This window comes from Pithys albifrons, chromosome 3, assembly GCF_047495875.1.
Source record: "Pithys albifrons albifrons isolate INPA30051 chromosome 3, PitAlb_v1, whole genome shotgun sequence".
Classification (NCBI taxonomy): domain Eukaryota; kingdom Metazoa; phylum Chordata; class Aves; order Passeriformes; family Thamnophilidae; genus Pithys; species Pithys albifrons.
In genome coordinates this window covers 35,317,632-35,605,989 of record NC_092460.1, presented here as the reverse complement: position 1 = coordinate 35,605,989, position 288,358 = coordinate 35,317,632, and the positions used below count along the sequence as shown (strand labels likewise).

The 288,358-nt window shown below is 38.3% G+C and overlaps 2 protein-coding genes and 1 long non-coding RNA gene across 12 annotated transcripts; all 3 read left to right on the top strand.

The window, feature by feature from the left end:
* Positions 1 to 56,086: 56,086 nt before the first annotated feature.
* PLEKHA5 (pleckstrin homology domain containing A5) lies at positions 56,087 to 224,376 on the top strand. Of its 8 annotated transcripts, XM_071551363.1 has the most exons (30): positions 56,087 to 56,289; positions 56,424 to 56,500; positions 59,300 to 59,357; positions 155,365 to 155,448; positions 156,421 to 156,541; positions 162,834 to 162,938; positions 166,300 to 166,372; positions 170,123 to 170,223; positions 171,115 to 171,230; positions 176,975 to 177,439; positions 182,701 to 183,169; positions 185,030 to 185,113; positions 187,789 to 187,908; positions 188,571 to 188,624; positions 195,359 to 195,439; positions 201,178 to 201,240; positions 202,351 to 202,431; positions 202,566 to 202,715; positions 204,065 to 204,166; positions 205,233 to 205,344; positions 205,602 to 205,648; positions 206,418 to 206,606; positions 207,181 to 207,298; positions 210,864 to 210,979; positions 212,264 to 212,473; positions 214,988 to 215,146; positions 216,313 to 216,434; positions 217,215 to 217,360; positions 218,494 to 218,597; positions 221,487 to 224,376. In XM_071551363.1, exons 1-29 carry the CDS (start codon positions 56,201 to 56,203, stop codon positions 218,586 to 218,588), a joined length of 3,807 nt encoding a protein of 1,268 aa, XP_071407464.1. In that variant the 5' UTR covers positions 56,087 to 56,200; the 3' UTR covers positions 218,589 to 218,597; positions 221,487 to 224,376. The 8 variants fall into 8 exon arrangements, with proteins under 8 accessions (XP_071407464.1, XP_071407458.1, XP_071407463.1 ...); XM_071551357.1 differs by lacking the exon at positions 206,418 to 206,606 and having other exon boundaries at positions 218,494 to 218,578; XM_071551358.1 differs by lacking the exon at positions 206,418 to 206,606 and having other exon boundaries at positions 56,088 to 56,289.
* Positions 224,377 to 236,133: 11,757 nt separating this feature from the next.
* Positions 236,134 to 238,795, top strand: LOC139670113 (uncharacterized). 2 transcript variants are annotated; one of them, XR_011697395.1, is made up of 2 exons: positions 236,134 to 236,525; positions 237,330 to 238,795. It is a non-coding gene; the product is annotated as an uncharacterized lncRNA (long non-coding RNA). The 2 variants fall into 2 exon arrangements; XR_011697394.1 differs by having other exon boundaries at positions 237,077 to 238,795.
* Positions 238,796 to 240,026: 1,231 nt separating this feature from the next.
* Positions 240,027 to 285,717, top strand: AEBP2 (AE binding protein 2). Of its 2 annotated transcripts, XM_071551355.1 has the most exons (9): positions 240,027 to 240,754; positions 258,675 to 258,882; positions 261,983 to 262,090; positions 270,022 to 270,208; positions 275,114 to 275,238; positions 278,357 to 278,424; positions 281,931 to 282,044; positions 282,302 to 282,368; positions 283,640 to 285,717. In XM_071551355.1, exons 1-8 carry the CDS (start codon positions 240,087 to 240,089, stop codon positions 282,354 to 282,356), a joined length of 1,533 nt encoding a protein of 510 aa, XP_071407456.1. In that variant the 5' UTR covers positions 240,027 to 240,086; the 3' UTR covers positions 282,357 to 282,368; positions 283,640 to 285,717. The 2 variants fall into 2 exon arrangements, with proteins under 2 accessions (XP_071407456.1, XP_071407457.1); XM_071551356.1 differs by lacking the exon at positions 282,302 to 282,368.
* The last annotated feature ends 2,641 nt before the right edge of the window (positions 285,718 to 288,358 follow it).

The window sequence follows — 288,358 nt, the reverse complement described above, 5'->3', positions numbered from 1 at the left end:
AGAATATGAAAGGATCGAGGTAGCCATGAGGAACATCTTTTACCCCACAAGGAAGGCAGGTGGCAGAGTAGTCTGTCCAGGGAGGCTGTGCACTCTCCACCCTTAGGAGTAGTCAAAATGCAACTGGACTCCAAACACAACTCTGAGCATCCTGGTCTGATCCAAAAACTGTCTCTGCTTTAAGCAAGAGGTTAGAAATTTGATCTTCTGTGGTCTCTTCCACCACTGACCTTATAGTAAGTAGCCTTCCAGTACCTAAAGGAGGAACTTTTACAAGGGCATGTAGTGACAAGGAGGAATGGGTTTAAACTGAGAGTAGATTTAGATTGGATCTTAGGAAGAAATTCTTTCCTGTGGGGGTGGTGAGGCACTGAAGCAGGTTTTCAGAGAAGTTGTGGCTGTCCCATCCCAGGAACTGTACAAGGCCCAGCTAGATAGTGCTTTGAGCAACCCAGTGTAGTGAAAGGTGCCCCTGCCCATGGCAGGAACTAGATGATCTTTAAAGTCCCTTTCAGCCCAAACCATTCTATGAATTATCTTATGCTCCTTTGACTTATGTATCTCCCATTTGAATAATCTTGGAGAAATTCTTATTTTTAAGAATTTGTAAGCACAATTTGTCCTGCATCTGGAAAAAAAAATTATGGCAGAGACAATGCAACTCTTCTGACTGAACTAACACTTCCTATCTAATTTTTGTGTGGACTATGCTAATTGCCAGCACTGTCTCCTCATATTGAGCACATTTCAGGGGATGCCATACACCATAGATTGTTCAGAATAGGATTTTGGAGGTGGCAAAAGAAAGCTTGGGCATGTCAATGCAAATTGACCACATTCCCTGATGTTAAGCCAGACAGTGGACTCTGGCCTGTTATTAAATAGAACAGACTCAGCCTGCTAAGGTCTCACAATGGGATTCCTAAAAAATCTTCTTTAGAAAAATTCACTTCTTTAACTTATATAAAATTTCCATCTAAATTATACAAAGCTGCACAAGTTAAAGGACTTACAAATGACGTGCTTCAGCAGCCTTGTTCTCTAAACAAGAGGAGAAATTAGGGAGGGTGTGAGATGCCCTCTGAATCCAATGGAGTTTCTGCAGGAACTGATTTGCATTCCAGGCAGACTTTGTGTATCTCCTCTGAATCCAGTCCCCTTGCAGTTTACCCCCTGCTTATAGAACATGAGGAATCTAGCTCACTACTGTGCCATAATTCTGTCCAGGAAACAAATCTTTTCCGGTGCAGCACTAATACATGCAGGGGACCTTTCTGAAGGATGAAGTCAGACTTGCTGTTGTGGAACCCACAGTCACACAAACCAAGGAGAGGTAAGAGATAATTATCTGATACATGGTGAATTCTGACACTGATAAGGAAGCCAACATCTTGAAAGTCTCTGTAGGATATGCTGACAATTTCAACAAAACTAAGGAAATAACAGGAATTTCAAGGAAAGTAGGACATTCAGTTTCCTGACTTGCTTTTTCAATTCTTTTTAAAATCCGATCTGGAAAGTATATGAATCCAGTTATTAAAGAGATGAGCACTGGGAAAGGAGATATACATCCTGGATGGATCTCTTTTTTCTTTAAATAATGTTTCAAACCCCAAAATATTCAATGCTTAAAATACCTCCAGCAATATGCAGGAATTACACCATAAAATGACAACAATAAAATTTGACACCAATTGGTATCTCAGGGTTCTTGTATGACATTCAGAAAAGGAGGGTTATAATAAACTGCTACATACAATAGAGTATAATATTACAGATACATTGCACATTTGCTCCCTTAAACTTGTGGGGGTTTTATATTCTTTAACATTATTTCATCTATAATTAGCAAGTGGGAGACTTCAAGGAGATGAGTGTGTTACAGTGTATTTGTCTGTTCTTCCTTAGTTGTTAAAAGAAAGAAAATACAGGAAGTCATAAGCAGACCATTAAATGCAATAACAAAACAATGGAAAAGATAAAGGGAAGACATCTGTTTCATGCAAGATTTATATTTAGTGCTGAACAGTAGGGATTTTTCCCCTGTAGTTCTGCAGATCAGGTCACTGAAGAAAGAAAATATTATATGAACATTTGCAGCGGGTTACAGTATTATTTAGGTTTGAAACTCATGAATTGTGAAACCTTGATGAAAATGAAGAGTGCTACAAATCACTGCTGTTGAACCCTTTTAGATCATAGTGAGGAGCTGACAATTGAAGAGAAACTACCCACTTTCTAGAAATGCATTGCTACAGTTTGGCTTGAAAGCTCTTTTAGTGAGTCACTCCATCTCTTCAGTAAATAGTCATTATTAGAATGGCTTGAACAAAAACTATTGATTCTGACAACACTGAACTTTGTGAAAGGCCTTGTTTGAAGCAAAAACTTTTTTGCCACTTGGGATAATTTAAAAGAGTAAATAAATAAAGATTTCTTTATGTGTTAATGTTTTCCAAATTGAGCCTTAAATTAATTAAAAGCTAGCATGATATTAGGTAAGCTTGTGAAGTAAAACAGAATACTCAGTATTATGTATTTCAGAGTAGGTTGCTCTGGAGTAGTTTCAGCTTGGGTTAGGAACCAACAGGAAAAAATTTTTCGATGTTTAATCCCTAATCAGTCAATCCAGGTCACTCTCATGCAGGGATGGGCTTCTTGAAGGAGGAGTATCCACTGGGGTGAGTGTTTGCTCTAATTATCCTGTGCAGAGACAGGGCAGTGTTCTCTCTGGGCCATCAGCTGGTTCCTCTGCAGACAACATCCCTATTGCTGCAGGATCCTTGGCTCCAGTTCCCATGTGAGACTGTCAGCCAAGAGAACAGGTCACCCTTCCCCACGGCAGAGTGGTTGGTATGAACACAAACAGTGAGGTATCATTGGTTATCACTGCATGTGGTGAAAACTAGATGACAACCCGATTAGTAAAAGCAAGATGCAAGCAAGTAATACTTTTTTCCATATGAACAGCAAATTGAAGCTACTACATTTTAAGAGTAAGTTTCTAGAACACTATCTCTCTTCACTCATTACATACATTAAAAGTTGACTTGTATTTTGATTTTATTTTTATTAATGACTTAATGTGTATTTGGTAAAACTGTCTTTCATCTGCTCATTGACAACATAGATTTTAAAAGAAGCTTCTGGATCTACTGCATTTACTAACATCTCCTTGAGTAATAAAAATATCTAGCTTTTTGCAGCATATTGGTGAATTAAATGCTAATACGACTGATATTGGCAAAGATATCAAAAAGAAAATATATGCGGAGCTCAGAAGTGATCACATCTGTTTAAAATAACACATTTTTAATGGGATATTTGGACAAATTTGAAACTGTGATTAATTTATTTGCATTTAAGAAGTTTTCTAGTTTACATGAAATTCTGAAATACCTATAGTAGCCATGTTATATCACATACAACAAAAAAGAGTCAGTGTGACATTTCAAAGACTGATATTCTTTATGTAACTAAATTGCCTACAATAAATTTCTGTAAGCTTCTACAGAAAAATACTCAGATTTCTATCAGAATGAGCCTTCACTTGATCTGAGATGCTGCAGACTTTCAAGTTTGTAAAAACAACTGTTAAGCAAATTACTCCAACCTTCCAATTCTTTACAATAATTTTCCTTGTAACTTCAAGGTTTTTCATCAAGTAGCGGAGGCAATTTCTAAACTGGGGTACTATAGAGATACCCCCTGCACAGAAAATGCAACAACTGCTTATTGAGAGGAAACCCGTTGCTGGAAGCCAAGAGTCACAAACAATTCATTCTGGCCCATAAAAGCAAAGCGGGAAGTGACCTTAAGAAAGTAGTGACAGAAGGAAATATTCACGGGACAGTGGGGTTTGCCTCAGTGACTCAAAGGTCCACTGCTCATCATTTGAAAGGGGCAAGATATTAAGAATATTTTAAAAAACTGCTGAATGATTCAGCCTACATCCAGGCATGAATCTGGATTCTGGTAACTTTAATAAATAAGAAGCTCTTGAGTCACAGTGGTGGAGACTGAGAACATTCTAGTGCTATAAACTGTGTATTTACATTTTCCCTGAACATCTGCTAGCAGCTGGTCAGGGAGCACAAGCCCTGCTGAGAGCTTTTGTGGCTCTCCCAACCAGCCCAGGGACCTGTCGGATGGATTTTGCAGGTTGAGTTGATACAGAACTCAGATTTAGAGGGTGAGAGGTTAATAGATGCACATGAGAATTTTTTAACTGAGAAAAGTACAGTGGTGGTTTTCAAATATTGTGACTTTCTTGTAAAGTCATTACCGTCCCCCTGCTTTATACAAGGTTTCTGACAGATGAAACAGCAACAGCATTGTTGGTTCAGGGCTTGCTGTGCTATGTGAACTGCATCACAGAATCATTTTTTGTAGATATGAAGGAGCTGGTGCTATGTTAACTAGTATTATGGAGCAATCTAATACTAATTAAAAGTGTTTGTTGTTGATTTACAGTATTAATTTTTAATTAGAGTGCATAGAGATCTCTCTTGACTACTGAAAAATTAAATAATTATAGAATCATATTTTAATTCCAGAGAGCAGCTCCCGTCTCACTGTATTTTCAATATCTTCAGCAAGCTTTGAAACATGCTATAGAATAATAGAAAAAATAGCCCTATAATGAAATTAAGAGACAATAGTCTTTATGCTAAGTGAATTCTTCTCTTGTGTTCTTTGCATATTAACTTGCTTTTGTAATCTACCCTGTTTAATTATTTCTGAGTTCTTAATCAGGGCTACCTAACTCCTGTGATGTATTGAATCACCCAGGAAATTGTCCATTGTTTAACAATTAACCAAGCTCATTTCCACTTCTAGCAATAAACATTTAAGACCTTTGAACAGATATTTGCCTCTGAGCTTTTAAAAATGTACATCTGTATAACAAGTAAGTTAGCTACCAGAAAATTCACATTACTTACAGGTAGCTGGAAAAAAAAGTAAAGAAATCACTTTATTTCACAGGTGGTTAAAAAAAAAAGGCAAGGTATTGCTTAGCCTTGAGAACTTGACACGCTAAATCTACATTAAAAATGAATAGCGTTTTATTCAAAATGGAGGATTTCTCAACAAACACATGGGAATTTACTGAAAGCTTCCAACTGTGGCAACTTGGCAAAGGAACACATTTTGGCATTTTATTCTCTCTGTACATATGTTTCACTCACTTAAATGTCATTGAGAATGAGGAGGCACATTCATCAAGGGAATCTACCACTTTAGGACCAGATTTGTCATCCTTTATCTAACAAGTGGTCTCATTGAAGTTAGTGAGTGCAATCTTGATTCTGAACTAGCTAAGAGCAGTCAGTAAGCACACACTTTCAATAAGGACTGTGGCCTTGTATCACACTGTTTCCTGAGGACAGGAATTGTTGAAGTGTAGTAATCTGATATTGCAGCTCCATCTTTATTCCTTGAGCTTATTTACCTAAATTCCTTGGGAGTTTCACTTGGACAGTCCTGTATTTCTCTTTTCTGTTCCCTTAGCCATAATAGTCTATGCCATTACCTCTGAGAACCCATTGATTGTTTGGGCTTATTTTCAATTATGAGAGTGAAAAAAATGAGAGAGAAAAAATCAGAGCCACAGGCATCCCTTATTTTTTTCTTTCTTGGAAAGTTGCAATCTGCAACTGATGAGCATGTGTTCTGCTGTTAAAAAACAAAAATAGTTTGTCTTTAGCATAATAATGAAAATATTAATCAGAGAAGTTACACCCTTAAAAATAATTTTATTGAGTTTTCTTCATGAATAGGGACACTTCAGCACCCCATATTTGAATACGTGAGTTTGTTTTAAGCCAGGCACCATAAAACAGGCTCTCAATTGGATTCCTGCTCTTTTGGCCCTCACTACCCAGGAGAATACAGACTGCCAGCAGCCACTAAAGGCCAACCTACTGCTTTATTCTGCACCCACAGACCAGCCCTTTAAACCACATGAAATAGTGATACAGCGCGAAAGACTCACATTTAGGAACTGCTTCAATAAAAAATAGAGTCTTTTTTGGCTTCCACTCAAACACTGATGAGCAAAAATGTGTCTACATATGACTCATATAGACATTGGGCCTTATTCTCCCTTGCTGATAATGAATGTGAATGTAGCACACTGTTTTAAACTCTCCTAGGAAAACTTAACAATGCAGCCCAAATGCATCACTTTAGATTTGTCAGCCTCCTTTGCATCTTTATAATGAAATGTTCTTATAAATCTGTTCTAGTCCTTTTTAACATGGCAGATAACACAACAGTATCAAACTCAGTTAACAAGAGATTTTATAGACACCCTTTCTAATGCTATGAAATATTCCAATTTTTTCAGTGTGATCTATCCATTCATTTTAATACAGGAAGTTAATAAATGCTTTATTTTTTCCCTCTCTGTTGCAAACAGGTAAATGGAAATGATGTCACTATTTGCCATTTGGATTTTCAAGAAACCATAAATGAACAATTATTAATACCATGAAGCTGTGTTGGGGGTGTTTAGATTGGATATCAGGAAAATGGGCACTGGAACAGGTTCCCCAGGGAAATGGTCACAGCCCTAGCCTGACAGAGCTCTGTAAGGGTTTGGGCAACACTCTCAGGCACATGGTATGATTTTGGGGATGGTTCAGGAGTTGCAGGTCCAGGTGTTGGACTTTGATGACCCCTGTGGGTCCCTTCTAACTCAGATTATTCTATGGGTCTAGGATTCTAAGTGGACTTGTACAGACTGCTTCCAGTTTTACCTTTGGATACTTTATCCATGGCCTAGGAAACGTTTTTTCACTTATACAATGGTGTGATGATCTCTGGTGCGGTGATCTCTGTGCAAGGGAAACAACTCACATCTAAACTAGTTGCATCAGGTTATCCTTATACACACAGCATAAAATTTGCAGGCAGACAGTGAGTTTCATTGCTTCCATATTTTGGATTCCTCACCTTACAAAACAGCTGACCTAATAGCCCCTTTTTTAATTTTTGGTACTTCAAGCATAGGTGTCCATGTGAAATAAAGACATTAACAATCTTGTAGGTTTTGATACTGCAATATCAATGTTGTATGAAGGGTATCCTGAATAGTGTGGTCACAGTTCTCTTCCTTAATCCCAGAGTGAAGAGGTGCTGTAAGAATCAAGAGAAGGGACTCCACATGGTAACACAATACCCATAGGAGCACAGCATTTCACAAAAATGTGTGCAAAAATATTCCCACAGAGTGATAAATTGTACATGTTGACTTCTAGAATGATAATGTTGATAAAAGTTTTCCTGAATTGACAGAAACCACTCTGACTTTAAGCTCCTTCTCCTTCAGGTGATACTGTAAGGTAATATGTGACCTTTCAGGATATTTATGATGTGAACTGAACTACCTTTAAAATTATAGTACTTCAACTGTCAGCATATCCTTGCAAAGTTCAATAGATTCATAAATAATGGAAGTTAAAATTCCACTACAATACCTACATAAATTATAAAGGCAGATACATATGGGTTGGAAATAAAAACACAATACTTTTTTCCATTAGTATTACTTCAGGTTCAGATGCAAAAATATTGCAAGAGTCATATTCAGGATAAAATTTGTACTCTTGATGCTAGTAGCTTATCTTTTTCTTTCATGAGAGTTCATTCTTGCATTTTCCAGTGTGCTGATTTAGTCCTCTTGGCACTTACCCAAATTCAAAAGTAAAATAAAGCCTTGATGCATCAGTAACATTTCCAGCCTCCTCTTTATCTCCATTGTATTGCAAATATTTATCCTTTGCTCTCATGCAGCCTCCTACTCAGAACAGTCTGCCAATCTTTTTAAAAGCTTAGGTCAGGAGATTCTTCTCAGCACAGCAAAGCTTTCTTGGAAACATAAGGAAGGTCATACAACAATAGGAGTAGCATCAACATTTTGGCAACAGGCCTTCATACCTAAATGGTTATAACTTCTATGAGCATAATCATTGGTTCAGTAATGAATGTTTGTGGGGAGAGCTGTAATTTAACTTTCCAAAACCAGTGGTGATTTTTCTAGGGAGCTTTTTCTTGTGTAGGATGCAAAAGGTATGGTTTGCATGTGTCAGTGAGCATGTATTAACATGCTGGTTTTATCCTTTTTTTACAGAGTTGGGAACTGAGGTCTAGTAAGGTTAAGAATCCCTGTCAAATAAAGGACTTGGTTATGCAGAAGTAAAGGTCTGTAACTCCTAAGCACCTGCCCCTCCCTAAACTGTGTTAGGCATACTAGTTGCCAGGATGCTGCATAGAGAATATGAGGTGTTTTGTAATAACATTTAGAACTCCTACTACGTCAAAAATCAGCCGCATATTGAAAACCAACACATTTAACAAGTCAGAAGCTAGTTCCAAGTAGGAAAACACTACATGAGTTTTACACCTTGGAGGTTGCTGGGAAGTAGATTTTCTTTCCTTTCAAGGGCTACTTTTTTTTTTCTTTTTTATTTATTCTTTCTGAAGCACTGATTGAAGAGCAATGGCAGTTTCGGTTCACTTTTCTGATCCTACTGTGGATCTTCAAGGGAGGCTTCACCTCACAGCTGCTAATCTGCAGTCTTTCTGTAGTTCATGAAGAAAGAGAGAAGAGAGGGAGGCAGTTAACTGCGTCAGCAGCTTCCTCCTATTGTATGACAGAGGACCAAGACAGACAGAAAACGCTGTTATCAGAGATGTCTGCTACAGCTGGTGCAGCACAGAATATGAACCAAAGCTGTAGGAAGGTGTTTGCTGCACCTGAGGAAAGGCCACACATGAATGTTGACTAGTCAGAAGTGGACAAGCTGTGCTCACCCATACCTTGCCTTGCCTCATCACTCAGTCCTCCATCCCTTTACTCTTGAGGGAGCAGCATTCGGCTTTATCCACCTGTGACAGGGGTACTTGGAAGTCGGCAGAGCTTTGATTAGGAAACACCTGTAGGTCAAGACAGCTTCAGAATTCTCTTGTCACAACACAATCCTGCACTGCCGAAGGTCCTGCTCTACTGCCAAAGATTGTAAGCCACACTGGCAACATGACTTGTCTCTGAACTCAAATATATTGTGAGAACTGTTCAGCCGTTTACAATTGCCCCAGAGTCTTCTGTTGTTATGAAAAGAATTTGGAAACTCAAGCAAGAGTAAAAAATATCCAAAGGAAAATAAATTACTTAACTGGATGTTGGTTAGAATAAGTGGAGGAAATTGTTTAGGTTTCATGTCTTGTTGATCAGAGAGGAAGAGGTTTCACACTTTCACCGGTGGTTATAGATAGCCTTGGTTTGGGGATGGACTGGTAAACTTTTAGGGTGTTCAAAATCTTGAGGAACCCTCTTTCAAAGACTGTCTGTACAAGTGGAGTTTTTAGCTTTTCATCTTAAAACACTCACCATTGATAGCTTTATGCAAGGTCAGAGTAGTCTGAGCATCACCCAGCAAAAGCTTATAGCCAATGACTTTGTGGCTCAGTTACATTCTCAAGCACGGCCTATATCACACATTTGATAAAAACAGCTATTTCCTATGCTAGACTCAACCAAGTGCAATTTAAAAAGTCCTTTAGGCATTAAATACTCAACTTTATCCACAGTAAAACTCTCTTCTCCTTTTGACCATTCACACTACTAAGACGGGGTCAAGATTTCCAACTTGAAGGATTTCCAGGAATTGCCATACCTTCTTACCCCCAAAGTTCAACTAGTGCCTGTTTATGTTTACTGGGTGTTAAACAATTTTCTGCTCTCTGAATTTAATCACCAACCTGGAACCTACTCCATGAGGACAATTATTTAAAAATCATATTTTTGACTTTTATAAAGAACCCAAGCCTGGAGAAAAAAAAAAAAGACTGCATACACCTGGGTATTTACTTTCCCAAGTGAATAGTAAACCTGGTTAACCCTGAAATATTTTACAATACAACAACAAAACTATCAGGTTTGTGCTTTTCTGCAGGGGATATCAATCTCATAGCTCACATTTGAGAAGGGTTACTATTCAAAGAGGTATATAAAAAAACTCATAACATTAAATATATGTCCATAAAGAACAAAGAAAAAAAGGTGAGGAATATAAAATAACATGAGCCTTAATTCCAAGTAGAACATTATACTTACTATTCTTTTTATTAAAATTTTCACTTGTTCGTTTACATACTTGTCACTGCTGCAAGTTTGCTAAGGGCATCAAAACAGAAAACCCCTTTAATGTAACAAAAAAACCCAACCTATTGGCCTTCCATGAGTGCCCAATTATTAGGTGTATTTTTTATTACCACATTTTCTAAGAACTGTGCCAAAACAGACCTTTCTGTTTTCTGTCTTTGTTGTCTTTCAGCAGTTCAAGCAGGAGCACACATTTTCTCTCCAAATTTTTGGGTGTTTCTGGAACATTTCTTGCTCATTCACTCTGAAAACACAGCCTTACCGATACATCTGCATTGCTGAGGTTAATGTACCAGAAATGCTGTCAAAGCCAAAGTTGGTACCTGGCCACAGGAGACAAGATCTAAGCACTCCCAGGGCCAGCTCTGGAGAGGACTTCCTATAATTATTAGGGAAAACCTTGAAATGCAGCAGACTCTTCAGTAATATCCAAAACATAAAGCAGTTGTATGCAATGTGGAAGGGTTTGGGACCTCAAGCTGTCCCTTCCACCCTCTGAACTCTGGTTTTCTTTGTAAAGGAGCCCTAATGGCACCTGCCACAAAGATAGATAAGATTCCTGAGTCCTGGGAAAGGCAAATTTCAAGGCAAGCCTCATACAAACACTTTGACTGGACTAGTATAGACACAGGCAGTGTCACAAGTTCAAACCATTCCACAATTTATCCTGTAAGTGCACACCACAATTTTTCTACACACTTTGTGTAGTAGTGCCAACCTCCATTGAGTAGTGTGAAAGTCAATGATTGTAATGGCCTTTGGAGCTTTAGGAACTTAAAAAGCTTTTTTTTTTTTTGCGTGGGGGGAAGAGTGAACTTTCTTTTCTCTTTGCAGAAGAGAAAACTTAAAATCTTCACTCACGTTTCAAAGGGTGTCTGGTTGGATGCATCTCTTGAAGCAGATGTACTGGAACTAATATGGAATGACTGACTGACATTCAACCCATGACTCTTCAGTGTTAGTTAGCCTGGATTGCCTAAACCCTTGATTTCATCTAACTCTGGGCATAATTCCATTAATTCTGTAAACTCTTGTTTTCCTTTTAACAATTTTCAGTGATTTTTTTACTTGTTCTTCCAGTAAGTCCACTGAATGTTGTATTTGCAAGTTCATTGTACCACAAAAACTTAACATCACCTTGCACTTATTTCTTTTGTCTTTTGGATGCTTTTTTCTTTTCATCTTCATTGTTTTATTAGAATAATAGATGTTTTTATTTGATTCACCAACCTCTTTGCAACTAAAGCCTAAATTGAAGCAGAGACATGGTGAAAAGGTCTTCAGTCTGAACAACTTAAAATGTGTGACCTTCTATGGGTTAAATCGATATCTTACACTTATTGTACTCATCTTTCAAATCCAAAGAGCATAAGAACTTTTTTAGTTTCTTAGGATTTGGTGAAAGTATACTTGAAGGACAAAGAATAACCAGATATACAAAAATAAATAAAACTGTTAACTGTACATGGAAAGTTTTTTCAATTTCTTGAACAATTATTTTCCAGCACCTATTTTTGCTCGGCGCTAAAGCAAGGCAGAGTGATTCCTACCACTTCCTGATATGCTTTAGTACAAGAGGAGAGCCCATTTCTTCTGTTCTTCATTACATTCATTCTGCAACATTTTCAGATGCAGTTGAACTCTCATAAAACTTGGATGCAAACAGCAAGATTGCTTTCTTGAGTTGTACAGAGATCCTGCCCTGCATGGCTCTAATAACTCCACAGCAAATGGCTTGTGTTTTATATTCTTCTTTGAACTCAGTTGAGGGGAGAAGTTTAATATGGTCACTGTGCAAAATACTTCAGCTCCCAAATCCTCTTCTGTTCATAGATAGCAATTATAGGGGCTTAGGTGCACACCTTTTCATCTTTGCTCTTTGTAATCCTACATGGCATATCAAAACCCCCTTTGCAAAGTGAAAAATGAGGTTCAGAAGTTGCTTTGATGTGAAGACAAAAGGCCTGATTCTTCTTTTGGACTAGCTTAAAGTGAGTCTTGTTGAAGGTTGCATTGGAATTCAAAAAAATAAGCTCAGTCTTAATTTCCTACCTTTTTTAGCTTTACTCAGTGTTTCAATTTAAAATATATTCTCAAGCAAACAGTAAAAACAATCAAAGAAACAACTGCCACAGTACTTCCCTCAATAAATTACTGTCTAGAAATAACTTTATTACTTTGCATTAATTTGCTTCAATTATTTAGTCTTAAACCCACTTATTTAAATATAATTATCTCCTGAAAACCTCATAGTATAATCAACATTAGTCACCAAGAGCTGCCTTTTGTTTTCCCCAATGAACATGTTATAGAGATTGTTATTTTAAGTGAATGCAAAGATGACTAAATAAATTTTAATCATTTAATGTTAGGGAGAAATTCTTCATCCTGCACAAGCTTATGTGAAAAAAATAAACTGTTTCATTTCTCTGCAAATTGACAGATCATCTGATAGTATCTAGAAAAAACAGAGTTAGAGGTCTGTTCCTCCTGCACTGTGATCACACAGGCGAAGTGGGGTCACACCAGTGCTGTGGCTTTGATGTGCTTATTGCTCCCCAGTACTTTGCAACCCCTGAAGGAGCCGTGACTGCACTATGGCCACCCAGCCACCACTTCACAGCCACAGTTCCCTGCTCCGGAGTCTTCAATCACTTTCAAAGGAGCACAAGGGCTGACCTAATGTGTGTGTGGCTCACCTTCGCTGAACAAAAATTTGGGAAGGCCTGTCCCCACGTGGGTGTGGCCCTTCCAGCCTGCGCAGTGGATTTTAGGTGAGGCTCAGCGTGCGCAGAACTGGCCCCACCATTTAAGTCCTGAGGCTCATCTGCCACGGCCGAGCAAGCTTGGACAGTGACAGTGAAGTCCTCGGGACTAGAACCTACAGCACCCGGCATTTCCCAGGAGGTCGCCCATCCAGGTACTAATCCGGGGCTGACCCTGCCTAGCTTCCGAGATCTGATGGGATCGGATGTCAGGGAGGCATTTAACTGCCTGGCTGACCTAACACCTTTCCTTTAAAAAGCAAGACTTTTCTGTGCTCTACACTACCCTTACACTGTAGTTGCCCTGCTCAATACAACACTTGTCTAAAAGATCTGATCTGGCAAGTAACTCTTCTGTCTAGAAGAAAATGTGGTTTTGGAGTGAGAGGCAAATTAAATGATAGGAAGGAAAGAAAAGCAAGCAGAAACTCTAAAAAAAAAAAATTAAAAAAAAGGAAAAAGTTGTAAAAATCATATATGCAAAGTAAATTGTTGGGCACCACCTGTGGCACTGACTTGCTAATCATTTGTAAATGAAAGTAGAGAATTCTGCACAAAGAGGGGAGAATATAAGGCTGGGGGCAGAGAGGTGTGTGGGAGTTGTTGGTTGGTATATAACCAATCCTTTTGGATCTTCAGGAACACAATTCAGAAAGACAGAGACTATTCTCTGTCTTTCTCTGTCATACTCCCACAGAGTTTACATGGAAGTCCCATAAAACTGAGAACCTGCTCTGTAAAATTAGGGGACTTTCCAACTGTGCTCCTTTAGGCTAAAGCAATAGAACAACAAAATTTACTTACTAGAAAAACAAGCCACAAGCATAAGCAAAAGCAAACAAGCTACCACAAAGCTTGAACACTGCCTTTCTTCTGTGAAAGACCAAAAGAGAGAACTGACCAAGTAACTTCTCCTTTCCAATAACGGAAAGAACTTTTTTTTTTTTTGGTGTTTTGGTTTTCTGTTTTTGTTGTTGTTGTTTTGGTTTTTTGGGTTTTGAGTTTGGGGGTTTTTTGTGAAATCGACACCAAACCAGGACAGGCGGTGAGAAAAAAAAAATCCAGAGAGACTTTCCAGTTTCCATAATTCAGTGTCATCTAAACTGTGAGATGTTAAAGCTGCTGTGTAACACATCTTCAAACAAAGGGTGCTTTGGAGTAGCTGCAAATGATAATTGCTATTTAGTTTAATCAAAACAAAAAATAAAGAACAAGATTTCTACCTGAAGTCACAGAGAATACTTCCCAATCTGTTAAAAAACAAAAGCAAATCTGAACTTAAAATCACAGTTTTCTGCAAAGCCACACACACTTACAACCAAAGAAAATACGATATAAATGGGAAAAAAATCATGACCACTACAAGCAGCTCAACTTTAAACCTCAGTGTGCCACTGGCAGCACCTTGATTGTACTGTAGGCTTATCTTGTTCAGCAGTTCTAGTTTTGCAATTGGGATCTAGCATTTTAACACCCACTTCTATCAGAATGTTTGAGCCACATATTTAAAAGAGACACAGCAAACAATGTTTGAAAACTGGGAGACAGATCATTAGCAGACCACAGCCTAATCTAATGCATTTCCTTTCTCAGCATCAATATCAACACAGGCTTCCAAAATGTCTACACCTAGTAAAAATTCCTGTATGACTGCTATGTGGAAAGGACATTGTGACTGTGAAATGTGAGTAAACATTTTTTATGGATAACAGTGATGTTTCATCCTGAGTCTGGCACATGTTAGGCAGCAACCTATCTTAGGGAATAACCATTACAAAGGATCACTATGTAATTAACGCTAAATTGAGATCAAATGACTGGTACAATTTTTACATTTTGCTGAGCTATACAAGTGCTTATAAATATTCAGTCTTGATAAAATACCTGAATGAAAGAATCACTATGAGTGTGCTACCTCTTAGATAACAAAAAAGTCTTGTTATGACATGCCTGAACATTTTCTTCCGCAGACAATTTAGGAGATCTATTGCAAAATCCAGAAAGAAGAGCAAATTGTACGAATACTTAAAACTAAATTAATTGAATTTTCCATGTGTCTTAGGAAACCACTTATTGTTGCTGCCAAGCTGAGCAGGAGAGTGCATGGTTCCAGTGGCTAAGTAGCCAAATGTGATTTTCTTTCACACGAGAGAAGATTTGATTACTTTAAAGTTCTGCATTTCTCAGAAGATAAGTACCTGAATTACAGTTCAGTGGTGCTCTAGGACTATAACACTGCAGTGTTCACAAACAAGTTCAACCTTCATTGACTAGCAATAGAGCTACATCAATAAGCAGTTGAGATTGCCAAGACTCGTTAGGCTCGTTATGTCGACACAGCCTATTGCTTTCTGCTACATGAAACTCACCGTTTCAGGCAGCCTAAACCATGGCTTAGCTTCCAGGGCCATCAGCCTGAAATGGCACTTGTTTTCTGGTCACAAAACATGGCAGTATCTTGAACTTGAAAGGAAAAAGAGTTTTGAACTGTTTTGTAGTGTAGGGAGCTTTCCCCACATTTGGACAGGTGTTTAAAACGACATGAGTCCCCCAGTACCTCATGTCAGTACATCATTTAACATTATTACCTCCATCTTGCATTTGAGCCTTGTAGGGGAAAAGAAAGACTTGGTTGTGATTCACAAGCTGGAATATTTACGATTATTAAATGTGTTTTAAAAATGAAGCATCAGAATTCTGCCTACCCCTTATATTGATGTTACATTAGATGAAGTGCCATGGTACTCCCAAAATTTGACCACTGTGTATGACTTGATTAGTCAAGGTCCTGCACTGAAAGATCTACAATCTTGTGTTGTTATCAAATGACTTGCATCTGCAAAACTAGAGTACAGGTAGATTTCAGTATGACAAGTGAATCGATCAGATTTTTTGCTCCTGGATTCTAACTACAGCAGGTGGTTCCAAAACTTCCTCTAAACTCTACTAAACAAGTCACTTTTGATTTGCTCCCTGTAATGCCTAAGATATTTGTAATACAGCCAGCCCTCAAGTTTTTGATTTTGTAAACAGCAGATAGAAAAAAACAACAAGGAACATGAGGTGGCCAACTGCTTGATTCTAGAAAAAGTGAGTGGGAAGTAGAAGAGAAAAAATGTATTTAAACTTCTTTAAAAGTCATTTACACTTTTAAGTCAAGAATTTGAAAGTCAATCTGTCATTCACCTGCAAATATTGGGGACTTTTTTCTTCTGAACTAGCAGATAGAATTTACTTTCAGAACAGTACCAGCTGAAAAATAGAGACATTAAAGACTAACCTGACAGAAAGGAGTCAGTAGTTACACAATTACATTTAGCCACTGGTGGCAATGAGAAAAAAGTGAAAAAGAAAAGACTTGGAGAAGCATAACACAGCCTTTCAAAACATCTGAAAATGTTACAGGCTCTAAATTAGACAGAGCTTTGCACCCCTAAAGCTCATATTAGGCGTCTGTCTTTCACAAGGATTTTTCATGTCACATATTTTCTTTGTAAATATATTTTCAGCACAGCCACAGCCTCAGCCTTTGCAGTGATCCTGTGTCAGCAGTGCCTGGGCTTCTTACCCTGAACACACCAATAATCCAGATAAAAACCCCTACCCAGGTGCAGACAGGAGGCAGTCATGGGTTCAGCAAGCTCAAAAGGAGCTGAAGTTTTTCAGCTTTCACTCTCAGACTCATTAGCAATAACTGGCATCTGCCCAAATGATTATGTGAAAGGGGAAATCACCTTTCAGTACCCAGAGGGCTGGTAAGCCTTCTCCAGGGAAGTATCAGCAACAGCCACATTTACACCTGAAATTCAAACTCCTAAGATATTCCAGTACAGCAGGAAGGAGGTCTTTCAGATTGCACAGTCTGTGGGTTAACAGAGATCCTAAACCTCCAATTTTTAAAAACTGTAGAGCCTCTGAGGTGTTCTGGCTAAGAGACAGAGTGCAGTTAGAAAGGTACCCAATTATCAAGTGAACCTAGGACTGCACCTATGTTTGCTCTGCTTGTTTACCTGCTTTTAGTAGTCTGCCTGATATCCTGGCATCAGATCTTGCTCAATAAATGCAAATGTGTGTGTTTGCATGGCTGTGAGGGAGGAGTTATTGTAACCTACTGCCTTTGCCTGGTATTTTGAGTGCAAAGTGCAGTGAGGTGAAATAGGCAAATCCAGGTTACTCCACCTCCATGGAGGAAGAGAATCCAGAGAAAGCCAGATATGCAGAGAATTTTGAAGGCTCTCTGTTTGTAGAAATACCACAGACATAAGCTGGTAGTATCTCTGCCAAGATGCTTAGGGCCAACATGAGGGCTGGCTCACACGAATACTGGGTGTTAGGGATATGTCCTCTCTGGCAAACATAAGCTGGAGCAAGAAGCAGAGGAGTTATTTACTCCTCTTGCTTTGAGCAAGTCCAAACAAAACTCCCATTTTGTTGAATGGAGTGCAGAAAGTGAAACCAAAATGCAGTTTTGATGCTTATCCAATGAAATACTTATTATTTTTCACTGTACTTCCTTATACAAACATCACTCCTAGAAATCTAGCCAGTGTAAAACACAGAAACAGTTGTGTCTTGGCCTCCAGTTCTCTGGCCAACATAAAGCAGAAAGTTTTGGTAGTCTTCCAGAATATGAAACGCAATGCAGTGCTCAGCACTACATGTGCTGATAGGGAAAACTCTTTGTAGAAACTACTCATGAATAACTACATGGAGCAGAAAGAGCTTTCCATAGCTGTTCCCTGAAGGTTGGACTGACCAGTCTCAGTAGTGAACACAAGCAACTGGGTGAAACCTCTGGTCTTCCTGGAGGGCAGGAGCACTTAAAAGACTTGGAGGTGCCACATGCCAGTGACAAAGCTGGTGACAGACACGCATGGTTTTGTATAATCAGACCGATGTGCTCTATTTTGCACAAAATAACCCTCTGTACAGTGGGCTATGAGGGACAGGGGAATGGGAAGACGAGATGCAAAAAAACCCCAAGGAGGCCCTGTCAAGGGACATGGTTTTCTTTATGCTGTTACTTAGTGGTATTTTACCTTTCAGCATTAGGCATGGGTGGTTGAGTCACACAAGTAGCTGTCAGGGCAATACAACAAACCATCAGCTCACGTGCGGCCTCAATATCTGAGAATTTTGCACTCCTGGCAAATGCTAGCAATGGATAATGGAAAAAAACATTACCCATCAGAAACCAGGGGCTATAAAAGGTGTTCAATATACTCATGAGTAAAATGGGTGTTAAAATAGTTTGAAGTGAACAGTTAGGAGTTGAAGGGAAAGGCAAAAAACTCCAAAAGAGTACACTTGGACTTTCAGTTTCAAGAGGAATACTACATGGCTGCAAATTGCGGGAGCAAGAATTCCTTTGATTTATTTATCAGCAGAAAGTTTTCCAAATGTTTTGGTGTTTCTTTTCCTATTCAGTGAGGAATAAGAGTCTTAAATTATGACAGCAAATCTTTTAAATGTCCTTCAAAGCACAGGGATTCAACAGCCCACAAAGGGTAAAATGCATCTGCCATTCTATTTTTACCTCTTTTAAGCTATTTTAATACCACTTCACTTGGGAAAGGAGAGTCCCTTTTACTGTTAATAATATACTAGTCTGCTCATTTGATTCTTATGTTTTGCTTTCTAATTACCTAAATGTCATGCATGCCTAATAAATTGGATAAAGGGTATCGATTACTGCTCTGGATTTTGTAGTTAAACCATAGAGTCAATTAATCTGCATTGTTGTTTTGGGAAGATAATCAGTTATTAAAATGAAAGGAGGCAGGCAAAATTAAACTGAAGAGTATTTCAGCAGATGAGTCCCTATCTAGTATATATTCACGGGACTTTCACATGGTTGTGTTTCCAAGTAGTAAGCAGTGGAAATTACTGGAGACCTTGAGGAGATGATAGGTTCGTGTTTTAGCTGTTCTTGTAAGTCCAGCTTGGTTTATCAAACTTTGTAGGATTTTGCCAATTATTTAAAAACAAAACAAAACAAAGCAAAACAAAAAAAAACACACACACACACAAAAATGCCAAACTCAAAACCAATGAAAAAGCTCAACACTTGGAGCTGTTGATATGAATATATGTATACTTAATTTTCTCAAACAAAATTTGAGATAGCACAAGGGAAGGGGGAAATGCAGGAAGTCATGATGCTTTACCAGTGCCTTTGTTCTCTAAATACCACGTAATTGTGAAAGTGTGCAAAGAGAGGGGGTTAGCCCAGTTGAGCCATCAGCATGGCTGGTGTTTGGCTACCCCAGTCAGTGCACGGTGCCCACAGCCACAGCCCGAGCACCACAGCCAAGATCCCAGTCAGATCTCTCCTCCTTGACCCTTGGGGAAAGGTGCTGGTGGGGCTGAGAGATCTGGGGGGAAACACTTCAAGACACGGGGTCATGCAGAGACTTTCCTGCTGGCAGGTGGATTGGGAGCTCTGGACAGCCCCAGTGTGGCTGGGGCAGAGGGAAGAGGAAGGGCATGTGCCCTGGGTGCTCCTCCAAGGACAGAGTGCCCCCTCTGAGCTAAGTATGTGAACTCTGCGTTAAATGAGGCTAATGCTTTCCTGTCCCAGGGAGGGAGAGTGAAGATAAACATATTAAAGGTGTTCACTTACTGCAGTGCTGGCGGCTATATAAGCCAACGTTGGCTGCATAGATTAAATGCCAAAAAGCCCTTCAGCAATGATTAGTCTGTGGCTGCACCGACTGCTGCTTCAGCTGTGATCATAATCACCTCCCTCCGACCGCGTACCACCCCTCGTCTGCTCTTCAGTTGTTTCTCATATTCTGCTTAGCTATTGCTTTAGAAGAGTTTTACAATGAGCTCTTCAACGTGTTTGTACAGCGCATACACAATAGGGCCCCGTCCCTGGCTGAGACCTCCAGGCACTAGAAGAGTACAAATGCCAGTAGTAATTGCACTCTCGTTGAGGATTCAAGTCTCTTGCTAGGGAAAATGTGATGGCAGGCTGAGAATGACAAAGAATTGGGCTTGTTTTCTGCCTTTCATTTCAACTTTTCTTTAAAAGCAGCATATGCTTCTTTTCCAAGGAATATGGCTATTAGTGCACCACTGCATTTCTGTTTTGGTTTTCACTCTTGTGTTTCCTGATTCTCTAAAATAATCTGAAGGAACCTGTAAATCTTTCATCTAGATAAGAAAAATGTTATGGTTTTAAGTATATTTTCAGAGGCAAATAGAATTCTTAACTTTCAACCTGTTGGTAAGACATACAACAAAATATTTCCATTGTTCTCATCTTTAATATGTACAATGATTCTGAAAGAAATCATCCTTTTGTTCTTAATGATGTCTAAAATACTATGGAGTACTAGAAAAGGATTTTATTCTCCAGACTCGTTTAAAAACTGTAATATTTTTTTGTTCAGTTAAGGGACTATGTCTAGAATCCTCTTAAACATTAGCAAATTCTACAAGCCAGAAGGATTGCATTTTCTAATTGAAAGCAAATGAAAAACAGCAGTAAAGGTCATTTTTTTGCTTCAGGTTTTATTTAAGCAAACACATAAAAGAGAAAGGTGATTCTGAAACTGTGAAGTTTTGTTCAAACTTACTTTTCAGTTTCCTGACTCAAGCATAAACACACAAGCCAGTTCTGCTCCCATTATTGTGAAATGCTGTGTAAGCGATTCCACTTCCCTCAGGAGGAACTGAATCCAGATCCAGGGCAGACGCAGCAGCACCAGTTCCACAGATTAACACCACTGAACAGCACACGTTGGAGGGGAACTCTGGACATCCTCTGCTCCCACCTCCCACTCAATGCAGGCTCATCCATGTAAGTCAGGTAGCAGCCAGATCATAAAGGCCTGAAAGGATGGAGACTCCACAGCTTCACTGGACCCTGACTTCATAATTCTCCTGGAGCCCTCCCTGTGGATAAGGCAATCTAAAATATTCATTATTTGGTTGGGTGGCATATTTTTATCATCCAGCTAGTACATATGTGTACAAAATCAGTATAACCAACAAGGTAAGCAGACAAAAAAGGGTTTGTAGAAGGAAAATAGTATCTTTTTCTTATCAGTTGTGGATTTTTTTTCTTCTATAAAATTCTCTTCTACATTAAGACTATGTTAAAAATGATGAAAAAAGAAAAGAAAATTAAAAATAAGGGGAAATAAAGAAGGCAAGGCAAGGTATGGCAAGGCAGGGCAAAGAAAAGGCAAAGGCAAGGCAAAACAAGGCAAAAATCACAGCCACATTCATGCAAGAACTACTGTTTATAATTTATTTCTGGGGTTAGTCTTTTTCTAACTCTCCGAAAATAACTTAATTTTAATCACTGTTGCAATCACATTTCCATTGTAAATATGAATGGGAATGTTGAAGGGTAAGAGTCAGTAAGGCCTGAAGGGTTGTGCCTTGGGTTTAGGCATCAGAACAGCTGTATCCTGTTCCTGCCTCTCCTGCCTACTCTGTTTGTGAAGTACACCCAAGCTGTTTCATCTCCTCATACTTTTCATCATTTCTTTTTTTCTAGGGCCTGAGTTTGCAAAAAACATAGGAAGACATGCAAGATTGGCAACTTCATTGAAAACTCTCTTAAGGGGATATTGTCTCTCTCCACAGTTCTTCATGCCTCCAACTCTACCATGAATGTCACTGAACTTCTCAAGGCTATCCCCTAAAACTAACGATAAAACTGAAGGATTCAAAACTGATACTTCAGAAAATCAGTTTCATCTCATTAATGCTCCCTGCGCCCCTTCTGCTTCAATTAGGATTTTTGTCACATATGTTAAAGTTCATTAATTATCATGCTCCAGGATCTTGGCAGACAGTTTAAAAATAATCACGTAGCCTTTTGAGCTTTGGTTTCAGAGGATTAGTTTGTTATATTCTGAGGTTGGTGCATAACTATTGTGCTTGTGCTGTCTGACAACAACAACAAAAAAGAGAAATGTTTAAACTAGATTTCTGTCTTCATTCATTTTGTTTAAATGTATTTCTATTGTCACTTTGCTGCGAAGCCAGGAAGTCAAAGATTGCCAATTGCAAAATCAGATGTCATGGAAGGTTAAGTAGCCATATTAGTTGACTCATGACATATAGACATACATTAAAATCAAGGTACTGAAAAGTATTACTGTGTTGTTCAGCTAACTGATGTGTTACAGATATTTAAAGTGAAAAAGTCATGCTTTCTACACATATAGGCATAATGTAAAAAGTTGGAGGAAAGGAAAACAGCAAAACCAATAGAAGATGAATTTCCTTCTTTTGAGAATAAACAATTACAGAAAATTCCAAGCTGCTCCTAAAAATTACAGCCAAGATTCTTATAGCAGTGTTATGTAGTGGATTACAATTCCCATTACCAGTCTGGCTAGAATTTGACATTATTAATTTCTATCTATAGGTTGCAGATAATACATTATAAAAAGAAAATCTAACAAAGGAGGTCATGATATTTGGGATTATGAAGAGAAGGAAAGCACAGGTAAAGGTAGTGGGTGAAAGCAAACCCACACTGCAAAACTGGGGGTTTTGTTGCTGAGTTTTTGCGGGTTTTTTGTTTGGTTTGGAGGGGTTTTTTGTTTAAAAATGGAATACAGACATTTTGCCCGAGTTCAGTACACAGAGATCCCCGTGAGAACTGCTGTTTCTCTTCTGCCAGAATATCAGATACCTCTGTGCAGCTCTTCTTCCTCCTCTCCATCAGCCCCTGTGATTTATGATTCATCGTCCAGGGAGAAAAAGTGGAAAGGGTAGAGCAAGGCTTGGTAACAAGTATGGACTACACCAAAAAGAGATGCAATGTCAGCAATATATCCAGGAAAAACACCCTTAGCTAACACACAGCTCTAAAAGAAAGCCAGAAGCTGGGAAAATACTGTAGGTGTTCTGCCTTCCAGCACGTCTCCAGGATACCCAGCAGGCAGAGAAGGAGGCTCTGGCTGTCCAAAGCTGGGGATGCAGCTCTGGCCTTGGCCTCTCTCTGCAAGGACTTAAGGGCATTTCTGAGAATGTTCATTCCCATGTTTCTTATCAAAAAAGTCACAATCTGGACATTAAATCAAAGTTTAAATCACACATTTCCTCCCATCAGGACTTCTAAGCTGCCTTTATTCCTTTATAGCCAAACAATAGTGTGATGAATGGAGATATTGTGGCATGGGAATGGAGTCTGGTAGCTGACTGATGTTAGGCAGATAGAAGAATCTAATGTTCTTTTGGAAGTACCACCCTCATTTATCCCACAGGATTAGCAGAGTCATCTGTGGGGGAAGAGGTTGCCCCACTTAGTTGACTGAGGCTTTGGAATGCAAAACTTCACAAATAAAAAAAAATCCTATAAACAAGGTTGAATTCAATTATTATGAAAGTCTATTTTGATGAGCGTGTCGCAGGATGTCATAGGAATATATTTAACCCACCATATCCTCACCTGGAGCAGGTCTTTAGTTAATAAAAATACTCTGAGTGTCTGGGTCATGGTACTATATTATATTATATTTTTCATTCCAAAGAATTGCAAATTACTTTACAAATTGTATAGACAGTCTGTCTAACCACTTTAAAACAATTGCTGATAGGTACAAGATCAACCAATGTAAAGTGCTGGTAGAGGAAATGTAGCTTGTAGAAAACTGAATCTGTGTCTGCAGTGACCAGGGTTCAGTTTGATAACCTATGTAACACTAACAAGTTGCCACCTGCAAAGTGACTATCACTGCATGATGTGATCCAGTAAGCAATGTAGAGGTGACCAGAGAAAATGATGATTGCAATTTTTAACGTTCCTTCTGTATATAGCTAAAAAGGATACATCTTTACCCAAAAATTACCACAAGGTGCATTCCTTGGTTTCCAAGATATCCTGTGAAAAAAAACCATGAAAAGTAAATTGAATGAGATTCACTATCTCTATTGCAGAACAGTGAAAGGCTCAGTGAATCTCACAAGACTGAAAGCATTTGAGCATTTTAAATGTGATGCTTAAAAGACTAAACTATCCCCTCTGGGAATGAGTTAATGTTTCAATTCCAATTCATTTTAAAAATGTCTTACCGGCATGATAAGCCAGAGGCATGGTCCCAGAGCCTAAGGAAGGTATTCCAAGTTTGTCAGGGGTGGATAACATACTACACTGCTGGGTTTACATGTCTCAACATCACAAGGAAGCACTCTGTTCCAAACCTACTCCTACAGCCACTGGAGACCAGAGAAACAGTTCCCCAGCCCTTGGTGTGTGACCAGGCTGGACGCTGTGAAGTGACTGTGAGGTGACTCTACGGTGAGATACAGGATCTCTGAGGCTGAGAAAATGGCAGGCAAACCCGAGGAGCCCAGTAAACAGGACATCCATTACAGAGCTGTAAGAGACTATGAAGGAGCAGCTGCCTTGGATGAAATCAGCTACTAGTTTTCTGAAGTGGAGGGAATAACTGAGGGACTGTTGGACATTTCCTTGAAATCCATCTGTTGCTGCTCAGGGGGGAAATCAGAATGCTGCACTCTCCAAAGGAAAATCAAGTTATTTGCTGAGAGAGGGAGGAAAAGTGGGGCTGGATTTCAAAGTTTTTTTCCTACTGAACAAAATGTTCAATGGTTCCTGGGTCTCACCTACTCCTACTGGCCAAAGGGGCTAGTTTCTCCAGGTGACCAGTGCAAAACTGGAACCCAGTTACTGCTCTCCAAAGCCTGCAGCAACTACCACATTTTCTGAAAATACCAATTACAACTCCCTAGTTAAAATTAGAGATATGCTAATTCGTCCTTTAAAAATTAGCAACTTCATGCAAATTAAAAACAGATGTCTGTGTCTTCAGTCAATGCTAGTTAGTTTATGCACTTACTCTTCACACAACCTGTTTCACCATCTCCCCAGAGTCACAACCTCCTAAAACACAGCTCTAGCACTGATCACAGGGCATGCAGCAGTAGTGCCTTACATACACCTCCTCTGTGCTAGGCAGCTCTGTAGCTTGGCCATGATCACTTCTGTCATTTTATTATTGTTTTCTTTAGTGAGGTGCCAACCTCTGATGATTTGAAATTCTGGGCCTGAAGCCAATCCTCTGGGCTGTTTGAAATTTGCTTGTCACCAGTGTAAACCTTAGGCCACTGTTGTGGACAGGTGACAAATTCTGCCTTTTAAGGTTGTAACCAGCTCTCAGTGTATGTGTTGTTAGTACAGTGTATGCATGTAAATCAAACTGCGAGCAGTGGGGATAAACACTGACACTGCTCGGCAATGCTTGATGGTGTGGGGCCAGTGATGCAGACAGAACAAACTTTTTCTGAGTTACTTTATCACTGAAAATCCACAACCCATGCATTTTTGTTTTAAAGTGCTACATTGGTTTTAGGTAACAAATTTTAAATGGCTTTAAAAAGATCCTTGCTTAACAGTATCTGCAGTGCTGCTTCATTACTGTCCATAACACCCCAGTGAATCACAGTACCTGCAGAAAAAATGACAACAATTCCCCTTTGCAGAATATATACTGCAGGGGGAAAAAGGAAGCTTAGTGGAAATATAAATAATAGATTCTAATAGGCACAGCTGTTCATAAATAAGGAGATATATACAAACACAGTCTAGTGAAACAGGCACATTTCTCTGCAAGACTGGCTTGCTGGATGATTTTGAAGGAAACACTTTGTCACTCTTTGGCTCAGTTTCCAAATATGAAATATAAACTGATGATTCTTGCCACTCAGTGTAAATAAAATGCTTTGAGAACACAAACACAAGTCAGTATAATAATGCTAAGATATTATTTTCTAGCTTCATCCACATTCTGCACAGGCAACCAGAGAGTGAAGATGAATTTTTACTTTTTGCACATCTGTGCCATCAGTGGAAGTTTTGCAAGCCAGATTAGGTCCTTGGGGACATAAGTGCATTCCTACTGCTCATGGTGTGTTTGTACAGTTGGAAAGTGGCTTAAACTACAAAGAAATTCAGCTCATGGGTGTACAAAAAAATAACAGCCATCATCTTACCATGTTAGCTGCACAGATTCTTCAGTGTAAAGCAAGGGAAAAATTGCACCCAAAATCCAATAAATCAGCAGATAAATGATTCACAAAACACAGAAAGAGTTTACAGCCTTATCAGGATGAGAAGAGATCAGCTCTGCCTGGAGAAGCTATTGCCTTCTACCAGCAGAGTATTTCTGCTAATGCTGCTTGTTAAGAAATTCTTCTCAAAATAGCAAGAGGCTTCACTTAATTAAATGTTAGCAAGTCCCTGCATAATTTAAATTTCATTTTGGTCAAAAGTCGCCTAAGAAGCCTGGAATACTATGGCAGGGCTGCGTGCTAAATTCTGCCTTCATTTATATGGCTGCAGTTCCACAGAGGTCTACAGAATACTTTGTGATGATCGTGTCTTGTTAAATTCATTTAACATAGAAGATGAAATATTGGAAAGCTGAATAACTTGCCCAAGGTCAGTGACACAACAAGGAGTTGAATTACCAGAAAATGACGAGTTCTATTTGCTTGCTGAATTCACTGGACTCATTGGAAATTTAATTTCTGCTCTGCTGACTCATGTGTAGCCACATGGGTGTGGCTGCAGTGTAGGTCATAGAAGTCTTTCTAGGGACGCTGCTGAATCACATCTTCTTGTCTGGGCCTATTCTGTGTGTACATTCAAAAAGGATTGCCAGGACTGGTCACGGTGGGAGCAGCTGTTCAAACTGAAACACAATGCTGTTCCTGCTGCCATCAAGCACCACGGTTTTCCTATCAGTTAATAAACAGATATTCTCCTCTAAATTTAACCACAAAAATGTCTTTCACTTAAGGAACAATTCTTTTCAATAGAGATAGAAAAACAAAGTTAGAGGTGTGTATGTACACATCCTGCATTAAAACAAATAATTTGAAGATTTTAATGCACTCTTTAATTTTGTAGTGTATAGCTTTTAAAATATTTTTTGTGTGTGTGTGACTCAGGAGAATAGTAACAGTGTGTATGTACTTTGTTGGTTTTTTTTCCTAATATTCCCATTCATCTTGGGGTCATTCTCCTGCCAAGAGCTAGACAGTAAAGGACTTGGCATCAGCTCTCACTAAGACTTTTACAGACTTATGCCCAGTGACTAGTCCTATCAAAGCTAACAGGAATGTGCATATTGTAAAAACTTAAGCATATGCTAAACATCCAGCAGATCAGAGCACTGGTTACTGCTGACTAAATACGGGAAAAGCATGTTAGAAGTAATCTGGAAATATAAAAATAACTTTGCACCAACAATCAGACTATTATTTTTGTAGTGCTGTAACCCCTTGTAAATGACTGATCCATTTATGTATGTATATAAATGAGTGAAATAAGTTGTTGTCAAATAAATTACCTCTTCACACACGGTAATAAGAGATGTGTAACTGGCTACATGGTTTTCTATCCCCACAGTAACAATTCTTGAATTTTTTATCATGGCATTTACATAAAATGGTCAAATTAAGAACAGCCTTAAGACCTAATCTTTTTTTCATTAAAGAGAAGTTGGTGGCAAACATTTTAGAAGGCTTATGGCCATTTCTTCTTTGAAATTTCTGTTCAATCTTATCAGCATTTTGGATAGAGATTTTCCACAAAATTTTTAGAATATGTGGTAGACAATGGCTTGATGACACTGTACCTCTTTTATTTTTTACAGGATACTTTTGATCATGTTAGAATGAATCTGTGCCCTCTGGGGAACTTCTGCAAATTTTGCTTTTGGATTTATAGCCTTGAAGCATTGTGCAGGTAAATGGATTGAAGTCCCATCAGAAGGTCAAGTGTAAATTGATGAGGTCACTATTGCAAAATATGTAAGAATATGAGAGCATTTGATTTTATACAGCTACTCTAGAGTGCAATATGACTGTGGAAAGACCTGAGTGGGCCTCCAACAGGAGTCTGGACTAAGAGGGGGTTGCCACACTCCCTCCTAGGCCTGCAGAAAGCACCTGCTCATCCAGCCCAGAAAGAAACAAGTGTATGATTGTGTTCAGGATCTAAGAGCAGCAGCCTTTCCCACATGAATCTCACTTCACTTGAGAGCAAAATGGCATTTGCTACAAACTTGAAAATGGTGCTGGTAAAGGTCATTTTTTGCAAAGAATCTTTTCAAAGATGACCTATACATGAAAGAAAACAAAAACAAACAACCAATTAATGAAATGGTGAGCATCACAGCAAAACCAAAATATGAACATATACTTAAACTCAGGGCTTGTAGTTTTAATTTTTTAATTTCTCTGGTTCCTCAGCATTTTGGAGCAAAGGCTGTCATGAGAATAGAAGACCCCTTCCCTAAATGTCAGACTAAACACTGCTTGTAACTCCCAAAGAAAAACCTTTAGACTCTAATATGTGTTCAAAATTCAACACTACCAGATAAACAAAAAATTCTATAAGAACTTTCTATTTTTATATTTCATGAATCAGAAAGGTCACAAGCTCAATCTAAAAAAAAACCCATGCCTTGCAGGCACAGAGGATAAAATGCTGAACATGAGATGTAGTTTATTAGAAAATATTGCACATTACTTGTCACAGAAATGTATTCTTAACATAATAGAGCAAATCCAGGAGAGATTTGCCACCAGATTTTACCCTTTCTTACTTGACCATTAGATGCTCATTCTTCCAATTCTTACTAAGCAATTTTAAAAGCATCTCTCTGTCGCTTCCATGCTATTCTCCTGATCTTCCATGCTGAGCTGATCCATTTACTGAACTTGAAGAAGCAGAACTGCCTCCTCTAAGTTACCAAGTACATGTACCAGTGCCAGCAGGAGACAGACAGAGAAGAACAGTGGGATTTTAAAGAGGGGGAAAGGAGTTCTGAAAGTAGTAAAGGCCTGAAAGCAGAATATTTGACAAGATTTTGACATCTACTAAATTTAAAAGAAAGTTAATAAATAGCAACAAGAAAAAAAGCATTTGTGGGTAGAGAAGGTCATTGGGTAGACATTAAGTTTTGAACATGTTAGGGCCAAGTAGAAAAAAGAACTGGAGACAACAGGCATGAGTGGAGAACTGAGAAGTACAAAGAGTGGAGCTGAAGTATTAATAGCTGTGCATTAAAGGTCAAATCCTACCGAGTGTAGTGAGAGTTTGGTTCTTTCATTTATAATTGCTTAACATTGATGTAACTCTACTGATTCAACTATAGCAACCTTCATCATCTTACTCTGATTGTTGTTTGTTTTTTTTTTTCAATAAAGCAAATGATTCCTATTTCAAACCATCAGATTTACTGATGTCAGTTACTCTGACTTGGATTTTAGCCATAAGCTGGAAGTCAGGAAGTGCAAAAGATATTTGACATGTGTTAATCTTGATTGCTCTGACTAAAGACAGAGAGGGAGGGTTGAACTCTCCATATATTTCTATCCTATTAGTTTCATACAGTTTTCTCAACACTAGTGAGACAGGGATAGCTGAGCATATTCATTCTGATTCATGTGTGGACAGAGCATGTAAACACTAGCTCTCCCTTACATATAATGACTGACTTTCAGTGAAATTGGAGTGAAACTTCAATAGGTCTACTGGATCAAGAAGGTGATCTGACTCCAGTTATTACAAAGGCAAGAGATTGTAGCCCATTGAATATAAAGAAGTAGAAAATTACCAGCCTAATAAGTAACCAAGCAGCAGAGGCAAGATATTATTGCTATGAAACTTTAATATTCACTGGTTTCTACTCTAAGTTTACACACCTGAGGTGACATTATCCTCAGGCTTTTGACAAGAAAGGTCCTGCAACACTATTATCTTTTGTGATTTTCATGCCAGTCAGCAGCTTTCTCACCAGGACTCCACCAGACCCCTCAGTCTTCCCTTTCTTAGCTGCCTAAGAAGAGCTGAGCTCATTTAACATCTGTCACAGACACCATGCTTACACACCCAAGTCAGCTTCTTTACACAGCAAATTATTCTGTGCAGAGCACACCAGCAGATGCTGCTTCCGGCACCCCACCTGATCCGGGAGAAGCATCTCGAGCATCTCAGCTTGGCACTGCACAGTGTGATAGAGACATACTATCGCCTGCTTAACAGCCTATGCTCCCTCGTTATCTCAAAATGGGGTTATTTTGCCTACTTACAGGAGTGCTGTAAGGATAAGTCACACACACTACTGAATACTCAGCACGGTGAAAGAAGCCACACAAAACTCCTCCACATCCCTCTGTTGGTGGTGCAGGCTGAGCCAGCCCCTCTGTGCACATCCCTCTGGCCTCCCCATACCCTGCCTGACTTTGTCCCTCCTTTCCAAGCACAAGTCAAGCACTTTGAACATGGTGGAACCGAAAAAAGAAGGATTACTCTCAGTCCGATTAGTGGCTGTTCAAGCATGTAGTTTTAGAAGAATGTGCTATGTGAGGAAAGGGAGAAATTACAAAGTGGTGAGAGGGCAAGAATGGAGAGTAGCTTAATTAAATTAACTGAGGGAATATTTACAGTTCCCATTTCTGAGATTTGCAATTCTGTAGAGTAATCTCCCATAGGAAGTAATGAAAACCTCATCACTGAGCCATTTTAAATGAGTTGGAATAGCTCTCCACTGAGCAACACTGTGGGGGCTGTGGACTGGCTTATGGTTCCTCTCTCTCTTTATAACTAATCAAGCACACTCCCATTATATCTCCATGGCATGAACTGTGGGATAATCCATATCAACTCCTAAATGTATTTGACTTTTAAAACCTGTATAGATACTTATCCAAATAAATTAATACGATTACCAACAGGATTAATGTACTGTTGTTTGTTATTCTTCTGTTTCCTGCATTCATACAATATAAATGTTAATTTAAAACTTTTGGCTCACTCCTGAAAATATTTTGTGATGTGGATTCCCCATGCACACACATATCTGTAGAAAGCTTTCCCCATAATTTTGCATAGCACTAAATATTTATTCTCTTGTCTAATCCTAGCAGACTTTAGGTAAAACAAGACCTTTAGGGGCCAAGATCCTTTGCTTTCTCTCACTGTGCATCTTACCATAGATATTTTTATGTTAAAACCTGAATATTTCAGAGGATTTGAGTTGCCATTGCACAACCCTGTGGACCCAGCCCAACTCTGGATATACTCCAAAGGGATCCTCTGCAGAAGTGATGAGAACAGGTGCATCAGAGGTCACTATTTCATGTAATAATTACCCAAATTGCCTCTAATATCTAGTGCTGCAGTTGTGGAGTAGCTTTTTCAAGTGATTGTTCTCTCATCTATGTAGCAGTCAAGTAACAAGGTCTAAATATGTAGGCTTTGCATAGTACACAGGCTTACTCACCTCTGACTAGCTAATTCTGTTGCTACTGTGCTGAATTAATTCCTTTAGCTTACTATGATAATTTTACTTTATTCATAAATATCTTGATTCTTTAGCAGAAAAAGGATTAAAATTAAAATGAGAAAGAAGGGTATAAATAGTATTACTAGGAGGAAGGCAGTAGTTACTGAACCCACCAAAGTTTTTCCTACTATTTCTATTAGAGACAATATTATGCTTCACTTTCTATTGGAAAATTATGTTTAAAGTTTCCATGAAAAACATCTGCTGCATTCCACCCCAGCACTGGCAGTTGTTCAGTGATAGATTAAACTGCTCAGTCCATATATGCCAGTAAATTTAGTCTCCTTTCTGCTAAAGTTGTTATTGATCATGGCTTTTTAAAGGACTCATTTCATAAAAGTCAATTTCTAACTTTTTCCAATTTGGTTACTCTTTACAAGTAAATAGGATTTTTTCTTTCTCTTTCATTTGCACCTTGAATACAAAGGTTGCTTCTAGGCACACAGTGTTTTGGAAAATCAGGCCACCAGACTTTCCCAAACATAACAGAACATCTATTTTAATCTTGGCTTGTGACGATGATGCAGACAGTATTGTTCAGAACTTTTTGTTTTGTCACAAAGGTCTTATTATAACACGGGCAAAGGTAATCAGGATCCCAGCTGATTATGTTTAACATTTTCTATCTTGAACTACAAGAACAGCTCACTGAATCCCGGCTGCAGCACAACAGGCACCAGCCATTCCCTGAGCAATGGGACACATTTGTGCAGCTCACAAAGCAAAAGTGCTTTACATATTTGAATGCCTTGGATAAAAGTGATTTAGCTACCTTAAAATTAAATATTCATTTTTCACGTGGGATGCATTATTGCCTTTTTTCAATAAGATAAACTGAGCTTTAAAGATCCCTAGCAAAGATGACATTGCTGAATGTCACTAGAAGCAGAAATAAAACCCTTTGAGATCTGTGGTTTCCTTCTTCTAGACACCAGCAAAGGAATTTCAAGGGGAATTCAAGAAATTAAGTACCTAAATCTTAATGACGTGGTCCAGAAATGAGGCAGGTATGCTTCATGGCATTTTTATACTCCTCGTCTGCCAGGTATCTTAAGCTTTCCCAGAGCACTGCAGCAGTGCCCTATCCCATCAGTCCAGGTCTTACAGGTGCATACCCAGGTCTCATCCCAAGGAGAAATTTGGACACAACTGAATATTGTACTTGGACTTGAGGTCTGGAGGATGTTCATGGAGCCACAGAACTGAAATAGCCTGTTTAAATGGGAGCTAACACAGAATCACAGAATGAGTCAGGTTGGAAGGGACTAAGTGATGGGAGTCGTCTGGTACAACCTTCTACCTCAAGCAGGGTCATCCCAGACCACATGGCACAGGACTGTGTCCAGATGGTTCTGGAATATCTCCAGTGAGGGAGACCCCACATCCTCTCTGGCCAATCTGTTCCAGTGCTCAGTCATTGCACAGTAAAGAAGTTCTTTCTCATATTCAGGTGGAACTTCCTGTGCATCAGGTTCTCCCATTGAGTTATCCCACTGCTAGGCACCCCAAGCAGAGCCTGGTCCATCCTCTGAGCCCTCCCTGCACATACTGCTGGGCATTGATGAGGTCCCCTATCAGCTGTCTCTTCTCAAGGCTGAACAGGCCCAGCTCCCTCAGCCTTTCCTCGTAAGAGGATGCTCCAGTCCCTCAATCATCCTTGTCACTCTCTGCTGGACCCGCTCGAGGAGCTCCATGTCTTTCTTGTGCTGAGGAGACCAGAACTGGGCACAGCACTCCACCCAGGGCCTTAAAAGCTGGATTTTGTGATTTTTGAATTCTCCTTCCATATTTCTGTATTCTGAATTATGATGTAGCCAGAATCAGTTTCCAAAGTATTGACACCATTTTGATAATTTTCTTCTATTCACCTCAACACTCAGCTTTAATCTGAGCCCGAGTCCAATATTTAAAAGCACATTAAGCTCTTCAACCAAAACTTAGTTGTTCCATTTTGTGTTTGACTATGTCAGATTCTGAATTTGCTACAAAGTTATTTTCATGCTGACACATTTTGAACTTTCAGGATATAAAAAAGAATTTGAAAATACTTACATGCCAACGTGAACCTTGTACAATAACTGCCATTATTGCACAAATACTTCTCCTTACTTTAGAGTACAAAAAATCATCTGCAAAACACTACATGGATCTTAACTTATAAATTATTAGCATCTCTTGGCAAATTTTGCATCTGTCAATTTTTACACTGCAGAAATTGCCCCTTAGATGCAGTTTACAGTCCTCCTGCTGGTATTTGAAGATTATTATGTTTGAGAAACAGAATGATTACTTCCTTCTTATGATACTCCATTCTGTTTTATAGATTTTTATATAGAATATATACACTAATGTGCAGGGTTGTAATTCTTCCTTTGTATCCAGTTCAAGTAGAGGATTGTGAAATAAATGTCTATTTACAACATTTACCACAATAAAATCTTGTCTAAAATTCAAGAAAAGGGATGTCTATACTTATTATGATTAAAAAAACAAAGTGGGACCGACACGAGTGTCTCTCTAAAACTAGTAGGAAGAGTCATCAACAGATGTGTCTGATGAATAATGTCATGTATGAGGAGAAAGTAATGAGAGTTGACTATGGATGAAAAAGGAATCTGATTGAAAAGAACAATCCTTATGCCTTTCTTTTGCTTCTAATGCAAACAATAGCTGAAAGTTTAAAAAAAAAAAAGTCTGATTAGAATGAAACTTCTGCAGCACACAGACTAAGGCTTTCAGTCATCAAAAATGAAAGTAATGAAAATCAGGATGTAAACACTCACTGTGTCAGGCTTTGGGGAAATAATATCTGTCTTTCAAATTAGAAGGCTTCACAGAGCCTGAGAGAGTGTACAGCAGCAGCCCACAGAGCTCTGCCCTCATGGTAGAGAATCCAAAACACAATACCACCAGCAGTGCTGCATGGAGGCTTCACAAGTATTTGATTATATCTCCTCCAAGAGCCTAACAAAATCAAAATGAATATTTGGGAAGATGACTAATAGGTTGGCATGAATACTCCAAACAAGCTGTTCTAGGTATTTGTATAAAGCCACTCAAATGAACCTGTTCATTTACATGTGCCTGTACATCTAGATCAGTACATTTTCATCCCTTTTATTTGTTTCACAATATTCATAGAGACCTGTGTGCCCAACAAACACAAATTAAAGTTACTTACTATATGAGAATAAGCAATTAATTTACAGTATAGAGCATTAGGAGCCACTAAAAAATTATACTTTGAGAGTAATTTGTTCACCTTCAGATTTTTTTAATTAGCCGGTCCCTTTACCAAGCTTAACCCATCACCCAGATTACTCTACCATTTGCTTAACTTTAAGCACCCATTTCTCATTAAGCATATGGCAGACAGTTTCAGGCCTTAGAACATGCCAGTCTTGGGTATATCATTCTCTTCACCCCATGAGAGCAGAGATAGCTGAAAGATCACAAAAAGTAGCTCCAGTGGAAAAAGTTGTTAAATTTTATAAACCAAGGCCCTGAACCAGGAGTCATTACTATGGCAATGCAAAGTGGAGGTAAAACATCACCTCTTCAGTGTGACAGTATTTTACAACCTTTTCATACTTATGCAAAGGATTTCATACCTGACAGGCAATAATGAATTAATGGACCTGCCAAATAGCAGCATCAAGGGTAAAAATACAGATTTATTTAGGGTTCACTGGAGTTATAGAGCACAATTTTAAGCTACAGAGAGACTCTTTTTCCTGGAAAAGTTCTTCCTCACATTTATATCACTCTTACAGCTATCATCGAATTCTCATATGCTTTCAGAGGGATGTGAAAAATGTTATAACACACAAAATTTGTAGTTGCTACAGGATGTATTAGTTGCCAGTGAGATGGGAAGGCAAGACTCCAATGAGTTAAAAATCTTTCAAATAAAAGGTTAAATTTCCATTCATTAAACTGTAGGAAAGGTAGGGGTTTGATGAGAATCTTTCCTGGATGACTGCTAATCTTTTTGTTCTGCACACAGATATTCTGTTGCCTATTGTCATGGTAACAGGCAGCTCTACTCTGCTCTGCTTCTGCCTTTTCTTAGGCTATGGATACCCATGTACTTCTACCCAGGTATAATCCTGTCATTCTTCCAGTCTTATCCTGAAAGTTTTGCATTGGCCCTTGATAATCCACTCCTTCCCCAGGAAGGGACCTTTCTTTGTTCTCAGGAACGGGACACAGTGATGAGAGTTATTTTTTCTTGTCCTGCCATGGAAGGCACAGGCACCAGCTCATGGTCATGCTCCACCTCACTGTCTGTACAGGTGCAATTGCATCACACTGCTTGGCTCCCAGAACTCAAGCCAGCATTGGAGGATGCACAATGTGATGCTGCCATACATGTTTTGACCAACATTATTATAATGAATACTTTTTATTTAGTAGCTGGAATAATGCTCTAGAGAAAGAAAGATTCAAGATTAGCATACACATTTTAAGCATGTTTAAGGTCATCCAGTTTGTCCCTTGCCTGCAAACTCTTCCCACCTGGCTTGCCCAGAAAACACTGGGAGGGACCCAGACAGTTGTCTGATTGTACCTGGCTGCTGCAGCTCCCTCCCTTGTGTTCCTTTCATTACTGGCTCCATCTCAGCATCTCAGAGACCCTTCTATTATTCAGATAAAGGGACAACTTGCTACTGCCTAGATGTGTAATTCTGCTAACTAGACAGACCTCCCAGAGTGAAATATTTATCCTGCTCATAATGCAAACACGCCATGCGAGTGACAGCCTTTTCCAAACTATTATAAATCACCCAGGATCACCCCCACACTTGTCACACACACTGTTCTCAAAATGGAAGCACACACTGGCAGATTTTCAGTCGGTTCAGTGAAGGGAAAGTGGGCTGTATGAAGCCCAAGGGCTGTTCTAACCTACACCAACTGGCAGTGCTCCCAGAGGGAAACACCAGCTGGGGAGAGGCATGTGTACTTCAGGGGCCAGCCTCAGACCTCCTCCTTGGGGAGCCAACAGGGAAAACAGTGCAGGACACAGCAACAGGAGTGCTGTGACTGCTGAAATCAGTTAGCAGCAAAGAAAATCACCATCTTGCCAGAATCAGGTACTTTCCAGCTCCTTTGGATAACTTACACAGCACAAGGTCTGGAATAGTCAAGAATATCACAGAATAGTTAGGGTCAGAAGGGATCCTAAAAGGTTACCTAGTCCAAATGCCCTGCAGTAAGCAGGGACATCTTCTACTCAATCAGGTTGCTCATAGCCCTGTCCCATCTGACCTTGAATGTTTCCAGGAATGGGGTATCCAATCATCTCATGTGACAGAAACATTTCAATATAATATCAACTGAAAACCTGTGCATTCAGCTCTAGATCTTTTGTTAAGACCTTGTAATTTTTTTTCAATGGTCCAGCAGTGTAAAAAGAATGTGAATTTCTGTTGTAAAAAGCACAGCAGAAAGAGAAACAAACAAACAAACAAACAAAAGTTGTTTCAGACTCTCCTTATTTTTCATGAAGAAGTAAAACAGGGCGACAGTGGCACTATTCTTTTTCCTTTTCTGGACACCTTTGTAATGAACAGGCTAGCACAGCCAAGAGGTATCTCTTGAATCATTCATTTAGCATTATTAGAACATTTTGATTACCTTCTTTTTTACCCAGGGTTATTCTGAGTAAAACTTAGGTTAAAATCTGGATGGAGACCTCAGGCTTTGACCCAGTGTATTTACTGGATGCAAATGGAATGAATGAATCCATACTTAGTGCTACAGCCAGTATTTATCATAGTTAATAGTAATGTTGTGTCCTTACTTAACACTGTTCCTTTTGAGGCTCCCAAGGCATTCAGTATTTGCAATAGTCTTATAGTAATTTTATTAACGATTATTTTGTTTATAGATAGAAGATAAGATCCAACTAAACCTTTTCAAAGATATGCAACACAATCTAAATCTATGGATTTTCAAGAAAAGTACAAGCTCAGAAGTGACCCGGTTTTCACCTCTTCATGGTCTAGACAGTTGGCCTTTCACTTATTATGGCCCATGTAATTTTTCCATCATTATTAATAGCAGTAGGAATACCAAAAAACTAGGGAAGTTCAAAAGGCTTGTTGCTTGTGTGTAAAAATAGAGAAGGCCACTGGGGCAGTAGAACGTCAAAGACTTTCTCAACCATGATAATTGTACAAAGCAATTGTAAGTGACATTGGAATTGGGATACTAAAAAAATCCTATGAGTAGATTTTACTTTACTTATACTTTCTACTATAATCTTTCCTTTCTCTCTATTTTTGTAGTTTGTCTACCTGACTCCCTTACATGCTTATACACAGAGCCTTTCTCAACACACAAAGAATCTATTAAACCATCTTTGGAGAAGGTAAACATGCACAAGAAAAGATGCTGGCATTTTTCTGCACTATCTCACCCAGCTCTCTAAATGCAAGTACAAAATGTGAGCAGCAGTGAATGACAGCTAGGGGCAGGTTTTTCATATAAGAGCTCATATTTACCCCAAAGCACTTGTATCTCCAGCACAGCAGAGTTTTTATGTTAGTGCAGCAACTGACTCATATATGGAAAGTCTTTTAGGTGTACTATAGATGCAGTGACAACTAATGGCTTCAGAAGCAGGCAGACAGCACAGTTCCAAAATAAACTACTAATATGAAAATAATTTAGGATGTCAAGAGTGAGAACTCCAGACTACTGATGGTGTACAGAAAAGAGAGGTGCATAGAAACAGAAGAAAAAAAAAACAAGAAATACCAGGAAAAAATACCATTCAAGACAGAAGCAGAGCTTCCTGTGAAAACTGTTCAGCAAGAGAAATAGAAAAAGAGAAATTTCCCCCCTCTTAAATGCCACTGTAGAAGAGAGAGCTGTATGCCATACACTCCTCTTATTTTTACTAGGGGTTCACAGAGAGTCACAAACAGGCTGCCCTGTAATATATGAACTTTAATAATCTCACTCACATAAACATGTGCACTAAACCAGAGGATTGATTGTAACTTGTTCCCAGTAAAAAACATGAAGCTTTTGGGCCCACAGTCTGCAGTCAATTTCCAGACTCTTCAAAGGTGAAGTGAGACCTGAATATTTTTCTCATTCCTAAGTTATTACTGACTCAAATGTCCTGAATACAGATTAGAAGAATTACCTGATTATATTAACCTAGGGAAAGAGTTGAATAAAAACCCATGATCGTATTTCAGTAAAATAGTCACCATTAGAGAGTAAAATCTCTCTCCCTCTCCCTCTCTCTCAAGTATTTATATGCAACATGTAATGCTTTTTATAACCCATTTTGGGGGTACTTGAATACAATTGAATATTGTCTACTCTGTCTGAAAGATGATGAAGTCACCTAGGACTCATCTCCTAGGACAGCATTAAACTAACCCTCCTGCCAGTCATAAACACATACCATGCCTGCATTTAATGTTTGCTCTGTTCCGTTTGAAATGTTAATCATCTCTATGTAAATTCTAGCACACTGAAACTTAGTTCATATTAACTTCAAGTTACCTGATTTAGATACGGTAAAGGACGACCATTTATCGGCTGCTTTTTAAAGATCAAAAGAAGCTTGTCCCTAAAATATGCCCCTTAACACGCAAATTAATCTTAATGTCTCTAATTAGATTATAACTGGAGGGTACTTTCTGCTGTTGAAATAAAGTGTTACAGTATCATAGGCTTAATGCACTCCAAGGATCTGATCTTCTCAGCAAGTCACAGCCACACTTCCTACCCCAGTCTATGACGTGTGTCCCCTCTCTGGTTTTGTTACAGAAAAATTCAAATTTCCTTTTCCAACACCTCCTCTTCAGCTCTGACACTGATGGCATTGTGGAAATTCTCGGGGAGTCGAGACTCCCCCACGGTGGGTGTACGAGTTTCTGTGGCTCTGCTGTGCAACTTGCTCAGAACTGTGTGTGACAGGGTTTAGAGGCTCTCCATACCTGCTGATGAGTAAGAAATTAATTCACACTTCAAGCTTATTCTCCACTGCTGTATCTTTCACAGGAAGATAAGTATGTCACAGTGGTTATCTCCCCTTAAATTCCCAGCGGTGAGAAACCCCTATACTTCTCTGAGAGGTAGCCAAGTGAGGTCAACACTACATCATATGCCTGTAAGTGACTCCACCTGCTATGGTGGAGAATAAACAAGAATTTGCTGTTTCCATGATGCTTTAAAGTGGGAAACAAAAATACAGGGTTGGAAAACATTTTGTTTAACTGTGAAAGGAAAGCCTTAGTCACCTGGTGCAAATATATGTATTTAAAAATAAAAAGGTGTGGTTGGTGACTGGAATAGCAGCTCCAGTTCCACAGGGAATACTGCAAACTCCCAAACAGAAGCTACTTGGTAAGCAGGAGGTGAGAACAGCAAACGTGAAGAGATGGCTGAATGTTTGTTACAAATGCAGTCCTTCTTCATGCTCATGAATCATTTCTTAACATCCTGATTTCTTCAAGTACACTTGTTGATATGCTACAGGGTGTGTCTGTAAAGCAACATCGCCAAGGAGCAAATATCATTATGAATTATGTGCACAAGAAATGGGAAATCTAACCCATCTCTCCCTGCTGTCTTATTATATCAAAATATTACACTATAAGGTTGTTGGGGTTCTGCTCTGTATGTTTCTGTGTTTCTGATGGTGGTTTTTATTCAGTTGTGGTCTCTTAAATTATTTCTCAGTAAGAACTGGAGTTTTTATTTGGGCATCTCTAGGCTAATATTAAAATCAATATAAACGTTTTTCAGCTCATTTGTGAGAATTATTTTAAGCATTTGGATTTTCTGGAAACACAGAAGTTTATGAATAGGCAGCTTTTTTTTATTTTTCCTACACAAACACCGGATGGCACAAGAGCAGATAAAGGATTTGTATCTAAAAAGAAATCATAAAATCATAGAGTGGCCTGGGTTGGAAGGGACCTTAAAGGTCATCCAGTTCTGCTCTGCCATGGGCAGGGAGAAGACCAGGTTGCTCAGAAGTCCATCTAGCCTGCTAATGCATAATAATTGGGAAGAAAAAATAGAGAAACTTACCTTAAAATATGTGATTATTTTCAAGAGTATTTAACCTTGGCTCACAGCTATTGGGACAAGAAACCCTGGGCTGCACAAACAGCAAAATAAAAAAAATAGGGATGCCTATTTTTCAGCATGTTTAAAACTCGGTTGTTGACTAAAATAAAACAAGTGGTAATTCCTGGATCAGGATGGGTTGTTTCATTGTGTATTTTTCCAAGTATGTTAGAAGACTTGGTTTGCATGTTCAGCACAGATTTGTAAGAATAAAAAAATGTGCAGAATAGATTTGAGGACTTTCACTGGCAGCCTGCTATCACTGGCAGCAATTGCTATCATTCTTGAGTAATTAGGTAAGCACCTGAGCATTAGTGAAATACAGACCTTTGGTGTAGGATTTGACCACAGATTTTTGTAATGGTTGCACAAGAAAAGAATGGGTGTTGTTAGTCCACAATAGGCACAGAGCAAGGAAAAGGGTCTTCAGGTGGATCCACTCAGTCTGTGGGGACACGGACAAGGACTTGGGCACTGATGAGCTTTAAGAACATTGTCTTCTGAAGAAACCAATCAAAGGGGATGGCAATAGAGTCCCAAAACAAAATAAAAGTTGTGAGTCTAGGAATTAGAGAGAGAAGCGGAATGCCGTGGCCAAGGCTCCCTAGAGAAACTCTCAGGCTAGTTTCCTTCATGAGGAGGAGTTGGCAGAGAATTAGAGAGTTGAAGTCTCTCAGCAAATGTGACCTAATGTTTGGGCTGGAATGGTCAGAAGAGGCTGGCTCATACCAGACCTAACGAAGTGGAGCTTCCCAAAAGGAAACTTTTTTCCATATGAGTCATGCTTTTGCAAGAGCTGAGAACCTTATAGTGTCAACAGCATGCAAGGAATGGGAAAGCAGATGGATGAGACTATGCCTGAGCCTTACACAGAGATATGCAAATTTAAAGTGAACCACCCCAAAAAAGTCATAAGCTTATGGTAATAAAGACATGGATTTACATGTAAAAATTCTAGGTCAGTCTTCTACAAGAATAAATCTTTCACTAATGGAACCTTGCATGCCCCTCACAACTAAATTAAACCAAAAATATAGTCGAGTCATGCCAGATATAGTCAGTATTACAAGATCTACAGGTTTAATCCACTTCCCTGTAATATGAGGGGAATTGCACTTACCCTGTATGCTGTAAGTTAGTGTAGGTCCATTTGACACCAAGCATTTCAATTTCTTGTCTTCCTAAAATCAGTCATACTTGTGTCATGATGAAAACTTACAGTGGAAGAGGAGAGCTAAATTTAATACATTGTAAAAATGGAATATAATGAGACTTTTTTGCCTTTCTACTAAAACAGATTTACTATGTAATATTGTTATGAATAACCTTTCATGACTATTTAACTAGCATAGTCTTCTCTAAAAAGCTACCCATGTGCTTCTAACACTATAAAGAGATATTTGATCAGATGTAGCTGAAACTGACAAAAGTGTTTTTTCTAGTATTTCAGAATAAACATAGTACATCGGATTTATTATTCTCAGGTTAAATTGTCTTTTGGTTCTATTGTGGTAAATATTACTCAGATGATTTTTATTCTAGTGGCATGCATAGTCTTTAATGACACTGGGCACTTGCTGATCCAAATATGGTTAGAATTTGGGTCTGTTTATGTAGCTGGTGGTGTGTGAGAAAGATGAAACATTTGGGATTTGTTTTCTGCATGTTCACTAATTCATTTCCAACTTGATTTGTTTGAACCAAAGTGAAAAACTTACTTGGAACAAACAGACCTGAATTTATTAGCCCTCTTTTTATTCTCATTTATGTCTTGAAAAATGACTGTAGCCCACAGGAGCCTGAGGCTTTACTTGTGAATAAATTATTTGTAATATCCTGATTTATTGTGGTGTTTTGGAGCCATATGTTTCTGCCTGAATGACACCAGTTAGGGTCAATAGCATCTGGCCAAGGTAGTTTGATTTCAATTCTGGCCACTTGGCACTATAAAACATAACATGGATCTCTGACAACATCAGACACTTTCTAAAGAGAGACCTTTAATTTTGTGCTTGCATCAAGCAGGAAACATTGCAGATAATGCATGAATATCAAAATGTTATGCTCTTTTCCACAGAAAGCTGATCTAAATGAGTTTGAGGCCTCTTCAACTGGTCTGAGTTAGACACCTGGAGAGAGTGATTTAAAAATCATTACATTATCCTGGATTAGAAGGTATTTTGACATGTAAGTGATCTGGCATAGCTTGAGAAAATTGTCCTAGAATGACAAGTGAAAACCCCTGATTTGGTCTCCAGCTTGTCGAATTTTGTCACCAGCAGGCAATTCTGAAATTTCTGGCTTTCTCAGTGGATTATAGACTGGAGACCTAGAACTGAAAAGCAAAAAGAAATAAAATATGTTCCAACTGGCACTAAAGGCTGGGTTTCCCTTGTAATTTACGGGACTGTGCTTAGTCTGCTTTAGCTTTGATCTGCTATGCACTTGTCCATTCTCTATCACACATGTGCTACTGGGACCTTCTGGTTTCTGGAAAGCTTGAAAATCAGGTAATTAATTTTGGTAACTAGGTATGGACAAAGGAGTCCAGCTTCACATAGAAATTTTCCTTGCTGATAAATCACTGTTGAGTAGCATCCTGCCAGCAGCACAAATGCCATACTGGAAATTAAGCACTTTTAGCCAAATCAGGACTTCAGGAGTATCATGTGTTGCAACATTGATTTCTATTTCTCTGTGGATGAGATTCTTTCAACATTGTTGCCTGCTTTGTATATTTGGAGAAGGAAATAACTACATTTCCATTTCAGAAAAACAGCTTTGTGGCCTACTCACTGCTGAAATCCATTAAGTGACTCTGCAGGGTGGGAAAGAGGTTGTTGTTTCTCTTGAGCTTGTATTTTATAGCTGCGTGATAGAGTCTGAGTCTGTCTGTGTGGTCAAGGCCATCCACCTGGCTGCTGTATTTCTGTCTTACATTTGTTTATATCTGCATCCCTTGTGCAAATCACAAAGCACTTACTTTCAAAGCGCTGAAATTGTAAAAATACGCTGTTCTTTCAGAAACACTTTGTCAGTGACAGGGAGGTCATTGCCAAGATGAGAGCAAACCTGGCAGAGACTTGTTCCCCAGCTCCACCCAGCCTTGCGCAAGCTTCCAGCCGGCTCTTTAACTCTGCATCGCTAACTGGTTCCAGTCTGCTGGATGATGCTGAAGTTGTTGTTGCTGTAAGGTCAGCAAAGGTCACAACTTTTGTTTGTTGGGGTTTTTTTCCTTCATTCTAAGCTCTTTCCCGTTGTGTTATTGCGTAACTGGAGCTCTTGACAAAACACGTGTCCCTCAGACTACACTCTCTGGGAAGTGCTCGGCTCCAGAAGGAAGTTGCCAAGCTGCAGTAACAGCGTTTGTATTCTGGGCAAAAATTTGTTTAATTATTTTGGATTCCACCATGCCACTGAAAGCTTAAAGAGGCCTTTTTTTACAGCAGAAACAAACCATACCAAATATAAGCTGTTCAGAAGTTTGTGTCATTACTAAGACTTTCCTTTCTCCTGGGACATAATGCTGGGTTGGGTTTGTTTGTGTGTTTGTAGTGCTTGAAATACGTGACAGGCTTCTGGTTTTCCTCTTCATTTGTTCTTCTTAAACACAGTTGTTAAATGTTACAAAGACGCCCTGTTTTCTACAGTTGCTGAAGCACACAGTGACTAGAACTTTTTGCTGAACAAATGACCTTCATTTGAGATTCCCTACAGATTTTAGTATATACAAAATCTGTTACAAATCAAATCAATCAATCAATCAATCAACAAATAAATAAATAAATAGGAAGCAATTCTTATGAATCTGTTTATAAGTTATATATTTTAAGGCTTGAAACACTTCTCACTTCTGCTTCAGATTTTCTAGTTTTATTTTTCCTTCTAAGTAAAGGTAAAGTTGTCTTGTTAGACCTACATGTGGTATACATTTTTTGTTCAGCTTTTTGTTCTCTGTCAGCTTAACCAGTCACACATTATGCTAGTAATCTGGTCCCCATAAGGCTGATCCTTTATGAAGACTAACAGAGCCCTGAAGAAATGTTTAAAGGGATGCAACTGTAAACACAGGGGCTGTAGTCAGCACAGATGCTTTTGCAGGAAAGCATTTGCCAGAAGTTTCTTGTGTCACTTATTTCTCATAGGATTTTGGCTTTGGAAAACCTAACAAATATCTGACATGCTGAATGAAGCAAGTATCATTCCAAAACCATACTTGTGTTAAGTTCTGTGATGTCTATGGAAGTAACTGGGTTTTTACTTAAGAAGTACTTATCCAATACTTCCTCTCTTGGAAAGAACTACAGTGCCTTGATAGTGAAAAGCAATGAAGAACTGTGACACCAAAGGAAGTGGCAAATTACCTCAATCTTATTTTGTTCCTTTTCCTCTAATCCTGTGTAGACCTGTGAAATCCATTTATTTATAGATTCCTCTCTGTCCCCAGCATAACCAAGCTCTCTTTCTACATCTCTTTCATTTCTGGCAATAACAGTAAAAGTAGATGATAATTTCTCATATTTTTCTTGGAACAATTTCTCTCCTTTCTCTAGTTTCCTTAGGAACTGGCTATAAACAACTTACATATGCAGTATAGTAATACAGTACATGTCCAGAACAAATTCAGGTCTCTTTCCAGTCTGTAAATAAACAGGCTTGGGTTGGATTTCTTTTGTTTGTATGGGGATTTTGTTTGTTTTGCTTTGAGGGCTTTTCTTGCCCTTTTTGTTGTTGTTTGGTTGATTGGTTCCATTTTTTTTCCCCAGTGACAACTACTTCAAAACCAATTTTATATTTTTTCCACTTACATTCAGTATTGTGGTTTTAGTGCTTCCCTAGGAACTGCCAATCAACATCTAACATAGCTTTACTGGGTGAACACAGTCTTATTTTTACTGGGTGAATATAGTCTTTTCAAATATATGACTGAAACATTTGTACTCTTTTGGCACAACTGTCCCTTGCACAACCATTCCAGAATCAATTTGAATTTTCAACCATTTATCTTCTGTGCAGTATGGTCCTGTCTAACCTGTTCTGTTATCTCCTGTGGGGATGTGGGAGCATCTTCTCATCTAAGTCCCCTTTGGGTGGTTTCTAGTATTTTTAGCTATTTCCATGTCACTCCAATATGGGCACACACTGTTGCCTTTCTTTCTTCTTGTCATCTGTGCTGAATGCAGCCTATAACTCCAGCCTCTTCTGCAGTTTATTTTTACCTTCCCTTTCATAAAGGTGTTCTGGTGTGAGCATTTCTATTGCACTGATACCATTATACAGGAAATATGGCTTTCTCATTTCTTTCACTTTTTTTTGTTTGCTTTTTTTACTTCATGGCATTACTGGAAATGTTGTATATTCTCCTGGTGGCATAAACAGTGTTGGTGGTTTACATGGCCTTTTCACTAGTGGTCAACAAAATTGAAGAAATTCTTCCCTGGGATAGCTGGACTGGTAAAACATTTTCTTTCACAATAACATAAACAGCACTGAATGACTCTTGTTAAAAAAAAAAAATCCTTTCTTCTGCTTGTTTTTTGTTGCATCAGGCAATCTTTACAAGTGGTGCTAGAAACAAAATCTATCATCAAGCAGGAATCAAGCATGTCCTTTTCTCTGCAAACTTTCTCCTTTCCTTTTGCCATGAGTAAAGGGGCACACAGATGATAACAGTTGCATTGTCCCATCTCCTACCACACAGACATTTATCTGATACTCTTGTGGCTTCTTTGATGGCAATTTAATACACCCACGAGGGTTTACACAACTCCTCTAGCACGGTGGCCCTGTGGCAGAGAGCTCTGCTGCTGCAGCTTGCTGTGAAACACCAGCAGTCCTCAGGCCTCCGGCATGCTCTGCTTACTCCTGTTTTCTATTGAGCAGAGTTGCTTCATTTTTCAGTGCTTTTGCAATCCCCTCTGCAGCTGCCTTTATTTCAGGCTCTATTTAAATGCCTGTCCCCCTACTTTTACTGAGGAATTCTGGTTTTCTTTTACTGTCCTTTCCACAGATTCAGGATTACTTAATTCCTCTCAGTTTCAGAGTGCTCCTGTTTTTCTTTCAAGCTTTTCCCAGCAGCCTGATCTAACTGAGATTTTCTTATGTCCTTTCTAATTTGAGAATAGTATCTACTTTTTTTTCCTCATGATGTTTTAGGAATAATAATGCATAGTGGCAAAGCTTCGAGAAGTTAATCTCTTCAACCTGCAAGTTGTCCTCTCTAAACCTTGAAATATTAAAAAGTACATGTTTAATGTTCTCAGCAGTTTGGTTGATGGAACTAACATGAGCATGGTGAAATGTCACGAGGAAAGCAAAGCAAACAGAGCTTATCTGGAAAAATAAAGCAACTGATCTAGACTTACAGAGGAGCATAGATTTCAGTGTGGAAAATGAAAACTACAGGAAGCAAAATGGAAAGCCAGAAGTCAGTTGTAATGGAAGGCTTAGTACAAGAGAGAGAAGAATGGTGTCACATGGACATTAAACATAGAAAATGAGTGGGTAGATAGGAAAAAAAAAGAAGTGATAGTCAGAACAGACAGGAGGGAGGGAAGCCTCGTTATTCACAGCACGAATCTGGGTCCTCTGGGGACCAGCTGGAGGAGCAGAGTTTTGCAGAAATTATCACAAGAGAGGACAGGTGCACAACCAGAGCTGGAGAGAAGATGCAGCCTTCAGGGAAAATGAAGAGCGGAGGACAGGTCATCTGTCACAGCTCCTACCTGTTTCTGTCCTCTTGAGAAGGAGCAGAAGTGTAAATGGAGGGAGAGAGTAGTTGAGTTAAAGGGGAATGCTGGAAAGGCAAAGATGACGAGGACGACATAGGGTTCAAGGCAGAATGGAGAACAGCCATTTCAGAAGAAGAAAAAGGCAGTTGAAAAAGACAAGCAAAATGACAAAGTAAAAGCTAGTGGGAGCAGTGGAGCAGGAAGGCAGAAAGCAATTAGAATCAGAAAATCATGCAATTGTTTGGATTGGAAAAGACATGTTTTAAATATGCAAAAATCTATATTAAAAATTTGAGTTGAAAATTCCTCCGTGCAGAAAATATAATTTCAGAAATCTGAAAGTATAAGGATAAAAGGAAACTGCTACAAATCAGGCTGGGTTAACCTTTGCTACAAGCTGGGACAAATGGAAATAGCAGGGAAAAAGAGAGATGTACTAACAGCGTATTTAACTAGGGAGCTACAGACTGTGTGTGATCTGTGAACCACCAAGTGTTTAATGAAAGATAACCCTGTTTTCAGCTAATACAATCCTGTCACACAGGGCTTCTGCCTCCCCTGGAAAAGAGAGCTACACAAAGAATTAAAAAAAAAAAAAAAGGTTGGAAACCATTTGAATGAAAAGAGTATATAAAATACACAGAATATGACAGAATTATACAAGCATAAAACAATGCACAGATGAGCAACTGAGACAGTGGTTTTCTGGCTGTAACTAAGTCACCCATTGCCTTAGAGCCTGGAATGCTCCCCAGTTCAGCAACTGTTGTCAGTGATATTTGGTGCCAGAAACTGGATTAGTGGAGCTTTTTTAGTTTCTGCTTCACAAATTCCTTCCTCTCTTTTATCTTTATTACTTTTACACATACGCATGTTACCCTTCTTTTGTATTAAAGATGCCTTTCTATCACTAATGTAGCATTTTCTTCAATGCAACTTAAAAGCCTTACATGTAAGCACTACCACAGTGAAAACAACAGATGCAATAGATAAAAAAAAAAAGAGCAGAAGGACTGCTAGGTAGAGAACACCATGGAGTAGAAACCAAAAAAGTCCAGAGCAGATTAAATTCTCTAGAAATGGAGGATATGGTTAGTGTAGATTCAATAACACAATTTTTCTTTAAAAAGGAGACAGAACTGATGAGAAGGAGGATGAATTAAGGTAACTCTGAGTACTGCAAGACCAGAAGCACCAGATTGCAAATGAGAAATCCTGTACTATAGAGATTTGAGGAAATATTGTGCTCTTGGAAAGACTGAAACATTTGAGACATGGCCATTGTAGAACTGAAACCAAAAAGGAAATCTGTCGAGATACCTACAATCTTTGAAAGTACTGTTGGTTATGTAATTTTCAAAATCAGATCTGAGATCAGAATACGATAGGGATCGAGAGACTCTCAGAAAAAGTCTGCTCTAAGTACACAGTTTTAGCTTACTAAAGATGTGAGAATTAACTTGGCTGCAGAAAAGAGCTAGATCTGATTACAAGTTTTGAAAGGCAAGCCAGCTGATGCCTCATCACAACATAAAGAAGCAGAACAGATCTGAATAATCAGAGGTAAAGTCTAAAAAACATGATCAATCAGGGTGAATTTTCAAGAAGTAATGGGAGACGTTGAAAGAAAATCCACAGTTAAATTCATATGAAGCAAAAACATTTTGCAAAATCTTCCCATCATTGACTACAGCTGTCTTTAAAAGAAATACTCTATATGGGAGGTTCTTTGTGGGAGCTGTTCAAATGGCAGTTGTGTTTCAGGTGGGATTTGTCTCCTCTGACTGCACCAGTTTACAATAAATGTCTCTCCTTCTGCCTGGGAAAGAATCCCATCATAGTTAACAGAGTGCTAGTCCATGTAGTCAGGACAGCACAAGGTGTGATTCAACTGAGCTGAGAGTGGTCCCCACAGCAGAGTAAGAACTGCACCATAGACTATATTGACTATATTGACGAGCCCACTGCTGCTGTAAAAATAGGCCTTGGAAGACACCTTCATTTTGTCAGAAAAATCCAATGCCAATACTTGAAATAGAATGAGTTTGGAAACAGTTTTACAAGTCAACTTCCAATAATATTTTTTTCAGTTATATCACTATTCAGCACATGTAGGTAAAACTCATGTCATGCAGTGAACAAAATATTTTTAGTGTGAGTAAAATGTAAATCAGATGCAAAGGAAACAAATGTGAAGGAACAAAACGCTGTTTTACCTCCCATTGCAAGAGCTGAAACTAAAGAAAAACAGAAGTTCATGATGATAACATGAAAGACATGCAGAGGAAAGCTGAAATACACAAAATACAGTAAAATAAGAGTAGAAATGCTAGTAAACAGTCCTGACCAGAAAGAACATGCTACCATAATAAAAGGTGAGTGCTTTTAACAACAATACAAGTGCTGAAACTGATATCAGCTCATGTCTAAATATACTTGAGGAAATTTTAGATTTAGAAGATGTGGTTTGGATTTGCCTATGATACTGGGCAAATTACAGGCTAAAAATAGATCACTTTTCTTTTTATTCTGCTATAACACTATTACAGAATATCACTGCAATGCTGGTAATCTTATGTCTGGTCCATAGAGACTGACACACATATTACACCAACTGTGGTAATTACAGAAAATAGACCATGATTCAGTTATGATGCTAAACATCTTGCAAAAATATGATCACTTACCACACTTCACAGCGAAGGTATCCACAACATAATGGTTTTATGGAAAATGTCATCAAGATTGCAACAAGGGTGTCTACAAAAATCTCAAGGACGAAACACGCTACTATTTTACATTACTCCAAAAAAAGACTGTCAGTTGCTGGAAGTTTAATGGGAATAGCTTAAAATTCATTATATAATTGGTATTAAATACAAATATACTGGGGGGAAAAAAAAGGGGGAGGGGGGAAATGCACTTGAGAAAAAGTATGAGAAAAGCTACCTAAATGAATGCCCTTGCAGCCATGGGGCCCTGTGTATCTCACATAATGCAAGTCACAGGTGAAGCTCTTCCAGATATTCCACATGAAGTTCCTCCTTATTTGTTCAAGCAATTACTGAACAAAGACAATTCCTCAAAAAAATTCAGGTCATCTTCTGCTTCCGTCAGAAGAGAGAAAGCTTCACATCTTCTATGACTTGAACCAGAGCAGGTTTTTTGAGCAACTGGCCAGCACCAATGAAGAGAACTGCGTGAAGAAAAGCAGATTCTGAAGTCTAGGAGATACTGAAGAGATCCATGAAACACAGAAGCCAGCAGAGACAGAGAAATTATTTGTGTACTACTGTATATGATTGTCTTCCGGAAGAGTCAAATGAGAGGGTTATTTGAAAAATTAAATTCCCTGCCCTCCGTCAGCTGTAGCTAACAACACTAGTAAGAGGAAAAGTGGGATATTGAGATCACTGTATTTCCCTCACAAATTCCTTCCTTCTTATTATTATTTTAAAATAGTCCTGGTAATACACATGATTTTAAAATGTCTTTTTACTGTTGTGTGAAAGACATAGACAATCACTGCTGTGGTAGGCTTGAGGGCTTCCTAAGCAAGAAGACAGTGAAACAGTGCGAAAAGGAAGGAAAGAAGCTTCCAGCAAAGTAGCTCTTGATCTTGAGGCCTCTGTAAAAGAAACCTAAAGATCCCAACCATGGCATCCATCATTTCAGACTGGAAGACTGGGCAAGAAGGTCATCATGGTATGCATGACATGGACCATACAGTAAACAAGTCTCTGAAAAGAGATTTGTAACAAAGAGAGTGTTCTCTGTTAAAAAACGCACTGAATAGTCAATATGATTCTGACAAGAAGATGTTGGTTCAGGGAGCAATTGCCCCTTTTGCTTTTCTGGTGTTGCTGGGCAGAGAAAGGCAAATCTTACACTCTGGAGTCTGTTTTGTACTAGTCTGAGAGGATCTTTAAAAGAAACTGGCCTTACATAAGGACTCACTGTCCTCAAAGTAACAAAATTTCTACAACTATACCTGGAAATCATTAATGGCAGCTAAAAAAATCAGTTTTAAAATGAGAACAACTGCTTTTTCTGTCAAGCACAGATTACGAAACTTACTAAACTGTGAAACACCACTTTGTTTCTGCTGCTTGTGTGTGCACAGGCTTTGGTTGTGATTCTCACAGTCTGTGAGGGTATCTCATGCTGAAGGCAGGGAGGCTAATGACCCAGTGTTTGTTCAGTCAGATTGATGCTTTACATCGACCCAGAAGAGGACTCCTGTTCCACTTGTACCAATGACCCCTAGAAAAACTTCAGCCTTCAGAGCTACCAGACAGGAGCTCTGAACTGTTATCAGGCTCTTTATTTAGAGGAAAGGAGAGGCTCCATTCTACCAACAGAGCTGTCTGCAGAGGCTGCGTTCAACAACTCTTTTCCTCTTTCTTATTTCCTCTGACCTAGGCTAATTGCTTCTTTCATCTACACAGAAATATCCTGACTCTAGAGAACGTCAATTAGTAGATTTGTTGGTTTTTTCCTCCCTTTCCCATCACTGAGGAATGCAGGCTAAAGGAGTGGTTCCTCTCGTCTCACTTCATATGTTGGATCTAGTTATCAAGTGATCTCAGGATGGATTGGATAAGCTTACGGATCTGATTGGAAACTAATTATTTGAGAGGATTTATGATTTCTTTTCTACCAGATCAGCAAACTGATATAATTCACCATGGACTGCAGCATTGGTGCAAAGAAAAAATAATGTTTATGGAAGGTGCAAAAAGGAGGCCACCCTTCAGAAGTGGCTCTCTCATGAGAATGTGTAAATAAAACTGCCCCTACAGCAATGGTCTTTTTCTTGCAATATTAAATGTTATATTGTCTTGCTAGTTAAATAACATAAAATATGTAAAGTCACAGACTCCATGAAATAAACTCATCTGATTTGATTTATATTGACAGAACACACAGAATCAATCAATTCTGTGAAGAGCTTTTAGGTGGAGTGTCTGCACCTGGGATGGGGCAACCCTGGCTGTTCATACAGACTGGGGAATGAGATGCTGGAAAGCAGAGCTGCAGAAAGGGACCTGGGGATCCTGCTTCATAGCCAGGTGAATGAGTCAGCAGTGCCCTGGCAGCCAGGAAGGCCAACCATGTCCTGGGGGGCATCAGGCAAAGCATCACCAGAGGTGATTGTCCTGCTCTGCTCTGCACTGGGACGGCCTCACCTTGGATACTGTGTGCAGTTTTGGTCACTGCAATATAAGAAAGATATCAGGTTTTCAGAGAGTGTCCAAAGGAGGGCAACAAAGATGGCAAAGAGCCTTAGGGGGAAGTCATATGAGGAGCAGCTGAGCTCACTTGGTCTGTTCAGCCTGGAGAAGAGGAGACTGAAACTTCATTGCAGTAACTTCCTTGTGAGGGCAAACAGAGAGGCAGACACTGATCTCTTCTCTGGAGTGACCAGTGACAGGACCCAAAGGAAGAGTCTGAAGTTGTGTCAGGGGAGGTTTAGGTTGGATATTAGAAAAAAGTTCCTCACCCAGAGGGTGGTTGGGCACTGGCACAGCATCCCCAGGGAAGTGGTCACAGCAACAAGCCTGAGTTCAGGAAGGGTTTGGACAACGTTCTCAGCCACATGGTGTGATTTTGGGGCTGTCCTGTTCAGGGCCAGGAGTTGAACTTTGGTGATTCTCGTGGGTCCCTTCCTACTCAGGATATTCTATGATTCTATGACTACAGTCCACTCCCTGCTTCAGAGGCTTTGTTAGATGCTATGCTTATGTGAGTCCATTCTCATGATGATGTTTGTTGTCACCTCATCCCTGTTGGGAGAGGTGTGGATGGAATTCTCTGAGTCTTATTCAATGAATGTTCTCCCAATGCTGTTTTTCATTAATCCTATTTAAAGGGATTCATTGTTCTGTGGGCAGGGTTCCTTTGCCCCAGGAATTTTAAATATTTTGATTATGAATACATAATGGAGCCAAAATTATTTTCTTAAAACATCAATAATCATGCTGTTCCCTTAGTACTCCCTGGCCCTGAGGGAGTTGCTAGGAAAGCTACTGTCATGGGGAGTTGAAAGAGGAAGGAAAGAAGGTTGGGCCAGAATGGACAAACATGGGAGCTGGATCTTTATTTCATCCCCAACCTCCCAGTGCTGGGCGGCCAATATACTGATGGGAGGCTTCTGTCTTACACACAGATTAGGAATTTGCTCCACATCCTCTATCCACTTCCCACTGGTGACAGTAGCAGCAAGTAGACCAGGCCATACATGCAGAAAGCAGAGAACAGCTGTGTCAGTGGTCACCAATTCAACAGTTTGTCTTGAACTCTTCTGTGAAATAAAAAGGTTGACCAGATGGGAGCATCCTGATGGATTTTTCTGAGTCTTATATATCAGATTGACCAATTTCACATTTGGAATCACTGGCTCATTTTTATAGTAAAAAAGAATGAAGTGAAAGGTACACGTGTAGTATCTTAAATTATGCATGCAGCTTTTACAGGGATATAAACTGCTTTCAAAGGAGAGTTTTATTCCCGTTAGTGATGTAGCTTTTTTTTAAAATGCTGTTCTTGAGTCTGTGTCTTAAGAGCATTCAAGCACTTACCTGACTGTAGAAAATATGTACCATTATTGAACTTTGCAAAAAGCTCCATGTGTGATTTGTTTTGATCAAACTTGTAGACTAAGTTTGACACAAAAGTTTTAACTGGAACCAACAGCAGCCTTCTGAAGGACAAACCAGCCTGCACAAATGATGCAGGTGTGGTGTCCCTCATACCCTTTGGAGTTCATGAGGTCTGTTTCACAAAATGGTGAAACTCAGGGCTCCCAGAAATCACTGTGAGTTCAGGGTGCATGTCACCTGGCAGGATTAACATCTGCAAATATATTTTACTTGATGACTATTTAACATAAAATATTTAAGAGTCCCTGAACAATGAAGTAGAAACAAGATCTTCCATCACTCCCATGAGCTTCCTCTTCATGAGACCAGCTAGTCATGCCACCACCCTATAGCCTAATAATTATATTTGCAAAATAAGGTGACTTCAAAGGGGGAGGAGGAACACCCTTAAAAACCTCCTAGAATAGTCTCAGCTTCAGAATGGCTTATAGCTTGGAGCAAAAGCATTTTCCTGGGAATAGAGTGACATGGTTTTAAATGTCCTTTATCCTTAAAGCTGAAGAGTTTTCCTGTGTGTGTGCAGTGATGACTCTGCCACCAACCTGTTTGCTATGTGTTATACAGAAACGAAACTTGTCTTTCTTAGGTGTGGCCTGGATATGGCCAATTGATCCAGCCTCTGCAGCACTTGGGGGAATAATGCCTTTCCTGAGAATTCAGCCAGGCTTGCACATCGTTTAGATACCACACTGTAGGTTTTACTAAGATGGCAGCAATTCCGAGCATACACAAAGCAGAAAGAAGGCTGCAAGGCAAGGGACTGGCAGAACTTAGTTGCCTAAGAAAGCCGTTTGGCAAAGCACGTGCTGGGATTAGGCAGGATTTATCCTACCTAAATACCTAATTTATGGATCTAGGCCAATATAAATCTAGCTGTGCTGCATGCACTTTTCTGCTGGAGAAAAAAAAATTGATTCTGCATGGTGGAAGGTATCCACTGTTGTGGAAATCAAGAGCACTTGTTCTATATTTTCCTTAGGCTGCATGGGGAAGGATCAGGACACAATCAGGAGCATATAATGTATGTGATTTCCCCCTTGCCGTTGCCAGGCAGCTTTTCCACAGCCCTTCACAGGAAGAGTCATAACTCACTTTACTCATCATCTAAAGGCTCTTGCTCTTAGGAGAGAAGGAAACTGTTTATAGAATAACTTCTGTTTTCCCCAGCGTATCTTTCCTCTGGTAGTCTATAAATCTCAGGTGCTGTCAGTGGTGAGTGGAAATGAAGGGTATTGTTGGACAGGGAGGAATTCTTATCTTGTATCCAGTTACTTAAAGATAGCTCCAGATCTTCTCACATGCTCACTGCTCTTCATGTCTGGAACATCTTGTGTGAGACAACCGGGATTTGAGGCTTTGACCACATGGTGTGGTGGGGACCAAACCACACAGCAACTTGTCTGTCAAATTTTATTTTTCCCAAGGTACTCAGAATGGGAGAGGGACAAAACTGCTACACAGAACACTGTCAGCTGTGCATTTCAAATATCTTGTGGACACAGGAATGCTGTAAGACTTCCCAGCTTTACTGCTTATTCAGAAAGTGAGTTTGCAAAGCAAGATTCTCGTAGAAATACCATGGCCACGACACATTTTTAGTAATTTACATTTGTCATGTATAACTTAAACCAAAGGGAGGTATGGCAATGCATAAATGCACATGCAATTGGATTATTCGCGTGACTAAAGCATACAAGGAGGCTCAGAGATTCATTTTTGCGGACACGGGTTTTACCTGCATTGCTACCAGGTCCCCAAAGCACTGACACCACGGTACCCACGCCGCACCCAGATCCCTTTGGGGGGACAGGCTCGCAGCGCAGACGGCACGGCTTACACGAAGGAAAAATATGGCATCTCTTTGCACTCGCTTGTGAGGACTGAGCCTTTATGCAGAAAAAAGGGTCTGAGATGAGAGACGAAATTCGACAAAACTTTTAACTTGCTGTGCCGCTACGGAGCCCCGCGCTGGGAGCCGGGGTGCGAGGGAGCGCGGACTCCCCGACCTAAGAGCCCCGAGCGCTGCGAGCTGGGACGGGGCGGGGGCCGTGGCCAGACGGGACCTCCCCTCCTCTCCTCGGCTCCCTGATCCCGCCTTCCCACATCGCGGGACGGCCCCGGCCCCTCCCGGCTCTCCCTCCGTGCCCGCGGCTCCCGCCCCGCCTGGGCGCGCCCCTGCGCCCAGCGCGCCCCCGCGGCGGGAGGGGAGGGGAGGGGCGTGGCGGGCGCTGCGCCCTCCCCTTGCTCTGTCCCTCCTTCTCTCCCTCTTCCCCTCCCTCCTCCCCCTGCCTTCCCCTCCCCTCTCCTCCCTTCTCTCCCCTCCCCAAGGTGTTGGCGGCGGCGGGGACGCGCTCGCTCGCTCGTGCCCGCGCCACCCCCCCGCCCGCTCCCGTCGGCCGTGCCCGGCTGCGGCTCCCCGGCCATGGCGGAGCTCAGCGCCGAGCGGCTGCGGGCGCTGCCCGGCAGCTGGAGTTACGGGATCAGCCGGGGCGGCCGCGTCTTCTTTATCAAGTGAGCGCGGGGCCGGCGCGGAGGGGAGCGGGGCCGGGCCGGGCCGGGAGGGGCGTGCGGGGAGCGGAGCTGGGGGGGCGAAGGGGCGACGGGGCTGCGCCTGCCTGACTCGGTCCGTGTGTCCGTCCCCGCAGCGAGGAGGCGAAGAGCACGACCTGGCTGCACCCGCTCACCGGAGAGGCCGTGATCACCGGGCACCGCCGCAGCGCAGGTACGAGCCCTGCCCGAGCCCCTGCCCGCTCCGCGTTGGGGTCGCTGCGAGCCCGGGCGGGCTCAGCCCCTCATCCCGCGGCTCCCGGAGCCGCCGCATCCCCCCGGGACCGCCCCGCATCCCGCTCCGCATCCCGCTCTCCGCGCAGTTGTTCGCCCCCGCGCCGAGTGGGGCTCTTGTGGCCGTGCAGCCCCGCATGTCCAGCTCTGTTCGCCAGTTCTTAAAGCGCCTTCGCCTGCCCACGAGTTGTCCATCCGTGCCTGTGCAATGTATCTGTCTTTGCTTTCTCTCGGTTGCCTTATATCACCTCTATAACGCTGTACAGTTACCATTAGAGACCGCCTTGTTCCTCTCGTGCTTCTTGCTGCCTATCCCGGCTATTCACCTGCGTAGCATCGTTTCTCAATTTGGCTTGAAACCACTCATCTTAATCCTATTTCCAGCACTACCTAGATTTAACCACGATAGTTGTACTCGAAAAGGTAGAGCCTGATTTCACTAGTCACTTAGAAACCCTTTTTCTCCCTTTACTTCCATCTTGGCTGAGTCTGTGTGGTTTCTAAGTGACTGAGAGAGGTGGAATAGGTAGGAGGAAAAGGGACTTGAAACAGTAGAAATAACTTGGAGGGAGGAGGATGGAATCAGTCTTTGCTTCTGCTGTTTTGTTCCACTCTGGAGAAGTAGCAGCAGGAGGTGCTGGAGGAGGAGGATTTACAGCAGACACTCTGGAGACCCGGAGCCAAACTCTGACTGCTGGAATTGCACACAGGCTACATATGCCACTGGGAGGTGGTGGAGTGTAGTAATAAGCGCAGTTGTTTTTATATATGTAATCACTTGGCTAATCGCAGGGAAATCTGCAAGCGAATTGGTCTATATCAGATTATTTGCTTTTTATGTTTGGTTAATACTTATGCATTAAGAAATCAGAAACAGCCTTTTAGAAAACTGCAGGCAGCTTTTCTTTTGTTTTTCTTTTTTCTTTTTTTTTTTCTTTTTGGAGTTTAGAATAGTTTAAAAACCACAGGTTTCCTGCTATTAGAACTCTGCAGTTTGATTTACTGTGAAGGTCTCTTGTTTGTAAGAAGCTGGGAAATGGAACTACTGATTGTTATCAGGCTCCTCTTGCTCCTGCTTTCAGTGCTCAGATTAAGAAACCGGCAATATCTACAGCAATATGCAGGAGGGCAGATGTGCTTTGCTTGTTCAACACGAGCATTAGCTGAGTATTAATTCTTTTTTTAAACTATTCCTACTGTCTCTTTTGACTGATGGAGATTTCCCAGTAATTCTGCACAAGCCTCTCACTAGTTTCTGCCATTAAGTGCCTACTAAAGGAAATGCAGTTTGCTTTTGAGTATCTGGAGTATTGTATCTAACAAAGTTATTATCAGGTAAATTAAACTTGTTTCTGAGCACAAGAGTGAGGCATGACCTTGGATATGTTGACCATGATTTATTAATCAGATACTGAGGTGTCTGCAAACCAAATCTGTTTGTGTAGTTTCCCTCATTCATGTGTATGTTAATGAATCTTTCCATACATAGATATAATCAAACAGATTAATTCTGGGTTTTATGTCTTGTTTCGCTCTGGCCGTTGTTTTGGAACCTAGTCAAAACGCGTTCAAACAATGACTTCTCTTATAAAAATTTTGAGTGAATAGCACTTCTTTTGAAGATGTATATTATTGTAAAACTATCTATTAAATAATACTGGAAGGCATGTACTAGAACATGAGCAAAGGGTTGTCCTCCATTATGAATTGAAGTGCTTTTTATTCCTTGAGATATTCAATGATGAAAAGGTATTTTTTTGCAAAGTTCTATGGCAGCCATAAATACTTCTACCAGAGAGACTTCCTGTTTGCTGTACTTTGCCCTGTGTCGTTATCGAAAGACACCTTGATTTTTGTTCAGAGAAGACAGGAGTGAAATAAAATGCCAAACAGAGCAATGAGAGGAAATAAACCCACCACATAAGGCAGACTGATTTTTTTTCTTGCTTTTATAATTCAGTGAGAGAGTGCAAATATCAATAATGCTTTTTATTAACTGGGGCAAACTTTTAAGTGTAGTGATGTAGTGATAGAGGTAAATAAAGGTGTCCAACATCTTCTGAGCTTCTATTACATCCGGAAGCTGTTACTTGAGAAATATTGGCTCTTAATGGTGTGGAGGTTTTTTGTATGTGGACTCCTAGGAGTGATAATAGAAAGGAAGAGATGTACCCACTTCTTCCATTAGATTGGCATTGAAAATTATTTTCATGTAAAATGGAATAGAGTTGTAAGCACTGCGGGAACACTTGTTAGTCACAACAGTGGTGGAATTATGCTAATATAATGCTAATACTCTGTGGTGTCATTGGTATCATTCCTGTTAAGATTCTTGTGATTTGTAATTCAGTAGATGGATTTTTGTTTAGATCTCTGCCTTCCAGGTAATTTGGTGCTGCTGAAGTTCCAGGCAGAAAGATCTGGCTGTGACCATGAGTTCTAGTTACTGGTCAGAGGAAGGAACATTGTTATAAAAGGGCACTCTTAAACTCTCTTTGTTATCATTGGAGAATGAGAAATCCAAATCAGATTTTCACGTGTGTAGCCTCTCTTGCATTGTAGAATTTAAACTGAGACAGTATTTTGGATCAATTCTAAAATACTTGTTCATGGGACTAAAGGTTCCAGCATGTGGAATCAGACACACAGTATCTTAACTACCTTGGTGTTAGGGAAACAGACCAGTATGGCCAGCATCATTTCAAAAGGTAATTGGGATGTTTTGCTACTTGTTTTTCAGACTTACCCACAGGTTGGGAAGAAGCATATACTTTTGAAGGTGCAAGATATTATGTAAAGTAAGTTGAATGTTTGTCACAATACTGTAATTTTCAATTAGTTTGTCTAAATGTTGCTGTAATTTTGAATGCATTCCAAACTGAACTTAAATGTTATACTGTAAATTTAAAAGGAGTATTCAAGCTTGTAATAATGTATGTAGCCCTGGATTTAATGAATTCTGCACAGCTAAAACAATTTCTTGAGGTTTTGTGTTAATATTTTTAATTGAAGCTGTTCAAGGATACAGATTGAAATGGAATTTCTTCTGGGAGTGTAACCATTAAGCAGGAAATGTCCTTGTGAGTTGAGAATACCTTGAATTGGTTTGTTTAACATTTGTGTGTATGTATTGCTGTGCTGTAAATGCTTTCACAAAGGCAAGTCTTACTTCATCACTGGTAGAAGAGTCTTGGTTTCAGCCCTGTTCTCTAATTACATTGTTTAAAGCCATGCTGAAGGTTTAATTTGGCTGTTTTCTTTGCAGACCTCCTGCTTCTAGCATTGATTTTCATTATTTCTTTTGTTGAGGTTTTACCATGTTTTGAGGAGCAAGTTCACTGTGATGGACTTGCTATATGTATTGTCTTTTGAATGAAGACACAGAAATACGTCTTATTTAGAAGTCCAGAGGGCATATTGATTGGATCTGTACAAACTTCCTGCAAGCTTCTTGTCTCCAGATAGTTAGACCATCCTTATATGGACAATTTTAAAGAGGCACCTATGCATATTTGTCAGATTAATATGCTTCTTTTTCTATTATTTAACAATTCACAGGCTTTTCTCAATGTATTCAGGAGGTGTTACTCACTGCTGTATTTGCTTTGCTGTCTTTAAATGAAGTGTCATCATCAGGATAACTTTGATGAGTGAAGGTACCTGGTAATCGTAGAGGTTACTGGCTGTAGGTAGGTTTTTTCCTGTTCCTTAGTGTTTAGCAAAAGGTCACTGCTCTGTGTAAGAGGCATAGTAGACATTGTGAGATGGACGTTATGTGTGTTGCGTGGTTTATTTCATATACAAACATGGTTGATTTTAAAAATATATACTGAAGGATAATGCTCCAAAAATCTGATGAAAGTAGGTGCTGTGCTCTCCAGAAGAGGACTGCTGTTAATAGGTGACAGATTGGTTTTGGTGTTCTGTTCTACTTTTTTGCAACTGGCAAGGAATACACCAGACTGAGGACAGGGTTTCACTAGGAATTTCACCTCGAGTTCTGTGCAGATTACTAAATGAGACAAGTGAAAATTAAAGCTGTATTTGTGTGTGTGTGCAACATTAAAAAAAATAAGTTCTTCTAGACTTTGAGGTGGAACTTGTTCTTGTGAAATAACCCTATGGACAGTGTGTTGTCTAGCTGTAGTAACTGGAAAATACTGACTTGATTTTTCTTGGAATAAAAAAAAGTGTGTGAATATCTATTGTAGAGCAACTAATGCACTTCTGGACAAACTTACCGAGTGGTAGGTTATTTGTGTACTCTTGTCCTTCTAAGATCTGGTGTTGAAGGTGTTACCATAACTGTTAGGAGGTACACTGAGCTGATTGTTTTGCTGATAGCCAACATTTAATAGCTCAGTTTGTATTTGAAAGTTGTGCTGCATCTTTGAAAACGTGTTGCACAAACACTTCTCTGTGATTTGATAGATGTAGGAGGATGGCAGGGAGAGTGCTGTCAGGCCTGCTGAAAGGTTCATGTGGTCTGACCAGTTTGGCATCCTTAGTTAAACATGTGTTTGTTGTGTAGCCTCTCAGGCTGAATTTGAATTTCTGCCCAATGATAGTTTCTCCCTTTAAAGCTGTCTAGCATTCAGCCCTGCTGGTGCTAGAGAAGATATGAGAGCTAACGTAGCCAGGGTGACAACATTATAATCACTGTCTTACAAGCCTAGGCAATGTAACTCTGGGTGATGTGTTGATTATAATAATTCTGGTTGTCTGAATTTAAAATACTGTGGGGCTCCCTCATGAGGGGGAAACAGTGACCTTCTGCTACACAAGTACCCTCACATGTGGATTTCTAACTGTAGCCTGCTCATTTGAGTGTACTGATTTGCTAAATATTAATGTTTATTATGTTGATTGCAGCATAATAAAACTATGTTAAAAGTAAATATATTGAAAGCTTGTTTGTAAATTACAAGGAAATGAATGTTAATAGCATGCTATTGATGCATTCAGCCACAGCAAGCTTGGCTGTTGGATTTCTGTGATGTGTCCAGTAAGAGAGTTAGACAAGAAGGGGATAGTCAAGTTTCCTGATCACATAAATAATTTGACCTAACTTCTGAGGCACAGCTTCAAATATGTGGGTTGAATGGAAATGTTTAACAACCTTGCTTTATGGTAAGATCCTATGCTAGACTGTGTTTGAAAATAAAAACCTTTTGAAAATTATTCTTCTGGTTCTTTAATAACAGGTCTTCAGTGTTCCAAGTGGGTGTGTTGCTGAATCTATTAGTGTGCTTTTTTTGGCTTTGATGTAGTAAACACTGTATAATCAAATTGAGATAATGTCGAGGAGATAATCGTCAGCTAAATCTTAACATTCCTTGGACTGGCATTTCAAACAAATGACTCAGTATACAGACTGCATTGAAATGGGATTATTTTAAAGGACACTGTATTTTTCTTAGGATGTGTATGCTCGTTTTCAGAATAAGTAAATACCAAATGGTAACTATTTCACACTTCTTTTTTTGCTCCCATGACATTGAATTTGTTCTAGCTTTGAAATGGAAAGATACACTGAAACAGGAATAGATAAGGAGTTGTTTCCATTGCATAACTTGGTTTTCTTTTGGCATAGGGTTGCATTAGTATGTTGATGCTGGCTGAATCTTTGACCTTTTTTGCAGGTTGTTTTTTTATGAGTAGAATTCTATACTTGTTAGTGTCAGAATCCTTTCCCCACATCCTTCTCATCCCTTCTAAATGCAAATGACAAAAGGTATTGTCTTTTATTTGGAGTTTTTAAAAAGTGTAGTGTCATGATACATTGTCCATGTTCTCATGAGATGTGGTTATACTTTTTAGGTGTTTTGTGTCTTTGGGAGTGAGAAAGTCTGATCTTGTTTCCTTAACATTAGACCTGTGCACAGAAAGCGCTTCATACACACTTGATGGGAACTCTGTCAGCAAACTTTGCTGAAGTAATGCTTGGTTTGATATTTATATACAAGCTCACATTGAAATTTACGTGGAGTATGGGGCTGTATGACTGTAGAATTGATACATTCAAATATAACCTTTAATACTTAGTTTGTTATCAGTTAACTACTGAGTCTTCTGTATCTAACAAGATATGGTAAAACTCCTGAGTTTGAAAACTATGGCACAGTGAATTTGAGATTTTTCTTTTGTCCTATTTAGAATCCTTCCTTGGACTAGTTACTTATGCTGAGTGTACTGAACACTCACTGAGTTCTGAAAAGCTTAGGGCTTTATACCCAAACACATCTAGGCTGGATAGTAGTATGGGAAGCTTAAGTTGCTTATGTGATTTATAAGTGCACAGGGAAATGGACCCATGGGACAACCCCATTATGATACTTGTCAACAGAGAAGACATACCTGGTCATGGGCTTCAGACTCCTCACCTATTGAGATCAATGAGAATTTTCATCTTGATGTTTTTAGTACCTTGTGATGACTTCAGAGTCATTGGGCACCAAAGTACTGGTTTTGAGCATCATAAAATTACATCAATATGTCTTTGTGTGTGTAATTATTCATATGCACATGTTTAAGAAACCTTTATCGCTGGTTAGAACCACACGGCCATCTAAACTCAGGCATTTGCTTGCTTTTCTTGACTTTTTTTCTTTTTCATTGTAGTGGTTTCTGAAGGTTAGGATTTTTGCATGAGTTTTTGTTGTTGTTCTTTTCAAATTGTGAGTATATTATTTAGGTTACTAATTTACCAGATAATGTTGCTCTAAAAATCAGTCCAAAGATAATATAAATGAAATTTTGCATCAGTCTGCCTAGTTTGGCTTCTACAGAAGTACTCTTAAAAAAGCTTTTTTGGGTGCTGGAACTTGGCATTTCTTAACTTTGCCATAGGACTAATACTTTTTGAGCAGTACAGAAGCTGCCTGAAGAAGTTCTTAAAAACTTAAATAAGAAGGTTAGAGTTTAATTTTTAGGATTTTGTGTTGAAGTTTACCTTTTTCTGTATTTATCAGAACAACTTTTGCCTGTTGCTTGCTGAAGCAAGGCATTGCAAACCCTGGCCAAAGCCGAGGTGAGTTCACTGTTGCATCAAATAGAGGTTTTGTGTGCTTTTATAGAGACTTTTTATCAGTGCCGGTTTGTTTATTGCAGACATGTAATGAAAATTGGGAAGGCAAAAAAAATTTATTAAGTGATTAAAAGGGATAAGATCTCTTTCAGCTTTGAGCTTTTATTGTTTACTAAAATAAACCTGTGCTCATTGAGAATTCGGCTTTCGTTTGAACCTTTGTCTTTTATGTGCATTCTAAAGATCCTTTCCCATTCAGCTGAGACTTTCTTAAAAAAAAAATCAAAGAACTGTGTTTGCAGAGAAGCCCTTTCTTGCAAGGAAAAATGTAATTTGTAAAATATAGGAACAGCTCAAACTGTTTTCAGACAACACTAAAAATCATAGTGTTCCTCCCAGAAATTCTTTTTTGCATTGCCTCTAACCTTTATTTTACTAAAATAAAGACTTACATTTATTCCTTTTCTTACATGGGGAGACCTCCAGGTCAAATAATGGCATATGGATAGATGAGTGAGGTGGGATATTACATAGCAATGAGCTATTCTGTACCTTTTATAGTGAGCAAAGCTGATCAGATATGGAGAACTTTTGGGGAATCCCTGCAAATTTATTATGTATTTAAACATATCTTTCCTTATTTCCCTGAAATATTTCAGGAACCAAAAAGGAGTGGAGTGCTGAAGCTGAGTGTGGAGGTGGAAGGATTCTAGACACAGGAAGAAATGGGTGTGGATGAGGGGAGAGGTGGGACTGCATCCAAAAAGCAGGTTATGGTTTGGATGTGGAAGGACGAGGTTGTAGGTAGTGTTATACTGAAGGAAAAGGTTAAAAGGGTGGGAGCAGTTGCAGAAGGGGAAGGAGTGAAGACAACTAGGCAGAAAGGAGCGGTGGCAGTGGAAAGTCAGTAAAAGGAATAGGAGTGGGAGCTGATTTCCTCGGAGCAAACTTAATGGAATTTCTCCCAGGGGGAAGGGTGGCAAAAGTTCACCCTGCAAAAACAAGTCGTCTGACTCGTGTGCAGGTCTGACAGGGCCCATTATCCCTGGGTTAGGAACCTGTTTCAAAGTTAGTCTGGGAGGTAGAATATCAAATGGGAAACATAGAAATTACTGTGGTTGTAAAGTCTCTTTCTGATTGTGATGTCTGTGGTTGATATTTTGAGCTGTCTCTTTCCTGAAGTGTGTTTCTAAATTGGGTGATACCTTAAATGCTTCTGTTTCTCTAAGATAGACTTGAAAGCATGAGGAAACTTCCACTAACACAGACATAAAAGCATGAGGAAACTTTCACTAAGGTAGACTTGAAAGTAGGAGGGAACTTACTGATTTTTTTTTAATCCATTACCAAGTTTTTAAACACTTGTAAGAATTAATGGATGCTTATTTAAAAACACAAAAATACCTCTATGACAGTTGTTACATGAAATGCTGAAGTCCATGAGAAAGACACAGAAGATACTCACACCCTTTGATATGTGTTAACAAATTAGTAAATTAGTCTCTAGCCTTAGATCCCTGTGGTGGTATTTCTTCTCTGACTTTGGGAACTTTATTGGCGATAGAGTAATAATAGCAGACAAAGTGAATATACCATACTTTTACTACAGTGAAGTCAATTCTTACATGGCCTTTCATTTTTGCTGTCTATTACATGTAAAGGATGGTAATAAGCAAAGGAAATGCTGATCAATCAGAACTTTTATATAGGGGGTTGTTGCAATATTTCATACATGTAGTGCATATAGAATATAGTATAATTCATTTTCCCCCCAAACCCTCTGTTCCCTTGCAAAAACAGATAACTGATGTGCTGCCTTCCAAATGATACATACCAGTGTTTCATCTTCCTATTGTGTTGGGGTGTTGCATGGGTTCTTTTACTTTTTCTCACCTTGGTTCCCTTGTCCTGCAGCACTTGGAACTGAAGGACACTTCTAAACACCTGAACTTGCAGGCAGGTGAACCTTGTGAACTTTTCCAGCAGAGAAGTCCACATGCTGTTGCTCCTATTTGGTAGAACTTCTGCAGGTCCAACTTTTACCTGGTCCCTGTTATGTTCTGCTTTTACTTCAAAGGAATTGCGCCCTCGTATTTCCCCCCCTCACTGTGCTCTGAAAGTATTTTGTTGTGCTGGATCAAAACTGGTGTCTGTTGTGGTGTTGTGCCAAGCCTGTTTTTCCTGCATGTGTTTACGTTACACTGGCTCTTATTATAATGAATTACACTTTCATTAGACCTGAGATACACTTGGGCTGGCAGTTCAGAGGCTCCTCATTTCACTTCTGTGTGAGAGGGGAGAGAGCTCCTGTGAAGCTGGAGGCAAATGCTGGCTGGAAGCAAAGCTCCATAGCCCTGACTGCTGGGATTTCTGCCAACATGATGCCTATATGTGTTTTTTTCTGTATTTTACTAAGTAAGTAACTAAATTTAAACTCTTCCCCCTTCTCTTTCCCCTTTCCCTTGCCTTCTTTCTTTGGAATGTGGAAGATAACCCCTCTGCCCACTTCACTTGCTCTTGCATTTGGTTGAAGGGAAAGTGTCCTCAGACAGTGATGTTGAGCAGGGGGAAGAAGTTGCATCAGTCGCCACTGTCAGAAGTAGAAGTTTGGGGATGGGAATTGGATAGCATAGGCACTGCAGTAAAACTCTCTGGGAAAGATTTCTCCTTCCCAGTACTGGGTAGGACAGGAAGGTCTGTTTAAATAGTTGGTTGTGAAGTTCCGTCTTTCTGCTCCAGACCTATGAAATGATTTGAGTACTTGTTTGAAATCTGTGAAGTGGGAAAAGGCTTTTTGACAGCATTTTGAATGCCTGCGTGGGCCGTGATGGTCTTGGAGTTTTATATAAACAATTGAGAAGATACTTGTGTATTCCGAAGGCTCCAGAAATGTAGTTCTTCATGGCTTTCTCTATTGTGATTTAGTAAGAACAATTATTTGTAAGGAAAGGTGTATTGCCAAGCAGCCTAACCTTCAAAATTAGCTCCATGTTTTTCTTTCTCCAAGAATCTATTATAAATCATGTTTAATGGAAAGAAATGCTTTAAACTAATTTTGTGCTTTATTAACTGGAAACATTTCAGTGTGTCAAACCAGGTAAGAGAGGTCCTAATAGGCAAAGGTGTTTGAAAGCAAAGTACTTGGTAAAGGTTTTGATGTCAAACACCATCTTTGGATTCCATTATTTCCTGGAAACTTTTGTCATCTTTACTACTCACTGAATAAGGAAGAGTACTGAAGTAGCATAAATCCTGCCAAAGTACTGCTTGTGATTCTTTTTTCTGGTTTTTCCAGAGCAGTGCTACTTGCAAAATTCTGTCCCTTTGTATTTTTTTATTCTCTAATTTTGTGTTAAATCTTTCAGATCATGCAGTTGCTGACCAATATCTCTAACATTTATTATTGTTGAGAATATATTGTGTTATGAGTAAAAATAGGTGACATGATCTTTAAAAGTTTTAAAAGAACTTAGTTATAAGGAGGACAGAAATCACACTTTGAAATAAAATTTTGTAAGCAAGAAGAATAAACACATGGTGCTCTCAAATGCCTATGATGTAGAAGAAAATATTTTAATGTGATTGAATGTTTAAAAGGATAACTTGGTTTCTTGGTGGCTAAGACTGTTTGGTAGCTTTTTTCTTTGGTTGATATTACATCTTGGCCACACCATTTTGTAAGGTTATTTTATTTTGTATTTTTCCATGTACAAGGAAAATCCTCTGGATGAATGTAAAACTCTTGGGTTGAAATCTTTGATAAGATTTGATCTATAGGATAGAAAAAGAAAATTGCAAGCAAAAGTATGTTTGAGCAATCAGTGTCATAACATCAAGTGTTTATTTTAATGATGAATTTTAATCAGAAGAATGATGCAAATTAAACCTCATTAGAAATTCATATAATCTATTCTGATCTTAAATCTCTCTTATGGTACAAACTCTTATCTGCTCTGCTTGATGTGGCTATCAGTTGCTTACCTGGTCTGAAACACTGAAGTAACACAAATGTTACTAAGTTTTTTCTGTAATGAATAACATTTTTACTGATTAATTCATCTTCTTTGTTGTATCTGCAGAGTTGAAAGAATTTTACCTTTGAACGTTTTTATTTGGTCGAATTGAAACCTAAAAATATCTCTTAATACAGTGAATTTTACTGGAGTAGGTCACTAAAGTCAGCCAGGACGGAGTTACTAAAATGGTCCTGCAATGGATTTGAAGAATTTGGGAGCCTAAACACTTACACTTATCACTAAAGGGAGTGTTGGGCCATCTGTCTGTAGTTTGTGGTCAGTAAAAAATAGTGACTTAGGATTTCTCATCTCTTGACTCAAGCATACCTAGGGGCTACACCAGGCTGCTGGACCTTGAGACAGTAGTGGTGTGTTCTGATCTCTGTCCCCTGCTTATGTCCCTCCTTTTGCTCAACTTCAGACACAAATGAGCTGACAATACTCCAACCAGCAAGGCCTCTTTATAACCTTGCCTTGAAGTAGTGTGGAGATGAGACTAGAAGGAAGCTGAGTGCAAATGTGCTAACACTACTGGAAAAGGTGTTTTGGCTTTTATTTCCTTTTGTACTGAGCCTTGTATTTCTTTATCTGCAACTGCTGTTTGTCTGACAATTCAATTACTGAATGAAAGGGTTTATTTTCTGGAAATTGAATTTAAAACTTTCCCAGGTTAAAACTTCCTTGATTGCCACAAACACTTTAGAAAAGTTTTTTGTTCTTAAGAGCTGATAAACTGACAACAAAACCATTAAATTTCCCTAATTTTCTAGCTGAATATGTTGCACAGTACACTGTAAACAGCTTTGAAGGTGATGTTTTAGAATTGTTTAGATGAGTCATTACTAATAGTATGGTAAAGTGACTTCTGCTTAAGCATCATTTAATGAATGTAAGGGTGTCCTTTTGGCCCTCATGTTGCCAGTAGTGTTTATGTATTTGACATATATATATATATATATATATTTATACACACACACACACACATATATATATATATATATATATATATATATATACAGGACACATTGTTTTTATGCCTCTTCGAAGGACCACCACTCCAAGTTTCTTACCTGGAACATTTGCACTTTAATTCACTTTCAAAATATAATCTGGGAAAATCTGAGCCTTTTCCTGAAGTGCCCTTTATTTTTATATTCTAAGCTAAAACCCTTTGCAATGTGCTTCAGAGTAAAGCTCACTCTGTGGTTTTTGTTCAGCCTCAGGTGAGAGTGCCAAACCTGTCTAGCAAGAAATTCGGGATTTCTGTTGCCTCTGATTGCTCACTTTGTGGTTTAAAACAACAAAAAGTGCTATCAAATTCGGCAGTCAATTCAAATGCCAGTGCTTTATGCTCTTCATTATAATCCTTTGTTTGGGTGCCTGCTGCTTCAAAACACTTTTGAGCTCAGAAATGTAAGTTATTTGAAAATCTTGCCATTTTGTAGCTGAAAAAGAACTAGAAGTGAGACATAAGTAGAAAACAATCTGTTGATTAAAGCAGCGATGTCCTATTAGCGTCTGAGTGGGGTTTGTTGTGTTTCACAGCTCTCCATGATTTAAGCAAAGACTGAATCAGGCTGAGAATTGGAATTACCAGAATCTTGGTTTTAAATAAGAGAGGGAGGGAGCAAGTCTTTTGCAGTCGTTTTTCAGTAATTGAGTTGTTTTTTCTTTTTGACTTCTCGTGGTGCTGTTTTTAAGTCATTAGTGCAGTAGAGGCTTCTCAAACTTTTAATGGGGATTGAAGGTACCATCATTTTTGACAGGTATTGTGATCATTAACTTGTATAAGAGCCCTTGCATTTAACCTGTTTTACTGCTTTGTTTAAAAAACTGCCTTGTGCAAGTGGAAATGGGGTTTTCAAAGACATTCTGGTAACTTAAGGTTTTTGATTTATTTTTTCAAGGAGGTGAAGAAAATAATCTGGCATTGGTTCAGAACCTGTGTCTTTAACAGTTTCACCAGACCTGGCATATAGGAGATTAAGTTGCTGGCAGAGTGAATCTGTAAAGAGCGAACAGAATTTTTTGCTTGTTTGAAGATGAGTTAAGCACTTCTAGGAAAAATTGGAGTAGGATTTGCTGCTGGCTCTTGTATTTCTGTGTAATTTCTTTGCAGTAATAGGGACCTAAATTGTAACGAATGGAGGTGAACAGGTTTTGGATTTGTTTTATCTGCTGAGTTCACCAGCTGCCTCTATTAGTGGGCATGGTCAAAAGCAAAGCTTATGGGGGATTTTATGGTTTTGGGGTTTTTCTGTCTAAATTTGACATAATTATGTTTACCACAACAAAAAATCACACGCAATGCAGACAGAGCTGTAGTTGGCAGCTGTTAATTTGTTGTGATCAGAGGCAAATATTTCAAGTCTTCTGATCAGTTTATTTTCCTTGAGCTGAAGTAATTTTGTTTCTTAATAGTGAAAAAGCCTGTCTGCAGCACTGGTTTGAAAAAAAGAAATAGGGATTTATTTAGAAGAGAAATCAACTGTCTCCAACTCTGTCTCTTCAATTCTTTTCTTGCTGCTGTTTGACCTTCTCTTTCTCTTCCTTTTTATTTTATTTCTGTATATGTGCCCTTATTGTTCACCCTACTATTTTCACTGTTACTCTGCTTGCTTCTAGCACTGGTAGCTCAAGTAGTGTTAGACATGATCTTCCCCAGCTGGACTGCATGCCAGATTTTCCTAAGGGGAATGTATATACTGTGAGGTCAGTTCAGTATCAAATGCCTGCAGCCTGAAATGAACCCAGCAGGATTTTCTGCTATTCAGTCAAAATTAAGATCTGCTCAGGATACACTGCTAAATATTGAAAAGTCAACAAATAAAATTATAAAGCTTTACAGGCTTTCAATTTATTTTTTTTTAGTTTAATTAAGCTTACTTTTTTCCTCTAAGGTAAAAGGTAGTGTGCCTAGGGACAAGTCATGATAATTGTGGCAATTAACAGATATGTTTAAAAACCTGTCTATATATAGTGATGGATTAGATTACCTGGTTTGTTTCTAAAAATGAGGAAGGGGTATATGTCTGTGCATGCTCACTTGCAACTTACTTAATACAGTAACACTTAAGCATTGAACTAATATGCTTTTGATATCAAATAAAATTTTCAGCCCATCTGTTCTCCATGTTTGCCCTTCACTCCTCCCTTTCTCCCTGAAAAAGAATAATGAGGAGAAAGGACTGCAGTAAACTCACATGGCAGAGCAAAAACAAATTGCTGTTTATGACTTTCTCCTGTACTTCATTCAGACCTGCTGGCCATTCTTTTGAGGGTGGATTGCTCACTGTGTTTTCTTTCGATCAGTGATGCTCTTTAATTGGCCATATGATCTTTTGAATTACTTGCATCTGTGTCCTGCTAGGAACTAGTACTTCTCGTTTTACAGGGAGTGGAAGTACAGATTAACAACTGAATTGAGGGTTTTTTGCTTTGTAGTGCTGCTGCCAGTAGATTGACATACTTTAGGCCTATTTGTCTTCCAGACTGTTGTCTGTGAAAGACTGGCTGCTATTAATTTTGGCAAAGGAATCCATCTAATTGATGAAATTAGAAGAAAATAACCTCTGAATGTTAATGGTCAAGTCAGGGGTTGAGTTGGTTTTTGGTGTTTTCTGCTGGCGACTCCATGACAGGACTGATTCACTGGCCATTTATCTCCAGGTCTCTAACATGTCATGATAATGTTATTGTGAAATGACAACAGCAAAATAGGACTTGTGGTTGGGAATTTTTTTCTTTCTGTTTATCAAAGCTGTTTTATTTTCATGAGGAGTTAAATAGTGTTGTGGTTAGATAAGTCCAAACTGCTTCACAGTGTTTTTGTTATGTTCCTGGTTAAGTTTCACCAACAGATACGTGGTTTTGTTTGGGAGAATTTGTGATACTCAGATGATGAAATATTTGATTATTGAATGCTATGCTTTGATTTTTTTAGTGGATTAAAGTGCTATTGAAAACAGCTTTAGAGGTGTTGATGAGAAACTACAATGCTGAGAATAAAACAGATTTTAAAATGGAAAGCATTTGTAGCAGTCATGTCAGGAAAGTAATGTTAAGTTCAAATGAATACATTATGAAATGGCTCATTCTGAGGCAAAGATAAATGTGTTATGGAGTGTAAAGCCATCCTCCAAGAATGGTACTAAAATACTGTTCTTGAACGGTTTTAATAATACTTAGTTTTGTGCCATTGTGCAGCATTTTTTACTATACTTGAAATTATTTACTTGAGAGATCAACATTACGTACCACTTCTCTCTAAAAATGAAAAGCATAAACACCTGTGTGCTGGTAAGCCATTGCTTAAAATATTCAAGTTAAAATTCAGGTTACTGGCTGTGTAGTAAGAACAGCTCATCTCTCAGTTCTGTGCTTTCTTTTAAAAGAAAATGAAAAGCTGTTTTTGTTACTTAATCAAAATAATGTGTGTGTGGGTTTTTTTGTAGTTGAAATGAAATGGTGTCATAGTAATTTCTGAAGTCCACTTGAAAATTATGGGAATTTCACCAGCAGGATTATGGGAATGTAGTCTAATGTGACTAGCTGTGATTTGTGAGCCTTGTTTGGGTTTTTGGATTTTACAACACTTTGCAGCAAAGCTGTTGAATTTTTAAAGTCAGAGAATAAGGATGTTATAAATACTAATCTGTGCATAACTTCACCTTATGGACTGACTGGTTTGGGTTCTGCAGTTGCCGGAGTGTATGACGTGATGTCCGTTCAGCTCGTCATGGCATCAGTGCTTTCCTTGGTCTGATTCTGTAACCCCAGGATTTATTTTGGGACAGATTCAGTAGTGTTGGCTGAGGTGCCGACAAGGCAATGTAGGTTTGGGTTTTTTTCTGTCAAGTAGAACATTGGTCTTTTTTAGAAGCTTCTTTGAAGTATTTAATGAATCCTCTTCATGAGGTGTGATGATTAAACATTATTTCCCTGTGCATCATTAAAACTTGAAAAAAGAAGTGCTGATACCTGTTTTCCATTACAGTAGGAAAGTCTGTGGGTCCATCCTCTCAAATTTGGTTGCATTTCCTGTCTTTTGTACAGCTACATTTCCATTAAAATACTTTTTCTTCCCATTACTGCACCAAAAATCACTGGTCAAGAACTCCAAGAACAACCATAGTTTCCTCCAGGTGTCTATTGAGAACTTTGGGACTGACATGGTGTTGGAATATTGCCTCTGTAAATCACTGGGAGCTCTTATATCTGTATTTAATCAATTTGGCTGTGCGTCTTTTTCTGTAGATTAAGCCTTGCTCTTCCTAGTCAGTGGAGATGGAGTTTTGGAGCTCTGAGGGGTTCCATTGGAATAACGAGAAGAATGTGGCTGCAATGCTTGTGCTCCAGGTGCACTTGCAAGTTGCATCTGTTAGATTTTGTCATTTTAAATAATTGACACCAAAATTGGAGGCATTTGTTAGCATCCCTAAAATTATGTGGAGCTTATTGGCAAATTCTCTTTCTTTATATACAGTTTTTTAATAACTGCAGGCCTAACTTTTTTTTCTTCATGGGGGAGATTAAACTGAACACAGCTAATTGTTTCAAATCCTGATCACACCCCAGACAGTAAAATCTCATATCTGAGCAACTACTGGAGTATCATCGTGTAGAAATTAAAGTTAGAGGAAATTATATTGCTGTGGAAAAACTCGTTTGCTTTATTCCCACAGGCACTAATTATCAGTGTTCTAAACTGAAATATGTACTTGTCTGCGAAGGATCCTTGTATGGAAAACATAATCAAGACCCACTAAAATCTCTGGTCTTTATTTTAGAGATAAATTGTGCTATTTCACTGGTTGCTTTCCAAGTTACGTAATGAAGTGATAAAACCAAAAAAAGTTGCTTGACTGAATGCCACATAATGGTACATTCTTAGCACTCAACACTCAAATAAAAGAAATGGGAAGGGAGAAAAATGTAATTTTGTAATACAGTTCCATAACTCGGCAACTTGGGTATCAATTATGGGTTTAAATACTTGACTTTTTAATTATTTTTTTTTTAGTTTTCACCCAGTCATTGCTTGTGTTTCTTCATTTTTCAAAGCATCTCAGCTTTTCATACTTTTAGCTCATGTGTTGTACTGCACAGAATATCATGGAGATGTTTGTTCCCGAGTTCTCTGGTGATACTGCTTTGAGCTATTTCTGATTGATGTTATGATAGTTCTTTGGACCACCAGAAATTATACAAGACCATCACTAGTTTGTAAGCTATACTTATTTTTGTAATAGAGTAATACGTAGTTACTTGCTCAAGGTGTAATAAAGGAGAGTATATAAATATTGTGCGTGGAACAATGTTTGAAGCTGTGATTTTATTTTCAGTAATTAGTTGTGCTCATCCTCCAGTGTTCCTACTTTATGCTATTATGATTCACCTGGTAGTGCACTAATGAACAGGGTAATAATTTGGGAAAAACTGACTCACAGAAAGCTGAGGAGGTACAAAAAAGAAGATAATGGTAGCAGGCTAATAGCTGATGTGCATCAGTAACTGTAGTGATGGTAATATTTTGTGAGTTACAGCAGTAAATAATGAGCCGTGTGGGGAGAGGCAGCATCCTTCTGAATGGATACACTGCTTCAGAATAAAACTTTTCATAGAGAAAAGAAAAAATATCTACAAGGAAGACTGTTTTGTGGTTCTCCGGATGCTTGGGAAGAGAACTGATCTACAGTCCTGGCAGCTGAGGATGGGAATGATTAATACCCTACATGAAGTGAGGACAGCAGTGTTTTCAAGATATGACCTGTCTTGGCAGTAGATGAACTGAATAGTGTGAATTCATCAAAAGTTTATGTATCTTTGCAACCTGTTTTGAGGAAGCTGAAGTGGTTCATGTTAAATATTTTAGATGGCTCAGCTCTCCCTTTTCGAAGAATTTTTTTACCTAACCAAAGTTAACCATCTGCTTGTAGGAGATCCTTTTGCTACAAGAACAGATTAAAGGTTTTCTTTGTGGTACAAAAGTAATAGATGAAAGAATAAGAAGTTAGAGACCAATTAAAATATTTTCTTGTTTACCCTCTATAAGTAGTCAGTATAAAAAAAATAAGTTCTGTAATAGCATTCTACAGAGAATTTATTTTGGTAAATATTTTTTCCTCTTTATATATATATACTTGGTAATTATGACTAGTAATTGATTTTTTCTCCTTTTTTTTTTTTCCTGGGAAGAGAGACTTTCTCAAACTAAAATAACTAAAAGAAGCACGTCTCTAGTATTAATACTAGTTCAAGGTTTTTGGTTTTGTTTTGTTTTTGTTTTTTTTTTTAGCAGACATGTAGTGTCCATTCTTTAGGTAGTGATTTGAAAATTGAAATCCCTTTCTTTGCAGATTCTACCACTTTAAAAAATGAATAAATTTTTTAAAAGGATAATAATCTGTTTCTTATTTAAAAGCACCAGGAAGAAAATTGCCCTCTCACTTGAAATACGTCATGATGAATACTGAATTCAGCAGTAACACACAGTACAGAGGAGAGTATAAGCTCAATGTTCTTTCAGAGTGTATTGCAAATGTTTTCAAATATATCCCAATTGTTGTGAATAGTAGTACTAATTCTGTGAAGTTTATTGTTGTTTGGGTTTTTTGTTTTGTTTTATTCCCTAATACAATTTCAGCATCTACACAGGCAATCTGCAGATGATAGGTGCTATTTTATCACTTCAACTCATGGAGACACCAGGACCTAAATTTTAGTGATGTCTTTCCAAAGCTGGATAAGTTGGTTGGTTTATTTTTTTTCCTCTTTATATCTCCTTTTGAGCCAGTATCTTAATTGAATCTTTTATTTCCTCTTTGTTAAAATAAACTTAGAGCAAATGTCTCTTCATAGGATGAATATTCTTGCAGTTTTAGTGAGAAAACTCTGCATGCATTTAAAAACATCTTTTCATGCAACTATATCAATTTGTTGCCTTTCTGGTATTTCCAGAAAGTGATGGGAACTTACTAATGGATGGTCAGCATTCCCTCTGCAGGAGCAGGTTTGTTTTTGTTTGTTTTGGTTTGGAGTTTTTTTAATAATTTTATTTGGAAAGTAAAAAGGAGATAATACTTTTGATTCCTAGGTGGATTTTTGTTGTTTGTTTAGTTGGTTTTTTTTTTCACACATTGCCACTGCTTTTCACTGACCTTTTCATGCAAGGATTTCTGGCTCTTTTTAACAAGATTTCCCAGTTGAAAGGCAGCACTACTTGCTCAAATTCAATTGACATCTTCACGATGTTAAGCATATGAATTGACAGAATTGCATGCCCTTGGGATAGAAAAAGATATGATCTATTGATATTTGGATTATATTTTATCACTTTCATTTAGGAAAAAATGTGGAAGCTGTAGCCTTCATCCACAGTGCAGAGAAAGGAGGTTTTTTAAAATCAGACTCCATTTGAAAAAGTCACCTGACTGTAAAGGCTTGACATCTGAAATAATATTGTTTCAGTTAAGCATGTCTGGAAATACGAGCATAGTTTTATGTTGAGGTAGTGCTGGTTCAACAGGAAAAATGACATGATGGAAATAGAGAAGATACAGAGAAGTTTGACAAGGGTTGTCAAAGATGGAAGATGTTCATTTGAAGAATGCCTATAAAACCTCACTGAGGGTTGATGTGGAGAGTGTAAGTCTTAAAAATTATAAATGCTAGAAAGGAGAGTGGAGAGCACATTTGCTTTATATTCCAGTGAAAGACGTAGCAGGAAGAATTATGGATTGAGAAGAGATAACCCTTGTAGCTGATGTTCAAAAGGTCTGAAAGAAGCGCCTGTCATTTAGGAAAGTGACTGAAAACATGTAGAAAGTATATCTCAGGATGGCTTTAAGTTGCAGTCATTAAGAAGAATATATGGTCAGCTCTTTCATTTAGTATCCCACTTCTGAGGCTTGTAATTGCCAAAGCAAAGTGTCCCTGTGCATCCCTCTGGTTCTGCTGGGCCGTCCAAGGTGTTTGCTGCTAATCACAGATGGGAACAGGGCCCTCTGTTATGTGGACCTACCCTAGTTCAACAACTCTTAATCGCCAAGTTATAAATATTAATTTACTAATAGTAATTGAGAGGAATGTTGTTTTAATTATGGCGATGAAGATTATTAGGATTGGTCTTGCAGAGTATCTCTGAGTGGTATCTTACCACTAAAGCTTTGATGGATGCTGTGTGTGCACAAAACTTTGCTGTATGGGCAGGCTTAATAGTTTGCTTATAGTAATATTTTGGTTTAAACTTGTTTTGAAAATAAACTATGTAAACATGAAAATGCTACTGATCTTCCTACTTAAGCTTTACTACACACAGAGATTTAATGAGAGGAACACAAAAGTTATGAAATCAGTAGAGACTGTCTGCTTGCTGAGTATTGATTTAGACTGCTCTGATTGACTTTTTGCACAGAGAGGTTTGTGTGAGTGAAGTGATCTCTGGCAAAGAGATTTTAAAGCTCGATTGTTTTTCAGATTATAAATGGATTTGAAGTATTAAACTTGAACCTGCTTTCTGAAAGCCTATGAGATAATTTTAGGGATAGCTGGAGATTAATTTAGATGATACCAGCTTGGGGAGGGAGGGTGAGATGCTTTCAACAGTCTAAATGACGAAATGTTTACTTGGGGAAAAAATAATTCTTTTTTTTTTCTCCCTATCTTCCCAAAAGACAACAGCTGTCTTATCTAAGCACGTGCACATTTGAAGAATGATTTTTGTTCAACTCTAAATCAGTACTTGGATTATTAGGAAATAACTGCCTCTTCTATATTATTCTCTCAAGAAATAAATTCTTTGGAAAATATAACAAGTGCAATGGAAGTGTAGTAGAGCTTCAATCATAATTTATACCATTTTTTTCTCTAAAGTTATAGATCTCATTTTTTCTTTTTAATTAAACTGTGTGAATTTATTTGAGCAATGAATCTGGAAGCTTTCTTAAGTGCAGATCTCAACTCTGAAACTCAGTTGGTCAATTCTGAAAATTAATTTTCATTTGCCCAATGTACAGCCTATAATTGTCAGGATTTAGGGTTGCAAAATAACAGACACATCTGTAAAATCTAAAAGACAATTGCCTTACTATTGTTAATACTAAATCACTGTAGGCTGTACACACAACTCCAAAAGGGTTTGGTCTACAAGAATTCTCTGCTAGAAGACTCTGTGAAAGGTTTTAGTTTTTTAGACTCAGTAGTATCTCTTTTTTTTGAAGAAAAGTGAAACCTTATGTTGTTGTTCCTTTTCAGATTTTGGAAAAGTGGAAATACAGACTTTGTCTGACACAAGTGCTGTTTTTTGCTGTTAAACTGCATTTGTGGGAATAGACTTGTAAACTATCTCAAAGGATAGGAATTGATTCCTAAATTTGCTGGATGTGTCTCTAGAATACCTTTGAAATATGGAGAAAATGCTATAAAGAGAATTTAGCTTGTAAAAGCTACTTACAGTGACACCAGCTGGATTCCTAGTCTAGTATTTTGTGCGTTTAATTTCTCATTTGGGTTGGGAGGAACAAGATTAGGAATAAGTAAGTAATAGTGCCAGTAACCTGGCTCCTCATGTTATCTAGTAAAGAAATAAGAGAGAAATGAGTAACAAGAATATTGGAAACTGATAATTTTTAAATCAAATTTGTTCATTTAAGCTGCTCATCACCAGGAATTAGACTGTGAAGGGTTCTACCACTACTGTCTGAATTTAATCCTACCAGGTATTCAGCGAAGCCTTTAAAGGTGTTTGATGACTTTTTTGCATGGGTTACCCATTTCTGAAGAAAGAGTAAGAAAATAACAAAACTTAAGAATGAGTGAGTTTCCAATTGTTGAGAAACATCTTGCCATGCTTTCCTGGTTTCCAGGCTCTTTAATTTGGACCATTTTGTGACTACTACTTTGTCCAAAAAGAAGTCAGTTTAAATCCTGAAAAACAATAGAAGAATTATTTGGCAGAGAAGTCAGCAGCTAATATCTTGGCACTGTCTTCAGCTGCCTAAGCCAGGTTGCTGCCAGCAAAAGCACAAACAGAACTTTGGAAAAAAAACCAAAACTCCAATCTTCCAGAAATAAATTGTAAATGGAAAATGGAGTTGACTCTATAGAGACTATGTCTTTCTATGCACTTGCTTTAAAATTCTCCTGTATAAAATAATAACACTTGAAAACTATTTTTACCTAAAAATAGGTTCTGTTTTCTTTACAAGCTTGTTAGCTCTTATAATTACTTGCACCTAATCTTTAATCCACGTCAGTGCACATTCACATCAAAAATGATAAATTATTGGGGTGCAGCTTTGTAATTTTCATTCCCTAATGAAATATCTCAAAACTTAATTCTTGCAGAGCATTTTGTAATAGCTGAAGATGTTGGAATACTGGGAACAACATGAGGAATTATCTTAGAAGTTATGTCAAAGGCTGCATTTGTTCAAGTGGCACTTGTTCTCTGCCACTGTTTAATGTATAATTTTTCAATGGGCTTGAAGCAGTGGTGGTTTGAGGCTGCATTAAGGGCTGACAACATAAGGTATATAATCAAAATAGGGGAAACATGACAAAGAATCTTCTTCAGGCACTGCTGTGCAATCATGTCTAGAATTGTCATAGAATGGTTTGGATTGAAAGGTATCGTAAAGATCATCCAGTTCCAACTCCTTGCCATGAGCTTTCACTAGACCAGGTTGCTCAAAGCCCCATCCAGCCTGTGCTTGAACACGTCAGGGATAGGGCATACACAATTTCTCTGTGCAGCCTGTTCCAGGGCATCACCTCCCTCACAAGAAATAATTTCTTCCCAATATTCAATGTAAACCTACTCTCTGTCAGTGAGAATCCATTCCCCCTTGTCCTGTCACTCCATGCCCTTGTAAACAGGCTCTCTCCATCTTCCTTCAGGTACAGGAAGGCTGCAGTTAGGTCACCCCAAAGCCTTCTCTTTTCCAAGCTAAACAATCCCAACTCCTGTCAAAGAATTATATAGTATGGATGTGGATTTGCCAAGTTCAAAGTTAATGTTTCAGTCCAAGGAGAAAGGTGTTCAGGGTTTCTTTATTTACTTCTTTTTAATTATGCCTTTGGAACACTTTGTATTGGTTATTCTTGGCTTAAATTGGCTTGTAACTGTCTATAAAAGTTACCAGTCCCACAGATTCTCCCTAGTCTTGCAGTCCTTCCTCTCTTTCCGTGGCTTTTGCAATCATGCAGTCATAGGGCACGTCTAATCAAACTGATGAAAATGTCTCTGTTTAGGAACAGTTTTCAGTCAGATATGTGAGTTGACTTGAACCTGTATCACTTCTAAGAACAGCTTCTGCAAATACCAGCTCATCAGACAGTATCAGCTATTCAGAGAAAAGACTTTTATGTTGGCATAGGCTCCATCTGTCTCTGTTAATGCTGAAATGTTTCTCACCAAATTTCATGCTGCCTGGTACTGCTATGTGGGGAAAAAATCTGCCAGGTAGATTTCCTTATAGTTTTTATACAGTGTTTTTATGTGCATATTTAAGTAATGCCAGCTCAGTACTTCCCTGCAACTCACTTGTGTTTCTATTTATACTTAGAGTTTTCTTTGATTAGCTAAAACAGTAAGTAGGCGCTATTTCTAGCATAGAAGGCATCTTGAAATAGAGATGAAAAATATTCTTTGAAGTCGACTTTTATGGTTGCCTCCAAAATCAGCAGGAACTTTAGTATCCAGCAACATTGTTAATACTATTTATGAATGGGAGGACTTGCCTGTCTGCTCAAAGAAGTTGGAGGAAGAATGCTGTTGTGTTGCTGAAATGGAAGATGGGTCGAGTTTGAAAGTAACAGTGAAAGCAGGAAATGCTCAGAACAGTAGAATTAACTCTGCTGGTTTAGCAGTGTGTGCTAAGATCTTTCACAGCTGGAACTGTGAGATGACTTTAAAACTTGTGGATGACAGTGGTAGCTACAACTCTAAACTTTATGAACTTTTAAAAGTGATTTTGGGAATGGGGGAAGGCTACTTCCTCTCCTTGTTTTCTCCTGACTGCTGTGTGTGTGCACAAGATGTGTGTAAATATGAGACAGAGTTTGATATTTGTATAGTTTTCTGCCAGTTTCTATGTTAAAAATTCAGGTCCCCTCTTGGACTTCTAGATCACAGCTAGAGAACTGTTGAAGTTGATACAAGGAAATAAATTCCAAGCTGATGGAGAAGGTAAGGAGTTTTTCTCAAACTCCAGGATAATATTTTTAATCACCAATCTCTAGTTAATAACTGTGAGAAAAGGTAGATGTGTATTTAGATAAAATGATTCAGGTTTGAAATCTCTAAAATTCCAGCAAAACCAGAGAAGAATTGACTTAACCTTGCTCACGTTTCTGTGGCAAAGCAGGCAATGGAGGTAGAATAGAAGACATGGGGGAAGCACCAAATATAAAATAATGCCAAAAGGAATGTTTACCTTGGAGGAAATTAAATCTTCAGGTTGTCTTTGTCTCATTACTATAATTAAACTAAAACAAAACAAACAAAAAGACAAACAACAAAAGAAGTTGACTTCAGCAGTGATTCAGCAAGTCATTCATTACATTGGTAAAATAAGGGAAAAGCCCATTTATTTATCTTACTAGTTTATAAGCAGTGTTTTTTCTCCTTGGATTATTTGATGTGTTGGTTTGGAAGTCAGAGAGCACGTGGTATATTTGATCCAGCTGTTATCACAGTATAGCAGTAAATACATGGACCTCTATGCCTGGAAATGTAGGAAGTATTTCTGACTGAATACCAGGAGTTTTGTCAGTTTTGGCAAGATGACTTAAGGAAATGGTTCTGCTTTGAAAAATACTGTCAGAAACAGTTTTCAGTGCAGAAACTCTGTTATTGGGAATTGACAGATGTTGCTGCTGCTGCTAACTCTGACAGTGCTATTTGACATAGCAATATAAGTTTGTCAGCAATGGCAGGGGTTTTTACCAGCTCTTGATGATAAGGAAATGTAATTACCCTTGAGAAGTGTATAATCTGCGACCTACTTCATTGCAGTCCTTCACCAGAAAGGCCATGGGGTCTCTGTTGAAACTTGACAGCAGAAGGTTCTAATTAAGCTGAACTAGGTTTGAAGCTGGTCCTGCTTGGAGTGTGGGGTTGAGCTAAATGAGCTCCAGAGGTATTTCCCAGCCTGAACCATTGAGTGATGTTTTGTGAGTGAAATAGTGGATCTTCATAGGATGATAATATATTGCTAACTTTTTTTCCCATGGACATCACCTTTTGGCTGAGATGTGGAAGGATGAATACCAAGCAAAAATGTAATTACTAACACTGATTTACTGATCTCTTTTCTGAGAAGCGCTTGATATCAGACTGACTGGAGATGGGTTTTTCACTACTTTTGAGTTCACCAATACAGGTGTAACTTACAGAGTCATAAATGTCTCTGAAATGGCAGTTTGTTCAGTAGTGATGCCAGCTGGGCACTTCCATGAATCCCAATGCCATTGAGAGGTGATTTTCAGTTTAGTTCTCCTGAGCTGAAAGAATCAAGACAGACCTTGAATGTAGGCTTTAAAAATCCTGCCTGGGAGGAAAGTGAAGCTTAAACTGAGGTAGTTGACTCAAACTTATTCTAGAGTAGCCTGATGTGATGCTGTCTGGGTTGGGATGAATACTGGGACCAAGCACCATCCCCAGGCTTCTTGCCAAAGCTGTAGTTGTTTTTGGCAGTTTTAGAGTTTTGAATGATCTTAAGAGAATGCCTAAAGTGTGTTTTGGGGGAGAAGACCCCTTCATATCTGAGTGGGTATGATGCAAGATCAGTAGTTGAATAATAGAATAAAAGTTAATGGAAGTGGGTTAAAACACCAACTCCTGAACATGGTGAGCTCAAGAGAAGAAACTTCTGGTGCTTTTTCTTTGTGTATTACTTTTAGTGATTTTTATTTTATTTATAGAGGGTTTTTTGTAGCAAGGATTATTTCTACTTCCTATGATTTTGTATTTCTTATTATTTTGTATATATTATATTGACTTGTTAAGTGCTACAATAAATATTCATAAAAATCCTCTGCATACTACACTGGATTTGGAACTTAGACCTTTTCAATTTATGTTAAATATTAAAAATGGTTATTTTATGCAACTTCTTTTACTTTTAATCTGTTTTCATACTTTTATATGTGCACGTCCATGACGCATTTGATGCTAAATCATTTAAAACAGAATTGAAGGATGACTGAGTGTGCCAGTTCTTCTGGATGCTGTCACACAAAATAAGGTCTGTTTTGTGGTGGTTTGTTTGATTTTGTTATTGTTTTGAGTTCAGTAATAGGTGAGTATTTGCTTGCAATTTTTGTAAGCAAAGTTCTTGCATAGATGTTTCTGGTTTGCTATGTGTGTGAAAAAATGAATTGCATTAAACAATGCTAATAAGAGTATTGCTCCAAGTGTGTGTTAACACTGCAGATAGAAACTACCATTTCATATTTATTGTTGGAGTTGGCTATTTGTTGATACAGTGCATTCAAACACACTGTATGAAGTCTCAGGTGTGTTCAGCTTTCTTCGGTATTAAACATCACTGTCCATAATCCACAATACAAATACACTTTTTGATGTGACATAGAGGTACTTACACTTTTTTTTGCTCTTTCAGAAGAACTTGAAGGTAGGCTGGAAACCAGCACAATCTTATTTTTTGCGTTTCCCTTAGTTTTAATTTATTTAGTGTAGCTGTGAATGTTACCTTTAAATATGGTAGAGTCATAACTTCTATAAATTTGGGGATCCTGTTGTTACTATTTGAATATTACTACTATTGTTACTACTATAGGAATATTTTTGGTGGTTTGAGTCTGTTGCAGTGTGTGTTGGAAGTAAAGCTGGTTTAATTTATGTTTCAAATATAACTTAAAAATTAAGTAAGTTGCCTCTGTGATGTCGGAGGAGATGAACATAGACTTTTGTAGAAAATGTGTGTGCTGATGGGACTCATCTTTATTTTTCTGTTTGCTCTACAGGATCTTTTATAAAAGTTGGAGAACTTGCACTTCTTTTGGGCAGTTTAATTTTTTCATTTTGACTGGTCTTGTAACTAGTGCCTGTTTGTGCCAATACATTTATTTCCTAATCTTATTTCATAGGTGTGTTTTTCTTGAAGAAATAAATCAGGGAGAGAAATTTTAGCATCATAACTGACGTCTCACTGGTGTACACGCAGACCTGTAACTCAGTTGAGGTCACTTTTTTGAGCTGACTGGGTTTCATGCTCCCTCTGCAGATTTCAGTGAGCGTAACTTTACTGTGTCAAATGCAGATCACTTCTGGGAAAAATGGCTTTGGCTCTTTATGTGGGAGAAGAGCAACAAGTGAAGGTACAGCTGCACTCCGACATCTTTGTTGTCTCATTCTTCTCTCTGAGTCTTGGTTCATGCGTGTTCCCCCTTGCCAGTGTTTATAGAACCTTACTTTGTCTTAGAGCTCTTGTCACCTGGACAAGGCCATCTCTGCGGGCTTGAGAGCGCTGTGAGACTTACTAAAGGACTGTTGACTTACATGTTGTTGCCCTCTGTCTTGATTGTCAGCCAAGGAGCCCAAGCTAAGAGCTTATTGGGGTCAAATGTGACCATGAAGAGATGAATTGATACACATGTATAATGGCACTTCACTATAGTGAGTAATTTCAAGCATGGCTGATGCGGGTTAGAGCTCAAGATGATTAATCCCTGCAGTTTCATGCAAAAAGTTTTCTGTATGGGAAAAATATTATGGAAAGCTCAAAAACTGAATTTCTGTGTGAAGCGCTAGAGAATCCACTACTTAATAAAGAAGTCTTTCCTCAGTGAATTTTCTGGAGCCTTAAAGAAGTTTTCACATTGTTTATTTTTATTCTCTGATACACTTCTGTGGTAGTTCCAGACCAAAGCTGCATTGCTGCCTAGCTCTGTGCTGTGTGCTGGTATTTCCAGTTTGGTTGCTGTTAGAGATTTCCATGGAGCTTTCACATCTTTAACATGCCCTAAATTTCTTGATATTCCCTAGTAAAGCAGAGTGAAGGTTGCCTAACCAGATGTCTACCAAAGTGTGGTGTTTTACAGCATTCAGAAAATAGAGCAAACATGAACTTCTGGGCAACTCCTAGAGAGGGTCTGTGTTGGTGAGATCATCACTGCAGTTAATTTTAGTTCATGCATCTGGAAAAAATTTGGAAGCATAGATGAAGGAGGGGTACAATGAGGAATAGACAGGAGGAAATTCTAACTAACTTTTAGGGTACATGGAATGAAGTTCAACGTTTTTGTGCAAGCAACACCAGCTCCTGTGCCATGGCAGCAGTAGCTGCTCTGAATAGAGTGGGGGGCAATAAGTGAAAAAAAAGACATTGGGATGATTCCTTTTGAATTGCATGGTTTCATGTGGACAAGACAAACTACTTGTAAGAATAACAAAGATACTGAAAGCAGCTCATTTATGGAGCAGGTTATTGAGAGCACCTTACCTGTTGAGTCTGCAACTTTCACTTTGTCAAACCTGTTTCTTTCAGAAACTGAATGAATGTGAGTCATGACTACAGTTGTCACATTATATGTAAAGCTTTGATCTTTTATCTAACTCACACTAATTTCCTTGGCAGTGGTTTTTGAAGTAAAATCAGTGTACATTTGTTGTGGGCTTCGGGGTGTGCGTTTTTTGTGGTGGGTTATTTTTGAGTATTCAAATAGTGCTGTTCTGTTAGAAATGTGGTTATTTAGGAAGAAAACTGCAGGAGTTCAGCAGAAAGTTAGGAACCACAAATACTGTACTTAAAGGCTACAAATGATTCAGGGCTATTGAGGCTTGGTAGGCTCGGAACCTTCCTTCTAAAAACAAAGGTTGTAAAATGAGATTGCACACACCTGTACCTGTCAGGAGGGCTGTCCCCTCTAGTTGTTGATCCACTTCTGATTGTATTGGTTTGGTTTTGCGTACCAAGAAACTTTACAACTTGATTGCTCTAGGAGGGTAATAATTGCCAGGAGAGTAGTTCAGAAATCTTAGCAAGATTATTTCGAGAATTTAAAACATAGTTTTTGACAAGTGGAAGCAGAAGAGAAACAGAACTTGAGACTCCCGTGGAAGTGACCCAAATATTAAACTCTGGTCCTCGTCTTTTCTCTCATAAGGCACAACATAAGTTAGGATGAGGTGGAATAAGCACTTGTATTTTAGACTAATAATATGTTTCAAAGCATAAAGCAAGACTTGTTTGTTTTCATCTGTGGGAGAAGGAGTCCTGTTATTATGTGTGTTGTGGCAAAGTATGAAAATGCTTATTTTTTGAGCTTCAGAGAGTTATCTTCTAATATTTTCCTCTCTTTACTTTTTTTTTAAATTGCATCTGTGTGTTTAATCACTTTTCCAGTTAAAAAATTCCACAGAACATTTTTCTTAGACACCACTCAAAGATTAGCAACCCTGTGTCCAAAACTTCTGTATCTTTCTCATCTGACATCATGAAATAGCAAATACTTGTGAAACTTCCTCCATAGATGCTTAGCATCCCTTTGGATGAGTATTTGCTCAAACACAAACCCCTCATCTTTGGAAGCAAGAGAAATAGTCACTTGATTTTGTACGATTCCTTTTACTGAAACCGTGTCAAACAATGGAGGACATTGATCAGCCAAGTCAGATTTATTGCTGTAAGGCAAGATTGTAGCTATTAGAAATTACCCAGTGAACGTGGGGTTTAGTGGGACGAGTATTAGGATTTTTAATATACTGCACAGTGTACATGTGATTGTAGCTTTCCTGGGTGGTGATGCAGGTGATGAACTTACAGTTTACAGCCATTTACAACCAGTTTAGGACCTCGTCTTTCAAGTGTAGTTAAACAGGTAATGGCAATAAAACACTGGCTTTGCTCTTTGTGTTGCTTTGATTTAAACACAGTGTCTCTTAAGCTTTTCACTGTTTTGTTCCACTTCTCACTTAAAACATATGAGTAATGCTGAGGTGGAGGAGTCTTGGCACTGAATTATCTTACCTCTCGATCTATAAATGAACAAGGACTAGCACAGAAGGAAAAGGTAAACATCCTTTTTGTATACCATTGCTTAATTGGAGTGTATTCTTCCATGCTAAACTATGAACTTTATGGTTGGTGTGGTCAACAGGAAAAACTTGTTTTGTGCCTCAGGGGAGAGTACCTGATGACTGCTGTGAAGCTCTTACAAGTTTTCTTTTTCTTTTTTCTTTTTTTTTTTTTTAATTTCCCTTTTAAAATCATTCGGATGATGCAAACTTCAGTGCCAGTGTTGACTTTTTCTGCTATGCTGAGAAATAATGCATTATGCCAGTGTGAAAGAAGAAATGAGTGAATACTGTACAAATTCATAAATACAGCTTTCTGTAACTGGAATTTATAACTGTTCAGACCAAAATACTCAAATAAATTTGGTTTAGGTATATTAAAGTTTTGATTGTTTTGAAAGAAGATTCAACACTAAGATTCAGCAAAAATCCCTCAAGGCAGGAAGTAGTTTCATGAATGTCAGTGTGTATTGATTTTTAACATGGAAAATGGTGTATCATGTTGGTACCTACCAAAAATAAGGATAATTTGAATTTATGAAGTGACAACTCATAAGTTAAAATAAATAAAAACAGCAACAACATTAAAAAAAAAAGCAGGTACAGAAGGAATGTTTGACTCAATATAGTGCTTAAGGACTTAGAGATTTTTGGATTCTTTGGGCAAGGTGGCAGGTCAAGCTTTTTCAAGCAAGAGTATGACCCTTGGAAGATGCACATTTTTGCATTGGCTTGCACTTTGTAGGTGGATACTTATGTTAGTAACACTGTTGGTGATGCAATACTTTATTTTCCAGCACATACCACCCAGGGTAGTTTGTGTGTATCAATCTGCTTTAGCTCTCTTAAATGTCAAGATGTATACATATTAACTAGACCATGCTTAAAAAAAAAAACCAAAACAAGCCTCTCAAAAACCTAAAAGAAAAACCCCCAAACCCCTACCCAACAAAACTCTACCAACCTGTGACATTTGAGTCTTTGTTTTATTTAGGAAGTTATTTGTTGGGTGAGAGAGAGATGAGATAAAGATAAAATTTTGAAATTAAGAATTCAAAAACTATGTGCAGCAAGGTATGCTAAATATGAAATCAACTGGTACAGTTTTTCTGCATTTTTAATGTTTTGGCTGGTGTCACCAGTCCTTTTGTGTACTGCCCACTGTCCCCATTGAAATTGTTCTTAAGGTATTCTACCTGAAGTTGTTAGAATTCACCCGTAGGAGTGAAATTAACATTTGAACTTCTCAAATAATGGTGTTGAATAGCTACTAAAAGTGGTAGGTAGTTCAGAACTACTTCGAGTCAGTCTTCAGGATGAGAAGGTGCTGAAAGTGGCAGCTCGCTGGTTTTCTGTGTGAAGCCTCTACTCAATATGGCAGAATTAAGTGTGAAGAACCGATATAGGGGAATAATGATGGGAAACTTGCAAGGGAAAGGAATTTGTGTCGCTCCCTTAATAAGTCTACTTTCTGATACACTTCAGCATTTCTTGGTGGTTTAATTCAAGAGGTTTCCTCACATAAGTGTTAAATCTAAGAGATTATTTCCCCACTCTTCTACCAAAGATATTTTTGTGTCGTCCTCTTAGGAAAAACAACACAGCAAGAGATGTGCCTGTTGTTTATAGCACATCATAACGAAACTGTGGCTTGCAATTCACAAATTAGCTTGTGTATTGATGTCAGAGTTGCTGGTAAACATAATCTTCTTGGAAGTACATGGAGATATGCTTGAAGCCCACAGACACAAGTTGTAGCAAGTGAGAATTAACCATTAAGAAAAAAACCCCTACTATAAGAGTAATGACACATTAGGACAGGTTGCCCAGAGAGATTGTTTAATCTCCTTCCAAGACTCAATAGGAGCAAAACTTGATCCATATTGTCCCTGTGCTGACTGAGGAGCTGGTCCAATGATTTCTAGAGGTCGATTCCTGTCAAAGTTATTCTCTGATTTAGGATTCTGCCTCCCCGGCAGCAGGCATGGAGACTCCTAGGATGGAGGTGGCTGGAACTCTGTCTCTTAACACATCAGAGGCCGTGACTTGCCAGAGTGCATCCTGTCAGGTTATCAGTTTCTAGGTATTCTTGCTGGGCGAGAATGTGTAGAAGTGTATTTGGAAGTCTTCTCATCACCTCAAGTAACCTGATAGAACTAATATTTCCATTTTTTTCCAAAAGTAGACAAACATCAATTTGGTATATGAAATGTAAGAGGATTTTGCTCATTTGTATTTTATCTTTATTAGATATCATCTGGTATCTTAATTAATTAGTTACAGATCCTTGTCAGCTCTTAATGCTAGCAGCTCTTTCATGTGAAAATACTTGAAGTGTACTTCTCGTTCAGTGAAGTGTTAGGGGTACAGTTTTGCTTCTGCAAGAATTTCGAGTGCTAAAAGTATAGTTAAAATCCTGGTGATTTTAAGACTGTCTGGTAGCTGCAATATGCACGCATATTATGGATGTGATTAACAGCCACCTTGTTATCTTCCCATCTACATTAAAGAGAATCTCTTGGAAGTCCTCTGTCAGTCAAAAAGCAATTTATAAACGAAGCCAAAATACTGAAGTCGGCATCTGAGTTTTACTGCGCCTTGGGGGCAAGAGGAAGAGCCCTTTTAATTTACATCCACATCAAAGGGTTCTTTCAAAATTGTCCGGAGATGGGCACACAGGATGGGCACAGCTTGACATTCACACTTAGGACAATGAATAATTTGTTATCAAGGTTTCTTAAGGCGTTACACGAAAAGATAAGATGTAGCAGTCCTGTGGATTTTTAGTGGCTCTTACTACCAAAAAAAACCAAAACCCAAACAACTTCTGAAGGTAATTTTTTGTTTGTCTTGCAGTCATGGTTACACCTTAGGAATCCCTTTCAGTAAAGAGCAGTTTTCAGATCGCTTGGATCGTTGTCAGATGATTTGCAGTGTTGCATTCTCTGCCCGATGGGCCTTAGAGCTGCCCCGTCTGATGGTCCATTCATGGTCTGTAAGCAGAGCTACTAATTGGAAAAGATTACAAAATTAGAATTGTAAACTCTATAGAACTTCCATACCATTTGTGTGCTAGAGCAGAACACAACCCTCTGCAAAGATTTTGAGACGCTCATGCGAGTGGTTTGTAGGCAAAAACAGAAAAAGAAAGGAGGAAGACAAAAATTAAAGCTTTTCTTTTTTTAAAGCCACCATATTCAATTAAAATATCTCAGATAAAACTACGTATCTCGCCCCTTGCTTGCCTTAACATATTTTTTTTTTGGTATGTGAAATAGTGCAACATTTCCCCATTTTTAAATAACGTGACTGCTGGCATGTTTAAATTCTCCTTTCCTACCGAAGTGTGAACAAGTTGTTCTGTGTGGTTGGTTTACCTCTTGGTTTTGAGACCAGCAAAACTGGCATGCAAGTCTGGCCAGCTCCCTCTGTTGGAAACGGGTAGGATTTCTGTTCTGCGTTGGGCCGAGCATCTCTGTGCGCTGGAGCACCGTTACCCTGGCGAGTTTTCTGCACAGGTTGTTCCTCCAGGAAATGTAAGCCTTCAGCTCTACGCTGCCAGCCAAGAGAGGCCACTGAAAAACCACTTAGTAGCTTATATTTTCCTTGTCTTGTACTCTGTTTCAGGTGTTGAAGCTATGGAACTAATTTGTAGCTACTCAGAAATACTTAAAAACAAAACCGGACCAAACTGAAACTCTCAGTGTCCTTGGCACCAAAGGTTTTGCTTTGAAGTTCTGCTCTGGTTTCCTGTACTTGCTACAGTAGCCGGTTACTGTTAAACATGCATGTTACTATCTGTAAATTTCACACAAGGTTTTAAAGTATCTCTGTTCCTTATTTATCGTCAGGAAACATGTAATAGTCAATATAATCAGTTTCCGATGTATTTCCCTGCTTATTTTCCTGTCCAAAAGTTTTCATGGATTGTGGCTGCTGGGGATTTTCAACATTTTGTGAAGTTATGTGCCTATTTAGAGAATCTCTCTAATTTAGCATACCTTTCAGCTAATTTACATTACTTTCCTTTTACCAAGTCTGATAGTCCTTGGTCTTGTAGGAATGCCTTCCATTATGTGATTATTTTCTGCTGCTTTCAGAAATCTCCTAGTTTTGAAATGCCAGTGCCAATTAAGGCAGCAAAGTAATAATTCTTAATTTGTTAAACATTTTAACTTGCTGAATTTCCATTCAGGCCTACTTTTTTGTCTTCCCTGGTTTCACTTAGTGGATGAGAGTGGCTTTTTCAGCAAAGATGCATTACAGTTACACAAGTATTATTTTAAGCACTTACGGAATCTATAAATTTTGCTCAGCCTGTAACTGGATTTATGTGCTTCATTTGAATACTTGATGCAGAAATGGAAAAGTAATCCATTATCTGTTTTTTCTTTAAGTGCATGAATATTGCCAGCATTAGTTTTAACTGTAACTTTTATAGCAAAAAGTAACTATTGTAGCACACTCAGCTGTAAAAATACAGAACAAAAAGATGAAATACGTCATATTTTTCCTTGTGTAATTATAGAACAAATAGCTGAAATATGTAGTGTTTTATATATGGACTGTTTTCACAGAGCAAACTGACTTTTTTTAAAACTTCCAACAAAGGTATTGAATTTAAACAGAGATGCAAACACAAACTCTGACAACTCAGTTCCTTAGAAGATTGTGATCTGAGCCCCAGAGTTCTCTGTACTGGCAAGAAAGGGTTTAACTGACTTGCTGTGCAGAAAAAGGGGTCCCTCCAGGTACGAAATGTGCCCCTGGTGTAAGTTGAGGCTATCACAGGGTTAGGTGTTGGGGTGAACTTGCAATGTCTTCTCTGTGCCAAAGTAGAATCACTGAACTGAAACATGTTTGGACCCTGGACAGACTCCCTGCCCAGTTATACATTACTGGGACATTGTTCCAAGCAACAGGAATACACAGTTGTATTTTGCAACTAGAACACGGGATGTGTTTCACATTAGAACATATTTATTTGAACCTTTCCATTTTATAAATGAGAAAATGGTTCTGGTTTCAACTCTCAACGCAGAAACTGGACTGAAATAAATCCAGGTAAGCCTCTACATTATAACCCAAATATTGCCTTTCCAGCAAAATTTTTTTTGTACTGCATGCTTTCCAGTTTTTATGTGTTTAAATTTTCCCTTTGGATTCAGTAACTGTTCTGATATGAGCAATATTTCAACCTCATCAGAAGTCCAGAACACAAAAAAGCTGAAAAATAAGTGTATTTAAAACAAAATATCTTCTAAAGATTTAGCTGAGGTATGTAATCATAAGAACTGAATCGAAAACTGCATTATTAGCTGGGGATATTTGTCATTTTTTTTTCTGGACAGGAATCAGAGCAGGTCTTAAACTGCTTAATTGAGAAGAGTTTGTTAGGATAGTTAATCACTCATGGAGATTTCTTCTTGCCTAAAACATGCAAAGTATTTTTAAAATTCCTCACTATGAATTCTATAATTTTTTAGAAATTTGCAGTTTTCCTGAAAAATTAGTCTTTAAAAAAAAAACAAACAACCAAACAAAAAAACCGCCACAAACTCCCAAAACTAAAAACAAATACCCAAACCTTTAGTTTGCACTTGTGATCTTTGTCTTGAGATGTGTTGGACATGCAGATTGTAAAATTTATATATGAAAGACAGTTGTAATGAAGATGTAAAGGCATTCTGGAAGGACATGTAAAATACTTTTAATTTAGTTAAGTTTGGGTATTCCTGTCAGGTGTTCATCTCTACCTTATATCCTCTGTTATCCTACAATGGTGTCCCAGCATTTCTCACATTTCCTTTCCAGCTCTGAGCACATTCTGTCCTCTGTGGCCCCCCACATTTCCATAAGAAAACACTGGCAAGAATGGTAATAGTTGTTATGCCAATAAGCAATTTATGAGGGTCACCCCCAACCCTCCTTCCCTCCCCCCCCCCGGTATTTCAACATTTATTCTTGCCAGTAAAACACTTTTTGTTAACTTTTTTCTTGCTTTGTTTGTTGAGTGTTGGAGAATTGCACTTGAAATGTCATTGTTTGAAGGGACGGACTGTCAGTGTGTTTGGGTGTTAAACAACTCTGGTTTGTTATAAATGGAAATTCAGAAGAAGTGATAAACTTAAAGTGCATAGCAACTTCTGGTTGCCATGGTGCTTCAACTTGAAGTAATTTTCTTCAATATTAAAATGCTTTTGGGGTATCGTTATTGCTTTTAAATAGTCACTATTTAAGAAGGAAATGGCCCTGGGGAGAAGGAATGAGAAACTATTTTGGAATATCTAATGTGACAACTAATGAAGAAATGTCAAGCAAATTCCTTAGTATTCTAGAAGCTGTTTGGGGCCTGGCTATTTTGGCAATGGAAGCTTTTATGACAACAGCTTCAAAACACTGAGGAATGGTGAGTTACTGCAGGTCACCCCCAGCCCTGTGTAATGAGTCAGTTACTCAAAAAACAAATACGAAGTTGAGTTTGTCGAAATCCTGAGTCAGTGGGCTGGGTCAGTCTCTGTTATCCTGCCCAGTGTGTCAGTCAGCTCATGTGTTTGACCTTCTCGCAATTCTGAACTGACAGTCCCCTTATCTGTGATGTTCATGTACCTGTAATTCTTACTTCTGTGATAGTTGAAAGGTACTTTGACTGGATGTGCCACTGTGGAAAGTCTTTAAACTTCTTCCAGAGCTTTGCTATTTCGCCTCAGAGACTTTCAGTGTCAGAGCTGTTGCATTAGACTCGGGTCCCCCATGTGGAGCTGAGCTGCACTACGGCTCCCTGCCTTCCCAGCCCCACTGCTGTTATTTACTCTTTCTTTTTCTAGTTTTATTGGCTCTTTTTATTTCAAATGAGAACCTTCCATATGTTCTTCTTGGATGAGAACTTTGATTTTTAAAGAAATAAAAATAATAAAGAATTTTATCAGTTACTAACTGTTTTATTGTGTTCCTGGAAATAGCAAAGGCTTGCAAAAGCCTCTGAAGTGATGCATGACTTGGATACATAAGTGGTAATAACCCCCAAATGGTAGTCTTGAATCTGGCTGTAAATGAATTTGTATTGAGTTTTAATACTGAGCATTTCTCTCTGACACTTCAGCTTTGTCAGGTATAAAAATCAACAGAAAGTGTCTCAATAAATAACTTCAGGAAGCTGGGTTTTTTCCCATAAAATACTTTCTATTTTAAAGCCACAACATTTAATTTTTAAAATCTGGAGTTAAAATCTCCTTTACTGTAGTCACACAAAGGTTGCAGCTGGTGGAGTCATTCTGTGCAGTGAACAGGCCAATTAATGCAAGTTGCATAATAGAAACTTCACATTTCAGCACTGGCTTCTTTAAAGAGCTTGCATCATGTTTATTCAAATGATCAATGCCGTGTGAACCGAACAGGGCAGTTGACTCAAAGGGCCCAAGCTCAGAGTTCATTTGTACCTCCATATTTTCGCTGCTGCTATGTAGCTCTGAAACTCAAGGTATCTTTGCAGGGAAAAAAAAAATACACCACACCCCACTGTTGCTTGTAGGTTAAAAGTCTTACCCCTGTGTTCAGTTAGGGTTCATTCTGATTTTCAGGGAACCATCAGTAGAGAAGTGAAATTACTTATAATTCTAGGAGTGAAAAAATGTTGCCTCAGGCGGTTTTTTTCTTGGCTTGGAAGCAACAATCATCTTTCTTTTCTACTTAGTCACTGAAAACATAACAATCTGCTACTAAATATAGCATATAGATGTTTTGAATGCCATTACTTCAGGCTTCAGGCTAAGGCATAACAGGACATTGATCTTCATAACAGTAAAAGATGACCTCTTCAAAGCAGCATCGTGCAACTATTCAAAGCTACCTAATGGACAAAGCTGAAATTAAGTTGCAGCTTTATCCCTGCTTCCCTGTACAATGGAGCAATGAGTGATTATTTACTCTTGCTAGAAAGCTCTGTGTGTTCCAGCGAGATTTTACACAATTTCCGCTCAAACTCTCCAGGAGACCACTCAGATGGCTGGAATGCAGTAGGTTGTATGCCACTGTCTGGTTGAATGTCTTTCCTTAGGTGAAAACATGGCAATAAATGTTTGCATGTTTGGCACTTCCATGTTGGGTTATTTAGCTGGGAGATGATTTGGGAAACCATCAGGAAAGCAGCAGTGAAAACTGCCATCTAAAGAATGCCTTTCTGACCCTGTCACATTGCTGCAATCGGATGTGATGAGAACCAGAATGTTTATGTTCTGCTTCTCAGTCTAACGTTCTACCAGCTCAGGAGCTCTGTCCTCATTTCAGAGGCAAGAATAAATCACATCACTTCAGACAGCAGGTCAGTTTTTGAAATGTGCCTTCAGATTAGTATTTCTGTCTGTCAGCAGTCAGCACAACTTAAGTTGCTTTTTACTCAATTAAGGTGACGTAACGGAGCAGTCCAGAGGATGTAGCTGAGTGGTTAAACCTGAGGTGGTTTGTCTGCCAGTAAATTCTGCTGGAACCTCCACATCAACAACACTCAAGCAGTTATTGTAAATGGGATAGTGTTTTGAGTTAGAATTCTCAGGGAATTTAATCTTGTAGCTTCAGGCACCTCAAAAATTATTTCAAAAGGGATGCCTGTGCTGACACTTGCACTCTAGTGTAGCGATTCCTGGGCTGACTTTTTAAAGAGTTACACACCAAAAGCAGTTAAACCGTAGTGAAAGATAGAACTTGACATGTTTTTAAAGCTTTCTTCTCAATGTCTCAGCTGTTCTTTCACCTCAAAACTCCCTCTACCACACCTCACTTGTTTTTATAGTTTCAGGTGTTTCAAGCTCCTTCTCTTGTGCCAGCTTCCAGAACCGGCTCATACTGTGCTGCTGCTGTTATGGTGAAGCTCCTCATTTTAAGCACATTTAGCAGCTCTTCATTCCCAATTCTGTAATTGTGTATTACTTCCTGCTCAATTTTAAATGCTTCTATAGTTTTTAACAAGACTGCTTTGTGTTTTGCAAAGCAGAACTGTAAATTAAATCATCTCATTCATGTAGCTTCTCTAGTTGAGTACCAGATGCTTCCAAAACGTGCTGTTACTCAAGGAGCTTCTTGCGATGAGATTTTTCAGTTTTTCTCTTGTTTATGCTCACTCTCAGGTCTATCAGTGAATGAGAAACATAAGCTGAAACTGCGAGACTGAGTGGCGACCAGAGTGACACCACCTTAGGCAGTAGACTTACTTAAAGAAATGCCAGCTAGGATGTTAAGTCCCTTGAGTTCACCATAGCTGCTGTCTGCAACCTGTGGGTCTTGTTTTAACAGCTGAGTGTGTAGTACCATCATTAATTGAATATTCTCTATGAAACTGATCTGCATTGTTAAGTGCAGTGTGTGGTTGTGTTGCTGCTTTAAAAATGCACAGAACTTCAGGTTCAGGAGGTGAGGAATCTCTTCGCATCAGAATCACCATCAGCTTCAGGCTTCTGTTTGCATCTGCTCCTTGGATCCCTCTGGTCCTCCTGTGTAACTCTGTATAAATAAAAGCCTGTTTCCACATTTCATACATGTGTTCAAACTGGCTTTTGAAATAAAAATGTTGCCTTGATGGTTGCTACCAGTGCCTTTAGGCTGTCATCTTGGATTCGTTCCATGAGAAGAAAGACCTTGTGTCCTAGTTCAGCAGCTGGGACCAGCTATCACTGTGTGGGGGTGATCAAAGCTGTGTATTCTACCCCCTCTATTCATTTCCCAAGGACCATGAACCATTGGCAGCAGCTGCCCAGGGAGTCATTAGCACCTTCACACCCAGCCTGAGGGTGGTATGGCCACTAAGGGCCATCAACGATTCAACAATACCCCCTGGCTCCCAGAGTTAATCACCCTTTGTGTGAGTCCCTGCCCTGGGGGAGGGACTGGGTGCTTCCTGAGGGTACATAAGTGGTGCGTAAGACCTCGGGAACCATTTGTTGGATCCAGAGGAGCAGCAGGACCTCGACAGGAGGAGACCACTGCTCTTGACTAGACTACGACTGCCACTCTCAACCAGACTACAGCCATCACCTACACCAACAGGTTTCTCACTTCTTTTTATGCTTTGGACTTGGGGGGAGCCACACGGGTCTCAGCACAAGGGCTAACAAACCCCTTTGGGTTTGTGCCCCAGGACACTGGGTTATACTGCTGGGGTTTGTGAGTTGAAAGCAATTTCTCTTTGTGTCAGTGTATTTATGGTAATATCTTTCATTAAATTGTAACTCTGACTTATAATCTCTCTTGTGATGGGTCCATTTCTCCTGCCGGTTTACCTTTAAACTAGCACACCTTGTAACTCTCTTAAGGTTGATTTCATTTGAGTGTTTTTGAGGTCCCACAAAAAAAAAAAAAGATGCCAAAGCTTCCTTGATTTCAGGAAAGTGGTAGGGGGTGGTATTTATGGAGGTAATTAAAATTTATTTCTAAAGTCAGCAGTGATCATGATGTTTCAAGTAGTGTATGAGGAGTAAGAGTCTTAATCTGTAAAATGAGAGGCTGTTTTGTATTTACTCCCAGAAAGAAGCTGCCTTCTAAATGCATTATTTATTTCTAGTCTTCATCTCCCTTGCAAGAAGCCTGTAGAGATGTCTGGATTCTTCATTTTTTTATACTAAGTTGGAATCAAGTGGACTGAATCTACCCTAAAAAGGAAGTAATATAAGAAGAGACAAACTGATGCAAAAGTTAAGTCTGACAGAAAAGGGATGTCCTAACTTAGAGAAGTTAAGGCAATTGTACATGTGTGAAATGGGATGTAAAGTGAGAAGTCAGCGTATGAGGAGAGTGGAGAAATCTAGAAGGGAATAGTAATACATGTTGTTTTGTTGAAGTGGCTCTTGCAGTATATGTATTAAGAACTCAGTATCTAATATTGATAGAGGAAACCTGGAAAAGAAAGTCTTTAAGTCTGGGAAAGGTCTTTGAAGAACAAAATAATTGGTTAGTTTGGCTAGAGTAGCCCCAAAGTGTTTCAAAAGTGTACTGTAAGCTGAACTAATTGGTAGTTTATGAACTTGATTTTTGTTCTAGTTAGTTTTATAACCCTGAGCTAAAGAATCCACTATGGGGATTTGAGATGGAATTGTGTTTGCTGCCTCTGTGGCTTGTTGGAGTCCCCAGGTTACTTTCAGCTTATTTCCTTAGAAATTCTGGTTCGTTTCTCACACACCTTCATACTTGATGATTTCCTCCTTTGATCTCTGTGCATTCTTGTTATGAGATTTGGTTCTTCAGCTTGCGATTAATGGCAAAGTTTGCCTCTGGTATAGTCTTGCATATAACCTGTTCTTTTTTTGTATTCTTGCTCCCTCACATCTCAGGCAGGAGAAAGGCAGTAAAGATTGCAGATGAAATGGATTGCTTAAATTTCAGTGGGGCCACACTGTTGTCCTTTTGGAAGACTTGAGTCTGCTTCCTTGCTGAAGCCTCTCCTCTCTCATTCTTAGGAGCGTCCTGGAGATTGACTTCTCTAGTCAACCTTGGTTACTGTAAAAGTTGATACCTAGTCAACTGATGTTCAAGTCCTATTAAAACCAATCCTATCTGAATGGTTTTGGCAGCAAAGGCTCCCTGAGTGCTTCAGGGGTCGGTACTGCCAGTAAGATTTCCATGTCTAGTTTTGTCCTGTATTCTGGAATGATAAAGCACTCATGTATACATGCAAGTGCAATAGGTAGCTAGTAATATATTGAAATAAAGAGGAAATAACTCATCATTTAAGGAAATAGCAATGTTTTGTTAGGAATAATTTATTTATTAATGTATAAATTGATTTTGTATTATCACTCTTTCCATGGGCAAAGTGCTCTCTTCCTTTTTGTTCCAATATATATATATATATATTTGCAATACTGATGTATTGGTAAAATGGACAAGCTGAATCAGTACTGCTGTTGCTTCTTTGCAAAAATTCCATTCCTAGAAATCAATATTGAAAAAGCTTGGTTCATTTAGTACTCATTACAGTCGCTTGGTCTCACAGTGGGGAGGGGGAAATATTTGGTATTAAAATATTTAATCAACTTAAGTTTTTTATTAAGAAAATATACGGGAGTAAAAAAATAGATATTGTTGCATATTAGATCCAATTATGGGATTTGGTGCCATAGTTATGAAGCAATACTTCTATCTCGAAGTTGAAAGCACATTTATGTATGGCCGTTCCCAGGCCATAGTGTTCTCTGCATCAAGGTGGCTTGTTTGCAGTTCTCCCAGTGCTGCAGGTTTCTTCATGCTCAGAAGACAGCAAGGAAGGAACCTCAAAAAACGCTCTATTTGCCTCATTCAAGAAAAAAATTAAAGTTGTGACATAAGTGGTGCAGATTTAGAAAACATTTTGAATGTTCATTCAATGATTGTTGCTTGGGAAGGAAACTCTGAAGCTGATTTTTGAGGCTTGTAGGGTAGAGTAAGCATATCTCCACACAAAGGAATTCCCAAGTTGTGTACTTCAGTGACATGTTTGCTCTGTTTAAAAGAAAGTGTTGGTATTATTCTAAGATCAACAGGAGAATTTTCCACAGTATATTGTCTAGTAAGCTTTCTTTTTTGCAAGATCACTTTCAAGCCTATCTGTAATTGATTGACTTTCAAAAGCATCTTGATTTCCCTGTCAGCAGTGCAATGGTTTTATAATAAGAGTTTTCTAATTCTTATGTCTTTGCTGGAGGACAATCTTTTTTTATTCTTTCTTGCCAGGATTTGATCATCCTGGATAGATCTTGGAGGTTACTGTACAGTTGATTTGCCTTATTGTGAGAATGCTGCATAGGTGCATCCTCAGCTGTAGAGATGAACTAAAAATAAAGAAGAATTCCTTTGTGGTTAGTAACGTGAGGTGGAAGTTTCCTCTGTTGGATTGGTGGTTTAAGTGTGTTGCAGGTCTTGTGGTTCGTAGCTAATCCTGAGTGCTAGTCAGCTTCTCTTTCCAGAATTTATTAGATTGCCATGTTTATATATGTATCTGTGATTGCATGTTGTGTATTATCTGAGGATTGTAACTTTAAATTTTACTTGGCTGAAACAATTCTCTAGTTTTCTTTTTCTTAAGTACATTTATAGATGGTAAGAAAGGAGATGGGGAAAAAAACCCAACTTAATACTAAAAATAGGAAGTGTGCCTGTTTAGGATGAGTAGTGCCAGTGACTTCATCCATGCTGGGAATCTTGCATTGTGAAAGCCAGTCTTCCCCAATTCTGTTTATTGAAGTGGGAACCTGCATAACATGATTAGGGTGATTAAACCTCAGTAGTGGACTTCAGAATATGCCAATTTCTCCTTTCTTCACCAATCACATCAAATGTACTGTGGAAAATAGTGGAAGGGTTGTAAGCTCATGGGTGAGCTGTATTTAAGCAGGAATAATCAGGTACCTGTGTGAAAACACATCCAATGAGTGCAGGCTTTCTGAGATGCCAAAACCAACGCCAGGCAATTGGAGAGACAGGGAAAAACAACCTCTAAGGAGAGATTACATAGCATACTTAAGAGAAAGCTGAAAGGGAATGTCGCTCCAGAAATACATTAACAGCTAGAGCAACATGAGAGTGGTTGGTTTTCTGTGTCTCTGGTAGTTAAGAGAAGGAATAATGGTCTTAAGCTGGAGATGGGGCAAAACAGTCTAAAAGGAAGAATGTCCCTGATAGCTTCATAAGCCATAATGGGAATGACTGCAATGACAGTCTGTGTTTGTATACATTCATGATGCTAATACATCTGCAAATTGTTGTTTTGTGTATCAAACGTGATAAAAGCATTAAAGTACCTTCCTATAGCCTAGATGGATGGCTATGCATGAGCTTTTTTGTTCCTACTCTCAATTTAATATGTCACTTTAGGCAAATGTTAAACTTTTGTGTTGATTGTAAGCTGTTTCTTGTTTAGTTTGGGGGTTTTTGTTTGGTCTTTTTGATGTTGCACTCTGCATTTTGAAAGACTTTATAAATGCATGTTACTTTCAACATGGATTTGTTTGTTTATTTGTTTTCCATAAGTAATTCATCAGTTGCATTCTGTTGCATATTGTCTGCGGTTTTGGTCTATCTTTCCTCTTTCTACATCTGGATGTAAACCTCTTTGAAGAATAGCTTTTCTTCTATGCTTATATGTAAGGTAAGGTACTAATACTTGACTTAAGTTTTCCTGTATCATGTGTAGTGTACAACTCAAAATACCACTTGGTTTCTGGGACAAATAAGAGGTCTAATTCAAAGCTGTCAGGCAGCTGGTAGCCTGTATACACTTCTAATGCTATCAGGGTATCAAAGCAGCTGTGTTATGTGGTAGCTGTGTTAAGTGGTATCTACTCAGTGGTTAGTAAAGACCGGAACTAGTATAATGGAACTTACTGTCTGGCGTATTCAGGAATCCGCTTTGCTTTGCCTGCTGCAGCATTCTCTGGGGAGCTGAATTTTTTATTTTCCTTTGTTCATCTGGTTACACAGTTTTTATATGTAAATGCTCTTTGTGCAGGGAAATTAGTTTTTGCCTTTTGGGAGTTAATGCTATTTTTCCTATAAATACATACATGTATAGCAATGGCTGAATACACTGCCTGTGAAAGAAGTAGTCTTTTAGTGCTTTAGTACCCAAGTGTTGCTTTCTGTGTTTGCTGGCAAAATTCTTGATGGAAAGCACAGCCAGTTCACCTGAGTTACAATATTAAGCTTGCTGTGATGTAGTGTAGGAGTATTGAAGTTGTTTCTGGAATTTGCTTTGGCATCTGAAGTGGCCTTCTCAATTAAACTTTGTGATAGACTGTGAAAATATTCTTGTTGGGAATAATGGACTTTTTTATTTGTTAGTAAACTAGTTAACTGGGAGTGCAGGTTCTATGCTCTGACATTAATATTAACACACTGCTTTTTAGTTCGTGGAAGGGAGAAAAGCTCCACAAGCATCAGGTTGTTCTCATAAAGGTTTATATACTCATTTCAAAATTCTAGTGCTCTCCTTAAATGCATATTTAGGGGTAGGATTTCATTGTAATCTTAGATGTTCTATTTTATTATTACACTAATACCCATGTTCTTATGGAAAAATACCAAAAAAAAACAAAAAACCCCAACAACAACAACAACAACAACAACAACAAAACAACAAACAAACAAAACCAGAACATAAAGGCTGCCCTAGGGATATTTTGTCCAAGTGGTGTTATTTTATAGCTCAGTTTTAATTGGTAGATGGAGGGTTGTTTTTTGTTTTAATCAATGGTCATCTATAGACTCAAAATGGTTGTAATAGGCAGACCAAAGAGATCTCTGTGTGATGAACCCTAAGACCTTTAGGAAAGAATGCAACAAAAATAGGGTAACTATGAAGAGTGTGGGTGCAGCTAAAAACTGCACCAAAGTGTGTTGTGGTATTTTTAGTACTTTATTCTGTGTATGCATGTGGGTTTTTTTGCTCTCCAGAATACTTTGTGATCAGGAGATCCAGAATTTGTTCCATTTGTTTCTTTTGCTAAACAAAACTTGCTTTTCAGCAAAGTTACTGTTAGCATTGCCACTTCTTATATCTTGAGCAATGATGGATGCTTCCTGCGTAGAAGTAATTTTCAGTATCCCTTTTCTGTACTGTTTGCCTGTTTGGCTTTCTGCTTCATGTGCTCCACTTCTCATGTGTGCATCCTCCTTGCTCTCTAAGCTTGAGTCCGTCTCAGTTGGACCTCGGCTCTTTTAGAGCCTTAAGGAGCCCTGCAGTGCAGGCCTGGAGTCAGGACAAGGCTGGATCCGCACACCCCACAGAGTTCAGTGGTGACCTGGTTGCTGTTTCAGTTTCTCTCTCATGTTTGCCTTTTTGACTGCCACTGAGCTGATGCTCTTTGAAACCACTGGGTAGATCTCCGGACCTTTTCTGAGAGGCTGCATCTAATCCAAGCCTGATCTTTCTCTCTGTGCTTCTCCTTCCTGTAAGAATCCCTTTTCAATTAATGCACTCCATTTCAATTGCTGTGTTGTATCTCAGGCACAGGCTTTTCTCCCCAACTCTCTTCAGTATATTTTTGTCTGTCCTGAATAATTTTGTATCAATTGCAAATTATTCCTATGCTCTTCACTTGCTTTTTCAGATGGCTTATGACTATCTTGAGTGTAATGGGTCTTGTGTTCTGCATCTTCCTACCTGTACATACAGAGGATTCAGGCTTTGTTTCATTACAATTAGGCTTCCTTGAAAGGTATGAATGGAGGACTTTCCAGAAAAAATCCCATTTCTACAGAAAGCTGCATATATCTGATTAGTATGATTGCATTGCAGTACATGTGCAGGGTGAGGCTTTCGTCTCCAGGGGTGATGTTGATTTTTTTGCAGTATATACTATACATTAAAATACCTGTTTATGTTGTTCATACCTGATAACCACCTACTACAGAAGCTAACCTCGAAGAAAGTGGAGTACTTAACAGCAGATAGGGTCACCATTTGGCACATTCATTCTTCTAATAAGCAAGGTATTCTTCTTTATATGCAAGGTATGCCACTGTGTCATATTAGTAATTTTTTTCCTTAATTCCTTACAATAATTAAATAAGTACTAATTTAACCAGGTGGTTTTGTTGCAGTTCACTTACCAGCCCTGTAAAATAAAGCTCCTGTACTTGACATTGCTTTGAGACACTTTAGAAAACTCTCCTGCCTGTAGAGAAACACTTCGGCACTTCTAAGAGGGACTTGGTTTCTCCAGTGAAAAAAATGTGGTTGGCTATTTTGCTGTGGTTTTGTCTGGTTTGAGTGCATCTCCCGATAAAACTTCTTTGGATTCTGAGAGAATTTGATCTGTTTGGAGAAAGCCTCTGTTCGATTTTTGTGCCATATGCCAGAGGCAATTTTTCTTGGCCTGCTGAAGTGCGGCTTTACGTTTTCGCTTTCCATACTTGGACTGAGTTCCACTTTTTGCAAGGTCTTTTTTTTTCTTGTGGGTTTTATTTGGTGGCTTTTATGTTTTAAAGATTATGACTGGATAAGAGTTGTCTGTTGTGTTTACCCAGCAGCTCCTGTGCCTCCCCCCAGCTCTCTGCTTGCTTACTGCCAGCTGAAATAGAAAATTCTTGACTTTCTGGTAGATGGCAGCATTTACTGCCTGTTCTCCTGCCCCTCCAGTGCTTGCTGGAGATGCTGGATGGCTGGATTCAATGACTACGTGCCTCTGTAGGACTAACATGTTCCAGCCAAGGCGGGAAAGGGGGGGAATTTTTTGCCCGCTTTCTGTCTGACTTGGAGTGAGCAGTGGTGGGGCTGCAGTGCTGGCTGTGATGATGTGGTTTGTCTTTTTGAAAGCATTAATGTGGCACGTTGGCCGAGGAGGGATTTTTCTTTTTCAGGTTTGTATGGGGAAGCTCTCAGAGGAGACTGAGCAGCTGAGAGGTGATGCTGCTCTGTTGCACAATCCTAAATACTGGATGCAGTATGGACATAACTGCATATGCAGTATATAGAAATAGTGTATGTGAAAGATTAATTAAACTGAAGCAAGACTTGAATTTGAACACAGAGACTAGATTATTCTAGAAAGAATTCTGTCATTAATATTGCCTTGTTTTAATAGCAGGGATTATTCCTGCTGTCGAATCCTTATTTCAAGCTCTTTGTATTTCTTCTTCTTTGCAAACTTGTTACAAGAACAAAGTCGATGTCCAGCCTTACATTTTACTATGGCATAAGCCTAGAAGTGGACTACATGGACGGAAAAGTAATATTGTAGTAGGATGTGGAGTAAAATTTAGTGGGACGCAGATGAGGATGGATGGGAAAAGGTAGATATGTCAAGGGTGAAGAGATACCCTTGAAGCGATACTGGGTTTTTTCATTCTTCCTGTGAAGACAAGCATACCTGGCTTCAGTGGGTGGCTGTGCTTTAAACAAGTATATGTGAGGGAGAGGAAATGGCAAAGTGTTTTTGACTGTTGTTTTTTATGCCCTTGAAAGCAGTTCATTGCCTTGTGGAAGTCCTGACTTTTGTGTCCAAAATCAAAGAGTATAAAAAAAATACAGTTAAAATGTGTTTATAATGTCCTGCCTATTGAAAAAAGCATTTGGATATTTTTTGCCAGTCTTATCAGAGACACTTTAAAATCATCAGGACATAGATGGATAATCTCCTAAAGATTTTGTAATTCACTGACTGGTAAAAGCATTAGCTGTTATGGAAGGACTGTATAATACCTGTGCTGTAGATGTTCAGTAATATGTCCCTTCCCTAATGAACATCTCTAATTCACTTCTTTGGGCTATAAATCTACTGGAACTGACCAAATCCTTATGTGTCCTGAAGGCAGAGGTCACTGATGGTTTAAGAGTATCTCAGTATGACTAAATCAAGTCATTGAGTCAGAAGAGGAAAAAGAGTCACTTTTGTAATGATAAGATTTCATATGTAGCATAATTCTTTTATTGGTAGGAATGGAAATTTGTGACTCTTTAATCCATTCTTGCCCTCTGTTTCCTTTTCCCTCCTCTCTGTCCCAATCCTGAGTGGATAGTCAGAGGAAAGAAAGAAGTATTTTTCTCCAGGAAACTTAATATGTTTATTTTCCACACTCTGAAGGCAGATTCTGTTCTTTGTATAAAAAATTATGTAAGATTTTTTTTTATAAACCACAGCAGTCCTTTTTTCAGTATCTTTGAAACTTTAGACGAAGTCATGGAGAAACAAATGTGAAACTGTTTTTTCTGAATACATTTACCTTATATCCATTCTACTTAAAAAGCATGTGGTTGGGGTAAGACCTATCCCTGTGGCAGCCTTCCTGCTCTGGCTGTTCAAGCCAGGAAGAACATATGAGGCTCATTTCAATAAATGCAGACTGTCTTTCATTACAAGCTTTGTCTTTTCATGATGAGTTAAATGTTTGGATGGGATTTAGTTTTTTGTTGGGGGGGGTATTTTTTTGAAGCTGCTGTTTTATATTAACTTACACTGCAGATCAGGTTACTTCTTTGACATGCTTCTGTGAATAAGTTATGTATGTTCCACATTAAAATATTAATGGAGGATATATTTGACTCCTTGGCACAGGAATAAGATTTTCCAGGTGATGTGACTTGAGGTTGCAGAAGCCCTGCCAAGTACTGCAGTGCCAAAGAGGACGAGCTTATGTGTAATTATTCTCAGATGTGCTTCATACAATTAATAATTACATTGTACTTGCCATCATGAATAAACCTGCAAAGAGTCAGCTTTTCCAACTCTTTAGGTTATGCTTATATGAATTATTTAACTATGAATTGTTCTGGGATACTGGTAAGTATTCTGGGGAGGGAAGTTGACATCTGAATAGAATTTATTGATGTTTTCAAGGGTGAAGAGGAATTGGGAGATGAGTTTCAGAACAGACCTGTTGCCACACTAACCTGCCTTCATACATGAAGAGATGCAAATGATCTATACATAGTTTGGGAGCAGAAAGTTTCTTTGAGATGAACCAATGTAGTAATCAGTTCATGTTTCTAAAGTTGCTTCTAAACTTTAAGACTTGGGTGAAATATCTGAGGGTTAATGTTTGCTGTTGTGTTGATAAAATCAAAAGCTTTGGAGAGAAAATGCACATTACAGGCAAACATAAATGCTGAATTTTTTTTTTTTAGTGTCTCTTGCCAAGGCTTAAAAGAGCAGAAATGCTAGATCTTGTATTTAAAATAAAAATGAAGGGTTTAAAATTCATATCCAGAAGGAATAAATTTGATAATCATCAAAGGTAACTTGTGTCTTCACACTCAACAGGAAATTCAAATGCCTGTCAGTCAACTTACACAAGTCATTTCTCAAGCACACAAAACTCTGAACCAGTTTGTCTAAAGAGATTAAAAAGAAAAGGAAAAAAGTAATATGCCACAATGTAACATTAAAGAATCAAATGCCCCTGCATCTAAGAAAACCAAGCCAGCTTGATGTTCTTTTGTACACTGTTTGAAATGTGATGTTGTAATTTCAATTGATCATACAATAAGGGCCCGAAATATCTGTATGCATGTAATTCAGATACTTGTATTTCTGTAAGTTTTTGATAGCTTTTTTTCTTTTTCCTGTATGAGCTTTATGGGTTAATCTCATTTACCTTGCTTCGCAGTGTAGTACTAAAAGTATTGCTTATGGAGATTGTTTGTTTTGGGGTTTTTTAACCTTTTCTTATCAAGCCTAAAGGAAATAGCAATTCTGAATTCTAGGGGTAGGTGGGTGAAGGATTTCTTGGAATATTAGCCTATAACAACTTACTTTCAGGAAGTGGTAGTATGTATTCTTGTGTTAAATAATATTTATTTAAGAACAAATTTTTTTAAAACCTACGGCAGAATTTACTTTTTAAATATTGCTCATGGAATATTTGATGTTTCAGTTTGAAACCCTGGGAGTGTCTTATCGAGGCCATTTGAGTCTGAGAGAAACAAGGGAAGTCTGAACACACCTGGCATCAGAGAGAGAGACCAGGATTTTAGTGCATGAGCACATTAATTGGAAGGTACTTTTTGAAAAGCACTTTTGTGTCTATCAGACTTCCAGTTTTAAACAAGTGACTGAATTTCAGACTCTGCTTTTTGGGTGTGGAAGTTTTGGGTTGTGTTTTGTTTGTTTGCTTTAACATGTGCGTGGATTTTTCAGAACAGGAGAAAGATGGCAATGAATCTTCAGGCACTGCTGTGCAACCAAGTATAGCCCAGAATTTCCTGCTAGGCGGTGTTGTGACTTCCAGTGAGACAGAAGCTGCAAGGATATGCTTTGGTAGCTCCCCTCCTGTAGGTGGACAAATTAAAAATCCATTAATACTCGATTAATAATCCTCAATTAATAGTTGAGGGTTATTTTACGCTGCTGTCTCACTAGTCCTTGCAAACACAAGATTTGCCAGATATGAACACCTGTAAGACACCCTTTGCTAAGAAAGTAAGTGAAGTCCTGTTTTGCTGCAGTGACAGAATGCTGCCAACCTGTTGCACCGTGCCTGGCACAGCTCTGCAGCTGAGAGCACAGTAATGCATTTTGGTCATGCTGTAATATCTCAGCATTACAGTCTTGGCTTTACCAGTAAAGAATATTAATCCGTAATTAATGTTGCTTCATAATTGCTCTACAATGCTACATGTTTATATACAGAGGAAATTATTATTTCAAGGGTTTTCAAATACATTTTAATTTGTCTGAAGTACAGAATAGGGTATTACCTGGAAATTTGTGGCTCTACATAAATTGCTTAAAAACACTTAAGACCACTCAGGTTTTTTTAGATGGAGGAATTCATGTGATAAAAACATTAAACTTCTATTTGTCTGCAGATGGTTTCCTGAGTATTTTATAGCTGGACATGATATAGGGATAGTCCAGGAGGGTTTACTCTGTGTGTGGTTGAGTTCTGTGTGTCAAACAAATGTTGTGAGTTGTCTACAAAATCACCTACTATAAAAGTGCACGTTGCAGTTACTCCTTTGTGTCTAGTGCATTGTAGTAGACAGAGCTGCTGTTGGGCTGAGAAACTTGTAGACAAGGTGGAATAAACACATTTTCAGGATTTGTCCACTTATGCTGTTTGCACACTCTGGACTTGCACTCTGCTATGCCAAGACTCTGTTTTCTCAAGCATTACTGCAAGTAATTCAGTCTTTTTTTTATATTTTTCTTAATTTCAAGATAAGACTGACAACAGTTTGTCATCTTATTTTATTTGAAGTTATGCAATTGTTTTAGCAGTTTACTTTGAAATCTTGAGTCACACATGGCTTAAAAGGTGCAAAATCAGCCTCAGTGTTGAAACACAGGCAAATTTTTATTTATTGTTCTCATCTCCTCAGTGGAGGATTAAAGTAATCATGTTCTCATGTAATAATCAGCGAAGAATAAAGCATTGATTCTTTTATTTTCTGGTTTTCAAGTAGGATGTCTAAACAATTTTTTTTGTAATTTTCTCTTTCAATACTGCTTTGTGATTGTTTGTATTTTGGTGTGTGTGTTTCTAAGTAATGCCTTAGCCTTAAAGGAAAGCCCTTCAGAGGCTTCTTAAAAGAGAAATAAAGCTGTGAATGAATTGCCTCTGCCTTGCATTGAAGCCACACATATTGGCTACCTTGCTCATTAATTTTTCCCTCTTCTTTTTTGGACTAATTGGGTTTCTGTAGTTTGGTTTGAGTGTGTAATATACCGTACACTTTACCTCTCAAAGTGCTTTGGAAGATAATGAGTCTTTTACTTATAGGAAGTGAAAGCTGCAGTGTATACCTTCCTGTTCTTAAAGATACTATGAACAGGTACCATTCCATGGCAGTGTGAATACATCTTTAAAATTAAGGTGGATGTTTAAAGAAAATGATAGCTTGCAAAGTATTCTTGGTGTAACTAAAATTTGACTGTAAGATTCAAAACTAAAGACATTTTTATTAGTCATGTAAATCCATTTTAATTGTTGATTTTCTTGTGGTTTTGTTTCTAGTTTATTTCTTGGGAACCATGTTTGAATGGTATCCTGAGTATAAATTTTACGCTTTTTGAAGGGCTTGAAATATTGGAGTAATAATGAAACTTTATCCCTGGGCTATTGTCCTGAAAACAAAAGTCAATTAAAAAAGCATTTTGAGTGTTGCTCCCTCTAGTTTTTATTGATGTACATAGGCCTGTTCATACTGAGGAATATAAAGCTCTTTAGATCAGTTAAATCTACTTTAATAGAAGGGAAAGCCAAAATATGACGATTTTCATCTGTGCTGGTTTTATTTTAGCTGTCACTCTGATTAGATTTGCTTCCAGTGCTTGGTGTCTGACAGTGGAGTTCTGGGTGAAGAGGACTCTGCTGAACTGGTGGCAGCTTGTACAGAAGGAAAGCCTGTGAAATTAGTGGCTAATCCAGCAGTGTGCTGGATCTGGTGATTCAATTGAGAAAAAAATTAAACAGCTATGCTCTAGCTTGTGAATTTTACTCTCCATGTATAATAAATAGTATCCCTGTTTCAGGCATCTGTGAAAAACCCCCAACAAGGACTCTTTATCCAGTATCTGACTGAAAATTATAATTACAGACCTGTGTTGTATAGGAAAGTTCAACTGCAAATTAGCTGTGGATCATTCAGAATTTAATTATCCTGTTCACTGGTTTAATAATCTTTCAATGTCTGTGGCTTGAGAATTACTGTACTCTCTTCCACAATCCATGCTACATCAATTTCCAGGGAAATAGGGAACAGTCAGTAATCTCTGGCCTGCTGGAGGGAGATGTTCATATTTGCCAAGCTAGTGTAATTAGAAGTGAAAGTCAACTCTGTGCCACAAGTTGGTGGATCGTTCCCCATCTTGTTGAAAAGGTGAAGGAGCCAGGGGAATAGAAAAAAACTGAAGACATTTGTAAGTTTGAAAAAAAATGCTCTAGATTTTAAATTACATGGGCACTATAATATCATACTTGCTGAACTTTACTTTAGCTGAGAAAACAGCCAAATGTGGGAGAAATTGTCTATAGTAGTTTGGGAAGTCCTGTCTTCAAGGTTTCTTGAGGAATGTGTTTGCTGGTTTTTGCACTGTTTGCCAGAAACTGAGGTAGCCAGAGGTGAGTGTTTGTGTTTTGTTTTACTTTTGAGAACCTACACAAGAATTCTGGCCAACAGCACTCTGTGGTTCAGTGACTTCCAGAGGCAGAGCTCATCTCTTTCTATTTAACATCACCTGCTGGGTTTCAGTGTTCATCCCTGAACCCATGGAAACTCTCCAGGAGGTGATTTAAAAGCTGAACAGAGCTCTGTGCTGTTCTGTATGTGTGTAAAGATTGTTCTGCACACAAAACTCTCAATTCCCTGTGAGATGACCACTCTATGGAAAAGAGTCAATAGAATACTAAGCTTTCATTCCATAGTAAAAATGGTCATCTCAAAGCCTGTTATTGAATATCCAGAAACATGGAATCCTTTGGATTGGAAGGGGCCTTAAAAATCATATCATTGCAATCCCCCTGTCATGGACAGAGACACCTTTCACTTGACCACATTGCTCAAAGCCCCATCCAACCTGGCCTTGAAAAATTCCAGGGATGGGGCATCCACAGCTTCTCTGGGCAAACTGTGCCAGTGCCTCACTCCCCTCACCAGGAGAATTTCTTCCTACTATTCAATCTAAACTTACTCTCTGTCAGTTTGAAGCCATTCTCCCTTGTCCTGTCACTGCATGCTCTTGTGTAAAATACAGGGTTTTTTTTCATTTGTATCATGTTATATTATCACTATTAAGTATCACTTGTTATTTTATTGCTTGTGTTCCCCATCTGGTACAGTTCCTCTGTGATTCTTCAATTGGGCCCTTTTATTGTGATCCTCAGCAGCATCATTGGTCCTGAGAATACTGTTAAAGTTTAGCTTCTGTATTCATTCCCTAATCACAATCAGGTTGAGGAATTTATGTGAGCTCAAGCCCTTGCTGCTCTTAGAAATTTATGTCCTTTCATTCCTGTGCTCCCATTACCATCTGTGTGACAGCCTTCCCCTCTTGCCCTGGCAGCTTTGGTGAGTGACCTTATTGGATGCTTTTATTAAAACCAGGTTCTCTGTGAGCTGAGGCCTGTTTGTGTTGTGGGGTTTTTTTGGTGGGTTTTTTTGTTTGTTTGCTTGTTTGGCTTTTGGAGGTTTTGTCGTTGTTAGTTTGTTTTACTACTAGAAGTCTAATAGCTCTCTGAGCTCTGGTTTTTGTTTTCAAAAGCTTTAGTGATTCTTCCCTGTTGCGACAGATTTCATACCTGTTAATTCAGTTATTTAGAGTAATTCTTAGTGCTTTGCCTGGCACAAACCATGGGGCTCCCCTGTCTGTAGTCTTCTAACTGACCCTAGAAGATCTGTAAAACTTGACATAGTCAGGGACCTTCCAGTTCTGTGGAACTAAGGCAATTTGGATACCTTGGACAATAGATGAACTCTGGTTGCAAAACACTGTCTGGCTGCACCACTATGTTCCATCAGTTCATTGGACAATCTGCCTGAGTCAATCAGGGGAACAAGTGTGTCATAAAGACTTCCCCAATAGGTACAAAAAAGTAATGTAGCTGAGCTTTCTGGAGTGACCTTACCCTCTTTACTGTGAGGCTGGGTGGGTCACTGGCACAGCTTGCCCAAAGAAGTTGTGAATACCCCATCCCTGGAAGTGTTCAAGGCCGAGTTGGATGGAAGTCTGAACAACATGGTCTAGTGAAAGGTGTCCCTTTCCATGCCAGGGGGTTGGAACGGGATGATCTTTAAGGTCCCTTCCAGCCCAAGTCATTCTATGATTCTGATTCTTTTTTTCATTTCTTTAAATTTGAATTTATTTTTTGATTGAAAAGCTTCCTGATTCTGAAGTTTGAAAGAAGAGCTGTAGTAAACTTGTCTCTCCCCTTTTCACCCACATTTGCAAGTGGTTCCTCAGAGCCTGCAATGTATTTATTTTTTGACTTGCCTGTTTGAATTTTCATTAAACATGTATATTCCTTTTCCCATTTGAACATTTTCAGAATTTTTATTTGTTTTACAAAACTTCTCTTACCTTAGTATTTAGTGATTCTACTCTGTATTTTGCTTTAAATAATTGTGAAATGTTATACATGTTTCCCTTGAAATACATTGCATTTTCTGTAATGCAGAAGAGTTTGTTCTCCACCCTTTCACTGTGGATATTTCATCAATTTAATTTTTACATATGGAGAGACTTGGGAGGTGGGCAGGGATCTCAGTGCTCGTTCAGATTGGTTCAGCCAGTGCTCGTGCCTGTAGCTCTGCATTGAGTACACAGTCAGCAAGTTGTCAGGCTAGCATGTTTTTCTAAGTAGTTAATTTTAAATTCATTATATTTGTTTTATAAAGTGATAACTCTACAAGAAGTATTTTTACTACAATTTCTCCCATTAATATAAAGAAGCAGCTTAATGAGCACATTTGTAACTGTGATTCAGAATGAGTTTAAGAGTGTTGCAAAGAGCTTTGGCTGACTGGAAAGTTAGTTTGAGAGGAGAATTGAGATATTTTCCAGATGGGATCTCAGCAGTTTTAACTCTGGCTTTACCAGTTAATAAAAGGGATTTGTGCTTTGTGACAGTTATTGAATAAGGATTTGAAAACGTCTATAGATCTTGCGGCACAAAAGAGCTGCTGAGCTTCAGTGTTTCTTGCACAGAAACTTGTATTTGATGGGTTGTTTCACATGTCTTTTTTGTTGAATCAAAGACTGAAAAATATTTTATGCTGCTTTTGTTGGTGCTAAATAGAGTTGAAGAGTGTCTTATCAGCTGGCCAGGTCTGCAGTGATGTCGACTTGTACAAATTTTGCAGAATAAAAAAGTTGTAGAAAAATCAATTGCAGTGTTCATTAAGAGTAAGTATTCAGATTGGATTCCTGAGATGGCCCGTTTTGTAGCAGAAGTAAACATTTTCATATATGTAATTATTTGATTTCTTTTAATGGCAATTCTGGGAATAAATATAAAATAAAAAGGAATGGCACTAATCAGTTGAATTTTAGAAACAGTCAAAAAATTTGCCTTACCAGGTACAGTTCCTTTGTCAGGCTGTTGTTCTCTTGCCATATTGAATGAATTTCTAGAGCTAATGACTATATTTTTAGAAGACAAGCAAATTTATTAAGAGAGTAATGAGTGAAGGAGAGTTGTCTGATCTGAGGAGAGGTAGGTAGAGCTTGTCACCAGGCACATCTGTAGCTTGTATTCATTGAAAGGTGGTTGGTTCAGACCTGCTCTTAGTCTCAGACACCCTGTAATATAAATATATATATGAATTTGGAAAACAACACTAATGTTCTGGGCAACAGTGGCAGTTTTATATGTTCTGGCACATTGTCTGATACAATTTTCCGAGTGAATCATTATGGTCATATATAACCCCCAACACACAATCTGCTTTTATAAGCTGTGAACAGCAGATATAAACCTTATTTTCCCATTTTACTTGTTCAGGAGCATGAGCACAAAGTATTGTATCTTGAACATTTAGTGTCCCTATATTTAGTAAGGAAATGACAATATAAATGGGAACACAGAAACTCAGAGATGACTATTCAATCTAATTGTGGGCATTTGAAGAGAGAAAGTCTACAAAAAGACTTATCAGGGCATTGCAATAGCTCAATGAGGAGTCTCTTATCAGCTGATGTAGTAAATACACTTTGTGGATGCTTTGGTTCTGTCTGCTCTTTCATGCTGTGTCATGCCATTTAATTGCCAAGTCTTCCATGATGAACTGTTCGAATGAAGAGATGGGGTGAGAACACATCCATTGGAGAAGGTTGTGCAATGGTAATGCCCTTTGGGTGGGATGTGCCCCTTTCTTAAGTTCACTTTAGGTTTGCTGCAGGTGTGCCAAGAGCAGCAAACTCGTGTGAAGTAAGAGACTTGTACATTGCAGACGTTCAGAGACACAACTACTCAGATAAACTGTGCAAACAGAGATAGTGACAGAGGGGAAAAAAACAGTGCAGATAATAAACACTGTCTTTCTGTAGAGTTTTTATGTCCTAGTCCTGATTTTGGTATTCAATCAGTTCCTGATGCCTTTAGCTGTATTATGTGTACTAAGTTCAGAAGATTCGTGTGTTCCTTTTCTCTTTTTGTTCCTGATTGTTCAAGGTTGCTGTTCATGAGAAATATTCAACATCTGTTTAATTTGATCTCAGTACTGAAGACTGTGGGTCATAGGTCAACAAGGAAAATACTAAAGAAGAAAATTAAAGAAGGCAAAAATAACATGTGTGATGGAAAGAAAACCTGTAAACCAAGACAATAGTTTCAAATGAGATACAAGAATAATTACAAAAGGACAAAACCCAGAGAAATGTGCTTCTTGGTATAGGAAGAGTAAAACATTACACAATAGACACACTGAAAATATGTAGCAGAGACAAAACTATGTATAGAAACAGGGATGTGAATGATATTATGTAAGTAAGAGAAAAATTACTCATCTTTTGAACTTTGCATATATAGTTTTTCTCTTGTGGTTGTCTAGACCCAGATATTTGCTTTTTCTTCATTTTGTTTGAGAAATGTTCTTTCCACTTGAATAGGTCAGCTGATAGATAAGATGTAAAAATATAATGGCAAACAGATTTCAAATTGCTACACATTTCTGGAGAATGTAGTTTTATATTGAAATGGAAGAATTCTTATGTATGTGTGATGTAGTGTCTGAGAATGACATCTTGAGATATTACTTCTAGCAGACCAAATCCAGGTAAGCTGCTGGTGTCATCATATCAAAGCTGAGAAGAGACCTGAAAGAGCTCATGTATGAGAGATGTGATAGTGGAATTCTCTTTGGGATGCCAGAAGGTCTTGTGAAAGTCAGCTGTATATAATTTACTGAAGAATTTATCATGTTTAGTTAAAAACATCAGTTACATAAGTCAATGTTTTTAATAAAAACCATACAGAGCCTAGTTATAAGCTTAAAAGTGCATCATACTTCCTTCTGATATAGTGGTGAGTTTGATATTGAGACTTATGAGGAACCTAAATATGATCCTGAACATCCATCTTACTAAATTTGAGCTGCTCTGCTGTCAGAACAGGTAATCAGAGACATTTATGTGTGAACTGTTGCTAAGAAGCTGTTAATAAGAAAGATGTCTAAAGTATTTACCACCTGATTTCTTGGTAGATATATTAAAAGTAAAAACCAAAGAAAGCACCATCACCGCCTCAGTCTTTAGACATTTTCTGTCTCATCTTCTGTCTGTGCTGAGTTCACTGAAATGAATCGTGCTCCTGTAACACTCCCTGAGGACTCACTGAACTCAGCCTGTATAACACAGTAGTCTGGCACAGCTTTAGTGTGTTGTGTGACAACAAGACTGGTTTGGCTATCAGTGCAGAAACTCTAGAAAAATGTTTCAGCTTCCGTGTCTGGCATTTGATTTTAATACCAGCCTTGTCACATTCAGAAAAAAGTTGCTTTCCAGAAGTCCTGTGTATAAGGTACATCTCCCTACTTGTGTATTAATTCAATTATTTTTTCTTCCAAGAGATGTTTATGAGATTGCAAATTAGCAAATTTATGCTTGTTTACTGTAAAACTTTCTTATCAAGTATACAGATCTTGAAACTCAGATTCGTATCATTGTAAAGGAACCCTTTCAAGTTCAGCAAGAGACTTGTTTGCAAGTAACATTTTGCATTAGTTGTGGAGTCAGAGTATTTTGGTTTCTTGTGCTATTCATAGGCCCTTTGCACTTCATTATTGCAGTTACAATTTGTATGTCATTAAGAGAATAAAATGCAGATTCATCAAAAGAAAGAACAAAATTGTCCTGAAATTTCTCTAAGCTGTTCTGAAGTTGAGCAATTGTCCAAGAAATGCAGAGGGTTTGTTTTCTCTGAAAATTTGTCTTCTAGGGGAGAATATACCCACAAAAATTTAACTTCAGAGCAGACCTTTTGAACTTGTTGTCTAGCTCAAAGAAAATTCTCGTAATTTGTGCTTAGTTTAATGAGGTTTTGGGAAGCAAAGGGGAATGAACTTGAAATAAGAGAACAATGTTTACTCCAATTTTAGTGGATTTTATTAGCAGCTTCTTTTTGCCCTTCATCTTCTGTATGTGGAAACTGCAAACTACTGATTAGGTAGCTATAGATTAATACAATTAATCTTTCTTCCAAGACATGTATTTATTTTGGTTTTAGAATGAAGCTAGAGCTAGAGCAAACTTGTCTGGATGAAAACATTTCTCAGGAGGCAACTCAAATTATCGACATCTTGCCTTTTAAAAATATGTTGTAATTCACCAGTCTGGATCTATTCAGAAGTTCAGAGGGCAGTAACAAAGCAAATGATGAAAAGTCAGGTGGTGAGAGAAGATGAGATAAAAATGTGAAATATGATTTAATACTCATTTCCTTTTACTTTCAAGTGCTCATTAGCTGGCAAGGAAATAGTGAAATTCTTATGAAGAAAGAAAAGACTTTTAATCTCCTAGTGGTAGACTAAGAAATTCATTTGAACTTTTCAACCTCAACAGATCTTGTATTAAGTGTTGCTCTTGGTATGTATTGGTGTAAGATAACTTAACTACCAAAGTATTATGGCATTAAAAATCAAATGAATGCAGTTAGTGTTACATGATTATCAATAAATTTATTTTATAGTGACGTAATATTATCTCTGAAATATCAAATGCAGTGTTTTGGTTTGTTCATGAAATCGGGTACAACTGTGCCATAGCTTTGTTGTGCATCTTGACTTCGGGGTTTATGCCTGGAAGGAATTTCTGAAGTGAAAGTACATCCTATCATTTTCTGTGAGCTCAAAGGCCAAGCCAAGGTTTAATGTTAAAATAATTACCTTAGTAAATACTTTGTTTTCTTGCCAAGAGGATTTTTAAAACATAGGAGTGCAGTGTGTAAGTCTTAGACTTCAGATCTCTGTCTGAAGTTGCAGAGTCTCATAGTAAATATGAGCATTCTTGCATAGATAGGAAATCCTCATTTTTAAGTTTCTTGTTGATATTAATGAAGCTTGTGAATAATGTCTTGCTTTTCTACCAAACATTGTGTTACCCAAAATCCACCATACTACAAGGAGAGGATTTGATAGTAGTTAATAGAGGATAGTAAAGTTTATTTGAAGTAGTTTTCCTATGCCCAGCTGTGGTACAGACTGTGCTGGGTTTCATATATCATCTTTTAAAATAGAGCATTTTTAAAGTAACCTGCCTGACTGTGCATTCAGCTTGAATGATGAGCAGGAAAGCATTTAAGGAAACCCAGAAGTGCCTGAGGTGCAGCTTTTATCTTCTTACAAGAGGGGAAAGACTCTGTGTATTCATTTGTAAAAATGAATATACAATAAATATGGAAAGAAGCCTGTGAGATAGAGAAAACCAAAACATAGAAGACTTCTGTACCACTTGTGTCTCTCTGGGGGTGTGAAGAGATACTAATCTCTGAAGAGAAAAGGGTTGAATATCTGCTTCTTTGACATAGGATTTTTGCATGTGAATAACCTGACTTCTGCTATCAAAGTAACTTGTTTCATTATGGTTTCTTTATGTATAAAGAGATTTTAAGTGGAGGTAAACTGCTCTGGAACATAAATTACTTGTTAGACAGTACTCATGCCATCACTTGTTAGTTCTCAAGCCTTCCTTCTTGCCTCTCCCACCCTAAAATAAGTAAAATAAAAGTAATAGTAATTTGTAAAAAGCTGACCAGAAAACACCAAGTAGAATAATTCTTGTATCAGTTTGGAGAATGTTCAGTAGATTTGTTGTCTTTGACTTACGAACTGTGCTGCTGAACTTTCAAATCATATGCTGTCCTGGAAAGGTTTTCAATCTATTGCAGTGGCATCGTGTAATTACAGCGAAGCACATGATGATAGTGTTTAAGCCTTAGGATGCCCTGCAGGGAAGTAGTGCAAATAATTATCTGTGCATCAGCACAGAATTAAAAAAAAAAAAAAGACAAAAAAAAAAGTCAGTACTGCTTGGTGGATGAACTTTACGTACTCCAATTAATGGTTTTAGATTTGACTTAAAGTTCTGAAATTGTTTGGAAGTAGGCCATCTCATGCTGGGAAGAAGCATCAGGCCATTTTAAATGAGATACTGAGCATGCTCACATCAGGTCCCCCTCTTTCAGATTTTGCAGTGTGTCTCCATTCCCTGTTAGTAGGGCTGTCACTCAACTGAAGTAGAGGAGAGCACAGCATGCCCTTTGTCATCCTTCTATCAGTGCACATGTGATTTCTCTTGGAACTGGGAACTTGAGATGTGAGACAAGCCTCGCTGTTAGATCGCCAGTGTTTTTGGTGAGTTGATATTCATCTCTTCCCTTTCTAATGCCTTCAGATATCTCAGATAAAACTCAGCTTCATGCTTGTCTCTGTTCTCTGATAATGGTGTCTGTTTGAAATGTCTTTGCCATTGCTCACTTCAGTAAAATAATTCTGGTACGTATGTGTTAATTTCTTTACTGGAGAAGAATTGCTTTTTTAACAGGAGTGCTGGGCTGCGCAAAAACGGGCATACATCTTTTTTTGTTCTGACTTCAGATTAGCTAACTATTCTAAATATAGCAACAGTTCTTCAACCATCACTTCAGTCATTTTTCATTATGTTCTTTTAAGCCAATTTTGCTTTAAAACCTAGATTATTTCGTGTATCTCATATTTTAGCGGGAGTTAGAGTAGTCTTGCTAAAGAGAATTTTATCTATGTAAGACAATGCTGAGGGGTATTTACAGTACTTGGTTTCAACACAAATTGCTCAACAGGGTAACTTAGCTGTTGTCATCATTAATTTTGCTGATGGGAATATATTTCCTTCTTTAGCCAACAAAGAAGTACAAAAAGATGTCTCCTAGTTCTTTGTTATGACTGAGATTCTGCACTTTTATAATGGGAATTTTTGAACAAGTTTATAATCTTTGTAGTAGCTGAAGTGATTGTTTGATACAGCTTATTATCTAATTAACTGGGGAAAGGCAGGATTTATGATTTGAAGTATTATCAAAGTTTAGTTCTTGCGACTTGATTTAAAATTTTGTTTTCCTCCAACAGCATCTGCAAAATGTGACTTTTAAATTCTTTAATGCAAGACATTTAACTTGTAGGGAAGTCATTTGACAATATTTTTAAAACATCTAAACTAGAGTTGTAAAAAGCAGTGAGTGAATTGATAAACTCTGATACCACCCACTCCCACCACCCACCCCCAAAGAAAGTTGTTTCCTGCTTGCACTTATCTGTGAGTGAATAAAGAGGATTTAATATCATGATTGAGCTTCATGTGTCTGTTAAGGTTTCAGTGGTGACATATTAGAGTTTAACACTGGCTTGAGATTGGAGGTTTTAATTAAAATGGTTTCACATGTATTTTTGGGTTGGGAAGGTAGTTTTTCCAAGCTGCTACTCTTTATCCTGTTGTGATTGTGCATATATACTTTAGCCTTCTGGATAAAAGGCTTAAATTACAATGGGAAAAACTGCTTGTGAGTGAATTTACTGAGCCTGACAAAAGAGATTCTTGCCAAGCTTGAGCCCTGTTATGATTCCAGTTGACCTGGTACATAGCAGTAAAATCAATAAACCCGTAAGGTCCATCAGCGCTGTGACAGTCCCGGCTGGAAGGGAGGCAGCATGGAGAGTGGTGCCTGTGATTCTTGAGTACTTGAACATGAGTTTGCTTCACGCCCTGGTGCAGAGTTCTTGGGGAAAATGATCTAAATGGGTGTAGTGGTTAAGATTTTTGTTAAAGCCTAAGGGTAATGTGTTTAATTGAGGCCTGGCAGTGGCAAAGGGCTGTCATAACCCATCAGAAAACTCTGGCTGCCAGAACAGGATTGTGCCGCTCTGACACATGATGAAAGAGAGACAGTGAGGGGTAACTGCAGACCTGTGCTGTGCAAAACATTGTTTTCTTCTGTATTGGACTGTTATCTTCAAAGCATGTTATTTCCAATACTAAGTTTTCACTCTCATAACTGAAGTGTGTCGTTTCATGATGGTTGTGCCTTCAGGTGCCATGAGCTGTGTCTCTCAGGGACCTCAAAATGCTATGCAGCTCTACGGATTTGCCGTAAGACAATTTCTGGATAAGCATCAGACCTAGAAAACTTAAGACCTTTTAGAAAGGAAAAGACTTCTATTAGTGGCTGCTGAGCAGACAATGGGTTTGGCAGTATGAAAGAAACACTTCTAAAAGGTAAACACATGCAAAAAAAAGTAGTATTTAGCTGTTTTAGTTTTGTTCCTTTATCACTCAAAGCATGCAAACATGTGAGTCTTCTGTTTTGGGTTGCTGAATGAGTTTGGTCTTAGTATGATTCTACCAAGGTATCTCTTTCAAATAACTAAAATTAAAAGTGTAAAAAGTATTTCACAGGTTCTGTAAGGGAACAGTTTTTAGTCTCAAGGAAAGCAGAAATTTGCAAGCATTAAACTTCACAAGTTATTTTTATAACCTTGATATTGTCCATTTTACTCTTCAGAATAGTATTTGTTCTTGCCTTTGAAGTAAGTGCTGACTCTGGTTGGTTTTCCAAAAAGAGGCATTCTTACATTATAGATATATAAAGGTTAGCTGAACTGTTTATAGGCAAGGTACCGTCTGCTCTGCAGTGCTACTCTTGTCTGTACCCAGTTTACTGAACATAAAAGTCCACTTTTGGTCATGGGTAGCATATAGAAAAAAAATGTGTTTGTGATCTTAATAGTGATTGTGCATAAATAGGTTATTTTGAGATCTCAGAGAACCTGACAACCATTGCCTTTAGTTTTGCTGCAACTTTGTATTAGTTTGGTTAAATTCTTTATATTTCTAGGTGTACTGTGCATATACTTATATATATATATACATATATATACATATATATATATACATATATATATATATATATATATATACCCATAACACACACACACACACACACAGAATTTGCAGAAGGGGTGGTGAATGTGTGTAACAGCTGCTGGTTGTGCAGCCTTATTCAGAATGCATTTAAACTGCAATGAATTGAGGTCTTTTCATTTTAAGGAATGATATGATTCAGTCATTTTAGACATGCCAACCATCAGTAGGATTTGATTGTATTTTATTTTGGATCAATATCTTGTAACTCACAATAAAGGTTTAAGTTCTTACAAGCCCGCTATGTAGACTCACCTTTCAGATTTTCAGAAACTGGAAGGATCTTTGTGGACCTCTTTGTGACTGGCAATATAAGGCATATATTCCAACTTGTTCAGTTATATTTTTGAGGTGGATGAAAAACTTTATTCTGTTTTTCACATAAATGAAAGGTTACTGAGTTGTGTGGCACTTCTTCCCTAAGAGCGCAGTAAGAATGTGGTAGTGGCCTTAGTCATTTTGAGGAAGCACCACTGCTGAAATAATGTTTAAATAAACTTGTACTTGAAATTTTTTTTAAAAGATAAATATTTGTACAGGGAAAAGAAAATCAGAAAAGGATGTGAGGTGGAGGAGAACCTCTTTTATATGTATCACTTAGGCTGCCTGCCAACTGTTTTTTGAATGATTAAAATCTTTTGGACAGTGAAGGCTCAGTCTTTTCCCATTCATGTTGTGTTCTAAATGAAAGATTTTACTACTGCTGACAATTGCACATACTCAGTTCATGGGCCAGATGGAGGGCCTGTGACAATTTTAGGCTGAAGGTTGTGTCTAAAAGCCTTGTCAGCGTTCTGCATCGGATCTTGACCCATTTTAGACAGTATGTACAATCTGATGCTTTCAAGAGAATGCCATTTTGTAGTTTCCTTTTTTTGTAGAGTGGAGGAAGGAGTGAAGCTGTGTTTCACAAGCATGAGCTAAATTTACTTTTCCGAATTAAAAAGAAGCTGCACACCAGTAGTCATTTAAAATAATTGGCTGTAATGTCAGCATTTAGTCTGATATTTTAGGGGGAAAATAAAGAAGGCATTATTAGTTCTTTCTATATGTATCTAGTATAAGATAAGAAACAAGTTTATTTAAGTGAAAACCTAAAATGTTTGGAATTGGTTTATTTTTAAAAAGCTTTCAGCTTTTTTTTACATCAAGAGAGTGGAAATGGTAAGAGGTGGCTAAGTCCTTGCTGAATGAGCTAATTGTGTCTACTTTTTCAGTACATTGAGATTTAAAATGGTTATTAGATTATGCTGTGATTTTGGGTGGATTTTAGCCACAAAAATGCTAGATCATTGCAAATCAATAATGAAAAGATATTTAGTGGGAATGTCTGTCAATAAAAAATCAGCAAATTATTTTGTATAAAGTGAGCATTTGGAACTTTAAATTTCCAAATAGATGACCAAGAGTAAAATGTTCTTTCTTGTAGGTCAGACTTTCCAGCCTCCTCCCCCTCTAAAAAAAAACCCAGTATGGAAATGTTTCTCAAAATGGTACATAAGTTTTTACTTTCTCAGGGTGTTTTCAGTTCAAAAGAGCCTCACTACCACTGTGTTTATACATGCATCCAGATTTTGTAAGGGAATGTGAAATACTTTTTTACACTTTAAAAAGCATGAATACTGTAAATATTTTAGGGTATTCAGTCCTATGCACATTTCAGTATTGTGGTGGGGAGACAATAGCTTTGTATTTTAAACATCTCAGTGGCTTCAGGAAAACTACAATTGCATTGTGTGTTCTTAAAACTAATCTGAATTTAATGGGAGCATGTGCTATATAGTGACTTTTTTGTATTTCATCCAAACAAAAAATTATGCACTTCCAAAGCACAACCATTGAGAGGGGGAAAGAAAAAAAAATAAAAAAAGAAAAGTTAGTTAGCAGATACTTCAGGCCATTTGAAGGGAGTTGTATGCAATTCATATCTTGTCCAAAAACACCAAATGCAAAAAAAAATAATTATGTTCTGTACTTTCCTGTTTATATAGAAATGATTAGTTTCATCAGCATTTCAGTATTTTCAGTCTTTAATGTTCATTCCTAAATTTGTCTATCTGTCTTTACATTTCATATGGTCTCTTTGTGTATTTTGCCATAGTATGTACAATAACGTGTTCAGGGTTTTTCCCCGAGGGAATTATATAGGTATCATAACATAACCATGTTGGTAGATAATCTGTCATTTACATGAAAATTAACATATGGGCAATTAGATAAAGACTTTGTAATATGTAAAAGCATGGTGTTTGCTGACAAAACCAGGTAACGTTTAGTGGAATGCCCTTCAGGGCTTTCATGGAAGAGTATTTGCTGTGGAGTCCTTTACAGAGGTGTCTTTAGGTATGATCCATGATGAAGTTAAAAACAAAAAAGCGAAATGGCTGCATTGCATTATTTTAAGCTGTTACAATTCTTTTTGGCAAGATCTGTTCAGCATATGATGGAGGTTTTTGAGGGGGAAAAATGTACTGAGAAACAAGAAACATAGGAAGGTTTTCAGAACTGTAAAAAGCAGGAGATCAATACAATTTTTAACAATTTTACTAAGTAGAAATTTTGTCTGATTCATTGTATCTTACTTGGGAAATCTAAGTTAGATTTTTTTCTTCCTTTTTCACTGTTCTGAGAAGTAGAGTGAATTTTTTTTTTCCTGGAGAACATATCGTGAGACATCAAGGTTGTCATGTCAAAGCAGAGAAGGAAAAGGCATGACTTGAACAACACAATTTTCAGTAATACCATCTGTTTCATCCCACACTGCCCACTGCATTTGTTTTCTCTAAGAGCAAAGAAAAGACAGATATCTTTAGTAGCCCTCACATTGAGACTGTCAAAGTAAGTACTTTGGTGCTGCCTCTGAAAGTACCTCCAGGAACAGTGTGGTTCTGGCTGTTCTCTGCTTCCTTCAGTCACTGCCTGGTAAAGTCTGGCTGCTGCTCCGTGGATCGTGGCAGTGCCAGGGGGAGGCAGGATTTGCACAGCGGATGAGGGCCTGAGGCAGTGATGTGACTCAAATGAAATAACTGAGTGATGGAATTTCACCAGATCCTCAAAATTATATCCAAAAATGTATCTTACAGAATCATCTGTAAGATGTAGCTTGTTACAGATGGGCTCTGGTCAAGAGGAAAAGGAAAGTCAGTTACTGAAGGGCTTACTTGAGCAGTTGAGATCTTTCTTAACTGTTTCCTAGACCTAGTGAGTTTGATTTTTAGAACTGATACTTGACAGGCTTAGGCTGAATTTAATTTCTAAGTGCTTCCAGATGAGTTGACAACATTCCCCACAACCTTCCATTACAGCATTAGTATCTCACTGATGTATTTAGTTGCTTTAATGATAGGGAGTATTTTACATTATGGTAGAACAAATTGGAAATGGAAACAGAGGTTTACTTAGCCAAGATCATAGAGGAACTCTAGTGAAGCAGAAAGTGAAGCCAAAGGGCATATACCTGATGCAATTAGCTTGGTGGTGTGATCCCTGAATGATTGTCAGTCAAATACCTCAGGCACTGAAACGCTTGTCAGTGCAAAGCTGCACCTGGCCCCATAGGGAGAAAAGCCAAATAGCCCCAGAGGAACTTGTTGCTCATGAGGCTCAACTGTTTTTGAGATATTTGCTATCTGCTCCTTGTTATCCCCTTTGGAAATTCCGATTGACTCACAGTCCAGTGTGTTCTGGTATCTTAACATGACACTGCCCTGGGGTATGGTAAGTTTAAGGTCCTTAATTCATCATCTTGGGGCCCTGAGAACTGGGGTATTCTCATCCTCATTGTGTCCTGGAATGACTCTCATTCACAGGTTAGATTCACATTAATAATTTGATCAATTGGATGCAGTTTATTTCATTAGATTGTCTGTATTGAAATCAACTAAGAACAGTTTAGATTTTGTTTAAACGGGACTGTTGAATGTAGTAATCAGCGTGGGACTTCAGCAAAATTAGATTTATTTAATTTCTTAATTTTATGTTACAGTGACACGTCAATTAGAGTAGCAGGCTGTCATTTCATTTTCTGACAACTGTGTTGAAGTTGTGTTCACTGCAGTCCTCTCCTTCATTTTCATGTAAAAATTTCTGAAAACTGCACCCATGTAAAACTGGAACAAAGTCAAAGGGTTGCGTGAAAGAGCACTAAGACAGGAGTCAAGGGAGTAGAAGCTAAGAAAAGTCAGAGGCACTGCAGTGTGAGCACAGGGAGGTGTGTACATACCTGTGTGTCTAAGTCTGGCCTGTGCTTTACACTCACCACAACCAGGTTGTAGTTTCTCTAGCACTTCTAGACTCTCTGGTCCAGAAAGCACTTCAGCTTCGCAGACTGAGTTTTTTCTTTCTCCTTTTCTCCATAGTTTATTTAAAAGATTAAATGAAAATAGTAGAGCCATTTCCTTGAACGGCAATATTCAGAAAATATTCAGAAAGACAAAATTCATAAAAATATTCTTCATAGTTCTAAAACGTTTCCAGCTGGTTCTCTGCAAAGCTTCGATACCTCTGTGGCATTGAGAAAAAGCTTACATTTAGAACAAGGGACCTTTTTTCAGTGAAAAGCACTTCAGTGTCTGCTAATAGTGTACACTTTTTCTGCTTTTAACTTGTGGGACCTTTTACACTCACCAACAGCATTCTTAGTGCTAAAAATGTAGGCACTGTGACTGTATTTCTGCAGCTTTCTCATATGGACTGAACATAGAAGTTTAATTGAAGAATTACAGTAACAAATAATAATAATCAGTAAGACCATGCTGCTCTTTATCTAGAAAATAAATTAGTTGAAGACCGTAGATTCCTCTGCTGATTCTTTTGACATTGCAGTCCTTAATCTAGAGGCAGAAATTACAATTTATGGATGTTTTACGATGGTTTAAAGGTATTGCCAATTCCTCTAGTGTGTTAGAAACAAATGCTCAAATATGTTGAATAAAAAAGCTTATAAGTTCTAACTAGATGGTTTTTCAGACTGTGTCAAATCCTTTGTGACACTTTGTGACACTGGAGATTGTTGCCAGTGATTCTGTTTATGGTTTCTGACAGGCAGTGTTCAATAGATGCAGATCATCGTAATTCATTCACAAGGAACTGAACTGTTTTTGATAGGAATCTTCCTAGAATTATTGGGGAAAATATTTGAAATTCAGATTATTTTTGAGATATCTGAAGGACTGCCCTAAGAGTATTTCATCTGATGTGCCTCAGTGGAATGCACTCAGGGAAACCATGCCAGTGAAGGTACATAACTGCTGTGCACTGGTATGGCCACTTGCAAAATCATTAAAAGAGAGTGGGAGAAAAAGTCTTAGAAAGGTGCTTCTCACACTGTCTTCTTAATCGTCCTCAAGGAAAGTCTGCAAAATAAATTTGAAAGACACACAGGGAAATGAAATTCAGGAATCTCTTAGATCTTAAAACTCATGACCTCAGTGGTTTTAAACCACATAATTCTCTTGACTGCTTCAGCCAGTCCCCCAGTTTTAACACCTTCCTCTTCAGGGAAAGAAAAAATGGAAAAATAACATAAAATTAACAAATCTTGCTCCCCCTCTACTGCACTCCTTTTCTTCTTCACTGGGCTGATGAACACACCTAATTTCAACTCAGCATGATGGTTTTCAGCTTTCCTGAACTGATCAGCACTGCTGCCTTTACCTTCAAGTTTGAGCAATGGCTGTTGCTTCATGAGCTTGTAACTCATTTTTGGGATTGTCAGTAGATGTAATGAAAGATCCTTGTGTAAACCTTGCCTTGCTGGTTTCAGTGCTGCTTGTAGTAATAGTAATATCAACATTTGACACGATTACCCCATGTGGATAGCATTTATTTTCCTGACAGTAAGAAGAGTCCATTGCTTTGCTCCTCAAAATAAATGAGAGATGTAAAGGTTGGCTTAGAACCACTTCATGACAGTTCAAGGGCTTTGGCTTAATAGCACTCAAGAAGCTCAAAGTATGCAAAAATAATGAAGGTTGTTATTTCTCTGTTTTAGAAGTAAAGGAGTGTTGCAGGAATTCTTGAAAATAATATGGAAAACTCCAGTGTAGACGTTCTACAGGTGTAGTTTAAACCATATTTATTGCAACGTTGTTTGGGGCTACTCTAACCTATTAGATAGCTTTGAGTTTGTGTAAACATTGCACACTTAAATATATTTAAAGGCAGCACAGCATGTAGGTGATTTTCAATACCTATGTTGGAAAGTTTTTGGATTGCTTAAAAGCTGGGATAAGTTTAAGGATTAAATTTTAAATATTAATAAAGTACTGGGTTCATTTTGGACCGGTGAGATTTGGTAATTGATTTTCTTAAATACGGCATTTAAAGTCTTGTATTAATGTTTTAGGCCTTCAAATATGGGTTCAGTGTTTCACCTCATTGAGTGAGATTAGCTCAGTTGGTTAAAACTTGGTTATAATAATGTCAAGGTCATGGGTCCAATCCCCTATGTGGGCCCTTGACTTAAGATTTGGACTTGATGATACTTCTGGGTCCCTTCCAACTCAGAATAGTCTGTGATTCTGAGTGCATGAAATACAAAAAACCCTGGGGTTCTTTTCTTATCATTCCTTACTGAAGGTAGCTGGTGAGGAATCACGGGGTTAGTCAGTCTGAAGGTGATGAGGGATGTCACTTGTCCCACTCCTGCCCAAAGCAGGTTCCGCTCTGGGCTCAGACCAGGTTGCTGAGGGTTTTGTCCTGTATGGTCCTGGAGAACCCAAGGATGGAGATTCCGCAGCCTCTCTGGGCAACCTGTCCTACCACCTGACTGTCCTGCACAAAGTCACTTTTCCTCATGTCCAGTCTGAACCTCTCTGGCTTTCATTCCTGTCTGTTGTCTCTCAGCCTCTGGCCAAGCTCTGTTGTGAAGGGCTTGGCTTCATTTTCTTTGCCTCCTCCTTGCAGGTGCAAGCAGGCAGCAGTCGGGGCCCCTGCAGCCACCACTCCTCCAGGCTGAACCAGCCCAGCTCCCTCAGTGTCTCTTTGCAGGGCGGTGCTCCAGCTCCTGGCCTCTTGTGGTGTCCCTCTGCTGCTGGCTGTGATGTCATTCCCAGTGTTTTAGCTGGGTTCGTGCCAGCTGCCTGCTTGCTGCTGAATCTTCTCTGGAATGTGTAGTGTGGACAATACCCTGTCTTGACCAAGAGGGCAGCCCTTCCATGTTTTTGTTATTAAATTGAAAACAAGCTTGTCAAAGGGCTGCCACATCAGAATATCTACAGTGTCGCTTATTAACAGTACTGCTGAAACTCAAGCATTCTCTTAGTTAGAAATGACACTTTTCTTCAGGTGTTTCAGTAATAAGTCAATATCCCTGTCACAAATGCCGCAATCTTACAATTTTGACGTTGGTTGCATTCCCTGCTACGTAGTTGCTGAAGTTTTTAGTTCTGTTAAACGCTTTCTAGATGTCATGTCACACACTCCATGCTTTTCCATGGCTGTTGGCTTTCTCCCATTGAAGCTGGATTTCTAAGACTCTTGGATTAAAAGTCACTTTTCATAAGTGGTGTGTAATTTTTAAATAGAGGTCAGGTAGTTGTTAGTTAAGGCTAAACTACATATTAGATGCCACTAATACAAGAGAAAATATTTGAAATAACAATTTTATAGTCAGACTTTGAATATAGAAGACTGCTACTTACGTAAGTGTTTACTGTGTCTAAGATATACCCTCAAAGTTACACTAAATGTCAGGATTATTTTTTTAAAAACTCACTTGGTTCATCTTTTGGAAAATACTATTCTTACTACGCTCACTTTTTTAAAAAACTTTTTGAAGCTTAGGAGAAGAAAAGCATCAGAAGGGTGGTAAGAGCAGATGAGTGATATTTGTGCAGCAGCAGCTTTCTGTGACTTTTTTTTAAACAGAAGATTGCTACTAATACTTCTATCAAAAATATTTTTATTTCTAAAAGTGGCCTTTTTTCCTTTGTCATAACCTGAGAAAATGCCTGTCAAGTTTAGTATTACAGATTAATTTTAAAATCTGTTTTCATTATCACTATTAATCAGTTCCTAAAATTTTTTTCCACAAATACGGATTTAAGATGAATGTTGATTTAGACCATTTGTTTATATTTTTTAGAACAAACATCCTTTACATACTTGAAATGTTTGGATTGAAGAGCCTCCGAGAACAGTGCTGTAGGAACAAGTGATGCTGCTTTAGTGGCCTCCTTGTGGATTTTATTTGGTGTTTTGCCACTGGGGGGAGCAGAAGACTGTCACAGGCTTCAGGGAATGGACTAAGAGTGTCTGTCTTCCATCTCAGAAGATTCAGGCATTAGTGCTGAGCTGTGGGAGACGGTGGGTCCTTCATGTCTGGCACATGCCTGAAAATCTGTTTTACAGTGAATAAAATTTGTAGATAATCAGGTTTCATGATTGCTCTTTTCTGAAGAGTCGCATTCTGAATTTAGACTGGATTAAACATGAAGTGTATTATTAGAAAAGCAAGGGAAGAAATTATGGGGGCTTATAAAAAGGGGGGAAAGGGTCTTTTTATATGGGCAGTGACAGGACAAGGGGCAATGATTTTAAACCAAAAGAGGTTTAGATTAGACACTAGGAAGAAATCCTTTACTTGGAGGGTGGTTATGCACTGGAACAGGTTGCCCAGAGAAGTTATGGATGCCCCATCCTTGGAAGTGTTCAGGGCCAGGTTGAATGAGGATCTGAGTGATCTGGAGTAGTGGAAGGTGTCCCTGCCCATGACAGGGAGGTTGTAACTGCATAATTTTGAAGATCCCTTCTAACACAGACCATTCTGTGGTTCTATGATTATTATTAGTGTGAAGAGTAGATTGTGACTGATGTTGGCTTAAGTAATGTGCTAAAATTCTCTGAAACTTTTTCTTGCAGCTGTGTTTGATGGCAAGCTCCCTCTAGGCATGAGAGCATGATGTGACTGCATCACCTGGACTGAGGTGCAGTTTGCTTTAAGAGAAGATGCTGTAGCTGAGAAATGTATTTATTTATTTTATTTAATATATGCTTTAACCAGACATTTGCTTGAATCCTGGTTATCTAGCAATAGAGCTATAAATACTGTTTCCTTCCTCTGAAACCACTGGAAAGGAGGAAGCATTCGCTGTAATTGTTCCTTTTAATTTTAAAAGCATAGAATCAAAGGCTGTATATAAGGAGGTATAAACATGTTATTCTAGAAAGACTAGCAGCTCTAAATGCTGACTGTTTATTCCCAAGCTTATTTAAGGTTCTCTGTCAGTGCCTTTGAATGTCACTGTAATTAGGAAAAAGTGTCCCACAGGCTGTTGAGGCCTTGCCTTCCCTGCTAAGGTTGCTGGACTGGTAATGTTCATGCTGCATGCAGTTTCTATTACGTGTCTTCAACTTGTTTGATGTTTGGGACAGAACAAGACATTCCAGTTGCAAGCCAAGGTTGGGCTTTCCCTCTGGGAAAATTTGTTCTTGGCTGTTTCGTCAACAGCAACCAGTCAAAATTCCCACTTCAAAATTCATTAACATTTTTATTCATGGTGCATAGAACTTAAACTAAGAGCAAGCTTAAAGAAATGCTAGTCTAATACTTCAGTGCTTTCAGTCACAGATTGACAGCAAATTTGTGGGTTTAGCAGAAATATCAGAAGATGCCTCCCAGTAGGTCCTGGAGCATTCCAGCAACCTGAGTTAGGTCACAGCCAGGACCAGTGATGTGTTTCCTATGGGGTCATTTGTTGTTCCACCTCTTCTTTTTTGGTTTGACAGATATAAGCTGTGTCAAGGCCATTACCCCTCCTATGTTGTTGGGTTTCAGTAGGATATTCAGTTATAAGTTATTTTCTGACTGGTGTTTGAAACAGCCATGGATTCTTATTCTAGGAAATAAACAGCTTGAGGGTGCTGAGTGAGTTGACAGATGTCACCGTGAGACTGTTTTTTATCAACATGGATAACCCTGGTGAATGGAAAAAGGCAAACATTACTGCATTGAAAAGAAAAGCAAGAAGGGGAATCTGGGGAACTAAACACTGGTCAGCTTCAGCCCTTTCCCTGAGAATATTACAGAGCAAATTCTCATAGAAACTCTTTCTAGGCTTGTGAAGGACTAGAACGTAATTGGAAACAGCCAGCAGGACTGTATCAGGGAAAAATCTTGCCTGACAAACTTGACTACCTCCTACAATAATTCCCTTTTCAACTGAGGAGAAAACCAATGCCACTTACCTTTAGCAAGGCTTTTGATGCATTTTCATGTGATATCTTTGTATCTAAATGGAGGGATATGGATTGTATGAATAGACTACATGATAGGTGAAAAATTGATTACACCATCTGGCTAAGGAGTAGTGATCAATAGTTTGAAGTTTTAAATCAGTAGCTGTTTACAAGGAGTCTTTTTTGTAGTAGTAAATACTGGGGTGAAACTATTTTTACTCTGATTGGCAAGTCAGGCAGTGAGGCAGAATGCCCCGTCAGCAAGTTCCTGGGTAACACCACCCCAGGGAGATGGGATCCGTGTGCCAGAGGGCAGCGCAGTCATTCCCAGGCACCTCAGCAAACTGGAGCCCTGGGCCGAGTGCCATGTGCTGGAGTTCAGCAAAGACAAATGTGCAGGTGGAGGAGCAGCACCCTGAAAAATGGCCTGTGGGTCCTGATGGACAGCAAGCTGAATTTTGTGCTGTAGTGATGATGAAGACTAACCATGTATGGAGCTGCTCTAGCAAGAAGGGTGATTACTCCCATCAATTCATCACTTTGGAGATTATCTCTGGAATAATGTGTCCAGTTTTGGTCACATCACTATGAGAGAGACACAAACATGAGTGAGTCCAGCCTACTTACAGGGCCAGGGCATATGATAAGAAGAGACTTTAAGGGGTTTGATGTGTTTAGCCTGAAGAGAGGGCAAGAGCAGGAACATAACTGCAATCTTTCATTATAGCAGACAGAGTCTCTTCAGAACTGCACAAAGCACAAGGGACAATGGTCATACACTGCAATAAATACATTCTAGCAGGTTAAAGTAGTAATAGTAAAACCCCCAAATTTGTTGAGCACAGCAAGGTTATGGAATCATTCTTGCAGATTTTTGAAAAACCCAACTGGACAAGAGCCTTTGCAATCTGATCTGGTATTGAATTTATCTCTGAGCGTAGAGTGGAACTTGATGACCACCAAGAGTCTTGTTCACCTTACTTTTTTGTATGAGTCTCATTTCTATGTAGTATCTTTTTGACTTAAGGTTTTAATAGCCATTTATACTGGCTGTCCATAGGACAGCCTATTGCACAGAAGAACATTCCCTAAACCAGATGTCTAAAAGACCTTAGTAATAATGTGAACATAAACCCCTAAATTCTGCGGAAAATAGAGGTAAGATTGCCATGTGGTCATCTGTACATATGTGCCCAGAACAATTTTATTTTCCCCTGCTCCTTCAGCCCAATTACATTGTTTTGGTTTTGTATTGGTTTTGCTGAAAAACCAAAATTTTTGTTCTTACTTGAAAATGGCAAAATCTATTTAGTGTAACAATCCATAACTCTCTAGGATAGCATTTTCAACAGTAACAAGGACCTCTTGTCTTACTCTGATTTACGCTTTCAGGATTAGTCTCAGCTATCTTTTACTTTTAGGGTATTAAACTATTTTAAATGGTGATGCTTCAGCATTCTCAGTTTGCAGGTTGTTAAAAAATGGTTGGGGTTTTTGCTATGAAATAACTAATTCATATTACCAAAATTGAAAACTGGAAAATAAGAAGTTGATGTATTTAAATACTAAGCTTTTATCTCATTCACACATCTCAAAAGTGGTAGTTCTTCTCTCTTCTTTCAGCTGGTTTGGTCTTTAAGTATCATGTGCTAATGCTTTATCACATCTTAATGCTGAAATCAGGGCTGGAGGCTATTAATGAAATTTGGATTCTTCTAGAAATAGCACTGCTCTTACATAGAGAGGTTTTAATGCCAGGGAACTATCAAGAGATTAATTGCATCTATAAAGCTTATCTGCACCATCAAAAAAGAAAAGGAGGAAAAGATTGTTAACTTAATTTCAAGCAGTAAATCAGTTTTGTAAATTAAATGGACAAACAAGTGAGAAAAGGAGGCATAATCTCTAATATTGTCCACTTAACACGTCGGATGATAAAACTCCTCAATTGATTTTGAGATCATTTATCTTTGGCTTCAAGTTTTATATTCCATACCTTTCTGGAAACATTTCTCAGGTTTTGCACTCCAGGCTTCTGCTATTCTAAGTGTGACAGGTGAAATTGTTTCAAAATAGGTCACTTGCCTGAAGGGTTCGCACTTGTGGTTTGTGAAGCCAACCTCTTTCTGACACAGAAAAGTTTTATGATCTCACCCATTAGCAAGAGCAACCTCTGAACAGTCTTGAGTTCTGGCAATTGTCTTCTGTGCATCAGCTGATTCTTGGTTTTGCGCTAGTCTGCTTCTCTTTAACTAGTTTACTCCCTGCTCCAATGGAGCCTGTTCCCACACATTTATTTGTAGTTCATTTTGTGTCAGCTCTCGTGGCTGATGCTGTTCTCACCCAATAGTAGAAACTGAGGAAGAATCACTCAAGTTTTGGTCTCCACCTTGGCCAGCTCCCATTTTAACCCTTTTTATGACTATATACCAGTTTCAGGATGTTTTCCCAGTCATTTATTCTTTCTAGCAGAAGAATGTTTTTAATGTCTTCAGTTGCCATTACTTCACTTTGAAGGCTTACGTGTTCTTCTAGCTTGTTGCTTTATGCATTCGCTAGAATTTCTCATCTTACACCATGTGGGATCATTTTTTAAAAAGTAGTGATTTATCTTGTGAATTTGGATGTTTTTGCTCCAAGATTCTCCTCTTTATATGTCACAGATAATTTCACTAAAAAGTGTACAAAAATTCAGTCCTCCTCTCTGCTGGAAGGCTGGCACTGCCCTCAGTGTAGTTGTCTGAAGGCAGTCCTTGCCCACACAGTGCCCACACTGATTCCTAACCAGCTCTAAATTAGCATTCCAGGTTCAGGACTGCTGGAAATCTGTGGGCTGTCATATTTAGAGATGTGTGACATTAATTTGGAAATGCTCATAGAGGTAATCTTTGATGTTTATGATTTTAATATGAAAGATCTCTGTGCTCTAGTCACAATTTGGGAATTTGTAGAAGACTCCAGCTGTGCCTACAAGTCTAATTGTTACTTTTGCAAAAGTAAACTTATTCGTGCTTTTCATCTTCTTTTTTCTTCATATTTTTCAAGTGAAATGCTAGTCCCTGTTTTTTTCTTTCTTTCCTGTATAGAAATTTCCTGCAGTACCTGTTGTGATCATTCCTTTCTCTGGTGTTTGAAGTGTGTATATTTTCACATCCTGCATTAGAGGTTTGGTTGCATCCATTTTGGTATTAAAGTTCCTGATTGTAGCATGCAAGGATTACATTTGTTCTGAGTGGTATTCTTTTTCTAGCCTTTGTTTCCCAATGGAATTAGGCAAATAATTTCTGAGGATTGGGCTTCCAAGTGCTTCCCACAACTGGGAATGAGGCATGCAGGATAAGAGAGAGGGTTGTGGGGCAAATGTTGGGGCAGAAAGATGTCAAGAAAGAGAGAAAAGTGGCCTGGCTGAGTGTCACCATGCTGAGTCGAGATCTTCTTGGCTGTATTAGCTGAGCCTGGTAGAGAGGTGCCTGGTGCTGTGGTGCCAGTCTTTGCTCTTCCCTTCTATCTCAGGAAGTGTTTCACAAATATTGCTGCCACAATAAAAACTTTGTGGGTTGAAGGTAATTAGAAAGTGTGTTTAGGTAACCTAAGCAGCATCTGCTCTTTCTCACTTCCTCTGACTGTAGCATTTTGTCTAATGTGCTGTTAAAAATATTTACTATTTGCTCCTGTTGTAACTTAATCCTGTTATTAAATGTTTTGCCTTCCATCATCTAGAGGCAGAAATTTTATTGGTAGGAGAGAGTCAATAATTGGGAGCTGCAGTAACATTTCAGAAGAATGTGACATCACTCTGGTATCAGCTTTCTCAGAGACTGGCAATCCTGACAGTGAAGTCGCTCTCTCTCTGGGTCAGGGTTGTGCAGTTCTCACTGGGGAGCAGCGTCCAAGAGAAAAGGGTTGTACCTCACATCTTTATGTGTTTTTTTGCTGTATGTGTGTCAAGCTTGTGGTAAAGAATTAATTTCTCCGGAGGCTGGTGAGTAATTCTTACACATTTTAACAACTGTTTTTCTTTAGACATAAATCATTTCCTCCCTCTTTGGAAAAATGTCTCTTTTTTTAATTCAGTATTCAATAATTCACAATATATGCAAAGTAGAACACAACATTGTGTAGCATTCAAGATTTTAAATAGAAACCTTAAATAGGTAGAACTTATATGTTTACTGATTTATTACTTACTGTAACTGTGTATAACTTCCAGGATTTTTATTCAGATATACTTGTCTGCTAAATCACATGTGTAAGAGACAGAGTGTAGCAAGAATTCAAGCCTTTTTAATTAGCTTGCAGAGCTGAATAGAAAGTACTTCCCAAATAGACACTTGGGAGTTACCTGCTTTTAACACACAGCTCATATGGCAGTGGTAGTAGCTGACAGTGTTTCAGATGTTATTTTGGGGGTTGTAAATGCCTGTGGAGGACACCAAATGGAAAACCAGATGTATACCCAGTCAGTGTGTATCTGTATGGATATCAACTGCCAAGCTGGATGGTTATTTTTGTATGAATGTCATATATTGAGCTGCAAAATCTGTCAGCATAAAAATTATTTAGTAAAAAAAACCCCAACCAACCCACAAAATTGTATCTGGTTGTGTATTAGGTTTTCAATAACTGAAACCCACTTCAGTTTCCACTTTGTGAGAACTGTTTTCTCATCACAGAAAAATTATAAAATACAAACCTTTTTTTCTCCTCGCTTGCACTTAAAGGTCTAATTGTGAAAGTGCTGCAGCACTGTGGCATTTGGAAATCTTGGCAGATTCCAATTTTAAAAAGGTTTTTATATTAATATGCTGATAATCCTCCATATTATAGTTAGAAAATTGCAGCACACTTATCTGCACAGAGGTATTTAGCAAGGGAAGCCCAGAGTTTTGCAGTGTCACTTTGGGCTTTGTTTCTTTTGGTGTTTTTCTTTTAAGGATGACAAGCCTTGATGGATGAATACATGCAAAAATATCTTACTCAACTGTTTGAAGATTCTGGGGAATAGTGCAACTCATCTCAGTAAAAGTTAGATATTGATTTTCATCAGGACATAATTCCCAGACTGAATGTGGATGTTCTGAATCAGAGCTGGAGGTGGCTACGTGGCTGTAATACATTAGCTTTCAGAAACGTCTGCTTAGGATAATTTCATTAATGCATCAACTGGCAATTTCTGTGATAAATTAGTGTGATGACAATGTATTGCAGATGCAGAATTGATACAATATTTATGATTTACGTGATTTGGAAGATTACTGTTAGCATAGAATTTCCTTTTTAGCTCTGACTCTTCATGTAGGTGGTTTGGCTCCCAACCCAGAACTAAAAGCAATGAGCTGTGGGAAATGCTTTTTAAAGTCTGTTGTGATGAATAGAAGAACTATTTTCTGTGTCATTATAGTTTCAAAATAAATTCTAATGTTGAATTTAGATAAATTTTAATGTTTCATTTTACTGAGACATTTATTATACCTACTTGGCTTTTTTTTCCCCTTAAAGTTTGATGAGATAAATTTTATTACCAGTTTTATCAGTTTTGTTAAATGTATTTTGGTCTTGGCCAAAATAGGTTTTTGTAGGCAGTTGTATCAGACTGTCTTCAAAGTTGTTTAAAGTGCATTGTGCTTTTTTGATACGTGTAAACACTATTGCATGTACTATTAAATGGAAAAGAACAGAAAAGCTATGCACAGAATTGACATGCTGGTAGATTTTAGGTTTGGATTCATATAAAGTGAGTGACACAAATAGCTATTTTGCTGTTCTGCTGACTGGAATTTGTGATTGTGCATGAACTTCTAATTTGCTGCTTTTCTTCGGCAGAAAGATCCATCCAACTATACTTTTAAGTTAATCAGGATAATGTGCTTAAATACTTTGCAGAGGAAAAAAACAAAACAACCCCCTCAAAAAAATTACCGAGGGAGTGGAATGAGAGGCCTTTCTTAAATATAGTCTAAAGGTGCTTATTACATATGTTGGCTTTATCATGCTTGCTGATATGAAACTTTTGGTTTTGTTGGTGAACTGCATAGAGCCAGAGTGGGTTTGAGTTCATGTGGTGATGGCTGGAATTTTCCAGTTAGTTTTTCCAACCCATAGAGTAACATTCTTGCTCCTACGTTTCCCATTCTCTTGCAGGATTAGGTTGGGGATTTTTTCAGAGGAGAAAAGTATGCAGTTTAAGCCTTAAAGTATATCTTGATTTAAATATGTGGGTACCTGATACAAGCTGAAAAGGAATATATTGATGTATTTAAATATGTCACCAAGCCACATGATTTGAAAGAAACTCCTGTCCTTGTAAAACTAAGCCAGTTGGATCAGCCTGCCTGTTTTCTAGGGGGAAAGGGGTTACATGTGTTCCTTCTAGTATTGAGACTCTAAATAATATCATTTTCTTCATTAAAAGAGTGAAATCTGCCATTCTACCAGAAATTTTCTTAGGCTTTAAAGTGTGGTGTATATTTCAAAGGGTGGAGTGAGGAAAGGGGCAAATTTCTGATTTCAGCTGAGCATTGAGTTAGTTTAGAGCAACAATCATTCAACAAATTCTTTACTTCAAAATACCTTCTGCCTAATGAGGATATGTATGAACAACATTTATGGCAAGGCATTACTGCTTGTTCACACTTGCTTTTGGGAAAGCTGATGAATTTACGGCTTGTCCTTAACATTTCATTTTATTTGCCTCATACATTGATCTGTTTTCATCTTCTAGAATGCTCTTTTTTGCAAAGCTCTGAAAACAGTTATTTTGTGAAGACCTTGCTTGCTCCTATGAAATACATACTGTGGGATCAAGCTTCTAGCTTGGCAATAAACCATTAAAAACTTAGTTATGTAGCAATGCCACTCATTTTCAGGGTTGAAATTCTCCAAGTAAAAAAGAAAAGAAATTTTATCTGAAGTTGTTCTACCAATATATATTGGCTTGTGCATTTTCTGGTCCTTTGAAATGCATAAAGTGGGTGAATTGTTTGGTTTGGAAGGATTTGCCTTAATTATCACCAGGAAAAGGGCATGAGGAGGGAGGAGACCATGGCAAGCTTGTTTTGCTGACTTGTCATTGGCTGAGCATCCTCAGAGTCCCTGCCTGAGGCAGCCAGGGCTCAGGAGCACGTTGTGTGAGCACACCACATAGTCAACAGACACTGGGACACTTCCCAGCCCAAGGCAACAGTACAGTCACACTCTCTACATTCATGCTCCATGAGAGAGTTATTCAAGTGCACTTGGTTTTCAACTTGCAAAATGTACTTTAGTCCCCATTTCTCATGTGGAATGAGAAACTGCTGATGAATTGTCTTTTTTTTTCCCCTTCCACTGCTAAATTCTTTGCTATGTGAGATTCAAAATGAGATAGGAGGAGAATTAATAATATTCATTAATAGCTTCAAAGGCTCTGTCTTCAAATGACTTTTTTTAATGTCAACCATTATGTTGTAATGTGGTCCACCAAATGTTATAAATACACCTCTAGCCAATAGCCTGTTTTAAAGATTTTGTTGCCATGTTGATCAGAGTAGGCATGATAAGGAGTTGGAGCTGGTCAGCAGTGCCTGTTCTGGGAGCTGCATGGTGCCTGGAGCTTTGATGGGCACCGGGAATCTGGGTTTAAATTGAGCAAACAGATATATATTGGTATTTACAGACAGAAAAAAGCAGGGGTCTTTTTAGTGCCACATCTATGATGTTAGGTTTTCCCCTCTTTCATAAAAATGATTCCACTATAAACCTGTTGGCCATAAAAACATTTCAAAACTTGCCACATTTGGTGGCTAGGAAAGGGAGTACACCTATACAGAAGTTGGATACCCATAAACAATGCTGGAAAACTGAGGATACCAGAAGGAAGCTGTTCTGAAACCATTTAATGTCAGAAAGTACATAATATGTAGAGTTGTATTGAGCAGCTGGAAAATGTAAAAATTCTGCATAGCATACGTACTTTACAGATCTGGAATATCCCTAGAATTGCTGACTCAAACAGTCTTATAAGGTAAGAGATACTGTAAAAACATATTTCTTTACAAATCCTCCATTTTATACTCTTGAAATGTAGCCTAAAATCTGATTTTTTTGATACAAAGTGTAATCCAGAAAGAAAAAAAAAATTAAGAAAGGAGTTTTCACTTCTGGGTTTCATATGAATATTCCCTGCCCTGCAAATCTCTTCCTTATGTTCATGTTTTCTACTGGTAAGAGGAGAAATGAGTAATTCTCCATATGGTAAACTGCAGTTCATTTCACTTGTTTGGATATGATTTTACTAGCCTTTATAATTCCTTTAGAGCCAGATTCAACACAGGAAAAACTTCGACAACTAAGTTTCTAAAGAAGTCAGTAAAAGATAACATTCCCACCCAATACAGAAGGTGGTATTGGATTTTCTTTGCCATTTAAAAATTATATGAAATGACTGACATTGAGTTTGATGTCTACCATCCAAGTGTCTGTCTGTCCCTGATCTCATGCTCTGACACAAATGAAACAAACTGATTAGTCACTTTTACATAAAGTGTTTCTTAATGAAATTAGTCTTGATCAGGTTGTTTTTTCATTACCCTTAGAAATGTCTAGTACAGATAAACTGCTCTGACTTTAAAAACATCGCTTTCACCGGCTTGAGGCTGAAGATGTAATTACACCTATGCCATGGCCAGTTTTTGTCAGAAAAGCTGTTTCCTTCTCCCCTAGCTTCACACTGTGCTGTGACCCTGCAGGAAGGTCAGTGCCATGAGCAACAATTCATTTGCCGTTGTGTGAACAGGATGCCTGTGACTGGCCAAGCACTGGTGCCAGCACAGGGGCAAAGGGTGGAGCAGGCTGGGCATTCCAGTGCAGCAGTTGTGAGAGTGCAGCTCCAAGTCCTGGCTTTAAGCAGAAGACATGGACCTGCAAACAGAGCCTGCCTGCTCAGGTGGTGACATCAGGCTCAGTTGTTTGAGAGGGACCACGTAGATGGACTTCCAGTGCAATAAGTATGTGGCACTGAAACTGGAGCCTGTGCTGCTTCTCTCCCAGTTGCAGGTTGTGGGCCATTTTTTGTATGTAGCATCAAAATACTTCAGTGTTTTAGCTGTCCCTGCTTTATGTTCATTTCAGTGGTCTCTGGGAGGTGGTGTGTGTGTCCTTCACATCAGAAAAGTCCAGCTGTTGGGATTAAAGTTTAAGAAGCTATCACCGATGCTGTTGCCATTTTATTACTCAGGAGATGAGAGCAGTTTAGCAGAGCTGGCCAAAGGTGGTTTGTGTGTAGACTTTGAATGGCATGCCATGATTCTAGCAGTTTGGAGCCTCCCAACAGCTTGGAAAAACCACCTGTGAAAGAAAACAGCTCCCAGATAGTGGCTCTCAATGAGGTATGAATTAATGCAAGAAAATGCTGGCAAGGTCATTGGAGGCATCACATCTGTTCAACAAGAGGTGTTGTCCTGTAGTTTTTTTCTACTGCTGCATTTAACCTGTGGTTTCACCTTGGAAGAGACTGCCTGGTGTGCCATTTTCTGAAGCAGTATTTGTTGCTGGGTCAGCAACAGTCTTTAATAAAAATTAAGTGTCATTTCCATTGTATTGTGGGATAAGGATACAGTTGTGAGAGTCAGGATGTAAAAGTTAGGGAACTACTGAATTATTCTTTTTGCTGGATATGTTTCCTGCATAGCTGTCAAATGGACTGACAGTTCATTTTGTAAATAAATTGTATTGTTCCTTTGCATTTATGAAGTAAAAGGATAATGCAGAACTATCTGTGTAGGTGTTGACACCAAAGATGTGAAAATACAAGGGGAAGCAGCCAAGAAATACTTTTGTCAAATAAAAATTTCTAAACTTCTAGAGTCAATGGTTTGATTATATGAGACCAACAGGCATCAAAGTGATTGACAGTCTGCATATAAGCAGTGGGTGGTAGATGTAAACTCTTGATGAGATGGGGGACTAACATTTCAACAAGTAAATTGAATAATAATATATCCAGTTCCCTAAATGTTCTTGTTCTTGTAGTACTTATTTTGACCAATTCACCTTTTGAAATACCTGTGAGCATTAAGCATGTTCTAAAAAGCAAACTTTTTTGCGGTGTAGTGCAGTCATTTTCTAAAAGATAACACTTTAAATAATTAATTTGTGTTTAGCCATTATGAAAATTTTTATTTATATAAAAATGCCAAATTGCTTTAATTAGAGAGAAAGTGTTACTCTTCATCTGTTCCACTTACCTAATAATGAGTAACGGTGTTGCTGAAGTTGTCGTGAATTGTTGCTACCTCTTCAGCAGTCTGTCTAAATTGTGGTTTTCATCTATTCATCTATTTTATAAAAATGAAATAGTATTTAGTCTTGTGTTCAGGTTGACTTGCTTTTTTTGCTATTTGTTAGATAGGCTTGTTCTGAAAATCAGTGGATTTTCTCATAATAACTTTTACTGCGAATAATCTTTATATGAAATTATCCTTTTAAGTGCTTTTCTTTTTTAGTATACTTTTTTAAACTAGGTTGGCATTTTTGAGATAATTTTGTGGGAGATGTTGGAATGATGTAAAAAAATCTCTTCATAGCTCAGAATCTATTAGACAACACCATATGGTTAATAGCTTTTTCTTTGTGTATTCTGAACTAACAGAATGGTATTCCAGTATCTGGGGTCCTGCCAGTTGTTTTGATGTGAAAAATAAGAGATCAAGAGAAAGCAAACTAAGACCATGTTTGAAAGACGGTTTGTTACTTAGGGTTTGAAGAGCGGACAGGGGTGGGTTGCCTGTTTTTATATGAATCTAAGCACCTCTTGCCTAACCTTGGACATTTTCTTTTTAGACCAGTCATCTAAATCTAAGAACCAGAGAATAACAGAGTGGCTGAAAGGGACCTTAAAGATCATCCAGTTCCAACCATCTTGCCATGGGCAGGGACACCTTCCACTAGACCTCGTTGCTCAGAGCCCCATCCAGCCTGGCCTTCTCTGGGCAACCTGTCACCACCCTCACAGTAAAGAATTTCTTCCTAATATCCAGTCCAAGCCTACCCTCTCTCAGTTGAAGCCATTCGCCCTTGTCCTGTCACTACATGGCCTTGCAAATAGTCTCTCTCCATCTTTCTTTTAGGCTCCCTTCTGGTACCGGAATGCTGCAATTAGGTCGCTTCAAAGCCTTCTCTTCTCCAGGCTGAACAGTCCCAATTTTCTCAACCTTTCGTCACAGGAGAGAGCTGCTCCCTCCCACTAATCTGCTTGTTGGCCTCCTCAGGTTCATGTCCTTCCTGTGTTGGGAACCCCCAGGCTTGATGTAGTGCTCCAGGTGGGCTCTCACCAGAGTGGAGGAGAGTGCCAGAATCCCCTCCCTTGCCCTGCTGCCCATGCTGCTTTGGATGCAAGCCAGGACACAGTTGGATAAATGCTCCCACTGTAGCATTTTGAGCCTGGTAACAAAGGGAGGGCACCAGTCTCCAGTCTCCAGTTCCCAGCTGTAATTTGGCTCTGCCTGTTTCCATGGCACATTTCTCAGCCCTTTCCTTGTTGCATAAAGCTGTGGGTTTCCATTGCTTTTTGATCATACATATCAAAGCAAGGAATTAACGCTGCAGTCCAATGGCATTAAGCAGCATGGAAGGATAGAACTGGTGCTGCAAAGGACTGGGTTTGCTAATTGCTGACAGGTATTCTTAGCACCAACAATTATGTGTAGACAGCCACTTAAGTGTGACAGTCAGAGTTAAAGTCAGTGTAAGCAGTCGTGAGCCATCTCTGTAGATCAGACGGTGGGTCCATCTGGCCTGGCCTCCTCTCCCTGATAAGGACTTGTGTTGATGTTTAAGATGAAGTTGTGAGAGGAATTAGCACCACATCAAAGTGTGGTGCTCTGGTATTTTTTTGTGCTTAATTTAATTGTGGATTTTTTTCTGAAAAGCATTATTTGCTGCAATCCTGAGGTCTGCCTAGTTTTTTGTAAATACTTGAAGCTAACAAGATGAATAGTAGGGAGTAATGAATTTAAAACCAAGTAAGAGAGGGGAAATAACTCTTTGCAGTTAGATCAGTTTTCAAGGTTTCCCCACAAGCCTGATTGGCTTCTACACCTACAGATTAAAATACTTCATATCTCCACCAGGATCTGAAGATGTGAGCAGATGATCACTAGGTGTGGATGTTTCAAGACAACAATGTAGGTACTTTTTTAAAGGATGTGAGTGTTCAGAGAAAGTCCTGAGATAATTCCTCATCTACTTTGATGTCAGACAAATCCCAAAACAATTTTAGTTGTTGCTAGCATTTCAGTCTTTTGGAGCCTTCTAAAACAACTTGCTGCTATTGTTCTAAGGCAATAATATTGTTTTTCTGAAATGATCAGCTCCTGTAGCTGTACCCAAATGTCTGAAGGAAACAAGAGAGCTGAGTGAGGCTCAGCTGTGCCCTCAGACCTTGGAAATGACAGCTGACATGTTCAATGTTCCAGTTCAGTGCCACTCTCTATACCCTGTGTGTCCCTGTACTTGAACTTGACGTCACAAGCAATGAATATTTTTAATGGAGTTTGTCCTCTTTTGTCTGAGATGAATGCAGGCCCACACATGGCGTAAGCTTCAATTAATTATCCTCTGGGGTCTGGTGCACATATTTGCATATGCTCTATCAGTGGACCACCAAGATTATTCAATTAAATCCTGACAATGGTATTAAAAAGGTCAATGATTAAAGCCTTAGTGATGACTGTTCATTTCTAAAATAATTATTTTTATAAATTTCAGTTGCTACCCTTATTTTCTTGCAAAATAGGATCCATTGTGAGATGGCTTGAAATACAGGATGTGTCTGAATCAGTATCACGATTAATAACTGGTACAAAAGTGGATGCACCAATATTTCAGCTGCTTGCTTGTGTCAAATTGCTAAAAGGAAGGTTTCTAGTTATTTCCCAGATGACAGTGGATTGTTATTTACTTTACAGAAGTTTGCCAGACCACTTTCCTCTCTCAGCAGACTTAGGGAGTTATGACTTACTATATTCTGATATAAGTGCTCGATAAGCATGGCTTTCTTTTAAAAGTTTGAGTGGGTTATTATTAGGACTGTGGTTTTATTTAATAAAAATGGCTGTTTACTGGAAATGTGATTGTGCAACTATGGCAATTCCCAGGTATTGGAAAAGCAATCAGGAAATCATGGGAGTCATGTCAATATCTGAAGCCAATGTAATGTTACACTTCTGCATAACCTTGGCTGGGGGGAAGAAGGGATTTGCTTCATAGACAGATAATGTTGTGATTGACATAATCTTAAAAAAAAACAACAACAAAACAAAACAAAAACCCACAAGAAACCCAAAGCAACCCCAATATACACAAACAAAACAGATTCATGATAAGGGAAAGTTATCTGTAGAAATTTCACCAAAGGTAGAAAACTTTTAAGGTAAATAAGATATTTAACTACTTCTGGTGATGAATATCAGATTTTGATCCTGATGTGCTTATCTAGATTTGCAAAGCAACACAATGTGGTTTTAGCAGATGCTTCTTGAAATTCTACTGTTAAATTTAAGGTAGTAATTCACGAAAATTATGGGGGAATTTATATTTATATATATATTGCATTTGTAATTCAATAAATTAAGGAGCTTTACTTTTTTGCAGTTCTATAGCAGCAGTTTATTGAACAATTGTGCTGTAACTTCTGCAATCATTCTTTAAAGGCTGCCACTGCTGTGAGTAGTTTCAGACTAAACTAAACAAGGTTCTATGTTATACAAGATTAAAAAAGTACTAAACAAGTCATCTTTTAAGAAATAAGCAAGCAGTCTTGATTGAAGGAACTGACAGCTGAGATTGAAGGACACCAGTAATGAAAGCAAAGTGGAATCTGAGTTTTGCTAGCATGCACAAACTTGGGGTTATTTCTCTTAGAAGGTAATTGTACACTGTTACAGAAGAGTGGAAAGAAGGGAGAGGAAGAAGGCATGATGCTGAAAGAATTGGATCATTACACAAAAAGAGTGGAGTTGAGGAAGGAACTACACGCACAGTTAATCATTTTGTGGTCCTCTGGTTTGTTAACTAGGAGAGAGGGAGAGGCACAGACAAAGCTTTAGAGTGCTAAATACTGAAAATGGAAGAGCCATGCAGTAGATGATGAACATACATTATTTTGTCTACACCTTAAGCAAAAAGCCCAAGGCCAACCCTCAAACCCCACACAATGTAGGGAAACTGGGATTAAAAAAATTGATACATAATGTACGTGGGACAAAACAGATCATTATAAGAGAGGTGTAAATAGTGGACAGTTATAGCAAATTACTAAATAACTAGATTTTGTGAAGGGAATTGATGACTTTTATGAAACACTCTGTGTCAAAGAATGCTTCAAACTGGTTGAAAAAAACTGAGGTGAGCAAGTGCTTGTAGGATTTATTGTTCCTGTTATCGAATGCGTGACTGATGCCGACTGAACCCAAAGTTTTCTTGTTTTAGTATGTCCTGTGATTACCAAATCCATTGAGATCCCTTTTGAACTTGAACTGGAGAAGGGGCTGGATTGAGTGACAGGAAGTCAAAGCTGTCAGTGCTTGAGAGGTAAAAAGGAGTGACAGTGATGCAGGTTGTTCAAGCCACATGGAAATTAAGACATGGCAGAGAAGCTTTTCTCAGGGTATTCTCCCTGGAGACATCTTCAGTTCTTTAAACCACCTAAGCTTGCAGAGAATCTGACCCAAATCAGACACCAGCTGGGAATACTTTTTGACAGTAAGACTGGCTTTTTTCATAGGCCTTATATTAATGTATGTTAAAATATATATACACATATATAGGTATTAAAGTGCTTAAATGGTCTCCATTCACAGATATTTTAGCGGGGTTTTTTCCAAACATAATTATTGAAAAACATGTTAAAATTGGTAAGAGCAACTGCTATTAAAGTAGCGTTCACTTGTATAATGTTTCTAAATTTCATGCAGTGAAATGGAACCATACATCATATTTGCCTTTTGAGTTCCTACTTCTGTTTTCTAACACTTGCTTCACTGTACATTTCACTTATGCTTCTAATAAATCATGAAGGCCAAGCCTTGTATAGTTGAGCTTATAGATCTGTGCTGGAGAAAAATTTCTGTTTAGTGAGCTTTGGAAACATTAAAAGTTGGGATGTAGCTATAAAAGCATTTGCTAAAAGTTTTTATTGAATTTGAACCTTATCATTGTGGAGGGTGACTAAGACAACTAAGTTCTCTGTAATTTACTTGGTGTGATGAATTGCTCTGGGTAGTGTGGTACAATTGTCAGTTTGCAGCCAGAGTTCATTTGTCTCTTGTAAATCCCAGTCAGGTTTAGTTTTCATTCTGAAACCTGTAATATAGTATGTGTAAGAAAATATCAGTTAGTGGTTTCTAATTAAGTCATCTTAGTGAAATGTACCAATTTATTAGTATGCTAATCTGAGTGGACTAACTCCACCAGCAAAAAGAACTTAGAGATTTTTCTTTGTGTTGGAACAGTTTTGTTTTGTTTTGTTTTAATATATATTGAGAATGGAGTTTTTCCCTCTCTACAAGTTTTACTACTCCTATCCTATCTACATCTTCAGGAGAGGTTGCAGTGTCCCTCCTGCATCAGGGAATCAACATTCTGGGCAGCAGTAGCTGATCAGACATCTGCTGTCAGTCTTCACAGAATCACAGAATGAGTCAGGTTGGAAGGGACCACAGTGGATCATTGCTCCCTGCTCAATCACTTGTTGTACGCCAGGACAACCAGGTTCTTCTTCACAGAGCTGCTTTCCAGCAGGTCAGACCCCAGTCTGTCCTGGTGCATGGGACAAGACACTGCATTTGATTTTGGTGACTTTAAGACAGTTCTCTGCCCATCTCTCCACCTTGTCCGGGTCCTTCTGAAGGACTGCGCAGCACACTGAGGTATCAGCCCCTCCTCACAGTTCGGTGTCATTAGGGAGCATCCTGAGGAGGCACCTGCCCCTTCATCCAAGTCATGGATGAACAAGTTAAACAACACTGGGCTCAGTATTGAACCCTGGGGGACACCACTAGTGGCAGGCCTCCACAGCTAGATCCTGTGCCAGTCCTCTGGAATCTGCCACTCAGCCAGTTCTCAATCCACCTCACTGTCCACTCATGTCGTCCACGCTTGCTAAGTTTGCTTGCAAGGATGCTGTGAGAGACAGTGTTGACAGCCTCACTGAAGTCCAGATGGGCAGTATCCACTGCTCTTCTCTCATCCACCTGGATAGTTGCCTCATCATAGAAGGTAAACAGGTTAGTCAAGCTTTATTGAATCCATGCTGACTATTCCTGATCACCTTCTTGCCCCCATGGATAGAGATGGCCTCCATCAGCTTTCCAGGGGTTGAGGTGAGGCTGACTGACCTGTACTTCCCTCAGTCCTCCTTCTTGCCATTTTTGAAGACCGAGGTGACATTTGCTTCCTTCCAGTCCTCAGGCATCTCTCCATGACCTTTCAAAGATGATGGTGAGCAGTCTGTCTTCAACAGGAAGAGGCAGTAGCAGTCAGACTGGAGAATCCAGCAGTTCTGGTCCACAAGCCACCTCCTGAGTCATGGTACTCCAAATCCCATTCTTCTTTAGAAAAGTATTGTGGGTTTTCACTTGAGAATTATGTTACCCTAGTTCTTGGAAGCTTTCCAGGTAGTTAACTATTAAGGGGTACATGGATTTCAGCTATCAGGTCTGAGGCTTGCAGATAGTTCTGCCTTCTAACACTCATCCCACTATTCTCTTAAACTTACATCAACCAGCAAACAATATGTTGGTCATTTTTGCTACAGAGTAATACTTACAGAATTTAGAATCTTCTACATCTGCAGTGCCATTACCAAGATACTGTATTAGACCTTCTGCCCAGGGCCTAAAATGCATGTAATGAAATGTTACACAAACTGATGACATGTGACAGATACATCTCACAAATTACCACACTTCTAGTTCAAGGTGTGTGGCTTTTGTGGCCTTTACTGAGTCTCAGTATTTTACAAATTCCCAAATATGTTACCCACAGAGTGAAAGACACCCCTTACAAAGTTTTGGGAAAATTGAAAACGGTAACTTTTTCTGATGATAGAGTATTTATTTGGTTATAAAAAACAGTCAGTTATTAAAAGCTTCTCAATCTGTACTACAGAATATGCTATTTTAGCAAGTATTTCATCCTAGCATTTTGAAAGAGTTTTTAAATACTGTCCCTTGCTTACATAAACTTAGTTTTACATTGAAAATATGTCATGAGAGCATGTTAGTCATATCTGTGAGAAAAGGCTTTGTGTTTTGTATGAATATTTTCATTGGAATATAAATGTGGGTTTACAATGGTCCCATTGAAAGTAAGGTTTATAGTTTTCGGGCAGTACTGCTTAAGCTTTTGGAAAATAAAAATCAATAAGAAATTAAAAGCTGGAGTACACTGAGTTGTATAGAAATGTCCAGGTACTTTTTCATTGCAGCAGCAGCAAGGATACCAAACCTACTGTAACTGTAACTCAGGAGGGCTCAAAAGGAAAGACTACAGAATTTGCATGTTGCCTGAAAAAATAAGCTCATAGTAGACCAGAAAAATGGTGGCAGCAGCCACTGCAGTTTAGGTGTTACATTGTCTGCCAAGAACATTTGTAGGATTTTGTCTGCGCCTTCCCGAGTGTGTGCACACATAAAGGGTTAGAAACACTTTGTTCTCAGCAGCATGTGTCATGTGTTACAGGTCTGTCAGCACTTTGCAACTGGCTATCTCTTTATATCCTCTTTTTCTCAGACTCCCTGATGTTAAGTTACCATACTCAGATGTTTTCTGGTGGAGCCATGCAGCCTGGTTTCCAAACTTGTTGTTTAAAAAGCTTAATTGAAAAAAGGCTTGTAATTTTAGGGTATGATAGCACTGGCAAGAAAGTGCTTGCATTTGCTGTTTACTGTACAATGTGGCATTACAGATTTAGTAAAATAGGAGAGTTAGTACAGCCACAGACCACATCCTTGCCAACAGTTGTGTAGGGACTGCATTTACTTAAATTTTTTCCAAATTCAGACAACTCTTTGTTAGATAACTCTAAGTTACTGCATGTATTGCAGTTAGAAATGAGACATGCTTATGCTAGAAAACAAACAGACATGGCAAAAATCGCTGACTTCATTCAGCCTCCACCCCCCTTGCCCAGCTGAGGAATGAAGGGCTTCACAGAAGCAGAATAAAGCTGGTCTAGACTTGTCTTATGTTGGTTTCCAGTTGAGCCTTACCTTTAAATATCAGTGCAAAGATTTAGCATTAATATAAGGAGGATGACTTTAATGCTCGCTAATTTTAGTCTTTATTCCTAAGGTAATTTTATTCCTCAGGTAATTTTAGTCTGTTTACCTTATATGTAATCTTTTTTTAAAGTATTTTGTTGTGAGGCAAATACGACAAATGCATAAAACTGCTTCTCATAAGAAATATCTCTGAGTATATTTGTGATATATTTCCATTATAGACATTAGAGTTTCAGTCTGTAAATCTTATCTAAGACATTGAATAATTGGTAAGAAACAGATATTTGATGCAGCATTCTTCTGAAACGAGTATTTCAGTGCTCATTTGTCAAAAGGAACAGTGTTTCTAAATTAAAGGTATAAGGCCTGTTGAAAGTTGTGTCCTGGTTTATGATTTTGTTTGCTTTGATGGCCATATTGAGAATGAACAAATGAGAAGGTCTTTTTATTTATGTGTTTCTAAATGTTGGCTATAAAGAAAGGACATGAGGGAAACTTTGAAGTGGCATCTAGTTTTAATTCTAGTGGGAGAAAACCAGATGTGTCTTTGGGAGTTCTGGCCTAGCTCTTTTTTTTTTGTTGTTATTTGTTTTTAGAGGACAGGGAGCTCAACCAAATCATACAGCAGAGACACCCCAAATCAACTGTCCCCACCCTGGTACTTTGATCTTTCTTGCTGCTTCTGAGTGAACTGCTTTATTAAAGAGGAAACGTGGTCTGACCCTTCAATTTTAATTGAGTGCATCAGCCTGTACAACTGGATTATGTATCTCTCTTTTTTCAATTTCAACTGCAGTTATATAAGTTTATTCCTGTGCAATACACTGATAAAGATGATAGCAATTTCAAAATGGCAACACTGGTCAGAATTTCGATTTTGCTGACTTATTGCGGTGATGTGTGTTGGAACAAAATATTGATACACTGTATTTGGGGTCAGCAGTGCTGTAAACACAAGATAGAATGGAAACAAAGAAACCTGCTTATGTGGGGCTTCTGTTGGCAAGTGCTGCTCCTGGAATGATCTGCTCACTTGCTACTTACAAATAGAATAATATCTCTGAATGAAATATTTGAGGGTTGTTTTGTTTTTTTTTGTTAGCAGCCTTTGGATGATATTAAGCCAACAAAAAGATTGCTGTTGACTGTACATTTAGTGAGTAGATTAAAACTACACAACAAGGTTTTTTTGAACATGTCTAGAAAATAAGTAAAATAATCCTGTCTTCTAAAGAGAGATTAAGGGTCTCAAGGAATGGAAAGGAGAAAGAGTAGATAAGAAGGCAAATAACATGAGTCAAATTCAAGGTTACTGTCAAATTCTAACCTGAACAAGATAAATCCTTTCCTCTCAGGGCTTGTCCATGTGCCAAAACTAAGCTATGTGCTAAATTGATGCCAGAGCTTACAGTTTTCAGAGGAGGGGATTGGGAAGGAGAAGTTTGAAAATTCTAGAGAAAAGAGGTCAAGTTAAGTAGGTGCTGTTAAGTTGGTGTCTTTCACTGAGATAGCTAAAAATGGGGCTTGTCCCTGTGTGAAGCTATTTTGGTGTGGTTAGGGGTTTGTGTTGTGGGTTTGCTTATTTATTTATTGTTGATTTGGTTTAGTTTGGTTTTGATTCTTTTATTGCAGGTACCAAGCCCTGCTGGAATCAAGAGCAGATATTGTCTTGATACATGCAGAAACATATCTTGATATATGCTTTATTTTGCATTGAAGTGCTTATCTCAATTGATGTCAGTCAGTCTCAGTGTTGATTTCTGATGCCTAACACATCCTGGTAGAAATATTAATGAGGAATAGTTTGTGCCACATACCAAGTCTGGAGAACACTCTCATGAATAGTAACGAAATACACAGGGAGCTTTTCCTGCTTTTGTCCCACCTGCAAATTAATACAGATCCTAAAATAGGAAGGATCAGTTATATCCTTCAGTGTAAGTGCAGCAGAGTGTATGTATAGTTATCCTGTGTTCTCAAAACATGTTGGTAGGAAAAACTGGAGAGAGAAGGAAGAGCTGTGTTGTTTCTATGTACCTCTTGGAGTCTGTGTCTCTGAATAAGTAAAAAGTAACATGCTGGCTTCTAGCTGCCTGTGTCAAAGTGAATCACTCTTTCCACACAATAAAAGTGCAGACACATAAATATGCAGAGTTGAAACTCTTGAGTTACACATCACCATTAGTATAAAATTGAAATTAGAGTTCTCAGTAAAAATTTTTTTTTGCTTTACTTGCCCTGAGATTTGTTGATGAGATTTATGCTATTATATAGTGCAATGTGAAATTCTGTGTCTATGGACCCAGAAATTCACTGATAACACCTGTCTAAGTTGGATGTTGAAGGTTGTGAATATCAAATTGTAGCTTGGTTCTCACAAAACACTCTGTACTCTGCAAGATGGAGTTTCAAACAAATGCCTTAACCTACTCTTATGTGGGAGGGTTATGACAATAATTATCAAGCTTCTTTACACCTTACGCAAGTATTTTGAGGAGTCTTGTCAAAATATCAGCTACATTACTGCCAAAAATGCAGTAATTAGATGAGTAATGGAAAAGTTTTCAAATGGATGTGTTTAAAATTATTCATCCAGACATATTTACAGTCGTCGTATTGAGTTGCACAGGCTGAGTTTCCGGTGTTCACTCAGGAGATTTCACCTGTGTCTAAGCTGAAGAGAAAGGATAGATTGGTTGTCCTTTGCCTTGCCTTTTTTGAAGGAAGGGACTGTGCAGGTGTAGAAGGAAGGTGCTGTATATCCCACAGGAGCATGTTTCATGTCTGCAGTACATTTTTTGCCTTTTTTAATGAAATGTTAACTACCTTTACATTTCAGTATCCATGTGAGGAGTAAGGAAAACAGTATTTTGTCCAAGAACTTTGATGTTTTTGGAATACCCACTTGATATGTGACTCAAACCTGAAATAAAATATTCTTGAATAGGTTTCTGTCAGTGCTTCCTCTCCTCTCCCTTCTTTTCCACCCCCTCCTGCTTTCCCTCCTGGTTTTATATGTCTTCTCCTTTACAGTTTTTGAATGTGGGCTCTTCAGTGTGATCCAGGTGCACTCACACAAAACATGGAATGTGTCTCCTCTATAGTGGTCCCCAATGTTGATGGTCCCTGAGCAGAAGTCCTGATCCACTTATTTCTACATTTCTGCATGTTAGGTCATAGCCACCTGTCCAGGTTTAATGTGAACAACACAGCAACATTTTGGCAAAGCTTCCAGAGCACCTGCTCATCTCCACAGGGTTGTTTTTCAATGGGGTTTTTTCAGTTTGCTGTGAGAGTTTCTGAAATGTCAGAGGGAACAAAAAGAAAGTTTTTTGGAAGTGAAGAAAAAAGGAATCACACCAAAATAAAATAACCTCAGATGCTTCCTCAGGAGGGTTTTGAAATTGAATTGTCTTCAATCTGGGTCATTTTTGCTCTAAAGGCATTGTATGACCACAGCAATTAGGAGTGGCACAGGCTGTCTTTGGATCATCTCTTTCCTGTCCCCTCATTATAGCTGATACATTTCTGCAACAGCAGCTTCTTTAGAAGCTAAACTTAGACTTCTGCTGAATTTAGTAGAAAGATAAAGTAGCAGCATTTGCTAGCTCATTAGTTAAGCTCTGTAACACAGTCTGTCCACTTAGGTATGAGTAGATTTTTAAAATCCTAGTAAAGAGAGTGAAAAGAATTGGGCTATCTTTCTAACCTTGCACTCTAGGCTTATGTAGATTTATTCATTCAGTTACTGTAAAAGTAGTGTGGATTTCTTATTAGGCTTTAGTTTGGGGTCAACTTGTAATTAATAATGCTCCATAATTGCAAAATGTTATGATCCAAAGGAGGTTTTTTTAAAAGTGGGGAATTCAAAGGTAGTTGTGTTAAGTCAAGGCTGTTTTAAGAAGCAGGAAGGGTAAAGAGCATATCATTTGTGAGCTGGCTGTGCCTCATAACTTTGAAAGCTAAGATGGTTAAATGAATAGTCAGTAAAAGAAATTGGTGTTAAAGTGCCATTCAGAGCTTTTGTTGTTCTGCACCCCTTCTGCTATCTTGCAACTAAAGCACTTTTTTTGGTCAAGGTTCATTCTCTGTCCAAGAATATTTTTCAGGACTGAACTTGTGATAAGACATAATATTATATAAAATATCTTGCATGAGAAACATTATCATCACATATTCTTTGCAAAAGTAAACACTGCCAAATGGAATTAATTTTTTCATGATTTACAGTGCTGAGTTCAGATACTGATCATTTTGCATTGTATCCTTTCTTGTTTATAAATGCTATTTGAAGTATTAAGAGGCAAATTTGTTACGACACATGTGGATTATATCCAAATAACACACCTGCATTATATACTCATTGCCTTTTCTTAGTCTGATTTCTGCTCAAACACTTTTTAAACACTGAGCCAGGTTTAAATTTTGTCAATGTACCTTTCCTACTCTCTTTCCTACCTTTTGGGGCCCGAAAGTTCAGTGGCGGTCGTTGCAATCCAGCCCTCCTTGCCTCTCCTGGGTTTGTTGCTGTGCCAGCTGACAGTTCCATGCCAGGTGGGCTCATCGTGTACCTGGGCTGGGATCCTGCTGCTTGCATGGAGGGATTGGAAAAGCCCGCATCTGCAGCAGGCACAAGTTAGAATATAACAGGCAGCTGACTGACATATCTGGTAGGCAGTGAATTACAGAATGACAGATTGCCTGGGCTTGGAAGAGTCCCCTGGAGATCAGTCCTGAGCCTCCTGCTAAAGCAGGGTCACATAGAGCAGGTTGCACAGGAGTGTGCCCCGGCAGTTTTTAAATCTTTCCAGGGGAGACTCCACCACCTCTCTGGGCACCTGTTCCAGTGCTTTGTCACCATCACAGTCACAAATGTTTTCCCACATATTCAGGTGGAACTCCCTGTGTTTGTGTGTGCCAGTCACACGTGTGATGTTGCTGGGCACCACTGAAGAGAGTCTGGCCCCATCCTCTTGACACCCACCCTTCCGATATGTGTGTGCATGGATGACTTCCCCTCTCTGTTATCTCTTCTCCAGGCTGAATAGGCCCAGCTTCCTCAGCCTTTCCTCCTAGGAGAGACATTCCAGTCCCCTGTAGCCTGTGCTGAACCCTCTTCACTAGTTCCTTGTCTTTCTTGAACTGAGGAGCCCAGGAACCGAAGAATTCCTCCCCTTCTCTTGCTTTCTCTCAGAGGCTGGAGGACTTAAGTCCAAACATTTCTTTCTTGAGTGGCAGCAGCTGATAGTTGTTAAATTTTGGCAATTTCTTCCAAACTGTGGGAAACGAGATGCTGCAAAGTGAGTTTTTCTGTGCTGCTGAGGGCCAAGTGTTTGGCTGTCAGGCTCCCTGATCGCTGCAGCAGCAGCAGTCACAATGCAAAGGTCACCTGCAAAAGTAGAGCTGTGATTGTGTTGCATCACTCTTATTCCAATCACTGAATATTTATCTGTAGTAACAGAAATTTTAAACAAATATCTTCATATTCTAAGGCAGAAGACAGTTGCTTTACAGTAGTGGTGTTTTATGCTTACGGAGCAGTTATCTATGTCTGATGTTTAATTTGTCCCTGTCTGGCTTTATGAACACATAAAGACATAACTGAAGTGAATTTACTATATTCATATATGAATTAATCACACTTTTACTGGCTTTATTTTTAAAATTCAAAACCATTACCAACCCAGTGCCAATGTTTTCCATCTCTTTCTAGGGTATTATTGAAGATTCTCTAACAGTTGTCCTCATCTTTTTTAGTAATTTATAGATATATATATATATGCATTGCGTATGTGTGTACACAGGTGTTATATGCTATAATGAAATATTCATAATTGTTTTCACTGTACTGATATATTTAATGTACTGGATTTACATACTTGAATTGGAAAATCAAAGCATTATTGCCTAATACTGTTCTTTGTCTCTTTTATAGTCATAATGAACGAAAAGTAACCTGCAAACATCCAGTAACAGGACAGCCATCGCAGGACAACTGTATTTTTGTTGTGAATGAACAGTAAGTGCCATTTGTTTCACTCTATAAAATACATGTTTTAAAACCTGTTCATATTGATGCAAGATTCAGTGATTACTAATTGCAGTATTTATTTTTTCCAAGTTACATCAGCATATATATAGTTTTACTTGATTAAATTACTTGAAAGTAATTTAAATTAAATATTTAATACTGATTTTTAAGGTCAAAACCATAGCCCAAACTAGTTGCATGATAGAAATCCACCACGTTTAAGCAATGTGTTAATTTCTACTTGTCACTTCACTTATTTTGTAGTTTTAGCCTATGACCTCTATATTATACAAAAATCGAATAAACTTCCAAAACTAATAAATTTTGTAATCCCGTGGGGACAATCACATGCTGTTAATCTGTAAGGTTTGCCTTATAGAGTCTCCTCAACTGGTTCTTTTCTTGGCCAGGTAAGACACTTTCTGATTGGATAACTACTTGGATTTGCTGTCTTTGCATTAGTTTTGCAGAATATACAGCAATACAAGAAGTTACACATGTAATTAATACCTGACCTCAAGGTATTATGTGTGGTTGGTTTTTGGGTGTCCTACTCACCACAAGTGCTGAGTCACACTATGTGGTGGTGAGAGTGAAAACCATCAGAACTGCAATATGCCCAATTTCAAAACCTGCACATCCTCACCAAGTGGGACAAAGCCAGATGGGGTCTTTGGAGGGCATTTCTTCCCATTTCCATCTCATGCTCATACCTGTCTTTTTCCCTCCAACCAACACCTTATGCTAATAGAGAAATCCTATTTTAAAACAACCTCTTCAAATTCATCTATAATAGATTTGAGTTTAAAACACAGTGCAGGTAACTTTGCAATAAAGTGTGAATTGCTTTCAAATTGGAAAAGTAGGACACAAGCTGTACTAGGCTACATCTAGGGGTGCTTTTTATTAGCAGTCTGCACACACAGCATGTTCTGGTGCTATTACATATTCTATTTTCAGGACTGCTGCAGCAATGACATCTGAAGAAAAGAAGGAGCGACCAATAAGCATGATATGTGAAGCAACTAACTATAATCTGACATCAGATTATGCTGCTCATCCAATGAGCCCTGTGGGCAGAGTAAGTCTTTATGTCCAAATAAAATTAAAATGAAAATTATTCAGATATTCCACAAGGTAGTAGACAGTGCTATATATTAGTATTTCACTGAAAAAGAGAAACAAAGCATACATCTTTTTCAGGGCACTTGACCTCTTTCATGTTTAATTTGGAAACTGAAGTATCTGAAGCAAATTATCACTGTAGCTGTAATTTTTACAGATATCTCAAATCTTACGATTTGCACGTACTTAAATTGTTTACAGAATCTGACCTTCCTAATCTGTGTGAACAGCTAAATCTTGAGTGACTGATGAGGCATGTGGGCAGCCATTGTTACAGAAATTGCTCAATCACAAATTATTGAGTGGATTTCTCCAGGTAAAACAGAGCTACAATTATGTGTAAGACATAATTACGAGAGGGATGGAAGGAGACCCTGTGGTAAACAGCAGGTGACACGATTTGCTGTCATTGGACCAGAAGTCCAAGTCCTGTTTTCCCAGGAAAATTCCTGGGGAAAGTTCTGGAGATGTCTAGGGTTACGTGAATTGGTGTCTTCTCCACCTTCCCAGCTTCTCAGGGGGTTAAGGTAAATGCCCAGACGTTTTACCAGCTTTTAAGTGTACTGGATAAAGCTGATGAGCCTATTTGTGTGCTTTTTTTTGTTTTTAAATTTTCCAGAAAGCCTTTCTGAAAGGAAAGTGCACCTGCTTCAAAATTAAGTAGTCCCTTGAGTTTGCAGGGACACCAAGATAACAGCTTTGGTCAGTGATGACAGACAAGAGCCCTGTCATCTCCTCTACTAGTAGTTAGCATTTAAGCAAGGGGGAAACAACCCTATACTTTTGCTAGTCATTGAAAATTTTATCCCTGAGAAGTACCTTTTTGGCAGGTTGATCCAACCTGCAGGAGACAAATAAACTTTGGAATGTGTTTTAACTGAGCCAGTTCCTTGATTTCAAAAACTTGGAGTGAAATAATTTATTTTCCATATGGTAGAAAACATTGTGAGGTTTCTTTAAGTGCATTTTGGAAATATTTGTTGTTTTAAATGTCTAATGAGACTGACAGAATTCTTGACATACATTAGAAAATTTACTTAATGAAAAAAGTCTCTTAATCTGTTAATGTTGCTGGGGGGAAAAATAAAGAGTCACGAACGTATTATAAACAGTAACAAAATCCATCTCAGCTTTCATATGATCATGTTTAAGTCCATGCAGGAAAACAGGTTTAAAAAAAAACAAACTTGAAAACCCCTAAACAATAACAGCAGCAGCAAGAAAACCCTCAAAACCAGCTAAGCCCTAAAACACCTGAGGAAGCAAAAAATCCAAGATAATTTATTAAAGTCATCATAGTGATGTAGAATGCAATGGTTACCTAGCTAGTTCTGTTCAAATTCATATTCTGGGAAGCAATCTCAGGTTAAATGTAGGAAATTAATTACAATTTTGGGAGCATGTGTTTTACAAACATATTTTTCACAGTCCTCTTTCAGATGAGTTGAAAATGCCCTTTAGCCTAATGTTTGTTTCATAGTGTTCTAGAAGGAAATTGAGATTTCTATGGCCCACTTTATTGTGATTTCTTTACTTTCATTGATTAATGACACTTCAACGTTCTGTGAAAGTCATATTTTGAAAAAACAGATTCTGGTTCTGCTTTTCATTTTCCCTGTTCTAGTTATTTAAATGCATTTAAAATATTAACATGGCTGTAGGTATAATTACTGTATATCACTTTCCAGATGTGAATTTGTGTGAACTGTTGCCACACCATTTTAAAAGTGGCTTTGGGAGATGAATGATTGCAAAGTAGAACCACAGCTTATACCAGTCACCATTTTCTAGCAGTTATTTAAGGATAGTGAATTAAATCACTTTTAAAGATAACTATAGAAATGGCCCATGAGATGTATATGGATACAACACTGATTTTCTTGTATGTTTTTATTCATGCCTTCCAACATTAGGATCTGAAATTCTTGTCTGTCTTACCAACTTTTGAATACAATATGTAAAGGATCTGGGTATTGTAGCACAATAAATGAGGAATAAAATGTTTTTGAGGAAAATAAAGTACAGAGGAGAAGGAAGCTTCGTGTGGTTGCTACACATATTTTTTAGATATTTCTGTTTTCCAAGATAATTCATGAACACACCTAATATTGGAGGGTAATGAGGAGTTAAACAAAAGTTGGTAGTACAACTAAAATTTTAGACAGCTGAGGGGTATAGAAGGAAGTTCTTCCTTTCATTGATGTTAATTGATCCCAAGTAGATATGGAGTTTGGAGAAGTTTCTATTTTGTGGCAGAAAGACTCTGCTGCTGCCCAAAGGCTAATATGAGGTGAGGCAAAAATCAGTCTTTCCCCAGCATAAAAGTTTAATTCTAATCCTCCTTTCCTACTATATACATGATGATGGCTGAATAACACACTACAGCTCTGTTAAGTGCTGCTTCTTGCCTGTTAGCTTGAAGTGGATTTCTAAACTCGAAGCCACTAGGACAGACCTCTGACTGTGAAAAAGATCTATATAGGATTGAGATTGCTACAGAAGTACCTATTTTCACCCCTCTTTATAGAATTAAGAAATTGGGTTTGTAGTTTTCTTTTATTTTATTTTCGCCCTGCTGTTAAAATCACTACCTAGACAAATATGATTATGAAATACATTCAGGGAATCAGCTTTTTAATGTGTTAAGTCATAAAGTCATGTTTGCAGTCACTCTCCACAGTTCCTCTCTGTTGTTCTTTGTTGCTGTCCTGATTATCAACAGAATAAGGGGAACAATTTTCTCACAGTAGGTGGAGTGTTAGCCCAGGACAGCTGCTGCAGAGCTCCTGGTGACTCTATTAAGTCACTGTGATGTATCACAATGTTTATAGAAATTCATCAGTTTGTTTAAATATATTTCATACGGTGCTCAAGCCAGTCCTGCTTTAAATGGTTACTTTAGGTGTAGCCTTACCTGTCTTCTCAGTATTTGGGTTACCTAGAAATTTTGGATGAGTAGTCATGAGGTTCATTAGTAAACAGGAGCAGTGTGAGGGGCAGTATTGGTGCTCAGGCCTAAATAACTACACTGTGTTTCTACAGTTTCTGATCAGACCAGTCCAGCAGTGCTCCTTGTGCATCTTACACTTTAGTCTTATCCTAAATTAAAATCCAGTTTGCTTTATTATACAAACCAAAAGCACAGTAAGAGTGAATGATTGGAAGATCTGCTTCAAGAGCAACCTCCTGGTCCAAGCTAAAATGCTGAGACAGAAACCCACTCAGCTCATGGAAAACTGCAACAGTGGAAGGCACTGAAATTGCTTACAAAATCCAGAAGGCAGCATGATGTTGCTTTGTGGTTTGGAGGATAATGTAAGCCTTGAAAACTGGAAACATATTTTTAAACAGTATTGGAAAGTAACAAAGTTACAGATTTCTATTCTCTGAGTTTACATACAGAAAAATTCCATACTAACAAGGTTTTCAAGCTATGTTTTTAAAATACACATGCAATAAGTTTAGTGTTAATTAATTACTTTTGTGCTCATTCTGAAACTAGGGAAGAAGCCTCACATAAATCCTGTGTCCTGTACCAATTAAGCAGAGAGAAAAACATCTTGCAGAGTGATGAATTGTGCGGTCCCAGCTGCTGGTTGGTCTGTTGCCCAGAGTTCAAAACCCTGCTGGTGTGTGTTCTTTTCAGTTTTGTGAAAGAGTGAATATCACTGGCTGAACTTCTGGCTTTTTTCTCAATACTGGAACTGTAGAGGGTCCCTCACTTAGGTCCTAGTTTTGGAGACATCACAGTTGCTGGGACCATGCCTTAGAAGGGACAGATGGTACCAGTTGTGCCTTTAAGTTTGCTTGCTCTGTTAACTTTTGCACTTCAAGCAAGTGGTTAATAGTTGAGTCATTCATTCGCTATCCTCCTTTCTCTTTGCTGTCTCCAGAAGCTGGAGCTGTGCAATATGTCCTGTATTTTTAGTTCTGTGAGGGGAAAAAGTACTTGAACCCTTCAATTGTTTTTCTTCCCCTCTGCCTTCCTGTGTCCACAGTTTGAGATAATTAGATATTTGTGAGAGAACATGAAATGGCCAGGGATCCCAGGAAGAACAAAAGGAGGGGGTGATTTAAAAGTCTGAGAACTCATAATTAGTTTATATATGCACCTACGATATTTCAATAGCCTAAAATACTTATTGTCTCAAGGCTCAGAACAGCTATTCTCTTTATGCAGTGTGAGGTAAAATAGTCACGAGTCATCTTAAGTGTTCTCTGTATTAACTAAAATTAGAATGCACTTGTGATGATGCATTTAATTAAAGGAAGTTTGTATTCACAGTTGGTAGGATGTAACCCATTAAATCTTTGCTGTTAATTCAGTGAAATTGGAGTCAATATATTTTTTTATCAGACCTGCCTTAGAGAGAGCTATCTAAATTATCTGAATTTTTTAGTAGACTTGACATTAGTAGTACTTGTGGTTGTTTGTGTTTTTTTCAGAAGCATCCTTAATACATTAGCTATTTTTTACAAGTGTAGGAATTCTGGAAAACTCTTGAGAGGTTTTGAACCTCTAGTACCTAATATTAGAGCAGCTATGAGTGTTATAAATTATTTCTGATCAAAATGTTGTCACAGCTCTTGTGCAATATGCCAATATAGTAGTTATGCAGGTTAACTGAGAGAGACATAGTTCTCTTTATAATGGGAATGTTACAAGTTCTCTCTATATTCTTTTTTCACAGGTGGATGTCATAATTCTCTTGGCTTCTTACAAACCTTTGTTCAATTGCACTGCTAGAATTTCTAGGATGACAATATGGAAAATTTTTACTTTTATTCTTAATTAGTTTTTCCAGTTGCTTGCTCTGTCTTGCTTTTCAGAGCTGACTCAGATTTCTGTATCTCCAAGGGAAGTTAAAAGCACTCTGATTGTTTTTATATTCCCTCACAATTCTTGTAAAAAAAAAAAGAAAGACAAAACATCCTTGTTTCATTATGTTGTAGACTTTATGCAGACACACATAGTTTTTGTAATGTTATTCTTTTTTGGCCAAGCAATGTTGTATCCTTCAGTTAATTTCATCGTTGACAAAAGCTACAGATAATTCTGAATTAAGTTTTCAGCTTACGATTTTTAACCTACTGTGATATTCTCTCTGAAACATGCATAAAACCCAACTCAGTTCTGTGATGCGTGTTGAGGGAATTTCCACAGAGAAAGCCCATACCCTAATTTGCAACAAAACCTGAGTGTTTCTTTAGCATTCCTCCTGTAGGAATTTTGTGTAGCCTCATGATTAGTCTCGGTAGCAGAGATAGGGAAGCTGAGACACAGGATTATATTGTTGCAATTCAAATAGTGGATTTGAAGCAAAGCCATGAATACAGCTTTAAAAACTTCCTTGAATTTTACTGCTGTTGCAGAGGGATGTATTTTGGTCTCTGAAGCACCATTCTTACAGAATTTAAAACACAAGTAAATGTTCGGCTCATTTTGCTGCAGAACAAACTTTCTAAATGTAGGCAGAGAAGAATGAAGTGTGAATTGGCAAAGCCCTGCACATTTCTTTATGCCTTTTCCAATTTCTTTTGGTTATTCAAGTAGAAGGATAAAATCTAAAATGGGTTATTTTTCCTGCTTCTCTAAATCATAGGTGATCATTGCAAGGTTGAAAAAGGTATAAACAACAGCAGATATAAGCACTGGAGTTTCACAGCAAAAGTTTCAAAGTAGACCTTAGTGCAAGCGGGTTAAATAGCGAATTTTCAAACCAGCCAAGAGATCACAGAGCAAAGGGTTCTTGAGAGGAAAGAAAGAATAAAAAAATACTATATATTAGGAAAGGCGGAGTTATATATTGTTGAAATCTGGTCAAGTTTTCATATATTAGGTTAGTGTTGGAAGCAAAAAAGAGTAGATTTTCTTGCACAGGTGATGTAATTTTTCATAATTAACTGTAGTTCTGAGAGTTTACTTCTCTTTCTACAACTCACTAGACCTTCTGCCTGCCTTAGAAGATCATATATATATATTTGTTTGAATTTTTTCTTTAAAAAAACATCTTTAAGTACTTATCTTGGGATTTGTCTTTATATTTTCTGCAGAAGAAACAAAAGAAATGCTGAAACCAGCAGAACCATCACAATAATTATTTATCTAAAAAAGGAATACAGTTTGTGTTCTGCAGTCCCCCAGAGGAACGTGTATAAGAAAAAGTTTTTAAAGAAAAGAAAATGTGTTGTGATTTTTTAACAGATATTGATGTCCTGGTGTCTTTAACCTGTTCAATTCAATTTAGACATCACGATCTTCAAAGAAGGTTCATAATTTCGGAAAGAGATCCAACTCCATAAAGAGAAATCCTAATGCACCAGTTGTCAGACGTGGCTGGCTCTACAAACAGGTACTCTCACCTTCTTCACCTCCTTCTTTTTTTTTCTGTAAGGTGTGTAATGCACAAAATACAATCATTTATATAAAATACAGTGATAATAATACCAGAGTAAAGCTGTAAGCTGTGAGGAACTGACATGTGGTTCTCAATTAATTATCTACTTATTGGATATCATTCTGATACAAATAAGGGCATCAGACAAGCAAAGAACATTGATGGATTATATATACATAGTTCTCTAAAATACATGGAGGACTTGAAAAATCTAAGTAGATGTTGCTAATAAATAGCTGATTTAATTTCAGGCATGTCAAGATGATGGGCCAAGGATGTATGGCCCAGAATATTGCTTTTTAAAAAAAAAAATTTTGTTTGGCTATAGAATTTTTTTTCCTAGAGGTAAGTAAATATTTTCAATTAAAAAATCAGAAGTAAAGCCCTTTTTTCACATGTTTCACTTGCACTTTTATTTGTTTGTAGGAATTCAGAGTAGAGTAGTTTGATCAAAAAAAATGAACAACAAAACTGATTAGGCCATATTAGGACTGTATTTTTAAAATCCATCAACAACTTTGTAAGAACTTGTAGTTTTAACTCAGCTGAGACATGTGTGTGTGTAATTTTGATCTACATTGTCATTTACTGTGCCTACTCAGATGGACTGGAATGACCTGCAGAGCTTTCTGGATGCTGTTGATGAGTCAGTTTTTTTTAATTACTCCCAGATAATACGATCTAGAAGTATCTGTTCAGTGGAAGATTTTTCCATGTTTAGACAATCCTGTGTCCTCTTCTCTGATTCAGTGTTGAGTGTGAAAAACTCTCACCAAGGTGAGAGCTTCTGTTGCTTTTTTATGGGGCTATTAAACTTACTAGCTTGAAAAATGTCACTCTATTCCTGAAGTAATGTTTTCTGGATATATTTTAAGATCACAGAATCACACAATTGTCATGATTGGGAGTCACCTCATGATCATGAAGCACAACCTCACCTGCTCAAGCAGGCTCAGCTAGAGCAAGTTGTCCAGGACTATGTCCACCTGGACTTCGAATATTCTTAGAGATGGAGACTGCACCATAGCCTTTCTGGGCAATTTGTGACAGTTTTTGACCACTTTCATAGTAAAAAATTTTCCTTTGCTCAAGTGGAATTTCATGTTTCTTAATTTGTGCTCTTTGTTGTGTTTTGGTGGTTTTTTTGTCACTGGCAAGAATTTGGCTCCACCTTCTTTCCCCTCTCGTATCACGTATTTTTACACATTCTCTCCAGACAGAACAGTCCCAACTCCCTCAGCCACTTTTCATATGAAAGATGATCCAATCTCTTAATCAATTTTCTGTCCCTTTGCTGGATTTGTTCCAGTGTGTTCACATTTCCTTCATACTACTGAGCCCAGCACTCCAGCAAGACCTTCCTAGTGCTGAGTAGAGAGGAGGGATGTTCTCCGTCCAGCTACAGCCAGCACTGCTAATGCTGCTGGTCCTCTTTGCCATGAGGGTGCTTTGCTGGTTTGTGATGGTGCATGGGGTTATTCTTCTCCAGCTGAAGGATTGAGCATTTCCCGCATTTCCCTTTGTTGAACTTAGGAGAATTTCTTCTCTGCTCAGTTTCCCAGCTTACTGTGGTCCCTCTGAAGGACAGCACAACCATCTGGTATATGAGCCACTCCTCATGATCCGTATTAGCTGCTGACTTGCTGAGAGTGAGCTCTGTCCCTGTGCAGCTCATTAATGGAGTTGTTAAATAGTCTTGGCCACGGTATCAACCCCTGGGGTGGATCACAAGGAACTGGCTGCCCACTCCCTGGGCCTGACAGTTCAGCCAGTTTTTAATCCCCTTACTGTCACCCTGCAGACTGTTGGACAGGGCTCATGTGTGAAATGATTTAAACACTGTGAGGTTTGATCAGTGCTTGTAAGGAAAGAGGCTGCTGTATGTTTCCATGTTGTAGTAGTAATTGAAAGCCAATTTAGTCAAGAGTTTTATCAACAGATATGATCTCCAGAAATTTATAGCGAAAGCTTATGCAGGTTTCTTTTTGGTATTACAACAACATGTTTATATCATCAGAGTATGGCAACTTTTGTTTAATTCAAGGTGTTCTGTCTCCGTGCATTTAATGATACTCTTTTTTCCATTTTTCTACTTATTTTCAAATCCAGACCCACCTCCTTTTTTGGAAGATGTTTACAGTGAATATAAAGTGAACATACTTTTTCTGAGTAATATTTCCTAGCTAATGCTTAGCTTACCCTTTCTTTTTCATTTAGCTCATTTCCCCTATTCCAAAAAGAGCTGAGCTTGAAATATGAGACTAAAAATTAATCTGACTTTTTGCTGGGGGAGTGTCTATGATGGGGAAGACCAACCTCAAAACCACCCCACCCCACAGTTTTTCATTATAGAATCCTTCTTCTTGACTGTCACAAAACCTATTTACTACAAGAATATTGGTAATTGACACATACTTTTCTTCTTGGAACAGATTAGCGTATTTATTAAATATGATTCAACCAGGATGTGCATGCTACAATGCTCTGGCTTATTTACACTGCAGTGGTGATGGTAGTATTTCATTCTGAGTTGTGCAGTGTAAATTGGTCATAAGCATAAAAGAAAATGAAATTGCTTTAGAAATAAACTTTATTTGGGAAAGAAACTTGCTCTAGATATATGAGTGGTAGTAGAAGATGAAATTCAGCAGGGAGTTTCTTCAGAAAACAAAGGAGGATGTACCCCAAGTATTACCTTGCTATTTTACTTTAAAAAATATATATATATACTTTTTTTTGTTCATTATAGATTTTAACCTCTGGCATGCCTGGAGAAAGGGAGGCTCAGGGAGGGCCTTTCTGCTTTCTACAGATATCTGAGAGGAGACTCTAGTGAGGTGGGGGCTGATTTCTTCTCCCAGGTAACAAGTGACAGGACAAGAGGAAATAGCCTCAAGTTATGTCAAGGGAGTTTTTGATTAGATATTTGGAAGAAATTCTTCACCGAAAGGGTTGTGAAGTGTTGGAACAGGCTGCCAAGGGAAGTGGTTAGGTCACCAACCCTGAAGGTGTAATTAGATGCATTGATGTGGCACTTGGGGCCATGGTTTAGTGGTGGAGTTGGCAGTGCCGGGTAACACTTGGACTCAATGGTCTTTTCCAACCTAAACAAGTCCATGATTCTCTGTTAACTTCAGATGTCCTGGGTTATGATCTTTCTTTGCAGTGACAAGTCATGATAAGTCAAAGATACTTAAAATAGCCAAGAAAATGAGCTACTAGCACACCACCAGATTTATGTAGTACCTGGTTTACTTTATGAGCAATTGCTATTAACAGCCTGAAAGTTCTTACCTGATCACTTTGATTAATGCAGGATAGTACTGGAATGAAGCTGTGGAAGAAGCGGTGGTTTGTGCTCTCTGATCTGTGTCTCTTCTATTACAGAGGTAAGTTCCACTCCTGAGACCTTCATTTGCTAATTTCACTGGAAGCAGATAAATTTTGACACACCTCTCAAATGTAAGAAATAAGAAGCTGCTACTTAACTTAATGGATTAAAATAGTTGTATAGCTGTCAATATCCAGGCCTGGTACTTTTATCTTTTTTTTCTTTCTTTCTTCCTTAATTACCAATTTCACATAATTGCTTCCTGCCTGTCGGGGTATGCTCAGAGGGCAAACCCATTCATAGCCACCTCTGTTATTAAATTCTAGATTGTAGTTTTCTCGCTGCTTCTGTTCATAGAAACTAAGTATGTCAGGTTAAATCTGATTTCTCCTGCAATTTAAGTAACTGAACTGGGGATAGGGAAGGGATAGTGCAGGGGAGCTGAAACTCTGCCTTTGGAATGATGAGGACATATACACCTTTGGGAACTCTAATCAGTGTTCATGAATACTTATAAAGTGAAATGTTTTCCAGTTCCATGAGAGTAGATCTCTCTGCTGTATTTGGAACAAAAGAATCTGTTAGTAACCTTATGTAGCTACATCAGAGTTACTTTACGTGGGAAAAATTAGCTGCTTGTAATTCTAGTCTGGAGTTGTGTGTTAGAAAACTGATTCCTTCACCATTACAGATCATTGGCTGTAGTGCTCCTGAGGAGATAAACAAATAGGATTTGTGCATATGGAAACATATTCAATCCTAACATCATGTGTACAACTATCTTAGTTTAAAGGAGCCCAAGAGCAGAGACGGTGGTAAAGCATGGTAGAGTAGAGGAATGTGAACACTTAGGGCCATCTGCAGCCTTCACTACAGGGGAAGGGTAAGAAAGGGTTCATAGGTTGAGACTTTAAAAGTTGTAGAAGTGGTGCTGATGCTGTTGATGCTGAGAGCAATGACCAATAAATTTAAAATGGTGTTCTCTTGAAGTGCAACATGGATCTAATCAAAGACAAATTAGGTCACGAAACATAAAAGCTCTGTAACTGTTTGCAACTGGTTTAGCTAACAAATTCTGAGTTACTGAAACATAATCATTAGGCTTTGTTTCTATACCCTAAGAAATATATATAGTTGGATAAACCACTGCTGAGTCAAATTTAGGGTGTCATTTCGGTCATGGAGGCATCAACTGATGTAGTTACACTGTGTTTACTTAAGTGGTCATCATGCACTCTGTGCTTTCTTACAGTTTTCTTCTTTTAAACAAGTCTTTAGGTTTTCTCTTCCAAAGGTTCTAAAGAAAGTGCTACTTTATGGCTGCCATAAGAACAGGTTAAATTGCCTTAAAGCACTGCACAGGAAATATCTCAAAATTAAAAAAAAAAAGCAATAAGCAAAAGAAACAGCAAATAAATCCAAGCAACTCTATAATATTACTTTTTAATTTCTACTTGTTAATCTGCCCAGTAAGTTGAAATACAAACAGAGCAGCCTAAATCATTTACATGATAATTTTAGCTTTTAGCTATCACTCTGTAGAAAGTAGTTAAAGCCATTAACCTGTAATTAAACATGTGTAGTGATAGTCCAAAAAACATTCATTCCAGACCCTGTGCTATTATGTTTCTGTTAATACTGTCTCAGATATTGGGAAATAGAAGGGGGGGAGCCATGCACACACTTGCCCCCAGATTACAAATTGTGTTTCTGGTTGTGCGATTGTGGTTGTTGGAGGGGGTTTTTTTGTTGTTTTATTAGTATATCTTGCTGAGCTTCTACAGTTGTGTTACAATGCTGGCACCTTTAATATAATTTATAGATGAAAAGAAAAATCGTATCACTGTATTTTTTCAGAGCTAAGAGAATACTTTTTTCCTGTTTCACGGAGAGATGAAAGACTGCCCACTTTCATATTGGAAGATTATTGTTGCCACAAATAAAAGTTCATAGAACTGGATAGAAATCTATTTTTCTCTTGTACTATTCATACAGAGCACACAAGTATGGATGGGTATGGAGCGGTGTAATGTGTAGATAAAAGCAAGTCTGATTGGAAACAGATTTTTAAAATCTGGAAATGGAATGTAGCAGAATGTCTTTAACACAGACCAAAGTCCTTCAGACGTGCAGCTGTTCAGCAGAACAAAAAGTGCTTAATGCTTTTATATGGCACTAGTGAGTGTGACTTAGGAAAAAGTCAAAATGTAATCTAGCAGAAGAGGAGAATTTTTCCCTCAAACAGCAGTCCAAATAAAGTAAACCCCAGCATTTGTTCTGGGACAGGGGGGAAAAAAAGGCAGTTTTTTGTGTGGCTAGCAGGGAGTAAATATTTGAGAGGGGAAGGTGAGGTGGTTTCAGGCATACTTATGAGTAACAGTTGAGTACCTGAAAGTAGATCAACTGCATTTCTTTTGTGTCTTTTAATCAGAATAATTTTATGCTGAGCTCCCCAATTAAATAACTATCCTAGAAAGCAAAATTTTAACATCTATCCTGTCATGTAATACTGTAATGTCTGGGCAAAACTTTCCCCATATAAATAACTTAAATGAAGGTTGTGGCTTTTCAAAATGTAATGACTAAAGGAGAAGCGAGGACATGTTTTTAAATCCATGCATAAGCAAGTGACTTTTGTGCTGCTTAAATGTGTCTTAATTGTAACAGTGTTAATTTTTCATGCTTGAAATTTTGGAATACCCGTGTTTTCACCTTGATTTCGTAGATACACCATCACTTATTGTGGACACTGTGTTCAACTATGAGAAGTGTTACAGGGGACAGTCTCTAAGATATAGTTGTGAATAGAAGTTCCCTACATGAAATACAATTAACACTGACTTTGTGAATTGCATTCAATTATTTCTGTATTAAAGTATAATTGGACTTAAAAGCTGATTGTGACTTCCAATTAAAATGTCAATTTATTATCATAACTCATTGTTCTAAAATTATATGTAAAAGATTCTGGGAAAAAGTTGTTTTGGGAGAGTATTTGTTTTTTACAAATGATCTGAAACATGCATTCTTACAAATAGAATGTAAGCAAGTGTAAACTCTTTGTGGGAATTATAAAGGGAATTATAATTAAATATTACAATGGGAATTATGCAGCATAATATGCTTCAGATCCGAAGAAGAATGTGCAAACACTCTCAAAGGCCAACAATAAGCAGTGTTTCAGAGTAGTTGTGCTGTCACAGGTATTTGCAGTTTTAACGGGGCAGGCAGTAGAGAGCAGATGTTATTGTTCTTGTCCCTGAGTTAGAGGCTTGACTTCCCTCTGCTCTTCAGTTTTGCAGTCATAGGCAGGTAAGCACTGATCCCCAGGAAAACTGTACAGTGGCTATTGGGAGTGTTTTTCATAAGGCAGGTTCCATAAGGCAGCTCATGTGCTTAAACTTGTACAGAACTGCAACACTCGGGAGGGGCTTTTACACTTGTCCGTCTTGGGGGGAAGTCAGAGGTGGCTGTTTTCAGGTGGCCAAGATTTCACGGTGCTTGGCAGCTTGGTGGCCAAGATTTCACGGTGCTTGGCAGCTTTTTAGGGCCACCCAGTTGTGTGATAAATATCCCGTGGCACATGTTGGGGCTCCCCATTGCTCCTGGGCACTGCCCCCTTCTGGGCTGCACACAGACACCTACTGCACAATGAATTTGGCTCTGCTTCTCTAATGCCTTTTCCTCCGAGTTAAACTTCTGGTTAGTGGTCGTGTGTGGTGAAACACAAGAGTTTGGCTGAAGTGTCTGAATACAAATGCCACGTGTCAAAACACTGTTTCTCTAATCAAAGACTGTGCATTCACAGATGAGAAAGAAGAAGGAATACTAGGTAGCATTCTTCTGCCTAGTTTCCAGATCTCTATGCTGTCTGCTGAGGACCATATTAACCGCAAATATGCCTTTAAGGTAAGGGAATCAATTTTTCCATTTGATTTTATATCTGAAACCACAATAGCCTGGTGATAAGAACTCATTTTACAGAGTTATTATGCAAAACAGGATTGACAAACAGCTTCTGAGACTGATTTTTGCATGATACTGTTGCAGAAGTTTCAAGTATTTATCCTGGTGTAAATGTAGAATTACTAGAATGGGAAAATTAATGGATATCACTCAGTAGGAGTATCTTAGATCTTAATTACTGTGTGGTGCTTTAGTAGAGTTATAGACCAGTATCTGCAGCTAGTCTTACCCCACTAATGAAACTTCTTTACATGTAAATAAAAATAAGGATTTATTATCACTTAAATCACAATGTTACGTGAATCATTGTTAGGAGTGTTTCACAACTGATCTTTTTAATCATGATATAAATTACTTCACTAAACATTTTCTCCTGACTTTTTCTGTTACTGTTTTATGAGCTCCTTTTGGCACTTCGCTTGGTCTTCTAACCAACGCATCATTTATTTCCAGTGGTAAGTACAAATGAAAACTTACTGTATCATTCAATATCATGCCAAAATCTATTTCAAAATCTTATTTATCATAATTATATGAATTTACATTAATAAGTGGTCAATATAGTTTTTAGTAGATTGAAGAAATTTAAGGGCTTTTTTTCAAGTGTATTAATGAAGAAACAGCTATGATTGAAAATCACAGGCAATTGTGAAAATAGGAGTGCAGTGACCGAGAAACATTGTAGTATTCCTTTTAATATTTTTATCTGATAATATTATTTGCAGAAATCTTATTATATAAAGCATTAGAGTGAGCATGCAGTAACAATATTTGCCTCTTTTTTTTTACAGAATCTTATATTTTTATTGCAATGACCATGTCATTTCCAATCAGGCAGCTCATCCAAACATGAGGACCTATTATTTCTGCACAGATACAGGGAAGGAAATGGAACTGTGGATGAAAGCCATGATAGATGCAGCACTTGTGCAGACAGAGCCTGTGAAAAGGTAACGTGGATTGATAAAACAGTGGAACAGTGTATTGCTTTCTCTTATTTAGTTTGATTTATGTAATGAAAGTGTGTTTCTGAAAACAAAATGTAAATTGGCTGAAGTAATTTCTCCTTATATTGCAGACCCCTTACTAACTTAACAATGTTGTATAAAATTCTGAGGTAGTAAAAATGATCTTAAGTTCTTTTCTGAATATTGATTGTAAGCAGCTAGAAAAAAAACCTGACTATTCCTTTAGCCAGTGGCATCAAAAGAAGTGCAGTGACAAATATTGCTGTGTGCAGGCATGTTTGACTTCCCCTGCCCTCCCAACTGAATAGCAATAGCAGCTCAACTGGTGGTAGCCCTTGGCTTAAACCTGTCATAAGTCTCAAATTCAAAACTGGAGTTTCTGACTAAATTAAATGCTTGTACCTATGGGCAACCTGTGGGGAGCCATTCTTGTTCATCATTAAGCTGTCATCAAATTTATACTTACCTATCTGGAGCCTTATCTTTATGTATCCATGTGTTGACAATGAAAAGCAAGTTATCACCGGGAGCCTTGTGTTCTCAGGAACAGAATCTTGTCTGCTGCTGTCTATCCGGTGAGAATCGTTTTCTCTCAGAGTGTGGTCCCTTGGGTCAGCTCCATGACATCTGTAATGGAAAACTCATCAATTCAAAGTTTAAAAACTCCTCATTATTGATGGCACAGAAGTTATTGCTGATGGCTGCTGTCACTTGATCTATTCTCCACTCTGTTAGTTCGTGTTACCCTGGAGCTAAATGAATGTCAGCGATGCTGAGAAATTTTAAGTATAAAAAATAGTTAAAAAATTGCATAGACACAGTACCAGAGAAGCTCAGTGAATAATAACCTTAATCTGAAAAATCAGTTTTGTATTGCAGATACAGTGGTAACTTACCTATGGAGAAATTATTAAACCAAATCAAATCCACTGAACTTCAAACAAAAATCATATATCAATTGTATAAGCACTTTGTAGAAAGAACAACAGTGAAGGGGGTCATTCTGAATCTTTTTTTGAATAGCTGAAATAACCTTCATTTTGTATTTTTAATACTCTGGATATCTGCCAAACAAGTGTAAGAAAAGCAACTTATGTAACACAATCTTGCTGTTTTAATTCAGACAAGAAACCTTAGAATGAAACAGAAGTAGATGTGACCTCTTTGAAAACTTTGTTAGTAACCTTGAAATAGTTACTCCAGGGAAAATACATTTCAAGACGAAGTCTCAAAGACTTTCAAGTCTGTTAGCTGTAATAAGGAAGAAAATCCTGCAGACATCTGTTTTCTGAGGAATCCATCTTTTGGCTATCAAACCAGTTCTTAAAATGAAACAGCAGGATATGATCTTATGCAGAAGAAATACTGTTTCTTTTCTGTAAAAAATCTGTTAATTATTAAGTGTTTTATTACCTCATCTCTAAGTAACCTAAAGTTTGGCATGCATGCAGCTCTAAGAATAAATGGTTTTGGTTCACTCAAATTTAGCCAGTTCTTTTATTTCTCAATTCTGTTTTTTGTAGAGGTTCTATCATCGTACTGAATACATTTTTCTAACAGGCTACATGCTTGCCACACAATAGACAAGTTATTAAGAATTGCTTCCTTAAATACTCATGCAAGCTCTGGTTCAGCCACTCTTAAGTGCTTGCTAATATAAACTGCCCAGTGATAAATCAAGAGGTTTTGCAGTTTCTTAGAGTTAGCCATATAAAACAGAAATGAGATACTGAGATGAGAAAATGTGACCGTTTTTCTCAAAATCAATCTGCATTAACATCAGAAAATCTCCCTTCTGATGCATAGCTGCAGGGAAGGACAAATGCTATGTGGTCCTATTGACTTAATTGTAATTACTCCTTTCTAAACATTTTTAATTTACCTAGATAGTAAATTCAAGTTTAATAGTGTACTGAGAGACCTCTCAAAATAATTAAACACAAATAATGTGGTCAGTGAGGAGTTTATGACTCAAAACATGATCTCAAACAACCTCTCTGGACTAGCAAAACATCTTACTTAAACCATGTTGTGTCACTGTGGGCTACAGTTGAGTTGTATCTGAGTACTTGCTTGTATTTGTAGATGGCAATGTCCACCAACATCCTGATTTAACATTTTTACCCTAAATGGTGATTTCTCTGCTCTCCCATGTTTGTGTCATTTTCGTATCCTATCACTGTCAGCTTGTATATAGAGCTTTAGTTTCTTCTCAGGGATGCAGCATATACTAAGAAAAGACTTCTTTTTTCCTTCTAGTGTAGTTCCTTTCCCTGAACAGCATAAGTTAGGCTGCCAAAAAAGCACTTGTTAGCATTGTGACATCCACAGTGGGGGCTTACTGACGTCACTGTGCTTGGAAATGATGGCTTTTTCTTTTCAAATGCCTCTGCCTGGCTTTGTTAAATCACAGTCCTCACATCCATCTGATAATTAATCACATGCTTCCCCCCCCCTGCCTCCAGTCCTTTCAGAATTACTTATTTATATAAACCAGCATAAAACAGTACTTTTCCTGTATTATAGTTCTGTACTTATTATTCCTTTTTGGTTCTAGAAATCTATAAATGGCATCCAGCATATGCTGAGAGACATGTGTTCAATCCTCATTCTCTTCCCCTTCTTCCTATACCATCCTCAAATAGCCTGCAAATCTTGTCTTTGAGAGCTAGCTATAAATATGGAGCCAAATATACATATGGAACTATGTTTCTTACATTTGCCAGTTAGTTTCTGAACATTTTTTTCCCATTGGGATCCTTCACTGTGGAAAGAGATCCCTTGCTCACACAGACATGCCTGATTTGGTGCACCGACTCCAAGGAGAGCCCAAAAGTCTGTTGGAACATCAGTCCTTCAGTCTCGACACTATCACAAAGAATGTCAAATATAAATGTTTGGCTCTGCTGTGTATAACCATAGTAACAAGTGATGCAGCACTGAGATTGCATGGAAAAGCAATTTTGTGGTTTTGGAGTTTCTTGGGGTTTTTTTTAATTAAGACAGACAGGGAAAAGTAATGTGAGAGTGTGAATTGAACACTGTTCCGAGCCTTGACTTGGCCACATACAGGATGAATGTCCTCAGAGATGCCACTCTCCCTCTGCACTTTGGATTTGCCATCTGTAAAATGGCAGCTGTTTCTCTGCTGTAAAGGTTGAGAAATATTTATAGGAACTGTTATATAAATGGGTAGATGGTGCTATTAAGGCATGCTGCATATATTAATGTCCGTGTTTAGGATTGTTTGCAAGGGAGTCCTTACATTTATTTGTAAACTTCTGAGTGCTGGCTGAAAGCTGAAAGCACCCTTTTTTTGTTTGATAATTGTGGGAAATGGAGTTTTTCATTCAGATTCCTGTTTGGGAGATTCCTTTAGTTTGTGGTAGAAGACTAGATAGTACAGTTTTGAGGTAGGAGTGAGAAGGTGATCCATTTTTTTCCTTTTAACCTTGAGAAGAAACGTAGGCAGAAGTGTTTGGTTTTGGGAACAATTGAAAGTCTGGGGGGGAGGAAATAAAAAATAAATTTAAACCCCCCTCACTTCAGTATTTCAGTAGGAGATTTCTTTGCTAATACTTGGAAATTATAGAAAAGGTGATGTAGGTGTAGCAGTTCCACCTCTCTCACAGAAGTCACATAAAAACTGTTTCTGCATGAGGTTTTTTTTCTCTAGAAATTATGGTCAGCAGAAATATTACACACTCCTTTTTTTAACAGAAAACATCAGCTATATCTAACATCTGCATTTAATAGTGATGTATAAGAAAAAAACACAGTGTTTAAAAATAATGCCAACACATGTTGCCAAAGAAATGTTCATGTTAGGTTATGGGTATGAATGTTTTCATTTGCAGTACATTTGACACACATGTACACTTTCATGTTGGCAGCTCAGGAGTAATCACTGAATAAAGAGGACTATTTTGGTCTCCTTATATTCACTTATAAAGTGAGTTTTGGGGGAATTTTATAACACCATGAAGTATCAAGCAGAGATTGGGACCATCACAACTGTGTCAGGAAGAGGCATCAGGGCTGGGAGAATCACACCCCTTATTAACCTCCAGAGTGCATGAACATTTTCATTGTAACTCACGTACAGGATCCAGAGGACATTGATGTCTTGCTGTTTCTGACTGATATGTTCAAAATGATGTATTTCTCAAGGCAAGAGTCTCTTGATTCTTTTCACATCACGGAGCCTTCATAGAAAAGTAGGGTGGTAATGAGAGATGCATTTAAAATTGTGCCCAATATTATAGCAATGGGTAGTATTTTATAAGGACCTTACATTTTTCAGTCCTTTCTGTATTTGAAGGGGGTCTGTCCCAACTTAGTTGGCCTTTTGGGAATTTGAAACTTAAATAATGTGTTGGGGAAGTCTAGGCTTGTTGAACATTTAAGCCTCTTGCTCAAGATGGGGTAAGCAATAATGCTTACAGCCATGTCTGTAGCTGGTCTGCTTTTCAGAGGAGTGGTTGTATTTGAGCTCTTGGTCAGCTGTGTATGTGGTGGCCTTTTTACAGACATTTGAACTGGGCACAGTAATAGAGATGAATAATGCATTTGCAAAAAAGATGCAAAACTATAAAGGGTTAATCTGGCGTCATCCTAAAATAAAGTGTTGTTCTTAGGTTGGTTTTATACAGAGATGTAATCTTAAAGAATTATATCTCTTCCTCTGCTTTCCTCCCATACCAAAAAATGTTGATCAAAACACTTTAGGCTGGTGAGCTTTTTTTCCTAGTGAACTGAAAAAAAGTCACAATTTCAGCTGGACTTGAACTTCAGGTTCCCAGTATGGAAAAAACATACAGCTTCTTGTTCTTTTGAAATTTTAAAAAGAAGATCACTAATAGAACTGCATAGATTGAGTACTTGTGTAAATACTGTAAAGCAGTAGCAGCTCTAAAAATATCATTATTTTTGTGGTACTCTTCCCTAAGTCAGCAGCTATTTTCCCCCTTAAAATTAGAAAAGCCACAGTAATTTTCCACAAAAATTATGCCAGCCAGAGTGATAACATACCAGACAAACCTAATTGATACCAGTGACCATGACAAGTCATTTGCTTTCTCTAAAGGAGCTCATTATATGTTAAATTCAGCAGCACTGTGAATCACAAGCTGACTTTAAAAATCCTCTGAATTTCAGTCTGTTGACATTTGGAAGCTGTAACTCTTGGAGAGCCACAGAATATTTTTACTCTTCGAATGTCCAGCCCTCCAGGAACTGAATGTCCACTTTTCCAAACTCTGGCTTTATTTCCTGTTATGCACATTTTTTCTAAGGGGTTAATTGAAAGTTGACTGGAAAAAAAAATTACCTCATGTTATAACTGCTTTTAAATAGCAAAGAAAAGAGAAGCGTAGAAGAAAAATACTCACATTCTGCAACCAGAAAACCCCCAAATCAAGTAATGAAAAAGCAAACCAAGCAAACACTACCCCCAACACTGAAACAAAACTAAAAATAACAGAAAAAAACAACCAACCAAAAAAACAACAAATAAAAAAGAAACAAACCAACAGCAACAAAACCCCACAACCTGTCCTTGATTATTGTGAGAATATGTCCTGATTTTTTCTTTCCAAGTTGCAAAATTGTTGTAAAATGTCTGGACAGGGATTCACTGAAATAACTCTGATAAGACAAATACATTCACTTTTAATTTTTTATTACTATATTTAATGAATCTTTTGTTGTCATATATTCCCTTCCAGAATAGAGAAGCTAACCATTGAAAATACATCACCTCGAGAGGTAAATAATATTTCAAACCACCGGGTGCTAATTAAGCCAGAGACACATAATAACCAGAAGAACAAAGAAGTGAACAAAAATGAGGAGAAGAAAGCTTTGGAAGCGGAAAAGTATGGATTCCAGAAAGTTGGGCAAGACAAACCACTAACAAAAATTAACAGTGTGAAGCTTAATCCTTTGGGATCAGAGTACAGGACTTTACCCATAAGCACCATTCCGGGTGGCCACTTCAGGGCAGTCCATCTGAATGGCTCTGAGGGCAAAGCTGGAGGTGTCCTGGCAGACACTGGGGATGGAGCCCATCACAACGCAGTTCCGGCACACATTGACTCTGAGCGGGTCATGCAGAGAACCAACTCCATGCTGCAGCTGGAGCAGTGGATTAAAATACAGAGAGGGAAGGGACAAGAGGAAGAAACAAGAGGGTAAGTATTGTGAATTTTTTTTTTCTGCTAAGTTTTCTAGCGAATAATTCTTACACCTGTATCCTGGTTAGGTTCTTTAGTTTTTTGTCTATATGACATAAATACATTATTCATTGTTCTCTGTAAGAATTGTCTGCTCAGAACAGATTTATTAAAGTTGCTCTTTTATTGCCATTTGAGCAAATATTAGCAAAATATATTAGTAACTCCTGAAGTAAAAATGGCCAGAAACCCTTTTTTGGGTGGTAGAAATTTTTCTGTCCTAGCTGAGAGATGTCATCAGTCGAAACAATTCTTTTTCCTTTTAAAATCTGTTCTTGAAATTGTCCTGTCTTCTGCATTTTTTATTCACAATTTCTTGTTTAAAATTCTTAGAAAATATTCCAGGGAGCTTTTAAACTTTAAGCAAGTTTAATTGAAGAGAGACAGAAGCTTTACCTAAGAGTAAGACATAGATATCTAAGTAACTTGATGCTTGAAGCTTCTCTTCTCATGAAATTGAATATCTCCCAGTTATAATATTGAGTTCTAAGCTTATTCATGAAGCTTTAAAATTATGTGTGTATGACTGGCAATATTGAATGTCATGCTGATAGCAATTTCTCTGTCTGACAGAAGTGTAGGGACATTGCTTCCAGGCTGGCTTACAGACAAGCAGCTCTAGCAAGAAAATATAAAAGGTTTTAATATTACATTTGATATGAAGTATGGAGATGCTATCAGAGGAGAAATTTTGAAGAGCTGAAAATTAGGGAGTCAGTGTATAAGAGAGATGGTAGAGCAGAGCTTAAGGTAGAACGAAGTTCAGAAAATATGTTTTCTGCAAATTGCAAAATATGGGGTTGGGGTCTTTTCAGTTTTTGCGAAATCTTGAAAAATTGCCATTAGCTTGACTTCTCTTTGCTAGAATTGGTTGAAAATTTCCTTATTGCCTTTAGTCCTTCATTAGATATAATTAGGAATTGTTGATGTGTTATTTCATGATCTAACTACTTATGTTGAGTATTTCAAGTTTGAACTGGTAGCACAGACAGCGCCTTGCACACCCTGACATTTATTTTATTAGGCATGTTTGCATAATGAGAACCAAGAAGGCTCTCTGATGCAGTTATTTTTTTTATTGGACTGTAAAACTTGCAACCAAACAGTAGAAATTAGAATAGCTGTGCTATTTTTCAATTGTGAACAAGTATAAAACCCCTAAAACTGATTTCATCGTGGGAATCAAATATAAGGAAGTGCCATTAACAATATGTTACTAATTAACAATATTTTATTCTTGACTACAGGGAACACTTGTTGCCTAAGTAAGGGTGGCATTGATAGCATAAATGGTGTGCATTCAAATACAGTTCTACATAAAATTAGCAAACTGAAGAATTGGCCGTGAGCTATCTTTTTTGCTTCGTGTGGAAATGGCCTTGAGTAATGATCCAAATTTCTGATGCACATGGAAATGTCTTTTAAATGTGTCTTCATTTAAATTTTATTTTTGTTCAGATCGCCAGTTTCTGGCTGGAGACAGAAATTTAAGTAGAATTGAAGTTGATGAATGAGAGTAGAAAGAAGCTCCAGTTTGTGTGAAAGCCTAAGGTTGGAGTGAGAGGCTAATAAGGATGTTTGTAGTAAGACCTGTTAAAATAATAACTTGAATTTTTGAAAAATGCAGTCTTTGCTTAGAGGAGTGTGCTGGTTTAAAGGTAAACCGCCAGGAGAAATGGACCCACCACAAGAGAGATTATAAATCAGAGTTACAATTTAATGAAAGATATTACCATAAATACACTGACACAAAGAGAAAATTGCTTTCAACTCACAAAACCCAGCAGTATAACCCAGTGTCCTAGGGCACAAACCCAAAGGGGTTTGTTAGCCCTTGTGCTGAGAGCCGTGGGGTTCCTCCAAGTCCAAAACAAAAGGAAGTGAAAAACCTGTTGGTGCAGATGATGGCTGTAGTCTGGTCAAGAGCGATGGTCTCCTCCTGTTGAGGTCCTGCTGCTCCTCTGGATCTGACAAGTGGTTCCTGAGGTCTTCTTACCCACCACTTATGTACCCTCAGGGAGCACCCAGTCCCTCCCCCAGGGCGGGGACTCACACAATGGGTGATTAACTCTGGGAGTCATGGGGTATCACTGAACTGTTGATGGCTCATTAGCAGCTCCACCTGCTCAGGCTGGGTGTGAAGGTGCCAATGACTCCCTGGGCAGCTGCTGCTAATGGTCCATTGTCCTTGGGAAATGAATAGAGGGGGTAGAATACACAGCTTTGATCACCCCCACACTGTGATAACTGGTCCCACCTGCTGAACTAGGACAAGGAGGAAAGTTGCTGACTTCTAACAAAGCTGATTTCCATGACATCTTGTCTCTCTTGTGTGTTAAAGAAATCATGGAGGACCAAACTGAGTATCTTTGGCATGTCAGACTGAAAATAATGATCATCACCTAAGGATGCTTAAATGTCAACAAATAGATTCAATTTAATAACTGTATATAAAACAGGAGCTCTTAGCTGCCCTCAATATGGAATTAAGAAGGTTCACTGTATGACTACTAATTCTTTAGAGGAATAGGCTGACCCATTAGCAGCTTGGCCAGGAAAGTAACGAGAATGAGGAAAAGGTAATTCTTGGTTCTTGAAGGTGTTATCTGCCATTTCCTTGGATCTAGACATGTAGTTTTACAAGGGCCATATGAATAAAGGGAATTGCTGCCTTGGGAAAGACAAGCCTTTTTTAAAACAAAAAGTAAACACATTCCACTTCAGTATCATTTTATAGAATTAATTTTACACAACTCACATATGAATAAATGTTTTCACCAAAAGTGGTTCAGTTAAGTGATCTTTTAAATGTGAATAAATACGGAAGGGTTGTGTGGTACTAAGAGAAGTATTTTGTTGCTGCTACCCCAGGGTGTGAAACGATCTCTCATCTTGCCCATATGAGACTCATCCTAAATAACGCTCCAGGTTTTCCATCTTTACTCTCTGCCATCCTTTGCTTAATTCACATGTGGAATTTCTGTATTCTGGGCTGGGAGGTAGTTCTGTTCTTTAGGATGAAGGACTGTTATGAGGTTTCGACGTGAGGGTATTCAGAGCATCACAGAACTGAGCCCCTGAAGGTTTAGCAGCAAAGTCGCTTTCCCAAATAGTCCAACTTGGACACCAGAACCACTATTATTAATCCTAAAGACAGCCTCAAAAGATGTCTACAAGGAGTCTATAAACAAATGTGAAAGCCTTTTTTCCATAAGGGGACATTTATTAGGAGCTATTTATGATGACATTTGCAGAAATATTTTGTTATTTCACACCCAGCCGCAGCAGTCTCCATTTGAGTCCAAGGCAGTACTCTCTGGAACTGGTTTTTAGCTTTGACTAGAATGGTATTTTTCCAACTATCAACAGTACATGGGGGTATCTCTTTTGATTTTATTGATTTTATGTAAAGTAAGGCTTAACATTGAGGCGACTGGGCTTTTTACAGTTTTTGTGGTTTAACAGTTGAAGATGAATTATGTTATCTTCTTAAATGTCCTAGAATATAAGTAATTGCATGCAGACTGCTATCTTTACATAGTAAGAATTTCAGACAACTTTTCTTCACGTTGTTCAGGATGTTTAAAGGAGCCAATAGGGTTACAGTGCTCATTTAATTAATAAAACAGGAGAGGAGCTTTAGTGAGCAAGGTGGGTGTAGCTGCCACAAGCTTCACTCTACCTGTTATGGGGTATAGCTACAATTATATTTTGGAAGTTAGAAATGCAGCCCAAAAGCATCATTTGTTTGTTTCTAAATAAGGAGATGGAAAAATGCCTCCTCATTAATGGTATGTTACTGAAGAAATTTAGAAGTATTTAAGCAGATTAAGCAGCTCTTTTACAGCAAAAGACTAGGACTTAGAATCCCTTTCCCTTTTTATTATTTTATTTTTTTCTGAGAATGGAAAGCTGCCCAATCTACAAATGGGGATAATACTTTGTTAATTCTTGAAAAGCTTCAGAAACTGTAGCAGATTTTGAACGTAGAGCTCTTTATAGCAGTTTCATCTCCAAAATGTTACAGGTGACCATAAATACTCAGCTTAACTGTTTTCAGTGAAAAGTGGGTTTTGCCATCATCAGTTTCCTTGATAGTTATTCCATAAGGATCTAACATGCTTAATGCTGGTTTACCTTGCCACTTGCTCTACATCATTTATTAAATGGTTTTTTGTGGCACTGAAATAATTCAAAGCCATCTTCAGCTTCTGGTGCCTGGTAGTGGCAGGGATTTTAGTTCGAGTTACATGTGGGGTGTAGGTGGAAGCTGCTGCCCTCTGATGGCCAAGTCGTGCCCAATTTGAAGCCAGCTTTGCTGTCTCCAAGCAAGTATCATATGCATGATCAGTAGCAAAAGGTTTTAAGAGGTGGTCATTTGCATTTTAGATAAGGAGTGAATGAATGGACATTTATAACCTAGATTTTGACCTGAAAAAACACCAAGTGCTTTGTCACATTTAGGCACACATCGATACTCAGTATGGAACATTCTGCATTTCAACTAATGCTGAAAGTTGGTAAATGACTGTGGCACTCCAGAATTTGAATGCAGCAACAAATTAAAGAATAAGGCTTTGAATTCCTATCTGAGTTGAAAAGCAATACAATATTATTATTAAACCAAGAAATATTTGCTGTTTGTTTTCACTTGAATAGCTGATATGGAATGGCTTATCCATGACAATTACAAAATATAATTTCTTTAGACAATTACTGCAGTTTTATCTTGGTCTGCTGTTAAAAAAATCCTTTTTGGTTTTTTTTAATGTCCATAGCAATTGCTCAAGATTTTCTTAGGGAAACAATAGGATATCTTTTCACTTTTGAAAACGAGAACATTTCAAATGGCCTTATATGGAAACAGTGTAGAACATTAAAGCCTTAAAACTTTGACCTATGCAGCATAGAGATGAATTGGAAGATTTGATCTAAACTTGACACTACTAGACTAGTGAACTGGTAAAAAGATGAAATGTGGATTATATCATTAAGAGCTACTCGGAGAGAGAGGGATCCAGTTTCGGCTGCTGCAGTGCATTCAGTCAGTATCATTGATTCTTTAATTGCTCTTTTGATTTTCTTGTATGTTTTTTTAATGACATTTGGAGTATTAAAAATGGTGAGAGATAGCTAGATAAACCTAACCCATACTGAAAAATTAAGTATGGCCACAATATTAATGCTGCCTGCTAATAAAAAGAAAATTTGTGTTGCAGCATAATCTCCTATCAGACATTACCAAGGAACATGCCAAGCCATCGAGCTCAGGTTTTGCCCCGGTACCCAGAGGGCTACAGAACACTGCCAAGGAACAGCAAGGCACGTCCAGAGAGCCTCTGCAGCATGACACCCTCAGCCTACGACAGAGCCATGGGGGCCGTCAGTGCCGAGGAAAAGCGACGCTCGATGCGCGATGACACGATGTGGCAGCTCTACGAGTGGCAGCAGCGGCAGTTTTACAACAAGCAGACAACTCTTACCAGACACAGCACTCTAAGCAGCCCAAAAACTATGATTAACATTTCTGATCAAACAATGCATTCGATTCCCACCTCGCCTTCTCACGGGTCCATTGCTGGTTTCCAGGGATATTCCCCCCAGAGGACCTACCGGTCAGAAGTGTCATCCCCCGTGCAAAGGGGAGATGTAACTATTGATCGCAGGCACAGGGCACATCATACTAAGGTAAGCATGTGTCATTTAATAGGGGAAGAATCTTATTGACAAGGGGGTTTGGTAGAAAGTATGGGTGTTGCCAGACTTCGCTAACGAAGATTTGGGAAGGGCTCTCCCCACCTGGGTGAGCCCTTCCAGCCTGTGCAGTGGACTTTTTAGGTGAGGCACAGCGTGCGCAGAACTGGCCCCACCGTTTAAGTCCTAAGGGTTCATTTGCCACGGCCAAGCGAGCTTGGACAGTGCCAGTGAAGTCCTCGGGACTGTCACAGCACCCGGTACTGACCAGGGCTGACCCTGCTGAGCATCCGAGATCTGATGGGATGGGATGGCAGGGAGGCATTTACTGCCAGGGGACAGTCCCCACTGAGACTCCAACTCAGGTCCTTGGGATTCCAGTGTGCTCTCCATTACCACAGGACTGCCCCCATGTTGAAAGTATATGATTGCTGTAAAACTCATGTTGCTCTGTAGTATATTTTATAATAACAAAGATTAAGTTACATCATTATTTTCATGGAGAGAGGTTTGATTTTCAAAGGTACTTAAAGGTAGTAAAAAGGCATTTTACTAATACCCTAGATGAAAACATGCTGTCCTAATATTACTGTCTGTGGTATTAACATTTCTCTAAAAAAAATTAAAATGAATCAGTAGACAGAACAGTTTGTGTATGTACAGGAATCTTTCCCCTTTCTAGCTCCAAGACTCAAAATCCCAGCTTTCTTTCCACATGCTGTTTTCTGTTCTTCAGCCACAAGTTGGGCTGCCTTGTGTTTCAGCAGAAGGTGAAATGTGTTGTTATTTTTGTGCCTTTGAGTTCTTAGGGTGACCACTAAAGATCAGAGTCTAAATACACACAACCTTAGTGCTTGACCAGTGTTAACTCTGCTGGTCTTCGCCAGCAAGAGGGAGACATGGAGAACTGTAAACCTGAGTGCTGTATATGGTTCTGCTAGATTTGTCATGCTTTTGTTGTCATGGTTTTTAATAGATTGGGCATCATTATATAAAAATTACTCCTTCAGTTGGACGTAAAATGCTCCTGAGCATTTTTCCAAAAACTTTAACTCAGGTGTCTTTGTTTCTTGATGCAGGAAAAAAAACCCTGTAACTGTATCTTAAAGCAATTTAAACAACTTAGAGTTGATTATTACATCTTAGTTTTTTAAAGTTTTCAGATCCCTGTCAACAAAGGAGTAATCTTGTTTTTACATCCTTAATGTCTCAACTGCTTTGGAATTTTAATAATCAGTGCTTTTCACACATCTGAGAAATATCACCATGTCAGTGCAGCAGAGCATGTGCTTACTTGTCCTTTCAGCCATGCTTTGCTTCCTGATATTTTTTTCCTTGTTAAACACTTCATTCTTGTATTTCATTTCAAATTTAGTATCTTTTACACAAGTCTCATGTTTCCCTTTGGGTTATTCATGCTATTTGGTTTGTATTTCATTAGTTACAAACCAGCTTTTGCTGTTAACTTAAAAACATAGGCCACTTTTAAAAGTGGGTAATTGGGAGACTGTTAATTTGAAATCAGTAGGGTTAAATTAAAGATTTAAGCTCCATCTACACAGAGATTTAGGTTTTTCAATGGGATGTGAAAAACTAAAATTATTATTTGCACAAGCTATCAGTAGGGAAACAACTATGTGGGAGAACTTTTAATTAAATAAATGATGAAAGTTGGGGTGTTTCTAAAATTTAGGCATAGGCTACTTGGGTGTCCTACATAGTAGATCAGTAAGGGAGCATAACTGGCACCAATCATAACAAATTTTCATGAGCTTGACTTTTTTTTATCATTGAAAAGTTTTTGAGTCTTTAGAAATAACTTTGGATTGTACTGTGCTATTTTTTTTTGTACAGCATGTCTTTGTACCTGACAGAAGGTCAATGCCAGCAGGTCTGAGTTTACAGCCTGTTACTCCTCAGAGCCTCCAAGGCAAAACAGTGAGTTGGTTTTTTTTTTCATTTGATGCGTCAGGGGTTTTTAAGAATAATCCTTTAAATAGAAAGAGGCAACACTGAAATTTTATTGTATTCAAAGCTTCCATAAAAGGTAGCCTTTATTTTAATTCTTAGATCTTTTTAGAGCAGGTAAAGCAGTACTCTGGTTCCACTGAATTCTGAAAATATCCTATAGGTGCTGAGTCAAGATTGTCTTTGAGAAATACAGATTTATTATTTTTTAATCATCATTGGTACATTGCTGAAATTCCTGGGAGAGGGTAGAATACATCACAGAACACTTATTTCTCCATTAATTATTTTGAAAATACTAATAGTAAAGTTTGGTTTTTTTGAAGTTCTAAAAGATATTAAAACTGCACTTTGTGTAATTGGCCTTTTTGACATCTCCCATTTTACTGTGGTAGAGCTAAAATTCTCAGTGAAGATATTTCAGTAAAGAAATATTGATGAATACCATCCACCTTCCTGATTGAAATGTGACTCTCAGCCAAAATCTAAGATATTGCCCTCAATTTATGTATTTTCTTTACCAGTTTGTGCCTCCATTCCATAATCTTTCTCTGTCCCCCTGAAATAACTGATTGCAAGAGCTATGAATTAAGAATATAGATATCTTTGGATCAGCAGCTCAGTCAATCCTTTCACTGCTTCAACCCCTGTTTCTTGCACTTCCCAGCAGGAATCTCTGGTACCTTCAGGAATCTGGGGCTTGGTACCTTGGGCAGCTGGTGCCTTGCAGATGTTTCTTTGGGGTCGGTGCCCCCTCAACTCTCCTGGGTGCTGCTGCCTGGGCTGGGCTGATGATGGGGTAAGGGGCAAAGAGGTCCAAGCTTCTGTCTGTGGAAAGCAGAAATCCTGCCCTCACAGCACTAGCGATGCAGGGGCTGGAGGAGGTAACCTGTAGGTAGCTCTGGAGAAAATTTTGCGCTGCGGTTGTTGGAAGAGTCCCAAGAGCTGTATGAGATGCACAGCACTTGCAGCAGCATCAAACATGTTTGCAACATTAGGAATGTTTAGAGATGGGTAGGAATTACTGTTCGATGGGCTCCTCTATGGACAAAAGTTTGCTTGCAAATATTGGATTTAAGTGCCATTAGTTTATTCCTAATGCACTAAAATTGGGCTTTTGCAGAACATACCGAGATGAGTTTTGATCATAAAAAAGTGGATCACTGTTCCTTTTGCCTGAAGATGCTACTTTCAGTTCTCACATTCCTAAAAATAAGATTTCTTGTGCTTTGAATTGGTGTTACTTTTCAGACTGAAAGCACTGTCATCTATTTTTGAAGAGAACTTGAAAATGTCTTGTATAGCCATCCAGATTCTTACATTTACTCTCTGAAATTAAGTATTTTAAATCCAGGTATTGAAAGAAAGAGTACTGTAAGAAGAAAAACTGCCATTAGACACTTCGGGTTTGGTGTGTTGGTTATCCCTCAAAGCAAATGGTTTTGCCAACTGAAGCTGTGTGGAAATCCCTTGCTCCCTCTTGTGGGCTCACAGCAGTGTCAGTGCTATGCTTATTCTCAGGGGTTTTTCCTCTTTATTCTAAGAAACCGGTGTTCGTTTTTCAGGGTTTTAATATGTGGTTCTCTGAAGCTTTTTTCTTTACTTCTTTGCTTTGGGGAAATTCTGTGACTTTGGGAGACAGCAAGCTGGTTTTAAGAGGTTTTGGTGTTTGGGTTTTATTTAATTTGCAGAGCTTGTGAGGAAATCAAACTGCTGGGTGAATATTTAACCTCTTGTAAGACTGACTTCTGGAGAAGTGTAAGAAACAGAAGCAAACATGAGCATAACAAAAAATACTTATGATATTAAGTGGCTCATTTTCTTTGAAGTATTGCTCATAGAAAATGGTTCCCAGGAATGGTTCAGGTAGAATTTCCCAAGCTGACCTAAACTGATCTGTGTGGAATTACCTGACAAATACCCATTTAAGCGTGACTCTATTTCCATAATATATATAACCTTGGGGTTTAAATACTATTCCTCATCCCTTCCTAAGGCTTTATTGTATAGCTTAGTCATAAAGCAATAAAATAACTGGTAGCCTCAGATCTGGGAAAGGTGGGGTGGAAAATTATTTTTGTCTTGCTTGTTCGGTTTTATTTTGTGAAAGGTAATGGTTTCTGAGGTAGTTCAGTTAAGAAGGGTTTTTCATTATTTTTTACTGTCAATTTTGATGCATACATTTGAAGAATTATTTTCAAACTAAACTTTCTTGAGGGCATGTTTTGATTCTTTCACCAAACTCAAATGGCTGTCCATGTACAGATAATGATATCCTAAGAGCTGGAGTCATCTCCCCCTCAATCTAAGCCAAAATCATCAATTTGGTATGCATGTCAGAGGAAGTGTGAGGATTGTACAGGTTTTGTCCTGCAAAATCCTAACTTATTTTTGTCCTTTGTACAGAATGTTTCACTTTTACACTGTTTGCAGTATCAATTGTTTCGAGTAGTTAAAAGTTAACCTTTCGTTATATATTTGAAAGTGGTCAATTTGGGGGAAAAAATTATGTCTCTTCTGTTGTATCACTGTAGAAATTTTTTTGTAAGAAAGATACTCAGAAAGACTTATTTTACTGAAGTGTTGTTTAGGATACCAATTAACCTTTTTTCTACTCTTTGGCTTCTCACACTGCACTCCTTCAGCCAGAGGAGCTCACGCTGCTGCTAATAAAGCTGAGACGGCAGCAAGCTGAACTGAGTAGTATCCGGGAACACACACTAGCACAGCTCATGCAACTAAAACTTGAGGCCAGCAGCCCAAAGGTCAGCTATAAAGCAATGTGTGTCATGTACCATTCTCACTAACCTGTAGTCATCCATTATTCAAAGTTTGCTTTGTACTGTTAGCACAAAATTTTTTGAGTGTTGTGTGAGTAGAATAGAGTAACATTGATTCCTTATGTGTGTGATGCTGTACTATTAACCCTTTGAGGTTTTACTTGGAGCTTTTTGAAATAAGCCAAGTCAAAATTACAGGGGAATTTTGTAGATAAAGTTTAAAGTTAAACGTTTTTAATCTGTTGGTATCACAAACAAAATCAGAAGTGAAAGATCATGAGATTAATTTATTGTTTATGCTTTCTCCTATCAGATACCTTCTTATTCATAATATGTCTGTGAACAGCAGTACATGCTTAAACACAGATTTATCAAAGGGTTCATAGTTGTCCATGGCATTGACATGACCTTATTGTATTTTATATGTAAATAGAAAATGTAATGTAGTGATTCATGGCAAATTTTCATCACTTCTGTTTCGGGATCAAAACTTGTTAACAGTTCACCAAAAAATAACAGTTAAAAGCAGCATTATATTTCTACATAAAACAGAAAAATCACTGTCTAGTTTACAACTTTTAAAGCTCTTTTCATGCATTCTGCACCTTCTGTCCCTTTCCTTTTGCCCTCTGACTGCTGCCTGCTAGAATGAGATTCTTTCACATCACCTTCAAAGGAATGCTATATATTTGGATCACCAGGTGGGATTTGCAATTTTCTTGTGCGTTTGTGTTTCTCGATACTTTTTCACTGCTCCTATCAAAGCTGGAAATATTTGGGGAGAAGGATTTTCAGTGCTTTTTGTGAAGTTGGATGATGCCCATGGCATGAAATCAATTACAAATCTGACATGTCATAGGGAAAAAAAATTCCTTGATTTAAAATTCAGAATACAGCAGCAACTCGACAATTAATTTTTCTGTTCTTCATCTCCTTCTTAAAATAACACTAACTGTAGTATTTTGCCTTCTTTAACCAAAGTCATATTTCCAAGCTCATATGACACACATGCAATTTATAGAAAAACGATACTTCTGAAAATTTCAGTTTTCAGCATTAAGGAGAGTTAGATGTTTCTACAGGACATTAAATGAAAGGGAGGTCAAACATGAAGAAATGTTTTAATCAAATCATAACATGGCTCGTTTTCTCACTTTTTCTCAGTTAATTCTCGAAGGTTTATGTGGGAATAAGATTTTAATTCTTTACAATTTCTGATAACTTACAAAGTGAGGGTACAATTGTGTCTTCACTAACGTAATTGATTTCCAAGTGAAGAATTGTGATACCACATACCTCTCTTTATGGCTTTGTTGTGTTGCCTAAATTCCTGTGAAAATAGACACTCCAAAACAGTTTAAGGAGAAAGATATAAAGGTTACCTTTATTAGAAGCTTCTAAGGTGCACACCAGAAGGTCTGCACACACGTGACCAGGAATGTTACAATTTTATAACCTCTCTAGCAATTTACTAATGAAATATCAATAACGAACCATGATTTTCATTTCCCTCTGTGCCCCACCCATGGGGTGCTCAGAAGTGCCCCTTGGAGAAGTTCCAGGACCTCCAGGCCTTCTTCTTGTGTTTTGTCTTCTCACTATCTCCAGGTGGTTTCTCACAAACACCATGGCCTTGGCAGGGCATGAGAAAGCTCACAAATCTGTGAGAAAGAGCTTTAGTTACCAACCTAAAATGTCAGCAACCTAGGAAAACCTATGTAACTTATATGATTCTAAAAAACTATGAAGACACACTAAAATCCTTAGACGTCAGATGCATGACCAAATGGGACTTCTGTACAAGTTAAGTGTGGGACATTTTTTAATGATTTTTTTTGCTATCACTTATAAAAGTCCTAAGTGCTTAGAATAGAAACAAGCAGCTAGATGACCATTGATTAAAACTATAAAAATCACTATGGCCTTTTCTTTTTCTAGAATCTTTTAATGAAACTTTTGAGCCTCACACTTAAAATCAACTGTTAGAACTTTTATATCCTACATGTTCTTCTAATGGGATTTCAACGAGTTAATAAAACCCCACCTGTGCACAGAGAGACACACACACACACACTCCCACATGGACTTGCTTCACCAGTGACTTTATTTTCCTATTATCTCTTGAAAACCAGTGTGAATTATGATCAATTGAGTTTGATTCCAATACATTTCTAAACACCTCTGTCTTGTTTTACTTAAGGGATTGTAGGAGGTCCAAAACAGTAGGGGGAAACTGCTTGCTAGAAAAGACCAAAATATTTCATCTGACTCAAATATTTCCAATTTATAATGTTTTGGAATAAGGGATTGATTCTGTCTTTGATGTAGTTCATTGACAAGAAAGGATAGCAGTTGATGTAAGTGTAGACCTGTGTACCATGCTGTTGCTTGATTAGGCAAACTTGCGAGTATAATGGACAGATTTAAGTGGAGGGAATTGCCTTTGTACAACATGCAAAGTGGTAAAAATTATTTTCCTTTTACTTGTATCAGATAAAATTTAGAAATGTGATGGGGTAAGCATTAATGTAGGAAAGTGTCTAAATCCTGTAGTTGTGTTATAAGTACCCATACCAGAGATGCAAGTAATCACTACACTTCTTAACACAAGAAATCATTATCAAGTCTAAAATATATTACCTTAAACACAAAATCATGGAAGAGCATCTTGAAATATTTGTCCCAGTTTCTGATCAGTATTTCTTTTTTTTTCTCTTTTTTATAATACTGTCATTTACCTGGAGCAAATAAGTCTCTCAGAGAGTCTTCTTACTTTGAGTATCACTGCTTCTAGGGTGGTATCACTTTTATATCTTTTCAGTACTTTATCCAGTGTAAGTTTTCTTTTATGTTGGAAGGAAAAAAAATCAGAATTGCTTTTAGTCTAATTAAGGCCTTTCCTCCTTGTCACCTGTAACCTCCTTGTAACCAGCACGCATAATCACTTTCCCCCTCTGAATTATAAATGTCCAGTGTAATTAAATTAGGTTTTTTCACTTGTATTTAATCTCTGAAAATAGTCAAAACCTGCTCTTCCTAAAACATAATGGGACTCCAATTATCTTCAACTCTCACCTTCTTGGTCACAAAGAATTCAGTACTGTACATAACAATAAATAGTAAGTTTGTACTGGGGTTGCACTGCTGACTATTCAGGCAAACTCAAGCTCATGTGTAGGGAGGGTTGCTTTTATATTGTCACAATAAGTTGTTGTTAGCTGGTTTTCTTTTCAAGAATCAAGACTACTCCATTGCCTTTTTGAAATCATGCTTCATTTTTGTACTGCTGTTTCCTTTGGAGATGCTTGGAAATTCTCACAGTAGACTTTCTGATGTTTTTGTATTACTCTTTCAGAATTTTTGTTGGCGTTCAGAGATAGAGGAGAAAAAAAAATCAAAGAGACTGGCACAAATATATCCATCCATATGATTTCTTTGATATCTTATGACCAAAAGAATGATTGTCCAGCACCCTTTTTAAACCACTCTGCTGGTGCAGGGTTTGTAGAGAGTTGGGAGAGAGGCTCATCTACTATTTAGGAAGTAGTTCTATGGACATAGCCAGCAACCCTGGGCAAACAATGATGATTTGTTTGCCACTGTGAGATGTTATGAATACACATTATCCAATTTTAAAGGGTCACTTATGATGTATTATTAAATCCAAGCCAGCTGTCTCCTGAATTTATTTGTACCCAGTAATTACAATAATAGTAATGAAAAGCAGGACCATAAGGGTGTTTTTTCTCAAATAAAGACTAGACATGCTTTTTTCTCCTTTGTAAATAAAGCCATGGCAGGAGCTCCCACTTAAATCTTTGTTATTATCATGAATTCCAGCACACAAGCCTTTTAGTAAACTTCTGAATGTTATGTTGGTAGTAAAACTTTTCTTGGACTGGAAAGCCCTTTTCTACTGAGCTCATGTAAAACTCCATGCATGTTGTCATACTGGTTCAGCATATCCCAGGTTGGTTTGTCACAGTAGAAGCTTTACTAAATTTCACTTAACCTTTCTTTTTTTCCCCTCAGCTTTTTCAGATAGCTACCTATGTAAATAGTTTAGGTGTTAAGTAGTTAAAATAATTCTGCTCGTACTTGCATTTTTAGTTTCTGTCAGTTTTCAAAGGGTGTCTAAAAATAAACAGAACTTGAACAAGAAGTTGAAGGTCCCACAGCCAACAGCCCAACTGTCTTCATTTGCTTCCCTTTTCTGCTCTTTAGCACCTTCTTTCTGACATGCTGAAGGTGGTTCTTGGAAAAGGTAGTAAATTAAGGGAGGCTGGAATAGTATAAGGAAGATTGGATAGAGCTGGCAGATAATCCACTATTATATCTGATATCTTGTGTTTTAGCCTTTATTCTATGTCCTATGTTAGCAGCCTGTAGGATACTACTCTTACTTATACTTTTCCTCTGGAAGAGGCAGAGTGGCTGACACAGCCACCACTGTTCTTTTTACTACCTTTTTTTTCCCCTCCCCAGAGGAAGAAGGGAGGCTCAGGAACAGGGACTCTCTAGGGTGAAAAAAAAGACTGCATGAAGGCAGAATGGCTGTAAAGAGAAGACAGGAAGAAGAAGTACTTCTTCCTTATTTTTTTGGACAGAGGGAAGGTGGGAGAAAAGCTTGGTCAGGTCTTGTTACCACTGCTTTTATCTTCAGGAAGCTTGAGAGGAAATGGATAAAACTGCCAATCTGAGTCTTTCGTTACCCATGACATGCTGTCTCATCTCAGCAGTGAGGTCAGCTGTCCTGGTAGGCAGCCAGTATTCCAGCTGATCGCTGCCACCATGCCAGCACATCCTGAAATGGCATCTATGGAGGGTGTTACCAAACATGGAAGAGAATTCAGGAAAAGGAGGGAAAAGAAAAATTGTCAATAGCTTGACTTTGCAGTTTAAAACATAAAATACCCACTCAGATATTCACTCATAAATAAAGAGGCTGTTCATATAGTTCATATATCGAGGAGGTGGGGTGTTATTATTTCCAGCTGAAAAATGCTTTTATATACTACATCAGTACGGAAAAAAGCAAGGATGAAACTCCACTTCTGGGAAGAAAGAGTTAGGTATTAAAAGTAGGAAGTGATAAAACCAAGACTGCTTGATTTTTTGTTTGTTTGTTTGCTGCTGTGTTACTGTGTGGCAGTTCACACTTTGCTTTGCTTATGGAAATCTTAATTCCAATTTTTGTGACTTCTTTGATTGGAGAAACTCTATAATACTGTTAGTATTACACATAGTATCTAAAATCGATCTTTTATTGTACAAAAATATTAATTTATTTTCTGAGATAAACAAAAATCGAGGCTTGCTTCTGTTATGAGCAAGCAAATACTTTACCTTGAGCTCTTCAATATGATTAGTGGCCAGTCTCAGTTTGGGAGCAGACTTATGATAATGCTTGAAGAACACAGAGTAGGTGTGCACACACTGCCTTTGTGTGCACTATCTTCAGATTCTGAGAGGTTTGTGACAGAGAGATGGTCCCTCAAGATCCTAACTTCTTAATAGTTGGTGTCAGTATTTTTTGGAAACATTATTTCCCAAAGGGGAAAAAGCAGTTGCTCGTATTTGACTGCTACAAAGGCTCTTTGGTTGGCATTACTTTATCAACTGCCTGTTTCTGATTTTTGTTCCATGAGGGCTTAAGGAACTGGGGATTTTCTGGATATAACTTGCCTACGCCAACAGTGTTAGATAAGCTTGGTTAAGCACAAATGGTAGTAAAAATATTGGAAGAAGTGCTATAAAACAAAGCTGGAGCTTTCTGGAGAACAAAATATTACTTCAAAACATCTTTTGAGCAAAACCACCTTGCTTATTTTCTAATCTGGATGTAAACAATCTTTGAATATTTCAACGGGAATTGATTCTGGCTTTGTCTATTATTGGTCAGAAAGAAAAAGTCTGAAATATTATAAAAAAGTATTAGCTAGAGAGTATGAAGCTGTTGAAAACCTTTTAATAAAAATGCATCCAAACCTGTATGCTCCTAATAAAATAGCTGAGCCTGAGAATAATTTTTCTTTTATAAGTATTTCAATTGGCTGTAGTTTGATTGCTTGGCTTTGGACCTTACTGTTGCTACTGAGATCTCTTTTGAATCACCTGGTGCACTCACTCTCTGGACAAAATTTTAATTTAAGGGGAGAACTCCTTATGTCAGTTCTAGTTTTCTGTTTATGTGGGCTGTAGATGATGGAGCAAATGGTAGGGGCTGTTTGTTTAGTTTTTTTCCTACCTTGCACAAACAGAGCATCACAGACTTGCCTTCTTAAGGTGCTCTTCATTGGCCTATTAACTCATCAGCTGAACAGAGTTTACTATATATCAAAAACAACAACAACAACAACAAAAAGGTCCTCTATCTATAACAAGAAAATATGTTTCCCATAAGGAGAAAAAACCCCTACTTCTCCAAATGTATAAATGAGGTTTTTCCCTAATTAATTAGGAGGAAAAAATTCCAAAAGGCATCAAAAACTCATTCTGTCCCATTTCAATCTATGGCGAGTGTGTCTATACACATACAGAGTGAAAGAACAGTAAATACTCCTTTGGACACTTTCTGTGTAACCAACCAGACTTGAAACAGGTATTCCTAAAGTTTCCAACCAAATTAAGAGAAGGATTATGCTTTAAGTGACTTTTGAGTTTCTTTTGGAGTGGAAAACCACCTGTTTTCATAGTTTCGCCCTTACTGTTAGGAAAACTCTCCTTTTTAAAACCAAAAGGCCCATACTATTTTCTGTTACACACTTTTCTGAAATCCTAAATGTATTCAATGTGTCATAAAACATCTGGTTTTCACATTTGCACTCGTATCAATAAATGCCAATCATTACAGAAAATGTATTACCAGTTCTGAAATAGTTTCACACCTGTATGTAGGGGTGGATAAATGCAACAAGCAATGGTTCAAAGTCCCTAAAGATATAAATCAGTGCAGTATATAAAAGCACTTTGTGGTACATGAACATAAGTCTAAACCTCCCTTCAATATTCACAGGCTGGGGATGCTTTTGTCTTTTTAATGTACATTGAGTTATTAAATCTATAATTTAAAAGGTTTTCTGATAAAGGTTTGAGTGTTTCTCTTGCAAAATCTGATAATACTTTTCATTTCAATATTGTGCAAAGCCAAACTTACCTTAAGCGTTTTTATTTTTAAAAAGGGAGAGCGTTGGTGAATAAATATTGCATTGGTTCTGAGCATTTATGTGGGTTTGAGATATTTGTCTGATATTATTAAACTTTTCAGATGTTGATGTTACTGAATGATAGAATATATAAAAAGCATGGGTTAAAATGTAATCTACTGCATTATTAGAAAAAATTAAAGTAGAGGCTATATTTTACAGTGTCGTCTTTCAAATCTAGCCATGCTGTAAACTGATGTTTGCTGTATGCTCCTCCTGATTTGAAATAGATGAAAGAGAATGAACCTTTAATCACCATGGTTCACACTATGATTGAGAACTCGGCGCTAAGACCGCAACTGTACCAGCAAGTAAGGTCTTGGAGAGTGAATGAAATTGCTTTATCATCTGCGAAAATTTTCCTTAGTGACAGTTTTGGTTGTTCCTCAGATTTATTCATAACATTGGTGTTTCTCTTCTTTGCTTTGGAAAACCACAAGTCATCCATGCTTTATAAAATGCTGCAATATCGTTAGCATGGCTTTTGCTGCGTTTTTGTTGTTTAGTATTAAATGTACACTTTTGAACAACTTTTTCTGTCTAGACGATTTAATTAGTCGATGCTTTATGCAGGTGTCCAGTAAACTCATAAAACTTCCAACAAGCTTCCAACATTTGTCCTAGCATGATTCTCTGCAATTAGTCTTCAAAGGTGCTTCTTTCTTTTGACCACTACAAAAGCATGTGAGTGGTGTTTACCTGGTCATTTCTGGCAATTTTGTTTTGTTCTGGGAAGTGGATTTACAAGTTTTTGTTTGCACCTACAAAACCTTTAGCCACTGAAGAAAGAAAGGATCAAAATTACTTTGATCTGGGGACTGTAAATCCAAAAGGCAGTGTGTGTTCATAAAGTCACAGCAGACTTAACTGTGCACACTTACCCAGTAACTGGTGATGGTTGTAAATGGTAAGATGGAAGAAGAATTGGAAATGTGAATGGAAATATTGTCTGTGAGTTGAGACCTGCATTAACTTATGAGCATGGCCAATCCATATCTGTTGGCACTGCAGTGTCTTAGGGATGCTGGGGCTTAACTGAATAGTCCCTCTCTCCTCAGGGGATATTTAAGCATTTTTTTGCCTCAACAGTGAAGGTGTTGTTCTTACAAGAGAATATCTGACCAGTTCCCTTGCATTTACATTATGTCCTTGTGATGGAAAAAAGCATATAAAGGTTGGAGAGTCTGAAGAAAAGGAGATGTTCTTCCATGTAAAACAGGCATTTATTAGTGATTAATGCTTTGCCACGTTTCTAAAAAATTGAGCAGCTTTCCTGCATAGTTAATTTTTTTTGAAAATCAACTCCACATTATAAATTTGCTTCTGTTCCAGAAAAGTTGCAAAAAAAATCTGAGCTTTCCAAATGAAGGTGGTTTGGGAATGACTGATTTCCAGTTTGTGCTTGTATATGCAAAACAGGATCTTTAACATGGAACCTGAAGGAACTGTTTGGAGAGGAATGGGAGAAGTAAGGTGCCCTCAAGCCCTAAATGAAATTTTGGAGTTTGTGTTGTATTTTTGAAAGGAGCCCAAGGGTTATGATTTTTTTCAAGTGGATCAATTTTCTGTGATAGAGTATGTAAGACAAATAATTATCTATATATATAATGAACAGAGCTGTTTTAGATGTGTCAGGGTAAACTAGCTCAGGCTTCTAACATTAATATAGATATATTTGAGGTCTATATCTGTGCCTGGGGTAATTTGCTCATGTATTTAAGGATAGCAGTAAATTTCTAAGTGCTGCTCTGAGGAAGCTGCGCTCTCAGCTACAGTATTGCTGCACAGCACTGCCCACACCTTGTAGGTGCTGCTTTGTACTGAACACTGAATAAACACCTTTTTGACATTTCTTGTCAAAGGAACAGCGGCTCTAGTAGGTCATGAAGACAGAATAACTTGTTGTCACTAGAGATGTGGTCTCTTCCAACTTGTAGTGTTTGCCCCCTTATGCAGAAGAACCCACGTGTTGCCTGAACTGGAGAGTGGCAAGATCTGCTTTCATGGATGAAGTTTCCTATATGAGATATTACATTAACTTACTTCCAGGAAAGGATAAAAATACACTCAGAATTTCACTGCCTAAAGAGTCTTCTAAACTTCTGTAAAGCAAAACTAACCTGTTAAATTCTGGCAACTTATTTACAGTCTAAACAACACATTTTTTATTAAAATAAAATAAATTGGTTTTAACAGTCATCTTTCCTGCTGCAGTTCTAGGGAGTTGCAAACAATTGGGAGAAGCCTCTGTGCAAATGGCTGAAACTTGTTTTGTTGTCAAGATGATAAACTAGTTTCTGATGACTGTAACAATTCCTGGGGATAAAGAAAAGGATCTTTATTTGTTTCAGTTTATTCAGTTCAGTTTTATGACTGAGCTCATTTAGAGTTAACCAAAGGAAAGCAAGAAAAGCTTATATTTAATTAAAAAATTAAGTTGTCTTGCTCCCTATTTGTTTTTATTGATTAATGGCTCTTTAGTAAAATAGCAAAAGTATCTACTAATTTGAACATGTTATTTATAACACTTTTTTTTGTGATTTGTTACATCTTCACAGTTATTTAAATAACTGTAACTTACATCAGTGTGCTCTACAGACTGTACTGTAAATCCACAAGTACAAGAAAATTATTCCATATGTACAAACAAGAAAGAAAAAAGGCTTTTTACAGGCTGGACTCATTTCTACCTTGGTGATTTTTGGTTGGTTGATTGTTTATTTTGGTTGGTTGCTTGCTGCTTTTATTTTTCTTCTTACTAGTAGTAGGTGAGGAGTGTTAATCTTGATTTCTAAAGCAGCGTAGGCTGATTTTGAAAAGTCAGTTTTTTCTCAATTCCTCTTACATGTGTGAGTTCCCTAAAGGGGGAAAGAATTAAAATCTGAGTGCAACGAGCTAATGTCCAGGTCTTTTAATGGATAGTTGCCCTTAATACATGAAAACCATATAAAAACAGTCCTTTATTTTTTAACTCCTATAAAGATACTGAGGTCTTGTTAATGGCTTATTATTATAGCAGCTGCATACATTTAAAATGCTATACTAGTTAGATTTTGAGATTTGTAGGTAGAAATATTTTTCAGGTTTTGTTATGAATATGAGATGGTTGTATTTGAGCTAAAAATCTTGTTTTTCAAATTTGTATTTGAAATGTTATATGTCAAATTATTCAAAATTAGAGGAGAACTTTACTTACTGTGGGGTAAATGCCAATTTACCCTGCTTCCTGAGAGCAAGAAGTATTTTTAAAAAGAAATTTAAAAACAAAACAAAAACATCTTGGAAGTCTTGACTTTAATCTCAAAAATGCCCTATATTGTTCTGTTTTAATTTCCTAAGTGCAGTATCTTCCAGAGCTATGTAATGTGTTTTCAGGGTGTGAAATTTCCTGCCATATATTTATTAAATCAAAACACTTACCAGAATCTGAAAATGGCTTGTAAGGTAATGAAATAATGCTGTCATGGAAATGTTTTTAATAGACCACTTTAATAGGTTTAATCCCTCATGTCTGAAGCACATGATTTATCCACTTGGTGATTCACCTGGTGTTGGTGTGTTGGAGATGGGGACTGGACAGTGGGACTGGACAGCTGATAACAAATCATTTCTAAATGTGAGATGGAGGTTCACTTAAGGTCACGTTATTTTTTCACGTGTAAGATCCATGTTTGGCCAAACCCTGTGTGAGCAGCTTACCTTTCAAAAATGGTAAATTCCATTTGCAGGTATCAGGGTGCTGCTCCTGATGTCTGGGAGCTGTGCAGTGTGTTGCCCCACGTTGAGAGGGGTGGACTTTTGTGTGTTTAAACAGGCAAGCATCGAGGGAGGGTGAAGTGAGCAGCAAGTCATGTCCCTGGTTCAGTAGATGGCACTCTTGCTCTGAAATTACTGTCCTGGCAAAGGATTTGTAGGAGCAGTTTGGCGAGAAAGGCGTTTGTGGAACGTGACATAAAGTGCATTTTGATAACTTGGTCATTGAAGCTCTTATAATGCGTTTTCCAGGGTTATGAGGTTGTTAACCTTGCTTGAAATGTGTAATTGTGTTTTGTCTGCTGCAGTTCCTCCTGTAATTCCAGTAGGATGTGATAGCATTCGGCACTTTCTGCCTTGAGCAGATTTATTGATGTGCTGTGAAAAGTGAAGCTGCTGTTTTGTCAGAGATGGATTAAGTTACTCCTATTATTTTTGCAGGTTTTACACTAAGTCTATGTAAAATGTTGCAGTGGAAATGTTAAAATGAAGTGGCTCTCCAGCAGTGCCTATTGAGGGGAACTGGTGCTGCTGACAAAAGCAAGAAGTTGGCAGAGATTTTGAAGGTGTCATAGGATTTTAATAAGAACTAGCACGTGTATAGCGCTCTTTAAAAATGTGGTTTTGTTTTCTGAATACTTGAGCTATATTCCTTTCAGGAGGTACCTAGGGATAAAGATGCTGAATTGGCAAACTGTTTTAAACTCAGCTATAATTAAGGTTGAAATGCCAAAAAGAAAAAAAAAATCTCTCTTTTAAAAATAAGTATAAAAAATAGTTGCTTGGAAAAACAGTATTACATTTTTCCAGCCCAGCCATACAAAATGCTGAGCAGTGACTTGGGAAGCTGTATTTATCTAATAAGGGATAATCTTTCTTTTGTAAAATCCTTCTGTTGTGAAATATAACTAGGTTTTCTCTGTAAGTTAAAAACATTTGGCCATGTTTATGAGTTTTATTTAAATATTTCCATTCCTCATTTTTCTCTCATTGTGATGAAGTCAACAGTAAAACAACACAACTCTACAATAGTAGGAATTTAAATAGATATCTTAATTTGTGTGACGTTCATGAGGTGCAAAAGTGCTGTGGCTTTTTTCATATTCCAACATCCATTTTCATTAAATGTCCATTTCAAAGAAAGTTGTTGTGTGGTTTTAATACACTATACATACTTTTAAATTGTCACCAGGTGCATTTGCATGAGGTATGTGGACATAATATCTTGAAATGAAACACTTTAGTGTGTTGTAGATTTATTTTATGTTCGGAATGCTTGTCTCATTAACCCTTCCCTACTCCTTTTATTTATAAGTATCCCTGAACATGGACTTGTGTTTTTATAGTCTTTCTTGTACTATTAAGTCATGGTGACCTAATTATGACAGATACATGAGAGGAAAGCATCTATGTTGGAACTATCAATACACACTGTTTTTAATTAAATACAATATGAAGCTTGATGGTGTTATATCCATACTTGCTGTGTAGGACATTAAGTAGTTATTGTGTGTGACAGTCCATTGTAAAATTGGGAACTATCTTTTTTGTTGTAAAATGTTTTAAAATCTTGTTACTGGTCAGTAACAGATTGAAAGGGTTAAGATCTTAGAGGAGATGTGTGAAAGCAGTTTGAGGATAACTTGCATCATAACTGGCAGGAGGAGGCAAATTTGCCTAAGTCCAAAGACAAAATAAGAGACCTTCTATTTATGGCATTTCTGGTAGCACTGTTGAATGGGAGGGAATCCCCGTGAAAAAGTAAGCACTAAAGTGTGCTTATGTCTGTAACAAGATACTTGACATATATGTTGTAAACTTAGGTCATTCTATCCTGGTTTCATGTTTGCATGAGAATATACTCCTTGTGAAAACACCTGACTTTAGTGGGCCTAGAATGATTAATTCCAACTATAATGAGACCCTGTATTTAGAATTCACATAACAAAACCTAAATCATAGAATCATAGAATATCTAACGTGTCTAGGTGTACTCTGGCAGTTTCATCTCCCTACGTAGTCCATGTTTGATTGAGTTAGTTGTACACCTTTAAAACTCCAGTTTGCATTAGAAATGTTGCCTGTTAAGTTAATGCAACTTTCTGCTGATAGTCTGCTTGGCATTCCATTTACTTACCTTCATTAATATATATAGGTTAAAAATATATTGCTCAATGTGGTATGTTTGACTTTAAAGCAAAAGCTGTTTTCTGTGTTAAAACTCTTAAGCTGAACAGTAGTTTCATTTTCATAGTCCAATTAAGTTGTTTTATGGCAATATTATTCTTCCTTATAGTTAACACAAGAAGAATGTAGGGGTACACTATACAAATATAGAGCTGAAGAGCTGGACATTGATGTAAGTCATTTGTATTTCTTCTTCCTTGGAAATGTTGGTATTGTTCTCCTTATTTTGATAATAATTTCCCCCTTGGCTTCTGAGTTTGAAACCCACTTCATAGAGGTGATTGTCAACAGAATTTGGATTGTTAAATTGAGGGGCATGAGACTTTTTGTAATAAGCTTCTAACTTGCAGAAAATATTACACTGTAGGCTGGAATTTCAAGTATTATAGCTGTTCAAAGGTGAATATCTTCTAGAAAGGAATTAATTACTTTACAAGTGAAAAGCTCTGTAGTGGTAGTTCAATTTTAAGCACAAGAGGTATAATTTCTCTGGAAATGTGATGGATACTCCAAAACTGGATTTTGGCACAGGTAGTTGCCATTTAGAGTATTGGGTTGTTACTAAAGAAAAGAGGACTGGTGTAAAACTGGTGGTGAAAAAGACACACATAGCCATAGTGTATATGCATACATAGATGCCTGTCTAGTCATTCTTGCACAGTGCAACTAAGAGTGGACCTAATGGTTTAAGGGATGTTACTTTAAAAATAAAAGAGAAAAGGCAAAGGAGCACAAGCTGAACCAAAACAGCTATTCAGATAGAAAAGTAAACTGCTTCAAATTGATTGGAGTGCACTGAGCAGTATATGCTCCAAGTGGAGCTGGAGTGGAGCAGCTTCAGTCATAGCCAAGCCTTGATCAGAGCTAAATACGAGCAGTGGATGGATAGGACTAGTAGCTGACTATGGAAATCTGTCACCTGGAAAACCATGGGACAGACTGGGAATGTACACAATAGTCTTTATAATACTGAGCAATATGCAAATTAAAATTGTATTTAATACCTATCATTATGTTGGTAAAGATGTAGCTGTAGAATCATAAATTACATGTTTTGAGCCATGCTGTTTCTTAAGGTGTAATAACAACTATTTCATAGTTTCTTAAGAGAATTTCTTAAGTAATTTGAAAATGCAAGACTGATGCCTTTATAATTTTAGAATTCATATATTGTTTTAATAGCATTTTATATAGATTTGTGTCATGATTTGATCTTACATCTTGATTACTGAAGATGTATATAATAAAGTGCTAATTGTGATAATTTTGTCTTCTATATTAGGCTAAACTTAGCCGTTTATGTGAACAGGATAAAGTTGTGCAAGCACTGGAGGAGAAGCTTCAACAGCTACACAAGGAGAAAGTAGGACAATTGTATTTATTACCTAAAGTGGATGTTATTTTACATGCTTATTATCAGAACATTGATAACTGAAATAAAACGAAAATCAGACCAATGATGCCGAACATTAAAAATAATTCTTTTTATTACAATAGTACACGCTTGAGCAAGCTTTGCTCTCAGCAAGTCAGGAGATAGAAATGAATGCAGATAATCCCGCAGCCATACAAAACGTAGTCTTGCAGAGAGATGACTTGCAGAACGGACTCCTGAGCACTTGTCGAGAAGTATCACGAGCCACTGCAGTAAGTAACAGGTTCTTTCCAGGGAAACTCAACAAAGTGTGAAATGGTTATGTTCACATACTTAATTGGGTTGTCTTTGGTTAGTTTTTATTGCATCCCAGCAAAAAATCAGTTGTCTTTTTCTTGTATTTTTGTCAAAGGTAGGTGGAAGGTGATTTTTTCACTATGTTCATCAAGTAGGCTTTTTTTTTTGTACATACTGACTTCATTGCTGTGGTAATTATCATCTTTATATTATGAAAATTTGACTACAGATGAAGTAAATAATGCAAATATACTTTCACATGGTGGCAAAATAATGGCAAGCACGAACTTTTTTTGAGCAGGTAGGTAACTTATTTGAAGCAAAAGCAGCTGCTGAATGAAAAGAAGAAAAGATTATACTGGCATGGTTTCTTAATAGTAGGCCATTATATCTAAAAGTTATGCACTTTCAAAATCTTTTAAAAAAAAGGAAGAAAAATGGTGTTTATTGTCCTTTTCCACTTTTTTTGATGGTTCCTACACTGAAATGACAAGGCAAGTAATAATTTTTCTCTACTGAGATATATATCCAAAAATGTGTTTCAGTGTCAAATTCCAGTGGTGAGCTGTGGTGAAATTGATACGATGTAGGCCCTGAAATACTGTTACACTATCTTGTAAAAGGAATTGGTTGGACAAGGAAAAGGGAACCAGGGGAAAGGAAATCCTCAAGATACATTTTATCTCATTAACTTTTTAATTTATGCGAAATTGAGTAAATTGCTTGATGTAGGCTGCAAAAGTGAGATGGTCAAGCTGACCTCAAAGAAGGATTTTTTTTAATTTTTTTTTTTATTCCACCTTTTCCCTCTGGTGATTGTAATTTCCCCTATGTAGAACAGTAGTGTATTAGCAGGCCTGGGGCACTCACTGGCAGCTTTACAGGCGGGCTTGGGTGGTTTACATTTGTCTGCATAATGCATTGCATATGCACACACATGCTGTGCACTCCCACATGTGTATTCTGTGTGATAAAAGACACAAATTTGCATCCATTTTTGTGGGTTTTCTGCCTCGGTGGAGAGACAGCTTAAGACCCACATGCCTGCTGACTATAAAGACAGATTCTGAAGAATTTGCCCTTGCTTATCTTTTTTATTTGTGAAATGACAAATACTGTTTGTTTGAATTCCATTCAGTATCATTAGAACATCAAAAAGCTGTTCAGAGCTGCATTCTCTAAATTACCTTTATTTATTGCCAGTGTCTATTTATGCCTTGCTTCATGAAGTTTCATGCCACCGGAAAAAGAAAAATAGGAGGTTTTTAATTTTTTTTTTAACTTGAACAGGCATCTGTAATTCTTTACTTTTGTTTATACTTAGGAACTGGAAAGAGCTTGGAGAGAATATGATAAATTGGAGTATGATGTAACTGTAACAAGGAACCATATGCAGGAGCAACTTGATCGGCTCGGAGAAATTCAGGTGTGGCATAGATCTCAAAGTGCACTTAATTCACTTCCATTTATAGTTTGTTTAAAAGCTATACCAATAGAAAAAGGTGGACATGTGGTGCATTTACTTACAAACTTTTAATTTATATTAATACCTGGTAAGTTCTGAAGAAGTCTTCAGCTTTTCCTATTTTTTGAAGCTATAGCACTGATTTTCCTGTGTCTGGAAGCTTCCTCTTTCTGTTTCAGTGATGAGGTTCAAAATGGGGTGGTTTTCTCAGACCTGAATTGCCGAGACAGTCATATTAAACCTTTACATAAGTCTTTCCATTTAACTGAATATTTTAAAAGGTAATCAAGTCATTGTATCAGAAGAAAGTGTTACAAAAATGTTCTAGGTGTTGCTTCAGGTCTTACACATCAGAACCCTTTGTTTGTATCTCAGTACCCACTACTGTGCCGTGTAGTACTGGAAAGGTAGTGTAGGTTCTGAATTTCTCAGGAGAGCTTTCTGTGACACACAGAGACATGGACATGGACACAGAGATGTGCACACATTACCTGGAACAGGCAGAGGGGTGTGGTCTGTGTTAAAGGTTTGCTCCAAGGACTGATCTCTATGCAGCAAGGAAGCCCAAAAACTGAAAAAATTGAGTTACGTGGCCCAAAGGATGCATGACCAAGAATGTAAATACATTTATTTGTTAGTATGGAAACACCACATTCATCTCCATCTGTTTTGGGGTTGCTACTGATGGTTCCTTTTCTATTGTTGTAAGTAGGTCTCCTGTGCAAAGTTTGCTTGGATTTTCTTTGGAGAGTGTACATACAATTTTGTTCTTGAAGTGAAGTTTGAACTAGCAGATTGCTGTCAAATTAGCTGATGCATTATGAAATTTGTTAATCTTAACTTTTTGATCTAGACAATGTTTGCATATTGCACTTTCATGGGAAAGGAGAGTGTCATTACTGTATTTTATTTTCCTTCACTGTGAAAGGATATGCAGTGTAGTCTAAAGAAAACAAAAGGTTTTCTCTTTTTTTTCCCACTTGCTATGTATTCTAATGTATGGCCTATATGTGCTGTTTACTTGCAGACTGAGTCAGCAGGGATACAGCGTGCTCAGATTCAGAAGGAACTGTGGAGAATTCAGGATGTCATGGAGGGTTTACTTAAACATAAACAGCAAAGAAGCTCTTCAGAAGCAGGTAAAATGATTGTTTTTATCTCACAGGAAATGAAATTGGATCATACACATTTTTAAACTATAAGCTCCATAGTTGCCTTTGTATGTTTGAAAATATCATACAATTACTGAGAAAAGAAGAAACAATCATCTATTTGAAGTTGATGCTTTGTGTAATTTGTTTGCAAGCAACAGGTTGTAATTCATATTTTAAAAGCTGTTTATTGAAAACTTTTTTTCTCTTTGTTTTTGTACACCTTTCCCTCTTCCCTCAAACAGGCATCATGGTAGCAAGGACGTTTTCATCTATTAAATATAAAAATGAGGTATGGTTTTAGCATATTTACTAATTTAGTATCACTGAATTTGTAATATAGCTATGATAAAAAATTAACATCTTAAATATTTTAAGGATGTCCGAAGTATGTGTTCAGTATGTTTCTGTGAAAATATTGCATTATGAACTACTTTTAAAGACTGATAGCTCCACTAGTAATTCTAACACTTTCATTTGTTCTGTGTCTTTATATACTCACTGGTATGTTTCTCTTTTCCATTTCTCAACTTTTCCTCTCCTTAGGCTGTTACTGTAAAAATATAAACCCTGGTTTTTGGATTTGTTTTCTACCCACCACACTTCTCATGGGAAGAAATAGATTGCTTTATATGTCTATTCAAATACTGAGCCGGGTTCTCAGATGGCCAGAGCACCCACAAGAAGAGCTAAAACTGTGGGAGCTCCCAAATGTTCAAGTTCTCTGAAAATCTGGCTAGAAGTTACAGTTTTAAAGGGACATTGTCATTGTTATCTAAAGTATGTGCAAGTACATGTGGCTTACAGCACCTTCCAAAAGTCTGATTTATGTAAAAGTCTTTAAAAAGATAAGGAATTCAAATTTTAAAGGGATGATTTAGAGAGTTTGCACATCCAAAAGAAAGTGCAGGTATTAGAATTTTTTTTTCAATGTGACATTGTCCCTTTAATTCCAAAATTTATAGCTGGTGTAGCCATGGTAATGTATTTTTCTTTTTAAGTTATAAATAATTGTAACAGGTGTGCACATCTAAATAAGGTGACTATTCTACAATCTTTAGGAAGAGGAAGTAGTCCCACCTCGTCCTCCACTCCCTCGGTCCTATGACTTTACAGAGCATCCTCCCATAATCCCCCCTCTGCCCAGTGATAGCAGCTCCTTGCTCTGTTATAGCAGGGGCCCAGTACATCTGACAGAAGAAAAGAAGATTCACCAAGTTCAAGGATATCAGAGAAATGGATCTTACTGTGTAAGTGGCTTAAACTGCCACGTTGTTCTTGAAGCATCCTCCCTCCTTCCTTTACACAGTCACAGTTTTTATTTACTCATCCAGCTACTTTTGTGTTATGGTTTTACTTTACTTTTGTGTTATGGTTCTACTTTTGTTTACTTAGTTTTGTTTATAGCTGCATCATTGACTTTTCACATTATCCTGCCATATATTCTGTGCGTCTATAAAATGTCTTAAGACTTAAATTTTTTTATCCAAGTACATTTCAGAAAATTAGATTCTCTTCCTCATTAGTTCTTAAAGAGCTCTAGGCTCAGTTTTTGAAACTTATACCAATTTCTTTCTGAAAGATCATTTAAAAAAACTCACCACTCTGCATCTTTATAGCAATTTTTTCTGTAATTTCTGAACATCTGCAAATGTTGTTACTCAAATTAGCTACAAAGAAAAACTTCTGCAATAGCACTTGAACAATGGAACACTGTCTTAAAGTGAGAGCAGAGTCATCACAAAATAACTGGTTTGAGTCTTAAGACATGAATACTTGTACAAAAATGCCTGGCTATTTACCTCATAACTTGATGTTCCTCAGGGTCCTGATTATAGGCTTTATAAGAGCGAACCGGAGTTAACTACAGTAGCAGAAGTAGATGAGTCTAATGGTGAAGAAAAAACAGAACAAATTTCAGAATCAGAATCTACAGCTAAAGGTTTGTCCCCGGTTTACAACCTTTCGGCTTTTTCACAAGGAATGCAGAGTTTAACTGTGTTACAGAAGCTACATCGTTGTAGCCTGTCCATTTCTCAGTTTGATGAAAAAGCTTCTACAATAAAATAATGATTTAATTACATGACGAGAAAGATTTCAGTCAATTACACCGCAGAAAAATCAAACATTACAGTCACCAACAACCCTGAAATCCTTATTGACACCATGTCTAATCACATCACTCACATTCCCCACACACCATTCCCTTGAACAATTACCCATTTTATGTTCTTGCCCTTGAACAATTACTCAGTTTTTGAATCAAGCTCCTGATGTTATGTCGCTGAAACGTCCAAAAAGGCAGCACCACAGAATTTTCAGGCTCTCATAAGGCAGGGAAACAATGTCTTTTTCTTTTTTTTAATCTTGTAATTGTTGAATTGCCTTCTGTCCTCTGATATAATAGGAATAATGATCATGACCTTGGAGTGTACAGACAATAAAGGTCTTAGCAATTCCTAAATGCTTTAGATTCTTCTCTTCATCTAGCTTCCATAAAAGCTACTAATTGCTTGGTAGAGTCTTTTACCAGGAAGTGCTTCTCAATTCTGTTTGTTAAAACACACAGAATAGTTTGTTAAAGGTGACTTTGGGAAAATGCTCAGCTTTAGCATCTCCCAAACCCCATATTAAGAACTTTGAGAGAAAGTAACTAAAGTCAGGGGTTTTTTTACTGTAATAATTGATGTTTCCAGTACCAGCGGGATCACTGCCCCTGTTTTGGTAGTTTCACTCAGCATTTGCAGAGCAGGCTGGTGCAATGGTACCGGAATTTTACCAAGAATTATGATCACACGAGGATATTGTTCTCATCAGAACAGTAAATGGAGGATTTTAAAACTAAGGTTACCATAGTCTGAGTGCAAACAATGTGAATGGCCCTATGACATAATTAAGCTTGCACTTGCTAGACAATTAGTCAATTCAGATTCACTCTGGTATTTGCTGAGATTTAATGGTAAGTTATGTATTAAATCTCTGTTAACTTGGTGGAGAATGCAGGGTTTAGCCTGAGATTTGGTAATCATCAACCAACTAAACTGAGGAGCTTGCCTTTCTGAAAACATGCCTAGGTTTTATTGATGTGTGATGTTCCAGATTATTCACAGTATTTTATGACAAGAGATAAAGTAATGATCAAGACAAAATAGCAAAGCCTACACTGACTATATAAAGAAACCTGATACTTTTGGAGCACACCAATCTGCTTTCTATCTCAAAGACAGAAATAATTTTATTATGTCCAGTTGTAGAAAAACAGTAAGTCAGGGAAAGCAATAACACAAATTCTTCTAATATAAATAATATTTAGGGGTGGGGGACAGAATAGCTGCAGTGGTAGCAAGCAGTGAGAGGCTTTGTATATTCTTAAACTCACTTCATTCTGTTGTATATCATAGCGGTGTTTAATCATCCAGTCCATGCATTTGAGCATATGAATTTTCTAACAGATATTTCTTCTTCTGGGCATTCACTCACAGTAACAATCCTCATGCAGCAGGGAAAAATGTAACCATTTCTGATTGTTTGGGTGGTTTTAGAGTTGATATGCCTTTAGAGCTATATGCTGTTTCAACAAACATTTTTATGCCATTCTATCTTGGCAGTTTTTAAGCTGAAGAGGAAACAAACTCGAAAGGAATTTCATCTCTGCATTTTTTCTTTCATTGTGTTTCAAGAAGTCATACCTAATGATGCCATTTCTTTTGGAGAGTGGTTCTAAAAATTAATAAATTTCAGAGGAAATTTAAAAATATTTTTCTAGTTCAGTGTGCACTTTGCTGTGCTAAACATTTCTCAGCCCTTTCCCTCTCTTTTCAAACATCGGCAATTAAGGAAAAATGTTTTAATGGGACTATGTAAAGTAATCCTTACAGCTTTTTGAGACCAGAGGAATATTTATGACCTGTGTAGTACCTAAAAAGGTGGCACAAAAAGAAAATTAACTTCTGCTGTGTTTTATCCTTTTTATGTTTAAGGGAGACCGAAACTGTTGCTTTATAGTTTTTGATTTAAGTGATGGATTTCACTCAAGGGCATTTAAATACCTCCAGACTATTTTGTGGGCCTGTCAAAGAGTTGGAGAAAGAGATGAGCCTTCACTGAATCAATGTATCCTCTAAAATCTGTGAAACCTCAGGAAAAGCAAGTAGAAATAATTTGATTGTTGAAGAAGTCATAGGGGTTTTTTTAGGTAATCAAGCAAACAATATTTTTCATAGTTTTACTTACTGCATGTATCAAGATGCGAAAACAAAGTGTTACTTAATTGTAAATTTTAACTTACTTCAGTTTTCTATCAGCTTAATTACATTTTGGCAGGGCTTCTCTAAGTAGGAAGAGTGATGATGAATATGGTTAGGAGAAGCTGAATGTAGCAGGCAGCAGGACACAGAACACCTTCAGCTCCACAATCTGGCCAGGCTCAAAGCTCACCAGCTGATCTCATTCCCATATAGACATGAGCACATGTGTGCACACACACAAGTCAATCCACCCAGGAGCTGCTGGACCTGTGGTATCTTCATCTGTCAAGTCTCAGTACCTCTGGCCTCTCCAGTTTCCAAATCCTAGACCTGAGGTCTCTTGGGCAGCTGGCTCCCACACCATGTGTTCTGCTTGCTATCTACTCTTACCTTAAGTTCATTAGGATCTCACAGTCAAAAGCTTCTCCGTGGCAGCAGTCCCAGACACAGGGTCCCTCTGGTAGCTGATCCCCAGACCTGCAGACCTTCCCATTTTTGGCCCCAGACCTCTGACCTTCTGTAGCTGTCTCCTACTGGCAAGCTCGCCTGGCTTGAAGGTCACTGGCATGTCTCATGCACAAAAGGGAAAGCATATTCACAAAGGAAATGGAAAACACTTTACTGAATAAAATCTAATAAGAAGACAGGACATGATGCAGTGCTAAAGCACGACCAGACAAGCACACTGACCAGCACTTTGCCTATGCAAAGCTGGCTTCTTGCATTCCTGTTCCTCTCTATTATTCCATGCCTGTTCTTTCCCATCTGCCTTTTCCCCTACGTTTCACAGACTTTGTTTCTTTCCAAATGAGAAACCCACACAGAATTACTTTTTGTCTTTGGTCCTATTTTTGCTAAATTCAGTATTTCGACACTGCAATCTTGTAAGCCTGGCCTTAAGTGACAGCACTGATAGGGTTACCTGGGCATCTCACTGGCCTCCCAACCTCCGTTCCATAAAAAGTCCCCAGGATTGCTGTCCGTTAGCTCAGCCATCTTCCCTGTAATTCTCCCTGAGCCATCTGGGAACAATTGCACACAGAACTACCTAATATTTTTCTGTGTCTCCCTGTTGTTTTTATGACTAGGAGCTTCTTGTGCCACATGCAGTCGTTCCCCATGTTTTGTTCCATTTGCTCCACCTCAGGCCAGGGGCTATTTTCCTTAAAAGACGTGTAGTTAGACTTCAAGATCTTTGTTGTCTTCTGAGGAAGAGTTCCCAAGGCTGACAACACTATTTCCTGCTTTACTGTTTTGCAGGCTCACATTTTCCGGTGGGAGTTGTACCACCCAGAACCAAATCACCAACACCAGAGTCTTCAACAATAGCATCCTATGTCACTTTGAGGAAGAATAAGAAGATAGATCTAAGAACGGTATTTTAACCTTTGAGCATTGAAGGATAGTGCTCTTTTCTAAGTTTAAGTTCTGTAGTTTCTCCAAAAGCTGAAGTTATCTTTTTAATTTTCTTTACCAAAAATGTCAATGTTATTGAAACACCATACACTGGATTAATGGAGATAGCTGTAGAAAGAATGACAAAATTATAGATGTCGTGTATGTTAAACTGCATGGAGATGCTCAAACTTGGCAAGAACTAAATGATAATGATAAATCTGCTAAGCTACTGAATTTGAGTCATGAGTTGAAAGGATATGAGGCATCTTAGATGAAAACTTTGAAGGACTTGTATTTAGCTTCTGGGGCAATTTCACAGCCCTTTTATTACAAATACTGGCTTTTATTTATTTCATTACTAAAGTGATTTGGAAAATTCCTAAAGGAGCAAAAAATAAGGGTACAGTAAGAAGTATGTAGGTAATAAGCTTGTAATTCAGGTTGAGAATTCTGTAGTCTCTGGGTTAAAAACACATTTACAAGTAGATCACACGGAAAAAAGGAAAACTTGCCATAGTTACAGCATGAAGAAAAGTTGTAGAAAGAGTGTGAGAGGAGAGAGAAACTCACAGGATGTTGACTGGAGAAAGAACTTTCACTTTTCATCAGTGAAATCAGTTACTGTTAATGTACTGAATGCTGCTGATTAGCCTGAAGTCGATTTTTATCTGTCATACAAAGTACAGATTTGTCTGAAAATTATTGAATTTCAACAACAGAGTAGGTAAAGTGATAGTTGCTATTTTGGAAAAGTGTAATGCATAGAATTACAGATTTTTAAGTGGTAATAAACTCACTTAGTTTCAATCTGCACTTGCTGTTAAATGATGCCCAGCTGTAGTTTTTCCTGAAATAAAAAGGCAAAAATCACTATTAGATCAACTGGTATAAATGTCCTGGATCATTAAATTTCAATTATGTTTTTGTCTCAGTCAAATAACTTGTGTTTTTGCCAGTTGTATAACGTCTGGTAAATTGTTTCAGCTTGACAGGATGGCTTTGAGAGAGCATCTACCCATTTTCTTAGTGTTTATTATTGATGATGGCAATGTTATTGTTTAAAAAAGTAAATTATTCCTTCCTTTTATTTTGAATTTTGGGGTTAATTTATTAATATTTGGTACTTTCACTTTTTCACATACATAGGAGGTCTTTATTTGCCCACTATTTTTCTGCTTTTTAGTAGATCATTAGGTGGCCATTTCTGAAGTTTGAAATCTTGCTTTTTTTAAAACACATATATACATATTCTTCCATTTAAGGAAAGACCAAGAAGTGCAGTGGAGCAGCTGTGTCTTGCAGAAACCTCACGGCCTCGAATGACTGTGGAGGAACAGATGGAAAGAATAAAGAGACACCAACAAGCTTGCCTGAGAGAAAAGAGGAAAGGGCTCAACATTATTGGTGTTTCAGACCAGTCTCCTTCACAGAGTTTGTCATATGTCAGAGAAAATCCATTCAAATTGGCACAGGTGGGTCCTGTGTTGCTCAAAAGCTTTAAAGTGTCCAGTTAATAACCAAAGATGTCTATTTGAAGCTGCTCGTACAGAGTCACAGTTCTTTGCCAGACACAGGACAAAGGAAGAGGACAATTTTGATTCATGCTTGCACCTAATCACAGAAGTCACTGCTTTGTCTTTTTGGAAAATAAATAGTTCAAATCTACATACATTTGATTATGCATTGTAATATTTGTTAACAGGGATTGGTTGTTTTGGGGTTTTTTTCAAATTTAGCCAACAACATGAAATTGCAAGGTTTGTGGCTAAAAACAGTATCAGGGAGGATCATAATTCAGTTGATGTTGAAAGTAATATATTCAAACATCTGTAACATTTTTAGGTAGGAATGTATATTTATGGTTGTGGCTCCTAACTGGTACTCTTTTGCTGTGGTTTTTGAGCTCATAAATTATACATAAAAATAGAACTTGCACTTTTGTTTTCACTCATTCTTAAACTCACTTCTTTGCCTTAGCAGTTTGTTCAAAGGTAAAGGGTGGGGAGAGAGAAGGAAGATATGAGTGCTTGTCATTAACCAGGAAATACTATCCTGAATATCTACCTAAAAAAAACCAAAGTCCAACTAAATCCAGATTCAGGATAGTGGATATTAGGCAGCCTACTACTTTCTAACTGCCAAGAAGTAGTTTTCTCTTTCAATAGCTTAATGGAGTTGGGGTTTTGGTTTGTTTGGGGTTTTTATTAATCTTCTAGCGTAGTTTTTTCTTCAAACCACACTGTTTATTGACTTTTTTTTTACACTGGTATGGAAATGGTTTCCTTTTTGTTCTGTAGGCATTTAAACATTTGATTTTCCAAAATCAGATTAAATGCATTTCAGTGTTAAGCAATCACATATTTCTAATTAAATTTTAGATATTTTTTTTCCCTCTGAGCATGCTAAACTGCCTTCAAAGCTATACAACAGTTACTTTTCCTTCAAGAACACTGGATCCCCAGGGGACAGTGAATATCTGGGCTGGCATCATGAATGCTGTATATGAATGGAGTTCCTACAAATATTTTTGTGATTAGCACTGCCTTTCTTGAGAAGAGGATGTGCAAAGCTTTGCAGATGTTTTTTGTGGTAGTATTAACAGAGGTGTTTAAGCTTTACCACTTCCCTCTGGTATCATTTCATGCCTCAAGGTGAGGAAGCTGCAGTCATATCTGTCGTACCTGGGTAGCCAGCACAGTGGGGGAAGGGGCCAAATCCTCCACCAAAAGAATTTTGTTCACGTCAGCAAGTTCTTCAGCCTTCTGTGTGAAATCAGGGCTCTGTGGATGATGAGAAATTTATAGCATACGTGAGATGATGTCTGAATTGAATATTTATCTGGTAGCCCAGGCTACAAAAAATCACTTGTTCTATCACAGCTTTAATTCTTCCAGAATGCTATTTGGCAAAAAGCCCCAAGATGAGGTATTATGCTGTAGTAATAGTTTTTATTTTTAAAAGCATGGTTTCTGTGTCTATTGATTTTTAGAAAAATGGTGCAATGGCATTAACTGCTGGAAGTCTTTTCGATTGTGGTTTGGTTATTTAAGAAGTGGAGGGAAAATATGGATTTTATAAATGGCCTGCTGTGTAATTTTTAAGTGATTACCATAATACAAAAGGAAGTTGCTTCACAATTGTTATTGGGAACAGCGTTTGATAAGGACACATACTTTAATTTAGGAAAGTGAAGAGATTGATTTATGAACTAACTTACATGGAATTTCCTCTTAATAGTGTGCATGTGTTAAATCACAGGAATTCAGCCTCAAGATTTACTGCTTTTATGACTCCCATTTTTCTCAGCCCTAGTTCTTTGATGAAATGAACGTCACTTCAGTTTGCTGCTCTGACAATATAATGTTCACAGTTTAAAATCTTAACACACTTTTACCATCTTTCCTCGAAATTTTTATATCAACTTATTCTCTGTGCAACAGATGATTTTTTAAGGAATAAGTAATATCCTCTACCATTATCAGATGCTAAGTTGTTCTTTATTAAATCAGTTCACAGCAGAGGCTTGAAGGATACCCAAGATAATTGGAAAAAGTGCACACAGGTGCAGCACTGTGAATTTTGTGCTGAAAGCAGTTTTTTATCCTTTTTTTTTAAAGCCAAGAAAAGCTATTTTATAAAATGAATGGTGCTTATGAATGCAAGTAAGAATGTTACTAAGCTTGTGTGTGACTGAGCTTAAATATGAACAAAATTTCAGAAGATAAAGGTGGCATCGAAAAGCTGAAGAGTGGGGTGCAGAAAGTATAATAATCTAACAAAGGAATGTTAGGCTGAACTGTTTTAAAAGGTATAAAAATGAGAAAAATCTAAGTCCTTAACCATTTCCATTTTCCTTATTGCAATATGGTACAGATAAGGGTTTTTAAGTACTTTATTTTATCACACTCAGAGGACACCACAAGACTGAGAACTGAGACTGTGATGATTTTATAATAATACATCTATATATCAATTTTGTCCCACAGAATCGAAAAAAGGATGATATTGTATCTAGTAACATGAAGGAATTACAGAGCACCAGTAGAGAAAATAATTTGAAACAAAATAATGGAAGTCCTGGAGAAGAAATAGCGCAACTAGAACACGATGGAGAACAAGAGCATAACTCAGGTTTTCCTGAAGAGGTACTGAATTCTCCCTTATTGAATTGTTCACCACCCTGTCTCGCAGTAGACAGCAGAGTATGGAAAATTCCCTTTGCTTGGAAGATAAAGATTTAGTTTTGGATACACAATATTCTAGAGAGAAACACAAAAATTTATCAGATCTGTCTGTAAGTGAGACATTGAATTTTCTTGTATATGTAATAGTTGATCTATTCCTTGCTTAGGCTATCCTCATTTTTGACAGTCATTTATTACACCTGAAATTTTGCTTGATTGGCTGTAGTGCATCAAATAGATTATAAAAAGCAAAATAAAGCTGACACAACAATCTACAAAAGGAAGGAGGCAGTAACTGTATTTTGTGCTTTTTAGTCACCAATTTGATTTCTGTCTTGAAATAGTTTCAAACTCACTTGGCAGTGAATCACCTTGGTCTTGCTGGTGCTAAAGTGCCCTGAACACTCAGCAAAACCAGGCTGATTGTGAGGAATAGATTACTAGAGTTGTTTTTTGCATAATCACATCCTGCTTATAGTTTAATTTTTTTTAAGTATTGTGTAGACATTTTTTTTCTTGTTCTGTAGCCATATTCATCATCATCCTTTGCTTTTCTTTTTCCTTATTCATTTTTTCTTTTGTTTTCCTATTTTATATTTAGTTTTTATAAATATATATCTGATGGAGAATGGTAAAAAAAAATCAAATAATTAACTTCTATTGTTGCTCTTTAAAACCACTTTCTATTGAGAATCTGTTGCTTAGTTAAATATGTAAATCTTTTAAAGGAAAATTATGTAATACACTTACATTGGTATATCTAATCAGGCCTTTAAGGGCAGCATTCATCCTTATCAGCAATATATTCCATTATCTGGAATCTCTGTTGGCATTGTGAAAGAGGTGGATAGCATGAAAATAGGCAGGCTGCAATCCATGGAGTTCACATGAGTTCTGGAAGTTATTTAGTCAAGCCCTGCCCATTGGCTCTGGTATAAGTTTCAGGATAACTCTATTAACCTGAATGATATGGATAAAAATTTCGTAAGTTATGTAATTCTGAGTTACTAAGTATACATGATGGCAAAATTTGTCTGTTAATAAAACTGTTTCCTGGTACTGTATTTCTTATCTGCCTCTTAGTATGTGTTACAGCTTTTTGTTTCATGATTTCATTTTTTTTATAGCTGTCAAAAACTGATGATCTTTTATCAGATGCACATGTTGCATCTGACTCAAAAGAAGTGAGTAATGAAGAGAAAGCAGAAAAGAAAAATAAATTGGAAGAAACACATGATAGTGATATAAGGTAAAAATAAAACAAGATGTTCAGAGGCTATTTTAAAATTGTACATTGTATTTATTAGCTGAGCGGACCAAGCCACTGCCATAAATACTGAAAAGGTAGATTTATATGTTTTTGAGGGGTTTACATATAGGGAAATCTAGTGAGAAGCTTAACTGCTGCAGGGGGTCAGCAAGGGGTGATGAGCTGGTGGGTGAAACAATGTTTATTTTCAAGAATTGCCCCACTTACAAAGAGAATGTGTTCATAATCCCTGTTTGGCCTACAAAATGTATCTCATAATGTCATTTCGGGGTTTGTATCAGTTAATTTTAAGTGCTTCAGCCAGGGCTTCCATGGCAAGCTCTTTACTGCTGATGTTTAGGAGCAAACTAAACACTTTATTTTACACCTCCTGCTTTAATTTTTACTTTGCTGTTTTGGAGATTGCAGAATTAGAGGGATATTATGTCTTGGATATTTCTTGGATTCAGAACTTCAGTGTAAGTTGCACTGCAGGTCCTGAGTGAGTTCTTACTTTAGGTCATTACTTTCTCACAGGACCCTTCGCCAGTAGGAAACTGCAGGAGTATGTAAAGGGAAGGAATTAAATTTCAAGTGCCCTTTTTTTTACACAAAGTAGAAGGTTTCAAATTGCAAGCTTAATTTATACTACATGGACTTGCAAGTTGCAACATTTTTCTCTATTAATGGTAGAAAATTAAATTAGAACTCCTGTACTTAGTGGTTAACACCTGAAATTAAGTTGGAGCAAGTTCTAAACGCTGTGCTTTTATTAACCAGCTTGCAGAGTGTGACCACAGTTACAAACCACAAACCCAAAACCAGCTCAGAAGAAAGTGAAGTAGTTAGTGTTCAAGAACAAGAAGGGATTATGTCTTCATTTGAATTAGCAGCGCAGCCTTCAAAAGGAAATCAGGCAACAGCAGGTATGGAAAGGAGTTGGACTGAAGCACAACTTATACAGTACATATGTAAAACTTTATTTCATTTTGATTATGTCTTTTGATTCCCTGAAACCCTTGTGAATTGAAAGTGCTGAGCTAGTCTACATGTCAAGTGCATAGTTTTATAATGTAGAGAAAAATAGTTTCCCAGTGGACAGCTACAGAAATTCCATTTTGCTGAGGTTTTAATGTAGATTTTATGGTTGCTTATAATTTAGGGATCTAAATAACTGTTGCCAGAAATTGAGTCACACTGTAGTTGTTGGTTGGAGCAAACACTCCCTATTCATCTTGGAGAACAACATCTCAGTCTGGATATGCGTAAATTTTTTTGCCATTCCTCCTTGCTACTGAGTGGCCTCAGATATGCCCAAGATTGTGGAATCCTCAAGAGTTTCCAATATATCTAGATTTTGAACTGATAGGTAAAAGGACCTCAGTTCGGTCATGTTTTGAGGAGTAAGAAAAGATGAAGAAACAGAAAACACTGCCTGATACAATGACTGGTGGTGTACTACTTTGCAAGAAGGCTGGAATAAAGCAAAACTGTATGCAAAGAGGGGAAAAAAGAGGGGAGTGAGTAGGGGAGAGGGAAGGAAGAACATAGAATTCAAGACACTATTAAGATTATTTTTTGATAGGAATGGTTAAGTAAGCCAAATCGTTCAATTTATGCATTTAAAAGGTGACCTGGACCTCTGTGGTGCAGTCAACAATCCTTTCTGTGACTTGATAATCAGAACCAGAACTCATATATCCATTTTGTATTGCTCAGCAGAATAAAAAACTCAGTTAATCTGAGCTGGGATATAAAGGTGGGTCTAGGATAATCCCAACCACATAAATTTTACCTTTTTTTCCCCCCTCTTTTTGCAAGATTCATAACACATCAGGATTCATATGTTTGTTCTACTAGTTATTTCTAAGCCAGATAAATTATCTTTTTTGAGAACAACTATTCTCTCCCCTGACATTGTGCTTTTTGTGCTAATCAAATTTTAAGTCTTTAAGCTTTTATTTGTTTACTATGGCTTGAAATGGTGTTTTTCAAGCTTATATTTATTATGGCTTCTGTAACTTGTATTTATCTTATTTCTTTGCTGATTGACTCGCAGTGAAAAGTTTGCCTTCTTCACCAGAATCCTCACTGTCACCAGCTCCATCTACACAGACACAGCTCACAGAAGGATCACATTTCATGTGTGTATAGTTAAGAGAAGTATGTCTTTTTTTTCCACTCCTCCTGTTTCTAATGTTTTTCTAACTATATATATTCTCGTTGTTTTCCTGAGAAACATCTGTAGGCAAGACAAAGTTACCTGCAGTGGCGAATATAAACTAACCAGAAAGCAAATAAATTCATGTATTGATTTGCTTGCAAGGAGTGTATTCTCTCTCTGAGTACAAAGAGAAAGGGCTAATGGGTTTATCAAGGAGTTCTCCACAACTGGCAAGATAATAGCCCTCTGAATTACATGAGAGACCTGAGCTGTTACAAAGCAGATAGTTTAGGTATAAGCATCACTGCACAGGTGCAAATTAATCTTGATGTTTCAGTCGTGGTAACAGGCACCTGGAGTTTGGACTCTTAGTGATGCAGGGAGTGCTTTGATGGCCTGAAGAGTTGATAGCTAGAGATAGAGATGACTGAGGTGTGACAAGGGGAAGGGAAAAAATGAGAGTGGAAGAAACATAACAATTACAAAACTTCCTTTTTTTATTTTTTTTGTAGTTTCTATAGAGGAAGCTCGTGTCATAGTGGCTTCTAGGAATCAAGTGAGAATGCATGGGTTAGGCTAGATTTACATATTCCTACCTGTAGTGTTACCTACTCAGTGAATGGCAATGAAAATACAAGTATGCCTGTTTGTTTTTACAAGCATTTAAGGAAATTAGTAGGATACTAGAGTGAATGCTTCAGCACTTTACCAGCATTTAAATCAATCCACATTTCTTTGTTGTCAGGAAGTACCTGTTTAAATAAGCTTTCTACTAAATGAATGAGCTTTGTTGCAATGGCAATGCTAAATGCCAAAGCTTAATGTAACTCTACAAAGCCTTAAAATCAAGAAAAAATTTAAACTGAGACACTTTCAGTCATTTAGCATGAGAAGATCTGAAAATGCATTTTTTTTATTTACTGTCCCAATCTCCATTGCCAAGCTTTTATCTTAGCAAAATTAGACTTATTAGTCATCACAGGTACCTTTACTATATGAGCTAAGGGTAGGAAAATGTAAGAGTGGAAAATGCCATCTTCGCATTCAGTCCTGACACTGTTGCTGCCTTCCTGATGGGTGTGGTCTGTAATGATTAAGTTTAGCTTGAGCTTTTGTATTTTTATGCAATTTTTTATTACAGATCCATTTTAAAAAGATATTTTTTTCCTGGAAATACTGATTGCTGTTAATTCTTTTCAGTTTCAGTATATAAATATGCATGTCTTTATCATACATCTTTTTAAATAGGGCAAACGTTCCCCCATCAGCTCAGTTCTGGGTCAGTAGTGAAACTGTAACTGCACTGCTGCATCTGTCTGTAGCCACAGCACGTCTGTCTTGAAAGGGGAAGCAACCAGAAATTTATCACCAATTGCATTAAGTTGCTTTCAGTTCTTGTCATCAGCTCAAATGATCAGATCAGCAAATCCAAGACTAGCAAAAGCAAAGCCCTCATTTAGTGACCTGCCTTAGGATTCGCTGCCCAAACCTTGGCACTCTCAGCCAGCTGTATCCCTGTGGCCAGTGCTGCATTAACACAGAATTTCTGTGTTGAGGACAGCTCTGCAAAGAGGCATTAAGTGCTCATGAGAAAATGGTACATCAGAGATGGCACTTGTAAAACTAATACTCTGCTTGCACATGCCTCACCGTGATGAGAAAAGGATTCCAGAACTTAAAATACATCTGTGGTGGCTGTTCAGTGTTTGAATTGAGTTGGGAAGAGCTTTCAGCTACATGCATATACATTCCACATTGCTGCATTTGATGTCTCTGTTGATTGTTTCCTAGGAGTTCCAAACCAAACTCATGCCACGAGCTGGGCCTAGCACACAGAGCAGATGTATGAAGCACACTGCTTGCCTGCACTATTTACTGCCCTTACCTCCTGGGCTGTATTCCAGCACTTTGTGCTTTGCTGAGGGATTCCTCACGTCTTTCAACGTGCAGGAACTCGGTGTCTCTCAGATGCCAGGAGGCCTATGTGGCAAAGGAAACTTCAAAGCTCTGGGATCAGCCCCCTTCACATGCAACCAAATTTTTCAGGCAGCATCTGGAAAATGTATAGTAGATTTCAGGGAATAAAGAGGTAATACCTATATTTGGCTTTTGCAGTCAATTAGTAAAATAATACTCTTGGCCCAATACCAGGGGAATTTGGCAGAGGAAATTGGTGGCAGAGGATATTGTAGGACTAAGGAGAAACTCGTTAACACAAGGCTACTTTTCTTTGTCACAGTTCTTGCTTTGCAGAGACAAATCTGCATATTTATCACTAACACTGTTACATTTTAAGCATTACATTTTCTCTGCACAATGAGGAGACATTAAAAATTTTGTACAGCACCTGGATTCAAAGCTCAGAAACATTTTTAGTAGTGAACTGTTAAAAGGTATTTATAGAAGTCCTTGCATCAATTACCAAAAGTCAGCAAGCTCTGGTTGGAGCACTTGAACTTCAGAACGCCTTTACAGTTTGGTGCCATTGCAGTGTAGCATCTAAATAATTCTGCATCCTTCTTCAAACTGTGCCTGTCATTTATTAGAGCAATTAGGATCTTTGGTGTTATTACAGGGTTTATTTGAAGAACATTTGGGGATGACCATGTATAAAACTCTAAGAGTAAATACACTTTCATTTGAAGTTGTGTAAATTTGAAAAAAAAAAGCTTGATTTTGCTTCTTGGTGTTGAAATACCTTGACATCAGTATTGCTCATCAGCAAAACAGATTTTGGAAACAACTGATTCCTAAGATACTTTATTATGTTCTACACCTACATAGCTCCGATGAGGTCAGAAATTCTTTGCCATGTTTAATCCCATGAGTTGCTTTGTACAATATTCTGTTGCTAAAATAGACTAACTTAATCTATGTCTGTCTTTCAGCACTAAAGGCTTCTGTTGAAACAATTCATGCCTGAGATGTATGGACCTGACCTATGAAAATATGAGAAGATATTGTACAGTATATTTTAAATCTATGAAATTCATAGTTCTGATGCTTTTGGCCACAGAGCATCATTTTATCACTTCCTGGAAAATGTTTATTCCAAGAGAGCTTTAAATGGCCCACATGTACACTCAACAACCTTCAGATTGTTCTCCTGATACCAGCTTGCTGCTATGATTTCTGTGCACATAAAACAAAGGCTCTTCTTAATGTGCAGCCTACAGTCAGAACTTTATTTGCTATTCTCCAGAATTTAATATTCTTTTAATTATGGATCATATAAGTTTACTTTTTTGCTTCTTTTAGATGCATAACTCAGTTAATTTTACATATCACCACTAAACCTTGTTTTACACTTTTTAAATATTACAGTTTGTTGGTTTAACATTTTATTTGTAAAATTTTTATATATATATATACATATAGATATATTTAAAATGTGCCATTTTTATTATCGCTTAGTAAAATATGTCCTGTTTCTGCTGTAATTATTTCTTGGTCAGGTTGCAGTGTCAGCAGTTACTGCCACACCTCTGTCAACATAGACATTAATGTTAGTGGTTGCTTTTTCTTGAATAAAATGGAGTGTAGGTATTCTGAGGTACTGGGCTTTTCCTTCATGGGGTTAGGGTGTGTACAGCAATAAGCAGGTTTTCAATCCAGTACTTAGTTTGTGTACAAATGTAATTATGTTCATTGTGTATATATTATACAATGAGCACATATGATGTAAGTATACGAAGCCACTTATTATTGTTCAAATACGAATGTTCATATCCCATTTCTTTTATATCATATTAAATAAATGTTGATGTTCTTAAGGACTTGTATGGTTAGTATTTCTTCCAGCAAACAGATGTCACACTGTGTTTCACCTTTTGACGTGGGGAATGCAACAATTCCTATCTCACTGGCAACATCTCCTGTCAACCAGAGTAGCAGTGACAGACTCTTAAGAGATCCCAGTCTTCCTCTACGGGAAAGAATAAGGCTGCAACACAGAACAAAAAGGACAACCTGAGACTGAGACACAAGAAATACAGGTTCAGCTCCTGACTCTCCCAGACTTGTATTGTGATATTGGAACAATCACTTAGTCATTCTATGCCTCCATTCCCTGCCTGTTTACGTGAGAGGTAATAGCCTGTCTTAGTGGGGTGTGGTGAGTAGTAATTCAATATTTGCAAATGCTGATTGCCAAGTTCAGTGGGGTTAAGGAGAGAAGTGTGATGATTCCTTGAGGCTTTGGCATCTGCAAGGTGTCTTCCAGAAACTGAAATAATTTGCCTAGTGTTGTCACACTGCAGATGTTACCAGCTTCGCCTTTCCCTCTCTCACAGCTGTCTGAATTTGCCAGAGACAAAAGAGGTTTAGAAAAGAATGATGAAAAATGAAAAGCTTTAAAGGAAAGCTTTTTAATCTAGGAATTAAAGCAAAGAAATCTTTTACAGGTTCAGGCAACTGCTCTGTGCTTCAGTGCATGTGTGTGCCATAAGTGGTAAGGCAAGTTTCACGAGAAGACGACTGCCAGCTTCTGTTGTGCTTTTTTTATCGTACAAATCATATCCTGATCAAGTTAATATTGCTGTTCTAGACACTATGTAACTCATTGTGCTCTTCCACAGAGGAGTGTTTGAGATTGATACACAGTTTGTAATAACTCTATCATTGCCCCCCCTCCTCAAATAGAAGTTTGTGTTCCTGGGGCTCTTTGCTACAAAGGCACAGAGTCTGTCTGGCTATTTGTTGTTCTGTCATTTTCTTTGAAAAGTGAAAAAATAGGAATCAGAATTGAGCAGCAGAGCTTGGAGAGTCACAGTGAAAAAAGAGATGGCTGAAGGAAAGAAGATGAATCATGATGCAGGCAGACAGTATCCAGCTGAAAGTTTGACCAAATAGCCATCTTTTTTTGGAACAGTTGTCCAAAATTAGTGCACCCTTCCTTCCAAAACACAGAGTGAAGAAGAGGAATGTGATTTTTATTGCTCAACCAGCTGAGGTTAAGTTCAGTGGCATCACTGGAACACCTGAGGCAAAGCAAGTAGGACACACCCTGTTCTCTCCCTAACCCTGCTAGAGAGAGCTGTTTGCTGTCAAGTTTTGCAGTCTTTCTGTCCTTGTTGCCAAGAGAAGAATTGCAACCAATAAAGGAAAGAATGACTAAGTGATTCTTGGACATTTATAGATGTTAGCTGTGTTTAAAGCATTAAAGGTTTGGTATATCTGCAAAAACGTGCAGTTTATACTGAAGCTGGGAAAGGGTGGGAGAATTAGCAAGTTTTGCTGGTATAATCGTTGGCAAAGACAGCAAAGATGAATGATGCAGGAATGTAGTAATGCTCATAGACTGTAATTTCACTTCCTGTGGGAACTTTCAGCAAAGACTTGGAGTTTCATTGGGTGCTTTATTTTTTGTCTCATGGAAAACAAACAAAAAAATACAGCTTTGTGTTATCACAGAGCATCTACTGTTTCTTACCTCATCAGAATAACTCATCCCAGTGATCATTCGCCTGAGATATAGAAATATCAGAATACTGATATGGTCAGCCTTCAGACATCTATTTTAAGTTTGTATCTAGGATATTTTTATATTTCTGACTGATTGCTTTATTGGCTATTGCACTGACACTTGTATATATGGAACGTGCTTTTTTTCGAAAGCAAGAGTCCTTAGGAATAATGCAACACATTCTCTACAGATGTTCATGCTTTTCAGAACCAATTACATCTATTTTTGTCTTTTGTTCACCATTTGCATTGTTCCAAGGCTACTAGAGAATGTGATTCCTTTAAGTCCCTAAATAAAGTGACATTACTCAAAAAGTTATAGTTGGTGTCTTGGCAGTTTTTGTATGTTGTGGGTTGGTTCAAAGACCTCACTGGGCAGCTGAAACCCAAACCTTGCCTATCTTATTACTGAGGGGGGAAAGTGGTGGTCTTCATATTTCCTTATAAATAATCTGTCATAAAATGAATCAATCAAGGTTATGTTTTCAGGAAATTGAGGGGAAATATTGAACATTTCTGTCTAAATCACATTAATTCTACAGACTATGACAGAATGATTATCCAACCTATTGGATCCACTGGATGTACCTGGAGTACACACATGAAAAATGTTAATGAATTACACTGTTAGTGATAGACCTGTTAAATTCTCTAGAACTTGGACTGGTGGCTTAAGTTTTATTCTGGTCAGGTAAAGCAGCAGAATAAAAGATCTTTAATCAATGGTGCTGCTGGGTTAAGTCTTAAACTGAAACTTTTCATTATGTTGTAGCAATAAGGTGGAAGGTTTTGTTTTTACCTTTTCTAATAAACCATAAGTAGTTCTCATTCAGATCTGAGAAGTGGATCATTATGTCTTTTCTGCACAATACTATTTGATCCCTGTGATCTTGGATTTTGCTATGCTGATATTCCGAAATTACTCATTTCAGTCTGATTTCTCAGTTAAACTGTTATTTTCCATCCTTTATAAAGTTGACATTTAAATAGCTTATAAACAAATTGCCTATACCTGGCATTAATAATATATCTGAAACAATTTAACTTTCTTAAGGATGCACATGGAGATAACAAAGCAACATCTGGCCTTCATTTCTCCTAAAGAACATTATATATGCTTGCTGTTATATCCTAGGAGCCGTTTAGTTTGTCCATATGGGAACACTGAAGAAGCTGCCACAAAGTAAAATGGAATATACTGGTGGCTGAAAACATGCCTGGCCCAAAATGAAGGCTAAAAGCAGCTGCTTTCTGAACTTGACACGCACAGCTTGTTACCCAGCTGTTCCAGATGTGTCAGCTTTCAAATGTTACTTGTGGAATGAAGTTTTTAGGGGTTTTTTTTGTGATGTTCCTTCATTCTGTGGTATGCCAAAGAAAATGTTTTTAAGGTCTGTCTAAATATTGTCTAGCTGCTGTGGTGAAACTGGAAGAAACCCTTTAATTGTAGCTATGGGTAAGCGACATCAGCACTGTGGTTGCTAATTGGCTCATGTGGCAGTCTGGCTACGGATGTGTTTAGAACACTTACTTAGGCTGGATTATATTCTGTTTGGGATAAAAGAAAAGCTGCAAGCAAATGGTGCTGTTTCCAGTGGACTGCAGTAGAGTATATCTGGACAAAACCAGATGTAATATCGTTAACTTCTTTTTTTTTTTGTATCAAATTCTGTCCAGATCCCTGTTCTATGGAACAGGAATACTTCAAAGAATTTCAGACTAAAAATGGAAACACCCTCTTTTCTTTTGAAGGTGAAATGAGTGCTGGTTGAAAAAAAAATAAAGCAAATCATGCAGGTTTAACTTTATATGTAGAACAAACAAGATTTACTTGTGACCTTCAGATTTGGTCAATGAAAACTTTCAGAAAAATTCCTCATCCTCATCTGGTAATTTTCCTGACTCACAGTGTGAAGTGACTGGTACTATCCAGGACTCTCTTCTGCAACTTAAAGCCCATTCTAGCCCAATGTGTAAATTATTCTGCATTCCTTATTGTGGAGAAAAAATACCTCATCCATACCCCAGCTGTCTGTCCCTACATAAGCAGCCGAATCCAGGCCACAGTTTCTTGCTTGGAATTGCTAAAAACTGCATAAGCTTATCATTTTGAAATTTCAAGCTAAAGCATATCATGTGAGACACACGACATTTCCAAGTAACTTGCATGTGAATCTCTCTTATTTTTAGCAATAGATTCTATTTAGAAAAAAATATATTTTCCAAGTACTAGTTACGTTGCTAGAAATAATTAGTAGTTACAAACAAATATATAAGAATTTATTTGAGAAAATTGTCATTAATTGACAAGTGTAGATTTCAAAGCAGTTGAGGGGGGGGAAAGCAGCAAAATTCAGCAACTCAATTCATAAAACACCTCTTTGCAATATGAATTCTTGGTGTGTCTTTACACTTCTTACACATGTAGTCAGCTGCTCTGTATTGTGCAACTTTCTTGGTAAATTCCCAAGTTAGCCAGAACATGGAAGCTGCTTCAGATGTTTTAGCTTTAAAGATGAATAATTTTTTTTTTAGTATTTTCATACTCATTCCCCAGTCTAGGAAGCAGCTGGTAGTGGCTGTTGGGTTTAAGTCTTTTTATACACTGAAATGGTCATATCTAAACAGTAGGGGGAAAAGACAACCAAAGTTTCTGATGAATATTATCTGATGTTTGTGACTGCTGCTATTTTGTGTTTGGTTTCTGGCTGCCTGGAGACTGGCTCAGAGAGTTTGCACATGCAAGGGCTGGTACTGCATGAAGCCAGCTTGTGTAGGAGTGAGGATGAGATGAAAGTGTCATTTTGTGAGCAGGGCAATTGCCTGGAAACATAAATTGCCTTTGAATAACATTTCTGGCTGTTGTTTTAGCCTGTGCCAACATACCACAATATTTTGTAGCTACTGTTTCTAGTATTTTGTGCCTAAAAGTAATAAATGTTTTGAATAAGGACAAAGTGTCTGGATAATGTGTGAGATCCTGGTCACTCTTTACAAGGTAGCAGCTACAAATTAAAGAGCAGCCTCTCAGCCGTTTACAAGATGCTCTTAGTGAGAGGAATTGGTTAATACTCATGGCTTGCAACACAAGGAAAGACACACTTGTTTATGTAAGCTGATTCTTTGGAATAGTGCAGGGCTAACAACTCTGAACTCACAGTGTTTGATTTTAAAACTTTTATTTCATGCTCCTAAAGCTCTTCCATTCTGTGTGATCGGCTAAATATAACCTATCTCAGCTCTGCTTCATTTCCAACATCCAGAATTTAGGACAAGGAAGAACAGAGGTCATGACATTTTGATCATTTTTGCCTCATTAAAATCTTGTGAACCCCAAGGAGCACAGCTGGGTCATGTTTGTAAAAGGTAGGACTCTAAAGCCTTGCTTTGAGCTGTGCCTATTTCACAGAAGTGCTCTGCACGAATTACCATACATCTTTCCCTGGCTGGCTGGTTCCAGGCTACAGCACTTCAGTTATGTCACCTTTGAACAGAATCCCTAACTTTTACAACATTTTCAGGCAATTAATCATAGGCAGCCTGTGAAGTCGAAGATCTCTTTACAGCTGATGGCTCCAAACTATTAGGAGGATGACTGTATACAGGAGTGAATCCAAGTTAAGCACTCCAGACTCGCCTGTTAATTTCCAAACCTTCGGATGCTGTAGCTGCATCTTTGAACGCAGCAAACCGGATTGCTGTTCAGTTGATTGGATGGCCTCCTCCAACAACTGGTGAGGAACTGTTGATTTTAAGGATGCCCAGCACGCTGGATTTGCCCCACAGCCCTCCCTCCCTGCTGCAGCTGTCGGCAGGCACGGACTCGCTGGCTTGTGCTGTAAAACAGCCTTATTGTTACCTGTTGGCCTTGGTGCAGAAGCAGCCAAGCTCAGCTTCCCCCCGGTATCTGCACTGGGAAGATAAGTTGTGTTGTTAGCAGGGGAAGCAGGAGATGGAGGGCAGGAGATGTTACCCGTTCAAGTTCAAGTGCTCACCCAGCAGGACCCGAGAGAGCAGAGAGTTCTCCGCGCGCAGCTGCCGCCTACCCACTGCAGCTTTCCTGCTCGCCCCTCTCTGCCTGCGCCTTTGTCCTCGCGGCGTGGCTGCCATTGTGTGGGAGTTTTTAAGGGATGAAAGTGAACGATTGCTGATGGGTGACATGATAGTGCTTTAAATGGGAATGCAGATGGGTTCCAGTGCCTCCCGATGTAGTAACGGGGACAAAGCAGTGGCGGCGGCACAATGGGCTCGGGAGGATCCTGCGGCGCTGAGAAAAGAGACAAATACCAATACGGGGGTTTAAAAAATGCCCAGAACTGCCAGAGGTCCTACGGTCTAAGGAACTGCGTAACTTGCAAGCTGTGCAGATGTGGCAGCACTGGAGCTGAGCTGTCATGTCAGCAATATTTAGTGTCCCTTCTGACTTTCTGGGAATCTGGGTGCTGAGCACGCGCAGAAAATCGGGGATTACGAACTTGTCTGAACTTTTCACTGCCAGACATTAACATGCGGATGCAGCAGCCTGTATGTAAATGATGTTATCTGAGCTGTTTTATGCATGTGTTTCCAGGATAAGAAAGGAGATTATTTCATTGTGTGAACTAATTACCTGTGAAGAAAAAAATTTAGAGCCTTTTTAATGTTAATGTCAAGGCTGTATTTTTATTAACCTTCATGTTCAGTGATGCAGTGTTGTGTGTTTATTGTATATTTTCAAATGTTAAGGACTTCATCCTTTAACCTAAATGAAAGAAGTTCTTGATGTGACTTTGCATAAACAGGGTTTTTTGCAAGGTTATAAACTCATCTCAGAGCCTTCCTTTGCCCATAAAACGGGGTTGCTTCACCAACCACAAAGTAACTTTTAAGTGTCATGGTATTGCTACTTAATCATGCTTAGCAGGATTTAAAAATAGAAAGGACATAATCATATTACATTGGAACTAGAGGACAAAGTAGTGCAAAACAGAGAAAATGTATTGTTGGCCTAAACTGCAGTTGCACAAAAACAGGGCAACAGAATTTGTGTTCATGTAGCAAACCTGAGCCCAGCTGGGAACAGCCCTTTTGGCCTCAGCTGGACAGGTTGTATGATTTAAAGTTAAACGTGCTCATCCTGCAAACATTATGATACAGGGGAGAATTTGTGCAAGAATCTGGTCTCTTGTGGTTGCTACATCTCAGCTGAAATTCTGCATGTTGCTTATTAATAGTCTAATTAGCTATGGGAGGAGGGGAGTAACTTTCAAATGCTTCCTTGTTTTAATATTAATATGGCTTTTAAAGCAGCATTTATTTTGTCATGCCTTGTAGGGATGATATAAACTGGGTTGTTGAGGTTTTACTACAGACCATGAGCTGATGACAATAGGTTGCACGTAGTGGAAATGAAAATACATGCAATATGACAAAAGAAGTTAGCACAGCACAGTGCAGGTGATGGACTGAGATCCTAGGGCAGTAAAAGAAACGCCCAAAATCTGACCATAATAATATGAAAAAGAGTTCTAAAGTGTGTACTGTTACAAAAAATCTGAAAGCCAAGTGGTTCATGGACATTGGTCCAGCACTTAATTTACATTTTATCAAGAATGGTGAGAAGAATGTTTGGGGTTTTTTTCCTGTAAAGTCCCATTTCATATTGGCTGCTTTGCTATCTCTCTACATGAAACTTGTGCTTGAGAAACTGGGACGTGAACGTGGCTGACACACCTTTGTGTAAGATCAGGTCCTCGAGATAGCAGGGAGAACAGAAACCATGGCCTGAAGTGGTGCCAAAGGATTTTCCTTGGAAGAAACAAGGCAGAAGTGGGTCATCACTCTCTACAGAGCTGATATCTTAATGCTTTTCAGTGCCTGAGTTACACTTCTTTAATACATACCTCTTTGTTGTACCTCTTATGCATTAGCACAACCTAAATCAAATAGTTTTCTCAACTTAAGTGCCCAGTTTCCTGTGAAGACGTGTAGGCAGGCATTAATTGTAAGATTTGCCACATTTAAAATTAGGTCATTTTGACATTGTTCTAAAATGTTTCCTGTATTTTGCAGGCTTTAAATCACTGAATCCACTTTTCACCAAGATGAAACAAATACTTAGCATTGCCAAACCCAGACAGAAACTCAGCTGTAAAGATGATGGTTCTGATAAATTATCCAGTTAAATGCAATATAAAGTCAAATTGCTGCTAAGAATATATAGTGCCCCATTTTCCTACTGTAATTTAATACTATAGTAGGTGGTTTTGGGGCACTGAACTGCCTAGAAAAAGTAGTGGATAATATTTGTTTCTTGAATACAGTTTACATGTGTCACTAGGCAAAAATTATGTTCATCTTGACTGAAAAAAGAACAGTTTTAAAAGACTGAACAGACTCAAAAGCATTATGTCATTAAAAGCTAGGCCCATGTCTGTTGAGAACACTCCATGTGTATGTGTATGTGTAACAGCAGCTTTCACTGGAAGGCTTTGAAGACAGACACCTAACTCTACCTCAGCAATCCTGGCAAAGAGACTCTGTGTGTCCTAACCATGGATAAATTGCTGCATAACAACATGATAAAATGCTTTGCCTACTCCTATCCAGTTGGTTCTTTGGAGAATCTGGGAGCAACTGAGTTGGGACTAGAATTCATGCAAGGAGAATCACTGCTTTTTCTGTTAGAAGACATGCAGCATGTCTGTAGAGCACATCATCAGGGCATTGAGCTAATCTAGGACTTACATCTCCCAATTCTGCAATGTATATCCAGGCTTCCTGAGAGAGTGAACCTCTGAACTATTTAAATTCTGAATTATGGAGGGGTCACAGTACAACCTAAGACTTTCCTGTGTGGTGTGTGCCGAGTCCCCACCTCCCAGCAGCCGTCCAACATAAGCCAGCAATCTCAGGATTTGCTATGAGTTCCTCAAAACTCCTTAGATCTGCAGCTCTCAGGCTGAGTTTGACAGTCAGGCCCCACTGAGGTCTACGTGAATTTTGCAACTCATACCAGAGAGGCCAAACTTTCAGAGAAGGCTTGTAGAATTCACCTGAGAGCATACATCTCTAACAATTTAATTTGCAAGAAAGGTGGCTATTGCAAGCTTGGGTGTAAAGCACTCAATCTCAGGTTTCATTTCATTAGTGCTAATCAGCAGGAGCAAAATGCAAGTTTGCAAATGTCCACATTTCCCACTGCTGCAAATAAACAGCATTGGAAATCCATCAACATATGCATAGCCAAAAAGACCTTGCTTTCCCTTTCCTTGTTTAGATTATGAGGATCTCACCTATGCAGCAACTGTTTCAGTCATTTCTATAAAATAAAGCTTCAGTGCGAATGGAGTAGTCTGGTAGGTCTCCCAGAACTGGTGCTTGTGGTGATTGCCATGGGGCAGTTGTCATGGATAGCAGGTTGCCTGACTGCAGTGTGAAAGATGATGTGTTTACTTGGGTTGAAATGGTCAGAGTGGTGCAGGTAAGATCCCACCCTTGCCAAGAGTATGACCCCAAGGAGCTGATACTACCATGGAAATCCTCTCATCCCCTTGCCCCAAAGCTGTCATGCAAACATCACAGCACACAGACACGCTGGCTCATAACACCGAGGTAACAGAATGGCAGTTGTTACATCAAAGGAGTTGGACTGCAGAATGTGCTGGGATTTGATTAGATTTTCCACAGGTTACTGCTGCCTTGTTCCTGACGTTTTTTGTGACAAAAGGGAGTACAAGAAGCCAGGGTGCTGCCCTTGTTAAACCAGCAACATAAACCAAAAGTGTGGAGTATTGAAGGGGGAAGAGGGGTAGGACAGAGCCATTTTTGCCATATTGCAACTATTCCAGCTTCAGAGGACGAGAGTAGGGAAGTTTGCAGAGTAAAACAGCAGAGATTTGACAAGCAGGCATTCCCCTGGCTCTGTTGTCAGTATGCAGACAGGCAGCACAGTTCCTTTGGCACAGAATGACTGCAGTGAGCTGATGAAGATCTTTTCAGTCCCCGGGCTTCCCAGTGCTGTCATGACAACAGCTACTTTCTCGGTCCTGCTGAAACACCCTTTCACATTCAGTGAATGCCGCGCAGAGAAAAGTAGGTTGTTCTCATCAGTCTCCCTCTCTCTCTCTCTCAGATTTGATTGATTGAGAATAGGGAGGGGCTCTGTACTTCTATAGGCTTGGCTTATTTTCCATGAACATGATGGATCCTTCCTCCTAAGGGAAAGGTTTGAAGAGTTATGAATGGCAAACTGTTTTAGTAGCTCAGGAGACAAATACACTATCTGTAATAAACATTTGTCATTAGTGGCAAATGACAATGAGGTTATCCTGCTGCTTTTGTAATTGTTAAATTAGTTTTGATTACTTTGAGTGTGACTTCTGCTGTTCAGTGAATACCCTAATAATGGCAATTCAAGTTTTTGGATGCAAATCTGAACTTCTCTGAAATTCACATGTTTGCTTGTGCTCAAGCCTACCACATAATAACTTCTATTTAAACAAACCAATTCTGTATATCTCTGGCTGTTTGATAAACTTTCCATGACCTGAATTTTTCTTGTAACTTAAGCAGAGCAGTGGGGGCAGAAGATGAATTGTCCAGCTGTTAAAGTTTCGGGAAATCTGGACTTTGACACCCTTTCCATGACAGTATCTTGCCCAAGGCTGGACAGACTGTGTGATAAATGCCTCTCCTAAGGATAACCTTTCTCCCTTAAGTCTCTAGCATGCCAAGATCTGGCAATCCTGGAAAATACATAATCTCGCTTGTCATTTCTAATCCCATGGGGTGTAGCAGGACCCTAAATTTGTTGTACGCGCTAACGTGGGAATTCTGAATGCAATCATTAATCTTTCAGGCTGCATCTAAACCTGCCTGCAGTGACTTGGTGCTTGGTCCTAGTCATGCAGCACAGCTGAGCTGCTATGGCTCCCAACCAGAGCTCCCTCCTCATCTTTATTAATCATGGTGGAAGACATGAGTGGTGTGAACCTGGTTTTGATCTCCATGTGAAGCTGGGGCAAAGCCAGGGTATATGGTTAAATATGGGAACCCAGAAAAATACTTACTGGTTTTGCAGATTTGGCAATGCCTGTGACTTTGTGTAATGTGGAAATAATATCTCAACTTTACAGAACCACAGAATAGTCAAGGTTGGAAGGCACCCCTGGAGATCATCAAGTCCAACTCCCCTGCTCAAAGCAGCATCAGCTAGAACAGGCTGTTCAGAACCATGTCCAGGTGTATTTTGAATATCTTAAGGAATGGTAATGCCACAACCTCTCTGAGCAACGATTACACAGCTTGAAAGTGAAAAAGGAGGGGATTTTATTTTTTCAATAGAATTTTCTCTATCTCACTTTGTGTCCGTTGACTCTTACCCTTCACCAGATGCCACTGAGTCTGGCTCCATCTTCTTCACTTCCTCTCTCAGATACCTTGATAAGATATCCCTGAGCCTTCACTTCTCTGACCTTAACAGTCCCAGTTCTCTCAGCCTCTCCTCATCTGACATGCTCCACTCCCTTAATTATTTTCAGGGCCCCTTGCTGGGCCCACCACAGCATGTTCTGCAGAGCTGAGAACCGTGGTTGGAAGGACATGTGTTCACAAGAGCTTGATCTTGGAAAGACAAGTGTTCTTTCGGGGGGGGAGCAGGAGGGGAAAGCAAGCAGGCAAAAAAAAAAAAAAAGCACAAACTTTATAGCTAGATTTCTGCAAGGGAAATGTCATTTTAGTTTTATGAGACACTAATTTAGAAAATCTAAAATATTTCTATGGAAAACATATTCTAGTTATGACCACAGATTGAAGAAGGGTAGTTTTAAAGTAATCCTAGATCATGGAAAAGCTGTTGTAAACTAGTACTCCTTCCAAGCTGTGATTTGTATTTAATTAGCATGCAATTAATTATGCGTTTCTGTTTGGTTGTAATGGTTACACACCGGTTTGTCTACATGCAAGATCTTGATTACATTTATCGTTTTGAAAAGAATCTCCATGTGTGCAAAGAAAGCCTCTGCTCCCAACTTCACATCTATATTTTTAGGGAAAAAAATGGCATTTATTGCCTAGTGTGCTTGTGCAGAATCCCTACCTCCACTGGAATGATCCCTCCCTGCTTTTATCATAAGGCTCTATAGAAACTGACCTGCAGAAAATATCTGGACATACTGGAGGCAACTCTGTGCATGTGCGCAGGCACACACCTTCATTTAAAGCTGCAATCCAGCTGTTTTGTATAAGAATGTTGGAAACACAAATTCCCCAAATTAACAGCATGTAAAGACTCCATAATCTGGAAGCAAATATCTTAATTATCTCTGGTAAAATCTAATCTAAATTACACCATTTAAGAATGTTGATTTTTCTGAGATTTGAGAATTTTGGCTCTTTTACTGGAAAAGAGGAAACTGTGCCAAATAAAAAATATACACAAGGAGGTATAGGACTTCAGAAGGAAAAGAGAATGTTTCTGATAATTTCTAGGGTTTTAGTAATAATATAAAATATTGGCAATGATGATGACAGTGGAAAGATGCTGTGTTTGTATTACCTGTTCATATGATGTATTGCATCAATTATTTAAGTTTTGCAATGTGGCATTTGGAAATCTTTCTGAATACTTTCAAAGAAAAGCACAACACATTTTTATCATGCATTTATGTAAGTTCCTGGAATAAAAAAAATTGAGAGACATAGGGTGACAGGATTAATATTCCAGTATACAAGCGCAGAAGTACTGAGAGTACCTTTTGCTTCTGAAGCAAATTCTGAGTTTGTTCTCAGTGGTATCCATGATAACTACTAGTTTATCACAGCTAAATAGTCCCTACTTGAAATTCCGTGCTTATATATCAGTTTTTGCAACAAGCTGTGGAGCACATCAGTGAGCCATATCATGAGGCCTCCTAACACCTTGAGCTCACTTTGTATCTTTCACTTACAAGGAATCTTCGTGCTTGTTTTGCTTTTCATGTTTTCCTTCAATATAATTTGACAGCAAATTGACCATCAATTAAGGTGCATTTTAGAGAAGAGGTCTTACCCACTTGTAAGGTATCTGATGCCTTCCAGTTACATCAGAGCATCTATGGAACATGGGCTTCCTCTTTGTGTTTATGGATGGCTTTATGCAGAGCTGCCCTCATCTCCACTGGGCTGCATGTTGTTACCATAATATAAATGCAAACAAGAAATATTAGGATAGGATGTGCTTTTGGACGAGCTCCAGAATGGTAGAATGGGGTTTTCCTTTCCTGAACTAAGTCCTGATCCTTTGTGTCACCTTAATAATTTTTTAATTTTTCTGCTCCTTTTTTGCCTAACACCAACAGTGGGCACAGTTACATTTAACTGAGCTGTCTGGAGTTTTCTGAAGTTTCCTGACTTAACAGCAACAGAATGCCATTTTTTTTTCCTCCTCATTACCACCAAAAGCAGTTCCTTAGCCTGGCTCATGGCATGAATTTCAGAGACAGCTGTGCTGGCACAGCAGAAGACGCAGCGTGTCACCATGAGAGCTGTAACAAAGCACGGGCAGAGAAGAGGGGGAAGAAGGTCCTGAGCAGTATTGAGAATTCACTTGGCTGCAAAGTGCTTTGCAAAGCCAATGTACAGCCCCAGCAAGGGCTCATCACCCCATGGGGAGAGAAGAGGGACCCAACCCAACATGCATTCCCTTCTTTTGGTTGACCCAACCTAAGCATGGCTTGAAGTTTCTTACAGTCATGGTACCCAAGCAAATATTATGGGGAAAGATTAAAGGCAGCTCTGAAATGAAAAGAGCGTGGAAGTTGAGTTTAAAGGGAGAATTAACTGGGTGCTCCAGGAGAGGGTGGGGTCAGAATTGCAGCATGAGGCAGTTTCAGTCTGGTCTGAAGGGAAGGGTGAGAACCCAGCACTGGGTGCTAACTTGAAGCAATTAGAGATTGCACTTCTTCCTCCAGACCTTGAATCTGGATGGGGAAGGGTGGGGCAGAAAGAAGGGAAGGGTGCAGTTTCCAGAGGCTGCTGAACAGGCAGAATAGTGTGAGCAAGGTGAGTCATGAGGTTCAGGCAGCAGGTATTTCCTGCAGTGATTAAGACATGCATGCGGAGGCAGGGGCTGGAGAAGGAAGCTCAGTGACCATAGGCTTAGTTTTACAGAATCTCCTCTGGTATCTTAGCAAGTGCAAGGCAGGATGTCACCTTTCCTGTACCTTAGGCCTATATATTTTTCCTTCTCTCTTTATAGGCCTTTCCTGCTGTTTTGAAGTGTTTGGCTTGCATGCTATACATCATAGTATTATGCTGATCAAAGCTGGGGCAAAAAACCTCAAGAAAACTGCCTTACACATATAAAATTAGATGATCTTCCATAACTGTCCTTGAGGAACACCCTGCAGAACTGTTGTGACTCAAGAAAAGAAGAAACTACTTTTTTGCAGTTTGTTACTGATTCTGCTGTCAGTGTGAATACCCTGCACCCTGGTGTTCCTCAGGTAAGAGAATAAAATCTCAATTTCTACTCCCTGCTCTGCTGTGTCTGTAGGTTGGTTGTTCTTGCACTAGTGGGTAATGGTTCTGCTTGGAATCTTTGCCTGTGAACAGGCTTCTCCTGGTTTATCTATTGATTTATATTTGTTTTTAAATTTGTACTTTTGTTGACTCCTCAACACAAACACCTGAGCTTTAAAGCATCATTCCTGCTGTAAGATGATCACACCAAGCTAGACTGAGCATATCAGATATTCTTTGTGTGAACAACAAACAGAGTAACATCCACCCACAAGGTGGATGTCTAGTTTTGGTTTTTTTTTCCCCAAAGCGTTTCCTAACAGTAGGTCTCGTGCTTTGAGTTTTTATTCAAGTGCAAATGATTTAGATGGTTTTGCAAGTTCTAGACTCGCCTGTTCTCTGACAGGTCTCCTCTTTCAAGAGGTTTGAGAAGTCAAAAAGTCTTGGAGAAAAATGAGGTTTTTGCTTTGGTAAGCTGGGTAGGTTTGTACAAAGAAAGCTACTAACCGTAATCGCTGCTGCTTGCACTTGATAGGACTTCATTACACCACTCAAGGATCAAGCTGGACACAGAATTTTGTGGTTTTGAAAACCTGAGAGCAGGGCACCAAGACATTACCACAGAGTATTTCTTCGATGGCTGCCTGCAGCAGTGACCCCTTTGGTACCGATCTCCTGCTTAAATGCCGATTGCCATTAGGCACTGGAAATGTCCTGAGCTTTCCTTCCCTGACGCTCTCTGAATACACAAATTACCTAATAAGCTGCGTCTCTACCGCCCTGCTTAGGAGAGTGGCAAGTGGGAGGTCCGAGCGCCCTGCGCGGTTCCCGGTGCGCGAACACAGGGAGGCTTTGCGGGCACTCACTGCCTTAAGGAACCGAGAGAGACTCGGGGGAAGGAAAAAAGGACAATGATCGGCTTGTGAGCACACATCGGAGTGAATCTGGACAAGTTACTTTAGGGTATATTGAGTATTTGTCATAACTCTCCCCCCTTTAATCTCATTTTTGGTTGCTCGTGACTTGATACCTCTCTGATTCTGATTCAGCAGAGAACTCCACAAGGGCATCAGTTGGGTGGAAGAGACACAGGAATTATTTCAGATAGTGCCGTTTTCTCAGTGAATCGAAGGGTGTCGTTTGCTTTTGAAACGTGACGCTTAGTGTTGGAGCAGAGACAGCAACACCCCCGGGAGCTCCGCACCTTTCCTGGGAGAGGAGCAAAGCACAGCGCGCTGTTCCCGGAAGGAAAGGCAGGACAGGATGTAGAAGCTCAGGAATTGATGAGTATTTTGGTGGAGTCAGTAGACCTGTTTTCCATATCTTACACAGATGAAACAGCATTACAGCTGTTCTTGTCTTTTTGTTTTCCTCCTCTGTTTTTTAAAAAGCATTCTTACAATTTCCACTTTCTAGCTGAGGGTGGCTTCTAGAAATCTGAGAAACTGTCATCATTTTTTCTGCTGTCGTTGTTTTCCAAAGTTTGTTTATGCTCCTCTGCAGGTTAAAGATATTATTGGTTCGTTTTAGAAAATCAACCCAACCGTGTCCCTGTGCTCTAACCCTGTGTCGCTCTTTCGGTGCTGTGATATCTGCTTGGATGCTGCTACACCACGGGTTGTTCTTGCTGAACACAGCAGTGCCTGTTGATGGGCTGGGAGCCATCTCCAGATATGCAAATGCAGGTTTTAGGAGCACCTTCTCCAGATTTTTATCCTACACGGTTAACTTCTGGAATCTAGGATCTCTGTGGACATGCCAGCTATGCCTGCTGTAACTTGAATTGGTCGTGTTCTTCCTAATGTGCAGAAGGCACAGTGTTTTTCTGGACTGAGTTGTGGTTCTGTGTTTTGTAGTCTGTTTTTAAACTAAACTACTACGGCTTCATGTTTTGGTTTTAAATGTGGCAAGCTCTATAAGAGGTGGGTAAAGACTGACAGAAGTATGACATTTAAAATTCACAAGGAAAAGCATTTTATGCTTTCAAGTACTCTCTCCATCCCTCCAATAATTTGTCAAATTACCTGATTTTATCTCTGTGTTCAGATTCTACCCGTCTTCCTGTTCTGCTGCAAATCTCCATCCCATAAACTTTTCCGAATCACTTCCACATGACACTTTATCAAATGCTTTCTGGATGTCTATGTACACAAGACCAATGTGACTAATGCTGTCACATTAGCCTGGCATGATCTACCCTTTGTAAACTTTATGCCATTTTACATTATTATTATTAAAATTACTTTTATTTTCAGACTCTGTCCTGAAGTCTTGCACAGGACTGACAGGCATTCTGTTGAGTGATCCTTCACCTTTCACCTTCTACACATACACCGATGTTTTTTCCTTTTCAGATGGCAGTTCCCAACTCAGCAACTGTACTAACCCTGTGTGTATCTCCAAAACTGAGTTCAGGTTCAATAGAAAAAAAAAACCAAACAAATTTCCACAATTTTAGCACATTAAACTCTATGGTTTCGTTTCAGTGCAGTAAGAAATTCTTTACTGTGCCCAGAGAAGTTGTGGCTGCCCCATCCTTGGAGTGTCCAAGGCCAGACTGGGTGGGCTCTGAGTAACCCGGTCCAGTGGGACGTGTCCCTGCCCATGGCTGGGGTTGGAACTGGATGATCTTTGAGGTCCCTTCCAACCCAAACCATTCCACGACTCTGTGAATATTTCGCATTCCCCTTTGGTCTCGCTGCCTTTGCCGTACCCAGCGAGCCCCTGCGCTGCCGGGGATGTTTGGGGCCAGTTTGTCCAGTTCCTTCCCTCTCCTCCCTTTTCTCGCAAAGACCCTTTTCCTGCCTCTTTTGTGCCCGTCCCTTGGCCACTCATTCCCCCCGGGCAGTCCCACACTGGGACCCTGCAGCGCTTCCCGGGACGCCGCGTCCCCTTCCCCCGCTCCATGCCGGGCTCGGGCGGTTCCATGGGGATGCTCCCGGCCGCTCTGGCAGCCCTGAGCGACCGAGCCGGCCCGGATCCCGGGAATTCCAGCCGGGAATGCTGATGTCCCGCCGTGGGAAACTGGGGGAGTTTGTCCCAGAGCGGGTCCGGGAGAGCTTCATCCCTGCCCCGGCCGCTTCCAGAAGTCAGGACGCGATTCCCGCGGGGCGCTGGGGGGATCCCCGGGGGATTCACGCCGGAATTCCTGGGGGATTTAAACTAGGATCCCTCGGGAATCCCGCCGGGATGCCCGGAGGATTCAAACCAAGATCCCTGGGGATTCCAGCCAGTTTGCCCGGAAGATTCAAACCAGGATCCCCGGCAGTTCCAGCCGGGCTCCCGCCGCCCTGCGCGCGCGGTTTGTCCCCGGGCGCGCTCCGTAGCGCGTGCGGCGCCGGCGGCACGAGCCGGGCCCCGCCCCTCCCCTGCCCCGCGCGGCCGTGCGGGTGCGCGAGGGGGTCCGCGGGCGCGCGCACCGGCGCGGCGCGGGGGCGCGCACGGGGCCGCGCGCGCACACGCCCCCGCCCGCGCTCGCGCTCGCGCACACCCCCCCCGCCCACCCGCCCGCGGCGGCCCCGCGCGCGCAGCGACTGGCAGGCGCCATGGCGGCCGCTCGGTGCTGCGACATGGCGGAGCCTCAGCGGCGCCTTCCCGGGCAGGCGGCGCCCGCCGGCCAGGACGGGGAGGAGGCGGAGGCGGCGGCGGTGGCGGCTGCGGTGGAAGTGCAAGTGGCGGCCGCCGGCCGGGCTGCGTCCTCGTCCTCGCCGCCGCCTTCGTCGTCGGCCGCGGCAGAGCCGGAGCCGCTGCTGCTGCTGAACGGCGAGGCGGAGAGCATGTCGGAGCCGAGCCCGGAGAGCGCCAGCCAGGCCGGGGACGGGGAGGACGAGGACGAGGAGGAGGAGGAAGAGGAGGAGGAGGAGGAGGAGGGCGGCGAGGAGGAGGAGAGCAGCCTGGTGGGCAGCAGCAGCAGCAGCACGAGCAGCGGCTGCTGCAGCGACGAGACCCGCTCGCCGAGCCCCGGCGGCGGCAGCGAGGCCGACGCCAAGGAGGAGCCCAAGGGCCCCCGGGGCAGCCAGGAGGACGGGCCGGGCCGCGGCGGCGGCGGCTCCAGCTCCAGCAGCGTGTCCAGCGGCGGCGACGAGGGATACGGCACCGGCCCCGGCACGGGCGGCGGCAGCAGCTGCGGCAGCGCCACGTCGGGCGGGCGGCGGGGCAGCCTGGAGATGTCCTCGGACGGGGAGCCGCTCAGCCGCATGGACTCGGAGGACAGGTCAGTGCCCGGCGCCCTTCCCCGGCCGCGGGGGTGTCACGGCAGCCACAGGTCTCTCCGGCCAACTTGTGCCGGGCCCCCGCCCCGCTCCCCGCCCGCAGCTCCCGGCCCGGCCCCGCGGAGGAGGGGGCGCTGCCCCGAACACTCCGAACCCCGAGCGGCCCTCGCCTCCCTCGGGAGCTGCGGATATTTCTCACATGGTGCTTTCGGGGTTCCTCGGGGCTGTGCCTTGCGCAGGTGGGGTGTACTGAGGCTTCAGAACCGGAGACGCATCCGTGGATGCGGCTCTACCTGTGCCTGCAACAGGGTCTCTGCTCTAGAGGCAGAAAGCTTTAGTGGGCACCTCTGAAAGCATAACGGGGGAAAAAAATCTAGTTTGCTAAAATAAAAAAGAGACCAGCCTTTCTGTATTACGTGTGCACAAGTAATAATTATGCACAGTACTAAGTGAGGCTATGGAAGCTCAAAGTCATCTTTGGGTGAGTTCTGTAACAGTAAATGGAAAGATTCGTTCTTGTGGTTCTGTATGTTAAAGCTACATGTCTGATTTTACCCAGATTTTAGCTTAGATTGCCGTGGAAAGGCACAACCGAATTCTCACACGTGGTTGGATATTCTGCCTTTCAGGTCTGTTTCAGCCTCCCAAGTCAAGCATCTCAAAGCATGTGGCTTATGTAGTAGCTTTCTTAGGTCTTCAGTGCAACAGTTTAATTGAAAACCTGAAAATAGAATGGAAAGTGGACATAAAAACAGTCTTACAGTGCTGTTTAAGAAACTTGTAACTTTTTCCCGTTTGTTTAGCAAAAAAAAAAAATCCGACTGCCCTGGTAGAGTTACATTTAAGTAACAATTACAGCTTTGTTTGTACTTCCTTAAGATAATTTCATTGTTAAGTGTGAAGAATTATGTGGTTTGGTCCAGAAACTTACTTTGAATATATGTTAGATCAAAATCTGTGTAACTATACAAATACCCGTATTTCAGAAGTGGGGCATTATTAGATCTGACCTCGAGGCTTAAAACCAGCCAACCAAACCCCTTGTGAGTCAGTTCCCCAAAATCACGTAATTGACCTAAAAGCCTTAAGAAGACAAAAACCCCTCAGTTCTTTGGTTTCCATCTGACTTTTGGGACTTGTAGAAACCACATTTTCTTTCTTCCAAACTTGTGCAAGATGGAAAGGGGATGTGAGTGTTGGGATTTGTTTGTTGGTTGAGTTTGTTTTTTTCAAAATTTCAGATTTTGTGTGAAATGGAATAAGTATGGGAGTAGACTTCTGGAAAAAGAACAGGTACATATAGGCGTTTTAAGGTGGTAGTTTCTTGTTTTTTGTAGAATTAAAGTCTGAATCTAACCCCGATCTTATCCAAGTATGTTACAGTTGGTAGGTTGACGAAATAACAGAAATAACTCGCAGGGGTTTTCTGGAAGGAGTGTCATTATCCCTTGCGCACTCCTGAACTGGTGTGCTACTTTCTTTCTCTGTCATTGTTCTCGTGGTTCTCTTGCTGTAGTCACACGGTAAAATCCGTGTGTGTGCCCGTTGTTCCTCCTTCCCTGCACCATCGGTACGGACTCGGTTGCAGGAGTGGAACTCTTTGTGTTTAGTGGTTTAAATAAGGACTGCACCTGGTTTTTAATTTTTGCAAAGTTTTATCTTGAGCTGCTAGGATGAAAACTTGGGGTGCTGGAGGAGCATTTTGTGCTGTAATTTCCAAGCCTGCTGGTTGAGTTGGTAGGACAAGAGCAATGCCAGGGGTGCCGTTTGTTATTCCTGGGGATGGACAATTTCATTTGGTGTGCACTCTGAGCTGCAGCGTGTTAGAAAACTTTATTATTTTTGTCACGTGTAGTCCAGCAAGTCACTTGCTTGACATAGTGATCCGAGTGATTGCTGCTGCTTGGAAGGGAGCACAGCACAATCCTGTGCCTTTCAGATGGTCAGACAGTGGTGCACAAGGTGGGAGATGTGCTGAACAGCCAAGGAGTGTGTGAGTTGGGGTGGTGGAATACCAGGGAAGAGCTGGGAACAGTTTAGTCTTGAAGCTGGAGGTACAGGATTATGGTAATTATTGAAATCCTGAAAGACTTAATCACTGGCTGAGTTGGTCACCTCTGAATTAACATGTAAGTTCTGTAACTATTAAGAGAATGATCGTTTATCTCATAAGTGACATTTTATATGAAATAGTTCAGTGTCCTGTACGTCATGACCTTTGCTGACTACCTGTGTCTCTGAAGTCCTGAGGAAGGTGGTGTCTCCAGTCTTAGTGTTGTAGAGTAAGATTTCCTGGAGGAGGAAAGAGGGAGAAAAGGAAAGAGATGCAACTTAACCCGTTTGACTTTGCAGTCCGTGAGTTTGGCGAGAGGGAGCCGGTGGAGGAGTGTGCTTGGTAAAGACTCTCCTGCTGTAGGCAGGTTTGGGAACACTCAGATCATGCCCCTCGGCCTGGGATTTTTTTCTTGTTTCTTCTTTAGAAAATTTGAATGAATAAGAGGGTGTGGTAAGAGGGCCTGAATTCCATGAGTGATCAAATTTTCATTTCCCTGTGTATGTTCTTTATCATTCTCCACAATGTCTTATCTCTGATTTTCGACTTAATGGTATCAAATATAAAATACAAATAAAACAGCTGAAGAGGAAAATCTTTCGTATGATCAAAATGTAACAACTGTACAGCAACTTCTGTTGTTAACATTTTAATGTATTTTGAGAGTATCTGCTAATGGAATAAATAATTTGGGGCATTACTGTGGGAAATGTGTAAGTGTTTATAACAACACAAGAAACAAATATAATGGTGACTACCCTGAAATTTAGGGTGAATTTTAATGTTCCATTTCCATACAAACAAGCTTTTTTAAAACATGGTTTCTTCCCTCCCCCAAAAATCTAGAAACAAAAAAGCAAACCCAGAGTGATACAAATAACCAGGTGGTATTTTCAGCTCAGTGGGAGAGTTCAGTGCAGTCGCTCCAGGACTGGGAGGTACCTCGCTGATCCATAGTCATTCAGGGTTTGTTCCTGGGAATTGTGCTGAGTTCCCAGTGCTGTGCAGAAGTTTGTCTAGGACTGGTCTGCGTTCGAGCCTAGTTATCCTCTGGATTTAGTTAGAACAAAGACCGTTATCAGCGTGTGAATGCTGGTCCTTTTCTTGTGCCTTTCTCTAATTTGAGACGTGCCGAAAGGATCGATGTGTCCCTCCAGGGTCCTCTGGAACTGCTGGTCTTAGTGCCGAGCTGAGAAACATCTGATAGGACTTTAAAAGAAAAAATAATGCGTCAGTTAACTATAAACACAGAGAGCCACAGGTACGGAAGCTGGACCTACGCAGATGCATCAATTTGGGTACAAATCAGCTGCTCTGAATACAGGGGCTGCAGCTCACTGATGTGTTATTTTCTTATAAACATTTAGCTTACTGAAGTAATTTAAATATTGTTTTCTGGAAGGTTTGTTATGGAAGTATATTTAAATGTGAAATAGTGTTACCATCAGATTTTGTTTGATTTAGAACACATGATAGATCTTGCCATTTTAAAAAGTTGTTGATCAGAAATACAAGTAGCAAAGCTGTATAAAGGGTTTTTTTGTTCACCCTTGTGCATTTGTCTTGTGTCTTTGTACTGTCACCTAGAAGTTACCCTTCGTTTTCTGTTCTTACATAATCTTTACCATTCTTAACAGTTTATCCTTTGCTCCCTCCTCTTACTGACTGGGCAAGGAGCACAGAAACAGAATGTTTTACCTGCAGGTATCTCTGTTTTGCTGACTGATACCTAAGTGGTGATTGATTTGCTGGTAGGCCAAGTGTAACAGGTTGTGTTTGGACCTGTGTAGTGCAGTGATCTTTCCCTCAAGCACAGCACTAATTAATGCCCATCTTTGTCACAGAGTGGCCATTTTCATGTAACTTGTTAAGGCTTTATTTTCTTTTTTTTTGTTCGTGAGTTTTTTTGGAGGGCTGGTGTGTCACGTTTATTGTTACTCATCAACAGTACCAGTTATTGGGGGACTGACTCAAGGAATACTCAACTAAAATTTGCCTTGAGTAATATTGTCTTAACCACATTAGACTTGCAGAAGAGTTCTAGAAATATCATTATTCTGTTCATACTTAATAGATGAGCAGTTTTGAAAACAGACATTTCAGGAATGTTTTTCAGTAATAAACCTTTTTGAGCTTCAGATTGTCAGGTTTGTTCATTTTGCTGAGTGAGGTGGGGCTGTGTGAAACCAGAAAGCTGAAAAATAAGAAATCCAGACGTAAAAAAAATGCAGGATCTAGTCTGAATCTTTTAACTCTCATTTAAAATGGAGGCCTTCCCATCCTTTAAGATGTAGCTGATTTTAAAACAGTAGTTGTTTAAAGTTTTAATTGCAGTTTTTATCTAGCTTTTGAAGTCTTAACAGTGAAGAATCTTCAAAACTAGCTCAGCAGTGGTGTGTGAGTTGTGTGAGTGATGTTTATGAAGGCAGAATACTGAATTTGTAATACAGTCAGGAAGGCACGTGGTCCTAATAGGTGTGTGTGCTTGGTATGTCCATGTGGCCGGATTAAAAGGTGCTTCAGGCCTCGCTGTGATGCACAGGCTCACTTGTTCCTATCCAGGAAGTGAACAGTCATACATTAGCACTTAGGGCAAGGTGGTTAAGTTGTTAATTAATTTGTTTTTGACTGTGTGTAATATTGACGTGTCAGAGGGAGCTATGTAGAACTTTACCCAGGTTTCCAAAATTGTGCTGGAAATTACATTTTCAGTATTTCTAACTGCATTTATTGCTGTAGTTATTTGCTTCAAATTGCAAAATAACCCCCTTGTTTCTGTAATGGTTACGTTCAGGCCATTCTGGAGAAAATGGCTTTTGATGGGAAGACAAAACAGCCCAGATATTTTGTATGGAGAGTATGTTTGTTGCTAAAGCTGTTGGTTGGTATAATGGAGTGGGTAACATGAGGTCTTTTTGTGAACTAGATGAAAGAGCTTGGTGTAATGAGCTGTTATAGTTATTGTAGTAAGATGTAAATATACTTCATAGAATTTGAGAAAAACATTTTTCTGTTCAGTGTTAAGAGAGAAATGGTTTTGCTTTCTTGCTGGATTTGAACATCCACTCTGGTCTGTGTGCACTTTGTGTAAGTTTGTGACATCATTAAGTCTGGTAACTGCTAAATAGAAGGTTTGATTGGTGTTTTTTTCAGGGAATTTCCTAGGCAGTAGTGGAAAAAACTGCGTATTTTTGCTTTTTTTCTTCTTTTTTTTTGCCCTGTTTTTCACTTTTCAGAGAAGTTAAACAGGGTGTTAAGTGCAGCCTGAGCAGCTGTTTGGCAGAGATGGGACATTGTGTGTTCCTGGAGCTGGTCAGAGATAAAATGAACTCTTTTGGATGATGCAGTGGAAATGTCCTACTCTATCACTCCTACTCAGATCTTTCCACAGCTTTCCAGTACCTTTAATATATTTATATATTTTTTGGACTCCCCTTGCCTGGCTGGAGAATAGTGGGGGGGAAATGAGGAGCATGGAGGGCAGCACAGTATAGGGAAAGGCACCTTGGACCTGTTGCTCTGGGGAGCTGCAGAGCAGCCCGTGTTTCTGGGTGGGAAGGTGAGTCCATGGATTAGAAGGGAGCAGATGGAGCTGCTGAGGTGGGAATAGAGTTTTCTGGCAAGGGGATGATGTGAGGAACACACAGAAAACTTTTGTTAGGATGGGGAATGAGGTATGTCTAATAGCCTGAGGAGAAAAGGAGAACTTAACCCAAGGGAAGTGCAAAATTGGTCCCTCCTGTAAAGTAGCCAAGTAATTGCAGGGAATCCTTGAAACAGGTGGGAATGTAATCTCCAGTTAACTTGTGCAGGGGTCAGGAACAGAAGAGGGTAAGGAACTTCTTTGTATTAACAATGAGTTTTATCCACTCTCGCAGTTGCTGTTTAAAAAATACAGTGGCAGCAACACAAAAGAGGTAGTTTTTTGAAGATTTTTTTGAGGTAGAGGTTTCTTTGGTTATCTGTCCATATAACTGGATCCTTTTTACAACTTTATATTCATTCTGTCCAGAGTTTTTCACTTATAATATGAACGTGTTCAAATAAATTTGTTTTAGAAAATGAAATAAAAGTATTCCGTGTTTGCTTCCTATTTATCATTGGGTTTGTAATAAGCTGAGATAGTGATTACAATTGTCACATTGTGGTTTTGCAGCATTAAGAAACAACAAATAATTGGGGAAAATTTGAAGCCTTTGACTTGCATTACTGGTGTACTTTTTTCCCTTAACGATGGTAAAGTGCAAAAGGAAAAAGGACTGGCATTTCTTTTCCCATATCTAATTTTCTTTATGCTAGAGTTTAAGTTCTTAAATAAATGTTACTGGACTTCAGTTGCTAATGTTTGATGGATACTTTCTTTAATAGCAGGTTACTTAAGGTGTATGCCAAGATATTTGGCAGTGAGATGAAAGCAAGAGATTTATTATGATCTTGAAAGTCCTGTTGTCATCCCCCTGCACTGCAGGGGAGGGGTGCGATTCAAAGAGCTTATGTAAGGTCAGAGGGAAAAAACTGCACCTAATTGTCTGAACTGAGAGACTTGTAAAAAAACATGTATAGTGGTAATATAATTTATTAAATATGCCTAAATAATAACATAAAGCATCTTGCCCTAATGTTGTTCCACACAGCACCTTGTACAAGTTACTGGTTCCCCTGTCGGCATCATCATGGCCAGGCTTTGTGAACGAAGATTTGGGAAGGGCTCTGCCCATCTGGGTGTGTCCTTTGAGCCTGTGCCATTCTTGTTTTAGGTGTAAAATTGCAGTAAAATCTTTATTTTGGTCATTATGGGTTATTGTTTATAGGATTCCAAATGAAAAAACAGCTTAAAGGTGCAAAGGATTTATTGGCAATATATACGGAGTAAGGAGAGAAATGTAAATTTTTGAAATAAAACTACGTTTGCAATGTCTTTAAGCAGAGTCCCTTGTGCTGACTTGCGTGCCAGGTTATGAATTTGACAATTGGTACAAATAGAAGTTAATTAAGTGTCCAGCAGAACAGGAATGGAACCTTAATTTATGACCTTTCCATTCTGAATTGAGCCAATTAGTGGAGTTTTACTTCGCTGCTTCTCTGCTTTTGATGCCTGGTTAATACTTGAAGTAGCAACTATTCACTGGATTATAAATGGGCAAAGCTGCTGCTTTATAGATGCTGTCTGAGCTGATGTCCAAGTGGTTTCCTAGTGCTGTTCTAGCAGTTTTATTTGTGTTATGATGATAACTAAAACTGTAGGGGTTTTCTAGGTCTCCTCTGTGAGTTTTGCATCTTCCTTTGGTTGTTTTGTTTTCCGCAGGTTTTCTGTGTTCTGGGAATGAGGGAAAGTATCTGGGAGAAGAGGGAGGGTTATAGTTACAGAGGGAAAAATTTCCTTGAACCACACCTGGAGCCAGTTCCCTTCCAGTGCTGATTGGGCTACTTCATATTGATTGTGGTGCTCAGAATGGGAAACACTCCTAAAAAAGTAAACTGTTTCTGCTGGTTCTTTAATGACTGAATGTGTTTCTTCTCTGCTTTTCTTAAGCTGTGCTAGTGAACATAATCTTTTATAAGTAAAAGTGAGAATTATGAACCCCTTGTTACTGTTCCTTGACTTTTCAGGGAGATGATGAAGTTAAAGATAATGTGGTTCCCAGAAATGAAAGCCAGTTTTATTTGTCTCTTTAGGGCAGAATCTCTTACAGTTTCTTGATTTGTGTAACCCTTTTTCAGATGTCATCTTTGTGCTGTCATATCTCAAGCCGTGCATGTTTAGGCTGCTCTGTTTTCTCACTGCTCTTCAGATACTTTGCCATTCCAAGTTTCTTTATTGTGCTGCCTGTTCCTCTGTGTGCTACAAATGCTGTGATAACCTGAGTGTGTGTTGTGTAAATGTGATGAGCCCACATGTTTGAGGGCCACCAACCTAAATAATCGAAATAAGTGATCCAGGAGAGTGGAAAAAGGTCTAGAGGTGGTGAATCAAAACACACTTTCGTAGTTTTGTTTTGTTTCCTGTTCATGTTTGTTATTTTAAGTTCCTTGGATTTCTCTGTCTCAAAGAGCTTTCTTGTCTTCCTTGGTTTAATGGTATCAGTCTGAAGTGTTATCAGTGTTGTTCCCTTTTCTAGGTATTCTTTAGCTGGACGGAGCTTTACTCTAAAATAAGCTGCTGCTTCAAAAAGAATTTCAAAACAAGTTTTTGTGTGTTACCACTTGTCAGGCAGCGTAAATTTCTCTCCCTTGACTGCTTTATTTTCCACTGTGTTGGTTTCTTAGTAGTCATATAGCAATATATACATTAATAAAGAGTTTTGCAGTCTTGTTTTTAAAAACAAGATCGATTTATGAATGCTTTTTGAGTCTTGTTCATTTTGAGATGCTTTTGGTAAAGTAATTTTATCTGTGTAAAGCGTAGATTTGATAAGTTTGATTTAAAAAAAAAAAAGCATAACTGATTGAGAAGCCCAAGTGCTTCCAAGTGAGTGGGTACTCCCTGCAGTCACAAATCATGGTCTATTTTCTTGATGTATAAAGTTGCTTTCATGTTGCTTTTACTTATTAATTGTATCAAGGGCCTAAAGTTGCTTCTGGACAGTGTTAGCCCACCAAACATGGCTGTTTTCCTTTTCCATCTCTCTTAACCTTTTAGTTGAGTGCCTCTTACCTGGAGGTTGATTCTCACACGTGTTCACAAAGTAACTGGTCTGACAGAGTTTTTGCCTGTCCTATTTTGCCTGCCTTGCCTCTGAAAAGCAGAGTCCGTGGTGGTGTCCATCTGCTCTGGGGGTGTTTGTGGGTGTCAGTGCAGGAGCAGATGTGAACAGAGGGGACTGTCCAGAACATGGTGGTGGACTTTGACTTCACATAGTTCTGGCTTCTTTTCCTCCAGGTAGTCTCAATTTCTTGTTGCCACATGAATTAATGTTCTCTTTGGCAGCCATTTAGTGTTCCACAATCTGGTTTTGTTCTGGGTTCGTTTTGGTGGTGATTTATCTGTGTGTGCTGTTTTTTTTCTGACTGGTTCTAAGTTTTCCTGAATTCAGAAACTGATTGTCAGCAGTCGTGAAATTATTTTGGATACTTTCTGTTTAAATTAAAGAGTGTTTTTTCCCAGGAAAATATTAAAAAAAAACCCCAAACCTACCAAACAAACCCAGAAACCCTTAGAAATGCAGGTTGCTAAAGTTATTTTCTGTCTGCTTTGAAGATTCTCTCTGGGTTGGTTGCTGGTTAGATGAAAAGAAACTGAGAGCTTTAAAGCGTTGTGGCATTTCCATACCACAGCCAAACTACATCCATTAAAATAAGGCAAACTATTTCACTTGTGAAACGTAAATGATTTGGGGAATTAGGTTGATAAACCACTGAAATTTAGTAGCAGGAGTTACTATGTCACCAATAGAGATGCATCATAAAATACCAAATTTACAAAAGATGGGCAGAGGAACTAAAAGAGATCAGGCAAGTCTCAGACTTTTCTGCTCTGTTACTGGCTCACGGTGGTTGCTCATGTTTTGTGAACTCTGTTTCTCAGGATCTGTTTTAATCTCTCATTTAAATTGGCAGGATTGTTTGGAGAGTGTAAAGCAAAGATTAATTTCAGTCTGCTTGGACACCTGTGTGTGGTTGCTCTGAGCCCTGCATTTTGTGGCATCCTGGTGCCCTGATGCAGGTGCTGTCACAGGAACTTCCTAAAGAGGTGGCATTAAAGTTTGCTCAACACTCACTGAAGGTCTGCAGGAGTTAAACCTTCCTACAGAAACACAGGAATTTATTCATCCCCTCCTTCCATTTAGGAGACAGTAGAGCAATTTCTATTATTAATCTCTTTTAGCTGTAGCTCCCCTGTTTAAAATGATAGTAAAGAAAAGATAAATGAAACTCCCAGGGCAGGTGAAGGAGCTTCCTGTCAGTGATGGGAGCTCCATATTGATAATTGGATCTTTTTCAAGCTTTGTGGAAATTTATCTTTGTTTGACCATTGATTGCATTAACAAGTAGTGAGTGTAAATCTTTTAATTTGGTGGCATCAAAAAGCTGTAAAACTGTTGAGCTTTTGTTTTCATGGAGCTTTTCCACTGGCCAGAGCTGAACACCAGTTTCCTACTCCCTGTTTCGGAAAGGAATAGAGCAATGGGGAAACTCATGAAGTTTTCGTTTTCACTCTGGAGTTTTCCTTGGGAAGTGAAATGATGAAGTTCTGGAGGGTCTCTCTAGGCATGTAATTATGATCTTTTTTTTTTAAATTTCCATGCTTCTGTTTTGACTTGGTATATGTAATTCAATGACTGTATTTGGTGGTGTTTCTTTTCCTTTGGGATTAGTCTCTAGTTATGATTTGATTTTCCAGGTGGAAAAAGCTTTTCTATTGATTTCTGTGTTTAAACTCTTGAAGTTACTGTAAGATGTGACTGTCACTCATAGTGTTCATTATTCTGAGGTTGTTTTATCTGAGTGTTACAGTTAGTTTTTCTTTAAGTTTCCCTCACGTGGATTGGAGCAAGGTTGCTGAAGCTCCATGGGGTCACTGACTAGCAAAATAGAAAGAAACTATTCGGGTATTATTTTTATTTGTTTGTTTGTTAATCCTTAAGATGTTTACTTACTCCCAGTGGGGTTTGTAGTATTTGGTTCTGACTGGATTGTCATTGTGTATTCAGAGGAAACTGTTCTTGAAACTCGGAGGGGTGCGGTGTGCAGCTTGACTGGTTGTTAGGTTTAGCTGCCCTGCAAGGTGTGTTCCCTGAAATTCCTGCTCGTTTTTAATTTGATGCTTTGTAAGATGAGATTATTCCTTCTAGGATCTGTCACAATCATTTCCCTTGGTGTGAGCTAAATTCAGCTGGTCCTCTGGTTCCTCCCGAGCTGAACATGTGGGGACTGGGAGCTCGTCAGTGCCGTAACCCTGAGCTGAGCTCCTGTTGATAGGACTGAAGTGGTGCTTGTTGACCCTCGAGGGCACGAATAAGGCCCATCTGTTCGGGCTGAGTTTTGCCTGAGGGGAGGTTGCCTCAGTAAAGGTCTGCAGGGAGTATGTTTAGCAGACATTAAAAGTATAATAGCAAATTGATTGGGCTTTTGTGCATGTGTTCAGTGCCTGGCTCTGCTGTTGCTTCAAGTGGACAGTTGCTAATGGGAATTCGTGGAAAATAAAAATGAAATCATGTTGCTGTTCTTTTATTTTTTGTTGATAGACTGTTAGTGTCTGTTGTTCTGAAAGATAACAAAAAAAAATAAAGGGAAAGAAAAAATTTTGGGGATTTCATTCATTAAATTCAGTATTAGGGATTACTTGCAGTAGTGAGGAAAATGATCTCCTTGGAGAGCCAAGTGTGTGTCAGGAATGGTGTACAATATACCATTTTATTTAATGCATTAAATCACAGGCTTGTTGTATTTTCATTCACATTTAACTGTACACAAAAATTAATGCCCAGATCTGCACATGGTAGAATGTGTAGTGTAAAATCTGTTCATTTTAAATTTGGAATAATTTGGATTTCCCTCATTCCTTATAGAAATATCCATATTGACACAATTCCAACAGTGGCTTAGTCTTGTTCAAATCCTTAAAGGAATACAATAATCCAGAAGTTAAAGTAAAAAACTTGAAAAACTTTTTATGTTTTCTATAAAGTGAAAAAGACTGGCAAGTTCTTACAAGTTTTTAGCTATTATTGTTTGTTTCAGGATTGTTTTTAAATAAGAGTTTGAACTAAATCTAAGTAAGTAGATGTATTTGCTTCACATGCACATGTAGATTGTGCAGGTACTAATCTTTTAACATGAAAGTGGTGCTAAAAAAAACTTCTTAATCATCTTGATAATGAAGATGTGTTATTTCTAGCCACAGGTGAATAAGTACAGGTAAAAATAAGACCTGAAACAGTGTCTGTGAGGTAATGATTCCTCCTTTTAGGCTTGGGTGTTTTCCCTTAGTGAACCACTTTAAATGTCAGAATTATTTCAAAGCTGTTGATCTGTTGGTAGAGGGAAAATTTGTAGGAGGGAAAATTTGTAGTCTGACCCTTCTGAGAAGATTCTGTGTTTTCAGTTCTACCTTGCTGAGTTTGGCAAACACTGCCAGTGTTTGCAGACTTGGTGAAATGAGGTGTGGGGTTAGTGAGGGTTTTCAGAAAGGCAGTCAGCTCTTGCTTCTAGGGCTGTGATTTCTACTTCAAGTTGATTCAGGTGCTCAAATTAGGATGAAAACAGGGACAGCATAAGCTCGAGGACTGTGTTGTGCTTGCTGTAACAGTTTTAAATTTTAGTAATTAGTCAGTCTTTTGAATGGTGCTTCTTAAAAACTGCTATTGTGTATGCAGGCTCTCTCCAGCAGTGACTGTTTTTGATGCTCTATTGTTTGGGATGACCCCTGAGCTGAACTCTCTGAAACTGAAATGTCTGATGTTCTTCATCAGGCCATGGTCTGTGGATCCATTACAATGGGGCTGAGCCTGCTTACAGCTTGGGAGCAAACCCCGACCTGTCTGTCACTGCAGTGGGGGATGCCACAAGCGCTTCAGTGCTGCTCGTGTCATTCTGCTTTGATAGTGGCCGTCAGGATTTAAACAGATCTCCCAGCTGCCAGAATAGGGCTTAGAAAGAGGCAGAAAAACTGGCTTTAACTTATCTAAAAATTGGTTTCAGTGTCTTCATTTTTACCAGTCTTCAGATTTTCTTTGTTTTATTTGCCAGTAGTTTGTCAGAGGGTGTCTGTGTTTTTCTGACTTTGTTTTGTTTTCTCCTCTTTGATGCACATTATCACTTTCCCATTTATAGACTTTGTGGGTTTCAGATGAGAAAGCAGAAGGACATAATTTCCATCACTACCTTCTCTTTGTTAAGGAACTTTTCCCTCTTGTATCAACCCAAGATTGAACTGAAAATTGCCATTCATAGATTGAAAGATACAGACACTGTTCCTGTAGTCTAGCCCTTCTTGGGCTGAGTTGATGCTTTCAGTCTTCTGGTCAGGGAAAGTCTCAAGTGGAGTAGTTAAGATGGTGGAGTTTGTGCACACATCTTGTTTGCTTGTGTGTCTTACCCTCACACCCTTTCTGAAATCACATGGAACGAGGGGGTGAATCAGCCACTCCAGCACACACAGTGTGGCATTTCAGCCCTCAGAGACCCAGCACAGCCACAGCTCTGACTATAAAACTTATCTTTCTGCTTCATCTCAAAATGGCAGGTCAAGAGGCCTCCCAAGGCAGTGTCTTTGATGCTATATATACTGCAGACTTTTCTCTGAAAAGCTTTCTGATATTTCCTCAGTGTATGAAAGACCAGAGAAACTGCACACACATGAGCTGTGCAAGGCACTGCTGTTTCACAGACTGGCCTTGCAGCCTTTGCCTCTTTCGTGGGTGACCGAAGTCGCTGAGCAAAACAGAAATCTGTTCTGGGCTCTCAGCACTGAGAGGTGTCTGATCCCCTGAAATACAGTTCTGGAAGAGGAAACAAAATTTTTTTTTTTGCATTTTTATGTAATGGGTTGTTTCTAGAGAAGGAAAGTGTCAGGGCACTGAATTTCTTGCATTTTGGCAGTCTATCTAAAGTGAACCATCCCAACACAGTGGTCTCTTGTGTGACTCCTGGCTATTTGTTCTATAAGCAGTTCAGCTGTTTCTCTAGCAGGTCCTGTTACAGCGATATTCATTCATGTTCTTCATGTTCTACACAGAGGTCTTCAAACTAGAAGAAAGGAGGACATTCTGTCTTAAATAAAATACTGAACTGTTATCCCTGAATGGGATTTGAGTTATATTTTTTCTCCCTGTTTAGGCAGGATCTTAAATAGATTATAGAAACATAGTCCAATGTAGCACTTCATCCTCAATTGACCAGAAATTCTGTATGCCACTACTTGGCTTAAATGTTATGAACATTCTACTTTGATTCTAGTTCCTCTGATACAGAATTTTGATAATCGTGTGTACAGCTCTAATCTGTCAGCCCTTAGCAAACACTTGGGCTATTGAAACCAAACCCAGCAAACATTTAAACTGTTACAAATAAATCAGCTTTCTAAGTGTTACGGGTTTCTCATGCCATTAATAACCCGACTTAGCAGGATAGCATTTGATGGATCAGGATTACTAATTGACTTTTACATACTTTTCACCAAAACCAAGAGTAATTTTCTACAGGTAGGAAAGGATATAAAAAAAGAAACCCCAAAGCTTTAGTATTTGTATTTCTTAAGCTATAAAATTAGAAACCTGTGATTTTGTTTCAAGATTTGTTGCATTGTATTTGCACTGTAAATAAACTCTCATTCTATGGTTTCTCAATTTGAGGTTTTTTCATCTCAGAGGAATTAAGGAGATTTCATGCCTGTAAACTGGGGAAACCTCACACCCCTCCGTGAGCACACACTTCTCTCTGCCCTGAAATTCTTGCACAGAACTTGCTCGGGGTTTTCTCACTGCTTTCCTGCTTGAGACCGGACTGTAAAACCTGTGAACCCTTGAGAGGACTGTGGTGAACACCCCCCCCTTACAGTCTGTCCTTGTGGTCACCAACACTGTGCATTGTCTCAGCCAGAGGTCTGTGGGGTGTGTGGGAATGGGACTGATGCTGTTTATGAGTGTGGAAACTTGTACTGACTGTAAATAACTTGGAAGTTTGAACTCCTACTGAAAGTTTAAAGCTGCACTTTGGCACCTTTCAGCTGTGAAAGGCAGAGTTACTTACCCACCTGAGCTGGTCTGAGGCAGCTGTTGCAGGGGTGTTGTGTCTGTTGTGCTTTGCCATTTTTGGCTAAGCAACTTCCTGTAGGGAACACTGATCGTGTGACATCCCTGTCCATGACAGAAGTGGTCTCACTGTGTGCTGGTTTGTGTGTGCCCAGAACTACTTCCAAAGTGCTAATTTTGAGAGAACTCTATTGGAATAGGTTAAACTGGGAGTGGTGTTTGTGTGTGTGTCACAGTTAGCTATTCAATATTTAATTATTCTGCTTCTCTGTCATCCTTTTGGTGAACTTTTGGCTTTCACAGTGCAGTTTTACAGATTTTATTTTTGGGGGTAATTTTCGGCTGAGGCATCAGCTGAGTAAGGAGGAGACGTCAGTCCTGTAGTTGCATCTCTTGTGAGCCTGGCATGGTGGAAAAACTGCTTCCAACACGTTTTGCACTCAAAGCTTCTGATAATTTCGTGCAGGGATCCTGAAATGCTGAGAGCAGTAGCTGTGGTTGGTGGCTGCTCGTGCTCTTGGGGCTGGTGGCTTCAGCTCAGGGCTAGTTGAATGTTTTTTAAGCTGTTTGGGAAAGGCAGTAATATGAGACACCCAAACCCATATCTATGGGCTTCTGTTGGCTGCCATTTCTTTACTTGCTAACCACAGATTGGGAGACTGTGTGTCCTGAAAGGAATCAAGACTAGTTGGTAGGGAAGAGAGGCCTGAGAAGGGGCAATGGAAAGCTGTGTGTGTTCAGGGTGTAGAAAAGGGAAGAAAATAAAAATGGTGGGCACATGTCTAAATGCTGTGTAGCAGCAAGTAGCCCATGGGACTCTCATGGGTAGAAGCTGTGTCTTCTAAATGGTTAGATTTTTTCTTGTGTTTTTTTGGTTTTTTTTGTTGTTGTTGTTTTGTTTGGTTTGGTTTTGTTCGTTAGTTTTTTGGAATTGTGGGATGAGGTGGAGAAAAAGGCACGTGGTATTTGTGTAGCATTTAGGAAATACGTATTTGATAATACTCTCACTAAAGTGAAAAGCCTGTTTAAAAGGTCTCTAAAGCTTTCTTTTTAACTTGGAAAACAAAGAGCTAAGAATAATTGGTCAGTTTTAATAATAGGTGTTGGAAGAAGATTTTTAAGTGGTCTGCCCTTGAGATATGGGATTTATCATTTTCATGAGTGCTGGTATCAAATAAGTTTGCTCATGAAACCAAATTAATCAGGGTTGTTAAAATTAAAGCTTAACTGGAAGGCATTGCTAAAGAGAATCTGGTATTTTCTCTAAGGTGAGACTTTTTTATTGAAAAACACAGTAGAATCCACATGGTGAGTGTGAAGGGGAAATTTAAAAAAGGCAAATATCTGTGATGATTTCAAAAGCTGTCACAGAAAAATATTGCTAGCACAGTAGTGATTAAAAAAGATACAGGTAATTTGAGAAATCACTAGTAGAGACTTCCAGAGCAAAAGAGCAGACGTGCCAATTATATCTTCTAACTTTGAATAACAGTACAGTTTTTCTTTCATCCATCTCAGAATGTGTAGTAGAACAATAGTGGATATGTAAATAGTGATGATCAAAACATGGAGCAGAACCTATACCATAAAAGCAGAATGGTTTAACACAGAAATTATGTGCAAGAGTTGGGGGGGATAAAAGGATATGATAAGTGATAGAAAATTATAAATATTATGTAGATCTGAATAGGAGATTGCTATTTTCTTTTTTTAAAAAGTAACGTAATTAGATTTTTTTTTCCTTGCACTTTGCTTGGAAGAACAAGTAGAGACATTTATGAAAAAAATTACTGCTGCACAGTGGGCTGCATTAGCAAGAGTGTATCTGTATGGTCAAGGGAGGTGATTCTTAACTCTACTTGGCACCATTAAGGCTGTGTCTGGATTACTGGGACTCATCCCAGTTACTCACATACTGGTGAGGGTCTGGTGGAGGGTCTCCAAGGTGGTTGGGATGCTGGAGCAAACACAATACATGGAGAGACTGGGTTTCTTTAGTTTTAGGGTTGGGAGAGTGGGGTCATGGCTGTGTGCAGTGGTCTGATGGGGAGGTTTAACAGGGGAGGAGGCAGAGTCATCTCAGCTTTGCAGCTGCCAAGGATGAGAGACAACAGACAGAAGTTGCAACACTGGAAATTCTGATGAGCTGTTGGGAAGTTTTCTCCCTCCTGCACAACATTAGTCAGACATAGAGAAAATTGTTCAGAAAGGTGGCAGAAATTCCAGCCCTTGAAAACACTCATTACCAACTCCACTGGATAAGACCACAAGCAAGTCTGATCTCTCTTGCTCCTGTTTAAGCAGATTTGACCACCTGGTCTTTTGAGGTCCTGCTAAAGATGAGCTGCTCTGTAATGCTGAGGTTTTGTGGAAGACAAAATGTAAAGGTCCTGAAAGGCACTGAACAGGTTACCAAGATAAAAAAGAAAAAGCTGTATCAGTAGCTGTTTAATGAGGAAGAACATCTGTCTCCAAGCTTTTTGCTTATATATGGAAAGAGCACACTCTCTGCAACCTTTTTCTGATCTGTTTGATGGTTGTCTCTGTGTCAGCCAAAGTGGAGAGCAGGAGGGCTAATGAAAATGGCCCCTGCTGGCCACAGAATCCCTTTGCTGCCTCTGGCTTCTCTGCAAAGTTTAAAAAAATGAAACAAAACCTATTTAATTTCGGCAATGCATGTGATAGACACTATGCTGGGGCAGTTGGGAGTATGTTAAACTTCAACATTGTGTTCTTTCTAAGGATCCAGTGCTGATGGGGAATGCTGGGCTGAATATACCTCTGGTCTGACCCAGCATGCCCTTTTTTGATCTTATTTCTGTGTCTTCTCTCCTGAGAAATAAAAATAAGAAATGGCAGTTGAATGTAGCTTTAAAAGTATTTGTTAATCTCGTAAGAGCTGATTTTCTGACAAGCCAGTGAATGGGAGAATTTTCCATTCCTCCCTTTTGTATCCAGTGTCCAGAAGTCACACTGTTGAGTAAGAGAAGCTGTTTTCTAACTGTACATTTATTGTAATTAAAGTGATGGACTACAATAAATAATAAGTTTGTTTAAGATTTTTTTTTCAACCTGTCTAGGTATATCTGAAACAAAAGATCTGTAGTTCTTATTTGTCCTGTTAACATGCACCAAATACCAACTTTGGTTCGGTTTTGTTTCTGTTTTGTCCTGCAGTATAAGCAGCACTATTATGGACGTGGACAGCACAATTTCCAGTGGCCGTTCCACTCCGGTTATGATGAATGGACAAGGAGTTCCTGCCTCCTCTGCAAAAAGCATTGCCTATAACTGTTGCTGGGATCACTGCCACGCCTGCTTCAGCTCCAGCCCGGACCTGGCAGATCACATTCGCTCCATACACGTGGATGGGCAGCGAGGAGGGGTTGGTGTTCCTTTCTCCTCTTCCTTGTTTGCCAGTATTTCGCTCTTGAATGATAGCAGCAAATTGTGTGTTTTAACAAACCAGTTTCTGAGCAGTGGCAACTGAGGTTGGGCCTTAAGCAGTCTGCTGTTTGTCTTCAGCTGTTGTCCTTTGCATAGTTCACTTGATTTGTTGTTTGTGTTTTTGATTGAATGCCTAACTTCAGGAGTGTAGTAAGTTCTTTTTAATGATTTGAGACTCTCAAGTTTTTGATAGTGGGAACTTCTCAACATCCCGAAGCTGCTGGTAAATATCTTTAAGTGCTTGTACTTTCTTAAAGCTATTAGTGTACGTGTTGCTGCATGTGAACTCAGGTGAAGTCACATCTTAACTGCTGTTACAAATGGAGTCTCATAGGGGTAAAATACATCCAGAATGTATAATAGGGAAGATGTTAGACTGACTCAAGAGTACAAAGTCTTTCCAGAACAGCTCTTTGTGTAATATTCATGGCAAGTTTACCTTCAGTATAATTGCATGTAATTAATTTTTTTTATATATTGAGGTGCATATATAAACATCTAAATTTCAGTCTAATCCCTGGTCAGATGATAATTGGTCTCAATTTTAATGTTTCAAAACATCTTCCAGAAGAGGAATTTCAGCTCTGTACTTAACTACCTGCCCCTCCCCAACCTCCCAAATTACCTTTGATGCTTGGAATATATCATGTAAACTACCTTTACATCAAACACAAACAATCTGCCTGCTTAAGGTGCTGTATATTTCAGCTCTTCAATTTCTGAGGAAGGTAATATTAGTTCTTAAACTAGAATAGTCATTATCTTTGACTTTCTGTCTTGCCGTTTGCTCAGAAGGAAAATGTTAAGTCATTACACTTTATCTTGAGTAAAAAGACAAATAAAATGCTAATTTGCATTACTGTAAGTATGTCACTGACAGCTGGGACTCTGATTGTTTTTTGGTATGGCTGAAGCTTCCAGCTTCACATTTGGTAGCTTTTTTCAGTCCAAGCTCTAAGCAGAATCGACTTTTTAGCCACTCATGAGATGATGTCTGAGTTCTTTGTAGGTTTATAAAAGTGTTATTGAATTTTGGATTAAATAATTAAATGGATGAGATGTGTTGGTATCCTGTGGGATTTCATATAACTGCGTCTCTGGGAATCTTAATTTTCACATCCCTGACCCCTTTACATTTCTTAAAAAGGGACTGGAAGATTTTTCAGGTTTTGGTTTGGGTTTTTGTGTTTGTATTGTGTTTCTGGTCACTTACACTTCATGTAACAATATTTGAGGATAATTTTATATAGGAAAGGTTAACCAGTATTTGTCTTTTTGGAAGAGAAGGCTGTTGGAAGCACAAAGTGTCTAACAACTGTTGTGTTCAGTTCACACTTATAATCCTCCTACTGGAGATGGTTTTACTTTTTTGGAAAGTTCCAACTGGAAGCTGTGGAAGAGGGATGGATCCTGGCGGGTTTGTTTCAGGGATTTGTCTGCCACCTGCTGGTGAGGTGTTTTAAGTGTGTTAGAAATTGTATTCTTGTGGCTTTGATTGAATTTCATACATTACTTAACTACAGTGACTCTAAATTTAAAGAAAGGGGGGATTAGTAATTTCATATGGAGAACAGAAAGGAATGTGACAAACATCCTTGTATGGTAAAATGTATATTTTCGAGTTAAATACCGAGACAATGGATTCAGTCCAAACTAGATTCATCCATGAAAAGCCCAGGAAACTTTCTGACAAAATAGTTTTACTCCCAGAAGATTTTTTTCAGAAATGTTTTGGATTCAACCTTTTAACAGGGGCTCCCAATAAGCCTTGTCGGAACTTCTGATGGGTTGCTGCAAAACCAAGTCCTTGTATTTCGGAGGCTTTGCATTTCCACAGTCTGTGGCTTCCCAGGAGCACACTTTGCCAAGGGGCCTGCAGTCTGCAACTGCTGATGGAAATACTGGCACAGTTATGGAGCTGTTACAGAGCCAGGGGTCTTGGGAATTCCAACTCTGGTGCTTTGGGGGATCTCAGAAGTGAGGAGTGGCAGACATCAAAGGTTCGGGGGCTTGGGCCTTGTGTCAGTAGGTCTGGCTCAGTCATACAGACAGTCAGGGTTTTCCAGCTTTGGAGTAGTAAAGCTGGGCTGTACAGCAAGTACGTAGCACTCCTGTGGCTGCTCTTTTGTTTTGAAAATACAATCTTTGGAAGACTGAGGGGTTTTATTCTTCAAAAGAGAACAAGAAACTCAAATCCAATTAGTTTCCTGCAGTTCTGAAAAACTGTATTGTGAACAGTGCTGTTTCTGGGGACTGTATTTTGCTGTGACAAATTAGGGCTTTACCTCCCTTCACACACAGACCTGTTGAGGAAATTCTAATGAAAGGCAAGTTCATTGAGCTTTTTTATTCCCTCCGTTATAGATAAACACAATGAGAGGAGAGAGAAAAGCAGCATGAGTAAGTTCTGCTCCTGTTAATGGAGTATTGTGCATGTGACTGGTCTATACACTGGAATCACAAAACACCCATGCAGTTTGAATCCTATGAGAAATGGTAACTTTGTTCACCAGGAATTGAATATAAGGTTCTAACTAGAGGTATCTGGTATTCCATCACACAAAACTCAACTCTGGTAGATGAACAACTGTATTGTATTTAAGAGTTTTTACTTTTTCATGCTCAAATAATGAAATTATCAATTGCTTATGAAAGTAAATAATTTCATTTTTATGGCTACTACCAAAAATGTAAACTTTTCATTTAAAAATGTTCTGTCTCAGTATCTGGTGGATACAGATGCTGAGTACAAACACAAACTCTTCACAGTGGCCCCTGTGTCTCTCAATTGTGTTTATCTGCAGGAGCATCTGTGTTTAGATATTTTATTGCAGTGATTTGTTTTTATTGAATACTTGTGGTTATAATTGTTTTTTCTTTGGTGAGATGTGAGAACTGTGATCCAAAATAAATGGTTATTTTTCAAAGTTCTTTGATGTATTGTGAAATATTGTGAAAACAGTCTTCCTTGCTAGTCTGACTTTATATGTACTGTTTTCTTTGACTTTTGTGAACTTACCACATTTTTACTCTATCAGGTGTTTGTTTGCTTGTGGAAAGGTTGCAAAGTATATAATACACCTTCAACAAGTCAAAGCTGGTTGCAGAGGCATATGCTGACACACAGTGGGGACAAACCTTTCAAGGTAAGGTTCATTGTGAGATACAACAGCTCTTATTTTAAGAGCAATTTTGTTTATTTTTCCTGATACAATTGATACATCCATTACAGGAGGATTTCTTAAAAAGCATCCAGTGAGCTGAGCCTTCATCTCTGCAATAATAGTGCCCTAAGGTCCTGTTCTTTTATGGAAACAGGTGAAGATACTGCTACTGCTTCTCTATCCCTGTTCCTTTTAATCTATGAATGGCAGGGGAGTGTAGAACTAAGTAGTGCTAAAGTTCAGGTGTTTTGTGAATTTCCAGTTGAGCTGCTTACACTCCAATGCTGAGATATTTTGTGTCGTACTTCACACTTCCATGTTAAAGTTTGGATCGTGGCTGATGGTGCCCATTCTGTGCTTAAGTAAGAGCTGGTTTTGTTAAATTCAGTTGAAATGCTGTCAGGTGATTATTTAGTGAACTTCTCTGAAAATAATAAGGAAGTCAGGAATGCAGGACCAATGAGCTGACTGTATTTCCTGCACAGTATTTTCTAACTTTCTCTTTCTTTCTCCCCCTAATCTGTACCTGCAATTCTAGGTATAGTAGTGTTTATCATTCCCATATCCACCAATCCGTTATTAATGAGTTGCTTCATCCTCTTATGGATACAGTTGGGGCAGTTCATAGCTGTCAGTCCTGGATCATTTGATGGTAAGTCCCACCCACACTACTTCAGACTGAAGTTGTCCTTCCATGTAGGATATGGAAATGAACTAGGTTTGTTTTTTTTTTAATTTAGGTAGCGTTTTATGCCTCCTTCTCACCCACCCCCTATACCACGAAGTTTTAGTCACTGTTTCTCCACTTTCTCTTCTCTCTTTCCCCTCAGGTAACATCTTATGCTTTTAAAAAAAATTTATTTTAAGGTAGCTCTATTACTTAAAATACTTTTCTGTTACAGTGGTGTCTTCCAGAAGTTACTTTTTCTATAGGTTTTAACTAGTTATGACAGAAAACAAAACTAAGCTTAAAACCTAGAAAGTGAAAATGATACATTTCAGTGCTTGTGAAAAAGGGTTATTTTTACTAAAGGTCACACTTTTTTCCATACCAAACTGTGTACTTTAGTCTTAAGATTCTGACTCAGTGAATAACAACAGGAAAATTGTTTTCAAGGTGTTTCTACCCTTTGTTCGAAGGAGTAAGATCAACATGCTCTTAGAAGCACAGCATAAGGAGCACAGATCCCTGAAAGTTTGCAGATATGATTGTTACAGGAACAGATCTTGATCTTAAGTGCTAATCCCTGAATAAAAAAAAAAGAGAAAAGCAGCCACCAGTTACCAGAGAAAACCTTGAGTTTTCTCATTTTTGAAATTAAATATTTTATATACCTCAAAGTGTAGTGGCAAGCTTTGGTCTTGAATGAAACTCTTTTGATAGGTCAATTTGTGTTCTTATTTGGTGTAAATAAAGAAAGGAACTCAATTTTAGAGCTGTTGGATTGAAGAGGTGGACATAGCTCAGAAACACCAGAGGGACTTTTGAATCTGTCAGGGTTACCTGGCCAAGTTGGTAACCTGGTTTTTCAGGTAGCCTGGTTACAGCTCGAGCCCTACAATTGACACTAATTCTAATAATGATAGTCCTGTGTTAAATACCTCGTTTCACCAGCTGATTTTCTGTACTTTCTGGTCACACCAAGGGAGAGACAAAGCAGGCAAGGATTGCAGTAGTTAATCCTCAGGACTCAATGTGTGTAACTTCAGCATTTTTTCCTACTGTTGTCTTTAGTCCCTATATCTTTTATCCCTGTATTTCTCAATCTGTTTCTGGGAGCTTTGCGTGGAGAGTAATTGTGATCTGAGTAGAATTTTGTATAACATCTTTTGTTCCCTTGTCATTTATGCTGAGTTCAGGCTTCAGGGCTCACGTGAGGTAGCCAAGTACGTAAATGTCTGTGATGGCAACTCATTAATTAACAAGCCCCCTTTCCTCACTTGCTTCTTTTCTTTCACTAACTTTTGAAATCTACTCTCTGATACAAAAAAACACTTGAAGTCTTGGATATTAATCTTGATCATTCCAAGAACAGCCTTTATTAATTGTTTTGTGCCAGTCAATCAAAAATGGAGCAAATGTTTCCTTTTGCATTTAGCTGTTCTCACAAATCTTAATTGCTCACTTTTTACAGGAAGCCAAGTTTTTTTTCAATTAATAGTTGATTTAAGGACCTCTTGTTCTTGATTACTGCAGGCAAAATATCTCCCAAAACCTAAATTGCAAATGAACCTTCAGTTGCCTCATGAGAATATACTTGAGTCCTGGCATAGAAGGAAATAATATGTCATTTGAGAAAACTTGCAGAAAACACCTATTTGTTCAGTGTTTTATTTAAAAAAAATAAATTAATGTTAGGAATTTTGAGGAAAGCTGTAAAAGGCAGTTGTGGTAATAGTATAGTTCTATGCTGTTATCTGAAGAGCTGCTGTTCAGGATGTTTTAAAGAAAAACAATATTAGCTTGGAAAGTGAGAATATGGAAAAATTAATTTTGTAGGGGTAAAAGTACACTCCAATCATGTAATGAACAGAAGAGAGTAATAAACATATGACAGGTCCATATATTCATGTATTTCTAGTGAAAATAAGAGACAAAAGTATTTTCTCAAGTTGAAAAGCAGTTGGCTGCTGTCTCAGACTCTGGCATTAGAACTGATCTGTTGAAGGATATATCCCTGGCTAGTCACTCCTTTGCTTGCAAGTGGACTCATTTTACGTAGTTGGACATTTTGGGTTTAATTACCTAATTTTGTGATCCACACAGTGTTGTGCTATGACTAAAGGCTCCATTCAGCTGTCAACAAGCTGCAGTGCTTTCATATTAAAAGGCCTTTGTGGCTTTACCTGCCCTTTCCATGCAGTCCTGTAAATTTTGTGACTGTGAGTTCATTTGTAACAGAAATAAACTAATTTCTAAATGGTTTCATTTTTTGTAAGTTTATCCTGTTTTTTATAGTGTGTCCCCCTCAACATCAACATTGCAGTACCTGTGTCATATGAAAGGTAAAATTTCCTTATGGATGCCTATTTTTGAGACCTTTGTTATGCCAGCTCCATTTTTATGTGGGCCAGTATCCTGGCAGTGTTCCATGCAGCTCACCTCTGAGTCATCTGCTGGACTAAGGGGAAAAGAAAATAAAGATACCCTGGATCTTTGGGCAGAATTTAGGACCTCAGATGCCCTTTAGTTGTCATACTGCTTTTCTGTTTATTCCCTCTGATTTTTTCCTAAGTTTTTAATGCTGGTGGTCCTGGGTTTCATGTGGAATAAGTGGATGGGGTTTTTGCCTATTTTTTTGAGGCTCTCATCACTAGGTTTTGTTAGTGATAAAGCCCTAAGGCACCCAACAATCCCTCCACCAAAGGAAAAGTGTCCCTTAAATGATGGAGACTTACATTGCTCCTCTTAATACCTGACTTTCATCGCTTTTGTACTGTTGGAAGTTTTCTCTTGGCTTATGACAGTCTGATTTTAGTCAGCCTTTTTTTTTCTTCTTTTTTTTAGTATTTTTTTGTCATTGTAGACATTATTTAATGTATTTTCTCCAAAGACCTTTAGTATCTTCATCATCGTGTATGATTTCAGGATCAGAGTTGAGAGAGTAAAAGCTTCAATATTATTCCTTTTTAGACCTTTTATTACATAATTTTTGCAGCTTTTTAGAAACTGGTGGAATGTTTTGGAGTATCATCAACCTGTAGTGGTGGTCCTGTTGAGAATTCACCAGTTTGACATTCAGACCACATAGACAGGTAGATTTACAGGAATAATCTGAGTTGGAAAACTGAGAAAAAGTGAATGAAGACATTCCATCTTACTTGCCCTAAACTTGGCTGTTACTGATAACAAGTATTTGACTAGTGAAGGAGTTGTGAAAACCTACATTTTCCAGCATGGTTTCTGGGACTTGGGGAGACAAAAAGTATTTTATTGAAGTATTACTCAGCATTGAAAATTACTTGAAGACACGTCAAATGAACTCTTAGATTGTAGCCTAGGTGACCAAATGTAAGATTAGGTATAATTAAAGGACAATGGTAGATGAGCACAAAATAGTGGAGATTTTATGCAAAATACTTACATGTAGCATTATGGTTGGACTTGATGATCTTAAGGGTCTTTTCCAACCTAAATATGTCTGTGACTATCAGGCTGCTCGTGGTTATGCTGCCAGCTGCTTCCATGTGTGGATTCCAGTGGATTTCCTCTTCATGTATCAGAGCAGTCATGCAAGTTTTGCTCACTGGGGGTAGAAGCTTCCAGTGACCATGAATGGCAGTGCTCAGGTTCATTGGAGGCTTTTGTCCTTTGTTTAAAAAGATGGAAGAAAGTAATAATAAAGATGAAGCTTGATGCTCCTTCTGCCACCTGTAACTTCCAGAATTCATTGAAGGGTTTATTTGATACAAGTTCAATAGAGGAACAGTTGTTGGAATGTAGGAAACACAGCCAAGCAGCTTCAGTCCTCACTGGGAATTCATGTCTGTTACTCTCTTGGCAGAATATCTTCCATCCATTAGAACATTGCAGATGCAGACAGAAAATGTAAAGCCTGAACACTTAGATGTTGAGGCAGTAAGAAAGTTTATTCAGCTGTCTAAACTACTACTGTTAGATTTATTAGAAAAATTACACACTGAATAGTCCAAATAGGAGATTTTGTTATTTTGAATTTAGCACAAAATCCTGTATTGCTCAATGTTTTTACATCCTCTTTGTTAAAGTCACTGGTCATTACTGCCCATTAATAGTGGTGGGTATGGGTACACTGGAGAAATTAAAACTTCTTACATGTTTACTTATTTTCTCTTGAAGTAACATATCCACCAATCCGGACCCAAATTGTCATGTTTCAAATTGAATGTGAAACTTTGAAATTTAGGTTTTGGGGGAAAAATGAAAAGATTGGTTTAAAGTTGTGCGTAATTAGTGGAGTTTGATTTATTAGGAGCCCTCTAGATCTGTATAAATATCTGGTGGGAAGCTGATTTGGTTTGACTTACCGTCCAGAGATCCTGAAGTGACAGCCTGAACTGCTCCTTTATCTTTGGAGAGAAGAGACTTTACCCATTAGTAACGGATTGCTGGATATATTATTTTAGAGAAAAAAAAGAAAAAAGCAGGTAAGATTTTTCTTTCTCCTCTTCTATTTCCTGTCTACTACAAAGGTGTTCTGTGTCATCCTTGATCTGTCAGCTGTTGATTATTTGATGACATGGTCAGGTAGTCTCAAAGTGCACAATATCTGAATGTAATCATTTCTGCAAATACTTGTATTGTGGTTGTAGACTATTAATAGGCTGTCCAGTTGCAAGTTGCAGATATTGAGGATTTAAGGATGTTGGTTTGGGTATTTTGAAAGCAAAATTTGGGTAGAGCAAGAAAAGTAAGTGGTAGTTTCTGTAGGTAATCCATGCAGAGTATCCATGGTTGTTTCTTAGTACATGACAAAAAAGGCAAGTTATGACACCATTAGTCAAACTGCAGTTTGTCATAAAACAATATTTCCCATCTCACAAGAAACACAAATGAGTTTTAAAAAGTTTTAGAAATGTGCATGACACAAAGTTTATGCTTTTTTCCAGAAGGTGCTTCCTTTTGATCCTATGCTTTAATAAACATGGAATATGGTAATGCCTGCACTATCCCAAGACTGGAGGTTATTTTTGACCTCTAGCAGGCATTGGTAAAGCTGACAATTTAATTTCTCAATATGACTGAACTTCAGGGTATGGGATTTTTGTGAGCTGTTTTTTTTTTCTGAGAGCGTTTGTACAATCAGAAAGGGCTGGAATCTGAAGCAGGAATACATTAATGAAAGTTAATTCTAAATTTAGGTTTAGTGGCTTAGTTTAGTTTCACGAAGTTGCTTTTATGGGCAAGACAGTTATTTCAAGGACACACACACTGGAGAACAGAAAATTTTTTAACTAATGCATTTTACATGTATTTGTTGTTTGTCAGGTCAATCATCTTTAGTACAACTAAGTAGTTCAGGTTTAAGGTCTGGTTGGATGGGGCATAGCAACCTAATCCAGTAGGTGATGTCCTTACCCACGGTAGAGGGGCTGGGACTGAAGGAATTCTAAATGTCCCTTCCAACCCAAACCATCCTGTGATCCTGTAAGTGTAAATTTGAATTTTCAGTATTAATTTGAAGTGATCAAAATTTTGTTGAGATTACCAAGATGTAAATGAGATCAAGACCCAGAGTGTTTGAATTTCACAGTTGTGCTGGGATTTCTTACATTGTAAGTCACTACAGTATAAGTAGGCAATATTGGTGTTGTTTGTACAGGGGAAATTATAGAGCAAGGTAAAAAGGTGTAGAAAATTTTTTCCTTACCTCCCTCTAATTATTTTTCCCTCTAAGAGAAAAAAAAAGTGAAAAATGTTCTTCTGGTTTTTGTCTGTCTTGAAATCTTTTGTCTGTACTTAGTTTCAGTCCTGTAGCAAGTATTGAGTTTTGAAGGCCAGCACAGTTTTTTCTCTTCATGGACATGGTGTTTTATGATGATAATGGAAAACCATCTGCCAGGTCTGAGGCAGAAACAGACTTTTCAATTCTGCAGCCAGAGAGGGAAAACAACACAGTTGGGATTTAGGGACAAAAAATGGGCCGTGCAGAGTTTTACAGCAAATGTGCAGGATTGGGGCAGTTTACTGTAATCTTTCAAAGTCATCCTTAGTGGTCAGAGGTGACTTAGCACCATGTACATCGTTGCAGTATTTACTTGTTCCCAAATTCCTGCTGGAGCTGCTTCATCAGTTTGCCGTGAAGGGAAGTGCTAGAGAGGAGAAATACAGGTGAAAGAGCTGAGTAAGAGGGGAAGGAAAGGGAGGAGCAGAACAGATGTGGAAGGAACAGAATTTTCCAATGGTTTAGAGTTGTGATTTTTTTTTTCATTAGTGGCTGATCAAGTCATTTGCCCTACTATGATTGTCTGCATCAGGAGGAAAATCAGTCAAATGGATACCCAGCCAATGGCAGCCAGTGATGGAATGCATATCTTAAAATCACTTTTCTATTACACTTGCAAGCTCAGAGCACAAGAGAAAAGGCTTGTGCCTCCTTCAGCAGTATAATGTAAATACTTTTTGCAAATGAAATAATTGTAAATGTAAACCAGATACTTAAAAAAACTACTGGTAATAACTGTAGCCAGTTCTGCCTTAGTTGCAGGTATCTCTCAGTTTGTGTTTCTGTTTAATTATTGTTGGAACTTCCCTTATTTTTCTGTTTGAGAAAGAGAGGACATTCTCTTAAATAAGAACTTTCTTAAATGCATCTGAAGTAATAGCAGCATCCCAAAATGAATGTGTAATTAATTGCTAATAGTAATTTCAGTTACTGAAGTTAAAGTTCTAGACAGTGTGAGACAGCTGTTCCTTGACTTTTTATGGCATTTACAGAGAACATTGAGCTGTTTCCAATTAATTGTGGGTAAGGATATTTTCAGGTTTTTTTGCTTCTGTCCTGTCACAAGACAGGAGGATGTCAGAGAATGTCACCAAATGCAGAAGGTTGGAGGGGTGTTGAGAAACACAGAGTAACAGTGCAGTATTTTGAAAAACAAGGGAATGTTGGTCTATGAAAAGCAAAGTTCTTCAGAAGCCTTAATTTTCGGTAGTCAAGAGTTTGCCTGTGCATTGTTTGAGATTGGTTTTATGCTACAAAGTATTATAGAAAACAATACAGGAAAAATATTATACCATGAAATAATTGTTGAGAGTTAAAAACCTCAAACAAATTAGTTTCAGAATATGTTTCTGTTTTTAATTGCATGGTCATCAATAATTTATTTTTCCTTTAATGTGTAGGAAGCTGAGCCAGAAAAGTTAAACAAAGATCTGTCAAACTCCTGTGCCGTGAACACCTGATGCAGTTGTTCTGTTTCTTTCTCACCAGTGTGTAGTTGGTGGGTGCAATGCCAGCTTTGCATCTCAGGGAGGACTTGCCCGTCACGTGCCCACACACTTCAGCCAGCAGAACTCTTCAAAAGTTGCCAGCCAGCCAAAGGCCAAAGAGGAATCTCCATCTAAAGCTGGAATGAATAAAAGAAGGAAATTAAAGAACAAGAGACGGCGATCACTACGTGAGTATTTTGTGGAAGTTCTTGAAAGTTTCGTCTTAGATTGGAAGTTCCTCTTCAGTGTTTTCTTTGCATATGTGGGTCTGGTAGGGTTCCAGATTCTGTGTTCCTGTTTAGGGTAAGTATCTTGGTGTTGAGGAGAAAAGTTCACTTTCCTGTGAGAAACAGTTGGAGTTCGCAGCTGAAAAAGCTTTTCGTTTGAGTCACTTTCTGTTTACTGACTATTACTGTTAAAATGTTCTGTTTAGGCTGATGAGATCTGAAGTTCAGTACTGCAGACAGAGATTGCAGATTCATATAAATTAGAGATAAATGCATGTTATATAAGCTCTTTTTTGAGCACAGCATTTCATTATGTTAATGACAGTTTTATGAGCACAACCCAGATCTAATTTTGGGCAGAATTGACTTGCTATTTTTTTTTAAATCTGTCTCCATGCAGTTGATGTTCATTAATTTTATATGAAACAATGTGCTGAGAGGTGTAATTTGTCATTTAAAGTGAGAACTGTTACCTCTAGCAAGCAATAATCACTTACCCACTACCTTTTCCAGGCCATTTTGATCTAGTTGTTTGATTCTTGAGTTGTCCTAACATTAGACTAATAACAATGTGAAATTTATATAGAGGTTCTAATGTACAGGAATGGTTAGGAAAGACTAGGCAGTTGTTAAAATATTTCACTTTGTTTTATAATTGCTTTGGATGCAACTCTCGAGTACCAAAGTGATTATTTGCTACTTTTAAACTATTTCTATGACGCTGCATTTTAGAGACATGTAAAAAACATTTAGTTTTTTCTCTGCTGGAATGTCAACAGCTGAAGAAAAACTTTCATGAATTTTTACTTGTAGTGTAAAGTCTATCTTACAGTATTGGAGAGTAGCACAAGATGAACCCCTGTACCTGTTCAGTCTTATACTGTCCATAGTTTTATTTTTCCAGAACTTTCTGTAGCAGAAAACTTCACTGTATTGATCTTTCTCTTCCTGTGAAGAAATAGTTGCCAACTATTTAAATGGAACTGCAGCAATGGATGCACATAGTAGTGGTCTTAGGTGATCCTCTTTATCACATGATTGTGATTTATTCTGATCTTAATACCTGACCTGTATTTTAAGGAACTGAAATTGCTGCACCAGTGATCATGTTTGTGCCTTGAATGCAGAGAAACCTGTCCTGTAAAGTTAGAATATCACCTAAAATTCTGAAAAGTTTATTTCCTGAGCCACTGTTAAATTTTCTTTTGTATTTTTTTAAGAGTGAATGCTTGGATATTCCTAAAATACATATGAGCAAATTATATTGTGAAACACATCTTAGAAGTATAGATTTTAAGAATTCCTCTAATTTTGGTTCAACATTCAAAGAAATCAGGAAACTGTTTCGGTTCTTTTCAGGATCTGTTTTTTAAAGAGCTTTCTCGTTCCCTCTGACAATCTGTACATGAGAAGGTTCAAGAAGGGAAGGCTGATCAGTGAAGGGTTATGGGCTCACTTTGCAGTACCTTTTTACATCTTAGATGTAATGAGAGAGACAGTAACTTGACATAGTTGCAGGTTCCTAAAGGATTATTGTGATTTGCTGACTGTGCTACTCACACAAAATACAGTTGTCTGAGACTGGTCACTTGAAAATTTTCACCTTCAGAGTTTCCTGAGTTGCATCTTGGCTTGTTTCTCTGTATTGATTTTGTTAGGTGGCTGGTTTAAGGCATCTTAATTCAGTTTTCCCCCCCAGCATATGCAGAAGTAGTTTTTCAGGTTGGCATTTTATTTGTAATTGATGAACATTATTGATTTAGAAGTTTCAAATTAGAGCTTCATAATTAAAACTTCAAATTACCTGCTAAGGTGTTGTAGGTGCAATAAGAATTTACTGCAGAATTCTTGAAGCAATCTATGGAAAAAAAACATAAATTAAAAATATATAGTAGGGAATGCTAAAGACTGGACTGTAGTATTTGAATAGTCTTGCTTTCTCCATCAAGTGTGGCACAGGAAGAAGAATGACAGCTGCTGAGCAATTTCTTATCTTCCTGCCTCTTGAGACAAATGCCATGCTGGCTTGTAGACTTTTGCCTTAAGGCAAAAATCATCTCTAACTGAGTTGGGAACTGACTACTGTAATGTATTTCTCCAGAGGGTTTGTGACCCAGAAATGTATCCAAAGTTGATGGCATTTTCTGAAAATGCAAAGTATTGGCAGCTTTTCTTTAAAGCTTGGAGTGGATTATTGTCGATGAGGTGAATGAGACAAAGGGCTGATAAGATTTTGCTTGACTTTCTGTTTCTTAGCTTGGTTTTAGGCAAAGAATGAAGTGTGCAAGTTTCTGTGTTTTGTCTTTGCAGGAACAATGGGGGAAGGCAAAGACTCTTATCTAAGAAGTCAAAATAACACAATAACAGCGTTAAAGGTTTTTAGTCTAGAGGATATAAAGCTGAAAACATGAGAATATTTAGGTATTTTCTAATTCCTAAAAGGAGAGGTGTTTAACACGAGTATGGGTTCTCTGCAGGTTGGGTTACAAGAAGTTAATGATGGGTATAAAACAAGTTGCCATTTGATGGTGAACAGTCCTTTAAAATCACTCGCAGATAATCACTTGACAAAAAATTGCAGTTTTGCACCACAAAACAATTTGTCTCCTGAAAAGATGGTGTCAACGTTTTCTTTCTACCTCTTCATTGTTTCATTAGCCCTGGATTTTCACAAGGTGTATTTTTACTAAATACTTTACTGGCAATCGATTGCCAATATCTGCTGCTATTGAAGCATCCTCGGGTATAAACTCTTAATAGTTTAAATACAGCAGATTTATACATTTGCTTCCTCTGTTTTATATCTGAAGGTTAACATCCTTCAGTGAGACACCATGTAAATAAAAAAGGAGACTTTACTGTGGCTATGTGTGTTAAAAATACGTTCTCTAAAGAGAATTCTTACTGTTCCTTCTTTTTTTTTTTTAACATCTTACTGCTCTTTAACTATTCCACATTTCTTTTTGTCCCATCTAAACAACACATGTTCTTATAGGTTTGAAAATTATCAATTTTGTTTAAAATCATGTTTTACTGGAGACACCTTTTATAGCTGGTTACATTAGATCTGATTTGTCTTAGAAATTTTGTTTTAGAATCATTCTGGATTGCAGCGAGGAATGACTTTCTCTTCTGGGTAGCCTTATACATGTTCCCTGATCTGTGTAGTCTGGTGATATTCGGAGGTACAGAACCAAATACATTGAAAGGGTGTATCTCTAAAATAGGTCACAGTGTTGCTATTCTGAAGCTCCCTTGAAGAGCACAGCACTGTCACTTGCTTTTCCATTAGCAAAGATGACACTTGTTAATCACGAGCATGATAATCGAGTTCTCTAGAGGAATATGGGAGAGATAAGGAATCTTCATACCATTCACAATAGGACTATGTTAGTTACATAATGCTTGCATTTTCATTTAGTAGGCTACTGGTATGATGATGTTAATTTATTTGACTTAAGTAATGGATGTGTGCCTGGAACTTGTATTAAGCAGGAAAGGAGGTACTTCAATTTATTCCCTCAAAATTATTTTCAGAGTAAAGATACGTAGAAGATACAGCACTAAGACTCAGCAAGGAGCAGCTCAAACTATTCATACACCTTTGAAAAATTGTGCCCTTTTTTCTGCATCTGTTGATTGTTATCCAGTAGTAAATCCTGGAGAAATTTGTTGTATGAAGCAAAAAGAAAATAATTTAGTTTGTTTTGTTAGGTTTTTTTTTAGCTTCTTGCCATCTTCCCTTCCTTCCTCCCTCATATTTATTTATAAAATATTTATGTGCTTGCATCACTGGCCACCTGCAGCATGAGCTGCAGTTCTACATTACCACTTACAGCGAGAAAACATTTCAGTGAGATGATTGCCTAATTGGCAGTATCCAACTGGGATGGAGTGGGGACAGAACATAATGTACAGATGAATGCTTAACAGCAATTAGTCCCAGGAGTGTAGCAAATGCTGTCTTTAAGTGGAATTTGTAGTTCCTTTTGAAATATTGGGTAGATGAATATAGAACTTGTTTTAAATTAAGACAGCAGAACTTTAAATCACTGTGCAAATTTCAGGGTAATACATAGTTGATAATGTAATATCAACTCACTATTCTTAGTTTTAATTCCAGTGTGTTATTTAGCAACTGCTACTGTCAAATAAGGCTTAAAAATATGAATACTACTAAGGTAATTTTACTTCTCTTTTAAAATTTGTGTGAGGTATTTCTAACATGATGCAAATATGTGCCCAGTAGCATTTCTTTTTTTAGTTAAAGTACTTTTAGCATAGAATTGATAGACCTTTTTTACACTCCAAATCAAAATTCAATAATCTTTTTACTGTTCAAGAAACACTTAACTATAAAAGTCCTTTTCTAAAAGGGAAAAGTCCTTATTAGTGTCTGCTGGTTAGAGACTAGTTGTAAAAATACCAGATGGATGTTAATTGCACTTTGTTGTCAAAAATTTAAGTGTAATGTGTGATGCAGTTGGTGCTTCTTGGCAATAAAATGTTTACTAATAGTCAAAGAACATGGAAAGACAACTTGTATATAGAAATGTGCAATGGTGTGGAGTTTCTCACCTGACTGTTCAGCATTATTGAAACGTAAATGAAATGAGTGAATGTGGTTATATTTTTCAAAATAGCTGTTTCATCCACAGGGATTGTGTTTTGAGCAAACCTGAATTGTGCTTCTCTTGGAGTAATTTCTTCCTCTCAGTTAAATTAATGTTTACAACTCTCTGACAAGGTGGTGCTACTGCCACAATGGTAGATGATTTACTAATGGCTCTTCAGACTTGTTTTCATGCTTGAATGTGTTTGAATGCTTTGAATGTGTTGAACAATAAGAATCTCTTTTCTTTCTAGCAAGACCTCATGACTTCTTTGATGCACAAACACTGGATGCTATAAGACATCGAGCCATCTGCTTTAATCTCTCAGCACACATAGAAAGTTTAGGAAAAGGCCACAGTGTTGTATTTCATAGTACTGTAAGTATACATGTTATGCATTCTCTTTGTTTACCTTTGTGTCTGAAAAGTCTAATCCTTCAGAAAGACTTCTGGTTGCCTCTTATTGCTGTAGTCATGTAATCAGAAATAAGTAATAGAGGGTGTTGTTGCTTTGTCCATTGCTATTCACAGACTATTCTGAGTTGGAAGGGACCCACAAGGATCGTCGAGTCCAACTCTTAAGTCAGTGGCCCGTGCAGGGGATTGAACCCACGACCTTGGCATTATTACAACCAAGTTTTTAACCAGATAGTGTTGGTAGTTGTTTTAGCTCCCAAATTGAAGGACTTGCTGGGACACACTTGGGGAAATATCTAACAGCAAGTACGTGTTGCAGGAAAATTTGGTTCTATCTTCTAAGTAACATCGTGGTTCTGATGGCATTTCCTTAGTCATGACTGACAGTGCTAATTGATCACAAGGAATGTTTTGGGTGTAATCGAATATTTAAAGATGCTGATCTGAAATTTGTGTTTATTCCCCCTTTTTTTCCAGTTTAAAAATGTCATCCTGAATAAATGTCTTCCTGTCCTCATTTTTTTCTTTTAATAAACTTACAAGAAAATGTCAGTGAATTGCTGGAAGGAGGCAATACCAGGTGGGAAATTGGCCTTTAGTCCTGTTTCCATATCCTGTTTTTGAATTTCTCTTGAGTTTGAGTAGGACAGACATCAGTATTAATTTAGAGAAGCTCAAAGCAGAGGAAAAGTACCGGATTGGAGTATTGAGATGAGAAGTTCAAAAAGCTCTATAACCTCAGGTTTTCTTAATCAAACTGGGAGATGTGGACATGGAAAAGGTAGAGACTCAGCTAAAGAAAAGAAGTAAGAGAGGGGGCAAAAAGAGGAGGGGTGGTTTTTAAATTGTCAGACAAATGCAAGATGGACTGCCATCCAAGGACTGACTGACATGTCTTCAGCTACAGCTTAATCATAACAGGATTCAAAGTTGTGAACTATCAGTCTCTTTCCATAAATAAAAGATGATTTTGTATGCATGAAACTTATTTCATCCTGTTCTATAAGACTGATGTTTGTTATAAATATCTGTGGCCTGTATTAGAAATTTTTTCCAAATGGTTACTCTTGAACTTTATGTGCACTGAGCTCCAGCTGCAAGTGGAGATTTGCAGGTGGTTTAGCTGTTACTGTATTTAAATCTCATTCTAGTTTTCCTGGCCAACATGGATCTTACAATGGTGTGAGAAAGTCAGATTCTCTTTCAATTCACAGCTTGCTTTAATCTGAAAGGTTATCCAGACAGATGACTCAGTTGTGGAAGCTCACTCTGTCTTTTGGAATAATTTCTAAGGAGGTGGATTAGAGGGAGGAATGTGCTCTAAAACTGCTCCAAATGAACTTGAAGGAAGTGGTGAAAATCCTCTTAGCTTATCGGTGCATGAGTCACTCGAGATGGTGGGAGGCTGATTAGACCTGAAATTGCTTAGACCTCAGCTGGGGGAGAGGTTGTACCAGTGGGAGAACTGCTCGAAGGTCCCAGCCTTGTGCTGCACTTGCCACCCTGTTTTGGTGCTGAATTGTGTGGGCCTGTGCTGGGCATCAGCCTAAAAGTGGCTTTCCAAAGAGAAGGCAGAGCAGAAGCAGCCCTGGGGGTGTGCACTGTGCAAATGATACCTCAGATGCAAACACATTCTGCTTCACTTTCAAGCATTAAGACATTGAATTTGAATGGTGACTGCCTGAATAGTATAAGTTTGTGTGGCCCACCTTAAGGTGAAGAAAATGTGTAATTATCAGGGGCATTAATTTGAAAGGGGAAAAATATGAAGATAAAATTGCCTTGCTGTCTGAAAAGGGACATGAATTATGTACCTTTATTTTTTTTATGCAGCATATAAATAATGTCAGCACAATGCAGTATTTTATAGGACAGATATCCTAATATGAAGAATTTCTAAGCAGTTGCTGTAGATACCTGTCAAGTACTTTTATTTATATATACTTTTTTTAAACCATCCTTTTCTTTGTAGATATGAAAAGCTTTAGAAATGTCGTCATCAATAAAAGCTTTTTCAAGGAATGTGTTTGCCATCCAGTGTTCCCCTTTGACTTGATTGACTTTTTTCCCTGCTTGTTTTTTTTTTTAATTGCAGTCAAATTCTTTGTACTTTAATTATCTGAATTGTCCTATGGAAAATGTCAAGCATTTCTGTTTAACCTAAAGACCAGATATCAGACTGATTAAAAAATGTAGCTTACAGGTGACTCTGTTGTGCTACCTCCTCCTTTGACATGGCTTGAATTAATTCTCTAAAATATTTCAGTAATAAACTTTTCTCTAGTTTCAGCTTTTTTAGCTGTTTCAGTCCAGTGATCTCATGTATTGAAACCAGTTACACGTGTTTTGAAATCTTTAAACTTTGTAACACAGTAAATGAATAAAGTGAAATACAGAGCCGTTTGTAGGGTGAAATTGTTTTCTTTTTCCAGAAGAGGTCAGCAGAACTCCATTTCTGATTCGAGACAACTGATGCACGTTTCCTTTAAATTCCGTTTTGTTTCTGGACAGTGCATGAAATGTAGGGGCTGTAGGAAGGATGTGTCTGAATAAAGCTGCAGTGAGCTTACATCTCCTGGCTGAACTGTGGGTTTAAGTGAAAAATCAACTCAAGTTCTTTACAGAACAGTTTCAAGTCCTCAGAGCATATTTATTGCAGACATACTGGATTTCTGCCATTTCTGTTGTAACTTTTGCAGGCTTAATCATAAAGCTCTGATCACAAGTGTCAAAATAGCAAATAATTTTTTGATTGCTTTTTGGCAATTTTGCATTTGTTTGCATCATAGCTGTGTTTCTGAAGGTGAGAGTCAAACCTCAGGGTCCTACAGCTAAAAACTGAATTATATGTAGGGGATCTGTGTGGTGGATCCTGTGAGCTGGTGTGAGAAACCATGAGAAGGCAGTTCTTACTCCTGGTCTGTGACTTAGTGATATGTACAGTTTACTTTATACAGAGTTAATACAACTTTGATCAAGTGAAACAGCTTGCTTGTTATGGATGTCCATGAAGAACAACAGTTTTGGGGCAAAAAAATAGGGAATTTGGTTTTAATTACCATTTATGTAATTATTATAGGTAATAGCTAAAAGAAAAGAAGATTCTGGAAAAATAAAGCTCTTGCTCCATTGGACACCTGAGGACATGTGAGTATATTGCCAGTGATATGTTACAGGATTTAAATGGGGAAGGATTTACGGTGGGGGGAAAGAACTGTGTGTCCCTAAATTATTTTGTGCCTTTGAATATTTAAATTAAAGTTAATATTTTAACAATGCTTTTCAAAAAGTGATTTAGAAATTTTTAAATACATAAGCAATGTCTAATTAATTATTTTTTTTTAACTTTTAAGTCTCTGGGCTCTGATATCAGTTCGGGTAAATTTGAATATGAATTTTTAATACATTTTGTCTGTACAGGTGTCTAATTATTGGGTGGGGATTTCAAGTTAGTTCTGCCAGTGTATACATACGAAAACTTATCACTGAAACAACTTTGTTTTACCCACTGTTCCATGATGATCCTAAAAATGCTGTTAGGTACTGAAAAATGTGCAACTGTCAGTGTAACAGTAGAACTCCAAGACTCTACCTGGATACCCCAGTTCAGCAGTGTAGTAACCACAGTGGGCGCTTTAAGGTATCCATGTCATATTGCTGCTGCTTTGGATTCTCCCACGGAACCTTGGAATACTCTTCCCACATGTTTGGCTGATTTTTTTGTCTTGCCTTTTTGAAATTTTGCTTTATTCCAAATCAGTAGTTTTGTGTGTGATGCAGGACAAAGGCACTGTCCTTGGGTAGGCTTGGGACATAGGAAATAGTACATATACTTGAGAAATAATTTATCTACTTTGAAATAGCTGGCTTCTCATCTTTATTCTGACACTTAAAAACCAATTTGATTTGGTGATGCTTTCACATGGTTGAGTGGGATGGTGATAAAGCTGTAGCATAACAGAAATTTATTTACCTTTGCTTTGGTGAAGAGGTTTAAATCACTCAGCTTTGTAGTGTCCCAAATCAGTCATGTGCAGTCGTGTGAACTTGGCACTGTAAGTTCATTATAACTTTTATTTGCAGAGGGCTGGGGTTGCTCATGTTATGTACAGCAGTGGTTGACATTTTGGTGGAATTTTGAAGTGTCTGCACTTTTTACTGCTCATTGGGGCACTTGGAGACTGCAGGTTTCATTTCAGCTTGGGAGACAATAATTAGTAAAAACATCTATTTGTTTATTCCATTTAGGAGAGCTGGCACTCCTGTATGTAACAGCATTCTGAAGTTATTATTTTTAAAATGTTGCAGATAGTCAGGTAATTGCAGTTAAAGATAGAAGGTATTCAAAAGTGTGTAGCACTCAGAACATGAAGAATAAAGGTAGCAGTTTTTTATTTTAATGCTGTCAAATGAGTTTTTTGATCATGCAGATGAATTCAGTATTAGAATGCCTGCACTGGAGAAGACAAGTTATTCTGAAAAGTTAAGACATTCCTGATAGAATATGGATTTGGTCAGTCAGGTCACAGGGATAATGTTTCACATTGCTGTTTCTTGGTCTTGGTTGGGTTAGGGAGAGGGTTTATTTCATGCAGTGAATGATGTAGTTTTGGATTACTGAATGTTCAGTAGATTGACTTTCATCTTGGTTATTACAGTTCAGAACAGCAAATGCCAAAGTGTCCTGGCAGTGCCATCAGCCTGGTTTGTATAGTGTGTCCTCTCACCACAGAGAAGTGCAGTGAAGTCACAGTGGTGACTTTCCATGGTGCTGAGCTGTTCAGCCTGAGCTTCAGATGGAGCTGGTAGTGATGATTTAACCTTTTATACTCTTGAGTCATCTTGAGAAACTGTTAAAGTGCTCAAGGTTACCTGTACATTAAGTATTTTTTCAGCAAAGTAGATCCTAGTCTTCTACTCATTTCCTAAACAAGAGGGAAATAACTTTTAATTTTTTACTTTAGAGTAGGGGTTTTTTCTTGGTGCCAGTACTTCTGAGCTTACTGAGTTTATTTAAATTTCAAATAGTCTTTGCATGTGAAAAGTTTTTTTTATTTGCTGTTTGTGTCATTTTACATCATTAACTACTGAAAATGTCTTCCAAATGTTTGTTCTCCAAAAACTGTTCTTGGCTTTATTTAAAAAAGTCTTACTATCCATAAGCCTTAGTGGATATATGGATTGTCTCCTGGGTTGTTCCTCCCCCTTTTTTTTTCCTTTTTATTTTATGCTTCTGCCCTCATCTGAAAAGTTTTGTTGGAGAAACTCCTTTTCCTGCTGGGAGAGAAGTTCTCAGTTTCATTTCATGTTTTGAGTAGCTTGATGAAAAAATTGAATTTGAGTGATAGCTAACCTTCATGGCTGCAAAATAGAGATTCAGTGAAATAATTTCCAAAAGTCTGTAAAGTTGCTGTTAGTTTTGGTCAGAGAAAGGGCTCTTACATTTAGCTGGTTTTAAGTGTTGGGTTTCTCAATTTGAAACTTATTTCAAAGAGTTAGATCTTAACTGCAAACATAAACTTTTCCCCCAACCTAAAATTAATCTTTGGCTTCTAGGACATGTAAAAAATGTAAAAAGAAATTTTAAAACCCCAAAGAAAACAAAACCCCACAAACGCAAATGACTGTGGGCTAAAAAGAATTGCAGGGGTTTGTTGGGGTTTGGGTGGGAATTTTTTGTTTGTGGGTTTTTTGTCTTTTAGGAGAGTTGCCTCCCTTTGTTTGGCTTTTTTTTCTTTCGTTTCTTCCTCAATTTTTTCCCAGTAGTGGAAACAAAATGGATCCTTTGTTTGTGCTGCACAGCCCTGGCAGGAAGGCCCATTTTCAGTAAGACACTGCTGAGCTCTGCAAGCCCTGTGTCTCTCTTAATAAAGTGTCACCTGAAAACCTCAGCAGGGCCTTAAGAGCCCAGTGTATGCCTGTTAAAAGTAGCAATAATGCAAGAGGCCACTCTGAATTAGGTGTGTTTGGTCTCAAATAATCAAAGTGCAAGATGGAGATAATTGTGTATGTGCTCTGCAGCCTCTTCATAAGTTTCACTGCTACTGGCACTGAAGCAACAATTCCTTTCAAACTCTAAAGACCAAGTTTTATTTCGTCTCACAATGAGAGCTGTTACATAGCCAAAATATTTTGTGGTGATTGCCTGGATTTTCTCAGGAGATACTAAAATGATTAACTTCAGCAAGATTGGAGCATTTTGAGGTTGAAACCTTGAACTTGGAGCAAGTAAATTAACGTAACATGAAACTCAGTGTCTGCTTTATGTTCTGTCCTTGACTTTTTAAAAAATATCAAAGAATTTTATGCCCAGTAAAATAAAATATTTTCAAAGATATGGTTGTTTTTTCCAGCTACCCATTTTCACATTAGATAGTTAAAATGCCATTAGCATTGTGTGTTTGGTTTAGCATTCTTCTGGAATAATCTCAATTCTGATAGTATCTTTTTTACACTGAGAACTTGAAAAACTTTGAAGTGTAACATGTAGAGATTGGGAGTCTTTCCTCATTCCAGTGAAGATGCTTTTTAACCAGGGAAATGTGGAGATTACTTAAAAAAACCTTCATATGTACTAGTTTACCACATAATTTTATGGTAAGAAAAGCAGTTGATCTTTTTTGAATATTTTTATTTTATTTATTTATTCATAGTCTGCCTGATGTGTGGGTAAATGAAAGTGAGCGACATCAGTTAAAAACTAAAGTAGTTCATTTATCAAAACTACCAAAAGATACTGCCTTGCTTCTGGACCCAAACATATACAGGTAACATCTTAATTTTGAAACTTTCTTTACTTGAATGTAATCTTAAGCCTCACTTAACTTTTTGACGTTGGAAAATCAGGGTTGCTCATGTACTACACACCAGATCAGGGAGCCTTGATATTGGAAACGTCCAGGAGTTAAGTTCTGAGGTCTTAAGTTATTTCAGAATTACTTCTTGAACTGAACTCTAGTTACTGAGAAACGGGCAATGTGTGTATTTACCAAGTGTATTTTACTTTTTTGTGCTTGGTGTACAGAAATTCTAGTAAAGGAGGTACATACAGTGGAATCCTGAAAGATCACTTCTGTTAAGATCACATACTGGTTTGTATACCAATTTTTTTAAAGTCCAAATTTATCTTTCCATATTTTATATTCAACTGTAATACATGCAGTATTACCTTGAAATCTGTACTTGTATTCAAGTACTGTTATTTTTTAATACAAGATTCTTTATTAGGGGGACAGAAGGGGACAGTATGTGTTACTTGCCTTTAAGCTACTTTCACATTTGTGTTTCTAGGCCTTCAGATTGGCTTCTAATCCATCTGGTTTCTAATAATTTCCTGATTTTCCCCTCCCTCTTTATTAGTGTGTTCATGTAATTGTCAATACCCACAGTTCTGTGTGTGTACAGTTTTTAAAGGTAATCTGAAATGCTTTGTTCATTCTTAAATTTTGAATGTCCAAAGATAAAAATTCATGAAAATGGGTCATGAAAAATAAAAAAAGTTTTCTCTGCCATAACAGAAGTTCAGTGTTCTGGTGTTTCTTCCTTAACATCCAATGACAGAGTGTCTAAAGGTGTAAACAGAACACTAACCTGAGTCTTGTAATGCAAATAAGCCTTTCAGTTCACCTTTAATATTCAGTATATTTCACTAATCAAATTAATGAAAATTGGGTTTACAGTATGAAAATAAATCATGCTATATCTGCTATCTTTGTAAATGTAATTTTTTAAAATGCCTCAGTACATGAATTGATGTGATCATAAACTGTTATAAGGAAATTGGAATTGATTGTGTGTTTTAAAACTGCTTAACATAGTGACTTTTATAATCTGTGAGGTGTTAAAAATTTTATATTGTTCACCTATGCTGAATTTCATAGATCAGTTTTCTTTGAAAGGAAACAACCTTTTACACTAAAAATGTAATGATCTTTGGTATTAAGTCCTTGAAGAAAAATGAGCAAAGCTTTATACCTCTCCAAAATAAAATTAAGGGCCCCACACAGTGTTATACTCAATTTTTAACAGTGTGGATCAGTGTGTGATTGAAATGAGCTTTTGGGACCAACTGAGGGATATGGAAGACATAAAATTGGAAGACTGAAACTTTGCAAGGGAAAAAGGTAGTTATAGGAATTCAGTGGCAGAGATTAATGTCATGCTAAAATGATGGCTTTAATAGAAAGTTTGAAATAATTACCTGAAATTGTATGCTGATGTGAGATCATCTGAAATGGCTTTCAGTATTAATCAAATAAAATGAAAGCAGATTTTATATGGTTGTGATTTCATATTATATTCTAGCTGGCTGAAATTTACATCTCAGTGTGTTAATGTCAACCTGTACCATCTTCTTTTACAGAACAATGCCCCAGAAGAGGTTGAAGAGGTAAAAACCAAGCAAGTGGGGATATCTGCAGTCTTAGTCACTGACAATGGATTTAGAAATAAAGTTGCACATTAGTCAAATCCCATCCTTTTTTTTTTCCTAGATAAATATTTATGCTTAGTGTAAACATTCTGTGAATGAAGTTGATGCTTCCGTGGAATATATATTAATATATTACTGTATATCCACATTTTCATGGAATGGTACAGTGGGAGACTGAGCAAACACTCTTCTGGCAACTTAGTGGAACAACTAAAAGGCTTTGCATGCTTGCTTCTTTAAGCTGCTTTTTTCTTTAGTGAATACAGTAGTCTATATTGATGAAAAGAAAAAGTAACCATCACTGTTTACTCACAATTCCCAGGAGAACTGTTAACAAGCTATTGGGCTTCTTGTCAATGTTAACTAAATATATCACGTGCCAGGCAATAGAACAGCTACCAAGGGATTATCCTGTTGCCCTTTGAGTATGGTGAATAGTAATCATTTGTCATTTGTAATCTTGTGTCCTTTTGCAGATCCCTGAAATATGTTGGATTATGATGTTTAAACAAATGTTGATGGAATGCTTGTCTTTTCCAGTCAACTATGAATACATATAGTACGGTTTAAAAGATGTTAAGAGTGTTGCAGTATGTCTGACCCCTTTTCAGGAGTAGTGTAGTATGTTAATAAGATCTGCTTTGATGTGATCCGTATCAATGGACGGGTTTTGAGAAACCTCTACGTAAGCAGTTAGTGTTATTGGTGATTTATTTTGCTTTTTTTGACCCTTTAGGATCCCCCTTCACTTGTAAAGTATACTTTATTTGGCCTAATGTTTTCTAGATGTAAAGAAAATGGTATTTTTTAAAAAAAATAATCTAGAAATTCAATCCTTTATGCACCAAAGTTGGCTTTGAAAAGGAAAGTAAAATCATTTTCTTGCTTAATAAGCAAGAAGCTGTGGATTTTTTTTAACTGACAAATAGAGATGCGTCTAACCTGTTAGTCTTTGTATGGAGACAAAAATGTTGCATATAGATAATAGGACATTGCTTGTAAATATTTCAGCAGATTTGTAATATATTTTTATATTATGAAATGTACTGTAGATGTTTTTCTAGAGGCATGAAAGTTAAAATGTATATATTACGGTAGAAATAATATTGAAGGATATTGTTATTCACTAGTGCTGCCAGAAGAATTGTTTAAAAAAAGCACCTTCCTTAACAGTAAAAAACCCCTTCTTTTACATACCTAAGGGACTATATACTACTGTTAATATCTGTTGTAAGAACAAAAATGCATTGAACATCCTTCCCAGAAATCTTAGAGGGATGAATAGTACCCATAATTAATTCATGGCACTCCTTTCTAATAGTGAACACAAAATTAGTTTTTTCCGTACTGTTGGAAGGAACTAATATGTAAAATTTGTATGGATATATGCAGTCAAACTGCAGAGTTAGTCCTCCTTATTGGGGAGGAATTTACTACAGTGAAACTATTAACCAGCAGTTTTTACACTAAATTTTTATTAAATAGATTAAAACTTAAAGTAACCCTTTGGTTGCAGAAGTGAGCATATCCTAATGTAATACAAATGCATTCTGCATTGGTACTGACTCGAGTCTTGCTGAGCTCTAGTGGGTTAAAAATGTTACTTATATACACAAAAAATTAATCTTATCAAACGATATGAAGTGCAGATTAAAAGCACCACTAATATAAGATGTTCTGGAATGGTTGTTTAATAAGGGTATTATTCATAAAATCTGTAGTGATGTGACTTTATTTTTGAAAAAAATGCAGTGTTTTGGTTTTTTATTTTTTGCTTGAGCACTTCACCTACTGCTTTTTCTGTACCTATAAAGTAATCCGTAATCTTTGTTTCTTTTTTTTGAATTTGTTATAAAATTGCCAAATAGAAGTGTTTCAGATATAGTTTGTATTTGTATTTTTTTTAATTTTATTGCTTCATGAGTTTCTTGTAAGTCATTTATAATTGACAGATGATTGTAGACCTTGCCTGAGTATTTTTTCTAATAAAACAAAACAAACAAACCTCATGAGCTTCACAGTTGTGAGATTTCAATGAAGTTCAAACATAAAAATGACACTGTCTCTGTTTCCTCTGGAAGCTGTAACTCATGTACCTTTACAAAATGGGGATTTCCTGGATTCAAGTCATGTGTCGTTCGTGTAAACTGTGCCTCTTCTTGGGTTTGAGAAAACCATTATCTGGTCTTCTCATGATACACTTTCTGCTTTGTAAGGAAAAATCAATTTAAATTCAAATCAGCTGTGAAGAAATGGATACATTGGGATTAAACTTTCTGTAGTAGTGAAAAGGTAAGTGGATTTATGACTGGTTTTTACCTTGAAGTTACCAATGTGAATTGCTATAACTATCTATGCTTGAAAGTTGTCTGTATTCTACAAAATATGGAATTACTTGGTGGCATTTTGTTTCAAATGATGGTCATGTCTCTCAGAAGCTCTGCTGCAGTTTTTGTGTGTGTCCCTGGGGAATTTCACTTTTGCTGGAGTACCAGGTACATGGAATTAGCACAGAGTCCTGGGGGACATGGATCATTTCGTTCTGAAAATAATCTTATGTTCTTATTAGTGGAAAGTGTTAATGAATTAATTTGCCTCTCCCCTTTTAAATGATTCCCTGTACTTTTTTGGGGGATGTTTGGGAGGTAAGACACAGATTTCTTCCTGTCTTTCTCAAGAACAGTTTTTTAAAAATAGATTTTCCAAATACCTGCAGATTGCATTCCCTCCCAGATGGACTGTTTATTTTCTTTGTAGGGAAATGTCAGCTCTTTGAAAGTCATACTTTTCAGGAGTTGCAGTGCACGCAAATATCTGCCTCGAAAATCAGCAGTCCTTTTGGAATGTGTTGGCTTGAATTTGACAGTTTTCTAAAGGTGAATAACGGGATTTTTGAGTGATGAGTGCTGTTTTGGGATCAAAGACCATCTCTGCCTTTTGCTAAGTGGATGGAAATTCTTGTCTGGGAAAACTTCCGAACATTTGGGCACAGCACACAGCTGACTGATACTGGATATTACTCTGTTTACTAAAGCACTTTAATAGAGCAGAAACAGATTAGTTATTTTGTAATACTTACATTGCATATGATTTTCGCAAGTTACTGTGAGTTTTTGGTTTGTTGGGGGGTTTTTTTGGTTGTTTTTTTTTTGTTTTGTTCTGTTTTGTTTTTGGTTTTTTTCAGATTTTGGCCAAATTGTGCAATAGGTAGCACTGTATTTTTCCTGACTTCTGTAATCCGATAAGAAATTACATCTGCAGTTTTCCAATTTAAATTACACATTAATTCTTCACTAGTTTCATTTGGGAACAAATAAGTTAGTTGTGTTGTTTTTAATAATAGAAATTCAAGTTGTGGATTTCTGTTCCTTTCAGCTTTTCAGTGCAGCATATGAACTGATTATTGCAGAGAACTGGTCTTACATAACACTCCAGTCTGATATCCATGATTTATTCTCAATGCTTTCTTTCCTTAGCATTTTAAACTTGTGAATGAATGTATCATAAGTATTTCTCATGTCAGATTAATATATGACAAGTGCAACAGAAAATCATGTAACAGGAAAGCCGGCTTGAAAGAAGTAGCTGAATCTATGGCTTCTTCCAGCCATTTTTTCTAAGTTGTTAGGTGGACACTCTGAATGGCTGCTATTGCACATGGCTCTGAAGGAAAAATGGCAGTTTGATCCCTAAAACAAGATATTGTTAACAAAACATTCCAACAGCAGAAGATGGTCTTAACATCACATGGATTTCCTCAGTCAAGCAAAGGTGCCCTTAAGATCTGATAGTTATCCTGCTGTTTACTTACTCTAAGCAAAGAACTCTGGTTAACAGAACTCTGGTTAACTCTGTTGCTTCAACTTTGAATAAAAATTTCTGCATTATGTGGTAGTGAGGGGTAACCTCACCAGCACTACTAGTAGTAGTATGTTAGAAAAAATACTGTAAAATGTCAAGAATATCCATTTGTTTCCTGCATTTTTAGCAAGGACCTTTTTTAAAAATTTTGTGTTCTTGTAATTAAATAATGTAAATCCAGACTAAAATAATGAATTCCGATATTACTACAGCTGTAGTCTCCTAGTGCTTGTAATGAGAAGTATCAGATACAAATACTAGAGGTGAATCTCTCAAAGTGTATTTATGAGAAGAATTATTAGTGTTAAAGGGCTTCACTATTTTAGTCTCCGTTATAATTTTTCTTCTTTGTAAGGATGAACCTAAAATCTGACAAAAAATGAAACCTCATAGTCCTTGAAGATTCATGATTCTTCAGCTATCAATTGTGTCATGTTTCCCTGAATACAGCTGACAAAGTAGAAAAAACAAGTAGATATATATCTGCTGTCAAATCTCAGGTTATCTCCCAGAGGGGTGAAAATCAGACTTAATGTTTTCTGTTGAAAGCATTGGTTCTGGCAGACAGGAGCTGTGAATTTACTTTTTCCAGATAAGAAACTGGTGATGTGCATAGACCAGTGTTGCAAACTGTATTTTTGTGTTTTGACTGGCAGTGGCAACTCTTGAGAATTTGTTTTCCTACTGTATTAGAACCGCTGTCGTTACAGTGAGAAATTCTGCCAGACTGTATGTCCATGTGGCTTAATTGTTATATTACAGTATGCAGTACTGTGAAAAGTGACAGAG

Coding starts and splice junctions, on each gene's coding strand:
- PLEKHA5 (XM_071551363.1), top strand. CDS start 56,201: ATGGCGGAGCTCAGCGCCGAGCGGCTGCGGGCGCTGCCCGGCAGCTGG. Junction 166,373..170,122: donor GTGTCTCTTCTATTACAGAG/GTAAGTTCCACT, acceptor GTGCATTCACAG/ATGAGAAAGAAGAAGGAATA. Junction 205,649..206,417: donor CTATTAAATATAAAAATGAG/GTATGGTTTTAG, acceptor TACAATCTTTAG/GAAGAGGAAGTAGTCCCACC.
- AEBP2 (XM_071551355.1), top strand. CDS start 240,087: ATGGCGGCCGCTCGGTGCTGCGACATGGCGGAGCCTCAGCGGCGCCTT. Junction 240,755..258,674: donor CGCATGGACTCGGAGGACAG/GTCAGTGCCCGG, acceptor TTTGTCCTGCAG/TATAAGCAGCACTATTATGG. Junction 258,883..261,982: donor TGGATGGGCAGCGAGGAGGG/GTTGGTGTTCCT, acceptor TTACTCTATCAG/GTGTTTGTTTGCTTGTGGAA.